This window comes from Tauraco erythrolophus, chromosome 7, assembly GCF_009769465.1.
Source record: "Tauraco erythrolophus isolate bTauEry1 chromosome 7, bTauEry1.pri, whole genome shotgun sequence".
In the NCBI taxonomy this organism is placed as follows: Eukaryota; Metazoa; Chordata; class Aves; order Musophagiformes; family Musophagidae; genus Tauraco; species Tauraco erythrolophus.
This window is the reverse complement of record NC_141471.1, coordinates 22,806,076-23,083,806: the sequence shown is the minus strand read 5'-3', so window position 1 is coordinate 23,083,806 and position 277,731 is coordinate 22,806,076. Positions and strand designations below refer to the sequence as shown.

General features: G+C 39.1%; 5 protein-coding genes across 5 annotated transcripts; all 5 read left to right on the top strand.

Moving 5' to 3' along the window:
• Window positions 1-22,428: 22,428 nt before the first annotated feature.
• On the top strand, window positions 22,429-87,388 carry LOC104373254 (macrophage mannose receptor 1-like). Its single transcript, XM_086614888.1, is given in 39 exon segments — window positions 22,429-22,726; window positions 26,522-26,923; window positions 28,378-28,551; window positions 33,348-33,512; window positions 36,568-36,681; window positions 39,065-39,211; window positions 44,698-44,880; window positions 51,351-51,401; window positions 51,404-51,507; window positions 54,332-54,445; window positions 55,803-55,918; window positions 57,293-57,441; window positions 58,839-59,038; window positions 59,520-59,644; window positions 60,774-60,861; window positions 61,789-61,933; window positions 63,455-63,496; window positions 63,616-63,779; window positions 64,761-64,828; window positions 66,750-66,850; window positions 67,360-67,502; window positions 68,248-68,362; window positions 70,269-70,385; window positions 70,388-70,437; window positions 72,178-72,286; window positions 73,178-73,306; window positions 73,309-73,397; window positions 74,465-74,539; window positions 74,541-74,631; window positions 74,913-74,919; window positions 75,553-75,593; window positions 75,596-75,670; window positions 75,673-75,702; window positions 79,295-79,336; window positions 79,339-79,374; window positions 79,377-79,409; window positions 81,334-81,498; window positions 85,539-85,598; window positions 85,980-87,388. Coding segments are annotated over 39 exon segments (4,371 nt in total). The 5' UTR covers window positions 22,429-22,665; the 3' UTR covers window positions 86,231-87,388.
• A 4,956-nt stretch (window positions 87,389-92,344) lies between these two features.
• On the top strand, window positions 92,345-122,676 carry LOC104373253 (macrophage mannose receptor 1). The gene is given in 39 exon segments (XM_086614350.1): window positions 92,345-92,405; window positions 94,102-94,311; window positions 94,314-94,499; window positions 95,710-95,883; window positions 96,863-97,027; window positions 97,337-97,453; window positions 98,368-98,385; window positions 98,388-98,428; window positions 98,430-98,456; window positions 98,458-98,509; window positions 99,841-99,998; window positions 100,000-100,024; window positions 100,203-100,261; window positions 100,263-100,311; window positions 100,314-100,357; window positions 101,234-101,347; window positions 102,029-102,144; window positions 102,931-103,079; window positions 103,472-103,671; window positions 104,060-104,181; window positions 104,941-105,028; window positions 105,870-106,014; window positions 106,484-106,519; window positions 106,608-106,694; window positions 106,697-106,776; window positions 107,270-107,337; window positions 108,321-108,370; window positions 108,373-108,420; window positions 109,653-109,795; window positions 111,283-111,397; window positions 112,718-112,866; window positions 114,433-114,535; window positions 115,329-115,561; window positions 117,184-117,349; window positions 118,371-118,523; window positions 118,700-118,816; window positions 120,312-120,479; window positions 121,965-122,006; window positions 122,432-122,676. Coding segments are annotated over 39 exon segments (4,323 nt in total).
• Window positions 122,677-145,682: 23,006 nt separating this feature from the next.
• LOC104373255 (macrophage mannose receptor 1) lies at window positions 145,683-179,072 on the top strand. Its single transcript, XM_009979125.2, has 30 exons — window positions 145,683-145,743; window positions 147,652-148,053; window positions 149,213-149,386; window positions 150,884-151,042; window positions 151,935-152,048; window positions 152,572-152,706; window positions 153,564-153,746; window positions 155,388-155,545; window positions 156,200-156,313; window positions 156,642-156,757; window positions 157,061-157,209; window positions 159,507-159,709; window positions 160,209-160,336; window positions 160,938-161,025; window positions 162,256-162,400; window positions 163,937-163,972; window positions 164,091-164,266; window positions 164,872-164,939; window positions 166,596-166,693; window positions 167,905-168,041; window positions 169,087-169,204; window positions 169,789-169,985; window positions 171,215-171,305; window positions 172,641-172,873; window positions 173,638-173,803; window positions 174,991-175,143; window positions 175,588-175,704; window positions 175,914-176,075; window positions 178,207-178,239; window positions 178,888-179,072. Exons 1-30 carry the CDS (start codon window positions 145,683-145,685, stop codon window positions 179,070-179,072), a joined length of 4,299 nt encoding a protein of 1,432 aa, XP_009977427.2.
• A 1,007-nt stretch (window positions 179,073-180,079) lies between these two features.
• On the top strand, window positions 180,080-219,540 carry LOC104373256 (macrophage mannose receptor 1). The gene is made up of 30 exons (XM_086614221.1): window positions 180,080-180,089; window positions 182,347-182,418; window positions 183,626-183,799; window positions 185,133-185,294; window positions 186,232-186,345; window positions 187,448-187,594; window positions 188,900-189,082; window positions 189,999-190,153; window positions 191,416-191,529; window positions 192,715-192,830; window positions 194,894-195,042; window positions 195,877-196,076; window positions 197,398-197,525; window positions 198,839-198,926; window positions 199,515-199,659; window positions 201,977-202,012; window positions 202,111-202,274; window positions 202,775-202,842; window positions 203,749-203,849; window positions 204,206-204,345; window positions 205,508-205,622; window positions 206,258-206,439; window positions 207,093-207,195; window positions 208,678-208,907; window positions 210,818-210,983; window positions 212,563-212,709; window positions 213,780-213,896; window positions 216,168-216,335; window positions 218,212-218,241; window positions 219,296-219,540. Exons 1-30 carry the CDS (start codon window positions 180,080-180,082, stop codon window positions 219,538-219,540), a joined length of 3,969 nt encoding a protein of 1,322 aa, XP_086470347.1.
• Window positions 219,541-222,208: 2,668 nt separating this feature from the next.
• On the top strand, window positions 222,209-265,320 carry LOC104373257 (macrophage mannose receptor 1). Its single transcript, XM_086614956.1, has 30 exons — window positions 222,209-222,278; window positions 224,614-225,012; window positions 225,588-225,761; window positions 228,819-228,977; window positions 229,786-229,899; window positions 232,239-232,385; window positions 233,310-233,492; window positions 234,044-234,201; window positions 234,606-234,716; window positions 235,856-235,971; window positions 236,423-236,571; window positions 237,606-237,805; window positions 238,114-238,241; window positions 238,867-238,954; window positions 239,531-239,666; window positions 240,601-240,639; window positions 240,741-240,904; window positions 242,017-242,084; window positions 242,520-242,620; window positions 243,270-243,412; window positions 247,980-248,085; window positions 248,886-249,082; window positions 257,442-257,544; window positions 258,173-258,405; window positions 259,605-259,770; window positions 261,342-261,494; window positions 263,008-263,124; window positions 263,384-263,551; window positions 264,734-264,769; window positions 265,121-265,320. The coding sequence occupies exons 1-30, from the start codon at window positions 222,209-222,211 to the stop codon at window positions 265,318-265,320; spliced, it is 4,326 nt and encodes a 1,441-aa protein (XP_086471082.1).
• The last annotated feature ends 12,411 nt before the right edge of the window (window positions 265,321-277,731 follow it).

Sequence of the window (277,731 nt, the reverse complement as noted above, 5' to 3'; positions counted from 1 at the left end):
AATTTCTATGTTTCAAGAGAGAATATAGATTCAGTTGACAGAATTAAAAAGTCCTACATTGTGTAGAAATGAAACATGGAATGTCTCTGATTTGGAACAGCGAAGGAGAATCAATATTAAGTTTGTTTTACTGCCCTTCTCCTTTGGACAGAAAACATGTTTCTGTTCAGATGCCTATGATGAAAATAATAGTTTGAGAATTTGTTCCATAGTATTTAAGGCTTATTGTACAATCTGCTGCCATCGATCTGGGCAACAAGTAAAATAAGCATCAATCTTGAGTGTGTTTAAGTGGATCAAAACAATTATCTTCACTGGAACTTTCAATGAACCGGTCCATGTGTACTCTCTCTTTGTAGCAGTCACCTCATATTGCATTATGAAGCTGGGGACCTTCATGCACTGTCTTACTCCTGTAGCTAGTTTTCAAAATCCTCTGCTACTCTCTTGCAAGATAAAAATTTTTATCTGTCACAATATTTGTAAATTTAATTTGTCTGAATTATTCTAAGTCAAGACTGTTTTGGTTGATACTGATTGTGATCTGTGTTTTAAACGAGAAATAAGAAATACGCCATTCTGAGAGAATTGCGGAGAAACTTCCACTGATTAAAGATGATTTGCACTTTTTAAAATTCACATCAATGTTGGGAGTATGCTTGGGCAACGTGCAATAATACAGAAAATCATACGGGGGGGTAGGGGGGAAGGCAAATATGTATTTCCAATTGTAGACTGAGAGCATCTTTAGAGTACAATCTCGAGTTGATATAAATTACAAGGAATGTAGTGATTGTAGCACTTTGTTTTGCTTTGACTTTGCTTAACCTGCTTAAGCAGGAGTTTTGAGTCCTTATGCATGCGCCTGTGATTTCTAAAATGAACGCAGGCTGGTGTTTATACGCCTGTGTTCCCAAGACTGGTGACATCCACTACCTTAGCAGTTGTACTTTGGACCCTCCTCATAGAGGTGCTGAATCCAGCAGTAGCGTGTTGTGTGGTTGGTGAAGCCCATCACCAGTATGACACTGTCCACTAGTAGAACCTTGTTTGACTGCTCAGTGTCTGTTTACCGCTTTTTGGCTGTAGCAAGCACGCATATCTGGAAGTGGAACCCTTTGATGTATCCATGCCCAGGCCACTTAATTTTATACAGTGTATTCTATAGCCATTTTCTAAGCTTGAGTTACTAATAAGCAAATGAATCTGCCCTGACTGCTACTGGAATCACACTGGAACCTATTTCTAGCCAGTTGTGATGGCTCACCCCTGTTGACTCGTGTCCTCAGGTATTTGTGGATTATGCAGATGTGTTTACTCTCGCAAACTATGTGTCAGACTGTCCCAATTTACTGTTCTTCACGAAGGAGCGTGAACATTTCGAACGTCTTTTAGACTTGTGAAAATATCCCCAAATTAGTCTTTTTCTTTGGTCCTCTGGTGACGTACTCTTGTAGCTGATGCTGAAGAATTGTGGCTGAGTTGATTTAGTCAAACCTTGCAGCAAAAAACATGTAGCCTGAGGAATATAGGTAATATGATGATTTACATAAAAATATGGTGTTTTACATAAGAACAAATGAAAGTCTTCGCTGAGCTGAGGACAGAGAAGTCATGGTTCTCTGGAACTGTGTAAGAACACAGGGTCAGTACCAACCACCTCACTGAAACGTGCGATTGAAATGTTCAAATAGATGTTTTTCACAGAAACCATAGGTGTTGCATAAAAGACTCGTCAGGGATGTGTTTGTTCAGAGGGCTCTTTTTTCCTCTTTGTGTAGTGAGGAAAAACAAATAGTGGAGAATTTTTTGCTTTAACAGAGTCCACAATCACTTCAAAACAAACTCCTTTCAGCTTCTGTGGAATCGTGATTTATATTATCTGATTGTGTGGATAATGACACTCAAGTAGGATTCAGCATTAGTAATTTTTAAAACTACTCCTGCTCACTTAACTGTAAAGTAGGTAATTTTAATTTAGTAATTTATCTTAGTAAGCTTGTTCCCTCTCAAAACAGACATGCTTTCTACTCTTCAGCACTACTTATCTTCCAGATAATCAAGGCTTCCTGTAAATGTTAGCTGTTCCTTCCAAGGTTTCAGAGTCCCACTGATCACTTCAGGGGGCAGCTATTTGCCTTAGTTGCTCAAACCAGTCCCTCATTTTGCTTTTTCCAAAAACTGTCTCCCTTGAATTTGTCTATCCATGAGGCTCAAATTGACACCAGATTTGTTGCTCAGGTGTCTTTATTCAGGATACATTGTAGGTAGCAAGCAATTAATTGCATATCTGTAAACAGCACTGAGCTAAGCAGCATTCAGTGGGATCCTGTAGTCCAGCACCAGCAATACAAAGAATCCAAATCCAGCCGTCCTGCATATACGCATATTCAATCAGTTCCATATACTATATGTGTTTCCTAGTGGTTATATCCTCCTTTCATATGCTTTCTCGTACTTGATCCTTATAGGAAGCATGCCTACAAATGCTAATGGTTAATAAATCATAAATTTAATTAGTTTCTTATAAACACATATATATTTCAATATTTGGATATTTCCACTCTGTAGATTGTCCTTCCACAACAATACAGGTGTCTCATGGAGCCTTTAAGTTGTTTTCTGAGATGCAGACAGTCCTGCCCTTTAATCTCTGAAGTGCTCCCTCTGTCCCTCATCACTGGTTCAGTCACACGACTGCTAGAATTGGGCTTTGTATTTTTCAAGTCTCTGTAATGTTGCTTTGTCCTACGGTGTATTCTTCACGTAGCACCTTGTCATTAAGGTCATGGATCATTGTTTTCTGATTCGCTTTATTTTGTGTTCATCAGCAGCACAGTTTCACAAAGGAATTGGGCACATTTCAACGCAGGAAAAGAGCACCTCTCTTCTTGGGGACTAAAGTTTAGTTTTGAATGGTTTCGTGATAGAAGCTGATAGTTGCATCCTATTTGCTATTTGTGTCCATTACGGGATTCAGAAAGGCAATTACTTTAGTATGTGTGGCAAGTCCATCATAAAATCTTATGAGTGGTTCACCATACATTGTGTATTGCTTTTAAGTATTTGATTATGTGTATACAATCCCAGAATTATATCAGCTTTCATTCCAGCTAGACCATGCACTTAACACCTTTTGCAGTCTTGTTGGTCTCTGCGAGAGACTTTGTACATTCTTTGAACTCTAGTTTGTCACTAAGGACTTCGTGTGATGGATGAGTAGGAGAAAGCTGACTGTTAATAATATAAGAGCGGGCTATTCCAACCCTGCATTTATCAAAGTGCGTGTCTTGATATTTCGGGTGTTAATTTATATCTTCCAAAGTGAAAGCATGTCCTTCAAGAGCATAGGTTGTTTCTACAACTTTCTGAAAAAAAAGTTTCTAAGTTTGTGACAAATACGAATGTACTTCCAAAACACCATGGATTGCTTTGAAAATAACTTATTTTCTTTATGCTACTGGGAATTAATCTGCACACACAAATTCCAAGTAGCTAGAAAAGATAACTTTCTAAGCATTACTGAACGGCTGCAATTTTTACCCCACAGGTAGATGGAGACTCTAAGCTTGGCCAAGAGTGAGTCAGTCTGTCAGGGGGGCTAGGACTATTCTCTTTGACATGTCCTGTCCTCATCTTTGAAATAAACTGCTAGAAAAATATTCTGTTGTGGAACAGTTCTACAGGTAACAACCAAAATCTCACAATCAGCTCTTCATTTCTTTCTCATACTTTACTCAGGAGGGGGCTATTCTAATTATTTTAATTGTACCATTTAGGTAGAGCAAATAGAATAGATTTAAGTGTTTAAAAGTAAATGCTTTCCTTTGGAAATCGTTGTTTTTAAAGTGTACTGTGGTGAACACAATATTCTGACAGAAATGTCTGTCTGCCTAATTAGCCTGCCCTATTCAGAAGTGGAATTATTACATAAACCTTGTAAGAGTTTCCACTTAAGCATAATCCAGTATGTTTCTGTATTTTTATCATGGTATTTGTGTTATTAATCTGTTCCCTCCTCACATTTTTATATTATTATTTTGGGTAATTTTAATGATTATTTTTTTAAATAGAGTTTACATAAAGACAACTCCCAGCTAAAAGAGAATCACAGTAATAAAATATGGATTCAGCAATGGGTCCAAGTGCAGCACATTTGTAATCATGTTGGAAGTGCCCATCCTGGTCTTCAAAACTCTCTGTTTAATAAACCTCTTTCAGCAACCCTTTTTTTTCCCTTTTAAATTTATTTTAGTATTAGGTAAAAAAAGTGAGTCTTTTACTTCTCCCGTTTGTACTGGCTCTTTTTCAAATAAATCAGTAACTCTATTGTACACATAAACATGGTGATCTTGACATTTCTCTCCTCTTTTCAGTCTTACCTCCTACTCCTTCCTATGTTTGCATTTTCCTTTCATTTTTATCCTAACAAACCTCAGCTTTACTGATCTCAATTCCCAGCAAGACTTTCAGGCTGCAGCCAGTTGCGTGATGCACAGTGCTCCTCAGTATTTGGAAATAACAGTTCACTCTTGAAGATTTGCTGCAAAATCCTCCTGTGCTCTGCCAGGAATCTCATAGATTCATAGATTCATAGATTTCTAGGTTGGAAAAGACCTTAGAGATCATCGAGTCCAACCATCCCTAATCCCCATTAAACCATATCCTCAAGTAGCTCATCCACCCTATTCTTAAACACATCCAGGGATGGGGACTCAACCACTTCCCTGGGCAGCTTATTCCAGTGGCTGACAACCCTTTCAGAGAAGAAATACTTCCTAACATCCAACCTGAATCTCCCCTGACTAAGCTTATGCCCATTTCCTCTTGTTCTATCTCCCATCACTAATGTAAAGAGCCCTTCCCCTAACTCCCCACCATCTTTTCTCAAGTATTTGTAGGCTGTAATCAGGTCTCCCCTCAGCCTCCTCTTCTCCAGGCTAAACAGCCCCAACTCCCTCAGCCGCTCCTCATAAGTTTTATTTTCCAGCCCCTTGACCAGTTTAGTCGCCCTTCTTTGGACTCGCTCCAGGAGCTCAATATCTCTCTTAAAGCGAGGGGCCCAAAACTGGACACAATATTCCAGGTGCGGCCTCACCAGTGCCGAGTACAGGGGCAGGATCACTTCCCTGCTCCTGCTGGTCACGCTGTTCTTGATACATGCCAGTATCCCATTGGCCTTTTTGGCCACCTGGGCACACTGCTGGCTCATATCAAGCCAGTAGTCAACCAACACCCCCAGGTCCTTTTCCGCCAGGCAGCTCTCCAGCCACTCCTCCCCGAGCCTATAGCGATGCTTGGGGTTTTTATACCCCAAGTGAAGGACTCTGCACTTGGCCTTATTAAAGCTCATGCCATTGGCCTCAGCCCAACGATCCAGTCTGTTCAAGTCCCTCTGAAGGGCCTCCCTACCCTCGAGCAGATCGACACAGCCTCCCAGCTTGGTGTCGTCCGCAAATTTACTGAGGGTACATTCAATTCCCTCATCCAGGTCATTGATAAAGATGTTAAACAGAACTGGACCCAGCACTGAGCCCTGGGGAACCCCACTGGTGACCGGCCTCCAGCTGGATTTAGCCCCATTTACCACCACTCTTTGGGCCCGGCCATCCAGCCAGTTTTTAACCCAAAGGAGGGTGTGCCTATCCAGGCCAGCAGTTACCAGTTTCTCCACCAGAACACTATGAGAAACTGTATCAAAGGCTTTACTGAGGTCCAGGAAAACTACATCCACAGCCCTTCCCTCGTCAACCAGGCGGGTCACCCTGTCATAGAAGGTGATCAGGTTTGATTGGCAAGACCTGCCTTTCATAAACCCATGTTGACTGGGCCTGATCACCCGGTTAACCTGTATGTGCTCATTAATAGCACTCAAGATAACCTGTTCCATGACTTTGCCCGTCACCGAGGTCAGACTGACAGGCCTGTAGTTCCCCGGATCCTCCTTCCGCCCTTTTTTGTAAATGGGGGTAACATCCGCCAGCCTCCAGTCCAGCGGAACTTCCCCAGTGAGCCAAGACTGCCCAAAGATAATGGACAGGGGTTTGGCAATGACATCCGCCAGCTCTCTCAGGACTCTCAGGTGGATACCATCAGGCCCCATAGACTTGTGGGCATCCAGCCGAAGGAGCAGATCCTTGACCCGTTCCTCTTGGATCACAGGAGCTTCAATCTGCTCTCCCTCCCTGCACTCAGACACCGAAGGCCAGCTCACCTGGGAACTGCTGACCTTATTATTAAAGACTGAGGCAAAGAAGGCATTAAGGACCTCAGCCTTGTCTTCATCCCTAGTGACTAACGTACCCCCTGAGTCCAGTAAGGGGCTGGAGGTGATCTTTAGCCCTCCTTTTGTTATTAATATATTTATAGAAAGACTTTTTGTTGTCCCTTACGGAGCAGGCTAGTCTAAGTTCCAATTGGGCTTTTGCCTCCCTGATTATCTCCCTACATGCCCTAACTTCCTCCCTGTATTGATTCCTGGATGCCTGCCCATTCTTCCAAGACTTGTAGACATCCCTTTTTCTTTTGAGATGTTCCCAAATCTCCTTTGTTATCCAAGCTGGTTTTCTACCCCGGCGGCTCGACTTCCGGCACACAGGGACAGCTCGCTCCTGTGCCTCCAGAATTTCCTTTTTGAATAGTAACCATCCCTCCTGCGCCCCCTTACCCTTGAGAGCTGTCTCCCATTGGACTTTGTTAACCAGACTTCTAAACAGCCCAAAGTCAGCTCGCCCAAAGTCCAGCTTGGCCGTTTTAGTGTTCCCTCTCCTAACTTCCCCTAGAATTGAGAATTCTATTTCCATCATTGCAGTTTACGGTCACTTGGTTTTTTTCTGGCTGTTTACGCTACTAAGTTTGATTTTTAAAATGTTTCAGAATACTAATGGGTACTTTGCAGTTCCTTTTCTTTCAAGTTCAAAGAGAATTGTCTTGCTTAAACAGTTTGAGCAGTGTTGAATCTGAATGTGTCTTGATAGTGTCCTCATTGGAAATGTCCCCATTATCTACTGGAATTTTGTATAATAATGTCAATTTACCCTCTTATAGCCTCTTGTCTTACCTATATAATGCCAGTGCTGACTGTATTCGGTTTGTTATCTTGAAACTCCTCCCTCATTTTTTTCTGGAAGACTTTTGAGTCAGAGATTTAACCAAATAAGTAGCAGCTCTGATCAGAACTACTTTCAGTTTATTTTTTTTATAAAAAGCAGGGTAAGTGCCACACATTCCCTGGATGTGTTTCAAGAAATCCAGATCCAAATACCTGTGCTCGTGGGGACCACCATATCCTGGGCTACTGGTATGCAAAGGGATGACACCAGAGGCGTGACTCCACCTCAGTATTTTGAAAGAGTGGTCCAGATTGAATGTGGCATGACACACTTGCTCATCCTAAACGAGAGACTGAAAGGTCTTGGATACTGGATGGTAGATGCCTGTAGAATTAACTGCTTTGCTACTAGTAAGGATACAGAAAACTATTACAGTTGCAATACAGTTTCATATATAGGCAGCTGTCAGGGAAAATAGCATTGACCTCCTACATATGCAATTTTATTTTTTTGAAGGTTCCGCTGCTGTATTAAGGAATATGACCTTCTGGTTCATTACCACCAGACTGTTTTTTATCAGCAGCCCTACTGCATGTTCCACAACAGTAAAGCCTGTAGGCTTAAGAATCTTATCAACAGAGTCTGCAAAAATATCTCTTTCATGATTCCCTCCTAAGCCCTGGAATCCTACAGGACAGCTGTAGCACTGTCTACATATTCACGGAATATTTAAGCTCATCTTGTGCACTGAGTTTACCAGAACATCAAGATCACTTAGTTTTTCTATTTCCATTAGAAGCACAAAGTTTTAAATTGTCCCTTGGCAAAAAAACAGGACTTGGCCACTGAGGTACAATAGTCTTGGGTTAATTTATTTTGAGAATAAAAATCAGTCCTGCATAAGATCAGTATCAGCAGGGCAAGCCTAAAGAGTTTGTGTTTCATTTGAGAAGGCTGGTAAGGGAGAATCTTTAGCTTTTTTTTAATAGGAAGATGCTGTATTCAGGTATTGATAAAGATGTCACTTCTAGCACATACTTCGCAGGAATAGTAATCTTTGCTTCACTGATTCTTTAATCTTCCATTGATTGTAGCTCCCAATGCAAAACCGTAAAGGATGTTGTGCCATAAAACGGATCTTGACTGCAGATCTAGCTTGTCATAATTACCCAGAAACACTTATTTTGTCTGAATTTCTCGGCTAAACAAGACTTGTTATCCATATCTCACTGCAGATATTTGGGCTATTTTATTTTTTATTTTTAATACTTGTTTGTCTTGCAGAACAAAACAGAAAGGACAGCTGTTGAAGGTATCTGTGGTAAAACATGGAATATAGTAGTCAATTTTTTTGGGTAATGTTGTACTTTGGAATAGCAGTGACAAGCAAGAGATCACAATGAAATGGATTTAATCTCTTATCTTAGTACTTCACTGCCAAATTTGTTAAGCGTTGGCTTCACTCAAATTGGATACGATATGTGGGGTATGGTCTCAAGGATTTAAGAGTGGTGGAGAGAATGAAGGAAAAAAGCAAATTAGCACTTGAGGCAGATGATGCAATCAGGAGAGACAAAGAAGACTGTGCAAATAAATGAATCTTTAATAAAGCTTTTTTTCTAGAATCATAGAATGGTTAGGGCTGGAAGGGACCTTCAAAGGTCATCTAGTCCAACCCCCCTGCAAGGAACAGGGATATCTCCAACTAGATCAGGTTGCTCAGGGCCTTGTCCAACCTGGCCTTGAACGTCTCCAGGGATGGAGCATCCACCACCTCTCTGGGCAAAAGAAGAAGGGCGTGCATGCTTCATATAGAGAGCATTCATACATAGAAACCCTCGATTTTCCGTAAATCAAGAAGTATTTTAAGTCTGTGTAAAAAAATAACATCTTAGTGTTATAAAAGATGTGAAGTAAGCCAGGGCTGTGAGTGAAATCAGAATTACAACACGTTCTATAATGTCAAGAGGCTTACAGAAGTTTCCTGCTTTGGGTGCAGTATTTAAGCACCACGCCTAGGAGAATTATTGAAATGAACAAAAATGAAGGAGATACTGTCCAAAAAGACTTGCCTATATTCCGACTCCTATGGCACGCGATATCCTGAGCACTTCAGTGTTCATCTTCAGTTGCTTACATTTGCGCTGATAAGTTTGTAGGGAAAATCAGGTTTTATGATTTATGAAGCACTTTAGCTTTCTTGCCCCCTATACCTATGTTTGCTGTTTGCCACTTGGTTCTCAGCTTCAAGAATGTAAAGGAAGCATGGGATGTATATATGGAGCATGGTTTACTATATCCTGCTTCACTGCCTGTGTGACATTCGCTGATTTGGTTTCCTGTAAAAACTGATGCATCAGCTTACTTCTGGTCATAGATAACAGGCAGGAAGAGCTGCCAGGACTCCTAAGAAGAATAGTCCATATAAATCCTTGTCGTGGTTTTAGGCTGATCCAGCAACTAAAACTCACACAGTCTCTCCTTCTCCAATAAAGTAGAGAGGAGAGAAAAAAAAAAAAAAAAAAAAAAAACAAAAAAAAAAAAAAAACAAAAAAAAAAAAAACAAAGGACTGAGGGTTGAGGCAAGAACAGGGGGAGCACCCACCAACCATGGTCCTGGGCAAAACAGGCAGCGCTTTTCTCAAAGCAAAACAGTTTATTAATGATTACTTAGAAGGACAAAGGGAAATAAAAACCGATTACTTGAGAGGACAGAAAGAAACAAAACCAGATCTTAAAACCGACACCTTCCCCCCCCACCTTCCTTTTCCTCCCGGCTCTACCTCCTCCCCCCAGCAGCACAGGGGGCAGGGACTGGGGGAGTGCAGGTCAGTTCATTCCGTGCTGTTACTGCTGCTTCTTTCTTAAAGGAGAAGGAGTCCTTACACCCTTTTCCCCTGCTCCAATGGATCCCCTACCCACGAGGAAAAAATCCACAAATTTCTCCAACGTGAGTCCAGCCCACTGGAAACAATCCTTCCCCACAGATTGCTCCGGTGTGGGCTATACCACAGTCTCGGGTACTTAGGGAGCTGTAGCCACTCGCTCCGGCGTGGGTCGTCACGAAGACTCCAGATGCCTTTCTGCCTTGCCGTGCCCCCAACACGACCATCCTCGGGCTCAGGCATCTTCTCCCCACGGGCTGCGAGTGGGTCGCTGCTCCACCGAGGCCGTCCTGGTTGCAGGGGGGCAGCCTGCTATCTCACCATCAGCCGCAGGGGAAACTCGGCTCCGGCACACCTCCTCCCGCTCCATCCTCACTGACCTGCTGTCGATGCAGCTGTTTCTCTCAGATCTCAGTCCTCTCCAGGTGAACTCAGCCCAGTGGGCACCCTGGGAGTGGGGTGCCCCCGAGTTCCCCAGCTGGCTCCGCCGCCGCCATTCTCCGTGGGCGGCGCCGGCCCGACGCAGGCAGCCGCCCGGCCGGGAGCCAGGGAGCGGGGGCAGTGCCCTCCTCCCTTCTCTGGTCGATCCTGGGCGAAGCACCTTTTCCGGTTCCCTTGTCCTGACTTAAATAGGGCAATTCGCAGAGGCGCCCTATTGGCTCAACCCCGAGGGGGATGGCAGTCTGATCCGGTGGCCAAAACTAAGCCCAACCCGGATCCAAAACCGGGGAGGTCGCAGGGAGCAAAATCCCTCTCCTGCCACCAGAACCACCCCCCCCCTCCACATCAAACCATGACAATCCTCCATGCAGCACAGAGCTGAAGTGAGTATTTTTATTTTAGGAAGACAAATCAAATGGCATGTTTTGATACTGCAGAAGGAAGCTGTACACGGAAAATACAGATATTTTAAGTCGTTCATGATTTCAGACCCATCGCTCTACAGAACGCCTGGGTAAGATGACAATGTCAGTATGAAACAAAATAAGAGAGAACAAAGTTGTCATGTTGTTGCTGTCTTGATTGCTTGGCAAGCTGCCATAACAGGTCTGTCTGAACAGTTACACACTGTACTGGCTGAAATAACAAATGGCACAGTTGCTCTTGTACCTTCAGAAACAGACTGTGAGGATGTCTCATTCTGAACTGGATGCTGCAGATCTTTAATTCCTGGGATTGCTAGTGGAGGTAATCTAACTTGGGTTTAAATGCAGATAGCGCAGCCAACTATTAGTCAATGAAAATCTATGATTTATCTATAGGCTCTCACCGTACTTGAAATGAAAAAAGTGCTCTGAAATATCAAGAAGTTTCTTTTTGAAACCTCTAGGCTTGAACATCTATGAAACAGTGGAGGTGGCAAATTTTAGAAAAGGCATTGGTCTTGATAAAAAGAATGTTCAAAAAAAGGAAAAACCTACCCTATCACAAAACTGTTCTTAACCTATCAGAGTAATTGTTTTCGTTTGAATTTTTCTGGCTTAACTGCCATTTAATCAGTTTTGAGACTTCACATTTAAGATTGAACAAACAGCTAGGTTTCACATTTTCAGGGTCATTTCGATGCCTAGCTCTCACTGAAATGTGGCATCACAATAATCCCACCATGACTGCGGCTCATCTTTTGCTTCTAGCCAAGGCACTGAGCAAGGCAGATAACTAATCTCAAACCCTGCCTGGTTTGGGATTATTATTATTATTGCCTTTCCTCTAGGCATCTTCTACATTTTACTGGATGTTCTTTCCCACGTCGTTTGGGGTTTTTGTTTTGCTTTTTGCTTTGACTTACATAAGAAATGTCTTGTCCATCTATGGAAATACCTAAAAAAATTGGAGTCCAGGTCCCCCATAAATGACCTGAATCTCTGAAAACAGGACATGGAGGCTCTCCTGGTAACAGGACTACTGCTGTTTGGCCAGGGAGGAAGTACAGGATTATTTTGTAGGAGAGGAAGGGACAGTGTGGGAGACTCCTCAGCCCTACAGCGCTGTTGATGTCCACATGTGTGAAGGCTGACCCCTACTGCTGGTACAGAAAAGGAGATAGTAGTCGCAAGAAATAGCACAGTACTCTGAAGTGTTTTGTGGAGCAGGATGGTTTTTGGCTAGGACCCAGACTGAGTGCCGTTCCCTACCCTTTTGGTCTTTTACGTGGTTTTCAGAACCCCACTGGAATTTGGCTCCCTGCTGTTCTGAGGAAAGCTTTCATGATTGTACATTACTGCTCATTCTGCAAACAAGTTTTACCATGAGGAACATTACAATCTCACCTCTGAGTGGTCATCATCTTACAAGTATTGATGGACCAACACGGTACACTAAGTCAGCATGCCTTAAACTGGTGCATGAGGCACTCAGTGGCTGTGCCGGGTGCCACGAACATACAGAAAACCGGTAGCTGAGGTCAAATTCCAGGAGTGCTGGATTCTAGTCCTGTTTGCACATCATGAGAGCGCTGTTTCCCTGGATTCAAAATCTCTTGGCATAGCTCCCGGGAATCTGGACTGCTTCCCTTTCAGATTTTACAAATTCAATATTCATAAATATTCTCAAGGAAATGCCTGTTGAGTCTGTTACACAGCGGTACAAGACATTTCACTTAAATATCAATGTTTAAAGATATTTCTTTAAATGAGACACCAGTTAGACAAGTAACAGTGAAATTGGATGTTTTCCTTACATATACAACAGGTAAAGCTTTGCTTTGAGGCAATGTGTGATTTTCTGACTCCTCGTAACACTTCCCAGTGGAAGAGAAAAAGGCGATTCAGTCTGTCTGATTCTTCTGGCCAGGGCATTTCTGCTGAAAATTCTACCCAGGGAAGAGCTGAAATGATGGCTTACAGTAGCATACTTCTGGCTGGAGTCAATGATTTTGTTACTCGTTCACTGAGCAGTTTTCTGATGGCAAGTTCTTTGGTGCAGCGTAGTGCTGTTCATGCATTTAACATGTTGCTGCATTTTGTACTAACTTTTGAGCTCTTGCCAAACTTCTCAGAATTCAAGGCAAGGCTGTTGAGTTTCCCAGAAATGATGATTTACAGACTTAGACTCAGCCCTAGTATGTTTATCAAAACTTTGTAAGGGGAAAAGAGCAGTTTAAACTTCTGTCTTCTCTTTATCTTTCTCCCATGAAGACCTAGGACAGGAGACACTGAGTCAAGAGGAGGTGATAAGGTGTTTATCTCTTGAAACAGTACTGTCCTGAAGTTCAGCTATGGATGAGGAGATGAAGGAAAAAGTGAGAAGGCTTGTTACTGCAACTCCAGCAGCCTCCCAAGATCCAGGCAAGGAATAAGCCCCAAGGTGTCTTTTATAGCAGTCCCGGCCTCCTGTTTCAGTACGTGCCTTCTCACGACAGCACTCAGCATCATCCTAGCCCCTCCTCATCCCCTGACAAGTCTTCTCTCTCCATCAGAGCAACTCCCACACATCAGGTACTACCAGCCTCCCTCCCTCTACCTCTGTCTTGCAGGTCATCCTTCACGCATACGTCTTCAGAACGCAATCTGCAAAATTATTACATGGCTTTGGTTTCATTTGAAATAGGCTGGGGGGTAGAAGAGCTTTGAGACTGTCCCAGCCACTTTTTGGCTCATAAATGTCACTATATTCAATACTCTATATACACATCACTATATTTCCTCCTCTAGTAAGTTGAGGGAGGTAGTAACTATCTCATTTCAAGAGTAAGGACGTGAAGGCAGGAATAAACAAACTGAAGCACAGGATCACTAAGTTAGGTACTTTGGAGTGGTTTTATGGAGAGCTGTGTGTTCATCAGGACTGGCAATGTTCCTGGGTGATGCTGCAGAACAGGACATGTGCTGTGCAGATCTGAAATCCGCTGTGAGAGGCATCCATTGCCGCACATGCGCCCAGCTCCAATGCATCCTGCTATGGTCTGATGAGTCATCCCGTCTTGTGAATCCAGCACGACAGTCGCTTTTCAGACAAACTTGGTGAACTGCGACTGAATGCATAAGCAGTTCTGGACTAATCAAAATGACATTATTTGGTGACTAAACAATGTAAAATAAAGACCTCATCAATCTCGGTCGTTCTCAGGAGAGACAAACCCAGCACGTTTATGCGCAAAACACAGGGTGACCTGCAGGGAGGCAGAGGGCCATCTCTGGGTTCTGGCACTGGCTAAAAGGAAGTCCCTGGGAGGGACACGCAGTCTGTTCTGGCATGGACAGCACTAAGGTGTGCAAATTTCATTCTGTTCTGCAGGGAATATTATCAAAAGGAAAATCCTGTCATTGAAAGTAGAATGAAATGTAACAAACTTCTGCAAAATATTTTTTTTCCTTCCCTAGTATATTGAAAATGCAATAATAAGTACTCGGTGACTGTTTAGTTTACGTCATACTTCATAATATTTCAGTTTTACTGAGTTCATTCTCTGATGAAAAAAGATTTTTAAATGCTGGAGAAATGCTGAAAAATTTTCAGACAGTACAGACTAAAGGAGTTCATTGAGTAAGACAGGAGGCTTGAACATTAAATCATAGGCGTAACTGCAATTTTCAGTGCGTTTAGTGAAATAAGGTATATTTTCTTCCAAAAATCTAATATTCTCCTCATGGATAAATCTTATACTGTGGGTGACACTTCATAAACTTGAGGTTAGTATATGTTTAAACTTCTGTAACAATAATCTGACTAATAGTAGGAACTTAGTGTCATATTTTTTTTTAAATGTGCTTTTTTAAACTCATATTATTGTTTAGTTCCATAGTTCTTTGGGAAATTGCACTGAAACCTCTTTCCTTCTTTCAAATAAAACTCCTGTCACGTGTGTGCAGTACTTTGCTGCTGTAACCGTCATGAATTAATATTCATGATGACATAGGCTTAAAGACGTAGACTTCTATTTATAATTAAGAATATTGCAATGTTGCTCAACTAATACCCAATGGGATATTTGCCAACTGATGATTTAAAGATTTCTCAGCTATCCTCATAATACTTACAGGAATGCCGTAGTAACGAGACAGAATAACATCTATGGTTAAGGAGCAAAGTTAAAACAAACCAACCCCAAAATACTTCTTTTTCCTGCAAGCAAAGCCAACCCAGGCTCTCTGACAGGTATCTAAAGATCCCATAACCTGCTTAGAGGAAGTTTCTTCTTAAATACTCTCGCCTACTGGTTTATTTCTGTTGTAAAGGATGGTAGTTCTTGACGGACCTCTGGCAGCTCATGTCTGTGGTTACATTTTGAGTTGATAATGACAATGGATATGAAGCCTGTTGTCTTGGAAAAAAAGTGGATATTTTTGTGCTTGTACCATGATACAGCAAATAGAAACAACTGACAAACCAGCTCTATATGGATTATTCTTTTAGCTTTCTCTCTCATGTCTTGACTTTTGCCTTTCATTGCTAAAAACTCTCCTATTTCCTGGTAAGAAAATTTCTTCATCCTTAAACTGTCTCATGTGTAAACTATTGTATTTCTGCTGTATCTCCTTTTATCCATGATAAATAACAAGAACTAAGTGTACAGCTCAAAGGTAGTAACTGTTATCAGCATGTTATGGCATTACATTAATTTCAAGGTGTGCTCTGCTCAACTTCAAATTTTGCTGAACTTTAACTCTGCATTAATATTCACAGAGTTGGATATTAATTACTGTGCATGAAGAAAACTTACAGGGAACAGTGCTGTACTTGGAGAGTTATGAGGGAGATTAAAGATGTGTATTCAATTTGTTAATTGAGAAGTAGTTTTATCAAAAGACTTACAGCACCTAGATAAACAAGAAATGTCAGTCTAGAGCTTTATGATCGTCTCTTGTGCAGATAACAGTGCCACGGCTCCCACTGCTTTCTCTGTGTACAGTTCTTTGCCATGCAGTGCGCTGTAATTAAAACAAAATTCCCATAATTATCACTTAGGAGTGCCTTATTATTAATGAATGGGAGAGAAAACTGAACAGACTGAGAAGAGCTAACAATGCTTACTACAGTGGTGTTCCCTTTCTGCCGCCTGGCTGGAGGTGATTTGTAGCATGGATTTCATGTTTGACAGAAATTCAGTTCTTTCTGTTCTGGGAGTGAACCAAGTTACTCTCTCTCTCAAATCAGTGGTGAGCTATTTTCCTCCTGTACAACAGATAGCTGCCATAGCTTGTAGGCAGGATAGAGAAACGAAGTTAATCTCATTCTCTTTATGCTGGACACCTGACAAGTAAAAAAAAGTAACTAAAAAAAGTTTTTTTAAAAAAAGAAAAACATGTAGGACTTCACAATAAAAGCTTGAGTTAAAGAAAACAGTTACTCAGATTTAGTATTTATTCTGTTGATCTACTTAGCACAGTGATGTATGTATCCTGTTCAGAAATGTAAGCTCAGGCTCAAGTTAGGTAAGGCTGGACATCTGAGGTGTTCACCGAGAGCTATGAGGTCCAAATGGCTCCTTGCTTTCTCTTCACTGATAGCAAAGGGAGGTTAGGATGATTGTCCTGCTGTATTAAGAGTTGTCTAGGTAGGCCAAACACATTTGAGTACTTAGAGGAGATTTCTTTGTAAGGTTTAAAGTAATTACAGAACAATGAATCTACTTGGCAATGCTTTACTTATTTTTTTTTTTTTTTTTTTTCCCTCACCAGTGGTCAAAATTTCTTGTTGAGACAATGGTATTGTAAAACCAGTGCTGAACTGGATCCTACTTATGCACTGTTTTGTTTACTGTTCCTATTAACTGTCTCATTTCTACCCACTTGCAGAACTCAACAGGACGAGCTGAAGCCTTGCAATGGCTTGAGAGGAAAAAGTGCTGAAAATTTTCATAACCCTTCTTTCTACTAGCTCGTGTATGGAGGAAATGTGCCTGATCCAGCCTCAGCTACATTTGACATCAGCTCTGGTGACTGTTGGTCAGCATCCATAGGCTTCTGTCTTGGTTCTTTCAGTTCATACACAATTTTTCCTCAATTTAATAGTTACATTTAGTTTGTCTGTCATCATAAATTCTTGGAGAATTGTCAAGATTTCTGTCCGTTTTCTGTCATTTTCCTCTTAGTTTTTGACTCCTTTTGACCCCTGAAAGATTCTGGTTTAAATAAAGCTAAATTCTCTGGCTCCTGAATACCATTTAGAATGTATAGAATAATAAAGTTCTTGAAATGATCTTCATAAATCATGTTTTACTCTGTGTCTGATGTGGGTTAATCCCAGTAGGCACCTAAGCCCCATGCAACCACTCGCTTACTCCCCTGCAGTGGGATGGAGGAGAGAATCAGGAGGGTAAAAGTGAGAAAACTTGTGGGTTGAAATAAAGACAGTTTAATAGGTAAAGCAAAAGCTGCACACGCAAGCAAAGCGAAACAAGGAATTCCTTCACTGCTTCCCATGGGCAGGCAGGTGTTCAGCTACTTCCCAAGGAAAGCAGGGCCTTGGGAAGACAGATGACATAACTCCAAACGTCCCCCCTTCCTCCTCCTTTCCCCAGCTTTTATTGCTGAGCATGATGTCATATAGGGTGGAATATCCCTTTGGTCAGTTGGGGTCAGCTGTCCTGGCTGTGTACTCTCTCAACTTCTTGCCCACTCCCAGCCAACTCACTGGCAGGGCAGGGTGAGAAGCAGAAAAGGCCTTGACTCTGTGCAAGTACTGCTCATCAATAACTAAAACATCTGTGTTATCAACATTGTTTTGGTCATAAATCCAAAACATAGCACCATCTGAGATGTTATGAAGAAAATTAACTCCGTCCCAGACAAAACCAGCATCGTGTCTAACTTTAACTAGATCTTTACAACAAGCTAACTCTCCAAAATCACTCAATAGTGTGAGAATGTTGTTTAAATACTCTAGGACAACTAATGAAACACTGAGATGTTTATAGGCTTCCATTATAGGTAGCCTATAGATGTTTATAGGCTTCCATTGTAGCTTCAAAACCAGCCTTGCTTGGTTGCATGCAAGTTACCTCACTGTTCACAGAATAAAAGTGTAAATAAAATTTGTATCTAGAGAAAACATTTAGAAGTTGGCATCTCACAAGCAAGTTGTGATGTCAAGCATTTAAGAAAAAAACACTGAGGAGAACCAAAGCTAGACATCAGCATCTTTCACCGCAGAACTTCCAAACATTGGTGTCTTAATGCTGGAAGGCTTCATGATGCCCACAGAAGAAATCTTTCAATGCAAAAATCTTTGGTATCTTTGGATTCTGTTTAAACTAGGTAGTATTTCTTGGTGGGTGGATAGAAAGTGGCCCAGGTTGTGGTTACATTCCTCTCTGTCCCTAAGAAGAGTACCTTTACTTTCCAGGCTGTTCTCTGAAATGTATATATAACTTACAAAGTTTCTGGTTTTGAGACAAAAAATCATGTATATGCTAAACTAGTGGCTTGTCTAAGGAGAAGTCCTTTCATTAAAAGAAAGCAAGTCTTGGCTGTGTTCACCACGTAGCCCCTAACATAATATGCTAATTTTAAGATGTGGACAACTTATAACTAAGGACCTCTTGCCTGTATTTTATATGAAACAGTCTCCACCCTACAATCCAATATCTAGCTGTGTTTCTGAAACTTGACATAGGAGAATACCAAGGAAAAATCAAATTAGAACTGATAAATGGCACATGACAGGATCTACACAGGCACATTGGGTGTTCTACAGCCATGGATCTTCTCTCCTTTGCCACTGGAGACTCCTCTATGATGATAGGAAGCAGAAACCATATAGAATTTCTTTACTTGACCTGAGCCTCTGAAAACTTTGGGTTGTATTTCTGTGGCTTTTAACTATGCAGGTGACACTCCTTTGCAGCTGTAAGCAACTACAAATGCAAGGGCATGCATATTTCTCTTTATTTTGATGATATGGGTCAAACATAAACTCAACTTGAAACGTTAGAAATCATGAGAGTATACATACATTCCCGATAGGCATGCATATTTATGAAGCAATTCAAGTACATGCAAGGAACAATGACACTCTTGCTTTGCAGTAGAGGCACAATGTTGGAATTGTTAATGTTTTTTAAATTTAAAGCACAGATAGAAGATTGTATTAGTTGAATTTAAAGCAAACATTAAACATAATGTTAATGGTGTTCTCAAGGGAGTTTTACTAGGTAGAAGTTCTCTGATGACAGATATTAAAGCCTTGATTGATCTCCTTCCTAAAACATTTAATTATATTTTGTTTTTAGAAATCAGAAACCTCAAAATCAATTTTTGGATGACATTTGAGAGGAATCTGATTTGGATAAAAAGGAAATATCAGCTTTGCCAATTCGTATTTTTTCCCTGCCCAATGACTTGTTTATATAGCTTCTTAATATAGTATAGGTATTACAAATGATGCATTTTCTTCTTGAGTATGTTTATTATACATGACCATGCAAACATTAGAAATATACAGAAAACTACTGAATGCCATCTGAGAGATACAGGTTCACACATGAAACATCAAAAAGCATCTTGGATGCAAATGTGAAAGATCAGATAATAATCCAGTTGTTTTGCTTAGACACAAACAAAATAGGCATATTGTGTTTCAGGTCTGGATATGATTTCATTTAGACTGAACTTTCCATCTTCCTGTTGACTATCAAAGTCAAGGGCCAGTGCGCCTTCAGGATTGCAGGGTAGTTTGCCAGGTACATTCACCAGTTGCAAGTACTGGATGTGCCAGAAGCAGAGAGGGTCTGACCTGTTTCAGAGGAATTTAGGCCTTTCTGTTCCAAATGTAAATGGCAGCTGGCTTGTTATCCACGGAGAGAGATGAAAGCATATGTCTATCTAGGGCATGTATCCTGTCATTAGTTATTTAGCAGATTGGACTTCTGGTAACTATTTGCCTACAAACCGCTATAGCCTGAGACCTTGCTGAATCTTTTTGCCTCAAAAGAGAGAAAATCTTTCCTTTGGACTATATCAGATCAGAATATACAATTCATGTATTTGCATGATGACTCCCAAAGAGCAAGTCAGATCCTTACATAATTGTTGATGAGCATACTGCAGATGAGACATACAGACTGCATGAAGAAGCTCATTCAGATCTGTGCTGCTCTAGGCAGGGTGTTTATCTCTATCTATATCTATATCTATACCTATACACACGCATACCTCGCCCCCCTCCTCAAAATGGCTTTGAAGCTGCAGTATCTCCAGTGTGTGCAATGGACAATGAGCAAAAGGCAGTTTTCAGATCAGGAAGGAAGCTAATGTGATGAGGCACAGATACCAAGAAAGGCTGAAATACTTGGAAGCAGCTCTTCGATGTCTCATTTTGATGAAAAGGGACCTCAGAAGCCATCTAGTACGACCGCTTCCCCAAAGCAGGGCTAACTTGAAATTTAAATCAGGTTGCTCAGCTCCTTGCCCCGTTCAGTTCTGAGAATCTCCAAGAATGGCTTAATACAGTTCCTTCTGTCACTTCAGTGTATAGCTCATTCCTGGTATAGCCACTGACTGCCAAATCAGTATAACTACTCAACTACTTACTGCCATTTTTCTGTCTATTTGTGAAACACACACATGCACTTAAGTTACATGCAGCCCCTTTTGCTATTTGAATCATCCAGGTTTGATCCAAAGACTTCTGTGGCAGTTGTACTTACTTACATTGAGATTGAACTTCACATAGTATCTCCCTTCTCTGTTCATCTTTGGCCAAAAGAATACCCCAAATTCCCAAACTGTCAATGGCGGTCTTGCAAATAACAGTGTTGTGTTGGGGCAGCAGCATTATTTTCCATCTTCAGACTTGTTCCTTCTAGCACTAGATGCTTTCCTGGGCTTCCAGGTGTTGCTAACTGCTAGTAAAATAAATATGTAAACAAATATTAAGGTGACTTAGGAAAACATTTTGTCTTTCTCCTCTAAAAACACTTTTCATACATGCTTTAAATGCCTGAATCTTTTGAAGGTTGTAGAATATGGAGGAATTCTTAATTATGTAGAATATGTCAGAATATGGAGGAATTCTTAATTTCTGAATTGTACCATGATTATTTGAGTAAAGTATAATCTCCTCAGTGCAAGCACTCGAATCTTTTAGTTGTTCAGCATAAAAGCCGTTGCAAACGGTTAACGAATAATAAATATCTGCCATATACTGCAGCAAGAGATGAAGTTTCCCAGGTGGGAATTCATCAACATAACAGTATAGAACATTGCTGACTATGGCTGAAACGCTTTCCACCTCCTGTCTCTGGGCCAGGCTGTTCCTGACCCTTACATGGGTCCACAGATGTCAAGAGAAATTATGAAGCACTTCCTCTTCACTTCCCTCACGTAGTCCACGGGAGGGCCCAGCACAGCTGAAGTGCCTTCATCCCTTCGCATGTTAATAGGAGTTGCATCATTGACTTCAAAGGAGCTTGGACTTAGAATCATAGAATTATAGAATCGTTAGGGCTGGAAGGGACCTTCAAAGGTCATCTAGTCCAACCCCCCTGCAAGGAACAGGGATATCTCCAACTAGATCAGGTTGCTCAGGACCTCATCCTGATCTAGTTGGAGATATCTTCATCTCCATTGTTTTGTCTCCTCTACTAGTATTGTCAAAGTACTTTCTCACTTTGCCTGACAGTACAGAGAAAGCTGCTGTACGACACGCTTCATGCACACGGTAGGTTTGATGCTTTCACAAGTTCATGTATGCTGTATCACAGTGCTCAGTAAATCCCATACATTACAAAAGTCTCTAGGTGTAAACCAGCAGTAAGTCTGATGTTTTCAATCCATTTGAGACCCTTCAGACTGTACATTGATAGCAGCCTCCAAGGAATAACACGTTGCTCACCACAAAAAAGCGCACGGGGAGGTCTCCTACCGAGCACAGCCAGAAGCCATAAAAACCTCAGGGCAGATTGTGCTCTAAAGGCACCTTTCAGAAAGATTATTTAACTCCATGCAGGTGCTTCAGCTTGTGAAAACCCAGCTAGCAAGCAAGGTTTTGTTTTTCTCACACTCTGATTCTTGAGCAAGATCTGAGTCCTGTTAACAGCAGATACAGCCACCACAGTCAGAAGACTAAATAAATATGTTGAATGTCATTTATTGGAGCTCAGAAAACGCCTCGTTAGAGTTTTTAAGCCCGTGCGTCCCCTCCTGCTCCTCCTTTCGACCTTGGAGCCCCGGCCCCGGCCCCCTCCCGCGCTCCGCTCCGCGGCGGTCGCTGGAGCAACCTGCTCGCACGCGTGGGAGGAGTGATGGGGAACGGGGCGGCGTGGCGGGGAAGCAACCCAAATCCCGGCTTTCTCAGGGTGGATCTTTGCTACTTGTGCAATCCTCACTTTCGGGAGAAACCCGGTCGTTTGAGCGGGGGTTTTCTTTGAGACTGGGGTTCCCCTCAGAAAGAGGAGAGGAATGTCCTGCCCCCTCGGCGAGGGTGTGGGTAATTTTCCTGGAAAACAAACCGCTGACCCATATGCAACGCTGACAGGGTTGCAAAGAGGATATAAAAAACCCCAACAACCCTCGTCTCAGCTATCACCACTTTATCACCTGCGAGTGCCTGGAAGGAGGCTCTTCCCTCCGCTGGGAGGGAAAAAAAAAAAAAAATCAGCTTAGGAAAGCAAAGTTTGAACAGCGAATTCCTGTTATTTCAAAGCGCCCCATGTGACAGGATATTTCCTTATCATTTCAAGCTCAGCGCTTTCCCCCGATCCACCAGCCCTTCACAAGCACGGAGGACGTGCCCGGCGGGAAGCCCTCTCCTCGCAGCGGCGGGGCGCCACGGGCGAAGCTGCGGCGATGGATCCGTCCCTGTTCCTGCTTCTCCTCATACTTCTCCCCCGGGTTTTTCCGCTGCTGGGTAAGTGCCCGCAGGGGCTGTGCAGGATGAGAAGTAGCGGGAAAAGAGCGGGGTCTCCGCGGGCACCGAGCCCGACCTGACCTGAGGCTTGGGTAGGGAGTGGGAAGCTGAAAACAACCACGCAGGTGGAAAAGCCCGCGGCCATTTTAACCCCCTCGGTGCTGCCTGAGGAGAGCCTCGATGCGGCCCTCCCTCAGCCGCCCGCCCCAGCTGTCTCCCCTGCCTCACTAGCACCCTGAGGTGCCCGGGGGGCAAAGCTGCCCGAGGAGGCAGTGCTGTGGGTGCCGTGGTGTTGCGAGTGCCAAGCAGGGCTGTCGCTGGCAGTGCCTCAGTTTCCCCGCTGCCTGGGGGCTCAGCCCCCGATGGATTTAACACTGTCCTGCAGCTCTCCCTCAGCTGCCCCCTCGCCAGGGAGGTCTGTGGAAGGGCCTGGTGGTAGGACTCTGCCTTTCCCCCAGACCTCTGGTCTTCAGTGGGCCTGGGGACCTGGTTTTCGCGTGGGGATGTTAAGGTAGCTAAGGTATTGGTATGGAAGAGAGCTGTGAAACAGGAGAAAGCTGTGTTTCTTGGTGAAACCTGGAATTTGATGTGAGAATTACCATGATTTCCAGTTGCACTGCTCTTTTTCAGTGAAAGTTTTGCATCTACCCTTCCTGAAAGTCTCTCAGCATCCTCTGCTCTACAGCTTGAGGTCTACTGAAGCAAAACTTGATCACATTGCCTTGTAACCTTTCTTGCTTTCTGTAATTAGCAGCAATCATTATAGGCCATCTGGTAAGCGAGAGTCTGCATGGAGAAGATTGTCATCCTGCCTGCTTGCTGCCTCATTGCTCCCCTCTCACTTGCGTCTGACTTTTGGTGTGCTGTTCTGGTGCTTTCCATTAGTGTTTAACACTGGTAGTGCTTCACTGGCTTCACGAGTTACTTCTTGATTTACACTTGCATAACCTGCGATAGTTTGCAAATGCTGCAGTGAATCTATTTTTGCATACTGGAAATCTCTACTGTGGAAAAGATACTTGGCCAACGAGATTTTACACTACTTGGCACAATTCTTCAGATACAAGCTGGGGCCAGAGACAGGCAAATAGTCACAGTGTGGTGGGTGATGAAAAATGAAAGCCTGTGAGAAAAATTTTATTAGGATCTACTTGGGACATTTGAGGGAAAAGATACTGGATGAGTTATCATGGTAGGTTGATTCCTGTGCCTGGCATGTTCCTGTGCATTTTAAAGAACCTCTTTCCAGAAGTAAGTTTCAAAATACGGAATACTGTGTTAGAAATTAGAATAATTCAGAGTACCAAGACTGGGGTACTCAAAGATCGTGCTGTGGTGACCTTTAAGTGTACCACTTACAGCGCATCTATAGTGAAGAATGGCACCCTGTTATGGGAGCTCTGTAACAAATGTTGCTACAGAAGAGTGAAACACAGTTAATGGTTATATGAGTAGTTCTGCTCAGCCAATTCTACAGATACGGCTCATCATGTTGACAAGAGCGGTATCAAGTGTTTATGGAGAAGAGTTGGCAGGGCATAGAAAGTGTGCAAATACCTGGCTTGTTTCATATTCCTTTAGAGTGTTTAATAACTCAAATTGAAAGTGTGGTGTGGGAATCCTCTTTGGTGTCCAAGCAGGCAGAACAAACACAGAAATAAAGCTGTAGCCTAGAGCAACACAGGACCTTACTGAAAGTCTGCTGTATGGTCATGGATGAGACAGGAACAACTCTGAGGGGAAGGAAATCCTGCAACTACGGTCTCAGCCACAGTTTCTCATGCATCCTGCTACCTGCTGTTCTGTCCTCCTGTTTTGATGCCAACTTATTTTCAATGCCTGCTTGGCCGTGTTGGCCCTTTAGCTGCTTACCTATATATTATTCCGTGAGAGCCCTGCATGCAATGGGGCCCTTCTATAAGCAGCTGTGTTGTGTTTATACACTGCTAACACTTTGTAAAGGTGCAGTCAGAAAAGCAGAGGACCAAAGATTTGTCTTCCTCCCACCCCCCCATGACCAGACCTCTTTGTTCAGCTTTCTAACCTTGTTTCTGAAGCAAAAACTCTGCACCCTTTTGTGGTACCTTTCTCGTGCACACAATATCCTCTCTTTGACACTGTAAGTTGCATAAAATAAGGAATGTTATTTTAGGCCACAAATACAATTTTAGCAGTTTGAAAGATCGGGCAGTGTTTTCCACACATGTGAAAACATCTGACATCTCTTTTATCCAGAAACTTTAAATAAGATTTCAGGAAAAGGAGAATTGCAAACATTGCATATATCAGTTTACTATAGCATTGTGCAAAACACTAGTAGAAAGGCAGAATAAAAAAGTTATCACCAGTAGTGATAATTATGTGTTTCCTTGTATTGTCTGTGAGTTAAAACAGATTGGCAAAAGACAACCATTTCTTTTTCCAGTGCTCATCAGTTTTACATTACTTCCCAGTGAGCTGGAAGCCAAATGACAGGACAAGGAAACTGAACCATGGATGAGATAAGTCTAGGTCAGCGTTTTCTCTGAGAGAGGGATTATTTGTTCCCAGGTTGTTCTGCAGAAAACTATGATCATTTCCACATTGGAGCCTCAGCAGAGAAGGGAAAATTTTCTGTGGTTAACCTGTTTTGCCCTTAAATACTTATCCATTATAGAATTTGTTTAATTTGGTAATCATATACTGAAATAAATAATGTTTTAATTAGCTTCAATCTCCCAAGTCACAATACTCCCAATTAGTATTTCTCTTTCCTAACTTGTAGCGCAGTTAAAATACAATTTTAAGACCTTATGCATCCTGTTATGTTTTGTGATCCAATATCAGAGAGAATTATGAAGTTACTGTGCTAAAATGTATCTCAAGGGGATCAGAGAGGAGAAATTCTCACTTTGGGCGACTAGCTCAGAAACATTGTACTCCATAGTACATCCCAGTGTAAAAGATGCTAAAAACCATTCTAGCCGTTACAATTTTGAAATGAACCTTGACTGTATGAAAATGCATGCTGTGAAGCACTATTTACTAAGAGGGAGGAAAAACTTAGGGAGCAATGAAAAGCCTCACAGATTTTATGTCATTAAAAGGCATACTTGATGATGGCTAATCCCACTGTTGTCAGGATTTCATTCATAATGGAGAAATGTAAGAAAGGAGGGAAGGAATCACTGATTACTGCAGATGAGTGAAAAATGAATATACTGTTCAAGCCCTGTAAGTAGCTTGTGTATAAAGCTTAAAAAAAATAAATCCTTCTCCTCAGTTAAGACTTTAAGGATTTTAGCAGACCTTGTGGGAACAGAACTTCCCACTGTGAGGAACGGAGCCTGAAGAGCTTAATGGCTGTTGTCATCTCCTCGCACCTGGGAGCCAGGATCAAGGAGTCAGTGCTGTTGGAGTGGTTCAGTGTCAGGATTTGTGGTGCACAGTGTGGGTGCTCCCGTGTTTCTGTAACTCCCATGGGTGCAGCTTGGAATAATATCATGAGTGTGTTTTTTCTCTTCAGTTTAACCCATGCTTTAAAGCTACAGGAGACACCAGATCTGCATCTCTGCTGCCTTGCACTTTTGAGTGTAGATGCTTTCACTGATGCAAAATAGTTGGAATGTTCTCACACCTGAACATGTTGCTTTCTACCGTCACTTTAAGAGGGGTAGGTCACAGGAGACTGCACCTTCTTTTGCTGAACAGATGATGAAATTTTAACCCCAATTGTCCAGATTCATATTTCATTTAGACCGTAGGTAAGATTGCTTCAAACCAAATGATTCCAATGTTTTGTTTATCGTCTTACAGATACTAGCATCTTCTTAATATATAATGAAGATCACAAGCGCTGTGTACTGGCTCTAAGTTCAAATTCAGTGACTACTGCTCCTTGCGTTCAAGAAAATGAATCACAGAAATTCAGGTGGGTCTCAGATCACCAGCTTATGAACATAGCGTTCAAATTGTGCTTGGGAGTGCCTTCGAAGAAAGACTGGGTTCCGATCACTCTGTATCCTTGTGACAAGGCTAGTGAACTTCAGCGATGGGAATGCAGAAATGAGACTCTCTTTGCAATCCAAGGGGAAGATTTGTTTTTCAACTATGGAAACAGACAGGAAAGGAATATTATGCTGTACAAGGGATCTGGTTTGTGGAGTAGGTGGAAAGTCTACGGAACCACAGACGATCTGTGTACTCGAGGCTATGAAGGTAAAGTTCTGTAAATTAATTTCTGTATTTCAAACTCATTTCTATGTGTATCTAATAAAAATATTTAGAAGTGTTGGAGAATTTCCTTCATTTCAATGAATGTGAATTCTGGCAAAATCAGCAATATTAGAGAGTGTGTATTATGTTTTTTGAGGGGTTCATTTTACTTTTTTGTCAAAGTTCTCAGTGTTCTGATAGATAATTAACCATGCATGGTAGTGATTCATTTAGAGAGGGGAAAAAATGTCTATGGTTATTCAGAACATGTATATAACTATTACACAATGCTTAATGGTAGCTTTTACTGTTTACATGTGTACAGAAAGAGGTAGTGTGGGTGTATAATCTGTTGATTATATACGTATTTTTTTCTTGGGGAGCAAATATGAATTATACTGAAAGGATTTAATTAATTCCCGATATCTTCAGTACCAGCGTACTGAAGATCCCTTCCTAAGTCTTTGAAGTGAGTCTGAGTTGGTGCTGAAGTGTTAAACGAAGAAATAAGATAAATAGTTAAATTTGAAAAAGTTATGTATGATACATACATACCTATATATATATATTTATGATAAGTATCTGGGAATACATTCAACTTCCCATTTAGTATCCTTTAGTAAACAGAAACGGGCACAGAGGAAGGTAAGGATGCATTTTCTAGGGTTTACACAAAGGCTGATTACAGTACTAGTCCTTGATCTAGAGCTAGAATAAAAGAATCCCAGCAAAGCAAATTACGTGAAAGGAGGCAGGGGGGAGATGGAGTGATGGCCTGCCATTCCTTCCTCCTTTGTTTTTTAGCAGCTCTGTGAGACAGTGACCTTGGTATGTCACCTCTCTAGCAGAACCTCTCAAGCAGTGTTCCTCTGTATGTCACCCCATCAACGCACGTGCATTACTTACGCACACACAGAAAGCTGATTTTGTTACTTTGATAAGTTTAATTGAGTCAGGTTTCTGATGAAACATGAATTATCTTTAGATGTGAATGGAAATTTTTTGTGAGCACAGTATATTGGAGTCACTCTGTGGTATATGCCTTTCAAGTTTATATGTACATGCTCTTCCCTGTTTAAAATGGTCACCAATTCAGTGGGTTACTGACCCAAGAATCAGCAGTTGTTTGTGTGCTAAAAGAAAATTGTTTAACTGTGTGGATTTTATACTTTTGATTGTTATGAATGTAAAATTTAGCATGGAAATGTACTTGTTTTGGCTCAGTCAGTTCTGGTCAGTGGTCTACTTAAGCAATAAAAATTTGTCTCATAGTGGACATGGGTATCACCTTAGACCTAGAGAGTAAAATTATCAATGTTCCATTTCTAGTACAGTTTGTATACTAAGCTATCAAGCTCTGCTTGATCTTATATGCTGTAATTGGTCATAAATCTGAACTGATATATAGCCCATGTTTATTACTGCTTATACATTTTTAAATTGCTGTTTCTCCTCAGATACCTACACATTGAAAGGAAATGGCAATGGAGCACCTTGCGTATTCCCTTTTAAGTTTGGTGGTAAATGGTATGCTGACTGCACAGATGCTGGCAGATCAGATGGCTGGTTCTGGTGTGGAACCACTTCAGACTTCGATGTTGACAAGTTATATGGATTTTGCCCATTGAAATGTAAGTTTTCTGTGTTCAAGATTCTGCTGTGCTGTTATTCAGTTGCCTGGAAATACTGGTGTCCTTGTCATGTGCTTTACTGTACAAAATGCAGTTTGAAATAGTGCACTTTTATGTCTCCATGCAGCCTGCTATCCTTTTAGGAACTAGTTAAATATGCAAATATAGGGTTTAACATAAAAAAAATTGAACAACTACATCCAGGTGAGAGTGTGTTAATTGTATGCTAGAATCTGTAATTATTTGTATACTGGAATCTGTAATTACACCATTTACTTAAATAGAAAGATAATTAGATGTAACGATGTTACATTAGTATATGCGAAAGGCCGTGTAAAAGTTTGTGCAGCAGAATTGGAAGCTAGAATATAGTTTAGCTGAAAATGAAGACTACTTTGTAGAATGAGTTGCCTTTTAAATGTGAAGGAGCTTACATGAACTTTTTACTAAATCCCAGTATTTCTCAAGTCTGTGGGCTACATTGCAGTTCTGTATTTAAAATCAATGAGTAATATTTATATTCTACATTCCCTGGTTTGAGTATAACTAGAGTTTCAACTGTAGTGTTATGAATATACAGAACTTTATTTAGAAAGGTTGATATTACTTTAAGTAAATTGGAGTAATATGCCTGTACAAATTTGAATTATTTTTAATTTAAATAAAATTTCTCTGAACTTCTTTAACCTGCAAGGTGCTGCTGCTTCTGTCATGCTGAGAGAGGCAGAACTTCTCCCTCCTTTCTTCTTTATTACTATATTTTGCTGTAAATCTCCAGCTGACCTCAGTCAGAGCTAAGGAAAAAACTATGTCTTTCCTTTGGTGTCAAGAAAGCAGTGTGGGTTGATCTTAACTGGTTTCATGATGAAGTATCAGCGTCCTTGTATGATTTCCATGAATGTTGCACTCATTACTTCAGACAAATAAAAAATTTGCATGTTATTTATTTTTCTTGGTTTGTTTTTTTTTTTTTCTTTCTGTGCCAGTATTATTTTCAAGATATTAAAAATATGTTTGGAATATAAATCCCGTTACTACAGTACATACAAGATCACCTTAAGAATGTTACCTGTCTAGCATTCTTTGAGTAAAGCAAATAGAAGGCATCATTAAAGTTTTGTTTGATTCTTTGGCATAATTCAAGGAAATCCATTCAGATTGCTGTGATTGTTTTTGGAAAAAGCTGCTTTATGCTGATTGCCTGCATGTTTCCTTCCTGATTTTTCAGTACTGGCTATAAAATATTCAAGTTTGGGTCATGTATTTTAATGAGAGACAGGCTGGGGTGTCAGAAGTTTTAGTCAGCCATCTAAGCTCATAAACTTCAGCAGCACCTTTAAACATAGAATGTGTAAGTTTCTGTATGTTAAAGTTTATTTAATAAGATTAAATTGTTTGTTGTTTCTTTTGGGGGAGCAAAGGTGCTGATATGGACATATGTGATGCAAACTATTACAGCTCTTCATACTGGGGCATGGACACACTGGGAAATTATAATGATTGAACCAGTTGCTTTTTTTCTTTGTGAGCAAAACCAGCTCAAATGCTTTCCAAAATGAAGAGGGCATAAGACTACTTGTAACAGTTATTGTAGCCAATAGCGGTGTAGAAATTTAACCAGTGGAGGTAACATAATTGTGAGTACCACCCTATATTTGTTGCTTTAAAAAGAGATGCTAATACAGTGACCTTAAAAACTTAAATGCCACAGGAAGACACTGAGCAGTGTTGCTAAATCAGGCAATTTTTAGCAGCCTAGGAAATACTGTTTTTTTACAGATTACACTGTGTCTTTTTCAGCTGTGTGTTGCACTGCAGTGTGAAAAAAGATGTTGGGGAAAAGAACAGATGGCACACGGGAAGACCATTAGGAGAGTAAGTCATGAGGTGTGCCTATAGCTATATTCAAGTAGGCAAAAGTCCATTGAGGCCCCTTTCATGATAGATGAAAGAGCTAGAACTTTTGTGAAGAATTTAGAAAGCCTTACAAGTGATGCATAAAACTTGCAGCTGACTAGGAAGGAAACAAAAAGTGCAGAGAATGAAGAGATATTTAAATAGTCTTAGCCTGGTATGTTATTAATTATTGGGCAAATCTATATTCTTGTATTCATTCACAAATACTGAATTTATTTTTTATGACAGGCTTTTTCCCCACGCTGGTGTTTCAAGATGTTTTAAAGGGTTTTTCATTGTGGTTTTAGGCCTGGTTCAAAATGCCTGGTGAATTGATCAACTAAGTTGCATGGGGTAATTTGTGTTATTTCTTTTGATTTATCTGGAACTTACAACCTGACTTTGGACCGCACAATTTTATCTAGGAAAAAGAAAGATAGGAGCATTTTAAGAAAAGATATCTAAGTGGAGATAGGTGTGTGAAGGAAGTTTAGTACACTTTAGACTTTCTTACTATTGACAGCATTAAATCTTTATATTATAAATTAACATCAACTGTAGTGTCTTTATTGTAAGGTTTCTTCCCTACTGTACGCTCAGAAAGGAAGTGATAGCAGTTATTTTATAGACTGTCTGACAGTTTTTGTTTGCAGTGATTCTATTCATTCAGTTTCCAAGGATATTGGACTGAGACTCCACCTTGTTTTGGGTGGATAACTAAACAAACAAGAACATTTTTATTGTTACTGCTAGTCAAAGGCCAGATTTCAGCTTGCAATTTTGAAATGGAAATCTCTCAAGACTGTTACCAATCTCCTGATTCTTCCATTTCCTAATTCAGGAGGAATACTGTATTTTGCCTTGACAATCATGTTGGCATTTCTTTAATTATAAATGTCATAAACATCTGCATTGGTCAGGATTTTACTCCTTTTCTGTAAGTTTGAACTTGTCTGTCAAGAGCTATACCTGAAATTCAATGCACTTTTGGTCTACTTTGCTTTGAAGACTGAGAACTTTCAAAGTTCTGACTTAACGTGTTGTACTTTGGGGACTTTGGTAGTAACCATAGCGGAAATAGCTAGTTCTCACTAACTTCAGTGTATGCAAAAAATGCATGCTGAATTCATCTGTGTAGGGATAAAGTTCAGCTTTTTAATTCTTTTTCCAGTTATGTACTAAGGACAGGTGTGGTTTAACATTAATTTAGTTTAGATGCTAAAATATATCATTCCAGAAAAGTGATTCATCTTCTGATTTCTCTGGGGATACTAAGCTTTAAACAATAGCACATAGGTTTTCCAGAATCCTGCTCTGTGAAGGTATTAGACCTCCTAGAACTCAAATATCTTAAAAATAATTTTTCCAAGTTTCCATGGACTTCATTTTTATGAAAGACCAAAGTTCTATAGAAGAGCACCATATGCAAGTCAACTATAAATTATGAGACTGGGGGAGCGAGGTGGAAGGTTGGATGAATGCCTGAGTCTCTATTTACCTCTTCCTCGGTAATAATTGTACAAGATTTATAAAACCCTTTCTATCAAGCTAGAGCCAGTTTTCTTTACTGAATTATAGATTTTAATATTTTTGCAATCTCCATTTTATCCCTGGCTTGTGCTTGTGCACAGGAATTTATGATCTTGTACAACATAGTTTGGTGAAGAAACTTTACCTTCTGATTGTCATAAAATATTTTGGACAGAAGATGATTTGTGGATAATGATAGTGGGATGGAAGTTCCCATTTTTAGTCAAATGTTGATATTACAGCAGGTTATGTTCGATTTTTTTTTTTTTTTTTCTAAGGCTAATTTGAAAAGAAGCACTTCATGTTATCTATAGACTATCAGATTTAATATAGGAAAAAGTGGAACTGGTTACTGACCTGCTGACACTTAATATGTATCATCCTTTACCTTGAGTCTTGTTTATTGTACTGTTTTCTGAGCTCTGTGAATTTGGAAAACACCTCCTTCTCAAATTTTTCACAGCTTGCAACTTGAGAAACTCTGACACAGGTTGCAGGAATTTCAGTCTTTTTCCCATTGTCAACAGACATACGATGACCTCTGCTGTATTCTGCTTTTGTCATGCATTTTTCATCTCTTTATGGAGTGATATTTAGCTTAGTGTTGGGGCCTCTTGTGGTTCCATTTTCGGCAGCGCAAGATCACACTGTTGTCTATTGCTTGTTGTGGGGAGTCAATTCAGACAAGCCAGGAAAGGCTGCAATGGTATAAGGAGCGTGGTACCTTCTGGGGCCACTCCTAGTGTTGGGCCCTGCTGGATGACTTTTTCACTGATTTAGCATTGCCTAAAAGTGCCAAGTTTAGATATTCAAGGAGATCACAGTGAGGTCATGTGACAGAGGAGAAAGCATGGTGGTATGAGAGATACATGCGTAAGACAAACCAGGAATTGCAGGAAAGGGTGAGATGGATGCTGATAATGTAAGTTTTGTACTTACACAAAATCTTGCAGTACACAAAATTTGTAAAAAAAGTGTTTGTTTTTTTTTTTTTCTCTCAGAAAAGCAGTCAGCTTGATGTGTGTCTTAGCTAGCATAAGTCTGGAAGTTTTTAGTCTTTTTCTCCACAGTGACAAATCAACTCTGTTAGCATGACTTTAGCCACTCAACTTCTATCTTAAACAGCAGCTTTATTATACCAGAGGTATAACCTCTGACTTTGTTTCATTATTTGTGTACTGTCCAAAACACCTGTCACGATTTAGCTCTGCCCTGGATTTACTGAAACATCAGAGACCCTCAGGACTCCTTTCACATCAGTTCTCTGTTGCAGTGGTTAGGTTTGCATAGTTTTGCTAAGTGATTTATTCTATATTTTTTCTGTCTCCGTCTTCATGATCAATTACAGCATTTTTTTTTTCTCCCTACAGTTAATAGTGTTGATTTGTTGTGGAATACTGATCCTTTAACAAATGTCCAGTACCAGATAAACACTGAGGCAGCTCTGAAGTGGCACCAGGCAAGAAAAAGTTGTCAACAACAGAAGGCAGAGTTATTAAGCATCACAGAGTTGCATGAACAAACATACCTGACAGGTAGGGTAATGTTATCCATCATTTTCTTTAAAAAAAGTGCGTTATTGTTAACAGTGACACTTATATAGCATGTTACATCCTGAAAAGAGATATTTGTTCAATTCTGGTAATTAATAGATTTAAATTGTTATCTTGAATGATTCAGCTGGAAAAATCAAACAGATAGTGATTATTTTACCCTGATTTAATATTGCCAGAAACTTACAGTAACATAAAAAACACAGCAATTAAGTAGGGCAAACAATAAAGAAGGAATGTTAGAATGCAGGAAAAGGCAAAATAGTTTGTAAACCAAGGATACAGATACGAAGATTACATCCTTTTTGTGCTCTACTTGTTGTGTGTACGAGTCAGCATGTTTGGCTTTTCTCTTCAAAGCTGTCATATCATCAGCATGTGCTAAAATATGAATAGAAAGAAAAAGAACTAATAAGCAAAAGGACTTACAAATAACTTGTTTTATTTTCAGTCTCCTTCAATGTTTTTTGAAGTAATTTCCAAACTTCTGCTTTGAGAAAATTCAGTCCTGAATTTGTGCTTGAAAACATTTACGTTCTACAATGAGACAGTCTCCTCTTTATTACCTTCTTAGCCTGAGTACACACGAGTAGCACGAGTAGTCTACTAATGTCTGTGAAGTAGATTAGAAAATATTTTGAATATGTTACATCATATGCTACATGTTGCACTATGTAAGTTCAGAGAATCAGAGAATGGTTTGGATTGGAAGGGTCATTTAAACATCCAGTTCAACCTCCCTGATATGGGCAGGGACATCTTGCACTAGATCAGGTTACTTAAAGCCCTATCTAACCTGACCTTAAAGACTTCTAATGATGGTGGTCCACAACCTCTCTGAGCAACCTGTTCCAGTGTCTCACTTATGTCCAATTTCAATCTACTCTCCTTCATTTTAAAACCATTGCCCCTTGTCCAGACACTCCAGGCCCTGGTAAAAAGTCTCTCTCCATCTTCCTTACAAGCTCCCTTTATATAATGAAAGGCTGTGATAAGATCTCCCTGGAGCCTTCTTTTCTCTAGCCTGAACAACCCCAACTCCCTCAGCCATTCTTCACAGGAGAGGTGTTTCAGCCATCCGATGATTCTTGTGGCCCTCCTCTGGACCTGCTCCAACAGGTCTTTCTTGTACTGGGGACTTGAGAACTGGATGCAGTACTGCAGGTGGGGTTTCACATAAGGACTGGAGGGGAAGAATCACCTCCCTCGACCTGCTGGCGACACTTCTTTTTATGCAGCCCAGGATATGATTGGCTTCCTGGGCTGCGAGCGCACGTTGCTGGCTTATACCCAATTTTTCATCCCCAAGACCTTCTCCGCAGGACTGCTCTCAATCCATTCATCTCCCAGTCCGTACTGATATTGAGAATTGCCCTGACCCAGGTGCAGGACCTTACACTTGGTCTTGTTGAACTTCATGAGGTTCACACGGGCTCATTCCTCAAGCCTGTCAAGGACTCTCTGGATAGCATCCCTTCCCTCCAGCATATCAACTGCACCACTCAGCTTGGTGTTGTCTGCAAACTTGCTGAGGGTGCACTTGATCCCACTGTCTTATGTCCTTGATGAAGACATTTAATGGTATCAGTCCCAATACAGACCCCAGAGGGACACCACTTGTTACTGGTTTCTATTTAGACATCGAGCTGTAACTTTTTGGATGCAGCCATCCAGTCAATTCCTTATCCATATACTAATCCATCCATCAAATCCATGTTTCTCCAATTTGGAGGAATGATAAATGTATTTTTATGTTATGAACAGTCCGTTCTGTCTAAACTTCTGTTTTTAATTTAAGGATTTTGTCAAAACCTGAGTCTTTTTTTATTTTACTCTGTGATGAAATTATTGTTGAAATTAATGCTCAGGGGAACAATCTGGCACTGACATATAGAAGTGAGTTATTAGTAGGTGTGTTTTAATGGCAAACTAGTAGATATTGCTGCCAAATATATGTGAAAACCAGTTTTTCATTCTACAGCTCTCCTGGCAGAACCAGGATTTCCTGTCATGCTCAGTTCTTGATTATCTTAACCACAGCTTGTTTGTGTAGAAGTAGTACTGGAACACATCAATGTGTTGGTGCCAAATCAGGCTCTGTTATGACATTTCAGTCCTTTCCAGTGCTTAACTACCCTTCCTTTTAACCTTGCCATGCTTCAAGTCCTACCCGTAATCATGGTGTCAAAGACAACTAAAATATATAGAGCAGAATTACATACTGGTATGATGCCATCGGTAGAAGCAGTACTAAATAAATATATTTTAATTCAGAAAAATCAACCGTCATTGAACTGGGCTTCCGAGTCTTATACGAAGGGCAGAGATAGACAACTGATGAATTCTCTAGCATTATTAACAGTCATTATTAATCAGGGCCGTAGTTAACCATGATATTTCTAGGTGCTTTTCAGAACTGGTTTTAGAAGCCTGAGTAATCTTTGCCTAAAGAAGTTAAATCAGATCAGTCTGAAAAATGTATGGGATGTGCTGTTAAAAAGATGATGTTTGGAATGATTGCATTTTAACGTAGTTTGATAAAATGCAAACAGTTTTTTTACTTTACAGTATTTTGTAAATGTGAAACTCACATTTGTTAATTTGTTAATTTTATTGGAAGAGAAAATGCACAATAGGAAACTATTCACATTTCATTTTAGAAAACTGATTTTTGGTCTGGTTACCTTTTCTGCAACTTTATCAATTTAATATTTTATAATTCTGGGAAAAAAATATTTGTTTTATAGTTGTGATCATCAGTTTACAAAGAGCATGCAGAAGTGTAATTTCATTTTCTATTCTAATACAATTCTCCACACCTAAAATTGTGAAAACTCTAAAACCGAAGTGACTCATGTAAAATGACATGTTGTGCAGGTTTAGCACAGTCACCTTAACTAAAAGGTTACAAGTTGTTAGAACTTGTACTGGGAAAAGGAGAAACAGATGGTTTAGCTAGGATTCAGCTCTCTAATGTTAAACAAGTCTTTGCTCTTTCTGTGCACTTCCAGTATGTGTCTCTGTCTCTGTTACCCAGGTTTGACTGGCAGTCTGAGTTCTGCTCTCTGGTTTGGTCTTAACAGTTTGAACTTCAACAGTGGATGGCAATGGGTTGGTGGTGCTCCTTTTCGGTACTTAAATTGGGTTCCAGGTAAGGTGAAATATGTTGCTACTCAGTTTAAAAGGCAAAAATTTGGTCACCGTGAAACGCATTTCTTTTCTAGTACTCTATTCTCCTGCAATTATTGAGCTTTTTTTGATATTGAAAGATTGTGACTGTGGCTATAAACACTGTGAGTAATGGACGTTATGCTAAGGATACACACTGGGCTTAATTTATTATTCAGGATGGAAATAGTAGCCTTAAAATCCAGAGGAAAGTTTTAAGTCATCTGTTTACATTTCATTTCTATATCTTCTTAGTTTACTTTATTTCTAGATGAATATAGAATAAATAAATCTGATGCTATAGGTGTCTGCATTTGTGAGATTAGATTGGTCAGTGTAAGTTTGGTTGCTTGTTTATTTTTTAAATTCCTTTCCAGTTTGTTTTGGTTATTTGCTTAAAGATTAGACACTCTTTTTTGTTTGGAATTAACCTACCCATGGTAGTAACCCATAGAGAACTGAACATGTTAGCCTAGTCTGCTTTGAAGCGAACCCAGCTACTTCACCACTGCATTGGCAACGTTGAACTCCAGTGCCATTATTAAAAAGCTAGTCTCCCGTGCCATCTGTACACATGGTGAAGAAGAGGTGTTATTCCAGTTTATTATTCAGAGTGCCTGTGTGAAGGTGGCTTTTTGCAGGACCCTTGTTCCTTTGCACTGGCTATTCGGGAAGCCTTTGGAAACTAATTTAAAGTAGATGTCTGGAGTTATGCAGTGTAAATTATTCTTCTTTGTTTTCATTGAGCATGTCACATGTATTTAATCTGCAGTAACTATAAACGCACACTCCATCGTATCACACAGTGGCTTCCTTGTGTAGATAAGACCAAAAGCAGGTTTTAGGTGGACAAACATCTTGAGTAGGTAAGCTTTGAAGAGTGAATTGAACTACTTTATAAATAGCTCTCCAATGGAGTGGGGACACAAGGCAAACAGAGGGGCTGAATTGCAAGCTGCTGTGAGGGTATTTATAGGTCTGTTGTCCAAGTGTGCTGATGGTGACCTGGATGTAACGAAGACTGGAGGAAAACTGACTGTGATGTGGAGTCAAAACAGCAAGGGGAGCTGTTCATGGTTGTCAAAACTGCAGACAAGTCTCAGTTGTCCTGTAAAGAATTAGATGAGTTTTAGTGTAACTAAAATGGGCTCCACTTGTCATTGATTCCTCATGTTCCTTGATTTCATTCAAAGATAATGCTCTTAAGTCCTTGTAACCCATTTTATTTTTTTTTTTGCTATCTCCTTCATTACTTTACTTTGGTCAGCCCACCTCTATCTCATCTCAGTTATCCTGGATGTTCAAGAGCTGACTGTTCTTCCACTAGTGTGTTTTAAAAGGATTTGTGGAACCTTCATATTCTTCCATCTCACTAGCCCTAAATAATAACAGAAAAACATGGGAATGAAGTTATCAACATTTAGACTAAAACTATGCTGGTTAGGCATTTGAGAGAGCTAACTGCCAACCGCTGAACTTTTTTTTGTACATTAAAACAATTTAAAGTTGTATTTTTGAAGTAAGCATTAACTCCTTTTCCTATGGGAAGAAGATATAACATGACTGCAAATAGAAGACTAATTGTAATCTAATGAAATCATAATGATATAAGAAAATTTTCAGTGAACACTCTTGCACACTAAAAACTATTGTTTTGCTGTGTTTATTGCTGAGCAGTACTGACGCTTGCTTGTTATGTAGTATAGTGGCATGTATTCAGAAATGAAAGAAAATCTGTGTTGAGTTGGATCAGATCAGATTAGACCAGATCTTGAAAAGTTCGTCCAGTTTATTGCGGAAATGTGTTCTGTTCTGCAGGTTCTACTTTTCTTCTAGATGTTTCTGTTAGTGCTAACACTAATCTTCAACTGAAAATATCCAAATATCCTGCTATTGTCATACTGTTTAGACAAGTGGTCAAAAAGTTCACATTAGCAAAAGAATGACTTATTATTTTTCTGTCATTACTGTTATACTAAGCACAGAATTTAACTAGCTTACTGAACAGTGTATTCAACTAAAGATTGTCCTTCGGAGTTCATACATTCTTTGTTTAGCAATGGAAAAACCCAAACAAAATAATACATGCACTGAAATACCTTCTATCAAGACTTTGAACCTGTGAAGATGGAGTTAAATTGAGACCTGGATAAATATCTCAACTTGTGGTTGCTGTGAAAAAATATTTTGTAAGGGAATGAACTGCCCTCTTTGGTCTAAAGGACTGTTGAGAATCGTAAATTTCTATATGTTAATGTGTCTTGTAATTAAAGCATGGAATAGATTAGAATGTAAGAGTGATTGGGAAGGTAACCATGATGTGCTTATACTTTGTTGTGGTTTTTTTTTGTTTGTTTTTTTTAAAGGACATCCTTCTCCAGAACCTGGAAAAATCTGTGCAGCATTAAATCCTGGCAAAGGTGCTAAGTGGGAGAATCGGGAATGTGATCAGAAGCTTGGCTATATTTGTAAACGAGGAAACGCTACTTTAGAATCTTTCATTATTCCTACAGGTATGTTTGATAACAAACCCTCAACAAATTGTTAATGACCAGTGTTTTTTATCTGTAATTCATTAGAACTTGTTATTGCGCATGGTGAAACAAAGCAAAGGTCTCTGCAGACTGTGGCTTGACCAACATTCCGTATAGAAATAGACAGTGTGTACTTCCTTTTCGTTTGGCCTCCCTACTTCCTGTGCAGTAATCTTTCTTCAGTAGCTTTGAGTTCTAAATTGTGGAAATGTTGGAGTTCTCTTTTCCAAAAACAAGCAGAACTGTCAGATTTTGTTCATAAAATAAAAAGAGAAATAATATAATGTTTAAAAAAATGTTTTGGTTATCTAAAGCCCCATGTTCTCAGTGAAACTAACCTATTTTTTCTTACTGTCATTTTTGCTACTTAGGAAGTAGGGTAAGTTTGACAGTACAAATTGGTAATAGCCTAGAGGAATTTTTAAAAATTCTTTTGAGAAAGTTAAATATTTTTTTATATATCTATCTATTTTATAAATAGATATACATTTGTATATCGATATAGAGATTATTTCTTTATATATATATAAAACCTATTTAACTTATTTTTGAAATTATTTAAATTATATATAGAGAGACACTTTTTCAGAAGAAGTGTAATTCTGGCATTTGCCTAATTACATAGGAAAGACAACACAAGGATAAGTTCTCATAGCTTTTTTTAGATCTGTTTCTTTATTCTCGGTGTAATATAATTGACCTTGTAACTCATTCCTTTATTTCATTACTCCTTCTTTCTGTTCTTTCCTAGTTTCTTTCTCTTTCTGGGACATACAGGCATCTCCTAAATCCACTGACATTATATTCTATAGGTTTTAGAAGCAGAAAGTTAAACCATTACTGGATTTTCAGTTCATTTTTAACATGCAATATTAGCAAAGTGGATCTTTTGGAAACTCAGTGGTTGACATTTTGCTTAAAAACCATGGGTTTTAATGTTTTTTCTGCTTTTGCCAATATATAACCAGTCTAGTCAAAAACATTTAGGGCAGAGACTTCTGCTTATTTGTTTTGCTTTATTACTAAGAGAAAAAAAAACAAACACGAGAACGAGCTAGTGTCTCAATTAATTATATATTGAAATAGATATTTAATACTTAAATTAATACTTCAGTATTGAAATCAAGCATATTTTTTGCCTTAGCTGAGAAAGACTTTAGTGTATATTTTAATTTTTTCCTAAATTAATATGTAAAGATTTATTAGTATTTATATACAGCTGATAAGCAGATAGTTTAATTTATATAGATTGTTTTAGATTGTTCCATTGGCTACTGCTCAGCTTTTCAGGTTTCATATGTCAGTTCTTAAAAACTGAAGCCTCGAAATATCCTATCGATTCAGTACTGGCTGCTATCTTATTTAGATTTAATTTCAGTGTAGTGGTGTCTAATGGCCATTTCTTTCTTATGCATTGGGGTTTTGATTCTTCTCCCCTCCAGTTTACCAGTAATTTGGAGGAAGAACAGAAATGAGACGAAAGTTTTCAATTGTACAAAAATTGCTGATTAAACACAGTGACAGATTAACCAGAGATTGGCAGTGATTCACTTCATAAAATATTTTCCAAAATGTCCCGTGGGAGGAAGTCATAAAAGGGATAAGTATGCGATCATGCAAGGTGTTAAGTGCCCTCAGCTTCTAATGATGTAAAGGAAAACTCGTGGCAGATGATGTTTTCCTGTCTAGGGCTCCTGAGTCAAGAAATAAATTAATCATAAATTCATACATGCACTTAGTTGTGCACCTACCATCAAACACACAGGCAATCCTTTCAAATTTTAACCCTAGAAGTTACAATTGAGTCTGACAAGGCGCTATGTGACGACTTGGGACAGAAGAACACGTTACGACAGAATATAATCATATTTGTGTCCAAAACAAAGTAGAGAAAAATCTTTACAGAATATTTATTTTTGTTGAAGATTAAGATTTTCACAAAGCCAACAGCTGTGCAGGGTTTTTTGTAGCAGAAGTGTTTTTTCCAGCAGTTGACCACATCGTTGTATAAATATGTGACGTAGAATCTTAGGGCTTCAAAGCATTTACCCTGTAAGACAACAAAGTCAATTAATAGGACCCTGTTCATTTCACCTGCAAAATTTGCTATTTTTAAAACTTATTTTTCTAATGAAAGGCTGTCTGTCTACCATCAAGTGACTGCCAAAACAGAGTTCATCCCAATTCAAAAATTTGTTTTCAAATATATCATAAAACATTCGATAAGAGGAAACAAATGCTCTTAGTGTCACTGTTGTAACTGCTGTGTGAGCTCTCTTTTATCAGACCATGGGGGACGAGTGTGAGAGTGAGAAATTTGAATGCTTGAATCATGAGACACACTTCAGCGAGTGCTTTCACCCTTTTAGACACCCAAGTCAATCGCTGTGAGGTCTTCAGACTTCAGGAAGCCCAGCTTATACTTATACAGAAGCATTTGTTCTCTATTTGAGGAATAACCATTTTGTGCCTACAAACTTCATTTTTGTCTCTGGATCTATTCCACAGTAAATTAATCAGCTTGACATTTGGGATAACGTTTTTTTACACATTAATGTGATTTCCTTTGTTACATCTTCTTTGTTGTAACTTGCATTGCTTCTTTTGCTTAAGTCAAATGAAGTTCAGGGACAAGTGCTTGTTTCCATTAGGATGGAAAATAGATTGTATGACTTTGTGTTGTCATGTATTTTCTTCAAAAGGAGAATAGGGAAGCACGGAGTTTATTTTTTGCCGAGTACTGGAAATGAAGAACTGAAGACTTTCTGTGAAGTCCTCAGCTATGTCATTTGATAAGATTTGCACCAAAGAAACTAGACTGTCAACTGCTTTTCTTTTTTTTTTTTTGGCCTGCAACAAATTCTCTAGTTTTACTGGATTTACAAGCAAAAAAGCCTCCCACTCTGTCATAGCTGCTTTAGTGTTTACAGTAACAGTCTCAAAGTCTCCTCTGGTCTGAAAAAGAGACTCTCACAGACTCACTGAGGAATAAATACCTTTGTGGTCTCTGTAGCCATGTCTGAACTGCTGATGTCTGTTCTATTCAGTGTTTACAGTTTGCAGAAGGGTGCATGAAGTGTGTTGGAGGTATATATAAGCCTAGATTTTTTTTCAAGGCAATTTTCTGACTATTACAGCAAAACACTATAAAATGTGTATGTTTAGAGCTGAGACCAGACATAGGAAAAATTAAGCAGCTGTCTGAAGCATCTGACTAACCTCTATAACATATAGCATTTACTACCTCTGTCCTCTCTCGTTTCTCCCAACATGACCACGTACATTCAGTTTGTTCTTCCCGGGTTCCCCTACTCTCTGTTCCAGTTCTTCCTCTCAGGATTGACAGGGGTCTGACCAAGTGCTGAGCCCCTTGTCCTGGGATGTGTCATGAATCCACATTCAGGATCCTGCCAGCTATGCCAAATTGTCATGAATGGGTGATTTAGGTCACTTAAAGATTTACCATCAAAGGTATTAGCAGAAGTGCCTTTAATATGATGTTGTAAAAGTGCGACTTAAAAGAGTTCTATGGCAAGGTTCACTGTATTAATTACTGCATGGAAGAAGCACAGAAAGGAAAATTGAGTTAGACTAGAGTTAGACCAATTCACAGAGAGACCAGAAACATAAAGGGTAAGGAAGACCCTCCCATTGAGTCACGAGGTTCAGATTGGACCCCCTTGCTTTCTAAACTCCTTCTCAGAGAGGAGTCTAGGTATGGCTGGATCCAGACTTTGTCAACGGTTTATGTCTAAAGGTTTATATACGCGAGGTTTATAATGTTTCATTAGCATCAATTCAGCAGCATGCAATCAAAGCTACCGAGGCAAAATCAGTTACCATACTACTAAGGTTATGTGTGATGTCAGTTGTTAACAAAAGATTTACCGTTGGTTAAAGGTCTCTCTGCCTTGAGAAGCAACCTTGAGAGTTGTCCCAGCTCAAGAGGAAATCACTGCCATGCAGCCACACCACCTACCAGAGAGAGCTCAAAGAAGGATTAGGCTTAGGCTGTTGTATTTTTAGGATAAAGTGGTTGACTCATTGTCTAATTACATGTGATGGAAAAGGTATGCATGAGAGTCCTCTACCCACAGCTTGCTTTGTTCCTTGATGAACGACTCTTGGAAAAGCCACCTGCTAATCATGTGTTAATCGCATGATTAGTGTTACAAGCCCATCTGCACTGATGCTCAGTGTGTCATTCTGCTCCTTTGTGGGTTTTCAGAGAACAGAGTGAAACGAGAGGAGTTCATGGCCTGGCTATGGCTCAGACCTTTACCTCTTCCAGAGCCTCACCGAACCACTGCCAGCCTGCTCAAGGAGTTGAGCGCACCTGCCACAGGATGATAAAGTTCAGTTTTACTTAAACTTTGTGAGAACATGCTAGCAATTTTTTGAGGCAGGTCTGCAAATAACAGACTATGTTTGTAGCTGTACTAGAAATCTGTATTGTGACACCAAGTATCTACTAATAATCATCATATTCCAGTTGAAACAGGATATGTGTTTGCAACCTGATCCTGACTGGTCATGACTTTGGAAGCCTATTTAAATATTTCCATGGAATATACCCCGCTGTCATACACAAAGACATTCCTTCTCCTTCCCTGGCATACGCAAGATTTTTTTGCCAACAGAATTTCTGCAAATTTTCTATCCTTGTTCTACTTGCTATATTGGTGTTTGCTAAACCCATCTGCTATTATAAATAAAGTGCTGCAAGAATTATAATGTTTGTACAACAGCAATATTCTTTTTATTATATGTTCAGGTGGCGCTCCTCCCGAGGCTGAATTGTTTGCTGAACAGCAATGTGGTTGTTGGCAGTAGTCTGCTGCTGGTCTGTTGAACTTTTAAAAGCAAGTTTTAAGCATAAATCATTTACTGATGATGTATCATTTTCTCAATGGAGCTTTTAGAAAGGATTCCTAAAAGCAGTATTCTTATGTGAGTTCTCTTGTGATCCTGTAGAACCAGTTATTTTTTTCTTTCTTAGTCTAGCAAATGGGGCTAATACATAAAATGCCTAAGGTTTGGAGAAAAAAATGAATCTTATGTTTTGTAAGTCCAGATTCTTAACATATAGTTATACAGCATGGAGGAGGAAGAGAAATGCTGACGTGAGTGTAGAAAAATGATAACGCACAGCTCTGCAGACCTTACCTTTTAATACATATATATGCATATAAGTCAAAACTGTGGTTTATGGTAATTTTTGATTTTATCTTTTCACAAGTTGCAAGCACTTGTTTGCAACTGTAGTGTTCTGGAAAAAAAAATCTGGAAGTTTCAGCTTCTAATCATACATGCAGATTATTACCCCTGCACATATTTTTCCGCTCTGCTGTTCTTCGTGAAGAAAATATACAATTAAATTGTTTGTTAAATCTTTCCTTATATGATTTTCACTCTTTAGTTAAGAACAGAATTCTGAAACTCTTCATGGTCATTTTTCTTTTCAGAGACTAATGTGCCAATTAGATGTCCTGATCAATGGACATCATATGCTGGTCACTGTTACATAATTCACAGGGACCCCAAAATATGGAAAGATGCTGTAACATCTTGCAGAAAAGAGGATGGAGATCTGGCAAGCATCCATAATGTTGAAGAGTACAGCTTTGTTATTTCTCAGCTTGGGTACCGTGAGTAATTTTTTACAGTAACATGTATATTTATACTAAGGAAATAAGGAGTTTTGATATGTTGTACCTATTAATAAAAGGAGGAGACTGCTTAAAAAAAAATATTGTCCAGATCACAAGATGCAGAATGAGTTAAAATTTAAATTTTAAAAAGCTTTGGAAGAAAAAAAATCACAACAAGAGCACAAAAAACAAACCAACTGTACTGCCACAGAAAGCTGCGGTCAATGTTGTGAATTGCATCAACCTCAGACTCCTATTTTATTAGGGTCTGCTTAGACCTCCCTTTTACAGATTAAAATGATTTTCAATCTTTTCAGAAACTGGAAAGATTTTTACTATTGGCCTGCAAAGACAGATGAGAGGAAACAAAGTCTGTTGGTCAAAGACAGTTAGGTAAGATCTGGATCCTGTTATCAGAACTGCCGTGTCCTTATTTTTCAAATCATACTGCTTGTGTTTCGTCTGAAAGAGAAAGAGGAAGCTATTTGTCTCAGTATGGAGATTCAGATGTGCCCTAAATTAAGTATGGTACTTAGGTGCTATGTTTCTCAGCATACACTTGGGTTGTTGCAAGGCAAGTTAGGCTACAGATGCTGTGTGTTCATTAGGGCAGGTGCAACCATGCTGATGCTGAGGCAATTTTGTGGTTGCTGTTGCTTTACATGGACCAAATTTTGCATGTAGGATCAATTACTGCTTATTGATGGCAGGAGAGTATTCACGCTTATGTATTCTTCTTTGCAGAAGATACTATGTGTGCTTTTAGTGGCAGCTAAATGTGAGCTAGTTTATCCTTCACTGAAAGTGCAGTAAGCTGCCTTGGGCGGCAGCGTAACAGCAATATTGGAGTGGCAATCATAAAATAACTGATATGCTTTAGTTTTGTATCCTAGCCAACTCCATGGCAACTTGTGCTTGTCCTCACTTTCCTCAAAGAGTGATTTGTTATTCTTTCATGAACAAGAAGAAACTTTTGCTCTTTCAAAGGAGACTGTCAGGAAAGGTGAGACTTCTTGATGAGACATTAGGACATCTGAAAGAAGTTGGGCTCTAAAGGAAATTAGATGTATTTTTCACCTTACTCCTTGGAAATAGATTATTTCATAGTTTAATGCCTTCTCCAAAGAGCTTAGTTTAATGCCTTCTCCAAAGAGCTTTCCTGGACTGACTGCACTGCACTGTTTTTGTAAAACTGAATGTTTCTGAAAGGCAAATAGTCCTGAAGGAAACCAGGCTTCTCACGTATGGCATGCTCACAGCAACAGGCTATTTTGAAAGCATTCTTTTCAGAGAAGTAAACTGGAACTGCTAAAGAAGCCTTTTAAGGCAGTTTGACAGTATCAGATTACCCTCGTTCACCACTGAAATGAGAACACCATGTATTGCAGTGTCTAGAAATCTTGTCTGCATCACAACTCTGCTGCCTTAAGTGCTGCACAGAAAGATCAGAAGTTTATCTTTGTGCCAAACAATTTACAGTCCCATGATAAACAAAGGAAGAAACGGTACAATGAGATGAGTATTGTCATACTAGCCAAGCTTTTGTTGGCATCACCCACAAAGGAGAAGTTTAGAGAGGAACATGAAGAAGAATAAAGAAGTGCCTTCTGGAAGTTTACACAGAAGTCCAGCATGTGGTATAGCACAAACATGGCCCAGTGCATGCCTGAAAGAGTGGGAAACACCTTATTTACAAGTGAGTGGGGGAAAAAAAAATCTTGGTATTTAGTCACCCATCTTTAGAGATGATTGCAAAACTCTATGGCAGCTTTTCTTCTTCAGAGGAGAAAATTTTGTGTAGAAAGACACTCCACAGAGACAGAAATGGCTCTTGACCATTTCTGATTTGCATGACTTCTTTAGATGACTTTGATGTAATCATTTTGTTAAAAAAATGCTGTTGATTATTTGTATTACCGTGGTATGAGCCCACCACAGAAGGAGCTCTGGCAATGGATGAGGCTTCTGCTGTGCTAGGTGCTCAATAAACACAGGCAGAAAGATTTTAACAGATAACTAAAAAAAAAAAATAAAAGAAATTTGAGAGCATGGATAGTGATAGCTAAGGAGGGAATGAGACATTAATGAGCATGATGGGCAGTGGAATTGAAACAGATTTCAATTTTGGTAGCAGAGGAGAGTTTAAAGGATAGTACTGAATTTTGATGTTGAGTGATGAACGTGAAAAGTAGTCTGGAAGAAGAGATAAAGGTTCCTATTTGAAAATGGAGACTGATGTCCTGTGAATCTGAGCTCTTCTTATTGGTGGAAAGATGGTAAGGACAGTATGACTGAGCTATGAGGGCTGATTATACTTAGGTATAATCAAGATGGGAGAGACAAGGAAGGGGAAGAGAAAGGAGAGAGAGTTGACTCCATTAAAGTGACAGGCTGTGAGGGTGATTTTTGCAGCAGCTTGATTGGTCAAAATGGGAAGCCTCAGTGTTCCTGTAACTAGCAGATGAGAGTAATGTCACATTAGTGACATTACTTAGGAGAGTTCTAATTTGTGGGGCTATCTAGGAAAATCTTCATCTGAAATGTGTTAATCAGAAAGAATCACCTCGGGGGCGATGACTTTTAACTGTTTTACTGGCACTTCCTATTGCTAGTGATAGCAGTAACAGAAAAGACACAGTTCAGTTCCATGGAGAGCCCCACACCTACAGCTGATGTCTTTTTGGATGGGCTCACAATCCCATTTTGAATTTCGACGAGTGAAATTCAGACCACCTGACCAGGAGGACTGGGTGGATGAGGCCCTCTACAAACAGATAGGAGCTGCCTCACGTTCATGAGCCCTGGTCCTCATGGGGGACTTCAACCACCCCATCATCTGTTGGAAGGACAACACAGCAGGGCATAGGCAATCCAGGAGGTTCCTGGAATGCATGGATGATAACTTCCTTCTCCAAGTGGTAGAGGAACCAACGAGGAGAGGTGTTTTGCTGGACCTTGTTCTCACCAACAATGAAGGGCTGGTGGGGAACATGACGCTCAAGGGCAGCCTTGGTTGCAGCGATCATGAAATGGTAGAATTCAAGATACTTAGAGAAGCAAGGAGGGTGCATAGCAGGCTCACTACCCTGGATTTCAGGAGAGCAGACTTTGGCCTCTTCAGGGATCTCCTCGCTAGAGTACAATGGGATGAGGCCCTGGAGGGAAGAGGGGCACAAGAAAGCTGGTTAATATTCAAGGATCACCTCCTCCAAGCTCAGGAGTGGTGCATCCCAACAAAGAGAAAGTCAGGTAGGAACACCAGGAGGCCTGCATGGATGAACAAAGAGCTCCTGGACCAACTTGGACACAAAAAGAAGGCCTATAGGGGGTGGAAGCAAGGATGGGTAGCCTGGGAAGAATACAGAGTGATTGTCTGAGCAATCAGAGATCAGGTTAGGAAAGCTAAAGCCCTGATAGAGTTAAATCTGGCCAGGGACATCAAGGGCAACAAGAAAAACTTCTATAGATATGTCAGTGATAAAAAGAGATCTAGGGAAACATGGGCCCTCTCTGGAAGGAAATGGGAGACCTGGCTACCCGGGATATGGAGAAGGCTGAGGTTCTCAATGACTTCTTTGCCTCAGTCTTCACTGGTTAGAGCTCCAGCTGCACAGCCCAAGTCACAGAAGGCAAAGGCAGGGACTGTGAGAATGAAGAACCACCTACTGTAGGAGAAGATGAGGTCCGAGACCATCTAAAGAACCTGAAGGTGGACAAGTCCATGGGACCAGATGAGGTGCATCCGCGGGTCCTGAGAGAACTGGCAGATGAAGTTGCTAAGCCACTATCCATCATATTTGAGAAGTCGTGGCAATCTGGTGAAGTTCCCAATGACTGGAAAAGGGGAAACATAGCCCCCATCTTTAAAAAGGGGAAAAAAGAAGACCCATGGAACTACAGGCCAGTCAGTCTCACCTCTGTGCCTGGCAAGATCATGGAGCAGATCCTCCTGGCGACTCTGCTAAGGCACATAGAAAATAAGGAGGTGATTGGTGACAGCCAACATGGCTTCACTAAGGGCAAATCCTGCCTGACTAATTGGGTGGCCTTCTATGATGAGGTTACAGCATTGATGGAAAGGGGAAGAGCAACTGAAATTATCTACCTGGACTTATCCAAAGCATTTGATACTGTCCCACATGACATCCTTGTCTCTAAACTGGAAAGACGTGGTTTTGATGGATGGACCACTCGGTGGATAAGGAATTGGTTGGATGGTCGCACTCAAAGAGTTATGGTCAACGGTTCAATGTCCATGTGGAGGCCTGTGAGGAGTGGTGTTCCTCAGGGGTCAGTATTGGGACCAGTGCTATTTAACATCTTTGTTGGAGACATGGACAGTGGCATTGAGTGCACCCTCAGCAAGTTTGCAGATGACACCAAGTTGTGTGGTGTTGTGGACACGCTGGAGGGAAGGGATGTCATCCAGAGGGACCTTGACAGGCTGGAGAGGTGGGCCTGTGAGAACCTCATGAAGTTCAACAAGGCTAAGTGCAAGGTCCTGCACATGGCTCGGGGTAATCCCAAGCACAAGTACAGGCTGGGCAGAGAATGGATCGAGAGCAGCTCTGAGGAGAAGGACTTGGGAGTGCTGGTGGATGAGAAGCTCAACACGAGCCGTCAATGTGCACTGGCAGCCCAGAAAGCCAACTGTATCCTGGGCTGTATCAAAAGGAGCGTGGCCAGCAGGTTGAGGGAAGTGATTCTGCCCCTCTACTCTGCTCTTGTGAGACTCCACCTAGAATACTGTGTTCAGCTCTGGAGTCCCCAACTCCAAGAAGGACATGGAGCTACTGGAGTGAGTCCAGAGGAGGGCCACAAAGAGGCTGGAGCACCTCTGCTATGAAGACAGGCTGAGAGAGTTGGGGCTGTTCAGCCTGGAGAAGAGAAGGCTCCAGGGTGATCTTATTGCAGCTTTTCAGTACCTAAAGGGGGCCTACAGGAAAGCTGGAGATTGACTTTTTACAAGGGTGTGTAGTGATAGGACAAGGGGCAATGGATTTAAACTGAAAGAGGGCAGATTTAGATTAGATATAAGGAAGAAATTCTTCACTCAGAGGGTGGTGAGGCACTGGAGCAGGTTGCCCAGAGAAGTTGTGGATGCCCCATCCTTGGAAGTGTTCAAGGCCAGGTTGGATGAGGCTTTGGGCAACCTGGTGTAGTGGAGGATTTCCCTGCCCATGGCAGGGAGGTTGGAACTAGATGATCTTTAAGGTCCCTTCCAACCCTAACCATTCTATGATTTCATTGTCAGGTTGACTGTGGTCAGTCTGGATAGAGGATGTTAGAGGAAGACTTACTGAAGAAGGCAAGAACTATAATAAACTGAATGGGAAAAACTTCTGAAGGCGTAGATGATTTGTAGAAATGCAAGGTCATAAGCAGTGGAAAAAACTGTTAAAAAGTAGTCTCCTTATCATTTGTGAAAAGTGCTCCTAATGTGTAAGTTCTAACAACCAAGTGATTCGTACTCTGTCTGGAAAGACTGCTGTCCAAGAAAACAACTGTGCATGTAGTTGGTCAGTGTGATCCGAGTCATAGTGTTGTGGACAAAAGGAAACACCTGCTGCCTTTAGCGTAAGCTGGATAACAGACTATAAATAAATAAGTAAATAATAATTAACAAAATTCCAATTGCACTGAACAAACTCTTAACAATTACTCCTAGAGAGGAACCTTTTGGTGATGGTGGAGTTCAGACTGATTATAAATGCCCAAAGTTTTAATCCTTCTTATTCAAATAGTTTATTCAGAACAAAACTAGGCATGAACATTATAGTAGTAATGTGTTAGAGTGAAGGATTTTAAGCACAGGCATATAAACCTCTAAGAAACAGCTACAGTCAAGTAATATCCTTGATCAGCCCTGAACTTTCCTTCCAGCCAAAACCCAGCAGTAAACTCCATTAACTGTAAACTGAAAAAAGTGCAACAACTATATGAATTTCATTTTGCTCTGAAATAAAACAAAATATAGGAACACATGCAATGGGAAAACTTGCAAGGGCTCTGGTTGTCAGCTTTAAAAGACAATACTTCGTTTCTAAGCATTAGAAAAGAGGGCACTTCTTTCTTCACTGTACTAAAGGTAGGAGGAAAGGGAACGTAGCATTTTATTTAGATGTTTATTCATATCCTGTTCCAAGAGTTTTGAGCTAGAAAAAAAAATAAACCTAGTTGTGTTGCAATATAATTCCACAAAAAGATTATTTTTGCTCTTTAATACAAAGTTAAACACTCGTATTGCTGCTAGAGCGAGAGGCCTTTCCTGATGACTGGGGGGGGTAGGCATGAGGAACAGTCTGCCATCTTTATGAAATAGGGAGTCTTAATTTCCTGTCACTGCCTTTTAAACTTCCTAAGAATAAATTATTTCCTGTTCCAAGAAGGTAAAAGTTTGCATCATATAAAAGAACTGTTATCAATATAAAAGAACTGTTATCAACCTTGTTAATTGTATGTCTTAGAGCCAACTGATGAGCTGTGGATTGGGTTGAATGACCTCAAGGTTCAGATGTATTTGAATGGAGCGATGGGACACCTGTCACCTACACCAAGTGGCTTCGTGGAGAACCCACTCATGCAAACAACAGGCAAGAGGACTGTGTTGTTATGAAGGGAAAGGTAAAGTCATGTAGCTATTAATTTATTTATCTTAACATTTCATTTATCATTTGGGCTTTTTTCTATGCAAGACCACATAAGTAGAGGGTATTACTGTTTGAGGCAGCCTATTTTAGTCTTATAGGTGTTACTTCTTTGAGGAAGGATCCCTGTTCAAGGTTGCCGGAAAGTTGTTTTTGTTGTCTTCCCTGAGAAACAGGCAAGTGGTGGCTTTCCTTAAAGGCAACTGCCCCTCAAGATCCACGTTTCTGGATTTCAGTTTGTGTGTGTGGGCTTTTTGAAGAAACTTTTAATTACACTGTTGCGCACATCAACACGTAAATGCTTTTCTTCAGGAAGCTACAAAGACATTTTGGATATGCTTGGATTTTTTCTACTTTGACAGAATATGAGATATACAGCTACCTTAAAAAATTGCTCTAGCAGTTTTTAATGATGTTATAGAGAAATACTATATTTGAAGAAAATAAAAGCCTCCAAGGACATGGAGCTGTTGGAGTGGGTCCAGAGGAGGGTCACAAAGATTATCAGAGGGCTGAAGTACCTCTGCTATGAAGACAGGCTGAGAGAGTTGGGGTTGTTCAGACTGAAGAAGAGAAGGCTCCAGGGAGATCTTAGAGCAGCCTTCCAGTACCTAAAGGGGACCTACAAGAAAGCTGGAGAGGGACTTTTTCCAATGACGTGTAGCGATAGGACCAAGGGATAATGGCTTTAAACTGAGAGAGGGTAGATTTAGATTAGATCTGAGGAAGAAATTCTTCACTCGGAGAGTGGTGAGGCAATGGAACAGGTTGCACAGGAAAGTTGTGGCTGCCTCATCCCTGGAAGTGTTCAAGGCCAGGTTGAATGAGGCTTTGAGCAACCTGGTCTAATGGAAGGTGTCTCTGCCTGTGGCAGGGGGGTTGGAACTGGATGATCTTTAAGGTACCTTCCAACCCAAACCATTCTGTGATTCTATGATTCTATATATGCATGCAGTCTTGATAGGAGAGGTGGTCCAGCCCTCCGATCATCTTCATGACCCTCCTCTTGACGTGCTTGAGCAGGTCCATGTCCTTGTTATGTTGGGGGTACCAGAGTTGAACGCAGTACTCCAAGTGGGGTCTCACGAGAGCAGAGTAGAGGGGCAGAATCACCTCCCTTGACCTGCTGGCCATGCTTCTTTGGATGCAGCCCAGGACACAGTTGGCTCTCTGGGCTGCCAGTGTACATTGCTGGCTCACGTTGAGCTTCTCATCCACCAGCACCCCCAAGTCCTTCTCCTCAGAGCTGCTCTCAATCCATTCTCTGCTCAGCCTATATCTGTGCTTGGGATTGCCCCGACCCATGTGCAGGACCTTGCACTTGGCCTTGTTGAACTTCATGAGGTTCTCACAGGCCCACCTCTCCAGCCTGTCAAGGTCCCTCTGGATGGCATCCTTTCCCTCTGGTGTGTCCACAACACCACACAACTTGGTGTCATCTGCAAACTTGCTGAGGGTGCACTCGATCCTTGTCCGCTGTCCTTGTCGCTGATAAAGATGTTTAACAGTGCTGGTCCCAATACTGACCCCTGAGGAATGCTGGTTTCCTGGAAAACGTCACTGGTTTCCACTTGGACATTGAGCTTATCTCTTTGAGTATGACCATCCGGCCAGTTCTTTATCCACTGAGTGGTCCATCTGTCAAATCCACTTAAAAGACAATGATGTTGTCTGGGACAGTGTCAAATGCTTTGGACATCCCTTATCCACCAATGCTGTAACCCCATCGTCATCTGAATCCATAATTTATTTTTATGGAACAAAATCTGCCCTTGTCTATGACACTACTTTCTTTCTAAAGGAAGCGTTTTGGTTTAGTTAATGAAGAAGCAGGAGAGCAGAAAGATATTTGCAAAAGGCAGCTCATAAGATATGGCAAGAAGTCCCTAGAAATTACTGCATGAATTTTCCAGTGAAGACACAGTTATAGGAAAGACAGCAAAGGATCTTGCTGGGACTAGAAAGGCACAGCTTCAGTGTAAGTTTTCCTATGTTGAAGAAGTCTAAAGGTTGTGAAAATAGGACAGCATAGGACAGACACAAGCACAAGCTGAACATCCTAGGGTTCTTCACTGTCGTAGGCAGTAGTGTTGAGCTTTGGGAGAAATTTTGCTGGAAACAGGATTTGTTGAGGCGCTTGGGGACTTTGCATATTGTGGCATAAGGGACTATGTATTACCATGGTGATTATTTTACATTTCTGGGGGAAAAAACAAATAAAAAGAAAAAAGAAAAAATAAGAAAAAAAGAGGTATTGCCATCAGCTGCTGCAATTTTACTTTTACAGAAGTGGAGTCGTTAAGGCAGAGGTGAGAGAGTGCTTTGCACAGGGGTTTCTCTTCCTATCCCAATACCTCAGTTCATTTGTTGAACAAAAATGGCAATGTGGTGTGGGGTTTCTTACTTTCAGTACAGCTCGCATTGAATATCATTGTTTCTGCTTCTGTGTGTTTTGTTTTGTTTTGTTTTTTCCTGCTGCAGTTGGATTTCTGTGGGGAGAAATCACATCTTCCTGTCCTCCTGCATGTTTATTAAATCAGTAGTCTTTGTAAAGATGATGTATTGCTATCACCTCCAAGGGTTTGCTTTTCTGAAGGGTAAAGAGTCAAAGAGGGTGTAAGTCAATGGTGAATCAGCCCCAGTAGAAGTGAGGCTGGAATGAGGTTGGAGTTAAGTACTGAAGTAAATGTTGGTTTTGCTTCTATAAAGTTAGAAAAAAATAGTTAAATACTTAAAAGCATGAAGCACCTTTTTTGATTACTAAATCCCACTTGACTCTGATGTTTTGTTCTTATGTTCAGGATGGATTTTGGGCAGATCATTCTTGTGAAAAGAAAATTGGCTACATCTGTAAAAGGAAACCCATGTCAGAAGCTTCTACAGAAGAGGAATCTATTGACATGGGCTGCCAGAGAGTAAGTGAATAACAAGCTGTCTGATCTGCATAAGCTGCTAGGAACGATTAGGAGGAGAAAATGCCACCTAGGCGTCATACACAACGGGAAAAATTGATCTGTTTTGTCATCATCAGAACAGTTGACCTTCTCATTTCTATGGCAGATGGGATAGGTGATACATATGAATAAATCTAGGCTCTGAGTGTCATTTGGCTCTTGATGCTCCCTTTCTTTTTCCAGAAGATAAACCAAAACTGAAACCCCTAGTCCTTGCAGTGGACCATTTTTCCTTTATTGACATTCGAGTCGTCCTGAGGCATCTGCCTGTACCAGCAGTTGCTCTTCAGCTCTACCTACAATTTTCTTCAGAATTATTCATGACAGGAAGGGTGTGCTTGTCTACATGCTATTCTCAAGGCTTTATTGTGGTCTCTGGCAGCGCACTGTACTTTGAGGAATTTGTTACAAGTGCCTGAGCAAAATGAATCCATTGTGCTCCTTCTGAACTGCTAGCAGATCTATTGTTGATTTGGTAATGCATGCCTTCTGGTAGCATAACACTCAGTAATTCTGGAAAACCTACTGTAATTTGTTGTGTCATGAGGAATATTACGGGGTTTTTGTCTTTGATGAAGAAATTGCCTTTTTTTTCCCAAGTCTGCTTTAAACAACTGCAGAGGAAGTCTTTCATGTTTATTCCCAGTATTTGTAAAAGAGTACCTGGATCCTTACAAATATTCAACTGTTTGAGAAGATAAAGGGATCCAATGCTTATGGATGTTATCCTTGCCTAGAGAACTAAGTCCATACTCATAGAAAAAAGGCTCTCAAAGGTGAGAGATTGAAAACCATCAGAAGGAAATTTGAGTCAATTGCAGTTGGTCACAGCAAACTCTTCTTCTGTAAGCCTGTTCCTGAATTAATGACATTTGAATGACAAAACATTAGAAGAGAGTGTTAATGTTAGTGAATAATAAACAAACCTATTTGATATGTCATTCTCTTTCTGAAAAGCCAAGCTGAAATTTGCTCCTCAAGAGCATTCTCATGATTGCACAATGCCTATGTGCTAGTTCTAATCCTGTACAGAGCACTAAAGGTGCACAGCAAAGACTCTCACGCCTTCGTAAGTGGAATACACTGATTAAAAATTCATTATATGTGAAAAATTGTTCTATGAAACAAAATTTTAAAAAGCTTTCATCCTGCTTGTTTTCAGTCTAGCTTTTTCAGTTCAGTTGTTCCTTTGTCTAATGGTTAGCTGAAAGTGAGCTAAATCAGTTTTGTTTTGCTGACTTTTTTTTTTTTTTTTAAAAAAAAAGAGAAGTTTAGAAAAGCTGCAACATATGTGATCACTTAATGTTTATTTTGACAGGGTTGGAAAAGACATGGTTTTTATTGTTACTTCATTGGGAATACATTTGTATCATTTTCTCAAGCAAATCAAACCTGTGGAAGGCACCAGGCCTTTTTAGCAACTATTGAAGACAGGTATGTAGAAGTCTACTAGCATGAGGGATTGCATGAGGATTTAACATCTATTGACATCTGAATATCTAAATAAAGATTCCAGTCTGGACAAAAATCTTGCTTGAGAGGACAGCTATCTGTAGATACAGAACATCTCACAGTTTTTGCATGTGTATTCGAATCCAGGAATTCAGTTTATAATAAAAATAGGTGAAGGCTGTGAAATCAGTATTGATACAGATGGTTATGACAAGGAAAAAAATAGAATTATGTTTTCTGTTTCCTTAATTGTAGTGGTTTGAGGATGGATTTTACTTGACTGAGGGATGCAGAATCTAATTTTGATTATTAAATGAAGAGATGTGGTGCTGAATTCCTTTCAAAAGGTAGTTCAAATAAGCAAGAGGATATCATTTCCACCTATCTGGTCTTTTCAGAATTAAGCTACTTTAAAAAAAAATTAAATAAGAAACCAAATGATGACAGAAGTGCTTGGTACCTGAAAATCCATCACAATGCAGCTAGGGTTCAGTGTGTGCTAAATTTCTGAACAAATAGTGCACACTATTGAGTGTGGAATATTGGGAAAATTAAAGTTAGGGTTTAGAAAACAAAGCTTGTTTTCCTTGCAGTTGACTTGATGCTTCACATTTTCTTTTCTTTGTTTCTGCATAATCTAAATAGATATGTTCTAGTGTGAAAGCTGTAGCTGTCATGTATGGTAGCTCTCTAAATGTAGGTAGCACTGTAGCTGTCACAAAAATGATTAAACATTAATGCAATTTTCTAACTATACTTTGTTAAGGGGGGACTTCTTTTATTTGATTTGATTTAATTTCTTAAAAGCTATTTATTTAAACGCCATAATGAACTGTGACAAGCTTTACCTCCGCATAGGTTTGTTCCCAAACGTAACATTTCTTGCATGATCATTGGATTTAATTTGCAGTGTTCCTTAGTTTGATAATTTAGCGTCACACTACTATAGCCTCTACTTTTGTGTATTTCTTCAATAATGCTGAGATTCCTGTTCCAGTTTTGGATTTGCTTGAAACAAGAAGTCATTAAACTACACAAGTACTAGAAACTCTCAAAAAATACAGTTGTTTAACACATAAGTCATGTCAGATTTCTTCTTTCCTGCCAATTTTGGGTCATTCCATGATTATGTCACATTCTTTACTGGACATTCAAAGATAAAGTAGAATACTCTGGTATTCAAGTTTAAAAAATATCTATTATGTAATGATTTTTAATGTGCTTTGTTCAAGTAAAGCCATCCGAGCTACTCTTTCAAGAAGGTACAGTAGTAATTATGAGAGAACAAGAAGCCTTTTACCGCTTTTTAAAACTAGTTTAACAGTATTAATTTAACAGTTGTGTTCTTCTAAACAGATATGAACAAGCCTATCTGACTAGCCTGGTTGGGCTAAGAACAGAAAGGTATTTTTGGATTGGACTGTCAGATGTAGAAGAAAAGGGAACATTCAAGTGGGCTAATGGTGAATCTGTATTATTTACACACTGGAATTCTGAAATGCCTGGTAGGTATAGCTCTATACTGTTTAATGAGTCCAGTGCCCAAAATACATTGTTCGCTACTTAATTTTTTTACTTCATTCCTTAGCCCTCACTTGGTGGTGTAATCAATAATTACTCTCAAATATATCTGACTGCTCTCTCAAGTATGCAGTGCTGTTGCTAACTTCCTGCTTAGTGCTGAAATGAGTTTTTAACATGAGCTTGGGAAGAAGCTTTAAATTGAGATCAAGTTCCTGGTTTGTATGTTCTGGGAAAGTTTGTGCACGTACTACCATGGAAGAGCAATCTCTGCAGGCACCCTGCTTGCAAGTCCACCTGTTCAGCCATTATCACATAATATGTTGCTCACTGTGTGTTCTGAGGTGTGCGAGATCACAGCATGCTAGAAGGATCTCTGGTCTTAGAGAAAATGGGATTGTAGGAAAGGACAAGAGGGACAAGGGAAGATTTGTGTTTAATCTTTTTTTTTTAGTAAATATCTTTCCTAGATTAATCATGATTTCCTCATTTACTAAGTTTTGTCGATGGAAACATTGCTATTTTTTTCTGTTCTAATAAAATTATGGAGGTGGGAGGTCATTTCATCTCTGACATGATCACATCAGAAAGGGGATGGTCGTCAGCCTTCAAGGTTCTGGTATGTCGTGTTTACCTCTCAGGAGATCTTCTGATTCTCTTTAATTTCAGTGCCTAAATCCTGATTTGAATGTGTCAGGTGGAGTGGTAAGGCTGTGTTCACCATGAAGCCACTACTAGGTCTGTATATAGCAAGTTCATTTTTGAAAATCACAGTCAAATCAGACAAATTTGAGAAACTACCTCCAACCACATCTTGAGTTTTAGGGTAGAATTTGTTGGATCGCAGGTTATGATGGAGTAAGAGTCAGCTGCTGGGGGTGATTTGATGTGAGGCACAATTCAGTATCTCAAATAGGGAACCTGATCTTGAACATTTCCAGTGATAAGGCATCCATAACTTCTCCGGGCAACTTTTCCTGTGTTTCACCACCCTTATCCCCAAAAAATTCCTTCCTTATGTCCAATCTAAACCTACTCTCTTTCATTTTAAAATCGTTACCTCTTGTCCTATCACTACAGGCCCTGGTAAAAAATCTTTATCCGTCTTCCTTATAAACCTCTGTTATATATTAAATGGCCATAGTAAGGTCTTCCTGGAGCCTTCTCCAGGCTGAACAACCCTACTCCGTCAGCCTGTCTTCATAAGAGAGGTGTTCCAATCCTCTGATGATTTTTGTAGCCCTCCTCTGTACCTGCTCTAACATTAGAAACATTTTTAACTCTGTACAAAGACTTAATTTCCATCAGGATAGAACATGAAGTTTTTTGAATTCTCATGACCCTCTAAATACTGCTTTTGTGCGTTCCTGTTTACAATCAGGAAGAAAACCGGGCTGTGTTGCCATGAGGACTGGAATTGCAGGTGGATTATGGGACGTAATAAAGTGTGAAGAAAAGGCAAAGTTCCTATGCAAAGTGTGGGCAGAGGGAGTGACACTTCCACCTGTTCCTACAACAACTCCTGTTCCCCGGTGTCCGGAAGGTTGGGACTCAAACAATCGTATTAGCTTCTGTTTCAAAGTAAGTATGTTGCTCACTTCTGCATTAAGGTAGTTTCTATTTGCTGCACATACATACAATAAAACGGATATACATAAGTCTTACTGTTTCATAAGCTTAACTACAGACTATATGTAGAGGTCTCCTTCCTTTCTATTGAAATGCTCAGGGTTTTATTTCTTCCATTAATGTCCAATTCTCAGGTCTGATCTTCTGATCTTAATTTCTCATTCTTTTAGGATTAAAAGTGCCTTTCTCCTAGTTGTTGTCTTGCTGCAAATAGTCCTGTCAGCAATGGAGTTTGCTAACTTGGCTTAAAGACACTCATACTAAGCGTCTTTAGTGTTTCACAGAAGCGAACACTCATAAACACTGTATTCCAAGGTTCTGTAATCCCCACAGAACAAGTTAATTGTAAATGAATTGCTTTGGGGGAGCTGGTGTGTCTTGATTTTGTGATCTATATGGTCTATTCTGTCTGATCGCAAAATGCTCTTTTTAGCCTTTTTCAAGAGGAGAACAAAAGAAAACATGGCTCGAATCTCAAGAGTTTTGTCGAGCCATAGGAGGAGATCTGGCCTCCATTAATGGTAAAGAAGAACAGTATGTGATATGGCGTTCTATTGCGTGAGTATCTGTAGTGTGATCATCCACTTTAAGAAGCTTTTAGATCTTTCTGAAATATTTCATTTTAGGTGTGTGTTTTCACTTCAGCCAGTCTGGATTCACTATCTGCATCTGTATCAAACACAGCGAAAAAGCAGAGCTGATGAAATAGCAAGAGTTGTATGACTAGGAGCAATCACCTCAGAAGCTAATGCTAAAATGATATTGGCAAGATATCCAGTTGAGGCAACATTTATTATCTGATGTAAAAATATTTGTTGTGGATTTTATAAAATTACCACGGATGCGGGTTGTTTTCACATCAGTGAGTGTACAAATAGGGTGACAGTTGTGGTATAAATCTGGTCAATGTATTGATTGTTTTTCATTTTATGAACTAATCAGAAAGCAGAAGCAACTTAGATTATTTGCTACAGAGGGGATGCAAATAAGGTTAATAAGCCCCTGAACTGTAAATAGCAGGTGTCAGGTTTCTGAATGAGATCAAATACTCTTAAAAAAGGAGCAATGAACTCATACATCCCTGTCTAACAAGGAAACAAGACTGAAACATGGCAGCCTTGCAAAATGCTGGAACCGTACTAGAATCCCAGCTGTGTACTTAGAGTAAGGAAGAAGTCTCAGATGCTGCATTGCCACAAATTGACTCAATAAATTCAAACAAATCAGTAAAGTGTGTCTGCTTGCAGACAAAAATTAGTTTAAGGTGCTGTTTTTTAGACCTGATTCAACTGCAGCAAATATTTAGAAACCATAAGTGCCCTTACAGAGAAAATGGAGAGTTAGTGAAAGGAGCAAAAGTAGCTGTTGAACAATCATACAAAAGTATTAAGTCACCTTATTTTCAGGAGTTGGATTGGATCTGGACATTTTCTTGATCAGTTTTTCAATCTGTCCGAGTTAATGTATAGTGATAACAGCTAGAAGTGATTGCATTTTAATTAATTTCCACCCTGGTTGTTATTGTTTCTAACAGCTTTAAGAATTATATTTAGAGAAGCTTATTAACTATTGTTAATGACAGATGATTAAAAATATTGTAATGCTCTTATTAGTTTTGGGTTTATATTGAATTATCTTATAAATAGGATGTTTATTACTTTGGGATTTTTTTTTTTTTTTTTTTTAGGAACAATGGCTTTTACCACCAGAATTTCTGGATGGGCTTGTATTATTTGAATCCTGATGATGGCTTTGTTTGGAGTGATGGATCTCCAGTGAGTGATTCAATTTTCTACTGCTGTTATTTTGCATTCCCTGTGCTCCACAAGTGTGTGTGGTGTACATGTGTCTGTAATTTTATGCTTAATCATAACTCTCTACTGTGTCATGCTCTCTTTAGGAAAGCTTATAAATAACGATTTTATGTCTTGATATTTTTTTGGCTAAAACATACTGATTTTTGATAAGAAAATGAGCATTGAATGAACAAAAATATTAAATTCATGTGCACTAAAAGCATATTCTTATAAATTAAAGGATTTTTTGAGTAAAATAGTCCATCTTTAGTATTTCTCTTCTTTGCTAATTAAATCTTTATCTGAAATGGCCTACATTCTACAGAGCTGAGGGCAGTTGTTTCATGCCAGTGTGACTTGACTGTACTTTAGACTAAGATATAAAACTGTAGAAACAAAATAGTTTTGGAGATGTGAGTGTATTTCATGAAAGTTTGGTCAAAATATGTTGATGAAAGTTTACCATGCAGAAAACTGAAATTGGAATTTATACAGGGAAATTAGAACACCAGTAATATTTTTCTGAGAAAAATGCCAACACTTTCTTGTGTCTCAATAACATATTACTATTTTACTCATACAGGATATTTACTTAATATAATATCAACGTATAACATTCCTTGTCATTGTTATTAGATTAATCTTACAGAATTTAAGACCTGTAAAAATGTCAATATTCTTCCAAGTGTCATAAGAAATAACTTTTATCCAAGATGCAGTCTAGTTGCAGTCTGAAAAAAAGTTTGAAATGTCAGCATTTGTATAGGGAGATTGTGGTGTCCTCTTATCTGAGTTTTTAAACTTAGAGTAAGAACAAATTGTGGGTCTGTGGTTTGATGTCTTCTCCCTCTCTCCATTATTTTCTTTCTATATAATAGAATCTTCACAAAACCTTTTCTGTCATAGGTGAGGTATGAAAACTGGGGCTTTGGTGAGCCCAATAATTATCAAGGAATTGAACTTTGTGCAGAGATCAGTGGTGATTCCAGCATGCTTTGGAATGACAGACACTGTGATTATCTATATGGATGGATTTGCCAGATAAGAAAAGGTATCGCTTACTCGTGTATGTTGGTATAACAAGAAAAGATTCTCAGTTGATTTTTTCCTTAACTTTAAGAAATTAAAAATTTCAAAACCTGTTTATCAGAATGGTTCCCTGTGGAATGTGAAATATGGAAGTGGTATAAGAATTTCCTTGTCTTCAGTGCCTTTAAAGATACAGAGCCTTTGGTGCCCTGCTGGGACTTCTCACTGGTCTTTCTCTCTGATTTCAGAAGGGAAAATTTGATACTTGTAAAATAGGAAATGTTGCTTTGAATATTCACATTTTTCATTTAGAGAAGTTCATGCCTTCTCCAACAAATCCAATTTTGAATTTTTTCTCTGAGTTGAGTTTCAAGTTATTAGAAAAGTTTGCAAATCAGTTCTCATATTTGAATTTTTATGCATGAGCACTCCCTCCTTTATTTGGCTCAGGTACTGTTTTGTCAGCTAATTGAATCTGTAGTTGCAAGATGAAGCCTGGTTTTGAGATACTTTGTTTTGCTTTAACTGGATTTTATATTCATGTGTTGGTTTCTTACTAAATTCTCTTGAGATTTGAGTTTGAATGCTTTTTATTTTCTGAAGTCATTCAGACAGAAGTTATAGTTTAGGGAAATCTTGAGTTCCACAAATACTACATCTACCTAAATTTGAGTATTTTAGAAAGTGCTCATTTAAACATTTTGCCACATTCTTGTATTGGGAGGGAGAGGAGGAAAATAAAGATGCTTCATTAGGTTATTGACAATAAAGTACCAGCTCTGCTTTATATTAAATTTCTTTATAAAAAATTTCTTAGAGAATTTTTTATTAAATGACAGTATCTGTGAGATTACATTTTAGCACAAAAGAAACTGATAAACCTATAAAGACAGAGATCTCCTGCATTAGAAACTGTTTTCCTGAGATGCTAATGGTGCCATCGAGGATGCCATCTCCATGACACCAGGCAAAAGCAAACAAGGGAGTTCTTTAGCCTGAAGTCTTCTTTTCAGAAAGGACCGGTTAATTTATTTGAAACTTTTCTAGGGAGATTTTATCTAGGGAAATTGTTAAGATCCAGATAGAAGTTGTTCTCAACCGGAGAAAGATGGAAAGAACCTCCCACTGTAGTAGCTAGGGCACCATGGAAGAATAGAACACAGCCTACATTCCTGCTGTCTCTGGTTTAAGCCAGAATTCATGTTGAAGTGACTTGGGTAAAGGGAGATACAGGACTGTCTTAATAGGGTTAATGTTTTGGAATGATTATTTAATGCAGGTAAATCTCAAGGTATTTTATAATACCTTGCACATTATGAATAGCTTATATTTAGAGCCTCAGGGAACAAGAATATGTGTACATAATTGAATAGTGTACCAAAAATAAGAGATTTAGGCTGTTTAGCTCCTTCTAGTTTTTGGTGTTAAATCCATTCCTAACTGTAAAATTCAATGTCAATAGAAAAACTTACCTATCAATCGTAGTAAATATTTTCTCTTACAGTAGAAAGCGTACAATCACAATAAATATTTTTTCTTACAGGGGCAAGTGTAAAACCTGAACCAACAGAATCTCCTGCACCCAGTAAGGGTCATTGCTATTACTATTTGTGTGTATATGTCTAAAAGCATTTTTAAAAGTTTACTAAAGAGAATGTCTTGTATCTCAGGAACAGTGTAGTTAGCTTACTGTTCATCTTACAGAATACAAGACTACTGAGGATGGATGGATTATACATGAAGACAAACAATATTATTTCAGCACAGAGAGTGTTCCTATGGAAAAAGGTCGGGAGTTCTGCAAAAAAAACTTTGGAGACCTTGTCGTCATTGAGAGTGAAAGTGAAAGAAAGCTCCTCTGGCGATATGTAAGAAAATCGCTAAAACTATGGAATAAATCATCCAAAACAAATGAGCATGTGCACAAATCCTTTTCACCCTGGTGTTCTCCCTACAGTTTTATGATAGTAAAATTGCAGTAGCATTAAACCAGATTAGTATGAAGAACAAACTCAAGTCTTTTTTTAGATTGTTTCATAGCTGAGATGAGGACAATTTTGATTTGATGTTTTATGTAGAAATGAGCACAGTAAGCATTAAACAGATCATTATCATCTTCTCCTATTCAATGGGGCAGTTATACCACTTCTATATCTATCTGCAACTGGTAATATGCTAAGGTAAATCTTAATGCTTACTTTTAATTGGTCTGTGGATTCATTTTAGCAAGAAGCATTGTACTTGAGAGCTGTAAGGCAGGTGAGTCAACAGAGAGTAAAAAAATCAAAACACATACTTGATTACATGCAACCCTCAGAACATTGGCTTTTGATCTTGTCAGTGTACCTGAGGTGTAGTCTACCTAGCAATCTCTTTTTGGTCTTCAAGTTTGCCCCTTTGCCCCTTCTCCTTGTGGGAAGAGTATAATTTTTCAGGAAGAACAACTTGAGGCATGGACTATGCATGAGAAAGAGCTTTTAAGTGGTATTTCTAGGTGGCTGGAGTTAGTTGTCTGTTTATACTACCTTGAGGCCAAAATCAATTTATATCCAAATTGTAGGAAGGCTTATCGCTTGTAAGAAATTTGTCAGATGTTGTCCACTGCAGAGACCATGGTTGATTTCAGTGACTTTCAAGTATGACTGAAAAATGTTGATATAGTGACCATGCCTTTTGGCTGAGGGTGAAGTCTGGCTGTGGATTGTCAGCTGGGAGCTGTTTTAATTTAAATGTTGTAGCTAGAGAGTATAGCAATTCATGTCAGTCTGATGTATATGGCCCACTATTAACATAATAGATTTCTATGATAAAAAGAGGACATTTATACAATTTTATTCTTTACACTCTAGATCTTGAAAAATGGTAGAGAGGATTCATATTTCATTGGTTTACAACTGAGTGTTGACCAACGGACAAGGTAGGCCAACTAAAACCATCAAGCTTGCATTGTGCTTTAAAATAAAGAAATCTGCTGAGCAGAGCAAAATCAGTGAAGTCTTTAAATGAAATTGTGGCCTGTCAAAACAAATGAGGATGTTTTTCCTTTGGATTCTATGAGACTTTCATGTTTAGTGTTTTTTTGATTATGAAGGTTGTAATAATCTATTCTGTAGTAAATATTCCACAATGTGTCATTATTTTTAATCCATCTTTTTTTTGAATCCCATTTCTGTTGTTAGGCATTCTCTCCCTATTGATACTACCGTTTTCCTGCTATAATCAAATACAGAATAAAAGCTTGAGTTGAATGTGGCCCTCAGCTGTTGTCTGCCTTGTCCATACTCCAATAAAATATAGCTAATATAAGGAATTTTAAAAAGTATTTTCTGTTGATACTGGTGAAATTTTTCCTTTGTAGAAGACCAATTTCTTTTCAAGTAAATGAATTTTCTCCTTGATGCCACTGGAAGCCAGAGTAGACCCATAAACCCTAAAACTTGGCTTATTCTTTAACAATATAAAAGCATTAATCAATAGGGCATGGCTTTTCAAAGGGCATATCTAGTTTTGAGTCTTAATTTAAACATGATTGTATTCTCAAGTGGTTTAATTCCACGTTAATTTATCTCCAGGTTATCCAGGAGAAATACTCCATGTTTCCTAAATAGAATTTGTGCAAAACTAGCAGAAGAAACATACTGCAGATAACTAACTTAGAATTTTTATTAAGGAATTCTAGTTTTCTTCCTTTTTATTGAAAATATAAATAGATGCCCCAACTCAAAATATGTAAGATTTTTGTGATAGGTAGAAACATTCTTTTTCCCCCTCCTTAACTGTTGGGAATAGACTGTAATAAAGGGAAAAATGGAAGCTATTTTCTTTTTGTAGAGCAAAGATAGCTGATGCCATCGTATAACTTCAGGTGCACTGTGAGGATAAGCAGGTTTTCTGTAGGCTTTTGTGAATGTTGGTATGCAGCATCATATTGATTTTTACACGTGATGCTATTTTAGGCCTGGATTCAGTTCACTCTGGGTCTTGAAGTGCCTGGATAGATAGCTAGTACTTCTTTGTTCTCCTTGCAGTCCACAATGACAACGAGGACCCTTCAGAGGAGAACTAGGATGTTACGTGGGCCAGATCGCCTTCTGAAAATGATGTATCTCTGCCAATCTGTTGTTTTTGTAGGGACCTTAAGATGAACATGCTTTTAAGTGACGTATCTTATATATGTGCCTGAAGGGTGAACCTGGGCACCTCTGTCACTTGTAGTCCAAAAAGAATATGTCTCCTAATAAGTTTCTGATTCCTGGTTATGATTTTGTTCTTTATTGTTTAGCCTACATGGATGTGCAACTTTTTTGATGTTTGTATTTTACCTTGTAGTCAGGCATATTGTTACAAGAATTTCCTTGTAGGTAGTTTGTCATGCCCTTTTCCTTGGCATGGGGGAAAAAGCGAGCATTTTTAGAATCATAGAATCATAGAATCAGAGAAATTTTCCAGTGTTACAAATAAAAACTCTTATCTCTGTAATAGGCACAAGGAATGTATGACTTGGGGGAAATGGTGAGCGTCTGGGCTCTCTCATGCTGGAGTGATGTCTGGCTTTCATGTTGGCTTAAATGATTATTTTGAATAATGTTCTACCAGTTGCAAAAGTGTCAGCATATTGCTTAAACGCAGAGTAAACACAACTTCAACACATGCCCTATGTCTTTGCACAGAAAGTAAGTTTAGTGCAATCAGCAAAGAGGCAAATTGGTTAAAAAAAATCCTGTACACCTTGAACTGTGAGTGGCTATGTTAAACATGTTGCAAAAGTACTTTTTGTAACATGGAAGCAATTCTATTTGTATGTTAAAGAAGTATTTTGTTGTATTGTTTTTCTTAAGTTGGATGGATGGCACTCCGGTGAATTATTTGGCATGGGCACCACATGAACCTAACTTTGCAAATAATGATGAAAACTGTGTAGTTATGTACAAGAATTTAGGTGAGTTTTGTATATTTGCTTCTGAATTTTATTATTTGTGCGTCTGTGTCACAACCTTTTTTTTTTACCTCTCGGAGACATCTCTTCCCCCCTTTTTTCTGTTCTTTTGCAAAATGTTATAAAAGTAGACCATAGTATTATGTTCAGGACTTAATTGGTTTGTGCTTTTGTGTTTACCTTAAGCCTAGCATGGAGAAGCACTGATAGAGGTCTGCAGTTGTGATTGCAGTACAACTGTTTTATATTATTTATTAAATTTGGCCTAATGTGCCACTATAAAATTGATATTCCTGGTTCTGCACTGCTTTTAGCATTCTGTAATTACAGTGTGTATAAAGTGACATATTTGTCCTAGGTGCTGATATAGAATGATAATAAACTGAGAGACTCTGAAGATTTGATCTTACCTTTCAACTAAAAGCACTTTATGTAAGAATGAGTGAAAGTGATTTCCATTTAACCAGCTCTGGATGTGGTGTCATACAGTTCCCCATTTATCTTACATTCAGGATTTTGGAATGATATAAACTGTGGTTATCCAAATCCCTACATATGTGAAAGGCACAACAGTTCCATTAATTCAACTGTTCCTCCAACAACATTTTCAACTCCAAGAGGATGTCATCCAACTTGGCTTTCCTTTCACAATAAGGTACCATAACAAATACAGCTCATGCTGGATGTTTGGCCAAGCATTAAATAGAAAACAAGGGAATTATTTAATAATATTATTTCTTATTAAAATAAAATATTTTTTTTTTTTTGCAGAGAGCTAGTTGATGCTTGCGTGCTTTTCTTTGTTTGCCCATCCATTGTTTTGCAGGAAAGGTGCATTTTGATGCTTCCAATGAGGTGGTAGATGAGCATATTCAGTTGCAGTCCACAAAAGTCATTCTCTAGTCATCTCTTTAAACCTTTTGATGTGCATTTCTTAAAGAGCTTAGACAGAGTTTCTGAAGTATTGATGCTTTGATTTTGATGTTTTTTAACCAAACCATAAAGCCTTTTTGGTACTGAATACATTTTGTCTTCCTTAACGTCTCTAAGTGGTATGTTTTATAGAGTCAAATAAATAAACAGGCAGACTAAAAACTGTCATGCATAACAACACTGTTAGCTGACTGTCTATAAAAGTCAGTTTTTGCTTATTTTCTAGGGATTTTAGATCAAATCTAGTATATGTCTTCTTGAGCAAGACACTTTATTGAGACCTTCAATTTTATATAAAACAAGGACCAGCACAAAAAGCTTATTTTAAGCTGATAGGGTTTTTTTTTTCAGATAAAGGCATTATTTTACTGTCTTTTCTCCGTCCTACTTTGCTTAAAGCTGTGGTTTTCAGTCTGTAAGGGATGTTGGAGTAAAGATAATATATAGAGCATTTGTTCATGTTTTAGTGTTACAAAATATTTGGATCTACAGAAGATGAACGTATCACTTGGCATGCTGCACGAACAGCTTGCATGAATTTAGGAGGAAACCTGGCCACTGTCCCTAATGAACAAGTGCAAGGTACTGTGTACGGTTTTGTAGCAACTAGATAAGACGACGTTTAATCTTTACAGGATGGCTGTTGTATTTGTGTGAATATGGACAGGAATTGAATAATGACTGCACATCTGATTTTTGTTCCAAAGCATATAATTTTTGGAAATTTACCATGAAATCTTCACCTGAATCTAGCAAATTTTAATGTTGGCTTAGAGATGTGTATACACGTGTATTTTCCTGATAGCCAAAGTAGTGCTTTTTCTACTTACACATGATGCCAGCTGGGCCCAGCAAGTTCCATTCCAAGCGATGTAGTTTCACTAGGTGGCATTAACTCACTGCTTGGCTTTCCTATTAACTCAAGCAGAACACCTTTAGGATCAGAACTTGCTGCCTCTGGGCAGCTTGGGACAGAGATTTGAGTGCTTATACACCTACCCACAACTGCCCACGTAGATGTACCATTCTTTTCACTAGAGGAGCTTATTTTAATGAACCTAAGAGCTGCATCCCTGACTGGGGGAGATGAGCAGAGGGAAGTTACTTCATTCTTGAATAAACATGTCACGCATTCAAATTAAAAAAAATGGGGAAGATTTTGGTAGGTGTTAATAACACCCTCATTTTAGAAATACTGTTTTGTACTATAGTGATGAGAAACCCATGTTGCACAGCACATACTGCTTGTGAACACAAAAGTGCATACTGAAAAATCAACCATTATAAAACAAGCCTGTGTTGTAGTTTGAGCAATTAAATAGTTTAAATTTAGACCGCTGACATGAACTCAGTGCTACTTATGCTTTTCACATTTGAAGAGATGAAGAATCAAACCTGCACTTTTCAAACATATTTAAATTCTAATCCAACAAAATTTCTGCAGTAGAGATTTCAAGTGGTTCATGCACAGTGCTTGAATTTTACGTAAAAGAGAAATGATCAATAAAGCTATTAATGCAAATCTATTGTTATTGTTGGCAATATAAGCATAAAAGCTTGAGTTCCTGTTGCAGTTTCTGGCAGAACAGCAATGCTAACATTTGGCAAAGAAATCTACAGGTTTAATTCCTGGAAATGTAAGTTGCATTCATTTTAAAAGACTAAAGGAAGGTGAATGGTTGATAGAGCAGACAGAAGTTAATCTATTGTTTGCAGGGAAAAGTAAGCTCGTAACAATGACTGTAGCAGTTGACAAAAGCCATGAGATGGTCATTTTATCACAGTGTTTGATGTATTGTGGATTAGTGGGTTGATGAATGCCAGCTGACCTATCCTGCTCTATTTGTAAGCTAGCCCCACTAGCGAAGGCACACACAAGCACCCTCCTGGATTGTGCAAAGCTGTGGTAATTGTTTTGCTTGTGATTAATAGTTCTGTTGAGACTCATTCTAAGTATGCTACTTGTGTGTTCTGCTCCCTGCTAAGAAGTTCAGGCTGTTGCCCAAGTGTTCCAGGGAAAGATGAGACACTCTGGCAGTTCTGTGACAGCACCACTGGCGCAGAGGTACAAGTGGTAGGTGCTCAATGGTGCTGTCAGATGCCATTGCAGGGTAACCACTCTGATGGGACTATCAAAAACGTATGTGCTCTACACGACTGGCTGTATATTTCTAAGTCAATGGTAGGACTTGGATGCAAAAATCTCTTGGGACATTATAAAAAGCATTTCTGTCATGCTTTTGGAATTCATCCCAGTACCAGGTTAGATACTTGGCTGAAGTATTTTGCCCAAAGCCACAGTTGTATATCTGTTTCTCTGTTCATTAAACTCAGAAGTCTCCCTCTTTTCATCCTACCTGCTTGTGTTGTCAGCAATGAAGTGTTCTGTATTTCAGAAAAAATATTTAATATCACTAGCTTCAGTGAGGCCAGACATTTCAGTTGTCCTTCATTAAAAGTATTTCTCTTTGCCTTTTTTTTACTCTAGCTTTCCTCACCTTCCATATGAAAGATTTTGTTGCTGATACATGGATTGGATTAAATGATATAAACCATGAACTGAGGTTCCTCTGGACAGACGGAACAGGAGTTTACTTTACAAACTGGGCAAAGGCTTTCCGTCAGGACATATGGATTTATATTCATACGATGGCCAGGTAAGTAGCAATCACGAATTGTTCACTGACATTCGATTTGAGATTGCATTTATGCATTTGTTGGGATTTGAGACATGTTATTACTTGACTTATTACTTTCATACTTTTATACATATCAGATATAAATCCAAATAGGGTGAATGGTTTGAGCCCTTGGGCAGTTGCTGTATTAGCTGGTGACTGAGTCTGTGAAGTGCTCATACAAAGATTGGTTTCGAATTTCATTTCTCTGTGTCCAGGAAGGCTACACTGCTTCTGCGTCCACCCGTGCTCTCTCACAGGCTCTGGTAAAGAGGACAGTGGGATTCCTGCCTCATGGCATTTGCCTCAAAGCACACTGAATGAGCACATCCTCCTAGCTCTCTGACCACATTAGTGCCTGAACTTACTAGGTTTCTCAGTTGGCATGTAGCTTGCAAGGGGCACTTGGAAACATTCTCCTCAAACAGCCATGTCTTACATAAGCAGCAAATTCTGTCAGTCACATTTGTGGAAAGCACATGCTTCTATAAAAAGGCAACCATTCAGTCTTCACAGAAAAAAAAAAAAACAACAAACAAAACTTCCTCTATTTCTCTGTCATACAAACTGATAAGTCATTAAGTTCCTCTCTTTGATCTTACATGTTTAGGTAGTTCTGTGCTATGGAACTGCAGGACATTATAGTACTATCTCAATTTCTCTTGAATGCCATTTTTAATGTAGAATATTATTTTTATGTATAACATCCTTTTTCCTGTTTTTGAAAGTAGCACTTTTGAGCTTCTTATCCATAATGGAGGGAGAAATTTGGAAGAATTCAAAGTTCAAAAGAGAAAGCATGTTTGAAATATTACCTCTGGGAGAAACAATATATATTTTTATCTTTTATGAAAACTAGTAGTATTTCTATAAAGTTTTCTGTGAAACTTACAAAGTCCAGACTTTTAAATTTCAGATTTATTTTTAAGTTTACTTGACCTTAGCAAAAAATAAGTTACAGTTAATACAAAATACTGTGCAATTGTTCAGTTTCAAAGATTTAAATCTTAATGCATTTCACTCACAAATGAAGTGTTTCTCTGTGCATCTCCTCCTGGACAGCAAAACTAAATAAATAAATAGAATAAAATAAATATGGATGCTTCATTGCATAAAACCATTCACACACATGGAGTCTTTTGCATTCGTCACTGTTTGTTTAACATGTGCTAACATTGGTTTTAGCTATCATGTCCATGTCGGAGAAGTTGAAATGTCACTGTAAGGGTGGTACTGACGGATCAATGGCTGCTTTTGGGCAGGAGTAGTTCTAATTTTGCTGTGTGCAGTACTATAGAATGCAACAATAATTTGAAGAGACTGATGTGTCAGAAATGTCGCATTGCCTATTGAGGGCCCAGGTTTTTTTGGGGGGGCAAAGTTAACTGGTCTTTTCTACGGTAGTTGATTTCACTTCTCTTTAAATTGTCTGTGTTTTCCTTCTCTCCATGCTGTGTACTTGGAGATATGAGAACACCAGAATTTCTGTGGTCTGCTTCTCCACCCCAATGCTGCACAAGAGAGCGCAACATAAAGAAGTTCGTGAAGTGCAAGAGGAACAGAACCTCCACATCATAAACCATATGTTGTTAAATGTTACAAGGATACAAAAGTAAAACTACAGCATTACTTGTGTCCGAAGATGTAAGAGAGGGACAAAAGTTTCATGTTTGCTTCTCCTAGCTATTTGTAACTGATTTTATATCTTTTTACCTCAAGGCTGATTGTGTTGTCATGAGGAACAATCCTGTTAAGGAAGCAGGGAAGTGGGCTGATGAGAGTTGTGATAACAACAGAGGATATATATGCCAAATTAATGCAGGTACTTGTCTTTTAGTTAAAACACAATCAAACCTTATGGTTTTTCAGTGAATTTCTTGAGTGTGAATTTCTTGAGTGTGTGGATTTCAACATCATTTCACTTCCAATAAAGATACATCCACAAATTGTTTTTCAGACAGGAACACAAGAGTCATACATGTCAGAGGTCCAGTTAGAGTCATACTCCAGCTGATTCTTCCCAGTAACTGTCATGTTACTACCTTCCTGAGACGGAATTTGTATCTGCATCTCTATGTTTAGTATGACTCTTGACATGATATCTGTGCCATGATTTTGTCTATCATTTTCTGAACACATAGGCTTTCAAAACATGTTCTGGAAAATACTGACTTGTACGTGTAGCATGTATATGTCTGAAATGAGACTATAACTCACCTGCACTGAACTTAAGGCTAATTCACCCTCCAATTAAGTTCATTAAAAAGCAGTAAAAACTTGGGTTTAAATATCTAATTGATTTTTAAGGACTGGTCTGTTGTGGAGTTTCCTTTTCTCTGGCAAAAAATATCCCTGGAAAACAACAGTCTCTGAAAAGCATTTATTTTGATGAAAAAATATTTTATTAGGATTAAATTAGGTCACAATTTCTTTAATTCATTTCAGTTATACTATTCTGGAGGCTTATACAGAATGCTCCTTTACTCCTTGTCAGAGGTTGCTTTAAGCAGCTCTTTTCCTTTCTACAGCTTTGTAACTGACTTTTACTACTGATCCTGGCTTAAGAATAGTGCATCTGACCTAAAGCTGATCAAAGGTCAGGCAATATGAAACCAAGAAAAAAGGCTTTTTGTTTAATTCTATTTGCAACCACAGTGAAATCATAGTCCCCATTTGAACAGGTACATGAGTTTTTTCATCGTTATTTGCAGATGCTGAGTTCTGCCTTCTACAAGTTCATCCCCATCCAGCATTATCCGTTATGGTAACAGCAGTTATTTGTTCATCTATACCAAAATGAAATGGGAGGATGCACGAAAAAACTGCAGACGTGATCAGTTTGACCTTTCCATGTCTTAGACCCCTACAGTCATTCGTTCCTGTGGCTAAGGATATTAAAGTATGGGGTGCCTGTGTGGATTGGCCTTAACAGTAACGTGGTAAGAACATCAGACTAATTGAACATGAATGCGGCTTCTCTTACGGACAACCACGAACTGAAAAGTCTTATTAACTCTCTTTAATTTAGTGTATTAGTTTATATCTTGGTCTTAAATACTTCATGTGCTCTCAGATTTACAGGTAGGAATCCATCCTCTTCCATTACTCTGATTAAACTGCATATATTACACAGGTTTTTCACACTTTTTCTATGATATTACACTCTGTGCACTTCCAAACAGGACATTTTAGGCTAGCATCTTGAAATACTCTTTGCATATATGAGATGAAATCCATATATCTTAAGATGTACAGTTGAAAACATTTATTCTAAATAAAATACCTAATTTTCAGAAATAGAATAAGGTACTGTTGCTATGACTCTTTCAACGTTTTGAGGATAGTTAGCCAAATAATTAATTGGTTTACCTAATTAATTTTCTCTCCTCTCTCAGTTTTTGATATTTTGATACTTCTGGATGTTAAAAGGCACCACCCTTTCTTTTTGGAACAGACACTTGTCCCGCATTCACTCCATTTGGCTGAGCACATGAAAGAAATACAAATGAGTGAACATACACACCACTTCCTAAACCCCAAAAGATTCCCTTAACCTAATCACAGGAGGATTCAGTGAGTTCATCAGCTTGGTGGGAAATGATTAAGTTTTTAAATATACTTTAAGTTAAAATAATCTACATTTCTTGAAATTTGGGGAGAAACAGTTAGTACAAAAATTAGTCATCAGATTTCACTCCTACAAACTATTTAAATGAAATTTTTTATTATGCCCAAATTCACAGTTTTCTGAAGTTCAAATTACTTCAATGTTACTTACTCTGCATTCCCTTTTGCTGAAAATCATTCATTGCACTGCTGTATTTTTCAATGACTAGCTGCTTGTCACAACATAAATTTAGAAGTTTGAGCCATTTGTATTTGTTACTGATTTCTAAAAAAAAAATATCTTCTAGCACAAGCAGCTGCAAAGACAGACATTTGGCTGATGAAGGAATGGTTAATGCTTAGAGTTTAATTGTTTCCTGTTGATATGTTTTGTTCTTAGACCGATGGGCGGTATGAATGGATTGATAACTGGAGAATGAAGTTTACTAAATGGGCTGAAGGGGAGCCAAAGCAGAAAAATAGGCTGTGTCTATCTAGATGTCTCTGGAGCCTGGAAGACAGGATCTTGCAATGAAAGTTACTTCTCTGTTTGCAAAAAACCTGATGGTAAGAACTTGAATCTAACCATTGTAATTACAATTAATATGTCTTTAGACTTCATTGTGCTGGGTGGCCTGCTGATACATACTTAGATGTTGGTTTTAGTTTCAAGAGCTAAACAGATAAAATCATTAAAATGTACTTGGGTTGAATGAGGCTGCTTTAAAAATGGGGTCAACACGTATAAGAAAGAGCTAGTGTGACTGCGACTAGCCATCACTTTACATTAATAATGTTAGATATGTTTTGGCAAAGCTTGGACTCATGTTACTCTACTGTTTATTCAGATATGAAGTAAGCATGTAAAACCTCAAAAATCAAAAAGGTAATGAACGTTAGGTAGTAGTCACACGAGTACGGTGGTGAGGGGAGAAGGGCTGAATGACCAGGCCATAAGGTGTCACAAGGAATGCTTACTTATAACAGCTTTCCAGGTTTCCTTTTATGACTGAATAACAAACTACTGGTGGTATAGAAATGTTTAAGGATACTTCTTCAGGCTACCTTCTCGTATTTTTTTGACCTGAGACTCTTATTACTATCATCTGATAACACCTTCTGCATTCCATTATACTAGATCACAACCCGCATGACCAGATCATATGGTCCTAATTCAGCAAAGCAGTCAGGTGTGAAAATATATTTGTAGTATAAAGTTGAGCTGAACTTAAGAATGTGTTAAAAGTATGCTTGAATTTTTGATAAATTAGATTTCTTGAGAAAACAGTTACAGGACATTTTATTCATAGATTTAGGACTTTTTCCCAAGATTATGTTGTAGTAAGCAGTATAGACTACCAAATTACATTTTTTAAAGACTTGAGCGAGTTTTCAAACATTTGGTTAGAATAATCTTAATGATAAAGAACGTATATGGAGCTGTTTTCTTTAAATTTGTGCTTTTTTATAAAAATTTTTTTAAAACAGTTCAAGCTCCACCGAGCCTCCTCAGCTTCCAGGAAAGTGCCCTGATCAGAAGGACACAAGTCTTGGATCCCTTTCCGAGGTCATTGCTACTATGTTGAATCTTCATCTACAAGAAACTGGGCCAGGCATCTTTAGAATGTCTTCGACTAGGTAAGTGTCCTCCTTAATCAAATATCCGTTTGACTGATTTTTCCTCTGTGGAAAGATGAACATTTGCTATGTATTTTGTGATTTCAAGGATGGTCCAAGAGTTGGACAAGACAGTTGCATCCAATTATTGCCTTGATTTGGGAAGAGATGGCTAACAGCTGTCTACCAGTGGCACACACTGTCTTTCACATGTGTGGTGATTATGCATTAGAGAAACTGTGTGACCTAGAGTGGAGATCACAAAAGCGAAAAGTTTGTCCTGGAATGAAAGGAACAGCTCTCTAGGCTGGATATTTCATTCTTGCATCTTCCTTCTCTGGAAAAGTAATGTAAGATTCATTATGCCAGACTTCATATGTCTATAGCATTGGTGTCTGTAGCATTGGTGGCAATGTGGCTTAGGTGTGTAACCTCCCATTAGAGTATGCAGACATCTTGTTCATGCTGTCAGTGGAACTGAGTTTATCTTCACTGGAAGTATATATTGATATTTGGTCAGGTGAATTGCACCCTGAAAATGTATTATCTGGGTTGACTAGGTCTCCACTGATAAACTTAACAGTGAATCCCATATCAAATGGGATTGCCAGGGAAGTTGTGGATGCCTCATCCCTGGAAGTGTTCAAGGCCAGGCTGGATGAGGCTTTGGGCAATCTGGTGTAGTGGAGGGTTTCCATGGCGGGGGGTTGGAACTAGATGATCGTTAAGGTCCCTTCCAACCCAAACCATTCTATGATTCTAAATATGGACAGCTAGACCTGGGTAAGAAGAATCTCCCTCTTTCTGCTCATACACATTTTGTTCTTGGGTTCTCATGAACTTGTTGCCAACTCTAGTTTGAGAAACTAGTATTTTGAGGGTAGGTTCAAATTTTGATATATGTTCTTTAAATCTTACTATATTCTTCACATCAACGTTGCATAACATTTAGATGAAGATATTTTGAAAAAACGGTTTTAAATATAGAAAAGTCTCCAGAATACAAGACTTTTGCTGGTAGCTTAAAGACTATGACAATTGTTAAATAGGAACCATTTCCATACAATCTTTTAAGTTCTTTGTTGCACAGTCTTTGAAAGTTGCAGTCTATGTTCTTAGTAATACATGGTCAAAAGGACCTTGACAGGTGTATACATAACAGCTGTTATCTTTATCTGCAGTTCTCTGCTTTAAGAGTGAACAACTAAATTTTGAATAGCTTGTGTGAGAAATTAAATAACATTTATTTTCTTGGAAGACTGAGTTGCGAAACGGATTGTTCATAAGGAAGACTGGGGCAAATAAAAGAGTTTTGGGGTGAAGGTTGAGAGGAATTGAATGATGATGTTTGGCCTGTGATAGCAGGTGGCTCTGCTCACTGACTCAGGTTGTCTGCAGCTGTCCCACATCTTTGTTGTTGGAACGTGCAGTTACACCAGAATTGCCTTTTTCTGTTGAATCAAGATTCCTGAAAAAAAGCACTGACCATTTGTTTCAGTGTGTGTGTAAAAGACTGGCATTATGTGGAATTTAAAATGAGTACTAGCGTACTTAAAACTTCATGTCACAGACATCCGCTTCCCTTCAATGCTACCCTTAATCTTTCATGGTAGTTGTTACAGAGGCTGAATCCAGCAGCCCAGCAGAGGCAAGTTTGCCATGGCTCTATGCTTCCAAGTTCAACCAGTGACAAGGCTGAGAATGTGCTTCCTGTAGGTGAGCACACATGCATATAGAAACACACCTATAGATATATTCATGGCTGGCCACACAGATCAGCACGGACAGGCACACAGAGCACTCACATGACCACAATCTGCACCAATACCGTATTGTATTCCTCTCTCCAGTTGATCAGGATGAAGGTCTGTTAGTGGGAATATATATGGAAATACAATGTGGATCTCTTCAGCAGCTGGGCTCAGCCAGTAGCTGTCCCAGGACCTCAATGTCCTCGGTTGCTGGGACCTGGAAATATAAGCCCTCATGGCCACCAGCCTTGGCTCCTGTTGTTGGTGTAGACCCCATCCTGCCACACACACACACTGGTGCCTCCAGTAGTCAATCCCCCGTGGTCTAGCTATAGACCTAGCTGGAACTTCCCTGGTCCTCCAGTAGCCATTTGCTCCTTGATCTCATTCTTAGAGATGCATGCACATCAGCGATCTCATGTTCATCCTTAGAGACTTGCAGCCCGTATGGTCCCTCCATCAGCTGGCTGGGACTCCTCTGGTCCCTCTGGTAGCCAGATCAGCTTGGGATCTCACCCTCGGTGATGCTCACGCACATCTGGCTCAACTACTTGCTGGTTAGGCTGCCTCGGTATTCCCCAGTAGTCACACACTCACTTGTGTACCTGCGCTTGCTCCAGTTGCTTGCACCAGGGACACAAGGATCTCTGACTCATGGTCACACTTCAGTTGCTGATTCCTAGACCCCCATGGATACATATGCATGCAGAGCGAAGAGTCATTCACCCATGAAAATAGTTAGAGTTTAATAAGAAGATAAGACTGTGCCCAGATTAGACACAGGCTTGGCCAGACAACCGTACTGACCAGCAAACTGTTGACACATGACCAGTACTTTTGTCCGCTTATCCCTCTATTTTCCTATGCTTGTTCTCTCAAATCATCTAGGTCCATCCCTTTCCCTGCCTTTAGTTCTTCCCCTGAACATCTCATAATAAGTCTTGTGCAATCTTGAATGCTCTTCCGTATTCCATCATGTGCCCATACCCCTAGGTGGTAACTCCCCTCAGTCTGAAAGGTACTCTGATGTTTGGTTGTGTCTTGATGGGTTTCATGCCTGGCCACTAGGGTTGAGGCTGTCCTGCGACAGCCCTAGAAGGGGCCTAAATAGGATGTCCTGTCCTCTGAGTCCATAATTTGGCTTCTTTCCTGCCACTGTGCCTCTTTGCTCCTCTGGGCATGTGGAGATAGGCCTTTGATGGGCTGGTGGCTCTTGTGATGGGCCTGGGAGTAGCCAGGGAAGGGGTTCCCCTCTGCCATTGTTTTTCTGTGCTCCTTGTGGATATGCAGTGAAGCTTTTTTATAACATAACTTAACATAACCAACATCTGATACCATTCAGCAAAAGAGGAACAATCAGGGAAACATAAAGACTACAGTCAAAAAGAGGAACGTTCCATGTTCTTTTATATCTACTGTCCCTGTTTGCACTCTGGGTTTTGTTTGCAGTTGGACATTTTCCATTATATCTTACCCGTAGTAGAATACTGGAACCATAGTAGAATTTATCAGTAGCTCAGTAGTGATTCAAATGACTTTTATATTTTGGTTCTCGGTAGTTGTGTCTTCACTACCTGAGAAAAAATACCTTGAAAAATTCAAGTCAAATCAAGAGTCAAGTGCCAAACATAGCTGTTGCTCCATACCTATCGACTGGGTTCCAACCCCACACTAAGAGAACCGAAGACGCACTTTCTCGCATGTTTAATGCCACTCCATACAAAGTTGTGTAGCTCACTGTCTGCTGGCTCCATGCTGTGACTTTACTTTGGCTAAGCAGCATACAGAGCGAATCGCTATGGGCCGAATGCCTAGTGTTGTATGTGGAAGATTAACTGTATTAGTGTCTCTGTGTCTTCCAGGTGGCTCTTTGGTATCGGTTGAAGACTCAGCTGAAGCCAACTTCTGGCAAACACCATTGAACCACTTGAAGGGAAAACATCAACTTTTGGACAGGAATGTACAGAAACGTGGATGGTAATTTATTTACTTTTGACACCTTTTGTTTGGTGAATAATTGTCACAAACTGTTTGACATGCATGTTGAAAACATCACATTATACTTCTGTAATATCGAAAAAATCAGAATGAGAAAAGGTAATATATTATCATCATAAGACAAGCTACTCAATTGAATCAAACAATAGCCAGTAATATATAAAAGAAGACTGGGCACAGAAAGCTCATCTTAAAGCAAAAAAGTAATTCATAGCACAGTAAGGCACAAAGGTGCTTATAGCAGAGTACAGACAGGACTGTGTAGGGAGTTGAGCCAAGTCAAATGATTTTTCTCAAATGTGGAGAGGCCCTGGCTTGAGGTGCTTGTCATTGAGATATTCCAATTTTGAGCTAGAGAATGTGGCTAACATTACCTCTAGTCTTTGGAAATACCATCGTGGAATGACCAGTCACCCATCTTTAGTTACAGCTGGTCCTCAGAATAGCTTCTTTTGAAGCTGAATTGTTGTATCTTTGGAACTGTGTGTCACAAGTTTTCTATATTCTGATCTCACTGTAAGGAAGGTAAGAGGGAACAGGCAACAGGATGCGTTAATTAAATCTGAAATTTGCTGGTTATTGCTTTTTCGTTAATACAGCTAGTATTCAATTACATAGAAATTTCTGTCGTTATGATAGACCTGAAGTTACTTCACTCTTGTGCTGCTCAGACTAAAAGCTCCAGTATAACTTTGTCAGAGGCAGGAGTGGCAGAATGGTTCAGTTGACTTGAGGTGGGGTTTGCTTGAGTTTTGGAGGTTTTTTTCACAACTGTTTGCTCAATCACTTCAATGACAACCAGCTGGGGAAAGACAAGTGTTCCATTACATTACTTGAAACTTAACCAGGGAAAAGGCAAGTTTTCAGTAGAGGAGGAAAGAATTTGAAGAGTAGTGATTTATGCACATAACACATAAAGAAAAGCTGACGTTTACTCACATGGTTAATTGACACATGAAATATTTTTAAAGTGGTTCTAGAGCAGGTGCAGAACAATGCAGTTCTTACAGTGATCGTAAACACAAGAGCTGCTTCAGCAAGTACATGTCATTGTATTACTAGATAATGATTATAGCGATTTCAGCATGACTGCATAACTAAATTCCATATTTTTGGAAAAGTGATCGTATCCAGATGCCATGTCCTGACACAAAGCGTAGCAGGCATTTAAAATAAGAGAAAAAAGCAGAAAAATATGAAGAATCTTATACAACAACAAAACGTAACTTTCATGCTGAGTCTAAGAATTTCCTTGTTGAGTACAACTTAGAAGTCACAAGGGCACATTTGCTTCAAATAAGTAACACTATTAAAAGAAAGAAAGAGAAAAAGGAACAGGAAGGAAGAGACAGAAAGTCCCAGCATAGTTGAACAACGAGATCACAAGATTTTGGACCAGATCTTTAAAAAGGAAATCGCATATGTAAAGTCAGTGGAAGGAGCAGAAACTGAAAAACAAACAGAAGATAAGTGGGACATAGAAAGACTTCAGTCCGGGCTTGAAAAAAAGCAATAACAAAACCTCCCTACAAATTACTGAAATAAAGGGCCTTCTCTTGAAGATAATTATCTTCTGACATCAGTAATTTCTATTAAATGGAATATAATAAATGACACCGCAACCATTGCAATAATTTGTGGGAGACACTTAGTTAAATCTTTCTTGCCTTTGGTAACATCACATAAGCCAGACTGGCCTGTCATTTTTCAAAAATTGTGTTCTATCATTTGCATAAAAACATAAGGGCAACATGATGTGTCAGACCAAAATTTAAATAGTCTAGTGGCCTGTCTCCAAAAGTGGTCACAAGTTAGATTTTCAGGAAGGCATAAATGTGAAGCAGCTGTCAAGATAGAATTAATACTATCTTGCTCTTCCATATTCAATGTTTTTTCCAATCAGGAGAATGGCTGTGGCTAGACAACACTCCAGTGAATTTTGTCAACTGGAATGTAGGAGAACCTTCCCCTCAACAAAACGAGCACTGTGTTGAAATGTAGCAAACTCTGGTACTGGAATATATCTAGTGCTCTTCCTACAAAGGCTACATTTGTAAAAAGCCAAAAGTAGTGCTACATTTACGAATTTGTTTTATGTATGCAGTATGCTTCTGTGTGCTTTAGTAGATGGCTGGTTACACACAGTGCAATTTAGCTGGTGTTTTGAGATTTCTAACTGTTAAGGGATGCACATTTGGATGCCAACAAAAGAAAGAATAACTCTTGTCAGAAAAGTAGAAGTGCTGAGCAGTGCTCAAGTCTCTTCAGAACTGTTTTAAAACAATGTGTTCCTATCTTAACTGTACCTGGTGCATACACTTCATAAGGTTGCCTGTTCTGTATTGAGAATTGCTGAGTAATCACAAAATTAGTACTGTGCTTTGCACACACAAATTTATCTCATCTATTTGAAAATATGTTCCTTAGCCTATCCGCTCTGCTCAGGCCAGGGAATACAATTTGCTTATTTCCTTCTGGAAATCTCACGTGTGTGCATTTTCTGAATAGGAAGTAGTGTTTCTGTGAACTAGGTATTTACAAATTGTGAATTAATGAACAGTTTTGGACCTTTTGTCTCTGTGTTCTCGTGTTTTGAGAAGATGAATGAATGAAAAGCAAAGCAAATAACATAGTCTGAATGTGCTAAATTGGAAGTTTTCCCGAAACAACTGAATATACAAATTTGACAGTAAGGACATCTAGTGCATATGTGTTCTTAAAGTCATTCTAATAATTTCTTCCAGCATGTATTGCAATATCAAAATCTCTTACTAATATTTACCGAGAAAAATGAAATGCATATAGTAGCTGAAATATGCCCACTTCCTCTACAAGACCGGGAATGAGAGAAATTCTGCTATCTTTTCTATAAATTGGCTGTCATGCAAAATTCTTCTTACTGACTCAGATGCTTGTAACGATGACTGTATCTTCCACAGGAAATACTGCAGAACTTTCAGATATAACCAGAGTTAAAATAATTCAGTCTACTTATCTGTCTTTTTACATCGTGATTGGCAAACAAAAAGGCACTTTATTTTCGTTCTCTATCCAGAATGGTGATAGATGTAGGTAACAAGCGTTAAAATCATTGACCATGCTTGCTTTTTGACCATTCAACTCACCTGTTTGTGCTTGTATTGGCATTCACCTGTTTAGATACTGAGCCATTTCAAGGAGATGAAGCAGACAAAAGCTAGTTACTTTTTTTAGGATTAGCTTCAGCCAGTCCAGCCTTCTGAGCTGGAATGCCATGGAGTAAGCCAAATGCCAGTGTCAACGCAAGGACTATGTATTTGCTCACTCAGGAACAGGACACAATTGAGTCCTACACTGTGATAGAGAAATGCAGCTTGGTTTGCACAGTTTTGCAAAGGATGTCATAATGCTCTGTTTGAAGAGCTGAAAAAAATGTTTTAAATACTATAGGTTTAATAAATGGGGTGTTAGAAGCATGATTTTACTTAGTTGCACTTGCTATGGCTTGTTATGTTGCTGTTTTCTGAAGACACTGCAAACCCAAACCTGAGGCTGAAGTCTTCCTATAGAATAGATGCTATTTTCTGTTCCATTTTTGAGGTAATTTTTACCTTCGTAATTTGAAAGTCTGTAGCGGTCTATTCCATCCAGAATCTAGCTTTATTTCTTAAGTAAGGAGGTACTCTAAAGAGCTGTTCAGCAGTTCATCAGTTGCTAGTTGATTGTGCTACAAATAGTGCCTAGGTATATTATGTTCATGGCATCTCACTCTCACTTTTCAGGAACAGCAGATTCCATCTTGCTAAATAGGCTGTTTGTTTAACTGCTTGTAGGTAGGAGTTAGCACGCAGTCGTCTCATACCAAAAACCAACAGTAATGTGCGGCAGGTGCATAATCTATGCTATATCAAACTTGGCCAGTCAACGTCTTTTTGTGAGGAACACGGAGAAAGTGTCTAGGGTTATTATATTTCTAAACTTTCCAGTGTGATGGAAGCATGCAGCCAGAAGATTATTTTCTAATTAGCATAATGTAAACAATTTCTTCCTATTCTTTGTTAGCATTTCTGAGACTGTTTTTACACTTGTGCCGTTGGACATAAAGGTGGCTTATCTGAACAGAATCAGAGAATGGTGAGGTTGGAAGGGACCTCTGAGGTTAATCTGGTCCAATCCCCTGCTCAATAAGGACCACCTAAAAGTCAGTTACCCAGGACTGTATCCAGACAGCTTTTGAGTATCTCCGTGATGGAGCCTCCACAACCTCCCTGGGCAACCTGTGCCAGTGCTCAGTGATCCTCACAGGAAAAAAGTGTTTCCTGATATTCTGAGAGAACCTACTGTCTTTTAGTTTGTGCCCTTGCCTCTGGTCCTGTCACTGGGGGCACCACTAAGAAGAGTTGGACTCTTTTGTCTTTACACCTTCCTTTCAGATATGTGTATACATTGATAAGATCCCGCCTGAACCTTCTCTTCTGGCTAAACAGTTACAGCTCTCTGAGCCCTTTCTTCGAATGTAAGAGATGCTCCATTCCCTTGATATCTTAGTGGCCCTTTCCTGGACCTTCCTCCAGTAGGTCTCTATCTCTCTTGTACGTGGGAGCCCAAAAACTGACATGACTGTCCGGGGCTGGAGCACCTCTCCTATGTGAGACAGGCTGAGAGAGTTGGGGCTGTTCAGTCTGGAGAAGAGAAGGCTCCGGGGTGATCTTATTGCAGGCCTTCTCGTACTTAAAGGGGGCCTACAGAAAGCTGGTGAGGGACTTTTTACAAGGGCATTAGTGATAGGACAAGGGGCAATGGCTTTAAAGTGAAAGAGGGCAGATTTAGGATTAGATCTAAGGAAGAAATTCTTTCACTCAGAGGGTGGTGAGGCACTGGAACAGGTATGACCAGAGAAGTTGGGGCTGCCCCATCCCTGGAAGTGTTCAAGGCCAGGTTGGATGAGGCCTTTGGGCACTTGGTGTAGTGGAGGATTGCCCTCACAGAGTCAGGGGGGTTTGAACTGAGATGATCTTTAAGGTCTCCTTCCAACCCTAACCATTCTATTATTCTATGTAATGTGGCAAACATGCAATGGCCTCCAGTAAGCACTTCAAAAGTGTGCAAGTATAGGAAGCTCCCAGTTTCCCTATTTTCCATACATTTGCATGCTGGTCTAGTGCAGACAAGTAACAAGCTGCTTTTTATTGTAAATAGCATTACTTTAAGCTCTTCCTGTACAAACTTTCAGAAACATGCAATATCATGTCTGGTTTTACTTGAGTTCAGTGAGTTATAGATAATATTTGTCTAGATAATATTTGTCATCTAGATGTAAAACTATCTGAGCCATACACACTGCAGCAGAATTCTGGAAAATCTTTGGAAGTTGGGATTGTTGGGTTAGTGAAATCAGGCAGTGTTAAGTGGAGAGACTGGTAAACCAATTTGACTTCCTGGGTTCACCTTTTTCAGAATGAAACATAGCGCATTGCTTCATGATTTAGTTACAGACTGATTTTATATCCCTGTGGCAAAATATGGATCTTAAATGATGGCCCAGTTTTCCCAGCAAGCCAGATTTTGTGGTTGAGATTAAATTTTATATGACCTACAAGCATTTTAGTTTGGATGTGATACGTGCTAAGTCACTTTGGATTTCACGAGAGATTTCAAATTGTCTGTGTAGGCAGGCCATTAAAGTCTCTTGGAAAACCAAGTTTCTTACACTTGCTATGTGTATATAAGGTAACAAATGCTCCGAGAGTTTGTAATTATATTGAGGATTGTGTTTGATCATCCCTGTCTTGAAGATGTTGTGTAGATTTTCCTGTGGTTTTACACTGATGTCAGGATCTGTCTCCATCATGCACTTGAATGTATTTTCTTTTCTGCTGGTTTATGTAAATACCTGCGTATGAGACCAGAATGCAACAGACCACTGTGCTACGCCTTTTGATAGGTGTATATAGCTTTGTATGCACCGAACTCCAGTGTTTTCAGTATTTGGTGGTATGTATTACCATGTATTTATCTGAACATGGTTTTCAGTATGTTCCAAATATATAAATAAATGATATAGAAATAAGTAGTATGGAAATAAATAATAGGAATTATAATAACACAATTTTTTTCAATGTTTTGAAATGCCAGCAACTGAAACGCCACCAGCAGCTGAAATGCCACCAACTGAAACGCCTGCAAAGGGTAAGAATATTGTCTTTCAAGTAGACAAAAACTAGTCCCATGTAAGATCATAAACAGAACAAATCATATTCTGTATTGTCTCTCTCATTTTCTGATATATCTGAGTACCATATCTGTTTCCTAGGAGCAAATTGTTTCCTGGTAGAATATAAATATACTCCATTCAGTGTCCAAATGCAGGTTTAAAAAAAATAATTTGTGATATAGCATGCAACGTTAGCTTTTAAAATCAATAAATTTTATGTTGCTATCTTTCTCTCTCATTATTTTGAAACAAATGGAACACTTTGCTTAAAACATCATGCTTGTTAAAGTAATTGTTTCCAGTAATTAGATAACGACTATGTAGCATCCTCTTGATTTCTTTGTATTTGTTTTCAGCAATGACAAAGGATGAGAAGGCTCCTACTCTGAATCACAGTAAAACAGGAGTTGTAGTTATTGTTGTCATCCTCATCTTAGTTGGAAGTGGTCTTGCAGGCTATTTCTTCTACAAAAGAAGAAAGAATCGCTTGTCAACAAATGACAGCTTTGAGAACAATTTGTATTTTAATAGTGACGCAGTTCCTGGAACTAGTGACACAAAGGATCTTGTGACCAACATAGAACGGAATGAACATGCGACATTGTAATGTAATAAAAGGAAATGTAATGTAATATGTAATGTAAAATGTAATGTAATAAAATAAAATGTGCCTTGTTTTAACAAAATTATGCAGTTAGTATTAAGCCAAAGCTATTTTCTCATGCGCAAATACTGTAGTATCCAGTTTCAGTGTGTACATAATGAAAGCAGTTACTTTATTTTGTAACCATTGTATAACATGTAAGATTTCAGATCTCACAATTTGAGGACCCGCATTAGTGAGTGTGGGTCTTAAGAAAAGAGACAATAATGACTGATTATTAAATGGAACAATAGAAATGGATGCAATAAAGGAAGTAAAATGTAGATAGATTCACCTGAGAAGGCTCCCAAAATTTGAAGTTTCTACATCAGATTTATTTCAAACTATGCTAATGCACAGATTCTCCAAGCTAGTTGGCAAAGATTTCTCTAGTTCTACCATCTTTAAAGTATTCCTAGGGACTTAACTACAGGGGTCGTGTCTAGATAACAAGTCTGTGTTTAGGCACATCCTCTTTGAACCATGTGGGGAAAAAATCCTTTTGTGATGTAATTTCAGTTCCCACAATTTCACACAACACAGAGAACCAAGTATGTAGTTCTTACAGTTTAGGTATTCTAGGATTTAATCAGGTGAAATCTGGGGGCACACCTCTGGAGTGAAAAAGTGTGGTTGGTGTTAAGTGTCAGCGCTCTGGCTGGCCACAAGTGGGGTCGTCTGGGAGAGGCGATGAAGGTCATGGCAAAACTTCCTTCTTATCAGGACAACAGTTACTGAGGAGAGGAAGGAATGTTATCTATCCATGTTCTGAAGGTTTGCAGAGGCACTGGGTAGCTGTTATGGTGATCATATGCTGGTACTGCTTTCCTACAGCCTCTCAATAAGTAGCATAGATTTGTGGAGTGTGTACTGGAAGTCAAGAACAACTTATCTTTACCAGCGTATAAGTTACTACTGATTTTATTTCCTTTCTAAAATGGCTAGATCAGTTACCGTTTATGGAAATCTTAGATTCTCCAGTGTGGAGTTTATATTCCTAATTTTTGTAAATATTGTAAAATTTAACTCCTGTGTGATTCCTCACTTGCCTACAAAAGTTTGCAAAGTTTGATTTTGTGGTTTCAGATTTTGTTCTGTGAAATAAAAAGTAACTAGCTTTGATTTTTTTAAAATGTTTTTCATTTCATAGTCTTGTCTGTATTAAGATTCTGTAACAGGATAAAGTTAAAAAGGAATTGATACAACCATGGAGACGTTTCATCCAAAGTTGCGATCAATACATTGGCAGTATTTTTCTGAGTCTGTCCCGGGATTGTCTGCTTAAAACTGAGACAAAAATGTCCACTGGAAGATTTAGTAAAAATTTTGAATTGCTTGTGTGTGTAGGTCAGATGGAGAAATTAATCCTGGAACTCTTTTTCTCTGGCTCCGCTCCCTTTCTCTCGGTTATTTGCTTGCCTCTGTTCCTATAGCCGTTTCCATTTTTAATGCACAGTTGTTTGAGCATGTCTTTTCAAGGAGTAGTACCTCCAATGGTTCTTCATGCCACCTGATGTGGCTTATGTGCCAGAAGCCTCCTGACTGACTGATGAACGGTGTTGAGGGTGATGTCATTTCAATTACCTGGAGAAGGGATACTAGCTAGAAAGCTACGTGAAAGGGACAGTGAAAGGTCAAGAGGGCTGACTGGTGTCCCAGCCTCACTGCGCTGACTGTTGTGCAAACGACAAACAGGTGCAGCCTCAACTTAGAGGAAGTTCAGTCTTGTTCCGAGGCCCGTCGCACTCTTAAGGCAGTATCTGCACACTGAACGTGAACTTATCCGATACATCTCTACAGCTAAACAGTGTCAGGGAGAGAATCCAGCTACTGGAGCCTGGATAGTCCTGAACTCATTCACCCATTTATATTGCCTGAAATCCAGCATTGTCTTTGAGTTGAAGTGAACTAAAAATGCCATAGGAGTTAATCACTGGCAGTAGGTGTAGCTGCTTCTGTGAAATGCTGTCTGTTGCTCTCCTGTCCAAGTGGGTACAGAAAAAAATAGAGGAGGTTCCAAATCAGAAGCTCTACTCTGCAGATGGATCTGCTTGACCTGCTCATTTTAGAAAGAGTGTGAGTGAAAAAGACTTCAAAGATTTTCAGAAGAGGAAACTTAAGCTGCATGGTTTACTGTCCCTCCCGTTGCAGTGGAATTGAAGCAAATTTCCTATTAAAAAGAGCAAATTTGGAAGCAGTGGTATTTACAGCACAGGAACTCATTACAGTTCCGTGTAGTGAGCTGAAGATGAGCACTGATACTTTATACACAAACTCTAATGGGAGTTTTTGAATGGAATGCAGAGAAACAAACAATCTTGAACACTTTAAACAATATCTAATTAATAGGACATTAAATGGAAGGCTTTTACCTAGAGACTTGTAATTATAAAAAATATTTTTTCTTGATTTTTTTGTTTGGTGGGACTTTTTGGTTTGTTTGAGTTTGGTTGGGTTTTGTTGGCTGTTTTTTTTTGTTTGTTTTTCCCAGCTAGTAGCTTTCAGTGATGGCAACTCATTTATTAGACTGTCTGAAGACAGAGTTCAGTCCCAGGTTTTTAACATCATCATTCCTTTGGTCATACTTGTGACAAACTGATCAAACAATTTCAAGAAAAATTGAGAGAGTAGTTTCCAAACTGGTATTCTCTTTCCACACCCTCATGTTATTTCCATCTTCCCTGGACGGAGTTATCATGTCATGGTTTCACCAAACATCATTTGGTGATCTGGTATTTTATCCTCTTCCTGCTGCTAAGCTGCAACGTTCCTGACAAGCAATTGATTATATAAAAATTTTTTGAAAGATAAGGCTGGGGAAATGATCCATGTTGTTCTATTTGACTGGAAAAAAAAGCAGTACGTCTTCTTGAAAATGATTCATATTCATATGGATACAATATCTTTTGTTACTTAATATGTTCTGATCTATGACCCAATTCTTTCGGCCATTCTCTGCTGCTGGCTGTCAGTCCTTTTGGGATCGGTCAGTTGCCTTAGAACCATCCTGTTGCTCTTGTGAGCTCTTATTTTGTGTTCTGAGCAGATGCCACTACTTAGGGGAGGTTTCAGGCTGTATGTTACATAAATATACATTCACAAAGGAACTGAGGTCTTGCTTTTCTGAAATATTCTTGCTGTAAAATCAAGAAAAATAATTTCTTGATAAACAAAGTGAAACAGAAGTGATGGATAGAAAGGCAAAGAAAATTTTTAACTGTAATAATTCATATCCATAATCCTCTGATTCTGCCAAGATTTCTTATGTTTGATCTTTGCGAGTTAGAATGAAAGAGAAATAAGTTGATTATGTAGTGTGAAAGCATAGCATGAAAGTGCCTTATGATAGGACCAGGGGTAATGACTTTAAACTGAAAGAGGATAGATTTTGATCAAGTCTAAGGAAGAGATTCTTCACTCAGAGGGTGGTGAGGCATTGGAACAGGTTGCCTAGAGAAGTTGTGGATGCCCCATCCCTGGAAGTGTTGAAGGCCAGGTTGGATGAGGCTTTGAGCAACCTGATCTAGGGGAAAGTGTCCCTGCCACTGCAGCAGGGGGTTGAACTAGATGATCCGTAAGGTCCCTTCCAACCCAAACCACCCTATGATTCTATGATACCGTGTTGCTCTTTCAGTCTGTTTTGAGCCTGTCTAGAGAAATGTAAAGGTTGTTCACTCTCTGGGTTTTTTTTTTAGACTAGAATGTTTCTACTGAGGGTTAGTGCAGGTTTGTTTGGTTTTTTTTTTAAAAAAAAGTTGTTTTCTATTGGAAACTGTGATTGTGCTATATGTGGAGATTCCTAATTGAAATCTTATATCAAGTTATAGCAGGCAAATGGATCACAAAATTCCTTTCAGATTTTAATACCAGTATTTTTTAAAAATGAATGATTTGATGTCTGTAGGGAAGCATCTGGCTGAACCTGAATGGACTCACCCATCCATTTCTATGGGCAGCTGAGGAAAGACTTGATGGCAATATTCGATAGCGTGTAAAGGTTTATGTCTTTGCCCACTGCTATGTTTCTTGATACCCTTGCGCTTAATTTTCATTTCCCCTTTCCTTCAGAAGAGTTCAGACTTCAGAGCAAAGGTGGTGAATCTGCACACTGTGAGTGTAACTTCCTGCCTGGGAGCAGAGATTGACAAAGGAACAACGCTGACTCGACACAAAATCCAGCAGCCTTTCTTCCTCACCACTTTTAAAATTTCAGGCTGTGCCTTGTCAAGAGGAAGATGCTGGAGTGCATCTTTGCAATGTTCCAATTTTCTTTCCCGCTTTCTGGGCTGTGATGGTGTCTGCTCAGACAGATATGCAACCACTGAGGTGAAGCTGACCTTATGCTTTATTGCATTATCTATGAAAAAGTGTACGGTTTACTCTTTTTCAGCCTCTCTCAGCAGATTGTTGGTAACAGTCCTTCACTGAACACTGATCTTTCTTCCTTTTTCTCTGTTGCGGATTGTACTTGTTGCCTCCCGGTAGTTTTGGAGGTGCTGAGATATTGTGTATAACAGAACTACAAGACATCACGTTTCTCCTGCTGAATAATAAATAAGAATATTTCTTCCATCGGCACGTCTGAAACTCCTGAACAAGGAAGCAAGGAAAGTTGGAAAATTGAGTTTGCAGAGTCAAGAATTCCCATGTGGAGGAGTACCAGAATGCTTTACTCTGGACTCAGTACAGCCATCTTTGCATATGCATCATAATTCACTGAGTAATTGACCATCTGCTGCTTTGTTGAGGCAGCCCTCACTTTTCTCCCACTTTCCTCAGGTTTCAGTGTCCTTCACAAGCCTCCATTCTTTCCATGTTTCTGGTCTAGCTGTACCTGCTGGCCTTCAGGTCCCAATATTTTCTTTCATTCTTGTAATTCCTGTCCTGCTCTAATTCCTTGTGCACCTTTCATCTGCCTTTGAGTCAAAACAATAGAAGCAGGATCCCACATCTTCATGCAGGTGTCTAGGATTTTCATTGCCTACAGCAACAGCACTTTTCAGGGAAAGACCAAAAAGAGCATTTGCTAAAAATACAATATTGGGGAAGTCATCCCAAACCAGCTTCTCCTGAAGATATGGGAACCGAAATTTTTCAAAGGCCATAAGCAAAAAGAGATGTAAACCTTCCACAGGAGTGCCTTGTTTCTTCCTTACCCTCTATGTTTTCCTAATTCCTTCACCAATCATGAAGGAGAGAGCTTTTTCAAAGTAAACTTCAGAATTTTGTCAGAATGCCTGAAGGGAGTGCACTTTAGGGGATGCAAACTTTCACAGACCAGTGGGATGAAAAATGTGGAATTACTCCTTATCAGTCTAATTTTCCTCTCCAGCAATAATTGAAAACCCACTATTTTCCAGTTACAGGTTCTCTTCTTCCTAGAATCGTGTAATTTCTTTTCAGAATTTCTTCAATTGTTGCTATCAGTTTGGGTGCATTACTCTTGCATATGGTTAGTAATGAAGCAAAAAATGAAAGGGACAGGTGCCTTCCAAAGAACACAGATCCTGTTTTCTACAGATTTTCTCTTTTCAGTGGAACTGCAAACATGGGAAATTCTGGTTCTCTCTGATTCCAAGGTCATAGTTACTTAATTGCATGTTGTCCTAGACAATTTTTCACAGTACTGCATTGCACTCAGGCTTTTTTCATCATTTATTGATATAGACAATTCTTCCTTTTCTTTTTTACCTTTTCCCTTTATTTCTGGTAGAGAGACATTCATTTCACCTTTTTCTTAAAAATAATGATCCTGAATTGCAAGGTATGTTTCCAAAAATCCTCACTAAAATGTTACCTCATAGATCTCGTATTTCCATGGAAGAGAAAAAATTTACACAATAGAGAAACTAGCTTAGAAAGCAAAGTTTATCCATTAATGTATTATTTCCAAATTACTCATGTGACATGATGCAGTTCCTTATTTGCAGCTCAGAACTTCCCTGTATCCGTTGGGTCTTAAAAACTGAAAAGGATTTGTTAATCCAGTTCAGTGCAGAAGGGTTTTCTTGCAAGGCACAGATTTGGTCTTCTGCATCAATTTGAGGTGAAGAGAAGAAGGGAGTGAAACATTTGGCCATGGCTGTCTACCTGCTCCTCATTTTTTTCTTTTCCTTTAGTACATCTCTTCAAATGTCTGGTAAGTCTTTGTCCTCTGTGAAGTGTGAAGGTTTGCAAGTTCTTTCTCATGCTTTCCTGATGTCCTCCGTGGTGGACAGTGAGTTTAGATCTACTCACATCATGTAATTTGAAATGGTTTTATACAACTCTTAAATTTGATGGTATCTGTACAGGCACTTTGTTTCCTTAACCCAGTTTTCAAGGTGATATATGAGAGAAAGAAATGCGCCAAGAATGCTGAGCATAACCTAGGCAGTGCTGATTATTGAAAATCAGCCAGTTGAAGGCAGTCAAAAGCTGATCTGAAATTACTCTCTTGGAGGTTAGAATAGCTCAGATGTACAGGGCAGCGTCCTCTCAGCACACACAAAATCACTGGCAGATGTGTGCTCTGAGTTTCTTAGACAGCTCATGTAGACTATGGCATACTGATCGTTGCATATTGGAATCCTGTTTCCAAGCTGATGGCTTTAGCAAGGACTTTACAAGCTTCTGTCTGTTAGATTTCAGACATTTCTACTGCTGAAAGGAAAAAAAATGATGCTGTGTCTGCAGCTCTTTCCTCCAGGAAGCTCCCAGCTGGAGAACTGTGGGAGTCCAGTGCTATTGCTTGAATGGCAGCAGGGAATAGCCAACAACACTGATCTAATCCACTACAGGAGAATTTCTTGGTTTTGATGACCAAGGTGACAGTAATCCATCCTTTGTCAACCTTCTGAAGGACTGCTGCTTCAGGAGAACTGTGCCAAGGGAAATGCCATCTGTCTTGTTCAGGTCTGCAGCCTTTCAGAGAAACATCACCAAGGCTGTTCAACCACTCCCTGGCAGCTCCGAGGGGGTGGTATGAAGCCCCATTTAACCATTTCAGCCCTGGCAAGAAACCTTCATGGCAGTGAAGCTCAATTGCACAGCAGAGTGAGTTGGATGATGTTGCTTGGAGGGGAGCTAAGGGATGCAAGGCAAGCTGCAAAAATGGTCAAGGTTTGGAGCAGGCTGAAGTTGTGCCCCTTTTTTTGCAGCTGGTCTTAAGAAACACAGCCCTGTCGTGTAGTGTCTCACATTTCTGTTTACAACTGTAGCTATTAATTGCACTCAGGAGACTTAGTTAGCTTAGCTGTGCTCAGAACTGATGATGCTGCAAGTTGTGACTTCCCTCCTGAGAAACTTGCAATTTGAACTCTGTGACAAAGAAACCACTTTTCGTACAGTTGCCAAAAATTTCCAAAATAATCAACCAAAAATTAAAAATACCTCACTTGATGAGCTGAAAACCACAGTGTCATTCTGGGCCAAATATAAAAATGGCTGAATTTTGAGTATGTAAAACATTTTTAATAGCTCTAAACCGAAAAGCCCTTTTACTTGCAAAATTAAAGCCTGTTTAATATGCCATATGTTGGTGGAACTTTGAAGAACTCATAAAATTTAATAGAGGCCATTTTTTAATGGATTTTGAGAACAGTGTGCTTTAAGGAAGTATGTGAAGAAGAGCAATTTCTCTTGAAAGAGCTATATTTTCAACCTGTGTGTTGCTTGTATCTTAAGAACGTTTTGATGAATATCCTTCATACTGATGATGAACTTCCCTTGATTTCTTCTCTACAGCCTCCATGTATTTAATTTTTTGTTGTAGCAGACTGTCAAATAGCAAATAACTGACTTATCTCCTATGAAATCTCTCCTCAGGATGTTTGCATTCTCATTTTATTTTATAGATAGTGGAACATTTTCAATCTATAATGAAGATAGCAAGCTCTGTGCCCAAGCTCAAAACTCTAGCTCAGTCATAACTACCACTTGTGAAGAGCACAATGAGTTTCAAAAGTTCAGGTGGGTCTCTGCCACGCAGCTGCTGAGTGTGGCACTGAAGCTGTGCCTGGGAGTGCTCAGCAAGGATGAGGAGGCTGCCGTCACATTGGAATCCTGCACAGGACGAACGAGCTCCAGTGGTGGGAATGTAGAAATGAGACGCTTGCAACCCATGGAAAGGATTTATTTTTCAACTATGGCAAAGGGAAGGGGAAGAAAATCAGGTTGTCCAAATTATCAGGCAAAGGGAGCAGGTGGAAAATCCATGGAACCACAGATGGCATATGCTCCCAGCGCTATGAGGGTGAGTACTGAAAGTTACTCTCCATTTCTAGGTAACTTGGCAGCCCCTATTTACAAAGTATTCCACTGCCTGCTTGTAATGCAAGCAGCCCTATTCTTGCAGTGACATCAATAACAGAGCTGACTACAAATAGGAAGTAGAAACGTAAGGCAAATATGACTGTATGCATTTCTGTGTAACTTGGAACTGCAGTTCTGTCAAAAGAAAGAGTAAATGACAAAAGCTTATGATGTAATCATGAGGGACAATGGAATTCTCTTTGTACAAGGAGCAGTGGAGGATATCTATATCAGTTTCAAAGCATGTCTGATCAATCTGTAGAAGTGAGATTGTACTACATTTAATATTTATTGTTGCTATTACTTGGTTTGACCATGTACTATCTCTAAGAAGTTCATTTCTAGTTGACATAGGTGTATCCACTTTTAACAGTGTTTACCTGTTGTTTCCCAGGCCCAGCAAGAAGAAAAAGTAGGAAAAAGCAAAAGGAAAAAAAAACACTTAAAGGTTTAAGAGACAATAAGGCCTGACGCCCTGAGAAGGGACCACTGGAGAGTCAAATCTTTTCTTTCTGCATTATTATCCTCTTTGGGCTATGTAGAATGGGCTTCCCACTGGTAGGATGGGAAGTTAAATAGCAAGGGATGAAATTTTTGCTGTGCCTTGCAACAGTTCCAGCTGGAATGAAGTTTGTCAGCAGTTCATTCAGAGAGCAGCAAATTAGACTGCATAGAGATGTGAGAGTCACTCCCCAGCAGAGTCTTGCAAAATTTAGTTAAAACTTTGTCTTATGAAGACTAATAAAATATTCTGATATCTCCTTTCCAAACCTCTTCAACCATAAAAAGAAAGATCCTAAAAAAAAAAAAAAAAAGATATCCTAAACCTCATCTGAGGACAGAAGTATGTATGCAATAGGAGAAGCTGAGTCACAAGAACCTCTGATGTAATATTCCAGATAGCAATGAAAAAATTAGATAGAAATTAGCCTGAAGGCCAAATAAGGGTTGTTCAAGAGTCTTAATTCTGAGTATCTTGCCATAGTCACGTCTAATTGACATAACAGCCTTGGAAGGCTTTGTAGTAATGAGGTACTGAAGTGTTGAGCTCTTGTACAACTCAGCTGTGCCCGTGGAGAGCTGCCTAGGAGCAGACACGGGTGAACATCTGATACCAACTGACTACTATTGTTTTATGTTTCTCTCCGTAGATATCTATACACTGCGAGGAAATGCCTTTGGTGCACCTTGTGTGTTTCCTTTTAAGTTCAACGGTAAATGGTATGCTGAGTGCATCCCTCGGAGTGACGATGCAGGCTCTCTCTGGTGTGCAACTTCTTCAGATTTTGATAAAGACCAATTTTTTGGAAATTGTCCACTAAAAGGTAATTTATGTAGAAAGACTTCAGGAAAAGCATTAAGCAAAAGTTTCATCCACTTTCATGATCAAAATCTCCTTGGCATGTGGAAGCATCATTGGACAGTGAGCTGGATTCTGTCTAGCTTCGTTCACTGGTGAGCTGTGCAATGATAAAATGAGATATCTGCTCCTCATGCTCACTGTTTGTCCAGCTGAGATGATGAGTAGTCCTACAGTGCTCCTGAGACAAGTATATATGGGGAACATTGTGAGAGTGGTGACTGGGACTGATGGAGAAAGGAAGAGAAAACCCCTAGGACTAGGTGAGAAGAGCAAAAGAAAGGCAGAAAGAAGTGCCACGGATGAGGAAGTGGAGGTGCAGGGAAGCAGGAGACAGTGATGTATCAAGGCATGGAGCAGAGAACAGGAGGGCTGGAGCGAATGGAAGGATGCAGGACATGGGCAGTGACCTTCACCTGCCTTTGGTGCTCCTTACACCCACAAATCACCCAACACAGCTCTCCAGTAACGCCAGCACAAATACCCTACCCCTTCACCCCTGCTTCACATCTGATTGGAAATGATCGTTTCTGTCATGTTGGGAGGTCTGGGAGAGCGTAAGAGGAGTCCCAAGGTAAGAAATGGATGTGGAGACCAAGATTTTCTGTATCAAGAATAGGGAAATTTGTGTGTACAGGCAGAATATATCAGTGAGTCAGTTAATGCGGACTGAACTGTGAGAGAAGTAGATGAGTTATATAAATAGGAAAGAACAGAGCGAATGTAGAAAAATTAGATTTGTGAGGAGAAAGAATTCCTTTTGTTATTAAAGTATTATTAATATTGAATGGATAAAGTATAATCTATATGTAAATACTTACAAAAAATCATACAGTTACATAGCAAATCATACAGTTACATAGTTTTAGCCTACAATGAAGATTTTATTTTCTGTGTTAGCAAGTATGATTATCTTGTCAAGTTGCTGTTACCATGTTTTATAGACAGTATCCACAATGACCTTTGGAAAACAAATCCTGTGACAGAAACCCGCTATCAGATAAACTCAGAGTCGCTTTTGACATGGCACCAAGCAAGAAAAAGCTGCCAGCAGCAGAATGCAGAATTATTGAGTATCACAGACCTTCATGAAGAAATGTATTTATTAGGTAAAGTAAAAAATTAACCAAACAAATTAGTGCATAAGGTTAACATGAAGGTCAGCTCCCAGAGATTAACATGGATACATACATTTACTTTGTGACATAGGTCTTAATGACTTCCCTAAGAAAGCTTGTCACTTTCTTACAAAAAAAAATGTATTAAAATAGTGGAAAAAATACAACCCATATTAAAAAAAAAAAAAATCTACTATGACACTTTTTCCATACTCTAAAATTTTATTTCAAGTTGTATCAAATAACTTACAAATTAGAGGCATTTGATAACTTGACTAATGATTTCTTTTGGCCATTTAGGGCTCACCAGTGACCTGGGTGTAAATGCGAAGCTCTGGACCGGTCTTTTCAGTGCACTAGACAGTGGCTGGCAGTGGATTGGAGGCAGTCCTTTCAGATACCTAAACTGGGCTCCCGGTGAGAGCACTTTTCTCATACAATGAGCAGCATCTCAGCCAAAATTCTCTTATTTTCTCCAAATTCCTGTTACCTAATTCCTTTGGTTGCATAGAATTCTCACAGATTACAGGGAATTATGGGAAAGGTAGGATATTACCATAATAGAGATTGTACTGGAGATGATTGCCATTAATTCTGGATTTCCCAGAAAAAGCAGATAGCTCTTCTAAGAAAACAGTTAAACCAGATATCTATAACTCATTCTATATATTTTTCCACTCATAATTTTCTCATCAAGCATATTATTCAAACAAAAAGCTGATGAAAAATTATGTAAAGAGAATGTAAAGAAAAGAGAAAAAAAAAGAAGAGGAACATAGCATAAAAAATATTTTCAGTGGTTCTTCTGAGTTACTGCTCATGACATTTATCTGATGTACATTATCTTAGTAAGTTTCCACTCTTTTCTTAAGATCTAAGTCACCATCTTGCATGTTTCCGTATCACATATTTTCATAATGCAGAGGAATCCAAAGAGTGAGCGCTCCTGCGGAATTAAATACGCATTTCGTATCCGGTGTTCAGCAGTGAAGGATGCTGAGTTGTTTGCAATACTACTGCACCACAGGGAATTTATATAAAATCTTTCTTTGTATAAAGCTTTTTTTTTCTGTATGCAGCATTACTTCAAACACACTGAATATCTTCTTAAGCAGTGCATGGAGAAAGAGCGAGTCTCATGTTTGAACTGTCAGCTCTCTCTGCCATCCAATGTTGCTCCCTCATCTCCTCTCTTAGGAATTACGACTCTAAAGAATAACATGCCAGTGGCTTTGCAGCTGCAAAAGACTTGTGTGTGCCCTCTCGTGATGAGGTGAAAATTTTCAGTGTTAACAGAGGGATTCTCTGTATGTTGTGCTTCTTTCTTAAAGGAAATCCTTCTGTGAATCTGGAAAAATATGTGGCACCTTCCAAGGTAGGAACGGCAAGTGGGGAAAACCAGATGTGTAATCGGAAACTGTGGATATATCTGTCAAAAAAGAAACTCCTCAGATTCGTCCACTATTGCCTCAGGTAAGCTGGTCAAAAAATCCGGCTATTCTTGCAGTGAGTGAGAAATACTGGGAGGATGCCATATGTGAAATGCGAGTATATTGTCAAAGCAAAAGGGTTATACTTGCTGACCTGAGTCAAACACTGAGAAGACTTTAATTTTCTGTCTCATTTTAAAAAAGATGCCTAGACATTGTCCCTCATTTTGAAAAGATCCCAGGGTACTAAAGAAGGCAAGATTATATGTTTAGTCATGTTATTCAGCCCCAAAAATACTGGTAAATATCTTGTGCTCTGAAAAATACACTGAAGATGTGTTCTGCAAAAAGATGTGAGCCACAGTTCATGCTCCCCCTGCTCTCCTCTGACCTTTTTTGTTCTATTCTGAAAGGAAATATTCAGAATATGGGGCTGACACCTTTTCCCAATTGAGTTCTTTTTCCACCTGATACAGACTAGGTCTTATCTATGTGAAGAAATTGGTGTGCAGTTACTTCACCTGGGTCTTCCCAGCATGCTACTAGCTCTACAGTAACTCCCTCAACTGCATATATACTAGTATATAAGATTATTCCCTGGCTCAGGTATGAATGGCACATAATAGCTGGAATCCTGTGCATTCTGGCTGCATCCATACAGCTTATTGGAATGTGTTAACTTCCAAACCATGCCTGCCTGGGGGAATGCAAGTTTGCACAGGTCAAAACCATGTCCAGGGAGGACTGAACAATGTGGTTGTTCATGTGCCAATGTCGGGCACACATCCTGCCCTCTTCAGTTTACTTTACAGGTGCAGACCGGTGTGAACCTTCAAAGCAGGGGTTGGCCATGCTAAATTCACTCTAAGAAATAGCCACTGAATAAAGCGTGTGGCATTTCTGTGCAGCCGGGATTCTGACATGTCTGGTATAACATAAATGTGTCTGGGCCAATGGTGTTTCTGGAGAAAAAAACATACGAAATCTCCAAAATTCACCAAGATAAAGTCCCTGTGTCAGAAAACAGGTGATATTCTGTAAAACATGGCTGTACCCAGAGCCTCACTGAGGGGCATTTAACATTGTTAAATGTTAAATTAAGTTGTTAAATGTTTAAGTTGTGCCCTGCAAGTTTGCATGACAAATTACTTGGCAGTAATTCCATTCTCTGAAAGAGTTTTTGGGTAACTCCCTGTGCAACTGGGATAGAAAAATCTAGTTTGTACTCTTTGTGATCCTCAGACTTTTGCTTCTCTCCTCTGCCCGTATACGCTCCAATATTTAAAATTCATGTCAGTATAGGTCATTTTCTTTTTGATTAAAAGAAAGCACTGAGCAGGACTGTTCATTAATTGTTTGAAATAACATTTTTAGGTAACTTAAAGTCTTATAAGTGCCCCAGGGAATGGGTGGCCTATGCAGGTCACTGCTATAGAATTTACAGAACACCCAAAATATGGAAAGAAGCTCAGTCTTCCTGCAGAAAAGAAGATGGAGAGCTGGCGAGTATTCATAACATTGAGGAGTACAGTTTTCACAGTGTCTCAGCTTGGGTACAGTGAGTATTCCTGCAGATTACTTTTTTTATCTGGAATTTATTGTTATTATTCATTGAAACATTGTAACCTTGATGTTAAATGTTTTTAAAAAGTCCTTGTTCAGTCAAAAGCAGGTGTGAGATGTGATCGTTCCATGTTAAGACATACCCATACCTACAATTACCTTTGTGCTCCCAGAGCCAGACGATGAGCTGTGGATTGGTTTAAATGACTTCAGGGTTCAAATGTATTTCGAATTGGAGTGATGGGACGCCTGTGACATACACCAAATGGAGACATGGAGAGCCGACCACACACGGAATAAGGCAGACTGCATTGTTATGAAGGGAGAGGTAAAAATCGCTCTTCCCTTTTCATGCTTTCTCCTGTCCTTTGTGTCCCAAAAAGGAAAAAACACCCATGACAAAAAAAAAAAGTAAAAAAAGTAAAAAGGGACAAAGATTTTAAAGATTTTTAAGAATTTGGTTTAATTCAGAGTATCTTAGTGTGGAGGGGACTGGAGACAAGCTCTAGGAAGGTGTGTGGTGGAGCACCAACAGCAGTGCTGAGACTTGGTCTCCTCTGCAACAGTTACAACAAATCTCCCATCTGAAATTGGTTGAAGTAACTCATCATCCACATTCAACATGGCTGATCATAACTGTGTCATGTGATTCCCGGAATAGGGGCATTCTTTAGTTTCCCCTAAACTGCCTAAAACATAGGTTTATTAGAGCTGCTTTGGGGGCTCATATTACTGAAGACACAAAAAAATTAAGTACAAAAATTTCTATCTTGTTTTATACTCCGTATAAAACGGCACATCAGAATACTATGGAAAAAGACTTAAACAATACGTTTTTTATATCTTATGTTTAGTTTATCCAACATTCGCTTGTTACAGTCAGCTGGTTATATAAACATAACAAGTACTACGCTGGTGAGAATGGAGTGGAACAACGTGTTTCCTTCCTGGTTTAGTTAGCCACTGAACCTTTGATATGTGTAACCCTCATCCTCACACCTCCGAGGAAATGTGGTCTTCACTGTCCTTATTATGTTCCCTATTTGGGAGTTTCGGAGAAAGCATCAGGGCAAGGAAGAGAGCCAAAGCAGCCTCAGCCATACGAAGAGAGAAGGGTTCTCTCTGAGGATGGTGAATACTCCTGTTGGATCTGGATTTTCTCTAGATTTCACTTCTCTGTGTGATTTCTTCTTGCCACGTTCAGGATGGATCCTGGGCTGACAGTGCCTGTGAAATGAAACTGGGTTACGTCTGTAAAAGGAAGCCTTTGGCAGAAGAGTCAGAGGAAGCCGAGGTTACTTACCCAGGCTGCCAGAAAGTAAGTGTAAAACAAAAGCAGTGAAAGGTCATTGCATCTTACTTTCCCTCCCATGATGATGAGTATCACAGAAGTCAATTATTTTGACTGTTCTTGGTGGAGCTTTAAAAAACTGTTGATTTTGTATGTATTGATTCTTCTCAGACTAACGGGGATTTTTTGTCTTTATTTAAACAAGATTTAGATCGACTGCTTTTTTCCCCCTCCCTTACACACGCACTTCGCTCAGCTCTCTCCCAGCGCAGAACTGGTCACTTCACCCATAAAAGCTGCTTTCCGCATGACAGTATTGGGTTGCACACAGCCTTCAATTGATCCACCATAGGAGGAAGGAATATGTGAGCCGATTATTTTGCAAACTCTTTGTAGCCTCTTGCAACAGCTACACTTACAGAAACTGAGAGCAGAGCAGTCTTTACACAAGGAGCTGCAAGGTGGCTTGCCAGCTCTGAGCCATAATCACGGCTCGCTGCTCGCAAAGACCCACTGTGTGACCTTTATCGAGGGGCAAGACACATGGTTGTGGTTACAAAAGCTATGCCTGATTATCCTCTTTGTTTCCTTTCATGGCTTCTGAGATTGATTTTGACTTGGGGGGTGGTATTGGGGTGGCTTTTGGAAGCATACTGTGCTGCGCAACCTGACAGCCCCTCCGCACTTCTCTGCTGTTGACCCTGACAGGGCTGGATGAAGCATGGCTTTTACTGCTACTCCATGGGGCAGTTACCAGCCACGTTTTTGGAAGCAAAACAAATCTGTGAAGAAAACAAAGGTTACCTGGCTACTGTGACAGACAGGTATGGAAACAGAATTCTTGTCCTTTCATATGTGCAACCAGGATGGAAGGGCCAAACAGAAATCTCTTCCTACTTCACAGTTATTCATAGTGTCTCATGTGACACAGGTCCTTTGCTGGAAAATTCATGGTAGAACTGAAGAAATATTACAAAACACATCAGGGGGTTGTCATCAATAAAAACATTTAAGCCATTGCTATTACAAACCTACACTGTTGTTGACCCCAGGAATTAAAAAATTGAGTCAACTCCCCGGCAGGTCTGAATTGCCAGATTGTTTTAAAACTTATTGAACTAAAATAAACAAATAAACATGGATTTGAGCTTTCCAGCCTTTTCTTTGCAACAGGCAGATATGGAAACTTACCCTTTTTAGAATAAAAGTAGAGTGGTTTTTTTTCCCCAGGGCAACAAGATTTAAAGATCTAGACCTTATCAGAAAGCTCAGCAAAACACTGTCACTTATTTATGCAGAATGAATAACATATTTGCATTGACACAAGTATTGTTTGGCTTGTGTTGTTCGTTGTGCAGTACAAAAGGAGAAAGAATGACTCTAAATTCTAAACATGATTTACATTATTAAAATATGAAATCAAAATGAATTTATGTAAGAATTAGAACTATAAAAGTAAGTTCATTACCATTGCTTCAATCTTTACTTGTCTTTTCCCATGTATTAACAAATCACTTTAACCTTACCAGATTTGCTACAATGAGCTGTTTGAAGAAATGAACAAATTATAATAAAATGTGATACATCAGTTTGATATTTATTCTTCACAGATATGAACAAGCTTTTTTGACTTCTGTAATTGGATTCAATCCAGCAAAGTATTTCTGGATTGGTCTCTCCGATACAGAGGAGCAGGGGATGTTCAGGTGGGCCAGCGGGGATGTGGTCACCTTCACGCACTGGAATGCAGGGAATGCCGGTATGTGCCATGGGGACCAACAACTTTCTGCTCTGGGCCTGAGAAGTGAGGGTTTGGAAGCTGAATAGTGGCTTAGAAATTCTGCTGGCATAAAATTTCAAAAACAATGTTGCAGCTTTCTATTTGTGCTGATGGGATTTAAATCAGATTCCAATAGACCACCTGGGACTGCATGCGTCTGTTGGTATCATTCACTGTTGTTTGATGGCTTTGATAGGTGATTCATAGTGTTATGTTAAAAGAATTTCGTTTATTTATGATTTAATTGAAATTCATGTGAGCTATTGACATCTAAGTACAGTGGGGACAGGTTACATTTAATTAAGTAGCATATGTTTTCAGAAGATGCAGCTATTTATAAATAAGGTTTAAAACTTTTATGTTTCATGAAGGAGGGGAGTCAGGCTGCGTGGCCATGATAACAGGAACTTCAGCTGGATTATGGGATATTTTGAACTGTGAAGAAACAAACATGTTTGTCTGCAAGCAGCTGGTGGAGGGAGTGACCCCCCCTCCTCCTCCAACGATGACCCCTCTCCTATCATGCCCGGAGGGATGGGAATCCATTCCCCAGAGCAGCTTCTGCTTCAAAGTAGGTGATTAACTTCTGAAAGCAAATGTTTGTCATTTACAATGAGAATACGTTTTGTGTATGCATGGAAGGTGGATTTTACCCTGCTTACCTGATAGCTAGTCAAGGGTAACGCTTCTCCAGCCATCCCCAGGTGGTGTGTTGGGGAAGTGCTGGAAAGTGCTGTCTAGGCTGAACTATCTTTGGAGTCGCTAGGACTCTGAGCTGATAGGAAAAACAAAGTTCCAGTAACAAAATTTGATAGATGACCACAAGATTATGGTTGCACAATTAAATAGGAAGTGATAAAACTACAGACCAGGAGACCAGAGGAAGGATAGAAGCCCAGAATGTTGTTTCTGAATTTCTGTGATACCCAACACAGTATTTAGTTGTCCACTTTTTATAGATTTTTCAGGGAGGAAGGGAGAAAATGCAAACATGGTTTGGTGCAAGAGATTTTTGCAGAGCCATTGGAGGAGATCTGGCATGTATCCACAGTGAAGAGGAACAAAATCTAATAGCTCACTTGTAAGTATCTGCACGGTGTATCATTTAAATCTAGGAAAAAATCCTCAACATTTGAAAATGACCTTTTGAAAGACATAAATGATTTCTGCTAATCAATTTCTACTTTGAAAAGACAATGTATATCCTTGCAAAGTGACAGAAGGAAATGGGTAGAAAGAGGAGAGCAAAAGGGTTTCTTGGCAGGCCTCTGAGAAGGTGATGCTATGTATTGAAGTAGCCTGAAAACACACAAAATGAAAGAAGGATCATCAAAATTGGTTTCAACTGAGCTTAATTCAAAGGGATAAAACTGATCTTTTTAGGTCATTTGTAGCTGATCAATTGATGAAATACTCTTGATTAAAGACATAGTTTGTGCTGCTTGCTTTCCTTAGTTACGAGGAAAAATTGGGAGACTAAGGAAAGCCTGACCTATTGATGTGCCTATATGAATGTTTAAATCAAGCCTATGAATACAGACAGATCTAAATTTGGATGCCTAAGCGACTTGGTCAAACCAAAACCTTAAGATATATTTTCATTTAACTCAGTATTTATGGACTCATGACATCTGTAATCCTTCCCATGAAGCTCTGTTTCACTGTTTCCTGTTACATGCAACGCCAGAGTGTTTTTCCCCACATTAAAATTGAATAATTACTTCATATGACTGTCTCAAATGATACTTCAAGCATCAAAACACTGAGAATAACATAATGATCTGTATTCTCCTTCTCTATTTCTCACTATGTCTGATTGTCTATATTTGTAATCATTCAGAAAGAGAGATTATCTTCACTTTTCTTACTGGATGGGTTTAAGTGCCTTGGACTCTGACAGTGGATTTACATGGAGTGATGGCTCACCAGTGAGTAAACGATTTGTTGTTCCAGATGCTTGTCTAATTTTCTGTATATATCTTGGCAGATATTTCTCACAACTCCTCCTATACAAGCTGCAAGTGACCTTAAGTCTTCACTATCCAATTCCACTCTAGCAATTAATTTTTATAGTTACAGATAACAGTGTGACATTTAGAGTATGGAAAGAACACCAAAGATGATGGAGTATCTCTCTTGATCTACATAAAGCTGGTTGTATTAATCTCTATAATCCCATTAGCCATTTACTATTAGAGATAATTTTGTATGTCTACACAAGCTAGGCTTTGTTGCCCTCACTGTCTTAAGTAGATCAAGGTCTGCAAGGCCCAAGTCGATATGGCAGCACTGATGGATTGTCTTGGGTTGAAACACCAGAGCAGGATAATCAACACAGAGGACAGTACTTAGACACTTCTTTCTAGAATTTGGCAGGAGAACTTAATCTCTCCTGGTAACAAAGAGGGCAACAACTTCTTGGCTTACTAACATTGCTTATAAATACACAGACAAACCATTATGATATGCAAGGGTCATGTCCTCCTCCTTACAAGGCCTGACATCAAAGCACAAGATGGATGATGAAATCAAATGAAGTGTGTGCTTCCTTAACACAAAGATTATATGTATATAACCTTATATATATATATAACCTTATATATAAATATATATATGAAATTATATAATTTCTTACAATATATATAATTTCTCATAATATATTATAATATATTATATATTTTTCTATATATAAAGGTTATATATATATAGATATAAGACAATGGTTTCACTTTAAAAGGGAAATAGTAACAAAGCTGTGTTTCCCTATAGGTAAATTATGAAAAATGGGGACATGGCGAACCAAACAATTATGATGGAAATGAAAAGTGTGGTGTGTTTAATGGCTACAATAATATGAACTGGAATGATTTATTTTGTGAGCATATGGAGGATTATGTTTGCCAAATAAAAAAAGGTAAGAGGACTTCCTTCCTTAAACAACTTTTAGGCACAGATATGAGCATCTTTTCCAGGTCAGATCACATTGTCTGCACGTATACGTGCCAGCTGTGCCATCGAGCACAATGAAACACTAAATACATTTAATTTAAATAAAAGCAATTGAAACTATGAATTCATTCTTGAGATACATGGGTAAGTTTGGGATATATATGCAGTATGTTGAGGAAGTGAAATGCAGCAGCCTAAATTTGGGTGTAGTTTCTGTAAGTTTAATTGGTGATCAGCTCTAATATGGTATTTTCCTGAGTGTAACACCTTTTTTTCAGATATTCTGAGAAACTCTGTCACAAAAATAAGCATGCTGAGTAACTCTTAAGATTCATTTTATTGATTGGAATGAAAATGCTAACAACAGTATAAATATATTTAATTGAGAGATGTCTGAGAAATGTAATATACTCTGATATTGATTTACATTGCAGGAGCAACACTGAAACCAGAGCCTACTTTCACATTCAGTAAGTCTTGTACTTCCAATAACAGAAATAAATTAATATATAATGATGTTAATTTCTATTACAGACTGCTTAATGTTTTACCTTGCAGATTATGAATATACCGTTAGTGAAGATGATTGGATAATATATAGTCACAAAGAATATTATTTCAGCAAGGAACCCATGCCTGTGGAAAAGCCAGGGAATTTTGCAAGAAAAATGGTGGTGATCTCGCTATCATTGAGAGTGAAAGTGAAAAAAATTTTCTTTGGAAATATGTAAGAAACATATTTTGCTTCAAAAATGCACTGTTCTGTCCTACACTGAGGCACCTTTCATAAGCAGCCATTTCAGCTGTCTTATGAAATATTAGGAAGGGGTCCCCATCATAAAAAAAAAAAATCAGTGCCACCTTTCATGGGCTTGGCTACTTAGGAGCTTTACCATAGTCAGTATTTTGATATATTGCTACGTGTTGACAAATCATCAGCTTATTTTCAAGAACACTCTCATGGGTGCAACTTTGAAAAACCTTGCTCTGTTTAGCTGAAAGCTACAGTTACTGAGTATGTTTTATTTTCCAAGTCATTCTTTTCACAGAATTCAAGAAAAATTTTGTATTTTGCAGTTCAGGCACATAATCCCAGAAAATCCCTGCACATTGCATACTATGCAATTGTACAACTGAAACTGAAGTGGTTTTTGAGAGCTTGATAATTTTATTTTAAATCTGTTTTCTTACAGTTCATTAAAATTGTTTTTGTGTTTTAGGCTTTCTATAAAGACTTGGGAAATAGCTTCTATATCGGCTTGAGTGTAAGCCTAGATAAGACATTCCGGTAAGTAAAAACAAATTAAGTTTGTCAGACTCAGAATGTGGATATTTGACATGGCTGTCTATAAGAGACAAAGCTCAATGACTGACAAAACCTGTCTACAGCCATGTCTTGACATAAAGTTTTAAAATACGATTGTGCTCCTCAGGTGAGCACTTCTCCCATATTTTCACTTTTATTTCCCCTCTTTTTGGTTCTGTGATCTGCTTTTGTATTATAAGGCTGAGATGTTCACTCGCAGCCAGTGTGTTGTCATCTCCTTTTCCTTGTTAGATGAAAGATAAAAATGGTTGGAGGTCTCTAGGATGTTCCAGATGGTACTTGCAGACATTACTCGAAAAACTGGAAAAACACTAAATCGGCCTGGAGCTGATGTTGTCTGAAGGCTCTCAGTCTTGGTAGATTCCCCACTTGACTTTCCTCCTTTCAGCACACTAGGGCTTTTTTCCTTTTTTCTTGGCTACTTTTCGAGAATAAATTTGTGAATCACGACACTAGGAAATGACGTTGTACAACCAAAAGCAGTAGTTGTATACTGTGAAAGACTTCTGTAACAAAATGGTTCCAAGTAGTTCCCAGTGTGTGGTTCAAGGTGCTCTCTTACCCTACGAGATCTGATATCACTTCATTTGGACCCTGGAAACTACTAAAATAGTCTCAGGTTTGTTTCTGTGCTCCAGAGAAAGCCGGGTCCGGTGCTACACTGATGTGTTTCCTGCAGGCTATGAATGTGCAGAGACCAAGAAAGACCTGGACCATCAGTTAAAATGATTAGTTCAGACAACATGGGCTAGGTCAACAGAGTAGACAGTTGATATAAAGATATTTTTTACTAATTCCAAGTCTTTGTTTTCTTTTACCAGAGAATAAGCGTTTGTAAGCTAGGATATAGGAAACTTAAAATACAAAACTTTAATATGTCCTTTACAAAGAAATATTAACTAATTCAACTAAGAATTATCATTTCCCCAAATTGCTTCTTTCAGGTGGATGGATGGATCTCCAGTGAACTATGTTGCCTGGGCTCCAAATGAACCCAATTTGCAAATAATGATGAAAACTGTGTGGTCATGTATACCCAAACAGGTGGGTGCCACAGCAACATTCAGTCCACACAGTGTGGCACAGGCTTGGGAGGGCTGCATGTGCAAGGCTGGCTGAGTTATAATACTGAGCAGGCTGATGTCTGATAGAATGTTTAAAAAAGCATAGGAAAATGAATCATATTCTCTCTTTTCATTTTGTACTTAAAAAAAAAAAATCAACTCTATTTAGCTAAGATGTTGGATTACATCTGCAATTTGAATCTTAGCTTTGTCCGAAAATTTGAATGTGAACGTATCAGTTAAGCATCAGACCATCTGCGGATAGAGTCAGTATTGTTTTTCCTGTAACCGTTGTCCATTTTATGACTACATCTCGAGAACATCAGCTGTCTGTTATCATTTGTGCAGCTTCTAAGAATCTAAGGCTTGGGAGTGGCTTGGATTATTACTAAACAACGCTATATGCTATTTCCATTAAAATAAATACAAATATGCTTACACTAGCCAAGCACTTAGTCTTCTTTGGAGCAATTAATCTCTTCTACTTCTAAACATTTCTAGTCTCAAAATCTGTAGATAAGGCAATCTTCCTAGGCTCTGTTAGAAGTCAATGGAAGGAAGTGAACACTTTTGGGGAGTAAATATTATGTCCTGTTTTGAAATGTTCATTAAGATAAGATGAATTATGTCCTTAACTTCACTGAATTATAATGACAATATTTCCATTAAACATAAAGTGTTATTAGCTCTGCTGTAGATAATTACCTCGTAACTGTCCACCGCTAATGAAATTAATGCCATTTTCTTATTGGTTCCTGATCTGTAAAATGGGGATGATAATGATAATGTTGTATTCTTGCATCATGCTCCCATAGGGAGAAAAGAAATCCAGAGGACTGTAAGACTGTGACAATCTCAGGTAGTAAGGTAGCAAGGACAAAGTACCTTATACAAGCAGAGTGATTCTAAAGATCTTACAGATCTTAGAGAGGTGAATTAAGCATTTGAACTAAAAGTCCCCTTTAGCAATGTTATGGTTTTGCAATATTGAAATATTTCAGTTCTCTGACAAAATATTCATATTCTGAATTTTGCTGAAAACCCGAGTATTTCTAAGGAACATACGTAAAAATTACTCATTATTTCTGAGGGAAAGAAATACAAATACTTTAATCATTTCTGCTTCTTATGATAGGTTTACTTTAGGAAAGGACACTTTTTGTGCTAGTGTCAGTCGCGTTTTATTTTTCTTTTATTCTAATTTGCTTTCAGGCACATGGAATGATCTCAATTGTGGCAGCGTTGAGTTATTCATCTGCGAAAGGCTTAACAACACTGTTCGTCCGTCTGTTACTCCCACTTCACCACCACCAAAGGGTGGGTGTCCAGAAGACTGGCTCTTCTTTGATAACAAGGTGCAGTATGAAATGTCAGTATATTGTATTTTAAAAGAGTAGAATAAAAACCATCTTTGATTCAGTTTTTCAGTTGTAGCAGGGTTTTCAGTTATCACAAAATACGTTCTGATTGTGTTTATATAAAGACTATAAAAATGCAACTAAAATAGAAATTATAGCCTCTGTTGGGATCACAACAGTTACGAGGGAGGGCATGAGACATACAAGATGCAAGCTTCATCTTATATTTTGCTAGCGTTTAGTGTTGTCAAGGATGGCCGAGCAACTGTCCGTGTGTTGAGCTGTTGTATGTTCTCGTTTACTGCGCCGAGTTTATCTGGCTGTCACAGATTGCCTGGACACTTATTCGTTCCTTGCCTGCCACTTTCCCTTGAGCAAATGTATCATTTTTTTTTCTATAACCAAACACCTGATAAGATTTTTAAATAATCCAGTTATAAGCTTCACCACACTTTACTATGTAACATCACTCTTGGTCTTCTCAAAAGACAAAAGTTCAGGATAAGAGACTGTATGTATTTAAAAGTCATAGATTGTCATGGACAAAGCTATGAAAGATACAGCGTACACTGTTGAGATAAACCTAGCAATGAAGATAATCCTTGATTACATTGCCTCATCTAGCTCTGTCTGTCTTCCTTCCTAAGCCAAAATATGATTTCAGTTTGATAGAGCTCCTTTGTTAGGGATTCACTAGCTGCTGTTTCCTCTTTCCTTCTCTCATTCAATTCTGGGGAAAAGTCACAAACTCAGAGTTAGTTCCCTTTCATAGTGATCTTTCAAGCTGAAATGTCTCTTTCTTCCTCACTTCCTGGAAGAGTAGCTTCCAAAGGCTCCTTCCTTGACTCCTCTCCAAGTGTTTACACACTGCTTCTGACCGTCATGGACCTACCTCCTTTTTACCCAACTTTTTCCCCAAATTGCCTGATTAACTTTTCTGTTGCACACTTTAATTATCACATTTAGATTGTTTCATTCTGACAAAGTTGTCTAATGACATAATCATGGTTAAATCTCAGAGATCATATTACTAGAAATGGTAAATTCATGGTTTTCTTTGTAATGTCAGAATAATTTTCTGATCACAGAAATCATATCCTGTGAGAACCAAACCTGGTTGGATAAAAAGGGCAACAGAAGATTCAGTAACATGTCTTATCCTTGTTTGTTTACTGAGGTCTTCCTAGGCAATCCTACCACAAAGTCACACCTCAGAAGTGTGCTCAGAAGCTTAAACATAATTTCTGCTGAAATCATTAGACTGACATATTCCTTCCTGCTAAAATATTGGGATTTATGCTACTTTTCTAGCCTAGATCTTCTCTTTCATAAAGACCTAAAGAAAAGTTAGAAAGGACTGTTAAATCAGCTAATCTCCCTTTTTGTTTAAAATATCCAGCTTATCTTGTTTCTTACAAACAGATGCTTTCACCAGAAAGTAAAATGTCATCCAGTTACAGATTTGACACACTTTTCTTTTTCAGTGTTTCAAAGTATTTGGCCTTACTGAAAATGATACATTGACATGGCACGCTGCGCGGAACGACTGTATTAGTTTTGGAGGAAACCTGGCTACTATATCAAAAAAGGAAATGCAAGGTATAAAGTGCTAGTGGTTTAATACTGGATTAGATATCAAGTAGTTGATAAATAGATTAAAATAGATGTTATAGCTTCTGCAATATATGCTATTATTTATGCCATATTAGTATAAAGTTATGTTGAATGAGAAATTCCAACTTTGGAAAAATGCTTGCATAGGTTTTAGTGTCTTAATTAACTTTTAAAATCATAGCTTTGGGGTTAATATAGGACACACAAAGGAATTCATACTGTTCAAATACTGAAATTTTGTATTAGGGACTTGTCATATAATAAGATGTCCATATTTCTTTTTTTTTTTAATTTTTTTTTTTATTGTGCGTGTAAAAATAGCACACAGAGGAAGTAATATCCAAACCAAAACAAATCACTGTGCACCTTGCTGCTGAGCCAAATGCTGTGGGTGTCAGTGGAGGACACAACCTCAGGAAGCAGAAAGCTCCAATGCTCGAGTCCAAACTGCACCCTGCTTCTCTTTCTCTGCTGACCTCAGCCTGCTCATCTTGCTGCTCAACATGTTATGGAATCATAGAATCATAGAATGGTTAGAGTTGGGAGGGACCTCAAAGATGATCTAGTTCCAACCCCTCTGCCATGGGCAGGGAAACCCTCCACTACACCAGTTTTTTTAGTGAGGCCTCATGTTTGCTCTGGAAATGTCATGTCTCAGGTCCTGAAGGCTGCACATGGGCCATCTCCTAGCTCCCTCCATCAGTGCTTGTGGTTTATAATTTCTTCTGTAACAGAGGAAGGACATTCTTTTAGTGGAAAGTCAGTCTACGCAGCAGCTAAGGGAAACAGCATCTGGCCTTCCAAAAAGATGAGATCTCAGTACATGCATATTAGGTTATTAAATAGTGTTATTTGTGTTATGCCTGTTTAAGTTATTAAGTCTGGTTAACGAAGCTAAAAAGAGAAAAGGGCGTGCACATTCTGTAAACTCATTTTTTATGTGCCAAGGCTTAATGTACCTATGTTAATTTCTGTAATACTATTAAAACGCTTTCCCTCCTTCCTCAGATGATGAACAACACAGAAGAGTGTATATATACATTCCTTAAAAAATTCTGAAAATAATTTTATGTAGCAAAATTGTTTGACAAACATGGACATGTTTGAGTTTACAAGTACTTTTTCTGTCTTTAACATCAGATCACTATCTATCTATTCTTTTTATTTCTATCATAAGATTACCACCTTATTGAAAAAGAGAAAATCAAAGCTCATCATCCTGGTTCCAGGCACTCTAAAGTCTGCACTGCCAGGGAAAGGTGTATTCAGTTTCCCTCCTTGTACAATTTTTCTTTTTTTCTTCAGCTTTCCTCATGTCCCCCTTAAAAAACACTGCAACCGATGCTTGGATTGGACTGAATGACATAAATCAGGAGCACTCATACTTATGGACGGATGGAAGCCCAGTTGACTATACAAATTGGGCAAAAGGTTCCCGAAGTTATTATAGTAAGGTAAACATAATTTTCTGTGTTTCACTTAAACATTATAACTTTGGTAAATGAATAAAATGTATGTAGCTACAACTGTATTTTCTGCAAAATTTCCTGTATGAAGTTTTTTAGTACTCTTGTTTTTAAAAGCAGAGTAATCATGTGGCAGATCTACCTTCACACATTTTTTTCAACTTCTGTGTTTTGTTAAGATTCTGTATCCAGACAGAGGTTCAGAAGCATTGTGCAAAACTCAGACAACTGACCAATTTCCCTCACTTTAGCATGACTGATCAGGAGATTCAAATAAACCATAGCATAGCAGTAATGGTATAACTTTGGAATACAGTGAATGTTATTTAGACCTGATGAAAACACTCAGATAACTGTTTATACTTACATTTCTTGGCACTGAGCTTATTAAGATAAATGCTTTGAAATCCTCAAAATAAGGAGACTCTGGATCTTCCTTTCTCTTTTTTGTCTTCTCCCTCTATACTTTCCATCAAATCTTCCTTCTGAAAGATCTCTTTTGCATGCTTGAAACTTCCAGCACTGCTATAACTTTTTGTGTTTAATTGAAAGACAAAACTAAGTGTTATTCGATAATTGTAAAACGGCTGATGTAGAAAACTGTACTTGAGAGTACTACTTCTGTAATCCTGTGCTAGCTTACAAGGTTTCTCTTTTTCATATCAGAATTCCTTTGAGTCCAGCTAAAACGGGAAGAAGTTCTGTGAAGTCCAACCTCTGTTGCTATCCAGGCTAGAGCTGAGTTTTGGGATTTCTAGGACTTCCCCATCTCACACATGTGTACACTTTCTATAGAAGGCTATGCCCATTTCCCTACACAAGTTGCTCCACATACACCTTCCTTCACTTGCAGCCAAGACCTGGGCTAATGCTCTTGAGCGAGTTTGAAGGTAGCATGATGTTTGGCTGATACAAGGTGGGGAGAGCTGCTGCCTATTGCTGCAGAAAGCCAAGCAGCAGCTTCTTATGCTGGAGGAGGCAAAGGAGGAAGGTAAAGAGCTCAAATTGCAGTGGAAAGGGTTTGCGAAGTGTCCCTCATGAAAGGTTGTTTCTGATCACTACCTCTACATTACTGCACTGTGGTGGTGACAACTTTGGATCCTAGTGCCGGATCGGGGCAGGAAGAGGATTTCAACTCTCTAGGCAAGACTCAGGGCTGAGAAGAGTTCCCCATAACCTCCAGGAAAACAGCAACAGAAATGTCCTGTGAGCCAGAACAAGCACATGCACGTCTACCTGCACACACACTCATGTACACACACGTGCATGCACAGAGATTATATACATACAGATAGTCCCAGACTCTTCTTCCTGCCTCTGTGCTGCTCTTTGCAACTCCGTCATCCAAGTGCAAACTTTCCTACGGCTGAGTTGTAAAAGCGTATTGTCATGTTACTGCTCCTGATCGTTGCTGCTATGAGTTCACATACATGACTTTCATATTATTCATCTGTGTGTGACTGCATGTGACAAGTGAATCTGTGTATTCAGCAGAAGTAGGTACGTTTCCTATCTATCCGCACGTTTTTCTTGTTAATCTTGTTTCCTCTGTAGGATGACTGTGTCTTTATGATGAAGAACCCTATCGAACAGGCAGGGAAATGGAAGGATGAAGAATGTAAAACAAGCAAAAGCTACATATGCCAGAAAAATTCTGGTGAGTTTTCTTTCACCACTTTCTAGTACAGCTGATTTATTGTGGTTATGTCAAACTGGTGTTAAAAGCTACTTTCTCATATTCAACCCTGTTTTAGCTGAAATTAATCTGACAGTATCACAGTCACTACAGACCATTTTAACAAAATGAGCTCACATTCTCTTTTTTGGAGAAAAAACTCTTGACATTTCCTATTACAAGGACTAGACCAGTAACTAAAAAAAAAAATATATTAAAAAATCTATGGATCATCATGTATTTTACTATTTTTAGCAATTGAGAGGGAGAGACAACAGTTTTGTCTTTATATGGGAAAATTATTCAAAATTGAAATTCTACCATCATACTTAAAAGCATTGCAACTTCTTTGTTCTGAAAAACTTCCCTGCTTTATTTCCTTTACATTCTTACTTAGGCAGTTTCATCAGCAGCATTTACATCTCTCTGCTTTCTCATGGTGTGCTTAGTGTACCCTGTTCCTTGTTAGAAATACAACAAATGCTAATATATTGTGGAAAAAGTGGGAAGATTGTTCCCTTTAATGCTATACACAGTTACAGTATGCTTTGGGAAGTTTTAGAGCTTGCAGAGTGCATTCCTGGAGGAGATACAGATATTTATGCTAAAAGTTTATTCTGACAAGAATAGTTGATAGTTGACCTGCATCTTAATTTGTTATTCCAGCCTCTCTTAGTTACTTGACTGCTCTACTACGTTAGATCTTCTCTCACTGTTATATGTCTAGCCGGTATAAAGCATTTGACTTTTCTTTTTGATTGTTTGCTCATAACAGACCCCAAACTACCAAACTCCCAACCCGTAGTTCCGATGTTTGGCTATAACAACTATGGTGATGACCGCTATGCAGTCATCAACTACAACATGACGTGGGAAGAAGCACAGAAGAACTGCAGAGACCAGTCTGCAGAACTCGCCAGCGTTTTGGATCCTTTTGCCGAATCTTACCTGTGGTTACAAATACTAAGGCACGGGGAACCTGTATGGATTGGTCTTACCAGCAACACAGTGAGTCCATCAAATGCTTGTGACAATCATACTGCTTACCCTAGATCAGCACAGATCAAGCATATTCCTTGTTCAGAGGCTGACGGGATCCGCCTCTTCGGGTGCTGTTTGCTCCCATGTGAGTGCGATTGGTCAGATCTGTGAACATGTGGCAGCTATCAAAGTCTTGCTGAGATACCTGACTTCCCACCACTTCAAGGGTTTTACACACTCAAACATTTGGCCATCATGTAAGTGGGAACCGCCACAGTTTGCAGTTCAAATGCCACCAAGGACGTAGTTGCAGTAGATAGCGGCTTCAGCAGTGAAAGTGGCTATGAAGTTTCCACTTCCTATGCCACAGTCTACCACACACTAATATGGGGGAGCACTGCCGTTTCTGAAGACACATCATGGAGCACACCACCGAAACAACTTGCGTTAAAAATAGTTCTTTCTTCATGAGGCTATTTTAAGCCTTGTTTTAGTTTACAGCCTAGCACTGCAAGAGCTTGTTCTGAGCAATAGGGGAAACGGCAGATGCAGCGGAGAGATGGGAGCGGGCTGCTGGCAATGGGGACACCTTAGGCTGTTTTTTGGAGCTGAAGCCAGTGCCTCCTGAAAAACTTTCAACAGACTCAGTCAGCAAAGAGTGGAAAGGCCTGAAAAAGGAAGAAGCTATTGGAGACATGTAAAAAGAACACGAAAAAAGATGACACAGCTGGATATTTGTGGAACCAGAGTTGTGAGGAAACCAAGAGAAGAGAGGTAGAGCTGGAGCTAGGTGGGACACAGGACTGAGAGAGGGCACAGTTGCTGACATGAGAAGAACCAGAGCCGAACTTCAGTGACAGCAGGCACTTTGAAACCAGGACGAGATAGGAATCTGGGATGAAACGTGGCAAAGACTTCAAAGGAAAAAGGACAGGAAAGGCACAACGAGCCAGATGGGAGCCTGCCTTCAAAGATGACAGGAAGAAGGGGCTAGGCTGCACAGGATGGGGTGTCAGGAGCCATGGCTGTGACTAATGTTGGTCATCCTCTGGAAATACTGGTGACATCCATGAAAAAAATACATGCTGAGCTTGTCTTTAGTAGCTGATCCTTGCAAGAGCTAGAGACCTACCACAAGCCCTGTTAGCATGGGTGGCAGGTCTGTGGTGTATGCCCCATGAAAAAAGTCATCAGTATTGTGTTCTTCTCTCCAGTGGAACTTCTGCTTTTTCTACGTGTTTTCTAAATATATAGAGAAGCCTGTGGTAGAGGAATGTTAACAATAATTTCTCTGCAGTTTTTATTTGATCTGTGCATAGATGTGGACTCCTTAGATAAAATTTTCAACTGTGTATTAACATTTGCTCCCTCAAGGCCCTTTGCCCATCTACTGCGCAAGACGGATGGTGTTTATTGAACAACATATGTTGCGTGCTAAATAAACACTGTAGGACCACTGCCTTTACTGCTGTGGAGAGTGGAAGTCTGGGCCAGACTGTCACGTATTCATGACAGAGGATGAATTAATTTAGTGTGAGAAAATGTGATTCTGATGCTTCTTAACTTTTACATACCTGCAAGTGCAATCTTAATGCTCTGTCAATCTAATTGTTGTATGTGACACAATCTTTACTGTCATTTCCTTTTAGTCTCATGGTCATTACTTATGGTCAGACAGAAGGAGGAGCAGGTATCATAACTGGGCCAGTGGAGAGCCAAATAAGAACATAGCCTGTGTCTATCTAGATTTGGATGGTTTTTGGAAGACAGCATCTTGCAATGAAACATTTTTATCTGTCTGTAAACAATCCAATGGTAAGTTGTGAATGGCAGAAATGTGATTTGGGAGCCTGGAATTTAAATTCATGGCTTGATTTGAATTTAACTTTTCCACATATGAAAAGATTGTGAGAGATGGTGTATGCCTTCTGGTAAACTATTGCTTTTGTTAACGAAGAACTCCAAGATCCAGTCTGACTTAAGTCATCTCCAGACCTTTCATTTCACAGGCCAGTCAACACATGCACATTGTAAAGACAACTGTGACGTTTCATGCAACAAGCAATAGAACTTTTCTGCATCCCTGTTTGTCAGGAACTGCAGACTTAATCAACTTTAGCCTAACTATAAACATATGAATGATACATTTTTACATTTAAAAGCATATTTTGTAATACTGGGAGATAAGAAACTTCTGTCAATGTGGCGGCAGAATTGATTCATTTGTATTTGTTGAAAGTATAAGATCCTGGAAAGCTTCTACTGAGATACTTTAAAGCTCAAGTATTGCCCCTAATTTTCAAACATATTTTAAATTATATATGAGATTTATGATCTCTGCTCCGTACCTCACAGGAAATTTTATATTCATTTAAGCTCTGCTTAAGCTTTAGTCAGACGATGCAATAGGCTACTAATTCTACTTTTGCATAGTTTAGGATGTACAATGGCAAGTACAGACAGCTTCTCTGGCTGACCTTGCTACAAACTGGCTGGACGCAAGCCACTGGCTTGTGGTGGTGGTGTTGAGATCCTTTATGCATACTGACTCGTTCCTCATTCTGTTTCACAAGTTTTATGTAAAAACTGCCTTGCTGAAGACAATTGCAGTAAGACTGGTGTAAGCCTTCTTTAGCAGATTGGAGAACCAGCTCCAACCAGTATAGTTTGTTACTAGTTTACCATGATTAGTTCAATCTTTTATCATTAGTTAAGTCTATGGAATACTCGTTTTACTGGAATCCCTGTCAAATCGATACGGTTGATGTGTGGTGCAGGAGTGCGCATTTCCCTTGGCTTTTAAGACCCCACTGAAACCTGCGTGTCTCCTTAATAGAGTTAATCCCTAGTGAACCACCACAGCTTCCTGGAAAGTGTCCTGAACCAAAGCGTGGTAGATCTTGGATTCCCTTCCGTGGTCATTGCTACTATGTTCACACCACTTCTGAGGAAAGCTGGCCTGATGCTTCCATGACATGTATTCAGATGGGTAAGTGCGTGTATGTAAATCAGTTATAAGCTACAGCAAATTTAAATTTATTATCAAGATTTTCTACTATATGAAAAAGTTGATCATGAAACGTATCATGATTGTTTACTGAGTTAGTTAATTTCTAATGGAAAATTTTGCTGAAATTATATGTAATATTTATTTAATATTTTTAGGTGCTTCTCTGGTTTCCATAGAAGATTCAGCTGAATTGAACTTTCTCTTACTTTATTTGTCTCCAATTGCAAACGACTTCAGAAAGTTTTGGATAGGATTGTTCAAAAATATTGATGGTAATTATTTCATGAAACATACTGAGATGGAAATAAATATTAAATAAACAGAGAGAATACTAAATAACACTAACATGCTAAATACTAATACTAATATACTAAATATTAAATAAATAATCTGAGAGAAATCAACTGTTAAATGTTTAATCGCTTTTCTGCTAAAATACTTAAAACATAAACCACCAAGAGGTCTACATTTTTTTGTGTCTTTACTGTAATTAGAATATATTATAGTCTGTAAGAGAGTCTAGCTTAGCAGTGCGGTAATTGATTAAAACATTTCCTGTTCTTTCTTTTTACTTAAATTGCTTGACATTTAACCAGTATTAGTCTTTTAAGAAAAATATTATCTTGTAATTAAAAGCAGAAGCAGCCTTAATCCAAAATTTATTTCTAAACAACACAGGGGATGGCAGCTCATATAAGCTGCCTAATAACATTTCTTAATCTAAATTTCAAGTTTTTTTCATAAGTTTCTTGATAGAACTTTTTATTTTTATCCAAAAGTATTTAAGCTGGTTTGTTTTGTGGGTTTTTTTTTTTGTTATTGTTGTTGTTTTGTTTGTTTTTTGTTTTTTTTTTAATGGCAAATTTGATTCTGTTTTCTATATTATTGTAATTCTGAAGCCTGTTTTTCACGGAAGAAGTTGGGGGTACATCTCCAGAGAGAGCCTAGATTGGGCTGCAGTGAGTGGCCTTGGCTATGGCCCCCCAAGTCCCTGTCTCTCACCACCAGCAACGACAGGCACCTTGTTGCACGGTGAGCCAGGTTTGTCTGTGCAGCTGCAGGAGGTGGCTTTGAGACAGTTGTGAGTTATATCAGCATATGCTGCCATGAAAGCACACCCTGAGGGAGCAGAGATGGCAATTGTTCCTACTTGATGGGTGTTAGCAGGAGATAAGCAGGGAGCAATTATTAAAGAGAGCTGATTCAGTCTGCAAATATAATTAATCCAGCTCTAATAAAGCAGCTATTCACTAATCTTGAATCCACATGTGATGAAAATCTCCTCAGTGATCTGGAGCGTTGAACTGCAGAGCGTGGCTCTTGCAGGTGCTCTGCTTTTCTTAAGGCTCCCAGGCACAGGTGAGTCCTGGGCACAGGCTTCTTCTAGAAGTCCTTATGTAAGCTGGACATGTCTTCCTTATATCACTGACAGCCATGGCCCTGAAGGCTAATGGAGCTAACTTAGTGTCTGTGAGAATTTACATTTGGTACACTCCCATCTGAACATCTCTGATTGTTAGATGAATGAGAAATGAGCCCACTGTGATAGTGGAGGATTTCTCTGCCCATGGCAGGGGGATTGGAACTAGATGATCTTTAAGGTCTCTTCCAACCCTAACCATTCTACGATTCTACGATTCTATGATTCTATGATTCTATGATGATAATTTAATCAACTAATAAACTCCATATCCAATGCTGTTGTGCCTGATAAACTAGAAATGATTCTTGACTTCATTCACTCATTAGTTAATACTTTCATTTTAGGTGAATGGCTATGGACAGACAGAAGTGCAGTAGAATTTGTCAACTGGGAGGAAGGAGAGCCTACAGCACTTTTTGATGAACATTGTGTTGATATGGATGTTTCGAGTGGAACATGGAGAAACTATTACTGCTCTGTTGACCAGAATTTTATTTGCAAAATCCCCAAAAGTAAGTTCTGAATTTCTGTGCACTGGGTTGTTTTAGAAGTAGTGGTTAATATACATCAAGTCAAACTGCTTATGCACTGGGTAAGCTTTATGTATTGATGTTGATGCTTGTGCGCCCGCATCAAAGCCATCTGTTAAGGACAATGCCATCTGTTAAGGACAATGAGAAGCAATGTTGGAGAAGAACCTGTAATTGTTTCCTCTTCTCAGTTTAAAAAAATTGTTTTTTTGGCATTTGCTGTACCCTGGAGTAGGGGAGAACGTATCACCTGGTGAAAGCAAGGAGAAAATTCATAGTCATTATGGCTAGAGTGCAAGGGCCAGTAGGTGACCAATAGATAATTAAACTAGTGCTGAGAAGAGAGTCACTCTCCTGACAGCTAAGCTGGAGGGCAGCAGTGCAAAGTCACCGAGCTGCTGCAGAAAGTGCTGCTGGTGGGGTTGGTACCAGTGAAGTGTGCTGGGATTTGCTGGATGGCCAAGCAGAAAGCATCAAGTGAGAGTGGGCAGTGAGACCCAATTCATTTCTCTGCTGACACAGGCATAGGGAGACATGCCAAGACACCCAAACAGCATAATACATTTCATTTTTCATGGTTACTTGTGGCCTTGTGGTTCTTTGGATGTCAACCCTTGCAAAACCTGAATGGGTCAAAGGCTGAGGTGAGTCCTGCTTGCCTGCGCAGCAGTGTTGCATGAAGTGTGAAGGTGCAAATCTGCACACATGCAGCTACTGTGAGTCACCGTATGCACACAGATTCAGCTGCATTTGCACACATCAACTAGGAGACAGTTTGAAATAGGCCAGATTTGCCCTTGGCAAACAGATCCACTGCACAAAGATAACAAATGCAATGTGGAACCAGTTGAGTCTCCTGCTTGTGGATCTCCAAGAGTGCAGGTTGACATGAGCTTTGTAGGGCCCAGCCGGCCAGTCCTGCAAGCAATGGAATCATATTCTCCAACGAATGAAGGGAGGAAAAGGAAGTTAACAGTGACACAACAGGTTGGCTTGATTTTTTTTTTTTTCAAATATTTTTAACAAGAATAAAAGATGAATTCAGCCTGAATTTTCAGGGAAAATGTTTTAGTATATTTTCATATCCATGTACTATGTTTGGCTTTGGGGCTCACAGTGTAAGAAAGACATGGACCTGCTTGAGCAGGTTGAGAGAAGGGCCATGAAGATGACTGAGGCTGGAACACCTCTGTGAGGACAGGCTGAGAGAGTTGGGGTTGTTCAGCCTGAAGAAGAGAAAGCTCCAGGGAGATCTTAGAGCAGCCTTCCAGTACCTAAAGGGGGCCTACAAGAAAGCTTAGAACTGGATGTTTTTTAAGATCTCTTCCAACCTAAAACATTCTATAATTCTGTGATTATTTAAAATTTGATAGGAATGCAAAGCAAAAATTATGTACACAGTATTTATTTAATCTTTGAATGGTTGCCTGCAAACGATGTCTAATATATATATATTTTAATTTATAGTTGCTGAAGTTGGGCCAACCCATGATTCACCTGTCCATAAAGGTAAGTTATTTTCTTATAAGCACATTAAACAGAAATTTCAGTAAGTTTATAGGCACTTACTATTTACAAGTAAAATTGCCTCCAGAAAAGGCAATACTCATTGAACTGTCACAGATGATTTTATTTGAAATCTGTTTAAAAGAGAGCTCTTGTCTCAAACCGGATGTCTTATTGATTTTTCCTTTTTTTTTTTTTCTGCTTTACAAATTGCATACTGTGGTACAATATAATACTCCTTTTAAAAGGAACATAGAAGAAATTGAGTCCAACTTTGCATTGTCCATCCCAAGCACACATACATTTTCACTGCTGTTATGATCATTCAGTACTTTTACAGTTCACTCGGTTTACTCAGGGAGATGTTTGTTGTATGTAATAGCAGTCTCTTGCCATTTGTAGTAATTATTCTATTTTGTCTTTCACAGCATCAACAAATGAAGCTGTTGCTTCGTCCACGAGTAGTTTAGGTGGGATGATTGTTATACTGATCTTCCTCCTGCTAACAGGAACTGGCCTTACATTCTATTTCTTCTATAAAAAAAGACGTGATCGGCAAACAATTACAGCCAGTTTTGACAATGCCATATACTGTGGTGATACTGACCCTGGAACTCATGAATCTAATTGTCTTGTGACAAATATTGAACAAAATGAGCAGGCAACAGTTTAATAAGCAGGGTAATCTTGGGCCTGATTTTGAAAGGAAATAAAGCACTGGAACGCAAACATTCTTAAGACAAAAAGATTTTTCTCCTATGGAAACTCTAGTTCATTTTGCACAGGATGCTTCTTGCTTTCCGTACTAGCAGGAACAAGCAATCTTGCAAGGCAGATCCAGAGATCTGCTCACAAACAGCAGTACGTGGGAGGACTGTTGAGCACACACACAGACCTGGAGCTATGCTGTGTAAGTGAACACTCAGGCAGTTCCAGTCTCTGCATGGGTCCAGCATCACCTCTAGGCACAAGAAGAACCATGCTCACTACAGGCAACTGTGAGAACAATCTCTTTAGCATGCTCCTAAAAGTACATCCAGATCTGTGGGAATCCTGAAAATACCATCCCTGATCTTCAGAGTAGACTGGCAGAATTGTCCAGGTTGGACGGGACCTCCAAGTTCACCTAGCACAGGTCCCCGCGTCAGCCAGGCAGCCTGTTCCAGTGCTGTGCGTCCACATCTTCCTTTTACTACTGAGGTACCCACAGAAACCTTCTGTGTTGCCTGTAATATCTGAATTAACACATTTTCCTCCTCTGTACATGACTGATAGAAAGGAAAGTGTGAATAGTTTTTCTTCTGCTACAGTTCTGTAACATAAGCATTGAACAATCAAACAATATGAGGTTTGAATGTATTGTGAATAGAAATATTATATAATTTAAATAATGGAACAGGGATCTCAAAAGATTCTGCAAAAGAGGGGAATAGGCAAGATGAATTACACTTAATTCATACCTGAAAATTTTACATAAAATTAATTCTTGAAATCTCCAATATCAGTGAAGATTTCATGCTTTTTTAGGTCATTTTTTTCAAAGCCTAATGAAACTTACCATTAGAAAGTCTTTTCTAATTTCTAACCAAATTCCCCCTGTCCAAGTCTGTTTTAATCCTTTGAGTACCATTCCGGACTTGCATCATGACCAAGGTGATAGCATTGCACATCATATTGGACTACTGGTATATTCTCTGGGTTCAGAAACCCTAAAAATATACAGTAAGTTCACATACAGGTTTTGTTTTTCTTTACTTTTCCAGTATATTTTAAGCCAAATGTAAACAATCAAATGACTCAAAGCTCTCATCTAAAGAAGGTCCTTATTTAATTTGATATTTTTTGATATTTTAATCTTTTGACATATTTTAATTGTGTTTAAATTAAAATATTTTGCTTGTGTATGAAATACATGTAAATAAGTTTTTATTGTACTTTTGTTCGCTAAATGGACATTAAAAAGCTGCTTCTAAATAAAAGCTTGTGTGCCTTCTTAAACAGAACAATTTATGATAGAAGCAAAAATAACAGGAAAGAGGGATGGGATTCTTAAATTTCTGTACACAAATGAGCATCCACTTTACCTAATCTAGCATGTTCTTAAATGCCAGTAGCAATTTGTCTTTATCATCCTGTGAAACAATGTGTCTCATTGCTTCTTTATCCATAGCATTTGAATGTTTGCCCTAATAAATGTCTAACGAAAGTAGTTTAAGACTACTTATGTACTGTAATGCTCTAGCGGTTTCTGCGACAAATTCTTATGTCTTTGATGGAATTTGTGAGATCTTCTCTTCATATTTTCTGATTGTAACATTAGTTCTTCCCTTTTTATTTCATTGGCTACATCTTCTAGGTCTCTAATCCTATTTGCTGTTCCTCTCTAGACCCTGCTCTATGGTACATAAGCCCTCCTGACAGTAAAATGCATTAATGGATAAGGTATTTCAGGTGAGATCCTAGTAACACTGAGCAGATCAAAACGATTGATCCGCCGTTGTTATACTTGCCATGGAGAAGAGAAGGCTCCAGGGAGGCTTATTGTGGCCTTTCAATACTTAAGAGGTCTTACAAGAATGATAGCACCAGACTTTTTAGTAGGGCTTGTTGCAATAGGACTAGTGGTAATGGTTTTAAACTAAAAGAGAGTAGATTCAGACTAGATTTAAGAAAGAAATTTTATACAATGAGGAGGGTGAAACACTGGAACTGGTTGCCCAGAGAGGCAGTAAATGCCTCATCCCTGGAAACAATTGAGGTCAGGTTGGAAGGGACTCTGAGCAACCTGATCTAGTTGAAGATGTCCCTGCTCATTGCAAGGAGGTTCAACTAGATGACCTTTAAAGGTCCCTTCCAATCCAAACTGCTCTATGATTCTATGATAAAGGAACCTTCTGTCTGAGTTCATCTGAATTGATTATATAGGATCTATAGGTTTGGATAGAGAAATGTTTACTGGAAAACAATAGGTCAAAGACAGGAAAGGTGCCTAATGAGAAGTTAGTTTATGAAAGTTTCCAAGGACTGATAAGCTTTACAAACTAGTAGTCCTGTGGCAACTGTGAGAACTGAACCAAGACTTTGCTGGGACTGTACAAGCCTACCAGAGCACACAAGTGTCAGCAGAGGATTGTATAACTTGGATCACATCCAAGACAGAAGTGGCTGCTATCGGATAATGAAGAGCACAATCCTTTGAGGGACTTTCCAGACATCTCCTGAGAAGCCTCCGAACTGCCAGTATGGCTCTCTGCAGCTGAGTATACAGCTGGGATTGATTTCCAAATATTGCTCCAACCAGGTAGTTGTGAGTGACGGTGAGTGAACTCTGAGAGTGAAGTGAATGTGTTGTGTGAAAAGTTATTTGCTGTTTATCATAACAGCTTGATTCTATTATTAATAGCAGCTTAGTGGAAAAAAAAAAAAAAAGAAAAAGAATTGTTCTAAGAAATACTGGTTATGATCTACATTTGCCCCCAGTTTGATCCCCCATCAGGGAAAAGTGAATTTACAAGAAACTTTGGTTTGTACATCCTGGTATGATTCTTTTTCTTCTCAAGGTTTTTGTTTCCTCTAAGGATTTTTATTTCAAATGCTTCTCTTGCAGCTAGATTGCTGAAGGAAAGCTGTGGCTGCCACTGTATTTCTACCAAATCTTAGCTAATAGACCTGCTCCAAGCATGCTTCTCAGATGAGATAGGTCTAGTACAGAGTTTAAAGACATTGCCTATATGGAGGTATGAAATAGGTGCTGGGTGGCCAATATTTGTGACATCGAGGTGCTTGGACACATACCCAGAAACAGATATGGGGCAAATTTAGTGCCAAAAGCAAGATTTTTTCTGGGCCTAGGAACTTTCAGGGTTAAACTGCTATAAACAGAGGTTTAGGGGACCACAATTTGTCAATTTGTCCAGCTTCCACATAGATTCGGGATTTGGGCTTAGGTGCAACATAACAGAATTTATAAGATGCCTCTCCACATAAACAAGATGTGAAGACCTACTTTTTAAGTTCTTGCCCTTTCTTTCTCTGTATTAAGGTAGTATTTTAGCGAGAATATCCTGCCTTTTCTCAATATTTCACTGCGTTATATCCCTAAATTGAAAGTATAACATGGCTGAAAAAGTAATAGATTCTCAACTTGAACTTATTACGATGTAAGAATTAGTAACTGCCTTTACGGAAGAAAAAACCATCGAAGAATTCACTGTTGTAACTTTCTGTAATGTTCTCACAGAGCCATGGCATACAGATGTGCAAAGAAGAATGGAACATTTTCCTCCTCCAAAAGAATACTAATTTACAGAGAAACTATTTTGGCAATATAGGTACCAGTTAACTTGGAACAGAAAAGAAAACATTAGCTGCAGTTCCTTGGCTAAAGCAGGAACCTAAAAAGAATTTTATGAACTGGAAGCATTTAATTTTGTCATGTACGTTTCTGAAACTAACAGACTGAAAAAAGGAAGTGAGAGTAATTTGGAACAAAATGTAAGAAAAACCTATAAATACAAAGAGAATAGATAGATAGTTGTGAAATGAACTAGTGCCTTCAGTCCAGATTCCAGTGGGCAAGAGCCAGATTTTCTGGGGTCAATAGGAAAGGTTTGAACTGTTCCATAAGCATAAATTTGTCCTGATGTCACTATATCCGGGCACAGGAACAGTTAGGGTTAATTTTGTCTCTTCTCAGCTGTGCCTTTATCTGACATATTCAGCTTTCTCTCTTCTACCACATTCTGCAGGGCATGACTTTTAATTCACTGTTAAATAATGGTGTCCAAAACATTTGAAGGATTAGAAGTTCTAGTTCCTCTGAGGAAACATTTGCTCTCATTTCAGGAGAATGCACACTGTGCAACCGTTATTCAACCTTTTTATCCAGACTCTTGATTTAGAGAGCTAGATGAAATTAATCTCACCAACTTTTAGAACTAGTTGATATAATTCTCCTTTACAGTCAATAGTTAGGAATATACATGTAGGTCTTGCAGTTGTTCCACGGCCCACAAGAAGAGACTGATGATGGGACAGAGGTTCCAGAGATGGGAGGAAATAAGATTTGGTAATGGGAGGAACAGAGGCTCATGCAGTGAGAAACATACACTGAGGTTGGTAAGACGATGGTACAAAAATACAACATAGCAGCAAGTGTGAGATGTCCAAACACAAGGAGATTGAAGGGAAAGGTCCAAGTAGAAATGATGACCTGAAGTGCTGATCATCCTTGGGAGAGCCAAGCAATGCTGGGACAGTTGGCAATGGCTTGGCAAAGCAGAGGTCTGAGAAATACAGACACTGCTGGAAGCACAAGGGGTTCAAGGTTCCTGTGGGAGGATGAGGCTCCTGGTTATGGAGAAGCATGGGGTAGTGAGTATGCTTTGCGTAGGAGAGAACCAAGAGAAGAAAACGGCTGAACAGATCTGTTGTCCCGGGAGCCCAGCTGCACTGCTCAGATCGGGGAAAAGGGCACATATGTGGATGGGGAGGAGGCAGAGAGTGTATGATATCTGTATGTTTCTGTTGTGCCTGGGTACTCTGTGTTCTTTGGAAAGGCCATGGTTGGGGATCAGGGAAGAAGGCAGGCTGCCTTCAAACCTTGCCTTGGCTCCTGATGTCTTGCACAGGGCATATCTATCTAGGAAGATGAGGAGATAGTTTCTTGAGAGTGGTGGTTGTGCACAGGGTAAGGGGGATGCTTTGCAGCACCATGCTTGAGTGCAGAGGATGGGAAGGAAACCAGGGTTTTCCTAAGAGGAACAGAAAGTGGACTTGTGGAGAAGCCTCTGGGGTGATGGAAAGGAAGGGGTTTGGTTTCTCCCGGAGAGCTACAGAGGAACTGTATGGGCTGTTTTGCAATCCAAGAAGCCACTGGGAGAAAGCTTACAGACAAGCACTTTCTCTGCAAAGATACTATGGAAAAGGGAGAGAATTTTTTCTAAAGAACCTGTTAGAGAATGAAACACCCCTTGGTTTCCTGGGACATGCTCAATTTGAGGAAAAGGTGCTGATAATTCCACCTGCTGGATCTAGCCAGCTTGGGAGCTATTTGCTGGGGGGGGGGACAAGAAAACCAGGACAAAGGAAAGATATATTGGGTGTACAAGGTCTGTGATCAGTGAGAGTGCATAACAGTGAAGCTGTTCATTCTTAGTTGGATTAAAAATGAAAGGGAATTTATTATGCTACAAATAATGGCTACATTATAATTACTGAAATCTGACATTTAATGATTTAGAAACTTAGCATAGTAGCACAAAATAGGGAAGGGATTTAAAATAGATGAGAAAGCTAGAAATAAAAAGGAAGGAAATATTTAGATTTTGCATGAAAGCTATTTGTATGCAGTTAAAGAATCACAAAAGAGCAGCATATTCTATGAATTGTCTTCTTTTTATTATTTTCCATTGCTTCTTTTGTGTTTTTTGTAATTCAACTGAAATTAAACTGCATACTATAATAATTTCGGTTCCAAAAGTTTAATATTTTATCAAATCTCATCTCACTTATTCATATAGTGTTCTTTTGTTGTTAGCACAAACCATTAAAGTGCCATGTAGAGTGAATTCTGCAAACAGTTTCTGCTTGAAAGCGTGTAAACATAAATAAAATTTTCTATGGAAATGCTATTCATGGTTGTGGAAATACTCAAAACTCAGCTGGAAAAAGGCCCTGAGCAACCTCTGAAATGGTATACAGTTTTGAGTCCCTTCTTTGAGCAAAGTGTTCAACCCAATGACCTCCGGAGGTCCCTTCCAGCATAAACTGTTCTACAGTTCTGTGGTCAGTAGTAGTATACAGAATTATGCATTTAAGACCCCATTCTGCACATGGTTTGGGATAGGGAATCCCCCCGGAACCTTTCGCTCTTGGTTTTATTGAATATTTTTCATGAAAAGCCTAGGGCATCTTGGCTGGAAGTGGAAAGCACGGGAGATGTGCTTTTCTGGAGGGAAGGGCCTGGAAGAAATTGAAGACAAGGCAGACTTTCTAGAGATGGGGGATATTCTCTCTGTGGACCCAAAAATGCATCCGGACAGGGAGATATATAGTCATTTCCTTTTGTTTATTTGGTGGGTCATCTTTTGTTGCGGGATTTGTATAGGAGTGGCTGTGATAATCGTGGCTGGGGCTGTCAGGCAGCAAAACTGGCTGTGCTCCTGCTGTTTTTTAAGGGACTGGTTAGGTGAAGTGAAATAAACTCTCATGCATTAATAAAAGTTGCTACTTTGAAAAGGTTGTATATTTCCTGTAAGCAGATGACAAGTATTTAGCAGACTTGAGGCAGTTGCTTTGCACTTATGTGCAGCAGTGAGAAAAGAGGAGATTGTTCTACTTTTGATGAGATAAAGCCTGTGGTGATGGAAAAAATAAAGAAAGTGAGCACTTTCTTTATGAGAATGAAATGATACAGAGGCAGGAAAGAGGCATGGCTAACACTGTAGGACGCTGCACTGCTCTCCTGGCTGCATAATTGGTGGCCTTATGGCCAGTGCTAACATCCACCTCAGGCTTACACTTTCCACTACCATGAGATCAAAGCGCAGATGCCGCAAGCACTGTCCACCAATGAAATATTTTTGGTGTCTAATCAGCTGCTACCAGCTCAAGAACTGCGGTTTATCCTCTCTGTTGCCCTCATTCCTTTCCAGAAGTGGACAGATGTCACTCACTGTCCCTGACAGCCTTGCATAGATCAGTGGCAGGGACTATGCTAAAGGGAGGAAGGAGAAGGCATGATCCAAGACTCCTTAGTCACAGATATCATGGGCTGGTAACAGCCCCCTGTGCCAAAGTGGAAAAGACCAAGGGATGAGCTCTCACTCCTAGCCATCGGTGACCACAAAATAGGCTCTTGGATCCATGAAAACCAGTGAGGCTGTGTGGCTCTCCTTCTCAGTTGGTATTTGATAGCTGGTACAAGACCTGGGCTGGAGAAGCTCCTACTGGGGTAGAGAGACCAGCAAACCAGCTGCCTGGGAGAAAGGTCAATGACCTACTACAAATAGCATAAGAGAAGGGATGATAATGTATCCCTAACTGCTCACAACAATGTTAGGAAAGGCAAGTCTCAGCAATGAGTTCAGTCTTGTGTCCTGTCCTTTGAGAATGATGGCTTCTGGGTGGAGGTCGTGAGCCTAGCCTAGCTGATGAGGTGGTTTTAGCTAAAGAAAAACCTTAAAGTTTACCTTAGAGACTACTTACAATGCTTAAAGTGAAAGGAAGTGGTCAGTTATGACCAGAAATTTTGTATTTCTAAGTCCTATCTGAACACTATTTCTAAGTATTACTTGGTACCTGCCAGTAACAACTGAAGCCCAAATTAAGCCGGTAATTGGAGAAGTTAGGGGATAATTGCTTTTTAAAAACAAGATACACTGTAATTACTTTTAATGTAGCATATTTTTATGGAGTTGAAACTCGAGTATAGAGTTCTGGGGTTATTTTTTTGTTTGTTTTGTTTTGTTTTGTTTTTTTGTCAAAACCCAGATGTTCTATCCATTATTTTGTTTTAAACACACTTGGAAAAATTCCATTATCCTGAATAGATTTCTAAATTTTATCCAAGCCTCCTTGAAATGGTGTACAAACTGGCATCTGTAGAGTGTTCTGAAGTGGCAAAGAACAGCAGGAAGGGCTGGTAGAAAGTATGCATATGACCCATCTTCTGTGAGATGTTTTCTCCAGCTGTAACAACATGGATCCTTGTAGAGCCCTATCAGGCCTACACAAGAGAATTGATAGAGATGTCTACTTGAATTAAGCCAGTAAATTTGTCTTCTATCACATTTAAGAAGAAGTCTACTGAGCCAGATCAAAGGTTTTTTTAGCCCAGCATCCTGTCTCTGAGGGTGTCCAAAACCAAGTGCTTAATGAAGAGCACAAGAATTGGCAAACATCAAGTGGCAGCTCCTTATTTGCCTCTCTTGGCCTCAACATTTGCAGCTCAGGGATTTCCTGAGCCAGAAGTGGTATTTTTTGCATTCATCTGTATATAGAAATTAGTACGCAATTAACCTTGGTTTTGAATTTTACAGTACTCCAGCAACTCCACAGTAAGTTCTCAAATAGGCAAATTTCAATGTGCAATAAATGTCAGGTGATTTACTCGGATTTACATGGAACAGAAAAAGAAAATCCGCAGACACTTATCAACAGACTAGCTAATACACTCAGTACATACCGTTACAAAATTTTGCTATATAAATAAGCCCCTAGAAAGTCTGTAGAGAAAAAAATATAGTATTGCAATACTTATTGGAAAAAGTAAAGTATTTAGTATTTCTTCACCATGTTCATCTCTTTCTTCTTCCTGTTGAATCCATTTGAATGTTCTGATACTTCATATGTATGAAGACAGTTTCTGACAGCAGTCTTCTTCATTGTGTTTTTCTTACAATTTCAAAATTCTAATGTATTTTCTGACAAATTCATCCCATTAAGTGCCCCACAGTGCGAGCAGCTTAAGGCAGTGTAGTGTAACTTACAGAGTGTCAAAATATGAAAAGATTTTCTAGTAGTCTGTATGTCAGAGGGAAGGCATCTGGTGTCTTCAAAGAAATATATCAATGTTTTTCCTCAGAGATAAAGATATTCTATAATCCTCCTTAATTCCTGTTTTCATGCCAACATGGCTCGACTCATGGTTTTTCAATTGATAACTTCTAAAAGAAAGTATCTTTGAAGAAAAATATACTTCTCTTTTTGTAAGTAGCCTGATAGTAGACTATTCTGGTTTAGTTCAAAGAAGTAGAACATTGATTCACACCTTTCCATGAAGAACAGTGGTAGTTGTGTGTGTATTATCCTTTACTATTGCTTTCATCAAAGGAAACTTTCTCTGGTCCATCTTTCCTTGCACAAGAATCTTCAATTTTGCATTTCATTTCACAAGCCAGTTACTGCGTATTCTTTACTAAGTTAATTCTGCATTTTAGTTTATGGCTGTTTTCTGCTGTCCATCTGTGCCTCAATACTCAAGCTTCATCAGGAAATTTATGTGCCCAGAAAACACAGAAACGGACCTCTTCTAAATATTGGCAAAAATAGTCCTCATACATTTTTGTACTTTAAAATACCTGAAATGAAACAGCCATGTTCATGCCAATGTGAGCAATAAATACAGTTACTGACAAAGAGTAAGAACACCAGAAATCTGGAACAATATCTAGAAGAGCCAGTCTATTTTGTGAATTTGTAGATAACATGAGCTAAAGATCTTGTAGCACTGACAATGTTTTTAGGAGAAGTCCTGTGATTGCTGAAAAAGGGCCAGAGACAGCAGTAAAAGAAAATAATTCCTCACCCTGTGGTTTAAAATATTCTTATGATTTTTACTGTGTTTCAGGGAAAGCTGTCTGCCCGTTTAAGTCATGGTCTGTTTTTGATTAATGAGTGAGTGACTTTGCTGTAACTCCGAGTCTGCTGACGAGACCAAGCATGGACATCCATGGCCCCTTCAGACGCAGGACAGGTGTGAGGCATGGCTCACACGGCTCTCTGGTACCTTTCTCCCTGTTTAAAGTGGATCAGCCCAGGCACAAGACTTTAGCTTGCAGACAGGAGCAAGATGATGCTGAGTCAGCTCGGATCCCTGGCTCTGGCACATGGACCACAAGTGACTTTCCCCATGTGCTGCTGCCCTTAAGAGCTGTAGCATCTTCGATTTACCACTGAGTGGAGTCCTTATCAAGTCTGCAGATGTGGAAGGTTTTATTTCCCAATCTGCTGCATGATGTTTTGCTCAGAGCAACTTGGCAGTAAAGCCACACTTGGCATTGCATCCGGATGGTCCAGGGTATGGGTGAGTGCAGAGGCTCATCAACTAATTATCACAAATATAGGGTTACCTTTTTGGGCATGGTTGTCAAATCCATAGTCTCTATCAATAGTTTAACACAAGCATGTTTTTATTTAGCAATTGAGAGGCCTGATTATAAAAGAATATTAATTTCAAAATACATATATCTTTACTCATTACAGTCCACTGACTTTGAACAATGTCTTGTATCAGATACTCACATACCTTGGATTTCTTCTATGGCCGTGATTATGACATTAACACACTTAGAAAGCTGGGTTGATGCTCCCATACATTCAACTCCTGTGGTCAATTAGATGAGTACTTCTAGTAGGTTGTAAAAGTTTCAGCTGGTATGCAAAATCAGAGTCTAAAAGAGATGTGAGGGTCCAAGCAATTAGACTCCCAAGCCCTCAGGAAATCAATTATAGTGTTAATGTAAAAAGAGCCCAAATGAAACAAAGAAATCAACTGAGAAAAGAAAGTAAGGAGGCAGGAGTTGAAAACAAATTTTCCTCCTCTTCATATTTCTGAGTGGCTGTGGGTATCTGTTGTTTGTCATCTTGCAATCACTTATCTTCTGTCTCCAGTATCAGATTTCCACCCAAGATGGCCATCTACCTCTGAATCCTCTGCTTCTTGTTAGTATCTTAACTCCTGCACGTGTCTTGTCACATTTCCTGTTTTCCTCAATCTCTTCATGATGAGACCGATGTGCAGGGACCTCCCATGAGTGCCCATTGGTTGCCCGTCTCTGCAAAATCAAATTGCTGTGAAGGAGCATGCATGGATCTAGTCTCTTCCTTCACGCCGTTCCTGTCTACAGAGGCAACAAAGGAGAGAAAAGCACAGAGGTGCTCCACCTGGTATGTGAGGAAAAGTCATTGACGATGCTGCACATGGGGTGAAGCAGTTATCCAGCCACTCTAGTCTGTACTCAGGAGCAGTATCACTCAGAGATACTCAAAATGCGAAGTCCAGCAAGGTAATGGCAAAAATAAAAATTATAATTCCTAACATATAACACCTGTTCAAATCTGTTGTGATGCTGGAAGTGTCAAGTTCTTCGCTGGTAGCATTGCGTTTTACTTAAGAGTCTTATTAAAAAATCAGTATGTAATGCTTCAGTACACAGATACATTGTGTTCTGGTACTGGGATGTATCACTTACATGACACACTAGTTGTATTGTGAAACAATATGTCCCTTTGTATTTATAAGCTTCAAAATAATCTAATTTTAGAGTTTAGAAGGGATTTTAATCATGCTTGAATAAACATATTCTCTTTCATTCTGGATGCCTCTGAAAGAAAAGCACGAATAGAGTTTCTTTCTTCTAATTCCAAAGTAAGCAATAGAAGGCATGACATAATTTGAAGGTTAAAGATCTTAGAATTTTATATATCCTGTGAATAGGAGCCTTTTATCATATACATAATAGAAATAGGGGACCGAAAAGGTCTTGCCCAGAGGAAGTGTCAGCTAAAACTAAGCAGCTGCTGACAGGTACAACCTCTTATAAAGTTTCTGACAGTGATGATGATTTCACCTCTCCCCTGGGGAACCTGCTCAGAGCTTCTATACTAAGGATGTCAGTGTGCTTTGCAATGTCGACAGCTCCTCAGGACAGCTGGGCTAGAGTGGTCCACATCCCTGCTAGTAATAAGCTCTTGGTTGCTCCAGAACAGGCTGGCGGTGGCTGTGTTCAAACTGCTTCGTGGGAATGGTCCTTCGAACACTGCATGTGCCAAACTGGACCTAGAAATCCCTCTCAGGGGTGCTCAGTGTCATGGGTGAAGGACACACACCAACATCCATTTACACAATAGACAGCTCTGCAGTAATGCCTCTTCCTGAGCACTGTTTAATTTAAGTTCATTTGCTAAGTTTTAATAATTTATTAAGTATACTTTTTGCCATTATCTGTGCTGTTAACATGCAAAATAGCACCAAATCTTTGTACACCTTCCAGTTCAACAAAAACTGCTAATTACTGCTCTTTCCTTAGGGCTTGACTGTGATTCCTTGCTGTCTAGTTATCCTCTCATGATTAACAAACAATATCATTTTTTCTACTACCTTTTGAGGAATCCAAGTTAGTCTCCCTGGTTTATAATTCCTTGTTTCCTCTTTTTTTCTCGTACTGCTTACTGTTTTCTGATATACTTAAACCCTGTCTAGCTTTCATCAGTGTTTACTGAGAACTGTAAATCTCTCTGAGTACTCCTGCCAGTCTCTAAGTGTTAAGACTAACCAAACTCATCTTCTTTTAAAAAAAGCTATATATAGAAGATGAAAATAACATATGGGATTGTCCTACAGCCTAAACATCACATTTGGGTTTGATCTTTAATCCATACCGTTGTTTTATGAAAAGCTGGGCAGAACTTGTACAGTATTAATCGATGTTCATGGTACAGAAAACTATCTTGCAAATATTTGGTTGTCTTCTGTTGTTTACATGGCTCCTAATGAAGCAGCTGACAAAATGTTACTGAAATGAAGAGCATACTTTAAACAGTGCATGCATATGATTTGGTATGAAGAATTAAGCTCATGAATGCAGTGACATTGCCTCATGTAAAATAACAAGGAAAATGTATTCTGCACTCAAGCTTTCCAGAATAGACTGAAGTTTGATAGACTGCATTGCTGCCAAGAAAAAGAGCGAGATTACTAATAACGTGGGCAGGAGCCCAAACTCATTTTAGATGCACATTGGCTTCATAAATATGTAAATTCAGCTAAGATCACTCTGTACAGGCACTGATATGAACAGCATCCACAAAAGTGTACTTTGATGGATGATGTGCTTACTTAGACGAATGTTCAGAGATAAGTGTTAACTGAAAAAAGCATGACATATTGGTTGCAGAGAATGTGGCCTTGGATAGTCCTTTAGTTGAGAACTGGCTGTGACTTGAATTTGAAATTTTGACCAAGGCTTACCAGCTTTCTAGAGATAGTTCAGATCATATTAGCAGTTTTTAATTAAGTGTATTGTGACACAAGGTCTTGTATCTGAGGAGCTGCAAACGTTTTTACAGATGTCGGTTAGAATTCACAACACCATCACTTTGTGCAGATGTAAAAATTAGAGGATGTACGGTTTGATTTGAAAGGAGAAGGGCCTGATAGGTTGCACAAGGGCAAAGCTGGGAAAAGACACACTAACATTTAACTTTTTCTGCATCCAGATATGATGAAAATCAGGACAAGTTTGTGCAGTGCAAAATTTTTTTACGCACCATAGACTCTGGTTTTGTCCATGGAAACTGGCTGGAGAAGACCAGCTCATTTTACAGCTGTCTGTCAAATTGATGTTTCTACATTCTTAATTATTTTTCACTTCCTCTTCCATCCTCTTAACATTCATTTGTTGCGGAGATAGGAACAGCAAGATTTAGCTTTGCAAGTTCCTAAGTTTCCTCTTTCTCTGTGTACGCTTTAGTGAAGAGATCACAAGTTTTGGGTTAATAATGCAAAGGAGAACGTGGTGATTTTTTTCTGCACTAGATAGTTCTCCAGGCTATTGCCAATAGTGGGTGTAATCCAGCCTTCCTTTCTGAAATGCTCAAGTTAAGCACTTTTTTCTCAAACTTTCAAGTGCATGGTTTAACATAGAGATTCCTGATACAGTTTGTCCATGCAGTTGTCAGCGGCAGTAGTAGCGCTTAGCAGAGAGCTAAGTAGTATATCGGAGGCTTCTCCCTCTCTCTACATTTTGCTTGGGATACATATCCCCAGAAAACAGCTCGGTACATTTATGCTAGGTGTTTACCTCTTCCTTGAGAAGGCAGGACTCAACAAGAAGTGTTAGGTGCATTCAACATTTTGGGCTCTGGTCTGTTAAAGTCTTTTTTGAGATGGTTACAGGGTGCTAGCAATGGCTGCAGATTATTTACCATCTGTTTTGTAACAATAGAGGTGTTTGTGGAAGACCAGCAGTGTTTAAAAAGAGTTTAATCTAAGCCCTTCAAAGTTCTCAATTCTGCACAAATGGTGTGACCCAAGTAAGGTGACGAGGGCATGTTCAGGGTAAGTAAGGTGATAGCTTCAGGATTAGGCAGTGCTGGGAAGTAAGGAAACTGAACTGATGACTGAGCTTTAGGTAAACCACTTTCTGCTCGCACAGAGTTATAATTCAAACTCCCAATAGAAGAAAAGAAAAACAATAAATATATAAACAATATAAACAAAATATATACAATATATACAATATAAACAATAAATATATAAACAATATAAATAAAAAATATATATAACAATATAAAACAAACTCCCAAAAAGAAAAACAAATTGTATTGCAGTGATATTACTAAGCTCAGATTATGCTTGGAAGAGCTGTGGCAGATTTAGATGCCCTTCATAACAAAGACATTTGGAAACTATTTCCTATTAAAGCCAACCCTCAGAGCTGTTCACAGAGCTCCTTTTACTCTTTCTTCAAACTACCATGTGTATCTTTCCAGAAAAATAAGAAACTGAGCCCTACAGATCTTTTATAGTTTTGTAGTTGAGAGATTCCGTTGGTCACAGTCCATGTGAGTGTCTGCTCTCTCAATCTCCTTCTGTACTGTTATTTATGAAATTTCCTTCCTCTTTCAGAAAATATGTTTGATACAATTGTAGTTGGAAGATGTGTGAGGAGAGGATGAACTACGGTATCTTCCTTGCTGGTTGATGTGAAGAAACTTCAGTTACTACATATTTCTCATCCCCGTAGAGACTGACAGGTAGGTCAGGCCACGAGATGGTGTTGGGGAGCAGGCATTAGGACATTTTTCACATATCCTTGTGTTGTAGTTTAGCCCAGCTGGTGGCTAAGCTACCACCCAGCTGCTCGCTCACTCCTTCCCCCATCCCAGGGTATAGGGGAGAGGAGAAAAATGTAACAAAAAGCTTGAGGGTCCAGATAAGAACAGGGAGAGATCACCCATCAATCTTGGCCCTGGGCAAAACAGACTTGACTTGGGGACAAATCAATTTAATTCGTTATCAGTTACTTCAGCGAGGATAAGGAGAAGCAAAGCCAGATCTTAAAAACACCTTCCCCCACTCCTTCGTCCTGGCTCTACCTCGTCCCACCAGTGGCACAGGGAGACGGAGAATGGGGGTTGTGGGTCAGTTCATCACACGTTGTTTCTGCTGCTTCTTCCTTAAGGGGGAGGACTTCTCACACTCTTCCCCTGCTCCATTGTGGGGTCCCTTCTCACAGTAGACAGTCCTCCATGAGCTTCTCCAATCTGAGTCCTTCCCATGGAATCAAGTCCACCCATCAGACTCTTCCAGCACAGGGCTTTCTCATGGAGTCATGGCTTCTTAAGGTGTAGCCACCTGCCCCAGCGTTGGGTCCTCCACGAACTGCAGATGCATCTCTGCTCCACCATTTCTCTCAGCAACATGGAGATCTTTCCCATAGGAGACAGTCCTTTTATCAATGCCTTCAGGAACAGGCTTCTCTGCTCCAGTGTAGGATCCCCCAAAGGCTGAAGGGGAATCTCAGCTCTGGCACATCTCCTCCCACTCCATCTTCACTGATCTTGGTGTCTGCATGGCCGTTTATCTCAGGTCTCAGTCCTCTCTCCACTGCAGCCGTGCCAGCCCCAACGAGCCTTGGCAGTCCCGGCCGGATGCACTCCACCCAGCACACGCCCGGGCAGCAGGGCGCCTCGGAGCTCTCCAAGCCACTGCAGCCAACTCCAGCCAAGTGGTGCAGCCCAGCATGGGCAGCCACCTGGCCCCTGCCTTCCCCCTCTCTTGCCTGCAGGTCCTGCATGGTTCGGGTTTCTTTGTCCCCTCTTAAATATGTTTATTCACAGAGGTGCTGATTGACTCTGCCCTGGCCAGAGGCAGGTTCCACCTGGAGCTGGGGAAGCTTCCTGCAGCTCTTGCTACCAAAATCCCACCACATAAACTCAGCACACTTTGTTACTCGTATTTAAAATGATGTTCTGGACCTCACCAATCCACAAGTAGTGAGAGAAGAAAACAGTCTTAAATAAATTTTCTACCAATCTTCCTGCTTCGATGTTTCTCTTAAATATTCAAGTCAAATTCTGCACTTAGATATGGTAGAGAATTAACATAAAGAAAGGGATTAAAAAGGTGTAGAAAAATATCATACAGTCATAGAATATTTCAAGCCGGAAGAAACCCATGAGGGTCATCCAGTTCAACTCCCCACTCCTTGCAGGACTACCTAACACTAAGCCATATGATTAAGAGTGTTGTCCAGATGCTCCTTGAAATATTAGCCCATGGAAAATATTTTGAGGAGTTTCTGGAAAGTGGTATATGTTTTTTTATAAGGAAGGAAACAGTGATAAAACAAAGGAAGAAAACAATGACTCATCATAGAGATAATATAAAGAACAGGCATTTTTCCAGTTATTTTTGTAACTATATACTGTTATCCAGGAAGTATGGCTGGACTAGTTATTTTTTTCTTACACAATCCATTATTTAAACAATAGTTCAAAGATGCATGTTGATTAATTCCAGTGATTACTGAGGCTCGGTTAACGAGCAGCCATTAAAGGGTAGTACAAAAGGTTGATGAGTGCATCTGTAAATCAGCAGTCATGAAGCATACGTTGGTTGGCTGTACCACAGCGAAAATATTGAGGTTCAAACACTCTCAGGTCATCAGGTAGAGCTAGGCACCGTCTGCAGCTGTGACATACACCCTTGGGAGCAATCTCCCAGGTGGGGTCCTTCCTTACCTCAAATGCGGCACCTGTGTTCCTATCACTGCAAAAAAGGTCTAAGACCTCCTGAGCTCCTGGTGTTCACTCAGACATCTGTCAGGATGGTGATGATTTCGGCTGTGCAGTTTACTCTCTCATTTCAGCATGCTCATTTTAACACCTCAAAAATGTGGAAAATGAGAGAAATTTTCAAGCAGTCAACTGCTTTTTCTCTCCAAGGAAAGCTTGGTTAGGTCTCACCACCCCTTGTGATCCCAAGGCTGATGTTGCACAATGGATCTAGAGGTTTCTCCTTCACACTAGAGCTTTTCAGCCCTCAGTCTCATCTCCCATCAGTTCTGGGTCTAGTTCAACCTTGTTATGAGCTGCTTCAGCACATTAAGGAAAAAAGGACTACATCTCTCTACTGTGTTGAAACATCTGCGTATAGAAGCAGGCAGACACAGTGTCAGCTCCAGGGTGAGGGTGACCCTGACATCGCAAGCCCTGGGGGAACTGACTCAGGCTGTTGGTGAAGCTCAGTCTGAAATCTCCTCTTCTTCACCCTTTGCTTTTTTCTTGCTCATGTTGCAAAAGGTGTTTTTTCCCCCAAATTTTCTTGCTTTTTAAATTGGCCCTGTGTCCCTTTGGTTATATTGAGGAACTGCAGATCCTTTTTTTGCCCCCCCTAACTGGAGTAGCATTAGTGGCTCATGGGGCTGGTAAAGCAGCTGAGAGGCCATCAAAGTGGACAGGCCACCTGTGACAGCTTCTCAGTGGCAGTCACTCGTCTGCTGTCATGCTCTTTCTTCCCCGGTGCTCTGCAAATGCCCAAGATTCGCTTACGTTGAATTCCATTAACATGAAAGTCAGGGATTATATCAGTTTAAGATTGAAAATCAATATCACAATTATAGTTCTTTTCACAAGCATATGTGAATCTTGAACTGAAACCTGGAAAATATTTCTTAATTTCTAGAGATAGAAATGTAAACTGGAAAACCCTGAAGACTACTCTTGGTGAAGGAGAGACAAGTGAGTCTGGTTGATTTCTGACAATTACTTTCCTATTTTGCTTTTCAAAATGTCTCACTAAATAATCTAAGTACCTAATTCAAGTATGAAGAAGTTTTTTCCTGGTACCTAATTCTTCCTTGCTAACTGATTCCATTGTTTCTTTGGCTGTATTTTTTGTCCTTTCTCGAGTAGATATGTAGGATGATTTATGACCTTCCTTCACGCAGCAACATTTTACTTCTTTTCAGACTGTTATCATGTCCTGCTCCAGCCTTCCCTCCTGTGGACTAAATTATTCCAGCATCTCCTCAGAAGTAATGTAATTCTCCTGCATCTTTCTGGGATTATGGTATTCCTTTAAAGGAGAAAAATTAGGTTTGACATTATTTGCACTTGAAAAGTCTTCTCCCTCTTATGAAAGGTGGTTTTTTTTTTGTTATAAAAAGAAAATGGATTCATAAAAGGTGCAGAGAGTCTTTTTAGTTTGTGTAGCAGGAATACAAGAGGAACTTCAAACACAGACGACCACATATGATTTTGTGGATGGAATAATGAAGTGGCAACATAATGAATTGAGGTGTTAATTTGATTTATGTTTAGGCAAGGCCTAAAAGTGTTTTAGCCTCAGCTGTCTCCATAAATTGTTAATGAAATCAGGCTGGGCTGATACCGAACACTTCAAGAAGTGAAGGTCTGAAAATGACCTGCTGGCTTCCTGCATCAATTGTGTAAATGTACATCTAGGTAAACAAAATATGTTATACGAAGAATGTTTTGGGGTATATCATCTCACAGAGTTCAAAAGGGAATATATAAATTAGATGGCCCTAGCAAATAAAGAAAACTTCTTGGTTCTGAAACCTGTTTCCTCCACTCCTGCTCAAGATGAGATCACTGATATTTGTTAATTGCATCAGTCAAATCTCAGAGTTAGCTGAAAGAGAAGATTGTCAGGATTTTTACTTTAGTAAAAGGCTTTTTTGAATTGACAAATAGTGTTACATTTACATCTTGGTTTTGTTGTGCAAGCATATAATGTGATGAGTCTAATAACTTTCTGGTAACTGCTAAAAAAATAACACTATTAGCAAAGTAGATATTGAAGGAAAATCATATCAGTCAAAATTCAATGCTATTTCTCATGATATTTTTATCGAATTGTGTGATCCATAGTTTTCCCCGCTTAAAACAAATTAAATTTATTTTTTAAATCTGATTTAGGTATGTGTAACTCTCTTCTGCAATGTTCTAAGATGTTATGTCTTGCATAATTTCTTAGAGATTACCATTAATAATTTACCATTGCTACATGAAATTTTTCAGTCTGAAATTAAACACATAAGACAAAGCTGGTTTAATTTCAGTATGCATCTTTTCCTTGCTCTATTTTCTGTTCTTTCTCAATGTAGTTAACACTGTTGACCATTCCACCACAATCAAGTTATTTTGTGAAGACTAAAATAACAAAACCAGTGTATTTCTGCTTTCTTTATATTATCCCACAACTTCATGGAGCTTTACTTGATTTGCATGTTGTTTTCCTTTTTGTTCTAGTATATTTATAGAGTATATGACTTTTTCTTGATTTGTAATCAATTCTAGATGAGAAAACAATATAGTCCTTTTTAATTACCAATTGCATTGTATTGCTGCTGGCACGATATAGGCTAGATCATATGGACCAAATTATTCATCACGTCACAAACATTTACACTATTTTTTGTAGAAAACGTTAGCCAATTTTATGACAATACGACAACTGGCTTTTCATTACCCCTCAAAAACTTGCTGACATTTTAAAATTTTAGTTCAGTTAATCTAAACTGGATAAAAATAAAGTGCACACTTTTCATGCATTCACTTGCTAACTAGTGAAGATTCATTTCATAGAGAGATTTTTTTCATTTAAAGTTTCGTTTTACATTTGTTTGTTACTAAATGTGCTTTTAGAAAGTCTATTGTCTGTGTAGTACTCACGCATGTAGTCTTTGGCAGTGCATAATGGACTGAAGATGTGAGGACATCATAATTGTGCTCTTTGGAGACTCTCTGGTAACTATTTATTTATGCAATACCATTTATTCACAAGGAATACATATAAATCCAAATTCTTTAGAAAAAGTTAATACAGAAACAATTCCTCAAGCAATGTTCAAACTTGGTTTTCCCCAGGGAAATCTTTCCATTCTTCCTTTCATGATGAAATTGCCTTCAATACTCCGTGCTTTGTGGTTGCTTTCACTAGGTTTGTACAAATTAATGCAACAGCCATGGTATTTTGAGTCCGATGGCATGTTTCCCTAAATTACTTCTTCTTTTGACCTGCACGGATTTCATTGTTTGAACTTTAAACAAACAGAGCGGCTTTAAACAGATGCCTTTATCAGCCTGAATGAAAAGGGTTGTGAAGGATGGCAGACAGTCCCTGTCCTCTTGCTAGAACCTGCTCAGAAAAACAGCAGGTAACACAGGCTCCTCTCATTCTGTATTGAAATATTCAATTGAATTTGACACAGCAAGACCAATTAATGTTATAATCCATTAGAGCAATCTGGTTGCCATCAGTCCCTGATGGCTGGGGCTGGTCTGCTTGTGCAGGAGTGCATCAGTTGCTCTCAACCACTGCGGCAGAGTGCGTGGGGAGGCTTACCCCAGTGCGGCTCCTCTTTCAGCAGAGGAGACTCGAAAAGATATTTGCTCTTGCAGGATCCCAAAGCACTTTGTGGGTCTTTCTATGTCACTGCAGCTGTCTGTGAACACCTGGCATGAGTAATTCGCAAATTATCACCTGCAAAGCAACCATGTAATGTTACCTCCCGCCTGTTTTTCATTTAGACTCACCAGATAGGCTGAGGTATAGGATGCTGTTGATAGGACGTTGCTCTTTTTCCCTTGATCTTTGTGTGAGTAGGTTTAATGAACTGTAGGATTTCCAGGGAATCCTTAGCAAGTCAACTTTTACACTATTGGTAATCTCTTTATAAGATTAATGTCTAGGATGTAGATCTAGTGATTGAATTTGAAGAGAAATTGACTAAATTCATGCCAGGAAGTACAACTTTGCTTATAGCCCAGCTTTAGACCTTCCAGATTGGGACTCACCAACCTGCGCTTCATGGCTGGATGCAGCTTGGGTTGGGGCTACGCCTGTGAGCAGCAGTGAGATGAAGGTCCCTAACGTTGCCCGATTTCTGAAGTGCAAGGGAGCAAGAAGGCAGTGCCGCCTCCTGCCTGGTGCTCCCCGAGGTATGTGTCTGGTGGCTCACAGTGATCAGGAGGTGCTGGGTGCAGGTGAGGCAGTGAGGTTTGCTCTTCTGGCTTTGTTCTCCCTTGGAGGCTGACCTCTGGGATTTCGACAGCCTCGAGCAGCCACTCCTTTCCAGGAACCAGCACAGCACCCTGTAATTCCCAGGTTATACTGGGAAAGGTACAAGTGCACAAGGTGTGTTTGGGCTATCAAGAACACAGCACAAACTATTCAGATTTTCAGTCCTAAAACTGGTCTGCTACCTGGCTGAAGCGATTCCTACCAAGGGCTTTTTTTTTCTTAATGAAACATTTGTTTTACTGCCAGCTGGCCCTGGTGCGGCTTGAGGAGCAGAAGAGGGTGAAGAAAAGGGACTGTTCCCTTTTGCTTCTTTGTTATTACATAAAGTCCAACCAAGAAGAAAGTGGAATTCCTCTTGGTCTCGTACTGGACCAGCTCCAGAATAAAACATGGCTGTTACATTGTCATTTGTACTGTCCGGAGTTGTAACTTTTACGTAAATAGGCCACATGCTATAAGGAAATGCAAAGGCAAATCAGTTCAGGCCAAAGAAATTTTTTGGTCTTTCTAGGCAAGACCTTTGGCAGCTGATTAAGAGATTTATGTTGATTTTTATTTTCTTTTTTTTTTTTAAGAGTTCTAGAAATGTCCTTTCCAAAAAAAAACCTGTTAACTTTGCTATTGTTGTTACTGTATTTTGTCATCACTTGAAAAAGAAAATTCAGTTAACTTTGCCTGTAACCTCCTAACATCTGTACCTAGTATTTCCTTGTAATTTCTTATTTCACAATTCAATTTCTCCTTTTTATTTTAATCCTGTAGCCTTTCCGAAGGAACTAACTCTTTTTCTTTCATTGCCTTTCTGCTGAGCAGACAAGGAGGAACAAATCTTGTACTTAGCAAATGCAATCATCTTGGCAACAAAGAAAGATGCCAAATTTCCTTGCTATCACATTTTTGCTACAGGTGCCAAACAAATACGTTGCTGCGCTTCAAATAACACTTTCACACCACAGATTTTTTTTTTACATTTAGCAGTTTTTCTAAACAAAATATTTCCATGGTAAAAATCTGCTGTGATAAAGCCAGCCTTCCGTGCAGTTACAGGGGCAGTCTATAGTGGCTGGGACAGGAGTGTTGTTTTTTTCAGGTTTCCACCTATGCATTTGGAAACCCAACTGCTGACGCCTTGCTCTGTGATCTGGGTAAGAAGGGATACATGGCATTTCCTGAAATTGTGGCTGCTTCTTGGGGTGACTGTCTAATAAGATTGAGCTACTTCACAAAAAAAAGGGAGATTGTTTTTAAAATGTTTTTCAGGTACCTTTGGGTGCTGGTCTTCTAGTTGCAATTATGCAGAAAGGTCAGTAGGACAATGACAATCTCATTTAGAAGGGAAAAAATTTTATAATATCCTGCAAAGTGAATTTCACTTAAATCCTATGAAATTCAATCCTATCTCATCTCACACATGAAAATATGAGACTGACTAGTTTCCTTGATGGTATTTTTACACTGTGTAATTAATGTGTAAAATTTAAAAGCTGAGGCTGAATTTCTGTCTTTGGTATTTTGCTGTTAATTTGATCCCATCAGCTCCTCAGATGTCTCTTCAGGAGATAGAGCAGGAAAGAGATATAATTATTTGTGTTATCACCTGCTTTGCCCTCAGTGAGAAGTCAATCTTTTTCAAAGGCAAAATTTGTGCTGTGTGGACTCGTTTTTTTGAAATGTGGCATGTGACACAACATTTCCCTATTTAGCACTCAGAGATTTCTATCTAACCATCCAGCCTTTGAAACCAAGAAGGACTGGTCACTGTCCTCTCTTCAGCAGGACTTTATTACCAGCAACTCTCATCATTCAGCTTTTGGTTGGAAAAAAGGAAAGCAACATTTACCATGATGTTCTCCGGGTTCTTACTTGTTTTTTCTCTTGTTCATAGTGCTTTGCAGGTGACGGGTAAGTGCCTCCCGCTTGCCTACTCTAAAGGTGTCTGAGAAATTGCTCCCATGTCCTCTGGTATTTCGAGGTGCTTTATGGTTCTTTGACACTGCCTATATATACATTATTGCTTTGGGAAATATAGATGGGGAGCCTCTTATTGGCAGGCAAAAAGCAACAGCAGGATCTAACAGAAAAAAGAAATGGATAGAGAAGGGAGTAAAGACTGAATTCTTAATGGCTTTATTCATTTATAGTGGCACTATCATTTCAATAATCCTGGAAGATCAGGCCTAAGAAAATTGTAAGATATGTTTAAATGACTATTTTTTTTTATGCTTTATTTATGTGTTCTGATTTTTGAGCTGTTGGTGTCTGGGTAACAGTTAGTAAAATCAGGCAGGAAAAACTTCAGAGTAGTGAAATGTGGAATTATTTGAAGGATATTCAGATGTTCACAGATGATGACTGTGTATTCCAGAGAGACTTAGTGCTTACAAAGAAGATTATTTTTTATTCACTGTTTTGAACAGACTCACTGAATTCACTGGCACTGATAAAGTGGGTGAAGTAAAATTTGTGTGAAATAAAGTTGGATTAAGTTTAGTAAAGTTATTGTAGAATTGCAGTCACACTATTACTGCCATCCCTTTCACTGCACGTCTTCTGCAGATGGCTTTTGGAGACCCGAATGTTTAATGCTAAATCATTTTTCCTTTATAACTGCTGAGTAAAACTGTTTGTTATGGATTGCCCCAGAGTTTGTGTTTTCGTTCTTTTTTTTTTTTTTTTTTTTTTTTTTTAATTGCACATAGTATCACTGCAGGGCAGAGTAGTTATTTTCAGTGTACTGTATGTTATCAACTAAATTGATTTCAATATTTTGCAGGCTTTTTAAATGAAGTTTATTTATTTTTTTTAAATACAATTGAATTATAAATGACGCTCAGTAATCAAGAGATATATCAGGGACCAAAATCAGTTATGAATCCCACAAGGTTTGGAGGGAAGTACAACCAGGTTTGTCACAAAGTACACTGCAAAGCAGCAGAGCAAATTCATAGGCATGATCCACTACTGCTGCTGATAAACTCACCATAGGCCTGAAATTAGCTCAGCTACCTCTACTTTATGTTGGAGCCACCACTGTAGACATTAGCAGAGAAACCACCTGGAGAGCTAAGGACCCAACTTCTGGTACAGGTGGGCCTTCTAACTTCCACCAGCCTTTCTTCATCACCAAGTGGTGGTCAGATGTCGCAACTATCCAGTCCTTGATATTTTCTTAGACTGCGACTGGTTTCCCAATGTCATTCCTAGTTTTACATTGTAATGGCTCGTAGTAGATACTGCAGGTCTGGTAGGTCAGGAAGGCCAGAGAGCTCAGGGTACCTCCTGTGAGACCCAGAGCTGTTCACCCACATTTATACAGAGAAAAGAAAGGAAATATGGATTTAGGGAAGGGGGGAGGACAAATGGCTCACCAAGTTGGCTGTGACCCCACTAGGAGACTTGTAAGATCTGGCAGGGTGAGGGAAGTTTGTAGAGGTCAGAGGTCTACAAGGCTGTGTACATGAGGACGGATGGAAACAGAGTAGTGGTGATAGATACCAGTGTGGTCGAAGGAATTCATGTGACTGATGTAAATTAATCCAACAAACTGTACTCAACTCTGCTGAAGCTGCTGACTGCCACTAATCTGCAGTATGGTGACATACAGTAATGAAATACATATCCTGTTGTCTACTTTATTGATTTTTAATCAGTAAAATTGATGTTGCACTGGGCTCTGTTCAAAAACCTCATGTTTTTAATCTAATATGATTGCAATGACTCCTTTTTCATCTGAGTGGGAAGCAGAGTCTTGTCACATATCCACTATCCATATAGTCTATATTAACCTTTTACTCTGTTTTGTTTTTATAGAATTTGAAACATTTTTAATATATAATAAAGCCAACAAGGTCTGCCTTCAGGCTTCTATTGCGCAGTCAGTAAGAACTGCCACTTGTCATCAAGACAATGAATCACAAAAATTCAGGTGGATCACTGATCATCAGCTTATGAGTGTGAGACTGAACCTATGCCTGGGGGTGCCATCAAAGGAGGATGAGGCTGCGATCACTCTGTATCCATGTAATCAAACGAGTGAGCTCCAGTGGTGGGAATGCAGAAATGAAAGCCTCCTTGCAATCCAAGGAGAAGATTTGTTTTTTGATCCTGGCAGTAAAGAACATGATAATGTTTTGTTAAAGAAGGGGCTGAGTGCAAAGAATATGTGGAAGATCTATGGGACCATGGATGTTTTATGTTCCCGGGGATATGAAGGTATAAGGAATTGATTCTTTCATCCATTACACTAATATCTTTGTGAGTGTTAGATTGTTTGAATCTTTGACTTTGATCATTCTGGTTTCCTTGGTGACTATCAGAGTTTTAGAAAATCAGTGTACTGAGGGATTTAGCCTTGAATTTAATGTCATATTTATATCCAAGTACATATTATCACATATAATATATGTATATTTATATATTGTACAATATACACACTATTTCAGTATTTGTATTATATTAGTATTACAAGTATTATAAGTATTACATATATGTATTCTCTAAATACATACACTGTATTAGTATATAGATATATACATAATTACTTAGTCATGTATAAGTATTCTCTAAACTCATTACTGCTCACCATACTGCGTCACTACATTGTCAGTAGAGAATATAAACACTGAAAAGTTTCTTATATAGCAACATAGAAATGAAATTATATCCTCAAGAAAGAAACACAATATGGGTAAGCTGAGAAAAGGCTGGAAGTACCACTTTAGGCAGAAGAAGTGTGGCTTTTGTGACTCATCAGATGATGATGCTGATGGCATAATTATAGTTACCAGTGCAACTACCCTCTGTGATTAGCTGAAGTCTAATTGTTCCAAATGGCTTTCCCACATCCAGAATGAATGTTCTGAAACCTACTTTACAGGATGTTTGAAGTATTAATCCCTGATCCTTGCATGTGGGAGCTGCTACACTGTATGTGAGATACTTAAATGGTCATTGGTAAAATAGAGAAGAATTGTTTAACCTGATGCTTACTTTTTCCAGAAAGTAGGACATCTAAATATGTCCTCCTTTTGCACATTTTATGTAAATCTTAACAGTGTTTAGAATAGTATTGTCTTTGGGTAGAGTTCTGGAGCCTTATTAAGTTTGTAAAAGCATCTTAGTAAGAACAAAAATCCAGTTGTAGATCTCATCGATGAAATATTACCTTACATCAGAATAGCACTGCTCTAAAAGATACGTCAGCAGCTTAAGTACGAGAAGGTGTCAAAATGAATTTCGCTATGGTTATTGGAAGGGTAATACAGAGAGCACTTTGAGACGCAATTCAGCCATCAGCATAGGCTTCACGGTTTTCAAAATTTACATTGATTTTTTTATTTTCCATCCTATCTTTATAATTTTGTCTTCTCAGAGACCTTTACGCTGTTAGGAAATGCTTTTGGGGCCCCCTGTGTGTTCCCTTTCGTGTACAACAAGCAGTGGTACGCGCGGTGCACAGGCGCTGGCCGCTCCGACGGCCGGCTCTGGTGTGCCACCACCGCCGACTATGACACAGACCGGCGGTACGGGTTTTGTCCATCAAAAGGTAAGTTACCTGTTCAGTGTGGTATTGGCAAACCAGCACTAGCAGAGTATCAATATCTTTATAATAACACATAGTTTACAAAAATTTTAGTATATGACACATTGCCACGTCCTGCAGCTCTCTATGAAAGGAAACAGCACACGTTGCATAAAGATGAGGAGAAAAGTGTGACTGAAGAGTAAAACAGCATGCAGTTCCCATTAATCGTGATGGAGCTGCTGAGCAGCACGAAAATTTGAGCTCCTCAGTGTTTCCCAGGCAGGATGTGTGCTGTCACCATTGTATAGCCCTTCTCTGAGGACCCCCGTTGCGATGGATGTGGGCACAAAAATGAGTGCTGTCGGAAGCTTAATGCTGAAGTTAATATTTCAGTCCATATGATTTTCATGTTGATATTTTTTTACTTAAGTGGAATGTGTCCTTTTATCCATGATGCTGTTAAGCCCTCTTCATACTGCCTGGGAAGCAGTTTTTCTGCTACTCCTGACAACTGCCTTCCGTTCCTGGCAATTCCCTACAACTTCAGTCACTTTCTGAAAACTGTCTTCAGTTTCTGTGGCCACCATTTCCTCCAACTCCCTTTATGGCCTTGTTCTTGACAGGTGACCTTTGCATTCAAGGTGTTGAAGACTCCTCTGGACACTTCTTGACTTTCCTCTAGATTCCTCCCATTCAACATTATGTCTTTAATTATTAAAACATCTCTTTACTCCAGTTGATTTAAAAGATGATTTTGATGTGTTTCAAATCCATAGTCAAATATGCTTTCCAGGTCCCTACAAAGATACCAAGGACACTGAGCCCAAATAGCATGTGACATAAGGTCAATGAATAATTTTCAAATCTTTTGAAAGCCAGTCCCAGCATTCAGTTCTTTTAATTCCACTTCATACTGGCTTTTGGGAATATCTAAATATCTGATTCAGTTTCATACTGTGTTTTATTGAGCACATATAGATCTTCAACAGACCAAAGAAGCAAAGATAATCAGAAGAGGAGCATGATGTGGCTCGACGTCATTGTAGTGCCCGGGCTCTGCAGCTGTGTGACAGGCATATCCAGAAGCTCTTTGCAAGGCGGGATGCAGCTAAGAACTGTTTGATGCTAAACTCAGTTCTTGAGCTGGTTCTCAGAGCTCTCAGTAGGAACTGCTGTTCAGAAAGGGAAGGAGGAGACATTGCATATGTTTTTATAGCTTTCACCTAGGTTTTCTGTCACAGCCCTCCATGCCAAATACTTTTCTATGCAATCACCCTTGTATTAATTCCTGAATTATATATCTTCATGGTACAGGAGACAATATTCAGTATCTCCACCTGTCAGTTTACAGGTCTTAACTTCATCCTTCCCCATCCTGCTCGTTACATTTTCAGTGCTCTTGACAGAGAAGCACAGGTGACATTTCATGAGAATGCCATGCATAAGGAGAGCCCACAACCTATTTTTTTTTCTGTAGTTCAGTTACTATAACCCCCAAAATAATTACTTTCTCCGCAGATAAAGACACCACCTGGACTACAGAAATATTAACAAATGTCCACTACCAAATAAACGCTGAATCGGCTCTCACGTGGCACCAAGCCAGGAAGAGCTGTCAGCAGCAAAATGCAGAATTATTGAGTATCATAGACATTCACGAACAAACATATCTTAAAGGTAAGGAGGTAAAGTAAACTGACTTACATGCAGGATCTGTTCAGTCCATCATCACAGCAAAGCACTACTTGATATGTTTTTGGCTAATATCTTTGGGCCTAAACGTGCATGCATAAGTAAAGAAAATAATTTAGAATTTACAAGTTCGTATCAAAATCACTGACAAGTTTAAACATAGTTCAAAGTGTTCCTGCACCCTGCAAGCGTAACAGTTTGACTTTCTATTTAAAAAGGTTATTTTATATTAAAACTTTGTTGATTTTTTTTAAAGGAAAAATTTTCTGAAAATTAAATGAAAGTTTCATTATTAGTCAAAAGCAACTTTTAAAAGAAATTGAAAAAAAGAGAAAATAGATCCCTTCATGCTGAAAGAAGGATGTGCTTTTTATCAAATGCAGTTTGACATCTAACTTGTTTATTCATTTGCCAGTCTGAAAAATACCAGTTATTCATAGATGCCAAATTGTGGCTCTGCCTACCCATGTAGGAGGTACGGTATGGAATGGTACGGAAGAAAGTATGTTATCACTTTCAGTGGTGAATTTAACTTCTAAGAGCTTTAGTATTATTGTTTATACTCACAATATACCAGTATTTCTACTTACATAACTACAATCTTGTAAAGAATTTAGGCTATTCTATATAAAGACTTTAGTTCTGAATTTACTCTGTGGCATCTCACTTGCGCGTATTCTGGTTAGGTGATATAATAAGAGAGAGTTTTGTTTGCTTGCTTTTTACAGTAGTCAAAACTTTGGCATATTTCACTTTATCAGATATCTCAGTATCTAAAGATATTTGTAGTTAGATATTTAAGAATTGTAAGTCATCCTAGAGACATTACTAGTTACTATTGCTAATAAAAAAGTGATTATCATCTTTGGTTACTTAGAGTTAACAGAAGGTATAGATTCTGTACTGTGGATTGGACTCAACAGACTGGACTTGAAAAGTGGATGGGAGTGGATCGGAGGCAGCCCTTTCCAGTACTTAAATTGGGCTCCAGGTAGCTGTGACTTTGTTTCTGTATTCCTGAAGAAAAAATATGCATGCTTCATATACTGCTTTAATTTCTATTTTCAGGTAGAGATAGCATGAGATATGGGCATGAGAAAAAGTAGGACTTTAGCATTAAGCCACCAAAACAACACGTATTTTAGCTCTTGCTTTAACTTTAGTAAACGCTTTTTCTTCTATAACAATATAAGCCAGAAACTTCTATGTATTGCAAAAATATTTTAGCTCTGAAAGCAATCTAATCTTTCCCAGAAATACAAGGTCTTCAATTCTTGTCTCTAGCAATAGAACTATAAGTGGTTTACATGTTCGTATCCTCTCAAATGATACTACGTTTCACACAGACGTTCCCACTACCAGAGATTTACTGCAGTTCCTGCTGAAACTGGGAAAGATGTGATCTTTGGGGCTGTCACCTCAGCTAGGAGTGGTTTGTCCTGTGCATTTTAGAGCTTAGAGCTCCATTTGTCTTTCAGAAAAGTTCACTTTCTTCTTCTGTACCTTTCCCAAAGGAAGCCCCTCTCCAGAATCTGAAAAACTCTGTGTGGTTTTGAATCCTGAAACAACAGCTAAATGGCAGAATTGGGAATGTGATCAGAAACTTGGTTATATTTGTAAGAAAAGAAACTTTACCTTGGTTCCCTCAGGTATGTTGATACATTTTGATAATTAAAAGTAGAAGGTGTTATCTAGGTTGCTTGGCATTCACATTGACAAAGATGAGCAGGAGAATTTTAATAGAAGTGGAAACTGTTTCTTGTTTATCTGGTTTGCTTTTTACAACCATTGCACCCTTTCTAGGCTGATCTGCAGTCCCACAACATGCAAAACGAAATGGGTAAAAGTGAAGAGCACCCAATATGTTCTATCTGTCTGTGTTTTGGTAGTCAGGTGTACCATTTGAATACACACACTACAGAGCATGAAAGGGGAAAACAAACCAAAAATTCTTTTTCAGAAGAAGGATACTAGTAAAAATAATCAAAAGGAAGAAAGATGGACACATTGCAAAGATAAAAGATATTTTAAGTGAATAAAGATTTCTCTGTTGGTGTTTTTATATGCACATGTCTAGCTGTAAATCTGTATAATTACTTTTACTCTATCAATATATTTAATCTTTTAAAAATTCATAAGCATTCTATGTTAGGGGCAGATCATTTCTGATTTCTATTAACTGACAGATAAGTACTAAGTAATACAGAAGTTGTTAAAATTAATACATTAGTGTATTCGTTACAAACATTTGACTATATAAGAACCTTGGAATTTATATTAAATAATATTTGTATTAAAAAGCTTTCATTTTCCAAGATTTAAAAATGCCAGGTTTAGAATTATATTCATGTTTACTATGTTTTGTATCCATAAATTCCTTACAATGAGAATTTCCAAAGAAAATTCTTACTTTAGAACTTTTGCACAGAGTAAACGAAGATATTTTCAGTGTCATGTCCTTTGCATGGCATTCGAACACCTCTAAAACACTGATATTTGTTTCTAGGTGATATTAGACCTGTTACTTGCCCAAATGGATGGATACTGTACATAAATCACTGTTACAAGATCTTCAGGGAGACTAAAGGATGGGAAAAAGCTTTGACCTCTTGTCAGAAGGAAGGGAGTCACCTGGCCAGCATCCAAAGCCTTGAGGAGCACAGCTTTATAGTGTCTCGGCTTGGGTACAGTGAGTGTTTCTGAGATGGCTTTTGGCTTTATCTGCATGTAAGAAGCACCCGTTAGCTGAACTGAGAAGTAGCAATTGCATTCACATGAAACACTGCATCCAAAGACATGCAATGAGCCAGAGGTCCAGCGGTGCTGGGCTCGTGCCGTGCTTTCTGCTTCAAAACTGATGCCACCTTCTGTGCTGCAACTTGCAGTTACTCAGCCGTCTTGCCTTTGCTTTGCTTTGCTTTGCATGAGGGCAGAAGGACATCAGTCATCCCAGTGAGGAGCTTTCATAGTGAAAGGATTATGAAATATAACTTCCACTTTAAAAGAGTGCTTTTTATGGAAAACCAACATGTTTGTACTGCTTTCTGTGCATTTGGGGAACTTACAGTGTGGCTTTAAGTCGTTCTTTGCATCTTGTTGATCAACTGGCACCCAGATCAGCAAGTTCACAGGTCTCTGCAGAAGTGATGGAAGAAACATGCTAAAGAAAAATTTAGCTCTCTACACTGGCAATTGCCAGATGGAAACGATCAGCAAAACTAGCCAAAGGTGATTTCTAGGCAGCAAGCTGGGGAATTGCCTCATCTGCCTAATGAACTGTCCTCAGGTCACTGCATTTAACATGTCTGTGATCTCACTGCGGCCTTTCTAATAACCACGGCATAAACATGACGAGTCTGTAGACTTGTTGCTACTTTTTGTTCCTGTTAACTATTTTTCTTTTTTTTTTTTCATGCTCAGAGGCAGCGAAAGCCTTAATTAGCTATTGACAAAGTGAAAGATAGTCAAGACAGAAAAAATTCTTTCTTCAGAAAGAGTAATTTATCTGGTTCTTGTTCAACCATAGAAGGAGATATTTTGGTTTCTTATACTTTTTGATTCTGGTGTCCTACCCTAGTTTATTAGCTATTAAAGAAATTGTGAATATTCTTCCGTATCTATCTTTTTTTCTTTCTCATTTTTGTGAGTGCTGCCTAAATTTACCTTTCATTTTCCTTGCTTTCTTTTCATTAAGAATGCCTAAAACCGTAGGATCATACACTGGTTTAGGCCAGAAGGGACCCCAGAGGTTATTTGGTCCAGCCTCAGCTTGGAGCAAGGCTAGCCTCAAGGTTAGATTTGGTTGCCGACAGCCTGAGTTGGATATTTGGTTGCCTGCTGAGTTTTGGATGTTGTTGGAAACTGTTTTAATTTATTGCCTGAAGAGTTGATTTAGGGCTGGGGGTCTGGGCTTAGGGGGTTTCTCTGCTTTTTTAATTTTGTTGAAAGACACTTAAAACATTCATGCTCCAAGTAAGATAAAACTAGTATTTTAAAATCTGACTAGTGCAACAGAACCTAAAACCTAACTATTCACACAGTTCTATATCACCACAGTGTATCAGCATTAGGTTGGTAATTTACTTTTCTCCCACCACTACGAGGAAGAGAAGCAAAATTTTTTATTTAGTGCAAGTATTTAATTACATTAATTTCATTCTTTATTCTAATATCTATGTGAAAAGTTAATTTATAAAATGATCATGCAACACACTAAACTTTATGTTCCATAAATTTATTAAAGGAATTATGTGCTCTAGATCTTGAGGGTGCTGTGTAAGGAGGTAGCAGCATAAGAGGTCTTTTCCAGTTCTGTGTTTCCATGTTTTAGAGCCAACAGACAAGCTATGGATTGGGCTGAATGATCATAAGGTTCCAATGTATTTTGAATGGAGTGATGGTACACCAGTGACATACACAAAATGGCACCTGGGAGAGCCATCCACTACAAACAACAGGCCAGAAGATTGTGTACTGATCAAGGGCCAGGTAACTTTATTCAAGACATATTTGACTTTAATGTTGAAACTGACTTCTTAAAACAATAATGTGCACCACTATTTCAGCAACTGGCTAGGGCTAGAAAAAGTGATGTGGGGACAAAGGATGAGACTCAAATATGACCTTTCATTTAAAAAAAAAAAAAAAAAAAATGAAAGCATTATTGCATCACTGATAACATTTTCTTTTTACGTTCACCTGAAAATCGTCAATGAAATTATTTGGGCTACAAAACAGGTCTCTTAATGCAGTTTGAATGCATTCTCCTACTCCTTTTCCTCTGGTGGAACGGTGGCATGTGGGGATCCCTGCTACCTCCCTTGTGCCTGCTCATTTGCCCATCCTTGCCTGTGTGGGGCCCTGCAGAACAGGTCAGGGACCGGCTACCTGCACCCTCATCCCCTCTCATCACTACCAACTGTAGCTGTGCTACCATAGCCCAGTCTACCATTTCAGTGAATGTGAACAGAGTTATTTGTGTTATCAGCTGGGGGAATTAAACAAGGAAAAAAATATTTCTGTTGTGAAATGGAAAGAGAAAGAAAATGAATAGTTTTCATTATAAAGAAAGAAATCTAGTAATTTTCTCTAGATTATTCATCTTAATCTCATTGTTATTTCATTCTTTTTCCTGCCTCACAGTATGGCTATTGGGCAGACTATGTCTGTGAGAAGAAAGCTGGTTACATTTGTAAAAGAAAACCTATATCACAAATAGCCGGAGAAAAAGAAATTACTGATGCAGGTTGCAGCAAAGTAAGCATATAAGAATGGAACATTAATTTACCAGATCAAATAGTACCTTGTCTGAGAATCATCTAGAATTATTTGAATTATTTATATTATTTACATATAGAATTGTTTTTATTATTTATTATCAAGTATGTCTCTCTGTTACATTAAACTTTAGCAAACCATTTACAGAAACCGCTTAGGAGGAGCCTGTGATTTCACTGCAAAAGGTTTCTAATTCATAATACTAATGGTTATTGTGCTGTATTTATTTTGAAATAACATAACTCACTTAATACATGATATCACAATTATTCAAAAGATATATGGAAACCTTAAAATCATGTTACAGGGTTGGAGAAGATATGGGACTTACTGCTATTTTATTGAACATGTTCCAGCAACATTTTCAGAAGCAAACACCACTTGTGAAGGAGAAGAAGGTTACTTAGCCACAGTTGAAAGTAGGTATGATAATGGCTTTTCCTTGGCTTTTAAATAGGTAAAGTTTGTACGTTCTAAAACACTCCTGGAACTATTGCTCAATTGTAACACAATGTCAAACAGCAAATTAAGTTACCGACAACGTCTCTAGTTGAACAAAAAAAGTGTCTCTTTTCTGTGTTGACTTGTATAGAGTCAGAATCCCATCATAAGGTCCTCTTCCCCAGTCTGAAGCAAGGAAAAGGAGAAAAGGATTCATATGAGATTAGACAAGTAGGATTTGGTTGAATGATTTTTTCACTTGTGTCATTACGATCCCTTCTACAGATATGAACAAGCCTATTTGACTAGCCTTGTTGGGCTGAGGCCTGAGAAGTATTTCTGGCTTGGTCTCTCTGACATGAAGGACCAAGGCACTTTCAGGTGGACCAACGGTGAAGCCGTCTCCTTCACACACTGGGATGCAGCAATGCCTGGTAGGTGCCATGACAGTGGATGGTGGGTGCTCTCTGAGGTCATGGTCTCTATTTAGGTTTGCATTGGCAATGTCCTCAGAATTTTACGTCTTAAGCTTTTAGTACATTTCACAAGAACTGGCAGTTCTCAAACCCCATATTTTGATTTCAAAAGGAACACTTTGAACTGCAGTTTTATATTAGGACATTTGATATATTTACCCAAAATTTTGGCTCATCTTCTCAAAGAGATAAGCAGGAGTTACAGGCAGTTCCTGAGACTATTCCACACTCATCTCTCTAGCGGTAATGTTAGCCTGGGAGAGGAGTCTGAAACAGAGCAACTTTAATAAGGATTTGAAGTTACAACTACAAAATCATAGTATCAAAAATGATCATACCACTATTTTTTTGCTTGTGATGCTAAGGAAACTGCATTCATGGGATCGTTCTGTGTAGAATCACAGAAAAAAGATTTTGAAATGCCATGAGGGAATCTGTTCTCCTCAAGATATACTACATCCCTCTTAGTGAACCTCACCTTCAGTGAGGTTATAAAATGTAAAATAAAATAAAAATAATACAAAATTGCAAAAACCATAAAGTAATAAAACTTCTGTAAACGCTGTGAGAAGAAAGCTTGCCAGGGAGTCTATGGTGCCAGCAGATGATCAAAGTATAAAGAGAGCACTCAGAGATCAGCCTGGAACAATAAAGAAAAATTTAGTTTCCTTGCATCTGTGCTCACTGAGGAAGAAAACGGGCTTTCTGTGCTGGAAAGTTTCTTTGCGAAGGTGTGATCAAAGAGTCTATTTCAAGCTGAAATACCAGGAGAGTAGATTATCAAACCAATAGATGAGACAAAGAATAGCAAGTCAGGACTAAGCACAGCTACAAAAGCATCCAGGAGCTGTAAAGGTTACCTTAAGCATTCGCTTGAAGATGTAACTACCTGTTAAAACTGCCTTGACAGGTAAGGGGTGAAAGAAAGCATATTTGGTGCCAACATTTAAAACAGTTCCAGGGAGAAACAGGCCAATGAGTCACCAGTAAATTAGTTGAATCGGTAATAAAGAATAGAATAAAACCCATATATTGGGAAAAATATAAAATTGCTTGTGTAAAGGGGGGTCATACTCACAGATTTCCTGGGGCTACCCACAGGAGCCAAAAGCATACAAACAAGGGAAATTTAGTTAGTGTTGTCTACCTTAGTTACGAAAAGTCTTTCAGCTAATCTGACCTGACACAGGAAAGCTCTTAACATGAACAAAATGTTTCATCAGAAGGCAGGGAATGGAAGGATTTTTATTATGGGGGCTAATTTTTATGGGGTAAGAGTGTTCACCAACAGAGTGTCATTACGATCTGTGCCAAAGCCCATGCTGTTCAATGTATTTACAGACAGTCTGGAGAAGGTGGAATAGCAAGGTGACAAAATTTGCTGATGATACCAAATTAATTCTGATAGTGAGATGTGCCTGCGAGAATTTGCAGGATTGTCTCGGGAGAATGAGTGACTGAGCATGGCCAGTAAAATGGCAGGTGAACTTTGATGCAGCCAAAGTGATGCTCATAGGAACAAAAGTGTGTCTTGAATCAATATAAAATGATGGGTTTATAGCTGATTTGATTTCAGGAGTCAATTATTGGCACCATGGTAGACAGGTCCATTAAAATGTCAGGTTTGTGCTCAACAGGAATCAAAAAAGCAAATTAAATGTTAAGAATACTTAGGAAATAAAGAAAGAACACAATTCAAACCATTGTATAAGCCCATTGTGTGCATTTGACTGCATCTTGTGCAGTGTATGCCCTTCTTAGAGAATATACTAAAATTGCAGCAAATGTCACGGGATAAGCTTCATGGTGTCTCTGTCAAGGTTTGTGTGCCTGTCCTATGTATGCACGGAGGGCTTTGTTTCCAGCTAGATTAAAACCACTAATGACTGGGGTTATGACAACAGATATAAAACAATTAACATAAGTAGGAATGAGGTTCTCACTTGAAAACACAGATTTTCACTGTAAAAAATAAAATTTACTTTCTACCCATAGAATTCATTATGCAGAATATTCAAAATAAATAAATAACAACCCCCCACTCCCTCCCCCTTGCAGAATCCTGAACTGGTCACAACTTCCTCAAACAGAAAATACTACTCTCTTACTGTGTGAAAAACATTTAAAATATATCTCTGCTGTTCAGGTGCTACTGTATGGCAAGAAGCGAATGGGTGCAGCTCAAAGATTTTAAGTAAGAATTAAACAATTTAGATTGCATAAAATATCCAATGTGTGTTTTATTTCTCATAAAGGAAGTAAGCCAGGATGCGTAGCCATGAGAACTGGGACTGCGGCTGGATTATGGGATGTTCTTGACTGTGAGACAAAGCAAAAATATATCTGTAAGCAGTGGGCGAAGGGTGCAACAGCTCCACCTATTATTCCAACTACTGCTCCAGTCCCCACATGCCCTGAAGACTGGATATCAAACCACCATGGTAGTTCTTGTTTTAAGGTAAGTACTTGAATAATTAAAAGAAGAAGGGCTTTGAACTACTCTGTTCGGGCTCTTTTATCCCAAATCATCATTTTTAGCTGCTGTCAAACTTGTGCTTATTCTCTGTTAAACTACCAAAATGTTAGACATCGTATTGCAAATGTAAAGTGGGAGTTATAAACCAGCAGGAGGTCATTCTTTTGCCTGTCTTTTCAAACTACTCCCAGGCCACCTTTCCTTTCCCTTCCTCTGAAAGGTGACCTAGGTCCTCCTCCAGGTAAAACAAATTAAAGGGAATTGTATTCCCTTCCAGCAATTCCTTCTCCGTGCTTGTCACTACTATGCTAACTAGTGAGAGAGCTCTAGTGCAAAAATTTTATGAATAAAGTAATTAATGTTATTTCTCTCATGGGCTTTTACTTGGCTTGTGTGAAACTTCATTTATGGCTGAGCAAGACTATGTTTCTTTATTTTGTTATAACATAATATAATATGTTTTAAGGTAATCTCTCTATAGTGTTTTTACAGATCAAATATTAAGAAGAAATCATGGCTTGAAGCTCGAGATTTTTGTAGACAAATAGGAGGGGATCTGGTCACCATTAACAGTAAAGAAGAGATACCATTACTAAGGAAAGCCATGAGGTGAGTATCTGCTGTATCTTACCAGATTTAAGAGATATTTCATATGAACTATTATGAATGCTCTTAGATGATTTCTGTGAAGTGATGACACTTCGAACTTTTATCTATTCGGGAATGTTTTTAACTGTTTCATGAAAAAGAGTTGTTTATATCCAGGAAATTAAAAAACAAAGCAAAGCAACAAAGAAACAACAAACCAGTATCATAATTACTAATTTAGAAATATATGAAATTGTGGGGGTGGTATTTTTGGTAAGGTAGAAAACATGACCCATATGTTTACTTTTTACTCACCTTGAAGTAGTCAACGTTGACACCATTTTCTGAATCTGTGAAGGCCTTTCCTAAGAAAACAGAACATAGAGGAAGTACAGGATCAACACTACTAATAAATCTCATAAATAAGCCATTGCCACTGAGCCATAAAAATATCAGATAGTTCTGTGAAAAACCTGTGCAACTGTATGCTCTTCCCCAAAGGTCATAGGGTAATTATCACAACTTCTCTGCGTTTTACAATGTTCTCTAGAGAGTTTAATGTGTTTCTGAATGTTTTTTGTGTTGATGTTTACCCACTGCTCTGCCTTGTAATTTCTGTTAGTGCCACTGGCTGTAGCTTTCAAAGAGTTTGGCTTGGTATATATTCCCTGAATCCAGATGAAGGATATTCCTGGAGTGATGGCTCTCCAGTGAGTATTTTAATTTTTCATCAATTTGCTCAAGTTTATACACCAGGTTACGGTTTGTTTTCTGTTTTTTGGTTTTTGTTTTTTTTTTTTAACTGTTATCCTCTTCAAAGAGAACACTAATCCTGAAAACATTTACATGGCTGTTTAACCTTTATTATCATGAGTGAAATCACATCAACACATTTGAATACATGGAAATCATCTCTATCTCATAATGATCTGTAGCTTTTTGCACAGCACTCCAACTTATTTTCTTTTCCAAGAATATAATATGAACACACAACATCAGAATATAAAAATTGGACATAGCAGGCCTTGTATCCTGTCTCTGGCAGTGGCCAGAAGCATCTTCAGAGCTAATTAAAGAGCAAGCGTATTTTTCAATATACTCTTGTATCCTGCAGTAAGTGATGGCTCAGGGTCTTTCAGAACCAGAGCTCAAATCTGTAATCGCAATTTAATTTATTTCCATGACTTTATCCAGTCATGTCTCAAGCCCATGTAAATATCCACAGATATGTGAAATGTTCCTGAAGGATTCGACTGCTTATTACCCTCCCTTTACTCATAATTTATATTTTCTGTTTTTCAACCCACACAGAGACCTCTCCTCTTGTTGTGCATTAGTTTCCTTAAAAGTTTTGGGAAGAGGTCTTGTCAAGAACTTCTTGAAAATCCCAACAAGGTTATACCAAATGGCTCTCCCTTCTGATTTGAATGTTAGTTTCTTCAGATGTAACTCCACTAGGTTTGTAGGACGTGACTTGCCACCTGAAGCCATGCTTGTGTCCACATTAACCTCAGGGAAGGGAAGTTCTGAATGCTGAATGGATGCACAATATGATCACTGGATGACTGTTGGACAATGCAGTTTTGAATCAGGTCACAGTTGATGAAGTAAAAACTACTTTGTCTGTAAATGATTAGCATGAGTGGGACAAGGGTGTAGGTGAAGTTGTTTAGAAACAGTCTGTTTGCCTGTTTACATTCTGACTGTGTCTAGGGCTTGAGGTGCAAAGAAGAGGAAAAGCCCTCCATGGGCTGATTACCTGATCCCTGACATCATTACCCTGCTGTAAAAATTCTTACACCTATTGGTTTCCCTATATTTGCACCTCTTTTTAGTGAGACAGAATCTTTCAGAAAAAATCCAGTTTGTTTCTGTTTGCCAATGGACAGTAAAACTGCTGAAAGAGATGAAAAGAGTAACAAAGACGATTTCTTCTACAGGTTGTGTACACAAACTGGGATGACAGTCCAAGACATTCAGGAGAATACAAGTTCTGTGGCCTACTCGATGGTGGGTCTTTTTCTATGCGATGGCTTCTTTCAGTCTGTGAAGTACAGCTTGACTGGGTTTGTCAAATAAAAAAAGGTAAATTTATTCTTTAATCAAGAAGCTTAAATAACTTTTTAAGTAGTTATTTTCTAATATAAGTTGCTGGAGAAAGAGTCAAAATTTTGAAAACTACTGTTTTGAAATGGAGGTCAATATTATCATATAGGCCGGGATTTTTCAGTGATAGATGATAAGAATAAACAAATGTATTTCTTCATGTAAATTAGGATGTATAAATGAGCCATGTGTTTGCAAGGGTTTCATAGATTGCAAATGTTTTGAATATCAAGAAGTTTTTGTTTGTATGTTTGTAATGTAGGTAGTAAGGAGTTGTGAATTCCTTACAATATTTTTTTTTTTTTACACTGACACGGGTAAAGCTAAAAGTCAAATACAGTATGCTTGTACACCAAATATATTTTTACCTTGAGATTTGACTGGATTTACTGCAAATTATGGACAGTTTAAAGAGATTGGAGGAGGTAATGGGAGATGGATGGAAGTAGAAGGTTTTGTTTTGTCTTTCTGCAGCCCTCCAGCCCCAAAATGATGCTGAACCTTTTGGGGCTGGCTGAACCACTGCCATTTCCCATGGTGTGGATAGCAGACGAGTTGACCAGCCCAGGCACATCACTTGCCAAGCAGTCCAAGAGGCCACAGAAGGCAGCCACAGGGAGCTGCACAGCCCTGGAGGTGTCAGCTTTCCTGTTTGACATCTACCTAAATTTTGAAGAGTATTGCAACATTTGTATGGGAAATTTTGACTGCCAGATCAGACTTTTTTTTCCAAAGAAAAATGTTCAAGTAGAAAAAATCCTGCTGCCTGTAGAAATTGTATAAAGCCATTTCATACAAGAGAAAAATTCAGGCTCACAGTTGTGTTGGTATATCTGGCAGTTAACGTCGAGGCTGGTCATAGCTATAACAATATGGTTAAGGACTAGTGATCAAACAGGCCTAGAGTGGTGCTCGAAGTTCTCCTTTAATAGGATTCAGGATTCATCTGCTTTTGGGAAAGCAATGGTTCAAAGCAGTGGCATTTCTTTTTCTATCATAATCAGAAATAACTCATGGTCAGTATACATAGTCATATTTCCTTTTGTTTATGAATATTTCAGACTGAGGGAGTTTTTTATAGAGGTAAAGCAAATCTAGTGGAAATTTTCTCCCTCTTGATAAGACCACCCCTCTGGAGGGTTATTGTATGTCTACTGATGGATCAGTAAAAGGTATATAAAACCAAAGAGTAAAATGTTTCAGATAAATCTACTGTGGCTTACAGACTAGGGGAGAAATTTTTCCTTATATTGCTCTGTGCAGGAATGTGATCCAGCCGAAGCTGTGATTTTGCTGGTGTGAAGCACAGCTTACGGTAGAAAAATCATAAGTAAATGACCATGCATATTGTATAGTGTGTAGCTGAAACGTGTGGTTATGGCTGCTTTCTAGATGACAGCAAAGGAGTGCAGAAGCCTGCTCTGTTCCTCACTCTGCACCTTGCAGTCAGTCACAAGCTGCGTCCTTAAACACACTACAGAGATGCATCACAGCTTCTATTCTCTTGTTTTGCAGGAATATCATTAAAACCTGAACCAACTGACACATATGGTAGGTTTTGGTGCACATTTATTAATCTTGTTCATTATTTTCATCAAAATTTTTATTCTAAAATGAGCTATTGTGTTCTACAGATACAGAATTTAAGGCTACCTTATTTATCTTCCAGCATATAAAACCACTGCGGATGGATGGGTCATGTATGAAGACAAGCTATACTACATCAGCAAAGAATACGTCTCCATGGAAAAAGCCCAAGAGTTTTGCAGGATGAATTCTGCAGACTTGGCTGTTGTTAATAGTAATAGTGAGAGGAGGTTCCTACAGAGAGCGCTAAAAGAAAATGTGAGAATCAGTATAAACAAACAGCCTAAAGTAGAAATGCCTTTGACAGTCTGCTCACAAAACTTGAATTGCCTCAGCAGTAGAGCCATCAGTGTTTTCACTAACGAAATCTGCCCGAGATAAGATCTATGATATTCCCCCAAAAGTGCCTTTTGGTCCCATGGAATTTGATCTCTCCTGCTCTGTGCCAGGTGTGCTGAGGCAGTGAGGCAGGCCAGTGGGAAGAGGGATGTGGGTAGGTGCAGCTATGCTGGCTTGAGAAGTAGCTGGTGCAAGGGGGAGACATGAGGTTGGCATGAGATGGTGTTGCCATCCCGGAGGGAGAATGAAAGATGTGTACCAGTTTCTGATTCAAGATCTGCTTCTCTCCTACCCCTTCCTAAGGGCCCTCAGCACTACAGGACTCAGCTCTGATGCTCCAGAAGAAAACCTGGTTTCTGCGCCTGAGTGTGCAAACACAGCGTTGTGCTTAACTGTGAGCACTCGCTTTACTGCTGTTGACTTCAGTGACTGCTCTGTGGACCTAATCAATGGAATATCCATTTTAACTTGTTTTACTTCAAAGATTTTTTTTTTGTTGTTAAAATATTATCTTTCTGTTTTAGGAGGAATACTGGGATCGGTCAAGAGCATACTTCATTGGCCTAAAAGTGAGTCTTGATAAAAAGTTTAGGTAAGTTAAGATGATCACTGCAACTTTTTAAGATGCAGAAATAAATACAGTATTTTACGTAGCTGGAGGTACTAAATGTGTTGATTTCAAGCACTGAAGCCATTGTACACAACAAGTACAAAGCAGAACAGAACAGTCTTAGAATATTCTAAAGTCCAATACTGTTCCCCAAAAAGAAATAGGAAAAAAACACTTTTTCTTGAGTAAACACCCAAAAAAAGGCTTTGAAGCTGTACCCTCCATACACACCTTCTCAAGTTTCTTTCAAAGATTTGCCCCATAAATTGGAGTGATGCTTTACTATGTTGGATTTTATACCTATAAATACACACGCACACTTAAAATATGTTCCATACTATAGGGCCTAGATTTCTTATGCTTTTTATCTATATATTCTAGCTTCAGAGAGGTCCTCCAGAATTGGGAAGATGTTGATAATGAGTACAAAAGCTGCTTCTGGCAGATTTTTAAGGTAGCTTCTGCAAACTCCCGTTCCAGGAGAAAAGTCAACAGTTTACAGTACCGTGAAATTAACAAGTATTGCAAAAAGACAAACACACAAATAAACTCAAAACTAAGGTAAAAGATAATGAAGAGCATGATACCGACACTGCCCACCTTCTGATCTGCCAGTTAGGACACATCTGGGAGGTGAAAGACCATGCTTCTAATCTTGGCCTGAAACAGGTTTAGAGATTTGAATTTGACCTTTCTATGTTAATGCCACTGTTGAGTGTCTGTAAACCACTGACCTTGGAAAGGGCAGAAGAGGAGTGGGGAGAGACAAGTTGGTAGTGTCAGAGTCAGTGTGTGATTTTAACCTCCTGATTTAGGACACAAATTAGTGACAGAGTCAGTGTGTGATTTTAACCTCCTGATTTAGGACACAAATTAGGGACACAGCGCATTGCTTGGGTCCAGTCAGCATCTCCTTTATTTAGATCAAGTGTGTCATCAGTAGGAGATAGATGAAGGAGCTGAACTTGTTTCCTGCTTCAGGCTGAGTGACTTAAATTATGAAATATTGATTAAAATGCAGTGCTAACCTTTTTTCCTTCTCAGCAACGTATTAAAGTAAAAAGCATGTAAGCATAAAGAAAAAATGTCAATTTTGATACTTCAGAAAGGGTGGTTTTAAAACTAACAGAACATCCACTAGTTTCCAGACACATGACTTCATAGAGATAACCTATGGAGATATTTCTCTTCAGAGTAAAATCCACAGAAAAGTATTTTTGTCCTTGTTTGCACCTATGAAATCATCAGGAATGCTCACACTGAGGAGCGTAATATCAACTAGATGATACAATGAAATCATTTAAGACAAATAAAACCTTTAATATTCTTCTCTGTATTACACGTAATGGCTAACTGAAAATAGTTTCTGATATTAAACAATGTCTGATCACTCCTGCCTATCAACAGAAAATATACTTGGTGTTATCTTTTTTTATTTTGCAACCAGTAATATTTCACATAAATTTCTTCAAATTAGAATAATCAGGTAACGAGAGAAAAATCTGTAGCAGTCTTTCCAGTTTTAGCCAGTTCCCATGAATGCTCATGGACCTTCTTAATTGTGATTTGTTAATTAGGATTCTCATCTCACAATTGAAGTGTATTAACCAATAACTATTTGTATATCTTTTCTTTAAGCTGGATAGATGGGTCTCCAGTAACCTATGTGGCCTGGGCCCCTAATGAACCCAATTTTGCAAATAATGAGGAAAATTGTGTGGTGATGTCAAAGCAAGGCAAGTAACAAGGCTAAACTATTAGATTTTACTTGTCTCTGCTTGGATTATAACTGATGCTGTCAAACTTCTGCTGTCAGCTGCCATACAATCTTTTATGGTTGTTCTCTGCAATTCCTTTCCAGTGATAAGCCAACAAGCAGTAACTGGTGTAACCACCAGTCATGGAACAATCTATGTCCTTAGAACTGGGAGGCTTCAGTACCATGTGTAATTTAATGCAGCTGTCTCTGTTTGGATTTATAAGATTGATATTGTACCTTTTTACAAGGCTTTTCACTACTTCTCTAAGTAAAAAGTTAAGTGCAGTCTGTCTTTGCCTCTATGAATGAAAGAAAACATTTACGACAGTTACAGGAAATAGGGACGTTAAAAGTACAAATCAGTGAGGAGAGGCAAGAGACAAACATGTCTAGTGACCCAAGACTGTCTTACATGCTTATAAGTACTCTTAAATGTAAATATCTTGCAAAACCTAGAGCTGATTTTTCCTCTTGGTTGCATTTCTATAACTTATCTGAGACCAATGGGAATTCAGTAATACATGTATAAGGAAATCACTCTCTCAATTTATGTTTTATAAAGAAATCACTCAGCAACACCATCTGAAATTCTGCCTTTATATGAAATAGATACCAAGAACAAGATTCGCTTTCCTAGACATAACCTTCTGGTCTGATTGAGATGCATCCCTCCTTCTTTAGCTGTTGATCCAGAAAGAGGCAGCTCTCTCTCTGGCCCCTGCAGAGCACTGTGTTCTTCTAAAAAAAAAACACTGTGTTTTTTTTTTTCCTCTTTCTCCTCTAATTCTCATACTCAAACTCTTTAATGGAGTGGGGAAGGAGTGAGTTGGAGAGGAGAGGAGAGGAGTGTGGAGGGAGAGGAGTGTGTGTGCAGAAAGTAGTATGAAGTTAATCGATGACCAGAGCGTTTCTTCTGTGTCACTTACCCTTTTTTCCTAGGCCTTTATTCTTTTTTCAGTTGCTAGACAGTAGCCCAGTGACTGACAGTGTTGAGTAGCTAGAGTCCATGAACATCTTCTATTTGTAAAAAATAGCTGAGTGCATAAATGTAGTGCGTGGCTCTTTTCCTCACTTTAATGGTTTGAAAAGTAGATATTCGCCTCCTTCTAAGTCAAAATAAGAAGTGCTAAATCATTATTACAAATACTATAATATCTTGACTTGCTTATTTAATCTAATTATTTTTAGGCTTGTGGAATGATGTAAGATGTGGTTCGCCCAATAAATTTATATGTGAAAAACATAACAATTCTATTAATTCAACATTTGCTTCTCCATTGCCTCCTGGAGGATGTCCAGAAAGCTGGTTTTTCTTTAACAACAAGGTATGTCAAAAAGTATCTTCAGTAAATTGTGTACAGCAGTGGTATTGAAGAAAAGAACTGGGAAAAAAAAGATTATTTTAATGATTATAAAATAAATCTGGTGAGTAATTATCCAGTCAGAACATATTGGCTGGATGGCTGGGCTTTTTTGGAGGTAACTATAGACATTTAACTTTGGAGGGAAATACAGTAAAAGTAAATGTGTGCTGAATAAATTTCAGAGAACTTTGTTTGGGCAGGCCTAAACTACATTGTTACTGTTTAAGAAAACCTCACTTTCTCCACTCTTGTTTTATGTATTTATGTTAGGAACTGAAACTTGCAACAGTCAGTCATGGAAAAAAAAAAACCACAAACCTTCAGGTGGATTGATTTAATGAGAATGCATTTGAACAAACCCTTTGGCTTGTACAGGGTTCCTAAAGCTTTGAGTTCAGAAAGAGGATGCCAAATTCCAATTGTTTTCAGTACAGTTTTGCTTTCAAACATGGTCTGGAAGACCTCATTGCTGTAACAAAATTTTTACCAATTTGAGTTGAAGCTCCATTTGCCAAAGTTTGTTTTGTTTACTTTATATACCCTGTGCTACTATTGAATCCTCAGGATGTTAGGTCAATGTGTCAAAGGACATTTCATACACTTCAGAGGGATGAACAGTCATAACCACAGTCATTGGAAGCAGGACAAGACACAGTAATCATTCCCTTCAGCTGTGTCATCTGAAGCCACATTTTCTTGATTTTAAGTTGTCCCGTTGTTACTGCAGGAAGCCAGCAGATGAAAATGTGAAAAGGGATTATGTACTTGACATCATTACAATCAGTTCAGATGATACTAGACTCCTTGATTACACCTTGTGCAGTGAGAGGGCTGAAGTATCTACCTGGGTAGACAAGTACACTTTCTATTCTTGAGCTCTGTCACTTATTCTAGCCATGATTTCTTTTTCTGGAGAAATGTACATTCTACAGTTAACTGACATTAATCACATACAACAGTTCCCATATTTGCTAGCTTGAATGAAGTGCTTGCTTTTTTTTTCCAGTGTTTTAAAATATTTGCTTCAAATATAACAAAAAATCTCATGTGGCATGCTGCACGGGATGCTTGTATCATCAGTTTGGGAGGAAACCTGGCTACCATACCAAATGAACAAGTGCAAGGTACATATATATGGGCTCTATTGAAAGAAAAAACATCAATCTCCCACTAAAGAAACTGCTATGCTCTCTGAAGTAGATTACAGGATTATCCGTTGAAAATTACTTATTAGCCAGGTCAGTTGATGCTTGGTTTTAACTCCGAATTGTGAAACAATAGCTAAATTATTGCATATGACAAAGTGTGTGTTTCTAGTTCTTTCAGTCGCTCAGTTTTCATGAAACTTCCAGTCTGTTTTGAGTGGAGTTGCATAGATCCCTCAAACTAAAAGGCATCTGTATTTTCCCTCTCTCTCACTGGCAATATGATTTGCTGGAATACTACTATATTAGCATACACATCGGGGAAGGGGACATTTTCTAATTTGTTCCAGAGCTTGCTTTTGGCCATTTTTTTCAACCATAATGCTGTGTAATATATGTTCCCACAGACATTTATATAAAAATTTAGTTAAAGGCAGATGGGGTCTGTAGTGGAAAACGTTATCCTTTTAATACGGCCCCAGTTCTTGGCTTTTCCACATTTTTCCTGTTCTGGGTAAGTGATGATGGACGTTATTTACTGAGAAATGTTTGCTTCTTTCCAGCTTTCCTCTTCTATCATTTAAAGGATGCTGTCTCTAATGTTTGGATCGGGATGAATGATATCAACGAAGAATCTACATTTCTTTGGACAGATGGAAGCACTGTTTCCTACACCAACTGGGTTAATGGTGCACCAGCACGAAAACAAAGCTACTTTGACTATTATGACTTTGAAGAGTTGACAGACATCACTGTGGAGGTACAGGAAATTAAAGTAATATCTTAGGCAGCTAGATCATTTTCCTGAAAGGGAAGTTACAGCACCAATAACAAGATCGTGAAACAAGTCCTTTTGTAAGCAGAAAGGGGCAAATCACTGAATAATCACTCCAAATAGACCAAAAATGTTTTTCAGAGGTTCCGAAGAAGATGAACTTTGTGCATTCTGTTTGATTCATTGCAAAATAGCAATTCCATAAAACAAGTCTGGAATGGCATATGTTACATCAGTTCCCTCAAAAACTGTGTTACCAAACATTAAAGTTGCAACACCAAACACAGAAAAGTTATGATTAGCCAAAATTAAGGTTGTTGGTGCAATGTTAATTGGTCTGTGTATACATCCCATTCCTGGCTAATGTGCTCCTGCACTGTTTTACTAGGTTCTGATGGTACAAAAGGACATCTTCAATAAAAGGGCTGTTGCTCTGCTGAAATTCAAACTCTTTTCCAAAGGAGGGAAACACATAGAAGAAACGATAGGCACCTAGTCACTGGAGATTTTTAGTATCTACCATCAGTCTACCTGCTTGTGACTACAAGTTGTTTAAATCAGCATAAGAGAGAAACTCGGATGAAATGCTGAAAGACAGTCATGGCTAGTCTTGAAATCAGAGAAGTTGTGAAGGAATTCTTGAAGCAGTTAGAAATAAAGAAGAAAAGGCAAAATTTGGTTGTTACTAAAGAGGTCTGATAGCTATAACTTGATGACTACAAGCAACTGGTAAAGAGTACTTGCTTTCTGCAAGACAGTCTGCTTCAGTTCAGATAAATCCAGACTAGCGCTTTTAACAGTAGTTCTTGTATTGTTTTTCTCATTCGTGGAAATGTTTTGAAGCAGTTCTACATAACTGTAAATCAGAACTGAGAAGATATATTGCAGGTACCCTAGTAATTTCTATAGTTGTTAAAGGATTCTTAATAAAACCAGTAAGATTGTTTTTTATAGACCTTTCTTTCAGACCTTGGCTGGCACCAGTGCAAGTCTGGTTTGGACTTAAGGGGTCACTAATAAATACCAGGTCAAGCAATTTGGCAGAAGCCTAGGAAATTTGAACGAATTACATATGTGCTCAATGAGCACATCTCCTGCCCTCTTCTCTCTCCTCTTTTGACTGCCATCAGGCTTGCCCTAGGAGTATAAGAGCTTCAGCTCACCACCTCCTGACTGACTTTTGTAATGGTGGTGTATCTTCCCCTTTCCTTCAGACAGATTGCGTCCTCATCATGCAGTCAGATGGGAAATGGAGAGATGATAGCTGTGACAATGAGAGAGGCTATATATGCCAGATGAATTCACGTGAGTTCTGTTTAATCTAGTCTCTTTAATTGAATAAATATCTCAGTTAGATAAGCTGAATAGATAAACTGATGTAATTTCTTTCAGCTTTGAGTCTCATTCTGAGTATCTCAGGCTTTCAGAGCTCCATCAGTCTTAAGGTTGTACTATTTTTAAAATACAATTTGTTCCACAGAAATTGCTGGAGACGAATCACTGTCTTAACTGGGACTTTGTACCTAAATCATAAATAATACTAGAGAATAATAAATGGAACCAGATTTCTTCTCAGTGAAATACGAGGCTTTTAGACATCCTTTCTAAGTGCAGTATAAAGCCATACTCTTACAGTGATCTCCCCACACTCCTGGCAGTCTCTGAGCAGAGTATTTGATCCTCTCTTAACACTTCTATTGAATGTCATATGACATCTATTAAAATATACAGCTTCTTTGCTGTGTCTTTATTATTGTAGAATATCGATATTTTTTTTTTATAACAAAGTGGGTATTGAATGTTGACTCTCCTTCTGTAGAACTGAAATTATACAAATTCCTTCTGCCTAGCCATATAACGGCAGTAGAGAAGGCAAAGCACAGATAAAAATCCAGTTTTGCCTCACCTTTATTAGAGCATTAGTAAAACTATTCCCTCCCACTTTCCCTTCAATCAGCTCCTGTAGCCTGTTCACTCTCAGCATACCTAACATGCTTGTAAGAACATCCTCTCCCTGCACAGCAAACATAGCTTTAGGGAGGCATTTTTAGCTTCTTTAATCCCAGCTACAACTGTTCTTTATACATTTACAATTCCAAGGAAAGAAGTAGATGCTGCCTGACCAAAATGTGCAAGTAACTGAGTCAACAGCAAGTGATGGTCAATTAACATCGAGTATCAATGTCTCCGGCTGTGACAATAAGGCACAACAGTAAATGCCTTAAAAGTCTGGCCCTAGGTCCTCTTCACCAGCGATCTGCAAGAAGTGTATATTGACACATCCAGATTTAGTCAAATTATCTTAAAGCACAGGAACTCAAATATCTGGTTTATGAGTCTTAGTCTGCACCAGTCAGGCCTGTAGCAAGTAGCTACTTGCCTCTACTTCAGGCCATCCAGGATTTCACCTTGGTTTTCACCTTAACAAATTTGGTTTATGTTTTACAACAAGTTGTGGGTTTTTTTTTTTCTGTTTTGTTTTGTTTGTTTGTTTTTCCCATGAACAAATTTTCCATGAGCTTAAATAAATATTTTGACTTATGGTTAATACTGGACCTTTTGACCTATTGTTTGGTAGCTTCCATACTAGAGATGAGTGGTATGTGGTAAATTCCTGCATTCATTTTTTTTTGCCCATAGTTGTCGTGCAGTTTGAAGTACCAACAACAAATCCATCCCCTGGCTTTGTCCGTTATGGTGACAGCAGCTATGCAATCATCTCATCTGAAATGCGATGGGAAGAGGCCAGAAAAAATTGTCAAGACAAATCTGCAGAACTCACCAGCATTTCAGATGCTTACATCCACTCCTTCCTGTGGATCCAGATATTGAAATATGGAAAACCCGTATGGATTGGTCTTAACAGCAATATGGTAAGTGCTGGACAGATGAGAGGTGCAGGTGCTTGGTGAGCTCTCCTCCTCGATAGACCTGATGGATGCCCAATTTATGACCACGCTGAAACAACTGTACTCTGAATGACTTCACTGTGTATATGCAGAGTGTAGAGTCGCAAAAAAGGTTAAGCAGGAAGCAAGAGATGAAAGTAGGAAGCTGCAGAAATGGTAAAAGAAATAAAGGTGCAGACTGATAATCACAAACCAGGATGTGCTGCTATCATGCAGCTGTTGGCTGTTCTGGAAGTCTAACTCCCTGCCATATAGAGGGCTACTTATAACTATTATTATATTAATAAAAGTTATTATGAGTATTAGAGAAATATTTTAAGATTATTTTGACTGTTTAATGTGAAGTACTCTTTACTCACCAAATAAGTCCCAGTTTTAATTTAAATGAAGCAGAGCAGAGGGGACGAATTCTCTGTAATTGCTTCTCTTGATATGGATTTACTAAATGACCTAAGATGCACTCATCTGAGTTTCTTGGCATGTTGTAGAAGTTTCTTACTTCAGAAAAACCCTCCCAAAAGCAACACACTGTTGAACACTCTTCATATGTAGTTCTTGTGTAACTCAGAGCACCCAGTGACATTGCATAGAACAGTGAATGTTTTTTTAAAAAACAGGGTAGCACAGGGCTTTTTTTAGCTGAAAAACTCAAATACATAGGGTACTATATTTATATGTCAGAGCTTTTTATGCAAAGAATTCTATTACCAGGACTTCTTTGTTTTCAGACTGGCAGCTATTACAAATGGACTGATAACTGGAAAACTAGGTACACAAAATGGGCAGCAGGGGAACCAAAGGAGAAAAACGCTTGTGTCTATCTAGATCTTGACGGTACTTGGAAAACAGCATCTTGCAATGAAAGCTACTTTTCAGTTTGTAAGATATCTGATGGTAAGCAAATAAATGCAATAATTTTAAAGACATGTTCCTAATTCCATTAGTCTGCTTAATCTTAGAGATTTTGCCCTGGCTGAGGCTAAAACCCTCAGAGGAATGTGCTTCAGGATACCATCTACCTCCCCTGCAGAATTCAAAGGTTTGCTATTGGGTGATATATGAATTCAGGCACGTGAAAGTCTCTTGTGCAAACAGGTATGGCTGCACTGCTTTCGTGGTAGTCATAACCGTTTGCATACGATGAATCTCTATCTTCAAGGTATTTTATTGTTTCTGAGGCTTAAGCATAAATCACACTTGAGATTGTGTGTAACAAAAGTAAGCGCTAGGAACATGCACTGACTGTGTGAACTGCAGAAACCGGGTAAATTCACACACACATGTCACCGAGTCAAAATATGGGCAAGAGTTTCACTCCTATCCATTATTGCTAAAGCAGTTGTGATGTAGCTGTAAGAGCATTGGGAACGTAAATGATACTTTAACTCTTCGTAGAGGTAGGCAGAGGCATATTTGCTTGTAGATTTTGTAGAATTGTGTCATTTTCCCTCCTTGAGGTTTTAAGGCTACATAATATAGTCTGTTCCTGATGTGAGATTCAAGATAGATTTTGATACTTGAAGATGACCTATAATTTAAAAAACTTTCCAGCTGTACATTTGGTCTGCATACGCAGTGCAGACAGATAGAAGTGAATCGGAGTTGCACATATGATCAGAAAGAGAGACTAATTTGGCAGAGGCATGTTCCACTGATGGCTCCCTTGTACAAAGCAACAACGTATAGAATAGAGACCAGGCAGCTGTACAACATGGGGCTGTGATATCAGTGATTCATTATCCTACAACAGCTTTCTGTGCAGTGAGAATGCAAATTCGAGATCTGTATCATGCCTCAGGGCTTGCTTTCCTCACAGTACTGCCAAGGCAGTTAGTTAGATGCTGCAGGAAGGGATTTGTTTTCTTGTCCTCAGAAATGTGATTGGAGAAATAAGATTTTTCACACACTTGACTGCCTGACTCTCCCCGTTGTCTGAGCTGGGGGCCTGTAGGAATGGTCAGAAGTAAGGGTCTAGATAAAAAAAAGCTGAGTGAGAGAAATCCCACCCTATTTATACACATATCCTATCTCATAGGTTGCTCATAATGCAATACCAATTTCATAACATACAACTTATTTAGCTATAGCTCCTACTGGCCCTGCTCAGCTCTCCGGAGACTGCCCTGAAGGAACTGATCTCCAAGCTTGGATCCCTTACCGTGGCCACTGTTACTACCTCGAAGCATCATCTGGGACAAGCTGGGCACTGGCTTCCCTTGAGTGTGCTCGGTTAGGTGAGAACCTTCATTATCAACTGACAAGATTTATACAAAAGTTTATACAAAATTCACATAAAAATATAAAAGCACTGATTTAAAAAAAAAAAGCAAAAAGGCATTAGAAATACTTTATTTACCTACCAAGCTATTCTAAGTCTGGCACAACAAAAATAAACTGACAGAAGCCACTTTGTGCAGCCTTCCATTCTCCCAGGGGCTGCAGCCTCCCCAGGCACAGAGCTCCCCATCAGCTCCTGGCTTCTGGGGCACCATCCTGGGGTCAGTGGTGGGGGGTCATGGCCACTAAGCACCTCCAGGGCTCTATCTTCTGCAAGAAGTGATGGGGAAGCCAACAGAGTAGTGTGCATAATACTTCCAAAAGTTACTATTTGTACAGACTTGGAAGAGGAGGTCATTCCAGTCACTGCTCATGGTTATTTGCTTGTTAATGCCTTTCAGGTGCTACCTTGGTTTCGGTAGAAAACATGGATGAATCTGACTTTCTGATCCGTACAATACAACCACTTGAAAATAAAGTAGGAGGCTTCTGGATAGGACTTTACCGAAATGTGGATGGTAAAGTCTTACTTTCAATATTTAATTCGAAAATGCTTTGCTAGTATGAGAAAATTGAGGATGACTGTATTTTTACAAAAAAAGATGTGACCTTCTGCTGAAAAATGGGTTACTGTTACCTTTTTGAAGTAATTTGCTCAGCTAAGGAGTTAAAATATCCATGAGATACATTTTTTTTTTTTTTTTTAACTCTATATGCTACAATTCAGGCCAGTGGTTGTGGCTAGATAATGCTGCACTGGACTTTGTCAACTGGGAGGAGACAGAGTCCAGTGTGGAGCATCACTGCGTTGAAATGACTACACCATCAGGTTATTGGGACAACACCGATTGCTCTAGTGAAAAAGGATTTATCTGCAAAAAAATCAAAGGTATGTCCTCAGTGACTCAGTCCTTAGTGATAGAGCAGATCTGTTTACTAATAACTGTTCCAGCCCTCCATGACGTGTCTGGAAGTAGTTTCTGACAGTTTTGATTGGCGTATCCCACTTTCTAAACATTTGTAGCCGCCTGTTTTTGCAGACTGCGAGCTCTTCACATCACTGTTTGCACTTGCATGGGAATATGGTAAGATGTTGTATGCACCCTAGGTTGAGAACCAGACTTTCAGAAAACTTTTGAATACCCAGCACAGGCATTGGTATGGCATCTGTCAAACACTTGTGCAAACTTACTACTTTTCCAGGAACAAAGTATTTTAACAGTTCTTATACCCTTTCAAGGAGTAATTAATGCAAATACTCAAGCTTCCTCTTCAAGTTTATTATACTCAAAAAATATATTACTGCCCAGTGTCAAAAACTGGCTTCATATTGGGCCTGATTCAACAACCTTTAAGTCAATAATGGCTTAGGGATACTAAAAGGCCAGTTTTTTGTCTTGCAATAATAATATAAGGAGTACTTTCCTATTAAATGAAAACTTCTTATTAAACTTTCCTATTAAAACTTTCCTTTTAAACAAAAGTCATTACAGAAGCTGTCTTACCAGTATTCTAGAAAATTTCACACAATACTGTATATGTCAGACTAATGTTTCAGAGGTAAAAAACCCACATGTAGTATTCCCAAGCAGAGATGTAAAAGATACAATTGTCTGAAAGAAAGCATTACCATTCCGTTTTCTTAAGATAGTTGTTAAAATCAGTCTTACCTAAAAACTGGTAGGTGGCCATCTCTAAACCTTTGTACTTTCTTTTGTACAAGCTGTGAAATCAGGCTTAATTTTCCAGCTTTCGGATTGTGCATTGTCCCCAGTAAATCATGGAGAACATCTCTGTCCTATGCTGAAAACCTCATTTTCTGTGTAAAACTATTTTTATGATTCCTTTGTTTGGATGAAAAGTCAAAACGATGTGATTTCAATACTAAAGACATCACGAGACACAGCAGTTCTCATTAACATAATTGAAAATTTGGGGTTAACTTCTAATCATTTTGCACATATAGTCTTTAATTAAAAAAAAAAAAGAAAAAAACAAACTGAAATGTAATAAAAACCAGTCATCTCCCATGCACTGTTAATTTCCATGCTTAAATCAGCACAGGCCGCCAGCAGTAAATCAGTTAATCTCCATTGAAGATTTACTAACAACATACAAATTATATTCCATCTCACGTGGTGCTAAAATGACAAGGAAACACTAAAATCTGTCCATTGAATGATAAGATGCTCTGATATGTAACCATTTCCTACCTTAGTAGGGGATTCTGTTGTCTTGTACCTGTTTGCTTTACTTTCTGCTTTGCTTTTGTTTCATTTTATATTTTGCCTTTAGAACTTCTCCTCTGGGTAGCAAGTGTGTTTTCAAACTGTAATGTAAAAGAGCCAAGAGGAGAAATATTTTCTTGATAATTTAAGGAGCCTGGATTAAGAATAGTTTTTCTTACTTTATAAGAACATCCAATATGTTTAATTATTCTTCTTTTCTGAGTGTCAAACATTTTTTGCACTTCAACAACAAAAAAGATTTTCTAAAGGTCTTTTCTTTTTCTCTGCCTCTTTCTTAAGCATAGGCAAATGGGCAGATTACAGTCTTGATTTAGAGGACATTCTCTAGGGAAGACATTCAAGAATCTTAAATTTAATTCTAACAGCAGAATCACTGGACATGTAGAGCTTCCTAAAATGTGCTATGTGAAATTAATCTCCAGAGTTGTACATCATGTTCTTAGTAAAGGAAAATTAATATTTCAGGAAAAATGTAAAAATGTGGTTTTGAGTGACCATAGAAAAGAGTCAGGATTTGAATGTTGGTAGATATAATTCATTTAAAACTTGATATTGTTTTTAATATTATAATTTGGTAATGTCAAGTAGGAAGGTAAAACCTTGATAGTGTATTTTTTACCTCACTTATGTTGCCTTTTATAACAGATATTTATGTTACTGATGCAATGGTAATACTTCAGGGGTTTTTGTTCCTGTATAATTTTAGCAAAACAATCAAACTGATGAATTCTAATGAAGTGTTATATTATTTCTTTCTGATATTCATTGAAGTTGATCCAAGTGGGAGTCCTCTACAGCAAAAAGGTGAGAACTTTCAAAAGAAAATTAACAAAAATCTAAGTGCAAGAGGAATTTAAAATGGATTTTCCCAAATCACCCCCTTTTAGAGAACAAGTCTTGCTGACAGTTACTGGGATGCATGGTTATGTATCACTCAGGTAATCCCACAGTGCCTTTTACATGCACATGAGCACTCACATGTTCTCGGTCAGCTGGACTGCTGCAGGGCTAGCCCTGAGCTGACACGCTCAGCAGTGACCCAACTTTTGACTAAATTTGAGAACAGGCACAGAGAGCTTAAACTAGGCTGTTAAAACCTATGTAGATGCGTATGCAAATATCTTGCATGGGTATTAGTGTAAATAATATAACATAAAAATATTGTAAACCTAATTTCCAAATAATTTGCATCCCATATCCTTACCTAAAGCAAGTATTTCCATTAAATCCTTACAAGCACCCACTGTATGCATTGCATATACCTGTAATCCAGATTCACTAAAACCATGTTAGCTTTAGCAACAGAGACCTGACCAGTAACAATTCAGGGCTCAGATGTAGACTGAACAGACTTCAAGTTCAGGCAGGAGAGAACATCTTCTCCATGTTTTTCATGTTATATGTGGAAAAAAATTTGCTAAGATTTCTCACAGTTATTTGCTTTCATTTCAGACAAGGAAAAGAATGAAGAGACTCACCTATCTGTTCATATGTCTGTTTGGCTACTCATTTTCTTGGCTATTCTCATTCTTCTTGGAGCTGGCATGTCAGTCTATTTCTACAAGAGAAAAAGACAAAACCAACTATCAACAGTTTCTGGCAATGAAACACTTGTAAAATCATGTATTGATGACTGAAGAATTGATGAGAATGTGTCCTGTGGCATGTACAGATTCAGAGGAGCAAGTTGCTGAGATTAAAGGATGTATCTCTTAAAAGTCTCTAGTGAGGGTATTGACAATCTTAAATTAAATTGCTTTTATCTTTTTGCACTAGCAGTCTCTTTTGTATCATGCATATTTTACAAAATTTGGAATTATGGATTGATGTTACAGTTTTGTAACAGCCAAGATGTTCTCACGTGCCTTAGCAAAAACACTAGTGTAAATAACTTGTCAAGTACAAATAAATATACTGAAAAAGGACCATAGAATTCAACTAGTGAGAACAAGTGTTAAAAAAAATGCGATTACTATTTAGAACTGTATTCTCATGACTTTGTGGACATTGCAGAGAACTCAAAAAATAAAATCTGCCTGACTCTGTTGCAATCTTGAACTTGTTTTGTACCACAAACTTCACACCATCAGACCAGCACTTTTATTGTTCCTTATAGCAGTATTCTATTACACTTACTTATAAAATGGTACTTCATGTACTTATCCCAGACAATTTTGAGATAGAAAATTTTGCTATTATAATTTTCTGCTATGGAAAACATAGTTCATACCAGCAAAGGTATGGTTTTAGTCTTTTTTTCAATCTGCTAATATGATTGTTAAGTGTAGTATGTTCACTAACATGAATTAAAATATTCTCACTCTTGCATTTTTCCTTCTTTCTATTAATGTTTTGAAATAAGCAAAGTTTTCATTAGTATGATTTTCAGCTTCAGACTTCCTTTTGAACCGAGTGAGAGGAAAGGGGAAGTGCTTCTCTCTGTCACTTTGAATTTAGCTTGAACAAGCACCAGCTTGCCATTTTTAAATGTACGAAAAAGGAACTGAAAACTAGGAATGTAGCAGATGATACTGTACTAGGAATTTGCAAGAAGACTAAGTTTAAGATGATAGAAAAAGAGTGGAAAGCATTGCAAAATAGCATTTCAGTGAGCTGCAAATATAATTTAGACACTAAATACCTTATGGGGAAGAGTGCTTAGCAGATAGCCCCAGCAAACAACCTGACATCCCCAGCCTACACAGGGTCTACTGAGGAAGCTGGAAAGAGAAAAGAAATAATAACAAAAAGTACAAAAGTTTCTTTTATAGGCACTGGACTCCTGTTTTCTTTGTGTAAAGACAATCAAGAATTCAGCACACTGGTGAGAACAGGTTATTGCACAACTGAAATGCAGCACGTAGGACACTGACCTGTGGGGGTGGAACAAGCCTCTCTTTCAATACCTGAAGGGAGCCTACAAGAAAGCTGGAGAAGGACTCTTTACAAGGGCACATAGTGATAGTACAAGGGGCAATGGCTTTAAACTGAAAGAGGTGAGACTTCAATAAGATATAAGAAAGAAATTTTTTACAATGAGGGTGGTGAGACACTGGAACAGGTTGCCCAGAGGAGTTGTGGATTCCCCATTACTGGAGGTGTTCAAGGCCAGGTTGGATGAGGCTTTGAGCAACCTGATCTAGAGGAATGTGTCTCTGCCCATGGCAGGGGGGTTGGAACTAGATGATCTTTAAGGTTCCTTCCAACCCTAACCATTCTACGATTCTGTGATCCCAAAAAGTCTGTAACCAGCATCAAGCTGGTTGGTCATGGGAAAGGGGCAGCTCTGAAGTGCTCAATTCTTCTTTTAACCTACCTCAGTGTCTGCACTAATCTCCCTCCATCACTCTGTGTCCTTGGGGAGCTGAATCCTCACAAGCATCCATTTAGACAAGAGGAGGACTAAAACCCAGTTTGGAGCAGAGTGCAGCTGGCACTTTGTGAGGCAGAGGAGGGAACTGGGCAGCAATGTGTCCTCCAGGTATTTTCTCTTGGGATCCTCTCTGTCAGAGCTATTTAACTTTGATTTCAAATGTATCTGAAATATGGTTTCACTCAGTAAACTTGGCTTCTATTTCTCTCCCACCCCATCATTGGCTGTGACACCACTCAGCTTTATGACTTCGAGCTACTTCTGCAAGCCTTGCCCACACTAAGCTGTCCCTGAATGTCACCTGCAAATAGAATAGTTATTATTAAACAATTTACTCAATTCCTACTTTTATTGAGATCCAGCCACCTTTTTTTCCTGAAAATGTTTTTCTCTCTTAGTACTTTCTAACAGTCAACAGTTTAGCCATTTTTTTCCTCACACCTTGTAAATAAAAGCAAAGATAGTTACTCCTTATATGACATCTTCCTAGATGATCTTTAAGATCCCTTCCAACCCAAACTAGTCTATGAGTCAATATATCTTGCTACTGACTATTTAACTTCTCATTTTTTTTCAATTTTGTTATCATAACTTCTTTTAATTTCACTGATGTAAAGAAACAGAAGGAACAGTAGGACTTGTCTACACGTGAATATTTGCCAGCACAACTTTGTGATGTAGTTGTACAAGAATTGCCAGGCCAATATAAGTCTTCAAATGAGCATTTTGGTCACATTAAAATGAGCTTTTCCAATTTAGCTTACGTTTGGCTTTGTCCTGGGACACTCTCATTAGCAATTTCTCAGATAGATGAACACGTCCTTTTGCTTGATGAAAATATTCCAGGCAAAAGTTTCCCTCCTCTTACAGGGAAGATTACCACTGGCCTATAGCACTGAACATCACTTCTTTCAGGTCTTTGACAAGTAGTTATAAACAGCCTCAAACCATGAGCAAGGCAAGCAGAGTAACAGTGCAGGAAAAAAACAATTTTAGCCCTCAAAGTAAACAATTCCTAATGCACTGAAATCCTTTAAAATTTACTCTCTTTCTTCTAGCTATGTAGAACTGTGATATTTTAGTGATGTACTGAGCCGCTGGGGTTTTGCCTCCCTTTGTTTCTGAGATGTAAGGGTTAAAGCAGAGACTGACTTTTTAATCATTGATATTTTGCTGCAGGTTTCTTGTCACCACTTCTCAAGCTGCTTTTTAGAGGTCCGTCCTGTGTAGCTCCCCAACAGCTGACACAAATATAATACTAGCAAAGTCCTAGAAAAAGACATATGTCACCACCTCTAGTTACAAGGATGGAGACTTCACTTTTGGGAGCGACTTGCTCTTCCAAGAAAGCAGCATTTGCAATGTGCACTTTAGTTATTTCAAAATACCATGTGACAGGATATTTCCTTATTTAGAGTACAGTGCTTTATCCATCAGCCCCTTGACACAGAGAAGGACCTGTCACTATCATCACTCAGAAGGATTTTATTCACTGCTAATCTTATAGTACAACCTATGGTAGAGGAATGAAAAGCAAGTTATATTTGCAATGAGTTTCTCCAGGTTCCTAGTTTTTCTTTCCCTCGTGCATGCTTCATTACAGTCACTGGGTAAGTTTCCTGTTGATTTTGGGTTATACTAGATATGAAAACGCTTTTTTTTGGGCAGCTTTACAGTTTTAATTCATAGACTGTTTATTCTGCATTTTTCATCAGATCTGATACATGATCTAAAGAATATGTTGGATATTACCCTGACAGTTCCTGATTCACAGAATAAAAGAGGGAGATGTAGGGATGTTGGAGGAAAAAGAAGTAATAAAACTGGGATCTTTAAAATGGAAATTCTTTCCATGGAAACATTAAATTTGATAGCACTGTATGGGAGAGTGATGAGAGATGAGGAAGCATGGAGCCCTTTCCATTTACCCTCCTCATAAAACTCATGGTGCAGTGGTCAGTCAGAGTTTTAAAGCTGTGTTTCCATAGATGCCGTGCAAGTTTCTCTTTCTGCTTCAAGACATGAGGTATAAGAAGGAAGAACTGGCTCCTCCCCTCCTGTCTGACCAAATTAGAAGAACAGTTCTAGTCTGAAGATGTATATGACTTACTGGGTATAGCTATAGAGAGAAAAAATAAAGCAGTAACGTATGTAGAGCTGAGCGGATGAATGTGTTTGCATGAATGTGAGATTTAGAGCGTATATCAGAAATTTCAGGATAAAAGAATGCTCCTGTAATACTGTGAGAGTCTAAAAAGATGAATCATTTATAACCCTAAAGAATCTGAGCTGAGGGTGAATCTGCAAGACCTCTCCAAATGCAGAAATGTGGAATTGAAACCTAAAGTATTTACTGCGTAAATATGTTCATGACAACCTGATCTGTATTCTCTCTGGTCAGCTATCATTTTTCTTTAAACAATTAATGAAAAGATGGAGCGATCAAGTGAACCTATTGAACTTTATAGAATACAATAGTGCATTGAACTTACTGTCTGAGATCCGACTTGTGGGTTTTCTGTCTTCAGGAACCACAACTTATCAGCAACTTATCATCATAGAATTTGACTTTCCTACAAGGTATATATATCAAACTCTAAACACAGTATTTAAAACCCAAATTTTACTAACACAACATTTTATTTAAAATCTCCAGCTACACAAGGGGGAAAAATGATAAAAACTAGTTAAAAAAGATGGTATGACCTCTCAACTGAAGTAGATAGATATACTGACAGATTGATCCATTACTAGGAAGTCAGATTTATAATTTTATGATTATTTTTATATGTTCTCTTAACCCTTTCTTTCCGCTAGATACCTTTACATTACAAGGGAATGCCAAGGGACAGCCATGTCTATTCCCTTTCAAATATGAAGGCAAACAGTACACTGAGTGCACAGATGCTGGTAGGTCAGATGGCTGGCTCTGGTGTGCGACAACTGCAGACTTTGATGCTGATCAACTGTACGGATTTTGCCCACTAATAAGTAAGTCCTGCACTTTATTTACTAACTTGTCATGAAACGTTGAGGAAAACAGTTACTGAGCTACCAGGTTTGTTATCAGCTTCCAGCTGCACACCCTCAAGACAAACCTTGATAGAGTAGCCCAAATAAAAATCATTGGCTGAACATTAGCCTCAGTAGCCACGTGCTCCCTCTAAAGTGAGCGGAAAGGAAGAGGTGCCTCCAGAATGCAGTTCAGCCCAGCCAGGTTCTGACTCACTGGCTGGAGGTGGCTGTTTCTCTTTGTGGACCAGAGAGGTGAGGAGGCTCCTCGATATCTCAGTTTATATAACTGAAACGCATGGTATGACCAGCATGAACTTAGACTGATATCTTCCTTTCAAAAAATTCCCACTGCTTTTTATTCCTCAGGCATGCCCTGTAGGCCAATTCTCACTCCTATATACTGTTTTTTTCCCCTTAACATTCATTTCTTGTCTTGTTCTTGTCTCCTATTGCCAGCCTACACAAAAATGCTGCTGCTGAAATTATCTTCCTCTCCCATCTTTGTATTATCTTCTGCACAAAACCTGTGTCTGGGTACCTCCACCTCAGGACACAGACCATTTAGCTTTTCTCACTAACAGCCGTCCCAATAACACAACAGTTTCAGAAGGTTTTCAGAGTTTTTCTGCAAACAAAGACTGCAGCTGATATGCATATTGGTGCTACACAAACCGGTTTTATAGCTCCTTGGGCTGTCCAGGGCCAGGTTCTGCCATTTTTGAAAAAGCTGCTTCTCTTGATGATGAGCTAAGAGGGAGTTCCTGTTCTGTGAGGAGGAAGAGCCTCCAGAGTCATAGTCTACCTATGTGCTTGCTTTCCTCCTCTGACTTCACCTTGGAATCTCTTTTTTCAATAAACAAGATGCACCTGGTTTATCTAGTACTATATTTTGTGGATAAAAGCAAATATGGGAAACTCAATCACTCCCTTCTAAAAACTTAGAAATTTAAAATAATGTTTTTAATTTCAAAAAAACTACGCTTTTTTTAAAAAAAAAATATTATACCTATGTTGCTTACCAGCCTAGGCTGCAGCTCCAAAAATGTCATTGCATCTTCCACAGCCAGGAAGAAATGGCCTGCCTTTTGTAGGTGGGGCCTAAACCTTAATTAGATAATTACAAGCCAGCTGGGTGATAGCCATATACCTAATCTGATTTCAATTTTTCTGGTGCTTTAAAACTGATGATAGCATACAGTTAATACTGTACATTTTTAGAGATTTTTGCATCATGACATACATTGTTTGCTTTTACCTGGTGCAATGTCAATCCCCTAATAGCAGCACTCTATGTCACTTCTTCTTCCAGATGACACAGAAAGATTTTGGACAGAAGATGTCTCAACTGGCATTCACTATCAGATAAACTCAGAATCAGCTCTAACATGGCACCAAGCAAGGAAAAGCTGTCAACAGCAAAATGCAGAACTATTAAGCATCACAGAGATACATGAGCAAACATACATAGGAGGTAATATGATAGAGAACAAGACCTTAAGTATGCTGCCCCAGAGCTTTAGATTATGAAGTTGGCTGCCTTGTCTTCTGTCTCACTAACGAAGACAGGCTGGCAGGGGTGGTTCAGCAGCTACCAAATGGGAGATAGTCTGAACTGCCCTTCCCCTAGCTGGTGTTTTTTTATGAAGGTTTGTTCCCAAACCTCTATAGGGAGAGAAATGGTCCCATCCCACCTTTGTGGTCCAGGTGGGAGCTCCCGTATCTTCTGCAGCCTGTCCCAAGGGCAGGGTGTCCTCTACTTGCCTTTGTGCTGGTGTACTGGTTCCTGAGAAGGACTATGGTCTGGTCCTCAAATTTACCTTTTTCCTCTGTGTTTCAAGGATTATTAATCTTTCTAGGAGAACACATGATGACAGCTAGATTGGTCCTAATATGGATACATTTGCATATATAAACTCCAAGTAACTCCCGTGGATTTCAGATACAAGTATCGTGGTTTCGGTTTGGTTATAAATGAGAAGGAGACTTTGAAACCATTCTCACAGAAAAAAATCTGAAAGCAACTGATTGGCACATTGTCTTTGTAATCTTTTTGATATGTTTACTCCATTAAATCTGTTACAGAAACATATTAACACAATTCTCTAATGAAAATAAGATCTTTTTTGCATCTCTTATATTAGATTGAAACAAAGTGAGATAAGTAAACTCTTATTTAATTTGTGAAATAAGATGCTCATTTGCTCTTTAACTATTGAGATCTCTGTTAAGTCAATATTTATTCATTTACATATTTACTTCTAAAATCTGTGCACCTCAGTAATGCGGAAAGTACTGGTTTGGGGCTGGTTTAAACTAAGAAATATAAATTTCTTTTGACTTTTATTCTTTTAGATGAACTTGCTAAGAATGAAGATAGGGAGATACAATTGACTTTTTTTCTAATTTAGATCTAACTAAAAAATTTGATTTTGCATTCTGGATTGGATTGAACGCTTTGAATTTCAACAGTGGATGGCAATGGGCTGGGAGCAGCCCTTTCAGATATTTAAACTGGGCTCCAGGTAAGAACTGTATCTAGTTTGTAGTCTTTCAATGGATTCTAATAAGACAGCAACTAATAGCCCTAGATACTTTTATTCCAGGAAAGCTCATTTTTGTTTACAATAGCTGAAGATCTATACCTTCACTTTTAAAAGTACACTTCCAAATTACAAAGTTCACTGTGGCTGTCAGCTATAGCAGGTTCTTTATTTTCTTTTATAAACAAAGAGCTTATTTATGAAAGCAGAATCTCATTTGAAGTGATATATAACCCTACAGATTAGAGATCAGAATTTTTCCGTAATGTGTTGTCCGAAAGTATAAACATAAATCAAATCTTCCAATAGTAGCAAAATATTTATAAAATAATGGCACTATGTGTCTGGAGAAATTCTAAATATTATTCAGAAACTTACAGAGCCAGTTTATAATTCTTCAGCAGTGTATGCAAATTTACATTACACTGGGCCACCTCAAGGAAGGGTGATGGGGGAGTTTGTGGTGCTTTTCACATGTGGGGAGTTTTTCTGTTTGGTTTTTGCTGCTTTGTCCTGCGTTTTCTTTGTTCCATGACTATTTCAAGCCATCTCCTGTTTTGGAAAAGTTACAAAGTGGAAAAGGAATAATTAAACTCTCCTCTAAGTTTTCAAAAATTCTGTATCAGGCAATCTCTTTTGCTGCTTACAGAGGTTTTTGCACACTGCTACAGAGAAGAGAAAAGCTATTTTATAGGAAAGTAGAATTGTGAAAGTCTTGAGATATACTGGAGGCACGTTATAATTTAAAACTGAGCATTTTTAAATTTGGAAAATTTTGACACAGGACAAAAGTCTAGCTTCAGCTGTTCTGTTTGTGAGCATCAGAATATCAGGAAGAGAGCTAGAAATTTTCCAGTACTGTCCTGACACAAAGTCAATGGAAGGTCATTACTTCACTCTCTAAACACAGACCAAAAGCAGCAGCCTACAAACTACAACAGCAGTTATCCTATGGGAGAGGGCTTCTTCATATTAAGCATTGAAGAAATCAGAATAAATTAACGTTTCTACTGATAGTGTGATAGTTTTATTAATATTTTTATTTATTTTTACTGTAAAATTATGTTTTCTTTCTTACTAAAAGGAAGTCCTTTCCTGCTCCCTGGGAAAATCTGTGGAGTCATGAATCCCAGAAAGAATGGTAAATGGGAAAACCAAGCATGTAACCAGAGACTTGGGTACATTTGTAAAAAGACAAACTTCAGTTCAAAGTCTGACACTACACCCAAAGGTAGGTTAGTAAAATAAAAAGAAGGATTTTTTTCTGACTTCTAGAAAGAGTAAGCTGTAAAGATCTGCAAATGATAAACCATTATTTTTCAATCAAGATATTAGGAACCTTTGAAAAACACAGCTATACATACACACACAGACTTTTATATATTGCCTTTTTCCTCTCCTTATGTATTAACCATTCATAGGACAACATTATTATTTTGTTCTATCATTCTCTCATTCATTCTTGCAAACCAGATAGAAGCTGCTCTGTCATGGAAACCAGTGCCAGCAATCAAATTTGCACAAACACAGTAGAAATTTTAAGCTTCTCATTTGCTCCAAATGAGCAAATCCAGTTACTCTAATATTAATGCAAAAAGTCCTCCTCTGATGACAACAGCGTGCAATGCATTGAGTTCCTTTGAGCAGAGCAGGAGGAGCAGCAGTATTCACACAGGCTACATACCATTCATGGGCCACCCTGACCTGGAGCTTCAGTGACACAAGGTGACGATGAATGTGCCACACTCAGGGGGAATCTGCTGGAGGCTGTTGCCTGGGAAGGTTGAAAAAGATACTTTTAAAGAAACAGTTATATTAAAGAAAGTAGAGAAATAATTTCAGAGAATCTTTACTCTCCTATTAACTTTAAAAATAAATGCAGGACTCTTTTTAAGGCAAGCTTAAGGTAAGCTTTTAAAGATATTTAGGAATCTAAGTAATAAAAAAGCCACTGAGTTAATATGAAGAGAAAACTACCAGCTCTGCACTAATTTGCACTGTTTACTGGCCTGTAGTTACCTAAGAGTTACTTCACACTTCTCCATTTCTTAAAATTATATGTGTTTATAAGATGGCTTCAAATAGGAGGCAGAACCTAATGTCAACCACTGTACGCAGCATGGGAGACCATGACACACTGACCGAAACCGTCTAGGGGCAAAGAGAGGAGAGGCTGACGTCTTCTTTGGTCTCTCTTTCCTCCCAGAGCATTATTTCAAATTGCACTTCTGACAGAATGTGGGCATTTTTCAATGATTGTCTACTTAAGGAGACATCATTCTATTTGCTATAGAATATATATTTATATACTTATATATATACTGAAATATGTATTTGTACTTTTATACATATATATAATTTTAGCATACTGTGCCTTAATATTTGTTTTTCATTTGAACATATTTGCATTTCTAGCTACAGCTTTATGTTTACTCATATAGTCCCTCTCTTGTAAAAAGTGCTCAAGAGACCTCATTGTAGTGTCCTTTATTTCCCTCTTACAAAATTGTTCTGAAAAATTGTGCTTTGATTTTAGAAGAATTGAGACCTATAAAGTGCCCGGATGGCTGGTGGCCGTATGCGGGCCACTGCTACAGCATTCAACGGGAACCCAAAATATGGAAAGATGCTCTGACTTCATGTAAGCGCCAAGATGGAGATTTGGCAAGTGTCCACAACATTGCTGAATATAGCTTTCTAGTGTCACAGCTTGGTTACAGTGAGTATATATGTAGACCTGTATTGCGTTTGCCCTCTCTGTAATGTAAAAAAAATCATGGGCTTCATGATGAATATTAATGCTTTCTCTGAAATGCCACAAGTGGAAGGCTGAATCTAACTTACGGTGCTCTCTTATGTTGTTGCTGTTATGTAAACATAGAAGTATATTTATATTTATCAAGAAATAGCCTACATTATAAAACATTATAAAGCTGGAAAAGAAAAAAAAAATTGGTATTCCTAACAGAAACACACAGAAATCTCTAATAATTGCACTTTTGGCATCTTTATTCTATTCTCCATATATTCAGAACTGAGCTCCAAACCTAGAAGAAATTTAACTTTTTGCTGAGATTAAAACCTCTTGCTGAGGTTAATGTCTTGCTATATCTCCCTCTGAGAAAATAGCATCTTTTAGTGTCTGATTTTCCTTGGATCTGTAGCAACCAGTCCTGACACTGGCTGCACATGCTGGACTTGGTGAACGCTCTTGTCGGGCCATTACGAGCCCTCTCATGTTTGCCCATTAAGGGGGTGTATTGACAGGTGTCTACATGGCTTGGACTCAGCATGACCTCCTGACAGGCGAAACACTCATGGCCACTCACTGTCCTACCTTCCGTGCTAGGAGCCGTTTTGTTTTTCTAAGTCACAGATACTCAGAAAGTTTGCAAAGATCTTACGTCAGTCATAAAAATCCCTGTGTTAATTAAACTCAGGATTTCTGGATAGAATCTGAGGCCTTTTCAGTACAGACCAAGATGCATCTTGCTGCAGGTCTGAGAGGAAACCAGCATTTTTGTTAAAGCAGGAAGACCACCTTTCATGTACCAAGTCCCAAAATTATCACTCCCTGTTTGTTCACTGTACTGCATAGCAGACCATAAGCAAATCTACTTCTTTTCACCCTTCAGAGCCAACAGAAGAGCTATGGCTGGGTCTGAATGACCTGAAGGCTCACTTCTATTTCGAGTGGAGTGACGGGACTCCGGTGACGTTCACCAAATGGCAGCGCAGGCATCCCACCTACACAAATGGTCTGGAGGACTGTGTTGTTATGAAGGGGCAGGTATAACCATGCAGTCGTTTTATAGTAACGCAAACTAATAACTACATCAGTCTGAAATCACTTGCCTTTATATACTTATTCAGGAGTCATTGCGTATCTTAGCTTAAAATAGTTTTTCCCATAAATTTGGCATCAACCAGAGGGGAAGTTCAGAGGACAGGAGAGATCAGAAATAGAGAAGTAGCATTTTTCTAGTGCTACCTTTTGAGATTTGTTATCTGGTGAAAAGTCTGATCTAGAAATTTTACATTAGATTCATTGTCTTGGTTGCAGCAATGAAAAAAGTTATAGCTCTGGGAGAGGAACGGGGATGAACTAGTAAACACATTGCGCGGTTGTCGTAGATGCAATTTGCATACCTCATTTTCCAATCCAACAGACCATTATGTCCCTCAGTGTCACTTCTTTGAGGCATGGCATTGAGGCATGGAGACCTGGAACTAGGGCATGTTTCTTCAGCTGTGACATAAAAAGAGCACTAACACCTACCTGCCAAATATCTGACCTAAAATCCTATAGTATTTCTGACTGCTTGACTCACAAACTTTATTTTCTTGCAAGACACAGTTGTTTGACACATTTGCATGCATGTGCAGGCACATAGATACGCACACAAAAAGTATCTTGAATTTTAAAAGAATCAAATTGAAAATGCTGTTATGAAAGAAATGCTATTATTGAAAGAACTGTTATAGAATAGTATTGATGTTTGCTAGTATTAGGCATCAATATAATTGATTTTATGGGGGAAAAAATCTTCTATTTAAATTTTATTTTTACGTAATTTCTTTTTTAAAAAATATCAGTCATTTTCAAAGTCTTCTCCTTGATGGATAAAATAGTTAGATTTACTGCAACACACTCAGATGTGCATTATTTCAGTTTCATTGATCGTTATCCAGAAGTCTAGTGAAATAATCCTCCTCTGAATGCAGATCCATTGGCCCCGGATGAGATGTATCTTTCCAAACTCTCTCATTAAATAGATAGTTACAATAGTTAATTAATGCTGAGCTTTCAAGATGTTGTCTATTTCCTCCTTTCATATCAAAACAGCATCAAATGGATCTTAAACCAATCCTGACAGATGTGTCTGTGTTTTAAAACAAAAAAATAAATCATCAGCAATGATTCTATAGCTTTCTTAGGTAATATATTTCAGTGGCCTTGTAGTGAAGAAAGAGGAAAACATTTGTTTTCTAATGTTTATGCATAAATACCCCTTTTTTCTAAACATTTGTTTCTTCTCTCTGCTATTCCAGGATGGATACTGGGCAACTGATGTTTGTGATAAGCAACTTGGTTACATCTGTAAGAAGAAGCCTTCATCGCAATCCTCTGAAAAAGAGACAATTGAGGACCCCGGCTGCCAGAAAGTAAATGCTCTCTCGTAAATTAATTATGTTGAGAAAAATGAACAGGAATTAATTTACTGTTTCCTGCTTCTTTTAGAGTCTTTGTATTTATAACTTCTGAAAAATCCACTCTTCAGGAAACCTAGTATTTTCTGACTAGCAATATATGCATTTTTCATTTGGGGTCTGAAAATACTGAAGAAAGTCAGGATTCATTTACATGTACGGGAATGCTGCCTTTCCCTCCATTCCCAGATGAGCCTCTCTGTGACAAAATTACATATATCTTTTAAATCATAATTTCACCATTATTCTCTCTGTTTATGCTCTTAGCATAACAATACATGTAAAATTACCAAAAGCCACTTTCTCTCTTCTCTCAGCTCTGCTGTCTATTTAAAGGCTTTATAAAGTCCTTGCTATATAAGAATGACAAAAGAAAGACAATAATTTCAAAACAGAAAAGGATCAGCTTTTCTGTACCACGTTCCTACCCATGGACTACTTAGTTGGCTTTTGAGTGATATCAGCAGGTTATTTTTTCCAAACAACTAATTTTTTCAGAATTGACCTTTTCAGAAAACCATTGTATGTATATTGTTCAGCATAGATCTCTATAAGAGCAGGAAGAAGCAGGGTTGTTGTAATGATACTCCTTTCTGCCCTCCCCACAAAAAAGCACTGACTGGGTTTTTCTTGGCTTCGGAAGTCTCCTTACCCATTGGACTTAGGGATGGCAGGGGCAGCTTTCAGGAGCTGTGTTTGTACGTGAATTCATTTCCATATTGCAATATTTTTGTATTTGATTATGTCAGATCCTGCAGCTCTGGAAGACTGGAGTTGCAGCAATCCCCCTGAATGAATCACAAGCTCATTATGGTACAGTTTGCATAATTCCAGCCTTACAGAGCACTGGAAGCAATTGCAAATAGCACAGTCACAATTTTCTTTGAAAAGTCACGAACACGTAAAAGAGAGAAAACCTAAGATTTTAACATCATCCTTTAAACAAAATAAGCCTTCTGTAGGAGCAAACAGCAACAAAAAGCCAGCTTTTGTTTATTAACATATTGGCCCAGTCTCATCTTGTTTTCAAGCTCAGCTGCAACAAATTTAACATTAAATACTTATACACAAAACAGTGGAGCTAATTGCTATATTGAAGTCTCTTTCAATATCACATTAAGAACCTTATGCTTGTCATAGGGTTGGAGAAGATACGGTGTTCACTGTTACCTGGTGGGCTCTGTGCTTTTGACGTTCTCAGAAGCAAATAGGACGTGTGAACAAAGCAAAGCTTATCTAGCTACAGTGGAAAGCAGGTAGGAAAATATCATTTTCTATACTTCAAAAATCAGTGTTTCTGATGCAGAAACCTGTAAAACCTGTCCATTTTTTGAACTCTTCAAGTGTTCTATTAGAACTTTTCAAAAATGTTGTAGTAGTAAGCCAAATAATATTACCCACTGTCGCGGTTTAGACCCAGCTGGCAACTAAGCACCATGTGGCCCCTTGCTCACTGCAGTGGGATGGGGAGGAGAAAATATAATGAAAGGCTCATGGGTCAAGATAAGTGCCGGCAGGGATCTCTCATCAATTATGGTCATGGGCAAAACAGACTCAACTTGGGGAAAAAAAATCAATTTAATTTGTTACCAATTAAATCATGGCAGGATAATGAGAAATAAAACCAAATCTTAAAAACACCTTCCCCCCACCCATCCTTTCTTCCTGGGTTCAACTTTGCTTCCAATTTCTCTCTCTCCTCCCCTCCAGCTGCAAAGGGGGATGGGGAATGGGGGCTGCGGTCAGTTCATCACATGTTGTTTGTGCCACTCCTTCCTCCTCATGGGGGGGACTCCTCACGCTCTTTCCCTGCTCCAGCATGGAGTCCCTCCCACAGGAGACAGTCCTCCACGAACTTCTTCAATATGAGTCCCTCCCGTGTTGATGCAGTCCTTCAGGAACAGACTGTTCCAGCATAGTCTTCCCACAGAGTTACAGCCTTCTTCGGGCACAGTCACCTGCTCCAGCATGGGATCCTCCACGGGCCTCCATGGCTGCAGGTGGATTTCTGTTCCACTGTTAACCTCCATTGGCTGCAGAGAGGCTGCCTGCCGTCTCACCACGGGCTGCGGGGGAATCTCAGCTCTGGTGCACCTTCTCCCGCTCACTCTTCACTGATGTTGGTGCCTCCATAGCTGTTTCTCTCACATCCCATTCCTCTCTCCCCACTGCCACACTGGGCCCAACTGATCCCGCAAACCTTGGCAACCCCCAGTGGGACGAGCTCTGCCCAGTGGGACGAGCTCTGCCCAGTGGGCACTCCGTGAGCCGGGAGCTTTGGAGCACTCCCTGAGAGTTTAGGGTGAACGAAGGCCCTCGGCTGACATCGACGGGCTGCAGGGAGCTGCTCCCCAGCCTGGGGCTGCACATGGGCCTGCCAGACACCCCAGCTGTGCTCCCGGCTTCCCCGGCAGGTTTTGTTTTAATTCTTAAACATCTTATCCCAGAGGCACTACCACCATCACCGATGGGCTTGACCTTGGCCAGAGGTGGGTCCAACGTGGGGCCAAGGAAGCTTCCAGCAGCTTCTCACAGGAGCCGCCCCTGCAGCCCCTCCCCTGCTACATACATGCAGGGAAAAAAAAGGCTCAATGTTTTACAGCTTTCTACTTAATCTATTATAACAGTTTTCAAATTCTAGGGGTACTTGAGTTAAACAGTTTTCTCTTCTTTTTCAATTCTTAATTAATGTAGCTTCTCTGATTTTTTTTTTCTATTGGAAAGAAGTTATAACAATTTTCATCTCTTTACTGATGGGTATTATCTCATTATGGTAGCAAAGCTTTAACAAAACATGTTTTCCTAAACTACCTTCTAAGCCAAGTTCTGAACAAATGTCGGAAATCTTCCCCAGGACCTGCCCCACCACAGCCAGAAAGTATTATCTCCAACCTACCCATATCTCAGTCAGGCTTTTCAGGCTTCATGGCCTCTGAGGAACATGACTGCCTTCAGAGGTGATGGCGAGCAAAGCTGACAGTTTGGTCCTGACTTGGTGGTCTGTTTGAGGCACCTCAAAGATTTGGAAAGACAAGGCAAATAGTAGTATACAACTAGAAGCCCAGGTGAGCAGTGATTTGCAGTATTTCACAGAACTGGGTGGAAAGGGAGAAGATGCCTTCAGCTGAAAGGAGGAATTTGTCCCTCACCAAATTCTTTTGACCACACTTAAAAGCCTGCAGAGGTTTTGCCTGAACTTCACTGAGGAGCTATTGCCTCGGGGTCATGCTCGTATGGCAGCGATGATACCTCTCTCTGTACCACTTAGATGAATATTGCAAGGTAATAGGTTGTGAATGAACACTGTTTTCCACTTCAGAAATGAGCAAGCCTTTCTGATCAGCCTGACGGGGCTGACATCTGAAAAATATTTCTGGATTGGTCTCTCTGACATAGAAGAACGAGGGAGTTTCAGGTGGACCAGTGGCGAAACTCCTCTATTCACATGCTGGAACACAGCAATGCCAGGTAAGCTCCACACAGGCTCAAGTCCTGTGACTGGAGTGCAGCTGCAGTTCATGTGGGTTTCTGCTTTCCATCCCCTGGTGCGACAAACCAGAGCAGGCCCTTTCCTTTGTGCTTGTAGCTGTAGGTGGCCAACACCATCAGACCTTGCGTTGTGTGCAACAAGCACCGTCACAGCTGTCAGGTGCTATGTAAGTCAATCTCCTGTACAGAAACATATATTTAATGGGATAGCCTGAAGGCAACACTGTGCATGAGTTAACAAGGTCCATGCTCTCATTTTTTTAACTTTTTAACAACGGTTAACAACAACTCATCAGATTGAGAAAAAATTATTATGGACAGTTTTTTGACCCACAAGGTGCATAACTGAGAAATGAGCAGCGAACATCCAGCTGTTTTGCATTTCAACCAAACAGATGAGCATCTATGTGGGAACTCTTGCCTTCACATAGCTAGTTATGCCTTAAAACAAACTTCTTGTACTTGGTATCAGCCTTCTTGAAGTTGAATTACCTGGACATTAAGAACTCAATGCAGTTGTCAGGCCATCTGCTATATATGTAAATAAAATCAAGCGTCATTTGCCCTGTGATTTCCCTGGAGTGGCAAGACAAGGAAGTCTCCATTTTGGCAAAGGTGTGTCTGTGAGACTCATTGGCCCATATCTGGGCTCTGACAGGAGGTATTAAAAATGATTTTATATCCAGGATGGTTTTTAATCTGCATAATCTGCATCTTCCTTTTCATAATTTTCTATGAATAGAAGTAAAGGTCTCATCTCTTAGAAAGCAATTAAGACTTTGACTTTACTCATTTCTTTTCCATATCACAAAGGAAAAGAGCAAGGCTGTGTTGCTATGGGAACTGGAATTGCAGCTGGATTATGGGACGTTGTTAGCTGTGAGAAGATAGCAAATTATCTTTGCAAACAGCAGGCAGTGGGAGTGCTGTCTCCTGCTCCTCCAGTACGGGTCCCTGCAGCCGCCTGTGCCGAAGGCTGGGATGGAGCCTCCTGGGCAGACTCATGCTTCAAAGTAAGTGTGCATCTACCTTCACTGTGAGCCGGAGCATGGGGGAACCCAGGGGTCAGTGGCCTGGTGACCACAGTATTCAGGTACCCAGGTGTTTAGTCAATTTTTGGGAATGATCTTCTCCGTGGTATTCAACTGAAAAAAGCCATGAGACAAATCCATCAAATATAACGAAAGTTAACAACAAAAGACTTGAAACAATGAAAACAGAATGCTAGAAATATGTTTTCTCTTATTTAAATGTCAGGTGACAATCTCACCTACTTTATTTACTTCCAGGAGTTTGAGACTTCAGAAAAATGTAGTATTGCACCTCAAGAGCTGGCAGTGTCACTCACATAAGACAATGTTTCTAAGAGAAAACTTACGGGAACCTGGCCCTCTCCCAACCTCTTCTCACACAGCATGTCCTACGTCTACTGATACTTTTAGATCCAGGTTCAGGTCAATATCCGCGACAGTAAATGTTTTGTGCATTCTCTTGATTTAGCTAAAAATGCCTTATAAACTCTCCTTTAAAAAAAAATATAAAAAGTAAAAAAAAAAAAAAAAAAAAAAAGATCAAGGAAAAGTAAATATGCAATATTGCTCTTCCAGGCCTTTACTTAAGTATCCTCTCACTTTCTCTCTTGAGATTCTCTGCCTGTTGGGAAACCAGAGACAATTTTAGCTCTGTATTTATAAGAGTATCAACTTCTATGACACAATTATTGTTACTAACATAATTGGTTCTGCCAATTACCAAATTGTTGATTATCCTTTCCCCAAAATGTCAAACATCCAATTCCTTACTTCAGGAATGCACGTTCTTGATAGTAGAAAGTGTAGCTATTTGTATGTTTGCACTATCATAAAAAAATATCTTCCTCTGCAAGGGTCAGCACCTTGCAAAATGACTTTCTCCATCCATACTATCTTTTATATTTCAACCTAGTGATTTTTCTTCCACTGTCCATTTCTCAAAAATCTCCCACTTTCTGCTGTGAAATACCACAGCTGAGCTATTCCATTTTTCTTTGAGCCTTCCAGTGGTCAAAGTTCCAATTAAGTCATAAATTATTTTATTCTTCTCTGTGCATTGTGATACATTTGTTCTCCCCAGATGCCTATGCTATTATTGCCTTAAAGTAGAGAATGCTAAGAAAAAAATACTTACAATTTTACATTACTAATTTTAATATTATAGGTCTTAACAGATGTTGTTTCACTCAAGAATAAAGGAGTACTAAAATGATACTGATTTTAATTACATAGGCAATTATATATTTTTATATGCCAAACTTTGCACGTTTAGTCATTTATTTTTACTTTTTTTTCTCAATAGTTTTTTGTGAGAGAGGGAAATGAAAAGAAGTCTTGGTTTGAGGCTGAAGAATTCTGTAGAGAAATAGGAGGAAATCTGGTCACAATCAATACAAGAGAAGATCAAATTTTAATATGGCAATTAGCATCGTGAGTACATGCACAATGATTCTTTTTCATGTTCGTGCTATATCAAATAAGAATTCCTTCAAACTATATCTGGAGCTGAGCAAGTGAGTGAATAAAAACAATCAAATTTTAAATTGAAATGGAAAATTTTCCTTTGGAACGTCATCCAGAAACGTCGCATTTTTCAAAAAATTAGTTAATCTTGAGTATTTCAAAGTGGCTTTGCTATTTCTAAAATTTTCATCATTTTATCTAGGCTGTTCTGCAGATCTGATCAACTTCGTACATGTTAGTCGCTCTCCCAAAAGGAAGACATCAAAACGTTCAGCTCTAGCTGTGCCTTTTTTTAGCTGGCTGCAATTCATATTGTAATCAACATATTCAAAAACCTTTGAGTTAATGTGTGATGTACACCAAAATGCAAGGACTTAATGCAGACATTTTCTGACTATAAACTGAAGACTCCTGAAATCAAACAAGAATTCATTTTAATTATTGCTAGCATGTAGATGTTATGTCTTGCCCACTCTGTAGAAATTATACTATTATTTTCCTCCAAAATTAGACCACTACATTCTGGTTGTATTCTGTAATGTCAAGACATCCCAATGTCACATCATATATAGATATTTAACAAAAATTGTTTCACATAGTGGTGAATCTAAGTTTAATTTCTCAAATAGATTTAAAACTGTCATATTGAAAAGTCTTTGTGATCTCACCCTTCTTTGTTTTATTGATTTCTAGTATTGTGGGAAGCTGAATATGTTTTTATTTGTCTGTTAAGTCTCTTTCACTTAGGCTGTTAAACCTTTGCAGAGGGAAATCTTTGTGCTATGTAGTGAGTAAAATAAGACTTTATTTTATCTGGTTCGTAGGAACAACAAGATAAATAGCATGAACTACTAAATAAAAGACGTAGGAAGTGCCAGGAGGAAATCAGAGCAGCTGAAAAACAATTTTCACTATTTTTCATTTGTTAATTGTGTTATAGCTCTCTATTAATGTTTTACTTTTGCTAAAACCTCTTTTGATGAACTCCTGCTACAGTCAAGAGCTGTGTTGCAGCCACAAGAATGGGACCCTGAGCTAGCTCTGTGCCACATGGCTTGTCCTTTAACTTACATTCAAATGTGATGAGTCTTGACCCAACACAGAGCACTATGAAACCCCTAGAAAGGAGTGCAGGCAGTGAGCCTGGCTATGGGCCAACAGTGAAGGAGTAGCTCCCAACTCAGATGTGGCAGAAAACAGAATGCTTCCATGCTTTCCAGCATTTATATCATGGAGTCTCTTTCTACACTCATGTATCTGTATTGTGTGATTTATTTTAGGGATAAAGGACTGCACACTCAGGCTTTCTGGATTGGTTTGTTTCTCTTAAATCCTGAAGAAGGATTTACCTGGATTGATGATTCCCCCGTGAGTACTTATTTGCTGGATGCTAACTGACTTTCTGTCTTTTAGAATATATATATTTTCATCTTTCTATGCCTTTTTTCCAACCTCTTTAAACCTTCGACAGGTATATTGCAGCCCTTTATCCATCAGCTGAATGGCTGCAGCGCTTAGTGATGGCACTCTCTTAACACACTAATGGAAGTATGAAATTGCCTCTGTTTTGTCACTCGTACTGTGTTATATACCATCTTCCACAGTCCATGCTCTTAGATCTTCACAGCATCCCAGACTAGGCACTGCTGTATGAATTCAGATTGCTGGCCTTGTTACAAAGCCAGATAAACAGGATTCCCTCTACCCATCAGCTTTTCCTCCATCAGACACACGCTTTTCTATACCGTGTAAACTTTACACCTTCTCCAGGGAGAGATGGGGAAAGTGAGCTGATCAGGACTTCATCAGGTCCCTCTCAGACCTATCTGAACTCCTATCGATCCCATAAACAAGGTACTTGAGATAATGAGATCCTGAAATTATGTTACGATGGTGATCTCAATTACTTCCACTCAGCTAAAATCACACAGTAATTGAGATGTATTTCTGACACAGGTAATTTATGAGAACTGGGATGAAGATGAACCCAACAACCATGAAGAACTTGAACATTGTGTTATGTTTAATAGATCACCTCAAATGCGCTGGAATGACCTGCGCTGTGAACATTTACTTAATTGGATTTGTGAAATAAAAAAAGGTATGATTGCTTCCTCATTTAGTTGGAGAGATAAACCCAAGTTCAAAAACAAATTGTATGGATTTAAACAAATTGAAAAGAAGAAAGATACTTGGAATTGTTCATTTTAGGACCAGTTGCTGCGAAGGCAACACATAAAGCAAGAAGAATGAATTGAGATATTTCAATTGTACTCAGATATGGGAAGTTAAAGATGTCCCTATTACTTTACCTCTGGCTTTATCTCTTTCTGCCATGGGTTGAATAAATTTGCGAGGCAAAAATACTTATCCCCTTCCCTCCTATCACCTTTTATAGCTTCAGGCTTACCCAGCAGAGTCAAAGATACCGGACACGAGTTCTCTGTACAAAAGAGTAAAAAGCTTTGCTTCCCACTGTGAAACAAATAATGGGAATCAAAGAGAGGGATCAGTTGCTATAGGAACTGAAAGCTCTGAAATAGAGAGCAAAAGTAGAGGCTGGTGTAGCCTTAAAGGATTTCTGCATCCACTGGCTTTGTCTGGTACCTCCCACACCTGGTGCCAGAGCATGAAATGGACCTGATGGATGTGAGTTGGGATGCCTGCCATTGGGAAACTGAGGCTGAGGACCTCAACTGACAACCGATAATGAAAGAACTTGTTTTGCTTATTTGGTCCTACTTTTACATCTCTGCTTCCTGGTTGTAAACTGAGTATTTGTATGCATCTCCATAGGGCATGAGCTTCTTAAAAGCTTCTTGAAATGAAAAGAAAGTTAGATGTACATAGGGAACTAGTAGGAGGAACAATAGGGAGGGGAAGGGAGAAGCTGTTATATAAAAAACATTGAATATATCTAATATTTGATGACTCTGCGAACAAACCGTTACCCTTAAACAGCAAGTAAGGCACCATGCTACTGTTGAAAAGTTCCTGAACTGAAAAGGAAGAATCACTGTTCCCTTGTGGGTAGATTAGTCACACTAATGCATCATCAAAACACTGACTTCCATGTACCAGCTTGAAGCAGTACATCCTGTGCAGCCCTTTCTGGTGCGCTGAGCATGCTGCTTTATACAGATGTGGTGTTCTTCTCATGGTAAGACTACTCAGCAGGACTTCAGAAACCATGATATAAAGACTGATCAGTTTATCTTGATCCTAGATGACCTTTCTGAAGGAAAAAAAAATTAGATGTTATTGTGAATCTAGATTAGATCATGACAACTGTGAGAGGAGAGATGCTCAGCTGTTAATTCCTTCATATTCATTTAAGACACATATTTACTTAGGATACTTTTTTTTTTTTTTTTTTTTGAAAAGCAAAGAATGTTATAGTTAGCTTAGGACTGAAAAGTAAAATCATAATGAAGTGTGCAAATTCACCATGAAGATATTTGAATAATTTTAGTTTTATTCTGCACTAACTGCTTAAGAAGAAAATATTTAAAAGATCTCAACAGAAACATTTAAATTGCTTTTTAATTTGTTTGCTTATCTCTAATCTAAATTGTTCCTGGAGTTTCTTTAATAGTGTGTTCCTCTCCATCAAACCACAGAAGAATTGGAAAAAGCTGGTAATAAAGTTAGTGGTTCTTGTGAAGAACAAAATAACAGGCATCTAAATGAAAGTAGAGCTACCTTTGAGGGGCTATAGCTCTGGAAATAGCAACAGGTTAATTGCTTCCTCCTGGTCCATCCTATGATCAGAAACTGGAGTTTGGTATCTACTGGCTCTCCAGGAATATCTTGGCTCTCTCCAGGACTGTCTAAAACCCAGGTTTTCCTAGTGAAAGTCAAGACATCAGGATAGGAGGAACACATGTAGAAACTGGAAATGATGTGTGATATTAACAAAATACCAGCATTAAGCTTTCAGTACTTGCAAATAGTTTACTATTATGTAGGTAAGCTTGAGAGCTGGATATACTGGCTGAATTATGTTGTTTGGCTATAGTCCCATGAATGTCAAAAAAAAATGATAATAGCATTAAGTAAAAATGCTAAATAAATAATAAATAATACCAAGTAAAAATGCTAAATAAATTTTCAAACTGATGTAAGTTTCATCTACAAAGTGTTTACTGCACATCCTGGATTGTTTAATACAGCGCTTTTGGAGACATGTATATATGCTTTAAAGATATTTATTTTTCACTAGATACATTTTTCTAAATTATACCTATTTTTTAATTTAATAGAGTGGGATGTGCTCTACAATCTTGAAAATGCATTAGATAATTCATAGTGCCATTTTTTTCTCTATTATACAAAGCCTTTGCAACTACATAAAGAAAATCTTTCTGGATTTTTTATTGTATTTAGAATGTTGCTCGTGATGATCTTTTATTTTACAGGTACACTGCTGAAACCCGAACCACACTACAAACTTGGTAGGATTTTTTCCTCTTTCAAACAAAAATTTACGGTATAGTTTTCAGACTTTGTACAGACCACATAGGAATGTAGTATATATTTCTTTATCTTTCAGAATATCAAGCCACTGATGATGGATGGATTATACACGAAGATAAGCAGTACTATTTCAGCAAAGAACATGTCCATATGGAAGAAGCACGGAGAATTTGTCAGAAGAACTTTGCAGATCTTGTGGTCATTGACAATGAAAGCAAAAGACAATTTCTATGGAAATATGTAAGTTCTGAATCTATTAATTATAATTGAATTCTGAGGCAGAGCAGCTGATAAAATAAAGAGAACAGTCTAGCTATTTAGCTATGCTACAGTCCTAACCTATTGTCCTACATTCCTTATTTACATAACAATGTATTTGTTCAGGACCTGTAAAGAAATTACTATTGCTTTTAGTAGGGTAGAGGAAAAAGGTATGCAAATGTTAAAGGTGCAGCAAAGGACAGTTCAGGCCCAGGTTGTTCATCTCTTCTAAGATCTGCAGTGTTCAGCACAGTGATTATTGCTTTCCTGTCCAATGGGTTCCCCTCTCTCGGATATTTCCCATATCCCTGTTGCCTGCTTGAAATTTCGGTTTGAACCTACAATGTTTTTGCCTGAGGCTCAAATCCTGGGGAAAAAAAAAAATTTAAAAAATCGCAGGCATGGTTAATGGGCTTCTAGATTTTCACTTGATGTTGAGGAACTACGTAGTCCTTAACTCTTAATCACTTTTCTTTTAGATTTACACAAAACACAGAGGGAAATCATATTTCATTGGCTTAGTTGTCAGCTTTGATCAAAAATTCCGGTGAGTAAAGGAAAACTGGTAATGGACAACAAGTGATGTTAATTTCATCTCACTCTATGAGATCATTTGCGTGTGCTTTCATTTTACAAGTTAATAACCATTTGCAACAGACCTCTGGACAGTTTTCAGAAGTTTCAGATCAGAATTGTTAAGTTATTCTATGTTTAAGCAGAACAATGTGTTTTCTTTCCAAATAGAGGAGGGCAAAACCAATAGAAGTTCATAGCTAAGATTCTTTGCACTTAATGTCTTACACTGAGAGAACTGAGTTAAACACCCAAGCAAACCTTCATAGGTAGTGAGGCGAAGCAGCTAATTTTAGGATGTTATTCACCTGATTCACTTTAGACATCAACCTTAGGATGAGATTAACTCTGACCAGATCTCCAATGGCTACAGATAAAGCCCAGGAGGTTATGATAGAATGTGGATGTAAGGGTTTAATCAGGCTAATCCCAGTGGTTCCAGTTATGTGAGCTGAAAGCAAGAAGTGGGAGCAACATCTCACCCAACAGCTTTCTGAAATTGCTGGTAGGGAACCTAATCTACTATCTGTTTGTAGAAGATTTCCAGGAGGACAGCTTTCTTGGTCGAAAGGGAAGCCAATGCACTGGTGAGATCTTGAGGTCTCAGTCTCGTCCAGATCATAAGCAGCCTTTCCCTTAAGTATGACGTTGTTTATCCATCCTCTGGCAAAATGGGACACTGTTGGGTCTTGAATGTCATAGTACTAAACAGATGAGAAGCTGCAGTAATGCTGTGTATATGTTCTCTCCAGTATATGTAGAGACTTTGCCATCTGGTCACTGTTAATACCTTGCTTAGCCCTTTAGCTAAACAGACTTTATAACTAAATGACTGCTGGAGATGTCTGTCTGGCAGCCACTGTCTCCTTGTTTCCTTCAGCTGGCTGGATGAGACTCCGGTGAACTATGTTGCCTGGGCTCCAAATGAACCCAACTTTGCGAATAATGATGAAAACTGTGTGATAATGTCAGAAGATTTTGGTGAGTAAAATAGCAACAATATTTGGTTGAAAAGTTAGCATCAAAAGGCAAAATGTTTGCCACATATTTAACTGTGAGGCTACCCTATAAATAGGCAGTTGGACAATACTGACAGTATTGTTCATAATGACACTCATAACAAGTATGCTGAGGTTTAAAACCACGCCAGCACTATTAGGAGATGAATGTTCCACGGAGGAGGGAGGAGTGTATTAGGGCAAATAACTTACAGGGCAACTGTTTCACCTACCTCTAGAAGATTTCTTTTACGCTTATGAATATGCTCTGGGGCTGACGGCTGTAATGGTGGTACGAGAGTTTCAGACAGTGATTCTCTGTATTTCATTTATTTACAGGCTTTTGGAAAGATATAAGCTGTGCTGTGAAAAACAGCTTCATTTGTGAAAGACACAATTCAAGTTACTCAGGATTTGCCCCTACTGTACTTCAACCTCCGGGAGGATGTCCTGAAACTTGGCTTTTGTTTAACAATAAGGTGCAGTAATAAATCTCAGCCACATTTAGCAGTGCTATAGGTAGAGAAAACAACTATCCCTTTTGTCTCACTACATAAATTCTCTCACTTTATACACCAGTTTATTAAGTTGTATTCTAATTAGCAGTGTAGTCAATTTTAATATTGTCAAGTCCATATCTAAATTTCAAAAAAAGGTGAATTTTAATGTTTTCATTTTTGTAAATGCCCACATGCCTCTAGCCATAGTTACTTCTCCAGTTTCTAGAGTTTCCTGTTTATTTTAAACATACTTACTGCATGGAAATACCGTTCCATTATCCTTACCTGTTAGTGTAAGCCCCTTTTTCTGAGCAACACCAAGATGAAAAAATGAAAGGTCACACTTTTCATATGTAATTGACTATCACAACAACTTGTCTTAAGTTGACTAACACAAAGAGCAATAAATGTCAGATCAAATATAGAAAACGAGCAAGTATTGTTTTTTGCTAAGTTAAGCAAAAATACAACTGGCCATATGAACTTAAAAAAACTCAACAAATGAAACCTACAAATCAATCCCACAGTGCAATAAATAGGAAAAGTTTTTATGCATTCAAAGGGCATAAAAAGGGAGAAGCAGCATATGTCAGTTAAAAACCATGTCTTCTGTCCCTCAGAACATACACGACCACAGAAACAATTTTTTACACTGGTATTCAGGAAAATTCCCCATGGGGTACTAATACCCAGTACAAAAGAGAACTTCTTCCTGACGTTCTGCTCATGCTGAGTGCTTTCACAAGCTCAGGCTTTAGCACTAAGAACTTGATCTGAGAGATGCCTGCCCCAAATTAAGTTCTCAATTGGGAAACAGTTTCAGTCTCTCAAAAATTCTGCTTTCAGTAATGTGACCTGAAATCTTTACCCGTGCACCTTGGACGTCTACTTAAGTCCTCAAAAGCTTTCGGAGGTTGCCTGCTCTTGTCCAACACTAACCTTGGACAGCCCACAGGTTTATAAGTGCTGCGCAGGCATCGTTGTGATTAGCTGGATCTCCTTCTCACTGGCTGAAAGTATTCGCATTTCAGCAGATCCCTCATCTCCTGTGCTTTACATGCAGAGACTAGAACTGAATTAATCAAAACCAATGGTTTTAATACTCTCTGAAATTTTATCTCATCCTTTACTCTCCCCACAGTGTTATAAAATATTTGGATTCAGAGAAGAAGAGAGACTGACTTGGCGCTCTGCAAGAAGTGCTTGTATAGAATTAGGGGGAAATTTGGCCTCTATACACAATGATCAAGTGCAAGGTATGACATCTAAACCTTTTGGTGCTAAGTATGAAGGAAGCATATTGTACCATCTAATGAGAAGGCTGAACTAGCCTCCAGATCTAAATAGCATAACCTACGAAGGAAAACCCAGAGCTGCTTGATCCAGAGAGAAGACTGGAGAGAACTACGACACTTCCCATCTCTTGGCAAAAGTGTCATGTGGAGGGAACAGAATGATCTGCTCCCCACGGTCGTGGAAGATGGGATTAATAGTAATGGTTCATAGTAATGAAATGCCCACATGACTCAAGTCTGAAAGTAAAAAAACATCTGACAGAAATTATATGTGCAACTGATGCTACCTTGGGGAAGACTGATTAATTCTTTTGAAGTCCCTTCTAGCCCTAATTTCTATAATATTTCCAAGAAGTCTTTATCATTTTTATATATAAAAAAACTTTTCCTCTTGTTTTTTTAATGAAATTAAACTGCTTGTTAAATTACTCATTGTAATTATTTTTTTAACATTAACTTATAGCGTAATAATATTGAACCTGATATTTGCAATATTTTTAAAAGTTGATTGGTTGTTTTATTTGGAATTTGATTTACATTGAATTTGAAGAAAGGCAACTCCTCAGCTACGTTCTCTCTCTGATTTTTTTTAATAGCCTTCTTCACCTTCCAACTAAAGGATGTCACCAGTGAAACGTGGATTGGATTGAATGATATTAACAGTGAGGGTACATATCTTTGGACAGATGGAAGCTTTTTTGACTATTCAAAGTGGGCAAAACAATTCCCATTTAGAGATAAATACATAGAAGTTGACTGGAAGTATATTACAATACAGGTAACTAGAAAAAAAAGAGAAAATGCATGACTTAGATAACATATTCAAGATGAGCGCAACCAGCCTGACTTCTCTCCCAGCTAGGATCCTATATTTCAATGCCTTAAAGCAGAAGGCAGCCGCATAATATTTCAGAGATCAAGATTTTAAAGCTGTACCCAGAGATTAATAGGCCTATTTAGAGCCTATACTTATTGTCATTCCTTTGCAGAAGTCCAGAACTGGAGAAAAGGAGTGCTGTATTATAGTTACTAATAATTAATTAATTAGAATGAATTAGAATTATTAGATTTTACTGAAAATATTCAGTATTACTAGCTGGGATTTTTAGTTTATTGTATTGTTTCTTCTTGTATAGCACGAATCCAAATGAAGGTTCAACAAATTCCATACAGATTGTCATAAACTACATAGTAAAAATAACTTTGGCACGCTCCAAGTAATTTCAATAAACTGACAAAACTTGTAGTAATCTGGCAAGGAAAATACATTTGCTTAAGATACATAATAAAATAAGTTTCTTTTCCAAGAAAATAAGAGCCAGAAAATTAGAAAAGAAAGCTATTAACTTCGTCTTCTCAAACCTATACCTATTATTTTGCCAGACATTTTGCACTTCATCAGCTACAATTTTCTTTTTCATTTTTCCCCAGACTGACTGTATTGCAATGACGAAAAGATCTGTAGATGAAGCAGGGTACTGGGAAAACACTGACTGCCAGCATAACAAAAGCTATATTTGCCAGATGGACAGCAGTAAGTTTTACTTTTCATCACCTTTGTTAGAAGACGTTTACTGAACAATCCAACGGTGTGAATCCCCAGTTGGAACTGCGTGGCTGTGCCTGTAGCAGCTGGAGTGAGGGAAGCAGGGCTGCTTTCCCAGCTCAGGAATTTCAGACACAAAACCCGCTCTGTAATAAGGATTATAAGGAAGTTTTAGCTTTACGGCCTCACCCCTACCAGCATACCCACCAAAGCTCACAGAGACTGACTTCACCTGTGCTGCAGACATCCACACTTAAATCAGTTGCCAGAACATGGCTAGCAGACACTTCGAAGGCAGGATTCACCTGCCTCATCCTGAGGCAAATGCCCAAAACAGGTTAGAAGAGCTATGCCTTCAAAATGCCTTTTTCCTGTGTTGACAGAAGAGTTTAGCCATCTGTGTTTTACCCAGCTAGCACAGATATAGGTATCTGAATCAGGTTATTTTGCAAATGCAAATACAAACCATAAAGACAAATCCATCGGTGTCCTCCACCATAGTTATCTTTCCTACCCTCACCCCAAGACCTGCTCCCCCCCCACTAAAAAATTGTTGCACATACTTCACTGGGGGGTTAACTAAGGTCAGTTAAACTAGTTATTTTGCTCGTCAGTCTCTAGCAACTCTTTTATATCACAAGACCAGTAATAATCAGAAGGGCAAAAGTTCTAGTTTTCTTCGTGTATCCTCAGGGTGGGAGACACATCCGGAGCACAGCTACACTGCAGAGTCTGCAGGAATAGAAATGGGGAACTGCTGAGCAGCAAGTAAAATTACAGGAAGAAGCCACAGCTGGGCCAGATGTTTCACGGTTCTGTCCTGTGCAAATGCAGAGAGATGCATGAGGGTGTCACTAGCAAAAACAATTGCCAGGGCAGTCTTGACACTGACTGAACATGGAGGCAGATTTTTTTCTTTTTTTCTGTCCCTATCACTAGCTCTAGGTCTTTGTCTTCTACTTCCACATATGTCATCGAAGGTGCAACTACAGTTTCCTTTTTCACTTCATCCTACATGGGAAAGAAGCAGCAGCAGAGCCACAAACTTTGCTTAGAATGAAATTCACTTCTATTTTGAGACTGAAGTGCTGCAGAAATCCTGCACCATGCTTGCGCTTCAGAGGAATTTCACCCACACTGAGAGGGGAACCTAGAGAGCTCTGGGAGGAGGATCCCTAGGTGACCAGTATTCCCATAATTTCCTCTGATGCAGTGTATGTCTATAGATATGCACAGCTCATACTCTGCTTCTCTCTAATCCCTGAATACACTATTTACACTACAGTTACAAATAATTCCAACATACCATTAAAATACGTCTCCTGTGTTTTAAATAAAAAATTCTTTTACTTGCAGCTGTGCTGCCATGTTACATTCACCTGTTGCTCAAAAGTAATACTGCTATACAGGTAGCTAGTAATTTTCACTGTTATCTCCTCTTCTTCTCAAATTCATACTTCTTTCCTGCAGAGTCTGAACTATTTCATGCCACAACTGCTCCAGATTCTGATTTCATCCATTATGGCAACAGCAGATATTTAATCATTCCTTCTAAAATGAATTGGGAAGAAGCAAGAAAAGCCTGCAAGGAGAAATCTTCAGAGCTTGCCAGCATTTTTGATTATTACAGTAACATATTCCTGCTGCTGCAGGCAGCGCATTATGGAGAGCCCTTATGGATTGGGCTCAACAGCAAAGTGGTAAGATAAATAAATTGGTAGGTGGCGTGGTTAAATGCTATGATTGGATTACTATCAGAAGGGAGAATTGTAGCACAAAGAGATTTAGGAACCCAGGACTGGTGGACAGCGCTCACTTCATTTAACTTCATCCAACTGGAATCATTAAACTCCACCTTAGGCAATGGAGAAGGATAGAAACCTCTGACAGTGCGGGCCTCTATTGTGGAATCTTAGACACTTAGGTCAAACTACCTGGTTAACTTTTAGATGGCTATTTTTAGGAGAGGTGAATTCTCTTCAAAGGGGCCAAGAGGGTCATTAAGGCTAGTGCCTCGTGATCATTGACAGCTGTAGCTTTTTCATTACTTTTTGCTTCAGAAGGGTTCACAGGACATACCATATGCATATCATGTGAACACCCTCTTTCTTACCCCTTCTAAATCTCAAAGATTAAAATCAGTAAAAGCTATACTATACCAGAAGAAGTGCATATGGAGATCCAGGTCCACCACTGTGTAAGGGAACAGTCGAGTGAGCATCAGTCTTATTAGCTCCGTGACTGGGTGCTAAAATGAGCTTCAGCTTCTCTGGTGAATAGCAGTTGCTCAATGCACTTAACTGTCATGTTTCTGTTGCATTGTTCTTTGATCTGACTGAACTACTCTGATAATAAAAAAGAGCTCTTAACTTGAGATTGTTTTTACTCATTGTGATTCCACACGATATAGAGCATAGTAAACTATGTCTGAAATTCAGTATCCCTAGGGAGAATTTACACTAAATGTTGTGTAAAAATAGTATTTCTGATTATATGATGCAACAGCACTCTGATAAAGACTCTTAGAAGGCTACATTGTCCGCGATTATTAACTTGTTGCTGAACAACATGTGTTTCCACAATCTAACAGTGACTCTCCCTACCAGACAAAACGCTTGGTCATAGAATATATAACTGATTGGTAGTCACCAACCTCGACATGAATCCTCACACTTGCAGAAGTCCACAGGACATCTCTGTCCAGAACAAAATAACAGTGTTTAAGTCCACTTGATATCAAAGTTGTTTGTTTATACAGTCATGGAAACATGGTTTTGAAAGCAGTTGAAATTCCATTACAATCAAGTTTGGATCACCAGACATGATCACCTGGTCCTTATAAATGAGCTGGTCCTGCTGTTGCACAGTGAATCTTTATGGTTCCTTCTGTTCCCCAGGCAGCAATCTTGCCTTGATGGTGCCAAGGTCAGGAGAGGCTGGCGTACCTGGCCTCTTGTATCCCTCAATTCTTAATGTCGGCAATATATTGTCTGGATCTGTTCACTTTTTCCTTGTAATTCTTCTAATCCTTCCTGGGGAAAAAAAAAAAGAGGGGGTAGAGGAAGACGAAATAAAGACTCCAGACTTCCTGCTCCTGCGTACTTATCTTTTCCTCCTAACAACTAATAATTTTCTCAGATTTTTCATAGTGACAGCTGCAGTTTACTCCTGAATGTTTCTCCTCAAAACTTTACTTGAGCTTGTGGTCCTTGTTTGACAGCCACCCCCTGAGACTCGCTTCCACCTAATCTTTTCACAGGTTTCTTGTTCCTGCAGTCCTGTTACTCTTCATAGCTACCTGACTCCTCTGGGCCAGCGATTCCACCTCACAACATTGCCTGACAAGGGACTGAGCACCAGCAGTACCCATGAACCACCATTTAGCCTTAAAAATACCTTCATGGGCTGTTACAGCATGAGAGGCATACTGCTGTGTCTTACTTTTACATTGCTGAGTCCCGATTCAATTAGTATTTTAGCAGCACTAGCACAGATACACAAACTGAGCTCTCTACATAACTGTGATAATGTGCGTTTGTACAAATCCACTTACCTGAAACACCAGATGAGAGTGTAGAAAATTTATGTTAAATGTCTGTTTCAATTTTAGAGTTATGGTTATTACAGATGGACTGATAAAAGAAAATTAAACTTTTCTAACTGGTACTATGGAGAACCAAAACAGAAAATAGCCTGCGTCTATCTAGAGCTCCGTGGGACCTGGAAAACAGCACCTTGTAATGAAAAACATTTTCCTGTCTGCAAAAAATCTGAGGGTAAGCTATGGTGATGACTTTCAGTTTTATGGCAGAAACCTTGCTCAATCTGCTTTGACTGAAATACAAATTTCTAAGTATATATTAAGGAATAATAAGCCTGAATATGCAATGTCAATAGCTTTATTTTAAATGAATAATGCTTCATTTTGATGGAGTTGTCATTCACCAGCCAAGATGCTGTCATTTACTGGACTGGGGTGATAACTGCTGTAGGAGTTATCCTACGTCACAGGCAGACAGAACATAGAGATTTTGGGACTACTAAACATTTCACATCAAATGCAAAACTTTTTGCTGACAGGGACTCTGTGGGAAGGACTGTAATCAATATACTATATACTAAGTATAAAATAAATTTTGTTCCTTCAACATAGGCAGCGTTCATACACTGGTTATGGCTTCACTGTTATTAAATTCTAGAAACTGGGGAAAGGAGAAAGAGTTGTATCTGGGAAAAAAAGTCTGTTATTGTCCCAAACAAAAGTTCATACTTCATAGCGATTCTATGAGTGTCCCTGAGGAATACTACAAATGAAAAGCTACAGGCAAACTTTAGGATGGCACTGAATCTTTTTGCTTTCTCATTTGTGTTACAGCAACCACTGGTAGCTCTAGTGACACAGAGTTAATGGAAATTCTTAGTTTCTTTGATCTGTTTTTGTGTAGGTTTTATTTAATTTAATTTAATTAGCAAGCTCACTACCTGAAGAGATCCCTGAGATCCCTGAAGAGGCCAAAGTCTGCTCTCCTGAAATCCAGGGTAATGAACTTGCTAATTAAATTAAATAAAATTAAATTTTATTGGGCAACCTGGGGTAGTGGAGAGTTTCCCTGCCCATGGCAGGGGGGGTGGAATTAGATGATCTTTGAGGTCCCTTCCAACCCAAACCATTCTATGATTCTAATTTCTTTTCAAGGCCATGCTCTGAACTTCATATCTATTCATTTGCAACTTTCGTTTAAAAACGCATGTACTAACTGACAGCATTACTGTTTCATTCCATAATGTCATTGCTTGCTGGAAAATGAGGGGCTACTACATTAATATTAAATGAACTTCAGATTATTCCATGCATTGTCAGAGTTAAAGCTATTCAGAAACTTTATGTAAGGATTATCTTGAGGAAAATATTAAATATGGGAAATCTCCAAGGTAAACTACGATTTAGATAATATTTCATTTAAAATCAAATTGTTATTTGAACCTTTGAGGGTTTAGGAGTTTTCTGGCTTTTCTTTTTCTGCTTTTTACTGTATCTTTATACAAATTCATTGGTTATAACAAACTAAACTAGAAACAAAACCCCCTGAACACTCAAATATCCTTGAGATAGTCCAAGTTTTATTTAGTTGGTAACGCAGAAGAGCGCAGGCTCACACTGAGCCATTCAGCTGTGACTGAACAGTTACGCTCCTTGTTGCCTCTCTTAACATAGTCACTGATAATTCTAGCACTGTGTGCTGAAGAATATTATAAGTACTTTTAAGAAGGTTTTTTTTTTTTAAACTTGATTTCATACCTGAAGAACAGAAATCCCTATTGAATGAAAGCATCTGTTTATCTCATTTCTTTTAGATGTACTTCCTTCTGATCCCCCCCAGGATATTGGAACATGTCCTGAATCTGATCACATATTTTGGATTCCTTTCCGAAGCCACTGCTATTACTTCAATGCCAATGAAATGAGCTGGGCTCAGTCCGTGACTCAGTGCGTTCGATCAGGTAATTCTTATTTTTACCCAAAGATAGGATTTCAATTTTGACATTAAAAAATTACTTTAAAAAAATCTTGAAAACTAATGCTGAAGAATAGACACATATTTAAAAAAGGAAATCAATGTCTCATTGATTTTTCACCATTGATGTTTGCTTTTCAGTTATGTTGAAATTAAGGTGATCATTTTTCCTTGTTTTTTTTTTCGAGCTGTGCTTGTTTCTTGTTGTATCTCTTCATTCACAAAATTTATCTTTTTAGTAAGATTTTAAAATGAGTTAACTTCTTTCCAGCCTCTTTTCCTCCTCCCTACACAAGAGTAGAAGTCAACATCATAATAACAATCTCTCATTTTTTAAAATGGGTGTGTGATCCAAAAGGGGTTGTATGATCTGCCTGATAGTCCTGGCTGTCCCATCAGAGCTCCCTGGCAGCCTGCAGAACCAGGGGAGGGCAAATGCTTCCATCTCCCATCTTGGAGACACCTGGTCCTGGTCAAGACCATGAGCTGCTCCTTGGCCCTCTTCCACCTATGCTGCTGAATCATCAGCTACCTCATCTGTGTTTCAGCAGCCTCTGAAAGAGAAAGGGAAGCACTAATACTGCCCAAAAGAACTGTGTCGTTTCATTTCATATCCTTTTAGATCCTCTTAACCCTCTTCCTCCATCACCATTGCCAGAAAAATTAATATTTCAGCTTGAATTGCAAATTTGTTTGCTATGCAATATTGTGTGCTACATAATATGCTGTCAAACCATGAAGAACAAATAAATAATCACCTGTAACACTTATGAAAAATATTATCCAGTCACTTGAAAATAATGTGCACTTCGCATGGTGTTGAAAATCATGATCTTCACTGTGCTTTCACGTCTTTCATTTCTGATTACATCATTCACAGTTTGTGCTGTTCCCTACAGCTGAACACTGCTTTCTAGTCTCTATTTAAATCCTCACTTACTCCCTATCAGCAGGAGAGGTTTTGTTAACAACCTTATCCTGTATTAAAGGCTGTAACTACCACAGACTTCTATGGCAAGGGGTACCTCCAATTATCTTCTGTTGGTTTTCTTATAGGTGGTACATTGGCCTCTGTAGAAGATCTGGCTGAATCAAACTTTTTAGTAGAGCATGCAGACTTATACACAAGCAAGACAAGTGGCTTTTGGATAGGACTATACAGAAATGTAAATGGTAACTATTTTAACTTCTACAAATAATCATAAATAGACTTCATTAAACAAGCACAATGAATAAGATACATTGTTGTTTCTAAGGATCTAATTAAAGTACAATAGAAGCTAGTTAAAAAAAAAGATTGATAGCATATAATCTAAAAATTCTTGGAAGTTGATGTCTTTTTCCAATAGGTGTGAAAGACTACAGAAAAGACATTTGCTTGGCTTCAGTTGTGGGTCTTGGATATTGCATGGGTCCACCAAAAGGATATCAGCATGGGGACTGCATCAATTCAAATATCTTGTCTATATCCAGTTCAGTAGCAAAGGTGTGGAGAGGTGATAGGAATATCTCATGAGACGTACAACACAGAATCATAGAATCATAGAATGGTTAGGGTTGGAAGGGACCTTAAAGATCATCTAGTTCCAACTCCCCTGACATGGGCAGGGACACCCTCCAATACAACAGGTTGCCCAAAGCCTCATCCAATCTGGCCTTGAACACTTCCAGGGATGGAGCAGCCACAACTTCTCTGGTCAACCTGTTCCAGTGCCTCATCACCCTCAGAGTGAAAAATTTCTTCCTTAGATCTAATCAAAATCTCCCCTCTTTCAGTTTAAATCCATTGCCCATTGTCCTATCACTACACACCTTTGCAAAAAATCCCTCTCCAGCTTTCCTGTAGGCCCCCTTTAAGTACTGGAAGGCTGCAATAAGATCACCCCAGAGCCTTCTCTTCTCCAGGCTGAACAGCCCCAAGTCTCTCAGCCTGTCTTCATAGGAGAGCTGTTCCAGCCCTCAGATCATCTTTGTGGCCCTCCTGTGGACTTGCTCCAGCAGCTCCATGTCCTTCTTGTGTTGGGGACTCCAGAGCTGAACACAGTATTCCAGGTGGGGTCTTACGAGAGCAGAGTATATGGGCCGAATCACCTCCTCCGACCTGCTGGCCACGCTTCTTTTGATACAGCCCAGGATACGGTTGGCTTTCTGGGCTGCCAGTACACATTGTCGACTCATGTTGAGCTTCTCATCCACCAGCACTCCCAAGTCCTTTTCCTCCATGCTGCTCTCAACCCATTCTCCACCCAGCCTGTACTTAAGCTTGGGATTGCCCCGACCCACATGCAGGACCTTGCACTTGGCCTTGTTGAATTTCATTAGGTTCTCACAGGCCCATCTCTCCAGCCTGTCAAGGTCCCTCTGGATGGCATCCCTTCCCTCCAGCATGTCCACAACACCACACAACTTGGTGTCATCTGCAAACTTGCTGAGGGTGCACTCGATCCCACTGTCCATGTTGCCAACAAAGATTGTAAAGAAGATACTGTTCTTTAAAAAAGTGAGCTGTAACATGTAATTTCAACTGTCCATGCCCAAGACAATCACAGAGCCTCATTTCTAAATTGGAATGATCTAGGGATTGCTGTAATCGATGATAATTCTGCATAGCTGTTTACAGTTGTTGTGGTTGCGTGTTGTGGCTGGACCACAGCCAATGACATGTATCCATCCCTCTGACCTCAGCCCTCCCTGAGTACATGTCTCCTATCCTGGTCTGTGAGAAAGCCTTTCCCACTCTGCTCTGTGCCCCAGTGGGGAACATGTCCCGGCTGGCTCTCATCTTCTCAAGGCTGGGGAGTATCCCCGTGGGAGTAGTGGGTGTCTGGCTGGAGCCCCCAGCATCAAGCTTTTCTGTATGTCTGTCTGGAGAAAATTAGGCTGTTGGCTACCAGAAACAGTGCAGTGGAAAACATGCACCTGGAAGAGAACACCACTAGTGTCCATCCACGATCAGTCATAAAGGATTTTACTTTTTTTAGATTCATTTTAACTCATCGATATTTCTTTTTTTTTTCAGAGTTTATGCAGAATAGAAATGTTTTAATTTTAACTAAGAATATGTTTAAGCATTACAGTAAAAGTTGCTTGATTTTCAATGAGTGCTGCTGAAATAATAATTTAGAAATTAAAAAAAAAAAGCCTAGGCTTATTTTTTTTGCAGTTTGAAACCTTTGTAACCTAGACAAAAATATGGGCATATGTAAATTAAAACTAAGTTATCATTGGAAAATCTGCAAATCATAATTTGGAAAAGCAACTATATTGATTTTAAGAAGAGAATCAAAAGAAACAAAATGCATTACAAAATAATAACAGATGGAATTTTTGGAGAAAGTATTGTTTTACTAGGCTGAGTAAAGTAGTAATATTAATATTCATTAATATTAGTGAACATCTTGGATGTGGAACTATTAGTATTGCTTCTAACATTTGCAACATTAGGGCAGCTGCTTTGGCAAGACAACAGTGCCTTAGACTTTGTCAACTGGGGTGAAGGACAGCCCTTGGAGGACCAGCTTGATTACTGCGTGGAGTTGTCTGCATTTTCTGGCTACTGGAGTATCCTTCCCTGCTCTTCCCAAAAAGGTTTTATTTGCAAGAAACCAAAGAGTAAGCCACTCCTTTAATATTTACTCTTGAAGTTTATGCTTTTATTTCAGTAATAATAGCACAATATGGTCATTACAAAAGACCGACATAAACCGCTGTATTTACAGTCTTCCTTACCACCTGTTTGAGCATTCAGATAAAAGTAACATGGATATATAGAATTATCCTTTTTTTTTTTTGTCTGCCCTGTTCATGTTTTATTGCTTCATGACTTCAGATTTTTTTTTTGCATTCTGTGATGAATATTCAATTAATACTGAAGATGATCAATATTTTCTGAAAAATTTTTAAACTCCCTTGTTTTGCTCCCCTCCAACATACACACGTATTTTCCTGCTAACATTACTATTCACTTTCTACAGAACAAGGTTGCATTGATAATTTGCTTTTCTTCCTCTTGCTGTACTATGTATAATACATGCCGTTCCAGTAAGAGATGGATGAAGCAATTCCATTTAAATAATAACAGAACGGAAGCATGATCCAGAGCACATATAGTGACCTTTGAAAAGAGTAGAAGTGTTTTGGTTACCATTTTTGTTTTTTAATATTGTGTTTCTGTGCAACTGAGCACCATCTGCTTTGGTCAGGAAGCAGAAATTTCAGAATATCGTGAGCCAAGCAGCCACATGATATTTTGGAGTTTAACTGTTAATTCTGAAAAAAAAGTATGATTTCCTGCCCTGTTTCGCAACCCCGAGGTTCAGAATGTTTCTGTGGTTCTGTCCTTTCCCCTCCTAGAGCAAAGTTGCAGCTGGTGGAGAAAGCAGTTGTACACATTAATAGTGGTGTCAGAGAATTTTCTTAAAAGCAAAATTCTCCTTTTAGGGCAACCCCTAAATTTCTTTGGGTAGTCAGAGCAATAGACACTACACAAAGCTAATTGTTACCAGATATATCAGAAAGCAGAAACTCAGTGTCAACACATACTTTATTTAAACCAATGGGTTTGTGAGTGGCTCCTACGTGCAATGCTAAATATTGGCAGAGAATACTCCCTGACACCAGGTTCTCCAGCAGAACAGGGTTTCAGCATAAGCAAATAGTACCTTACAGTGAGCTCTGCACAAGGGACAATTTAACAGTTGCATTTCCTTCGTGCTCACAAACATGCCGGAGCTTAAAGCGTTGCTGTGCTTCTGCTACAGCAGCCCAGCTCCTGGCGCTTCCCGCACTGGAATGCACGCTCCCACTGTCCCCACAGCTCCCACCGCCCGTGGGGAATCATAGAATCATAAAATGGCATAGGCTGGAAGGGACCTTAGAGATCATCTAATCCAACCTCTCTGACCTGCTCTTGCACTGGCCATCATCCAGTTTGCAACCAGTGCGCCCAGAAAAATCTTGCAGATGGCGCCCTCTTTGCACGGCCGGGAAAAACTGCATCAGAAAGCTTGAGCTTATAAACGTGGTGATAGAAGCAAATGAATTCTGGTAAATTAAAATCTGCTGGGTCTCAAAGGAACTGAGCGCAGTACAGGAAAATGGTCAAATAGCCTCAGCGTTTGATCAAGTTGTTCCCAGTCTCCACAGACATGCAGACCCAGTGAAGAGGGCAAGATTTATTAACCAGGAGAGAAGGGAGAGTTCATCTAAAACAGTCAGAAACTACCTGCGCTTGAAGATTCCTTGATTATTAAAAAAGAAGCAAGAAGAGGGTTCTAATATGCAAACCACTACCGTTTTATTACAGTGAATATCAGGTTAAAAATCAATCACACCTTTTCATTTCTGTTAATTTAGCAAATATTTTTTCCAGAAGTGATGAGGTAATCTTGACATGCAGGTTACCAGACCATTTTCTAACATTAAACTGTCAGGGTGAAAATGTGACCTTTTTAGATTTCAACTAAACATTTGTCTTTATCTTTGACAGCTATTCTTAAAGCATCTGCAAACTTGGAAGGTAGGATTTATTTTTCCTTCCCAATAATTTCAGAGAGATGTGAAAAGAAACATTTGGTATAAATGGGTTTGGAATGAACATATATTTATTATTTATTTGTATTTTATATATTAATTTATATAAGCTTAATTTACTTAGTTTCCATTGAATTAATTCCCAGTATAATTTAGTAGAATCACAGAATCATAGAATGGTTAGGGTTGGAAGGGACCTCAAAGATCATCTAGTTCCAAACCCCCTGCCATGGGCAGGGACACCCGCCAATACACCAGGTTGCCCAAAGCTTCATTCAACCTGGCCTTGAACACTTCCAGGAATGGGGCAGCCACAACTTCTCTGGGCAACCTGTTCCACTGCCTCACCACCCTCAGAGTGAAAAAATTTCTTCCTCATATCTAATCTAAATCTCCCATTTTGCAGTTTAAAGCCATTGCCCCTTGTCCTATCACTACACAACCTTGTAAAAAGTCCCTCTCCAGCTTTCCTGTAGGCCCCCTTTAGGTACTGGAAGGCTGCAATAAGATCACCCCGGAGGCTTCTCTTCTCCAGGCTGAACAGCCCCAAGTCTCTCAGCCTGTCTTCATAGCAGAGGTGCTCCAGCTCTTGGATCATTTTCGTGGCCCTCCTCTGGACTCGCTACTACTCATAGTAGTACCTGTGAGACACTCAGGGCATCCCAAGACAACTAAATGCTTTGGTAAACTGATCATCTCCTCTTTGCTCCTTCTTTTGCATGTTAAGATCTATGAGGGAGTCTGACACAAAGGCATTATGATAGATTTTTAATACAACTCTTATTCTAAAAAACCCCATACAATAATATTTACACCTTAATTATCATAGCTTCTTTACCCAGCCTCCTATCCTTGCCTCAAGAGAACAGTGGAAGAAGGCCAGGAGATGTTGAGGTTATATTCCATTTCCTTCCTAAACATGGTTTGCTGATTAATAATATGGTATAAGGGTGAAATTAGACCAATAGTTTTCAGTATTCTTCATATTTATTTATGGCTACAGAATACTTCCTTCTATTTGCTTTGTATTTTTTTTACAGATGCCAGAAAGGACAAGGCACATGGTCACATGAATATGTGGGTACTACTTACGCTGGTCCTCATAATATTATTAGGGATGGGCTTCATCATTTATTTCTCATTCAAGATCAAAACTCAAAGAGAGACTGAAAGAGAGGCGAGGCAGCACAGCACACTGCTAGAATACAGCCATGTCCTAACTGGAACGGATGATGAAAATGATTCTACTAAAGACAAAGAAAAAAATGAACACAGTGTCGTCTAATGGGAATAACACAGCCAAACTATATGGTTATGCTTAAAAAAATATCTAACTAGAATAAAGGAAATCTTAGTAAAAGTTACATACACCTAATAGACACTATGAACTAAAATTAGCAATTACGCCTTTGGTAAGGATTAAGAGCTATTGCTCTATGCTCTTCAAGAAATACTCTCGGGACTAAGACTCAGTACTGTATAAAATGGCTAATTAAACAAGCATGAAAAATAACAGATTTAGTAGGAATTTAGATTTAAAAGTTTATGGATTAATACCCTAGTATTCTCTCTTTTTAGATATTTGTGGCAGCATCACATACAGTCAAGCACAGACATATAGAGAGAACTCTCTTTGCAGAACACTCAGCCCCAAAGTCTGCACTTTTAGAATATGTCTCACCATAGTGTCCTGAAGCGCGCATGATGTTACTCAGATGGTGTTTGAATTAAACAGAGATTTACATGAGTTGTTTTGCCCCATTATTGCCCCTGTCTTACACTCTTTACACAAGTATCTTCCTTGCCATAGTATTACAAGTGAAAAGCAAATACTCGTCCTTCGTTCATGGCTGGAACTCGAATTTTGCAAAAGAAGTAGATATATGCAAACAGTCATATTCTATGACTTTGAATGTTTTGTATCAGTTATGAATATTAGATCATATCAATAAAGAACCTTATATTACATAATAATACTCCAGTGTTGTTTAATTAGCATGCAGAGATGTTATAAGATTTGGTGATCTAATGAGTCATTTACCTTAAGAGAGAGGCTAACAGGAGGAAACACAGAAACATGAATAAGGCATATGACTAAAAAGAAACATAAATAAACTATAAAATAAAGTGGATGCCAAATAAGGCTGGAAGAATCCATCCTGTTTTTATTTCACTTCATTGCTCATTTTAGGATGTCTTTTGTTACTATATTCCAACTGGGAATATATCCAGTGCCCAACAACTGGACACTATATCCATGCTACAGGCCAGTAAGGCAGTGAGGCACACCACAGCATCTTGCTAATGAAACACTGTAGACGTTTACTGTGCTGTTTAAGTTTTCTATGAATTCTATATTGTTTATGACAGACTGAAGAAGAAAAAGAACGAGATCTCAAGGACTTCTGGGGAAAACAGACCCTTAGAAAGCGCATAGGAACTGTACTGGAGAGATTAGTGGAAAGGAGAGGTCCACATGACATCGGATTGCTGGTTTGTAGATACTGCAGTCAGACAAAACGTATTGCAGAGGATGAGGAATGAAAGGCATTTTGTGCTCAAGCTACTTTTACTGACAGACCACTTGATCTCACTTCGTTTTTTTTCCTTTCTTTCATGTAAGTTACAACACATACTCATATTTATCTTTTTTTTGTAAATACCAACACTGGACTGGATTCATTGCTCTTTGATGGCTAGCAATAAAGGCAAGGCAAACAAAAAAACAGATTAAAAAAAAAAACAAAATAATATTACTTATAATTTTGATATTTTGATAGTTGATATTGGTAACAGAGCTCTGAAGACCCTATACTCTGTAAATGGGTTCTTCTCTCACATTAAGTGATGTTTTGCCTTTGTAGAACATATTGTGAGATTTGTCTTCATAATAAAGCCATGAAAAAAGAAAGAAAATTCTAAGAGCAAGTTCTGCTGAATACTTTTCCTCTTTTTCCTTCAAAACAAATCAGGGATTTTGCATCACAGATGAAGTTGATTTCCACTTTTTAAAGTGCTGCAGATCATTTGTAATGTTTGAGAATATTCCTTTTTGCTTTTTTCATTTATACTTCGTACAAAGAATGAATTATTAAGTATTAAAATTCATTTGTACTTTATGGATTAAATCATTTTGAGAGGCATTTTTGTTGTCAAAGTCATAGAATCATAGAATCATAGAATTGTTAGGGCTGGAAGGGACCTTCAAAGGTCATCTAGTTCAACCCCCCTGCAAGGAACAGGGATATCTCCAAGTCACTGGTTAACAGAAAGATTTGTAAAGATCTGGCTAATTTATATTTGTTCTCCTGAGATAAATTCACATGAAATAACAGCACAGTAGTTTTACTAGTTGATAAACAGGAGAAAAAAACAAAAAACGTGTATGCATAGTCTCCAGTTTGTCAAGTTATGAAGCAAAATCAAATTGTCCCAAGTGGGTTAACTTTTTGCACTGAAATAGTTAGCGTTGTTCAGTGCAAAAAAAATAAATGAATATATATTTTGCAGCAGTGAAGATCTATCTGGCCAAGAAATTTGTATGTTTTTTTTTTTTTCAGTTTCTCAGGTATGTATGTATGAGATTTAAAGTACATCCTTTTAAAGTGCACTCCCTGATCCTTTGTCTTTGAGGGTCAGAACTCTACAATCTCAGAGTAGAACCAAGATAGTTAAGAATAATTCAGCATAAAGATGTTGACCTGTTCAATCTTTGCCACTTGCATTTCAATGGAAGGAAACTTCACTTTCAGATGCAAAGTTTGAATTTTGCCATTATTTATAGATTTCAAAATACCACACGTGACAGGATATTTCCTTATTTAGAGCCCAGAGTTTTCTCTTTCAACTAAAACTCTCTAAAACTGAGAAGGAGTTGAGGCCAACTGATTCCTTAAAGATTTCGACAGCAGCAATTGATTTCAACTCATCTCTTTGTGAATAAGAAGAAAGAAATGAAACACTTCACTTATTCTACAGTCTTAGTTTTCCTCTCTTTCGTTCATACTGCTTTTCAGACACTCGGTGAGTCTTTGTTTTTTATCCCTTGCAAAAGTGGATGTGAAAGTGGGCATTTTTGTTATGTTGCTTGTTTCTCAGTCTCATTGAGGTTTTCATGCAGCTTGACTGCCCTGCATTTCATGTTCATCTTAACCAGAGTGGTCCACAGAAGTTTAAAAAAGATGCAGATATAGAGATGTTGGTTCACATTTAAAGAGAGGGGAAGAGTCAAGATGAGGTAAAGCTGGGAATCAGAAGTCAGGACAGAGTGATGTATGAGGATAAAGACTCCCTTTGGATACAACTTAATTATTGGTTATGTCTGCTCTGTGAAGTAAATGGACTTCACAGTGTGCTCCACTGTAAGTTACAAGAAAAAGAGTAAGAAATTAAATAGGGTGCTGTATGTGCATCTCCTAGCCTTAGGATGAGGTTGTGTGGGATGAGATGGAGCTTGTGGATTGATGTGAGATGTAATATTGCCGCTGAGTAGATGTCAGTGAAAAAAAAAAAAATTAAAAGATTAGAATCAAGAAAAGCCCTGGAAGAAACACCGCAGCTTTCAGAGTAAGGGTGAACGGCAGTTAAGGCTCCAAATTTGACCAAAGATAGATCAGAGCTCCCTTTTGATGTAAGGATGGTGATAAGGTTCAAGGACATTTTTCCTTTATCCTTCAATTCATTAGATTTGTGGAGGAGAGGGGTACAAATCACAGCTTCTGAAAGCAGGCGATATGCCATCTGAGCTGCGCCAGCACTAGCCTGTGCAAAGAGGGAGTCCCTCCTCTGCTCTGAGAGCTGGGATCTTAACCCGTGTGATAGCTCAAGCACGAACCTCAGAGTTTCCAGCAAGAATTCCTATTATTAGACCCAAAAATACTAAGAAGGGCAACAGCTGAAACTTAGGACACTACATGAAGCACGCACTTAGTTAGCAGTGAAAAATTAAAGATTTAATAAGATTTAAAACTTTCTGTCTAAATGGACAAGGAAAGGAGAAGCTAGGTCTTAGCTCCAAATTTAGATTTGAAGAAATGAAACTTCCACAGATTACTAAGCTGGTCAAAGTAATACAAGGCCTTCTTGGGAGAGCTTAAACATTACATACAGCTAGCCTAACAAGAACTATTATTCCTGTCATAGCTTCCCAGAATTTCCCAGACACTTTCTGCTCTCTTCACTACTCAATATTGGCTGTGCCCTAACATACTACCTTTGTCCTACCAACTTACTTTAGTATTTGGAAGGGTATCTCACTGTCCCTTACATGGTTATTCTCTCATATGGATACAGGGGTGATGCTACATCTCTGTTTCCACATGGTGATTTGAGGCACAGAAAATTGAAGGGCAAAGCCTTGCTCTCCTGTCCCAGAGGTCACAGAATATTTCCTGTAGTCCAAATTTCAATCCTTCATGACCCAAAACCAGTGGGAGCTGTACGCTACTTGATGTTCTGAAAGGCAGGCAGCTGTGTTCACAGGCTGGTGCCCAGCACCGAGCGACCCACTTCACATGTAGACAGTACAACTGCAGTCCTGGGAAACCCTACCCACCAGGGCCTTGTCTTGATGGATAACTAAATTAGGCTGCCTATAATCCTTTGGGAGCATTAGCTAGCTTGTTCAGCATTCACATATTGTTTTTCCGTAACAATGTACAGGCACACACCTACAGCATCCTTACCTCTATATGCTGGTCAGTGTTGGCTCTTGTGAGAATGTTTGTGATTTGATTGTGTGAATTATGTTGATTTCTTATGATAGATGCACTAATGAGAGGTTACTGGAACAAGGCAAGATAACAAGTCGCTGTTCCACAGTTTTTCATCCTAAAAAAACCCCATATCATAACAGAACATGCCAATTACAGAAGGAGCAAGAGTCACAGAAGGCTCACTCACTAACTGTACTAAGAACAAATACAGCCCCATGGAGATGTATGTAAAATGATATCTAATCTATAATGCATAAAGTGATGGCAAACTTCCAAATCTTCAGTAAAGTCTCTTATGGAAATCTTGAAAGAAATATGTATTTCAGGAGCAATTTAGAAAAATAAAATTCATTGTACTCGTGAAAATTCCATTATAATGATGACATTTCTAAAGCTGTCATGATTTATTTTATGTGTTCTTATTCCTCTGTATTGTATTTACACAAGATGCACTTATTTTTCCTTCTCAGAATGAACTAAAAGTCTTGAAAATGCTGTTTGATCTTTGCAAAAGTGACTCAGATTTACAGTCTCCTGACATGAGTCAGATCAGCATAGAATCAACAGTACATCTCTTTCCTCACAAGCTCCCATCACCATGTGCTTACCATAAATACATTAATTTTGATTATTTTGTTTTACAGACAATGACATATTTTTAATATACAATGAGGATACTAAGCTCTGTTTAATTGCTCAGAGTTCTCATGCAGTCACAACAGTTGCTTGTAAGAAAAACACCGAGTTACAGAAATTCAGGTGGGTGTCTGATCACCAGGTGATGAGCGTGGCATTTGCTCAGTGTTTGGGAGTGCCCTACAAGCAAAACCAGGCTAAAATTTCTTTGTACCCCTGCAACAAGAAAAGTGAATTCCAGAAATGGGAGTGCAGAAATGCGACCTTGGCAATCCAAGGGGAAGATTTATTTCTCAGTGCTGGCAAAAAAAAAGAAGACAATATTGTGCTGAACACAGGATCAGTGACAATGAACAAATGGAAGATCTACGGAACCATGGATGATTTGTGTTCTCAAGGCCATAAAGGTAAAGTTTAAAGGTTAATCTTGATGGTGTATTGAACCCACTTGTTTGCCATCATGGATAAGGTCCTTTGATTTCTGCTCCCCTTAGTCTAACATCAGCTTTTCCCCCTGAGGCAATGGTGGACTGGAGGATGATTAGTTCAAATATTCAGGTCTGTATTCCTCCATCCTGGAGACACACAGCTGCTTAACTTCAGACAGAATACAGTATGTGCAAAAAATGTAGGGCTTTTTTCCTTTACTTTTAAAGCAAAGGTGGATCTAGGCTGTTTTTAATTGTTAGATTTAATCAAAGCACTTTATGTAACTGTATACTAGTACTGATGAAATTGTATTAGTATTGTTGGATGAAAGGCAAATTTTTTTAAGTTTAATATACCAATATTAAATGTAAAGAAATAATCCAATGCACACTACCATTCAGTTACTCTATGAGATTTCAGATGCCAAAAATATCACATCATTTAACAATTAAATCAATGATTTATATTTAATGAATCATGGGAAGTTAAGCTATGGGAATTGGGTCCCCCAGATTCCCATGCCTATATTATAATTTCTCTTTTTCCTTCTCAGATCTGTTTACTCTACTAGGAAATGCCAACGGAGCTCCGTGTGCCTTCCCCTTCCAGCTGAGCAGTAGATGGTACGGCGGGTGCACGGCTGCCGGCAGGTCAGACGGTCTGCTCTGGTGTGCAACAACTCACGACTTCGACGCAGACCATTTGTATGGGTTCTGTCCAACCAACAGTAAGTCTCAAATGCTGACATAGATGCTGTAACACAACACCGTTAGGTAAATGTATCAACGCTGAGACACTGTTAATAATATGGAAGGGAAAAAACTTGTAATGACTTCAATGTACCCAAAAATGTCTCTGTCGTGCCATAACATTCTTTACAGAAGAAACAAACATGTTTCCTATGAGTCTATAATCAGGCTGAAAGTTGTGTGGGTGTGTCCATCAGCAGTTAACACCCAGGAAAAGAACAGTATGCTTTAAACATGACTGAATTCAGCATATAATCATCCGAAAATTGAGACACATTTTGCAGCCTAATTCTCCATGCCTCATTACTATTTGTGGTAACAGCAATATAACCTTTTCTACTCATGTAAATCCCTGTTCTGTATAACAAGATTGGTCTACAGTCCACAGGAGGATGTAGTTTGTTTTCTGAAAGACATAAAACAAGAAGATTGGCTCAAAGGTCTTACTGAAATAGCAGCATTATCAGCTTTTCCCTTGTAATGTTTCAGATTACATTAGAATCATAGAATCATAGAATTATAGAATGGTTAGGGTTGGAAGGGACCTTAAAGATCATCTAGTTCCAACTCCCCTGCCATGGGCAGAGACATCCTCCAATACACCAGGTTGCCCAAAGCCTCATTCAACCTGGCCTTGAACACTTCCAGGGATGGGGCAGTCACAACTTCTCTGGTCAACCTGTTCCAGTGCCTCACCACCCTCAGAGTGAAAAAATTTCTTCCTTGTATCTAATCTAAGTCTCCCATTTTTCAGTTTAAAGCCATTGCCCCTTTGTGTGTCCTATCACTACACGCCCTTGTAAAAAGTCCCTCTCCAGCTTTCCCATAGGCCCCCTTTAAGTACTGGAAAGCTGCTGTAAGATCACCCCGGAGCCTTCTCTTCTCCAGACTGAACAGCCCCAACTCTCTCAGCCTGTCTTCATAGGAGAGGTGCTCCAGCTCTTGGATCATTTTTGTGGCCCTCCTCTGGACTTGTTCCAGCAGCTCCATGTCCTTCTTGTGTTGGGGACTCCAGAGCTGAATGTAGTTAACATTATTCATAGAATCATAGAATCATAGAATGGTTAGGGCTGGAAGGGACCTTCAAAGGTCATCTAGTCCAACCCCCCTGCAAGGAACAGGGATATCTCCAACTAGATCAGGTTGCTCAGGGCCTCGATTATTACAAGATAATGCAGTAACATTATTACAAGATAATGTTACCTGAACAGATAAATGTATATGCAGGATGGGGGCAGGATGAAGGACATAAAAATACAGTCTTAATTATGATATTAAAAATGCTGCCTCAGACCTAATTTTTCAGTGCTATACCTCAGACTCACTATTTGTCATTTTGATAGGAGTATTGCACTGGGAAACCAGGTTCAGCTCATTATCAACCGCCAACTTCCACCATAATTTTCACTGATATTACTGAAAATTATTTCCTGGTGCCATATTGCACACAGTAGTTTGAAAAAAACCAGAAAAACCTCACTACATAAACTGGCAAACATTAAGTATTTGGCGTTATAAAATTGTTGTGACACTATTGCTAACACTTGAGTCTACGATTAAAAAGAATGTTAAAAATCTGAAGTGAATGAGCAATAAAGAAACATAATAAAAAATAGAAAACATTTCTTGTAATGAATTGTTCAAGAAATTTAATATCTTTTCCTCAACAAAAGAGAAAGTTAGGGGAAGTTGTAATCACAGCTCATTAACGCTTGCCCAGGGATCAATTTTGCTAACAGTGAGCTCTCAGAAAGCAATTTATAAATTCTAATTACCTAAACATAGGCACACTAGAAATAAGGAATACATTTTAAAATATCATAGCATCATAGAATTATTTAGGTTGGAAAGGATGGTTGACATCATTGAGTCCAACAGTAAACCTAACACTGCCAAGTCCACCACTAAACAATGTCCCTAAGCGCCGCATCCACACATCTTTTAAATACCTCCAGGGATGGTGGCTTAATCACTTCCCTGGACAGTCTGTTCCAATGCTTCATAATCCTTCAGTGAAGAAATTCGTCTTAATATCCAACCTTAACTTCCCCTAGCACAACTTGAGGCCATTTCCTCTTGTGGGATCACTTGTTACCTGGAAAAGAAACTGACTCCCACCTCACTACAGCCTCCTTTCAGGTAGCTGTAGAGAATGGTAATGTCTCCCCTCAGCCTTCTTTTCTCCAGCCTAAACAACCAGTTCCCTCAGCCACTCCTTAGAAGACTTGTGCTATAGACCCTTCATCAGCTTTGTTGTCATTCTTTGGACATGGTCCAGCACCTCAATGTCCTTCTTGTCGTGAGGGGCCCAAAACTGAACACAGTATTTGAGGTGCAGCCTCATCAGTACAGGGGAATGATCATCTCCCTAGTCCTGCTGGTTACACTGTTTCTGATACAAACCAGGATGCTATTGGCCTTCTTGGCCACCTGAGCACACTGCTGGCTCATATTGAGCTGGCTGTCAACCAACACCCTCAGGTCCTTTTCTGCCAGGCAGCTTTCCAGCCACTCCTCCCCAAGCCTGCAGTGTTGCAAATGCAATTAATGATGATATAATTTGAAAAGCAGACTTTCTATCATTGGAAATGTTTGCATTTCAATTGTATTTAAGCCATGAATTAATTCGGGCATAGCCTATGAATTGCTGAACAGGTTTTCAGAGTAGATAATGACCAAGATGCAGTTTTGGTTTATAGATCTCTTTATACTATTTTTTTTTTCACCTGGAGTTTATCAGATTTGACAGAGGAAACTGAAAATAAAGGATGAAAGGCTCATATCTCCTAATGTCAATGGCAAGCCTTCTTTTACTTAAAAAAGAGCACGCTAACTAGATGATCTTGAAGGTCCCTTCCAACCCAAACCATTCTATGATTCTATGGTTCTAACAGAAGAGTATGGATTTTGGGGGATTGTGCTTTATTTGCTTCAGAATCTCATTTCACAAGTAAGCTTGCAGTTAAATTATCTCATATCATTCTGTGTAACGTGTATAACAATCTGCAATACTAAATCTCCTTTCTCTCACACAGACAATGACAGATTTTGGAGTACAGATCCTTTGACAGGAACCTACTACCAAATAAACTACCAGTCAGCTCTCACGTGGCATCAAGCAAGGAAGAGCTGCCAGCAGCAGAACGCCCAATTATTAAGTGTCACAGAGATACATGAACAAATGTATATAAGAGGTGAACTAATAAGAAAGACAGTAAAAAGAGTGTCAAAGTGTTTTTTGACTGATTACAAATATGTCAGTGCTTTAATCACATTACAGTCACCAGCTGATGTAAAAATGGTATATGTACTGCTAGAGAAATTGCACAATTACTGTAAATTAAGCTTTTTATAGGTGGAACCTTTTTAAGTTGTGGAATTGACATTTGAAATTATTTCTATTGTTAATATTTTTCAAAGAAAGTTAAGAATTTCCAGATAATTAAGCAAAAGTTGGCTCAATCTCAGAAAACATCAGAAAGGTCCCAGAAAGAGGTCTTATAAGAAGGAATGTCATTATAGGAGTCAGTCATTATATGACTTTTGTGCTAAGAAGTCAGTATTCTTCAAGTGCATTTAATGAAATATATTTTTGGAAATACCATACACAAGACACTATTAAAAATCTAAGGACTTTCCGGATTTACGCATAATCTCTGTGGAACAAAGGCCCTGTATCAATTGTATCACATTCAAGTGAATTTGTAAAATAAATATTAACAATAGCAATTCAGTGTTTCAGTTTTCAAAGCTAATTGCTTACATGTAACTGTAGAATAGCATTAAATTCAGATAAACTAATATGCAAAATAGTCTTTTGGCATTCTCTATCCTTTATCTACAGAATAAACTCTCTGAGTTTATTACCAGTAAACATTCTGTACTGAAATTAGAAATCACTATGCAGACACTTACTGTCTTCCTCCAAACCTTGAAAATGCAGAGCATTTGTTAGCATTTCCTAACAAATCTCATTAGAATTCAACTCTTTTGGTTACCTAGATTTGATTGACAGCAAGAGATCCCCTCTCTGGATTGGGCTTAACAGTCTGAATCTCAACAGCGGCTGGCAGTGGAGCAGTGGCAGTCCCTTCAGATACTTTAACTGGGTCCCAGGTAATAATCATTTTTTTAACATTTTTGGAATTAATATTTTTCATCAGTATGATGAAGATATATTAATTACAGTCCTGTAGTATTGTCCATGAACACGAGGAATTGGAGTTGAAAGGCTTATGAGACATCTGAGATTAAAAAACTGAGAACAATGCTTTTCTTCATGGAATATATCAGAAGGAGTTTCAAGCAGAAGAGCTAAATAAACTCCTCTCCTGTCAGAAGCAGATAAAGTGAAAAGCCCCAGTTGAACTGAAGCATAGTAGGAATGCCTTCAAGTTGGTTAAAACCTCTGTGTCTCTTCAACTCTCACAAGGCTCATCAGACTCCGCATCCTGCAAGGACTCAGTTGTCTTTGAGTCTTTCAAAGCCTTCCCCTTCACTTTTTATACCCTTCCTCTTTTCTTCTCTCCTCGTTAACATTCAAGAGAGACTGTAAATAGAGTTCACAGCATTGGTAGTTTATCCTCGACAGTCACTTAATGATTGCCATGGCAACAGCTGGTTGCAGCAAATGCCGAATGTTTGCTTGCTGAATAAATGCACATATATTCCGTCTTTTGGCCTTCCCCATGTCTCGAAGGTGCGACCTGTTTTTATCTGGCACAGAGGATGAGAGGAAAGCCCAGAGTTGCTGAGTCTGGCAGATGGTTTTCTACCTTCTGCTGAGCTGGTCAAGTTCCTTAAACCTTGCAGAGAACAAAAGCAGGTGGCTCAGTACAAGCTGCCCACACCATTGGAGTTCCTGTAGCCCCACATGATGGCTATTAAGATGAGTTGACCTACACATTTCCAGTTTATGGCAAAATTATTATAAACTGTCTCTTTTTTTTTTTTTTGGGGGGGGGGGTGCGGTTGGGGTGAAATAAGTCATTGCATTGTGGACTTCGCTGTTAAGAGGAAAACACTGCCCATTCCCCAAGGATAGTCATTCTGGAGAACCTACTGGAAGGCTGGATGCAGGCAGGCAGGGAGAGACACACAGTGAGTGTGAGGGCATGTGAAGAGGCTCAGCTTGCAGCAAGGAGCAAATCTGCAGTCAAGCTGCGGAAGGCACATGCAGAAAAGACCTTTCCAAAGGGCCTGAGTGGAACGTTTTTGTTCCAGCACATCGGTGAAAGCTGCTGGACCAGAACCTGACATAGAAAGGAAAGACTGCTTTGCAAGTGCGTTGTGGAAACGAGGAGATTTGTTTTCACACGTGATTTGGTATGCCTCATCCAACAGATGTTCCTTATATTTTATTTTAGGAATTGCATATTATTTTCGTGCTCTACTAAATACCGCTCTATAAACTAGAAGCCCTTTAACATGCTCCCACAAAGAGGAAGCCTACCCTGTCAGGCTTTGTCCAATTGAGGTTCCCACCACTCCCTACTCAACTGTCAGACAACATGTCCCACAGATCGGTGGAATTTTGCTTGTATCTCATATTTTTAACAAATAATATTAATTCACTGAGCTTGATTTAGCTCTACAATGCAGAGCTAGAACTCTAATTTTTAGATTTTGAAATTTCTTTCAATTGTTAGCAGCTGATGGTTCTTACTCTGAAGAACGTTCTCTGCTCTTCACATCTGTAAAACTCCTTGTCTGAATATGACCTATGTTAAGATGCTGCCTTACTGTGTTCCTGCCCCAAAACACTAGCTCAAACTGTGTCCTCTGATTTCATGAATGTAGCTGAGTGGTTTGAGCTCATTACTTAGTCCTATTAGCATAATTGGGTTCTGACCACAAATCGTGTATAAAACTAGATGTTTCATGAGCTGTGAAACAATGAACTCCGATTTCCTATGGTCCGTGCACAGCATTGGAACTGTAGCAGCACCAGGTACCCCTTCAATGGCTGGACTCTTCAGTCCAGCATCTACTGACGGCGCAACAACATAATTTATTCTGCAACTGGTTGTGAGCTACGTATTCTTCAGCAGATATATGGCTGACCCTTATGTACAGGCTGATTAAACAAGCGAGGGGCAAGGAAAGGACTTGCTGCAGCCTTTCCATCAGTATGGACTCAACATTTAGTCTCTCTTCTGTGCAAACTGACAATTTTCACAAAACTTACAGGAATGCCTTATTTTTGAGACCACTATTCTGGAATCAAATATGTCAGAAAGTGTGAATTATGCAACAAGCATCTAAAGAAATGTTTTGATGAGTACTTGTAAATTACATTTCCTTACCATTTTCTTATCTCCATTATAAAAATAACTGTAGCAATGAAGTAATGAGATCATCATTGACACATGAAAAGGCCGGAAGTAAACTTTTCTTTCAGCTGCTGACATAAAATCTGTACAACATTAAAAGAATTTATTTTTTATCCTATGAAGGAAGCCCTGAGCCTGAGCCTGAGAAACTCTGTGCAGTACTAAATCCCAGAAGAGATGCTAAATGGGAAAACCAACCATGTGAGCTGAAAGTTGGCTATATCTGTAAAAAGGAAAACTCCACATTGGATCCTGTCATTATTCCATCAGGTATATCAAACAAATAATCTTTTGTTATAGACAGAATTTTTGTCATTAAAATGAAATTTCATGGCTAGTTAAAAATTTTAAAAAAGCATTGTCATTTGTTCTTCTGCTTTGATGAGTGGCACAGAACGAAGCACACTGTTATTTCTTTAGCCAAATATACTGAAATACTGGAAATCTTCCTGGAACCAGTAACCACACAAGTAATTTTTATTTCATGCTATTATTCACAATTCCAGAGGCACTGATCTAAGGCACATACTGTCACAAAAGTATCATGGACTGCATGGACTGGACATGAAGATAAAGTTAGAGATGCCTCACTCTTCCTGCAGTGCATTCTAGTGAAACTGCTGATGTTTATCACTGAAGGCTTGGAATGATGGCACCAATAGGCTCAAACCACGCTCTCAGTGGGATAATCTGTAATTTAGAAAGACGGCAAAACAGAGCAAGTTTCCTTCAGACCACTTTTGCACTATGCTTTTCTCTGATTTATTTAATGAGGCTTAGTATGGAAATCCATGTGCGCAGAGAGTTACTTGTTCTTCAGTAATAATGCCTTTATGAAATATGCAAAACATAACTGGGTGGGGTATATTGCGTGAAAACACTATACATGGAATTTCAAAATATTCCCCTGTCCAAAAGTATTTCACACTAGTGAAGCCCAGTAACCACTGACTCCATTATTTTCCTTTTTTTTTTTTTTGCGTAAATGCAGTATGTTTTCTGTAAAAGTAGAGTGTGCAACAGCAGACAGACTAAAATGTTTCATATGTATGAGGAATGAATAGAAGTACTGGTTATTTATAATTGCTCTATTTTCACTCTAATTAATTAATTAACTGATTTCAAATGTAATTGCAGTTATTCTAGGCTTCAGTTTGCACTGTTTAAAAACTTGAAATGTCTATTGATTTTGAGGGGATGCAGAGCCTGTTAAATGCCCAGAAGGATGGTTGCCCTATGGAGATAACTGTTTTGTGGTTCATCGAGACCCCAAAGTATGGAGAGAAGCCCTAATTTCCTGCAATGAGAGCAATGGCAATCTGGCCAGTATCCACAACCCCGAGGAGCATGGCTTCATACTTTCTCAGCTTGGATACAGTGAGCATTTCTACAGGGCAGTGTTTGGTGCAAATGAAGAATTATATTATTAGAAATCTTACAAGATTTAAAAAGAACCTCTTGTTTATCTTATATTTATAGGAAAGCTCACAGATACATAGGTTAAAAAAAAAAACACCACAAACAAACACCAAAAAAACACAAGAGAAATCATTAGTGCTCTCTTCATCTTCTTTTTCATTCTTTTCATTTTGATTTTCGTTTGTTTTCCACTGCATGAATGCATTTGAAGGAAGTAACAGCTCTAGTTACCGCAATATTTGAGCTGATTATCTGCCTCAGACACCTTGTCGCTGCAGATAGAGTAATGGACTTTTGCTGATAAAGCTGAGGAATCTCATTTCCTGCTGGCATCTTTTTTTTAACTTCTTGAAAGAAGAATGTGAATTAGATCTTAAAATAAACTCCACTGTCATTTAATTTAGATGAATTTGAATAGTAACACGGCAACTTCATCTCATCTCCATAAAATCTTGCTCCTATGGACTGTTTTAACTTGGGTACTGACTCCGATGAATTTCTGTTCTTAGAACCCATGGATGAGCTGTGGATTGGTTTGAATGACCTCAACACTCAAATGTACTTTGAGTGGAGTGATGGGACTCTTGTGACATATACCAAATGGTTGCCTGGAGAACCAACCCATGCAATTAATGGGCAAGAAGATTGCGTCATTATGGCAGGAGAGGTAGAATAATTCCACTTTTTGTAGTATTATACTATTTGATTTTTTTTCATTTATTTCCATTTTTTTTGTAAATGCAACTTACAAACAAACCATGGAATGGTGTCTTTATTCACTCAGAAAGATGGTTGTTCTAAATAATATTTAAAATTAAATTAGAGATAACTAGACAAATGTTCATATCTGATTGTAAGTGTACATAATATGCCAAGCAAATCTTAACAGTCTGCCCGTGACACTTTACTGGTTTAACATAATCTCACAATTAAGCACAAATACTTGGAATTCATTAAAAAGTACGGATATTCATTCTCCCATTTAATTTTTTTTTTTTTTTTAAAGACAATGTTTCTAAAGGAAAAGGGTTCTGCCTTACTATTTTTCACCTCTTTCCAAACCTCATCTAGGATGGATACTGGGCAGACAGCGCCTGTGATAGAAAATTAGGTTACATCTGCAGAAGAGACCCACTACAAGGAGTTTCTGGGACAGTAAGGACTGATCCTACATGCCTGAAGGTAAGAAGAAAGAATAATAAAGAATCTGGTTAGTAAATATCTATTGTTTTCACAAGCTCCACTTGACATTGAAACTATCTTTTTTTTTTTCCGTAACAAGTGTGATTGTATACCAAATCCAGGGTGATAATTTTCACTACATTCCCTTATTTAAAATAAGGTAATTTTGAAATTTTTTTAGTCAATATGAGTCAGGCCCATTGTGTCTCATAACTGCCTGTGAAAGAGGCTAAAGCCATTACTTCAGTTTTCTGCATATTTATTATATTGTTCTATAATCATCTGTGGTTATCTAAGATGTAGTAGAGACTGGGAACCATTTCTGGACTATGTGACATGATGCAAGATGATGACAAACCTCACAATTGAAGCCAAATCAAAACAATCAAATTGCTTTTATGAGTTAATGTGTTTTGAATAAGTTATTGTATCCTACTGCTTTTTTTTTTCCTTCTCTTTTCCCCCTCTTTTTACTTTCCTATTTACTACTTTTCTATATTTAGTAACATTTCCCACAACTCCATATGGGCAACAGAGCTGAGACTCATTGTGTTAGACAGAACTAGGCAGCAGCCAAATACTGTACACAGATTTTATTTACCTTTCTCAGATGGAGCAAGCAAATGAGCTGGTATAGGAGGGAAAAGAAAAAGTGACTTGGAATTCTGATGTAATTTTGAGGATTTTGCTTTTCAATCGTTTTTATGCTACTTCTTCAATCAGACTTTTTAGGTGAGCTGATGAGTAAAATCAGTTTATTAGTTCAATTACTATTCTTTTAGCCTAGAAACATCAGGAAACTTGAGTCAGTATCTTACTATAACACAGACTACTCCAGTTCTGAGCAAGGAAGTATTTTATTCCTCTGCTTCTGAATGCCCTCTCCATTCTGTGTGTCTCTGACTTTTTTATCAGTCAAAACTTATCAGTTACTAATTGTCAAAAAAGGGTGACTCATAAGAATTAAATCTCTTCTTTCTGTTTGTTTACTAAGTTTAACCTCCATTAGTCCACTAGAATTCAAACGAATACTTTATCACATTAAGATACATTAAAAATATGTTTGAGTATACACTGAAGTTCAAGCACTATAACGTATGTTCTATTTACTGCAAGTATACTTCACATGTTCTTGACAGGGCTGGGAAAGACATGGCTTTTACTGCTACCTGGTTGGACATACCTCTGTAACGTTTTCAGAAGCAAAGAAAACCTGTGAAAGGAGCAGTGGTTATCTAACAAGTATAGGAGACAGGTATGAAAAGAGTTTAAAAACTGTGTATCTGATGCAATAATATTGGAATTTTATAAAATAGTTGAGAAATTTTTGGAAAAACATGTGAAACCAGAAAAATAGAACATCCTTTTTCTGAAGAAAAAAAACCAAAACCAAACAATAAATACAGTTTATACAGTATGACTTTTCTAATTAAATATATTTTACATATTCATGTTTTCCAGTACTTTACTCTGAAAGAACAGACCACAATTGCTTCTGTTCTGTAAGGAGTAGTTTTTCAGTATAGCACAGCTTCACCTGCTATTGAAGCTAGTCCATCAGGTACTCAGCTGAGCAACATATTTCCATGTAAAATGAAAGCTAATGGAGACTCTATTCATTCTAGTCTTGAATAGTTTAGGATGCTGAGAAATGGTAGACTAAGGGAAAGCTAGGCTGAATCTCCATCTGACTCCTGTCGTTTCAGATATGAGCAAGCCTACCTGACCAGCCTCATTGGTCTGAGGTCTGAGAAGTATTTTTGGATTGGTCTCTCAGACATGGAAGAGCAAGGGATGTTCAAGTGGGTGACTGGTGAAGGTGTTCTGTACACAAACTGGAACACAGCAATGCCTGGTATTCTGCCATTGGAGTAAATTTATGCTACTAAGGAACCTTCTCTGTCGTAATTCTAAACTTTCTCAACTTTGCTAAAACACATCCATGATGACACATACGAACATTCTGCCTTTGAAATAGGAGTGTCTTTGATACATATACTCAGCACTGGTGAGGTTGCATCTTGAATACTGTGTTCAATTTGGGGCCTCTCACTACAAGAAAGACATTGAGGTGCTGGAGCATGTCCAGAGAATGACAACAAAGATGGTGAAGGGTCTGGAGCACAAGTCTTATGAGGAGCAGCTGAGGGAACTGGGGTTGTTTAGTCTGGAGAAAAGGAGGCTGAGGGGAGACCTTATTGCTCTCTACAACTACCTGAAAGGAGGTTGTAGCAAGGTGGGTGTGGGTCTCTTTTCCCAGGAAACAAGTGGTACAACAAGAGGAAATGGCCTCAAGTTGTGCCAGGGGAGGTTTAGATGGGATATTAGGAAAAATTTCTTCACTGAAGGGTTGTCAAGCATTGGAACAAGCTGTCCAGGGAAGTGGTCGAGTCACCATCCCTGGAGGTATTTAAAAGACATGTAGATGTGGCACTTAGTGACATGGTTTAGTGGTGGATCTGGCAGTGTTAGGTTTACAGTTGGACTCGATGATCTTAAAGGTCGTTTCCAACCTAAATAATTCTATGATTTTATGATTTTCTATGATGCCATGAAAATATTTCTTTTCTGGCTCCTCATTGCTTACAAGAGTAAGATCAAACTGAGCAGAAAGGGTGAAATCTCTGTCAGCCTGGGCAACAGACTGCCAAATCCTTGCAGTGAGTGGCATAGGAAAGAGGTAGGCAAGGGATTGCTCATGCACTCATAAAGCTTTTCGAAAGGGAGGGAAGATGATGAAGGACTCTACTTGCTGCTTTCCTCTTTTTAAAAAGCTCCTCCTTTGAGCAGACACTACACTTAATATTTCAAACAGTCTTTTGTCAATTAATCAAGAGCTGTAAAAATGTCAGGGGAACACATTTCAATTTTCTTTTGTATCCCATAAAGGGAATGAAGCTGGTTGTGTTGCCCTGAGGACTGGAAACGCAGCTGGACTATGGGATGTTCAGAATTGTGAAGTAAAGGCAAAATTTCTCTGCAAAAAACTAGCTGAAAAAATCACTCTTCCTCTTGCTCCTGAAACCATGTCTGATTCCAAATGTCCCTTGGGTTGGGGTACAAGCAATAGTACTAATTCATGCTTCAGAGTAAGTATAACTTTTTTTTCTAATAATTCTGCTCATAAGACAGAAGCGCATCAAATAGATAGGGTGTCTAAACTTCAGAGAATGGCACGTTATTGCACAAATGTAGTAAGTTTTTACACAACTGTTCAAGGAAATTACTGCAGTTATCACTTTATCAGTGATATGTAAGATTATCCAACTAGCTTATTCTTTAATCTATATCGCATATGATAATTGTAATGGAGTGTTTTCCTATTTTGCTTATACAAGGTAGTCAGCAGATTTATTTTTAAGATACTGTAAACATAGCGTTCTACCTGTGTCTGTAGGTCTTTGTGAGAGAAGAAAACCAAAAGAAAACATGGTTTGAAGCCCGAGATTTCTGCAGAGAAATAGGAGGAGATCTGGCTGCCATTAGAAGTGAAGAAGAGCAAACAAAGATAGAAAATTTAATAATGTAAGTAAACAAAATGTCTAATAATAGACTTTGGTATAAAAATACATTATATAGAAATAAATTATAATATTATTGAGTTACTCCTGAGATAATTAGTTGAAAATCTGTATGTCTATCATCATAGTCATAAGAAAAAGAACTGAGAAAATGTTTCATACGGGTACCATTTTCAAAGACATTTTTGCAGTTCTTAAAATTTGTCAAAATCTGCAAATCTTTTAAATTAAAACAAACAAACAACCCAACTACCAAATTGGTTGAATGCTTCTCCTTTAGGCCCATTTCTAAGTTTTTTTCATGGAACTATTTTTAAACTAAATTGTGACTTACAGCAAAACCGAACATTTTATTTCTCAAAGAACACTATAGTGACAACATCAATGAAGAAAAAATTGTGCTATATTTTCAACACAGTCATTGGCAAAGTAAAAAATTTTAAAGCATGAACTTCACTTACTTGCTAATGAGACTTTGCTGACCAACAGCATTTTGTTATTTTTAAAATTTCTACTCTATTTGAACTCTTCAATAAGTGTGATAGTTATTGTCCCACGAAACTTGCACAATTTAGCATAGCTAACCACATACATCCTCTTCTTCCATGATATATTTTTTCACACTCTAGAAAAAAATCCACATCACCTCAAACTTTCTGGATAGGTTTTCAGTGTTTGGATCCTGATGGTGGGCTTTCCTGGAGTGATGGATCGCCGGTGAGTGTTTGACCTTGTCAGTTTCTTTCTGTTCTGACTTTTTCACCGTTGGAGCTGTTTCTGTGACTGATGTGGATGAGTGTCATATGAGAGTTTCTAAAAATGTCTACCTTGCTACTGGGTAACTCTACATCATTATTCTGCATACTGGTTTGGAAAAGAAAAAAGCTAATAAACCCTGAGGTTATACCATCACAACAGTGCTACTGTGGAGTACTAGTTAGAGCTACAGAGACGATTATCTAAGTGACAAACATAGCAGAAAGGTCTCTCCTGATTTTTGTTAGTCTCTGGTGATATATTGTCATGCTCCATTCCCCTTGCTATTGATTCATAACCTTATTTGATTCGTTTTCACAGGACTGCTAGAGTCTGTTAAATTCTGCATAAACCCAAAGTGTCTCTTTTTACTTGTGGAGTGACTGTATTGCTTTAATGGCCCACACAGGCTGCACAGCCATGGGAGGAAAGCAAGGACTGGTTTGAAACTTTGGTGCTACTTCTCTTTCCTTCCAGAGTACAAACTTTTTCCCCTGTATGATAAGAATAAAAAACAAAGCTGTGTTTCTTCTGTAGGTGAATTATAAGAAAAATCTTTATTTTTACAATGCTGCATTTGAATATTGTGGAGCAATCGATGAAGAGCCTTCCATGTCATGGGTTATGGAGCACTGTGAATACAGTCACAACTGGATTTGTGAAATAAAGAAAGGTAAGTTACTTTTTACTCTAAACTCACATTCGGAAGAAATTTAAGCTGAATCCTATTCTATCAAAAGAGGAAGTTCCGCAGGTTACATGCTGGTAGAAAATTTGGTTGATTTCACAGCAATTTTGCATAAGGAAAAATAGGTCAAGACATATAAATACTTTCACAATACAGCATTTCAAGTGTTAATGATAATTTTTTTGTTTTATTTTTAAAAAATGTATGATAAACTTTACTGAAAATATACTTGTTTATGTAATTATAAAGTCACAGAAAATAAAGCAAAAGCAACCTCAAGGGCTTATCTGGTAAAATCCACCGCTCTGCACAGAAGTAGTTTTTTGTCAAAACAGTTCTTGTCTTTGCATATTGGAAGAAACATTGCTCCAATATCCTACTCTGTGGGTTGTAGAAATTTTTCATTTGAATTATTTCTCAAAAGCTTGTGGATTTTCAGTCAAACGTGATTCTTCACAATGTAGTTTCACAGAAAAAAAAATCACAAATGAATACTAATAAAATTTAAAATACTTTGAACCAAAAATTTTAGTTGTTCAGATACAATACAATGTCCATAAAGAATCTCTTATTATTGTGCAAAATATGACAACATTGAAGTATTTTCATTCTTTAGTTTTCTTTCACAAACAAGTACTCATTCAGACTAATTTCAGTCATCTAATTTAGGCAACATTCAGGATGTACAAGATGCACTTACCAAAACTCTATCAAGATAGAGATGTAGGTCTGTAATGTATCTGTTATTCCCTGAATATCAATTTTTCTCTACACCAAAGATACTATATGTTCTGGACCGAATATGTAAAATATGAAAAATTGATAGACATTAAGATAATTTCCTCTAATTGAACATTTATACCAGCTAAACATTTTGGAAACATTTTACATCTTCATTTTTTTTCACATTTCATTACAGGGACACCCTTGAAACCAGAACCACTTGGCCCTTCCACTGGTAAGCTTCTGCTTCTTTTATCTAAAGGGTGGAATCATGTAACACCACCAGCATTGTGTAAGAACTCTGAAGAATATAGAGATTCCTCTTCTGTGTTGCAGCATATGAAGTCACAGAAGATGGATGGATTATAAAAGGAGACAAACATTATTTTTTCAGCACAGAACAGACCTCTATGGAGAAAGCCAGAACATTCTGCCAAAACAATCATGGAGATCTTGCTACTGTTGAAAATAGTAGTGAAAGAAAATTTTTGTGGAAATGTGTAAGAGGAAAATGGCTATGTTATACAATACATGGCCTATACACCCTGCTGCCTGTGCTTGCAAAGTACAGGAGAATGTGTTTGTTGCATAGTATTGCTACATCTTACTAGCAGTAGATTAAAATGTTCAATGGAAAAATATTTATTCTACAGAATAGAGCTTCTCTTCAGGAAAATAAATACAAACGAATTTACCATTTACTAGGGTGGGTATATTCTTGACTATTCTAATTTAAAGAGTTCTGCCCATGATCAAATATGTATATATAAGGAGTAAAGAACAGGCAGATTAGGCGTATACTGAGAAAACTGTCCTTTTTATTGGGCAGTCACGTCTCATCTGAATATCATATTCTAGAATACAGTGTTATGTGTAGATGTAAGGCTACAGCCAGTGTAGCTCTGATATCACATCATGTTGCTCAAAAACCAACTTTTCAAAGAAAGGTTTACCCTTGTCCAGGTCAGGGACTGATGAAGTAGGACCTTCATGAATTAGTTTTCCTGCAACATATATCAAAACTGTTCATGTATTTCAAGGGCAATGTCTACACATCACCCGAGGTGGTACTGAGGGGCACATGCCAAAGCTGTGGCAAGGGCATAATAACAATTTAATAGCATGGATGTTGCCTCAATCCTCTGACATAATCTTATCAGGTTTACTAATACCAAAGTAGCCACACAACCTCCTTTCTGCCTCACACTGTTAGATACTTCCTTTTATTATGTGGGAAAGGACATGAAAGGAGGAGAGGACAGACAGCTTGAGACACAGGAATTACATGGCTGCTTAAGAACAGGAAAGTACCAAAAAATTTTATATTGAATTTTTTCTCAAATCTTCCTTATTTCTTCTTAATTGAAAACACAACTTTGAAAGCTTTGATCATATCAGTAATATAGTCAAAACTGTGAAAGCAGCAATAAAGACAATAAAGCAAAAATATATATTGTATAGTATTTACTTCAACAGGGGACCTCTCTGGTGACTACACATAATCATTTATACAGCATGTATTCATTTGCTTCCATAGTGCAAAACACTTTATCATGTTAGATAACTACTAAATATTAGAAAGCACTAACTAAAAGTACATTTTTGTGTTTAGATCCTAAAAAATGGCAAATTGGAGTCATACCTCATAGGATTAATTCAGAATGCTGATCGACAGTTTAGGTAGGTAAACAAGCTACATCAAGATTCATAAAAAGTGGTGTAGAAGTTTTGTAATGCCAGTGTTCTTTCTGCGGGGACCATTGCAAGGGAGTTAAACACAGATTCAGAGTGCTATATTGCATGTTGAAATGTGTGCTCTCCCTTGGTTTAACTACATTGTAAAAACAATGTTTCAAATGGCATTTTTATAGGGAATATACATACTATGAATACACAGAGAATGCATGTTAAAAATAAAGGTGTTTTTGGTTTTTTACTTGACATGCAGAGATTTCATTATGTAGGTCTTCTAATCCTAATGGAAACTTGACTTACAGATAGACTCAGCTGTAATTTTTAAAAAAATACTTTTAGCATTTTAAGGTAGATTTTTCTGAACTCTTCCATGAACATTGTCTCAGCAACCACCACTGTTTTGTTGTCTTTTTTTTTCAGTTGGATGGATGGAAGCCCAGTGCACTATGCAGCCTGGGCACAGGGTGAGCCCAGCTTTGCAGATGCTCAAGAAAATTGTGTGGTCTTAAATAAAAAGGATGGTGAGTTACATAACTTTTTAAAAATAGTATTTATATGGGTACTGCTCTTCCCCTGTTTGTTAAAAATATGTTGCCAACTTTAATCCATTCTTTCCCAGCAGTTTGGGAAAATACGCATAATAAAGTATAGTCACAATATTTGAGGTTTCTTCAGGGGCAATATTAGCCATAAAAGTGCAACATCAGAAATTTATTTTAATGGGGAATGCAGGGACAACTTGATCACCGATTTTTCAGCACAAACAATACATTCTGTTCAAATCAACAGCAAATTGGTTTTTCAGAAAATAATCTGAGAATAGTTAGCAAAGGAATAGAACATGTATGAAGTTTCACATTTTATAGTGTTTTCACTGATAGCGTTAATTTACATTTGCATGTTTCAGTGCACCAAAGCCGTTCAGGTGGGTTCTACTCAGAGGTCATGGAGTTGCCATATCAGCCATCTCATATGGGCACTACTCCCACAGTCACAGCAGGACCAAAGTCCTCCTGTAAGTGATGAAGGCAGGTAGAGTTGAGCTGAAGCACGTTATCTCACATTCCCAGGCAGGATGCTTTCAAACCTACAAGCATGGAAGCCAGCTCACTTTCCCACACATTTCAATCTTACTCATTGTCTTAGTATCTATATTTAAATTGATTTCAGGCTTGTGGAATGATGTCAGCTGTGGATTTTCAAATGGCTATATCTGTCAGAGGCACAGAAGTTTCATAAATGCAACACTTCCTTCAGCAGTACCTTCACCTCCTGGAGGATGTCCCAAAGGTTGGCTTTTATTTAAAAATCAGGTATGATAACATCCATCTAAGCACAATTATATTAGTCCTTGGAAAGGTACTTCAACATATACAAGAGGCTTTTTGTTTCTCAGATATCTTTTGATAGTGATTATCCAAAGTTGCATTAAAAATTGAACCAGTTGCCTAATTCTCACAAAATGGTGATTTTACAGACTTTTAATTGTTTTCCTGCGAAGTGGTCATCTGAGATACATGATAAAAACTGCTACATTGTAAATATACTTTCAAAAAAAGTTGAACTGAGTTCAACTGAAAGCACCAACCATAGCATAAAATCAGTCATTTGAGCTGGAATGAATCAGAAACAAGGCCAAATTTTTCCAAACAGGCTTCAATGTAATGCTTACCTCTTCCCAAAAGGAGCAAACTTAATGCGCTTATTAAGTGAGGGTTCTATTTTCTAACATACACTATATTGTCAGGAAAGCACCCATGGATACTCACACCAGTGGAGTTTATGCCAGTACACTCTTTTTGCATTTTTGTTACAGTCATCAAGAGTAGTTATTTTCCACAAACTATGCAAGATAATTCTCTCACAGTGCTACTGGCGTGCCACAGAACAGAGGGTGAGCTGTAAACATGGAGAGGGCACACTAGGCACATTCATAATCACCAAAAACATTTCAGGGTGAATGTGTATTGGTAATGTGATGACCATGCACTTTTTAAGAAATTATGAGTCACGTATTTCCATTAATAAAAGAGCTGTAAAATGAAAAAGGCTGAATACACATGAGAGCACATTGACCATAAGTTTCAGGTCAAAAGCATTTTTCAGACAGTTTAGATGATTCTTCAGGACGGATAGGAGCGGTACGAGAGGTGGCGGGGTTGCCCTTTATCTAAGGGAAGGTCTAGAATGCTTAGAGTTTAATGTTGGGGATGACTTGGTGGAGTGTCTGTGGGTAAAAATCAAAGGGGAGCCTATGAAGGCGGATATTGTAGTGGAAATCTGCTACAGGCCACCCTATCAGGAGGGTGAGGCTGACGAACTATTTTTTAAACAACTGGAGGAAGTCTCGCGCTCACTAGCCCTTGTCCTTGTGAGTGACTTAAACCTACCAGATGTCTGCTGGAAGTATAACACGGCAGTCAGGAAACAGTCTAGGCTATTCCTGCAGTGTGTGGAGGACAACTTCCTATCGCAACTGGTCAGTGAACCGAACAGAGAAGGTGCTCCCCTAGACCTGCTGTTTGTGAACAGAGAAGGTCTCGTGGGAGATGTGACGGTTGGAGGATGCCTGGGGCATAGTGACCATGAGATAATAGAATTCTCTATTCTAGGGGAAGTTAGGAGGGGGAGCACTAAAACGGCCAAACTGGACTTTGGGAGAGCTGACTTTAGGCTGTCTGGAAGTCTGGTTGATAGAGTATGGTGGGAGACAGCTCTCAAGGGTAAAGGAGCACAGGAGGGCTGGTTACTCCTCAAAAAGGAAATTCTGGAGGCACAGGAGCGAGCTGTCCCTGTGTGCCGGAAATCTAGTCGCCAGGGTAGAAAAGCGGCTTGGATGACCAAGGAGATTTGGGAACACCTCAAAAGAAAAAGGCATGTCTATAAGTTTTGGAAGAATGGGCAGGTGTCCAGGGAGGATTACAAGGAGGAAGTTAGGGCATGTAGGGAGATAATCAGGGGGGCAAAAGCCCAATTGGAACTTAGACTAGCCTGCTCCGTAAAGGACAACAAAAAGTCCGTCTATAAATACATTAATAACAAAAGGAGGGCTAAAGATCACCTCCAGCCCCTACTGGACACAGGGGGTACGTTAGTCACTAGGGATGAGGACAAGGCTGAGGTCTTTAATGCCTTCTTTGCCTCAGTCTTTAATAATAAGGTTAGTAGTTCCCATGTGAGCTGGCCTATGGTGTCTGAGTGCAGGGAGGGAGAGCAGATCGAAGCTCCTGTGATCCAAGGGGAACAGGTCAAGGATCTGCTTCTTTGGCTGGATGCCCACAAGTCTATGGGGCCTGATGGTATCCACCCGAGAGTCCTGAGAGAGCTGGCGGATGTCATTGCCAAACCCCTTGTTGTGGGTTAGGCCGCTCCGCCCACAGTCGTTGACTCACCCTCCCCTAGTCCCAGGGATGAGGGAGAGAATTAAAGGATAAATGGGATACCCGTGGGTTGAGATAAGAACAATTTAATACAGATGATTTAATACACAGTGCAGATGCTCACCACCCCCTCGTATGCGAAGCCCGTCTCGTCCCGAAGCTGCAATCCCAGACGAACGCGAGGCCCCGAAATAGAGAGGGGCAGAGAGAGAGAGAGAGAGTACTCCGAGAGTGGGAGTGCTGGGAGAGAGAGGGAAAAAAAAAGGCAATAGAGCAAAGGCGCAGCAAGTGCAAAAGAGAAAAAGCGGCGAAAGAGCCAAAGCGCAAAAGCCCCTCTTCCCGGCTGACCCTCACTTTTATACTGGGCATGACGTTGCATGATATGGAATACTAATTGGCCAGTTTGGCCCTCAATCTTAAGTTCCACCACAAATCACAAGGGGAATCATGTCCCCCTTGTCCTGTCTATGCTCCCCCCTTATACCACCATGCTTCTGCACTCTGGCACACTGAAAAGTCCTTGGAGTCTCACGTCCAACCACAAACATCAACTTGCTATCAGCATTCTTCTCAGAGCAAGCCTCTGAGTAAAACCAAAACACGGAGCTCTTCTAGCTGCTAAAAAGAAGAGCTAACCCGGTCCCAGCTAAAACCAGGACACCCCTGTCCATTATCTTTGGGCAGTCTTGGCTCACTGGGGAAGTTCTGCGGGACTGGAGGCTGGCGGATGTTACCCCCATTTACAAAAAAGGGCAGAAGGAGGATCCAGGGAACTACAGGCCTGTCAGTCTGACCTCGGTGACGGGCAAAGTCATGGAACAGGTTATCTTGAGTGCTATTAATGAGCACATACAGGTTAACCGGGTGATCAGGCCCAGTCAACATGGGTTTATGAAAGGCAGGTCTTGCCAATCAAACCTGATCACCTTCTATGATGGGGTGACCCGCCTGGCTGACGAGGGAAGGGCTGTGGATGTAGTTTTCCTTGACCTCAGAAAAGCCTTTGATACAGTTTCTCATAGTGTTCTGGTTGAGAAACTGATAACTGCTGGCCTGGATAGGCACACCCTCCTTTGGGTTAAAAACTGTCTGGATGGCCGGGCCCAAAGAGTGGTGGTAAATGGGGCTAAATCCGGCTGGAGGCCGGTCACCAGTGGGGTTCCCCAGGGCTCAGTGCTGGGTCTGGTTCTGTTTAACGTCTTTATCAATGACCTGGATGAGGGGATTGAATGTACCCTCAGTAAATTTGCAGACGACACCAAGCTGGGAGGCTGTGTCGATCTGCTCAAGGGTAGGGAGGCCCTTCAGAGGGATTTGAACAGACTGGATCGTTGGGCTGAGGCCAATGGCATGAGCTTTAATAAGGCCAAGTGCAGAGTCCTTCACTTGGGGTGTAGAAACCCCAAGCATCGCTATAGGCTTGCAGAAGAGTGGCTGGAGAGCTGCCTGGTGGAGAAGGACCTGGGGGTGTTGGTTGACTGCCAGCTTGATATGAGCCAGCAGTGTGCCCAGGTGGCCAAAAAGGCCAATGAGATACTGGTGTGTATCAAGAATAGTGTGACCAGCAGGAACAGGGAAGTGATCCTGCCCCTGTACTCGGCACTGGTGAGGCCGCACTTGGAATATTGTGTCCAGTTTTGGGCCCCTCGCTTTAAGAGAGATATTGAGCTCCTGGAGCGAGTCCAAAGAAGGGCGACTAAACTGGTCAAGGGGCTGGAAAATAAAACTTATGGGGAGCGGCTGAGGGAGTTGGGGCTGTTTAGCCTGGAGAAGAGGAGGCTGAGGGGAGACCTGATTACAGCCTACAAATACTTGAGAAGGGATGGTGGGGAGGTGGGGGAAGGGCTCTTTACATTAGTGGTGGGTGATAGGACAAGAGGAAATGGGTATAAGCTTAGTCAGGGCAGATTCAGGTTGGATGTTAGAAAGCATTTCTTCTCTGAAAGGGTTGTCAGCCACTGGAATAGGCTGCTCAGGGAGGTGGTTGAGTCCCCATCCCTGGATGTGTTTAAGAAAAGGGTGGATGAACTGCTTAGGGACATGGTTTAATGGGGGATTAGGGACGGTTGGACTGGATGATCTTTAAGGTCTTTTCCAACCTAGAAATTCTATGATTCTATGATTCTACGATTCCACATGAAACCCTGGCTGGGCTTTTGTTATAGAGTCAGCACTGCTTTTTGTCTTTTACTAATGATGGAGTACGGCTTCTCAAAATCTCTGAGTCAGTTAACACTTTAAATTCTCCTCAGATTCCTACTGTGGTTTATAAATAGTTGGTTGATTTTTGTTGTGACTTTCTCAGTCACTCACAGAAAGACACGGAGTAAATTTAAAATTTGTGAATGGTTTTGAATTTTTCCCAGACCTGAGTCACTGTTAACTTTGGAAAATTATTTTGTGGGTCTGAGTTGGGCTGATTTCTACTTAAAACAGTGTAATTCAAGTCTAAATTCCTTTTGTTGTCACTCACTAACAGTCTACACTCATTTTTCCCTAGTGTTACAAAGTTTTTGGCTCTTCCTATGAATACTGGCATACTGCAAGAAGAATTTGTATGGGTCTTGGAGGAAACCTGGCAAGCATACATAATGAACAAGTACAAGGTACAGTGCAACAGCCCTTTAGGTAATACATTTACCATATATACAATGGTCATTTCCTGCAAAGAAGAACGTGGCAGAAAGAGACAGTATGTAAATGTATATAACACATATTCAACATGGGTTGTATGGCAAAAACATGAAACACTTTTGAAGAACTATAACCATCTGTCTAGGGCATGCTAGCGATGCTAAGGGTTGCTTCCACGTGTTCCATGCAAACTACTTTACATTACTTACAGGGTATGAATTAGCACAAAATAACAAACACAGACATGGCATTTGTAGTTTTAGACACAGAGAAAGAAAAGGAATCCATGATCTGTTTCTGTCAGAAAAAGAAAGGGATATATTACCATGCTTCTCTGAAATGACTGCCTAAATTCTGCAATTTAATTCAGCAGTAGAATGTCAGAGGAAAGCACATTTTTCCCTTGCCTGTGTTCCCAGGCTTCTATTTGCAGCTGTATACAGCTACACATGTCCATCGGTCAATCAGCTCATCCTGACTGTTGAAGTAAGTGAACTCATTAGATAACATGGTGGTCAGGCAGGTTTTTTGTATCTTTCCTCTTTCCAATCTTGCTTCATAGTTCTAAATACTTTCTCTCTGAAACTTTTCACAGGCAAGGGCCTGGCATAACCTTGAAATAATAAACTTGGATAAATATCTGATCAAATGCTAATTAAAATGTATTTACAAGACTCTAACAAATAAAATGCTTGAGGATCTGTTTATGAGCTAATGTCTTGACTGATGACATGACGTGTTCATCTTCTTTCCTACTGGCTTTTTTTCCCAGCTTTTCTCACTTACCATTTGAAGGATGTTTCAAATGATCCCTGGATTGGCTTGAATGATATACTCAGTGAACTCAACTTTGTTTGGACTGATGGAAGTGCTGTCTCCTATACAAACTGGGCTCCAGATTCTCCAAAACTTGTAGAACCCGTTTTGTATCCCAGTCTACATCCAGAAGATGGCCACAATCTGCTACAGGTAAAACATCGCTTAGCGTTTACCAAGTTAAATCTGAAGAGAAATATCACTTCAAGTAAACAGCTCCCTTTGCTACAGACATTGCCTCAGCCTTCTCCTCAAGTTTTTCATCTATCTTTACACTGGGATTAGTGATAAACGGTTTCAATATTTGAGTATTCTAGCTATGTCAGAGCACAAAATGGTATCGCAATGGACAGACTGAATAAAGATTGGATAGACTGAATAAAGTGGGGTTTGGCATAGTAATTTGCTGTTTATTTTGGAGAAAATGTAAATGCAACATCAGAATTTAAGACATGTTGGAAATATTTGTCACATTTATTTAACACACAATATTTAACTTGTCACACATGTGACAAGTTAACTCATGTTTGAAAAGGAAGAAGGAGAGGATATATGTGGAGAAACCTTTTGGCTGCTGCTGCATCCTGTGAAAGTTCTTTCCCTATGCAGGCTAACTAAGAAACACCTGTAGCTCGTTACACTGGGAAAGTTACCTTGAAACAGGTGCTGTAGCATTCAGCCAATCACTCTGGGAGATGGATGGTCAAGTGACCAATAGCCTTGACCCATCTAGCAAACCATGTGACTCCTGACTATTTAAGGCGGGGCGTTTACTCTTAAGGGTGAGGCATTTCCTCCTGAGCCTTGGAGGAGTGTGGGCCTTCCTTAGAGTAAGCCTGAAGCCTTCGCATTAGAGCATTGGTCTACTTGGAGCCACCTGAAGCCTTCCAGCTGCGACAACTGGTGACCCCGACGTGATCCAGCCGCAACTAAGATCTGAAGGTACGTGCTTCCGTACACGGGGCTCCAAGGGACGAACTGCAAATTAGAATGATGGGACAAAGCTCCACAAAAGAAAGCATGATGTTTTCCATTCTCAAACCTGCAATGACAGTCGCAGGGGCTAAAATAAGTGATGAAGCTCTCTGTGAGCTGTTAGATTGGGCAGCAGAGCATGAATGCCTGACCGACCTCAACACCCCCTTTAGCTCAGAAGCGTGGAAGCAGCTAGGGGATAAGCTAATCTATGAAACAGTATTTGGACAAAAGAACCTGACTGGTCTGCTACGTATTTGGGGAACTGTATATGATGTAATGCAGAAATGGACAGTAGAAAGGAAGGAAAAAGTATTGCCAGATTCTGATGAATCCACAAGTGAAGTTTCTGAAGGGGACGATGAATTATCTGAAAGGGGACTGACCATGGGTAGTGCACCAGTTGTGCCCCCGCTGTCCTCAGATATGGAGAAAGTTGTGGGGGCTGCACAGAAGCTTTACCCCTCCCTGCGAGATTATGTCCAACCCAAGTGTCCTCCTCGTGATTTTTTGACGCCGGAATACTCCTCCGGACAAGACAAAGCATTGGAGCGTCCCCCACCCTTCACCCCAACAGCCTCCCCTTCTTCTGCATCTCAACCAGCTACTTCGGCCAATACAACGGAACGTGTTTTTCCTACTGCTCCGCCTTTTGCCCCTCAACCAGACCAGGCACCACAAGGACCATTCCCGGGCATGGCACCCTGGTCTTCCGCAACTTCATGTCCTGTGGCATCACCCATAGCGCCCGGCTATCTGCCAGGGGCACAAATGGAGCAACCCCAAACAACGCATTTCATAATACACCAGGTTATGGCAGGTTTGCAAGCAATGTCGCAACAACTAACGGCATTGATGGAAATGTTGCGGCAGGTTACTGCTGCCGAATCCGTACCGGGACAACCTGGGCTGGCCGTGCCAACCGGCCCAGCAACGACCCCGGAAGTGGCGCCAAGTATGCCACTGACAACAGCAGTGGCACCTTCACAGACAGTGGTGCCGACACAAGTTTCTGCAACCCAGACTGCATCTCCATGGACTGTTCCACAACCGGCCACAGCCTCCACCTTTACACGACCCGTTGGCCCAGCGTCTGCATCCTGTCAGAAGCCATTGGACACACCCCTGCCTGATAATGTTTCATCACTGCAGGAAGCCGTGGCGACAGTCAGACAACAACAAACATGGCCAGCCCACAACCGTCCCTGGACGCTTCCCGAATGCAAGGTGACTGTGCGTCCAAAAAATTCAAAACGGTTCTGGGAAGAAGTCAAGAGGCGGGCTCTGGAAGCTGGCGACTGGGATCTAATAGAAAAAGTTGGGTTGCCTGAAAAGGGGTCTGAGCAGATTGTTCAGGGAAGTAATGAACGAACAGAGGATCTTATCCAAGCCTTTCCAGTACAAAAGGCGCTTCCCAACTCAGGTCAAATTGACAAACACGAAACCATCGCCTGGAAGGTAGTCCAAGACCTGCAAACCAAGGTAGCACAATACGGGTTAGATTCTCCTCAGGTCATGCAGATCATCAGGATATTAAATACTGACCTACTCTCCCCATTCGACATTAAACATCTAGGTCAGGTATTATTTCAACCAGTACAATATACGGTCTTCGAGGCCAATTGGAGAAGAATGGCTGAGAGAGCTGCAGCCGGAAACATGCAATTACCCCCAACTGACCCCAGATACGGAGCTCCAGCAGATGCTCTACTGGGAGCCAATGCTTTCGCTGACCCCGATTTTCAAGCTACGTGGCACCCCCAAGTTCTTGAGCAAGCCCAAAAGATCGGCGTGGGAGCTCTATTAAAGGGCATAGATATGGCTGCCCCAAAAACACGGTATGTGAAGATTTATCAGGGGCAGAAAGAACACTTTTTATCTTTCGTAGAGAAAGTTGCTGCAGCCCTTGAAAAACAGGTCGAAGATGAAAACCTGAGACAGCTACTATGTAAGCAGCTGGCAAAAGACAATGCCAATGAAGAATGTAGAAAAATCATAAATTCCATGCCAGGGGAGCCTACACTAACAGAAATGATCGAAGCATGCTCTAAGCTAGAATCTGAAAGCTATAAGTCTGCTCTGGCCACAATTCTACGGCCTATTCAACCCAAAAATGCTGACCCGGAACTGAAAAGACAACCTAAGAGGGACAATAGACAAAGACAGACGAGACAAAGAAGAAACAAGGATAACAGGAGACCTGCTCGCTGCATAAGATGCGATAAGCCAGGCCATTCTGCAAGATATTGTGAATTGTTATACCATGCCAATGGCCAACCCCTGACACGTTCGGGAAACTTCCCCAGGAGCGCAATGGGGATGTGCGCTCAGACAGAAATGTTTCCCCAGGGCATGATACCAACCCAGGCTTACTCAGCCAGCTTTCAGCCAGCACCCAGGGATCAGCCGGGGTGGATGTATGCACTGCAACAACAGTCGTCTTAGAATCCTGTCGGGTCTATAAGGTTCCCTTGGATGCATTTGGGCCTCTAGGACATGGGCTAAGTGCATTATTGGTGGGAAGATCTAGTACCACCATTCAAGGGATCTTTGTTCACCCAGGAGTTATTGACGCCGACTTCACAGGACAAATCTGTGCGATGATTTCCACGCCCACCCCCCTGTCACAATACCGGAAAAGACTCGGATCGCTCAACTTGTACCCTTCAAATCAAGCGTCCCTAAGGCAAAACAACAAAGTCGTGAAGGTGGTGGTTTTGGTTCCACAGGACTTCCGCAAGTTTACTGGACTGCGGATATCTCCAGCCAAAAGCCACAGATGACTTGCACCTTAATATTGCCAGATGCCCAGCCGTCCAGGATTCAGCTCCGAGGTTTGATTGACACAGGGGCTGATGTGACAATCGTCTCCTTCTCCGCATGGCCTCCTACATGGCCTTTAGCCCCCGCAGGGTCAGCCATTGCAGGACTGGGAGGAACCGCACAGAGTTATCGAAGCGAACGACCTGTGGTGGTAAAGAACGCAGAGGGTCAAACAGCTACAATTCGGCCCTATGTCACTACAGCTCCACTCAACCTCTGGGGGCGAGATGTCTTGGCGGCCTGGGGAGTACGTATCGGGACAAATTTTTGATGGGGGCCACTGTACTGAAGGGCGCACAATATCCTACGTTGCCTTTGCGATGGTTAGCAAACAAACCCATCTGGCAACCCCAGTGGCCCCTACCAAAAGAAAAATTAGTCGCCCTTCATCAACTAGTTAAGGAACAATTACAACAGGGACACCTTGAACCTTCTACCAGTCCCTGGAATACGCCTGTCTTCGTAATTAAGAAGAAATCAGGAAAATGGAGATTGCTACAAGATCTCCGAAAAATCAATGCAGTAATGGAAAGCATGGGGGCATTGCAGCCTGGTATGCCCTCACCCACCATGATTCCAGCAGGGTGGGAAATCTTGATCATTGATTTGAAGGACTGTTTTTTCACGATCCCCTTGCATCCTAATGACAAACCAAAATTTGCCTTTACTGTACCTGCGGTTAACAACACTGAACCTGCAAAGAGATATCAATGGAAGGTCCTACCTCAGGGCATGAAGAACAGCCCGACTATCTGTCAATGGTATGTTGCTCAAGCTTTGTCTGGAATCCGTAAGCAGTTCCCTGAAGCACACTGCTATCATTACATCGATGATATCCTGGTAGCAGCACCCACCCAGGACGAGCTGCTGAAGATACAGCCTCGACTGCTCGCTGCTCTGCATTCTTATGGATTACAAGTGGCCCCGGAGAAAGTTCAACAGCATCCTCCTTGGAGATATTTAGGAGTCAAAATTTTGGACCGAACTATACAACACCAAGAGGTGCAATTCTCGAGTTCTATTAAGACTTTGAATGACGCTCAGAAACTGTTGGGTGTCATCAATTGGTTACGTCCCTATCTAGGGCTAACCACGGCACAACTTGCACCGCTCTTTAATATTTTAAAGGGGGACCCTGAGTTGAATTCACCTCAAAAATTGACTCCTGAAGCGCGACGGGCACTAGAGGAGGTTCAACAGGCCATTTCTGCTCGTCAGGTTTACCGAATAGATCCCTCCATTGATATTACTGTTTTTATTACCACTCCAGATTCTCATCCAACAGGTATCATTGGCCAATGGAACAAACAGTGGTCTGACCCCTTGCATATTCTGGAATGGGTCTTTTTGCCGCACCAACCAAAAAAGACAGCATCTACGCTATTTGAATTAATTGCTTGTCTGATAATCAAATGCCGTCAGCGCTGTCTACAATTGATGGCAGCAGATCCTGCAATAATTGTTCTGCCCGTACAGCAGGAATACTTTGAGTGGAGCCTTACTAACAGTGCTCCTCTCCAAAGTGCGCTGGAAAATTTCTCAGGGCAAATTGCATACCATCTGCCTAGCCATAAATTGCTGCAATTGGCAAGATCGACAAGCTTTACCTTGCGGCCAAAAAATAGCCGAGTGCCAGTACAAGGACCCACCGTCTTCACTGATGGGTCTGGGAAAACTGGGAAAGCTATTGTTACCTGGAAGGAGGAATCTGAGTGGCAGGTGCTGGAAGGCCATGAGTCAGGCTCAGCCCAGTTGGTTGAACTGAGGGCTGTTGCCATGGCCTTTCAACGGTTCTCGCAGGTACCTTTGAATTTGGTCACCGATTCTGCTTATGTGGCTGATATAACGCAACGCTTAGATTGTTCACTTCTGAAAGAAGTGAATAATGCGGCTCTGTTTTCTCTGTTAAAAACCTTATGGTGTGCAATTCAAGATCGAGTTCACCCATATTACATCCTGCATATCCATAGTCATACTAATTTGCCAGGCTTTATAACGGAAGGCAACGCCAGGGCTGACATGCTAGCTAACCCCGCATGGGTAGCACCTCAGCCCGATAAGATCGCACAAGCCAAGGCATCGCATAATGTCTTCCATCAAAGTGCACATACCCTGCAGAAACAGTTCCACTTAACGCCCACTGAGGCTCGGGACATTGTCAGCGCTTGCGCTGACTGCCACGGACTTGCGGCACCTCTGCCATCGGGGGTAAACCCCAGAGGCCTAAAGGCCCTGCAGCTTTGGCAGACGGATGTAACGCATGTTCCTGAATTTGGCAGGTTTAAGTATGTGCACGTGTCTATTGACACTTTCTCCTCAGCTATGTGGGCAACTGCTCATACTGGGGAGAAAAGTCGTGATGCCATTGCCCATTGGAAACTCGCTTTTGCGGTCTTGGGCGTGCCTTTTTCTATAAAAACCGATAATGGCCCGGCCTCCGTCTCACAGAAGACACGGCAGTTTTTACAACTATGGGGTGTAAATCATACTTTGGGTATTCCACATTCTCCTACTGGCCAAGCCATTGTTGAACGCGCTCATGGCACCTTGAAGCGTGTTTTAGAAAAACAAAAAGGGGGAATGCATGGAGAAACCCCCCAGAGTCGCCTAGAAAAAGCGTTATACACAATTAACCATCTTACGGTGCCATCAAATTCAAATAATCCCATTATTTTGAATCACTTTCTTTCGTTGCAGTCTTCGGGCGAGACGCACCTGCCCCGAGCAAAAGTCTGGATACGGGACCTACTCACTAAGACGTGGGAAGGCCCATATGAGCTTATTGCTTGGGGTCGTGGGTATGCTTGCGTTTCCACAGATACTGGGATACGATGGCTACCCGCAAGATGCGTCCGCCCTGACCTGCAACATCAGAAACAGAACAGGCAACATCCAAATGATGGCCAGAACGGAGATCATCCATCAAATGACCCTTCTAATGGAAATAATGACATCGGCCATCAACCTGTTCCTTCCACGAGTAGAGACTAAATTTCAAGTCTCCGTCGGAGTCAGAATGTTAGAATTAATAACTAAATGTATGACTGGTTTGCTAGATGTATCTCCCATGGTATTGCTGAAAAATCTCCCTGCTTGATTTAAACTAATCTTAAAACAAAAAGGGGGAATTGTGGAGAAACCTTTTGGCTGCTGCAGCATCCTGTGAAAGTTCTTTCCCTATGCAGGCTAACTAAGAAACACCTGTAGCTCGTTACACTGGGAAAGTTACCTTGAAACAGGTGCTGTAGCATTCAGCCAATCACTCTGGGAGATGGATGGTCAAGTGACCAATAGCCTTGACCCATCTAGCAAACCATGTGACTCCTGACTATTTAAGGTGGGGCGTTTACTCTTAAGGGCGAGGCATTTCCTCCTGAGCCTTGGAGGAGTGTGGGCCTTCCTTAGAGTAAGCCTGAAGCCTTCGCATTAGAGCATTGGTCTACTTGGAGCCACCTGAAGCCTTCCAGCTGCGACAGATATAAGAGGAAAGAGTTCATTTTTTTTCCACTTCTTCCTTATTTAAAATTGTAATTGAATTGCCAAGGGTCAATAGATGTCAACTACTTTCTAAACCAGTCGAACTCTCTCCACTGCTAGCACGGAAATTAAACCTCAGAATGCTGTAAATAATACAGCGTTCTACATATTCAGACCAATATAGACTGATTTGCACACCCAGATTGCCTTTCTTGCATTTCTTTCCATATCTTGCTTTCAGAACTTGCCCTTCACACTATGTCATTCCACTCACTATCCATCCTCCCATTCTCCCTACATTTTGGTATCCACACCTCTAGAGAACCCAGAAATCATAACTCTAGACAACCATCTGAGCCAATTCATTCTGCTCTTGCCTATCTAGCCATTGTCCAAGGTACGCAGGAAGACATCAGGATACAGTACAATACATAGCTCTACTGCAGCTCTAATAACGCTCTTGGGAAATAACAAGTGGGGGAAAAAAACATACTGTGCAAAAGTAGATTCTACTTTTCTCCTTCACCTTTAAGATGCTAACAGCTATATCCTTCAGATGATCATTCTCAAAGGAGTGAAATAATATCAAAAAGTTACTCAAGCTTAAGAAACTAGAGTCAAGAGCCACTAAACAGGTGTTCCTAAAATTTCTGCATTGCAGCTTAGTAGGCTGTTGCAGGTTTTAATAAACTTGAAATTATAGCGTCTTAAGCACTCAGCACCTGATCTGGTGTAGCTGAAAGAAAAGTTCTAAGAACTAAAGCTGATGGTGACTCTGTCAAGGACCATCACTTAGATGATTCTGTCAAGATTAACCACTATTTAAAGTTGATTTTGGAAGCTAAATACAAAGCATGACCTCCATTTATTTTTATTCCATTCTTATTCAAAAAGCTTACTGATAGTCGCTCATTAGTTGAGACAGAAAGTGTGACAGAAAGTTCTTGAAAACCACAGTGCCTTTCAGGTATGTCTCCTCAAAAATGACTGAACGGACAAGCAGGCTGAGCTGAAGATTACAAAGATTTACAAGACAGTACCAAGGTGGAGCTGGCCACCACAGAGGAGGCCAGAAAGGACAAAAAAGGATAAAAGAAGGTGTTTCTAGAGTTGTAATACAAACACTACAATATCAGAATTCAAAGGAAAAAAGAGTGAAACTACCCAAGGGGTTATAGTACTTCGTTTTATAACTTCTAATACCAATGTACTCATATTCTTTCCCTTACTCCAACAGTTTGATTGTGTTTCGCTGAAAAGAGGTCCCGCTGATGACACAGGAAAATGGAACAATGAGGAGTGTTATAACTCTAGAGGATATATATGCCAAAAGAATAGTGGTGAGTTCCATATCACTAATATTGAAATTTATAACACAGGGATTAAAACTATTTATTTTTTTTTTTAGGTAAAGGATCAGTAAAACCTAAGGGCCTGTTTTGCATCCCAGGGTTACTTAGAAATGTTTTGGAAAAGGGAATGATAAATAAAATATCAGAATTTAAATTTTTAAAAAATATTTTTTTTAAATGTAATTAAATAGCTACAAACCACAATCATTTTAATTACATAAGTTCATAATGATCTATAGTTTATCATAACTGGCAATTGTTACACTTATCCAAATGAACTTGATGGTCACAAAGCTGCTAAGCTGCAGAGTCGTTTGAAGACACACAGGGAGGTGTGTTATTTTTGACTGATGGGGTGAATTTACCTCTGTAATATAAGATACTGTGAATTTACTAATTCAAAATTCCCAGAGGCTGAAAATGTATTTCTTTCATCCATAAAGTTCACTGTTGTTTTGAATGTATCTGTTACTAAACAACTATTGAGGTGTTCCACTGCATTAGCAATTTTCTACTAGGTTTGTAAATAATGAAAATGCTGTTCAGCTGCTCAAGTCAAATACGTAGCCTCCAGATTTAACTGTTCTTGAGGTTTTTCTTTTCCTTACTCCTACAGATCCTAAACTCTTCAAGTCATCAGCAACAGTGCTAGACTTTGCTTTCGACCATTCCCATGGCATTAGTTATTCTGTCGCCCATTCCAAAATGAATTGGGAGGAAGCACAGAAAAACTGCAATAACAATGCCTCAGAACTTGCTGGCATTTTAGACCCATACAGCCAGGCACTGTTGTTCTTACTTGCACAGGAATATGGAGAGCCTCTGTGGATTGGTCTTAACAGCAACGCGGTAAGAACCCATACATTACATACAGGTAGTCAAGCTGGTGCAGAACTTGATCATACTATATGCTCTCATCTTGAAACCTATAGGAATTTCTGCCAGCGTAGTTCTGAAAGCAGCATGTTACAACAGTACAGTACCCATTTACACTGGAGTTCTTCAAATAAGACTCATACAGTGCAGATTTTAATGAACTTAGAACTCTTATATGCTCAAGCACAAGGAAATGCTCCTGTAAACCAGTGTATAATAACAGTATGTGTTGTTTGGAGACATTTAAAGGGTCTCAAATATAAATTGTAAAATGTCCCACATTTTGAGTTTATTTTAATCTGAAGATAATAAAGGAACAACATGTGTCCTGCCCTTCTGCCATGAGTTTATGTACCTCTGTGATCCGTGACATGGTATCTGAGGTTGCACATCTGAGACCGTGAAGGAATGGGTTTTAGGTGTGTGTTTATACTCAAACATTCTCTTAGAGCAGTCTTATTTATGGTAGCAGAAGCAAAACACAGTTGTGGACAGAAACGGGTAAAAATTGGTAAAAGAAGTCTGGAGGCTGTATGACCTCCAGACCTATTGACCAATGGATATATCTTTTTCATTTGAAAATACAATTGGTGTAATTGCTCCCATTAAGAAGTTAGAATATTATGGAAAAAAAAAAAAAATCCTGTCTGTGAGATGTCTACCTCAGTTGTATGACAGGGGAGGGTGAACATTTGAATGGTAGGTGTGTTTTGACATGCTACACTCTTCCCCATGAATCACAGCTGCGATAACTACAATCAAGGCAATGGTGATCAGCACTGCTAATTAAGAACACTCACATCTACACTTCCATTTTCCATGCAAGCCTTTGGGTAGTCATACCAACATGATATCTTATCTGACTCCCAGTTTTATGCCTTCACTCGTGTCCTCTTTCTTTTTATTCTTTTCATTTCCCAATGCTTGAAAAATGATCTGAATATTACATACTTGGGGGGGCGGGGGAGCAGGCAGAAAAAAACATGCTGTGTTCATATTTATGTATAACAGACACAGTACATCTTGTTGCAGTTCATATTTGCAAGCACAAAAACGTGGCATTAGTAAGCGTATGATTCCCTAGTAGTTACATGAGAGTCCTCTGAGGATCCTGTGTAGTAGCTATGTATCTCTCAACAACTTTGACGTTACCATATAGATTTTGCTTCCAGACCAATGGCAAGTATGAATGGATTGACAGATGGAGATTAGTTTACAGCAAGTGGTCCAGCGGGGAACCAAAACAGACATTAGCATGTGTCTACCTAGACACTGATGGCACCTGGAAGACAGCTTCTTGCCAGGAAAAACTCTTTTCTGTCTGCAAAAAATCAAATGGTAAGCAATTGAACATAAGTGTTTTAACTAGAGAGTGTGGAGATTTATCAGCTGTGCTAAATATAATAAGACATTGGAAAAAATGCTAGTATATATACTAGTATATACGAAGGCATAAATAGCAAACTAACTAGCTTTAAATATTGACATGAATTCTTCCCAGAAGTAAATCAATTTATAACAATAATTACCAAAAGCCTAAGAAACAGTGGATTGACTACTCATCGATTTCTTAACTATTTATTCTAATAGGAAAAGTCATTGACTTCCTATGAGATCTGTTTTGATTAAGCATCAGATGAAATTCGGTATCCAGTTTGGGGCACCAAAGTTTGAATAGGTTTTCACTCAACTAGAGTTTTCAGATGACTAGGAAACAAGAACTAAAAGGAAGGATTATAATTGGAGTTGGACAAAAGACTAAGAAACAAAAGACTAAGAGAAACCAGATTGTCAATTTTAAATATTGAAAATGAGCCCTAAAGAAATTGAATTAAATTCTTTGCTAAGTCTGACATGAGTTGGAAAAAGAGTAACAGACTTAAATACAGCAAGGAAAACCTTCTAATTTTATAAGTACAGAAGCCTTTAATAAATGCTTTGAACAGGCCAGGGAGTCTCCATCACTACAGGTTGCTAAGAATAGACAAGACCAACATCTGTCAGAAGTGATCTAATTATATACCAATTTCATATCCCCTGTGAGAACAAAGGTTAAGTAAACAACCTTAACCTTGGAAGGAGCCTTCCAAGCACAAACTTCTATAATTTCTATGGAAATATGTATAAATAAGATTTCACAATTTAGCTAAACATTCTTGTTTTCATCAATACTATGGAAGATCTTGAACCACTAAAAAAATTTAAAATTACATGCCAAATTACATTCTAAGATGTTGTAATTTGACAAAAATCCTAAGATTTGATACATAATATCTCTTTTCACTACAATATTCTAGAAATCTGATTTGAGAGCCTAATGTTCCTTAACAGGGAAAGCCATAGACTGTAGAAAATTCACAGGAAGAAAATGTAATTTGGCAGAACATTTAATTTTCATTCCATCTGCATTTATCTTCTCATCCAAAATCTTCCTATTATATCAATCGCTATGGAATTTATTCAGAATGCAGTTTAATAAAAATCCTGCAAGCACTGTTTAGTTATATCAACACTTTCATTCACAATCACATTTTCTACTATAAGGTTTCGATCCTGTCAAAAAATGAGACTGAAGGGTCAGAAGGCATTTTAAGAATAGCAGTTTTAACTAATTAGGCAGGAAAACCAGCTGGATATTTTATTGACTAGAGTCATTACAAACATCATCTTTAGATAGAATCTATACTTCTTATAGACTAGTGTATCTTCCTAATCGCCTTGATAAACAAATGTGAAGCAAAATAAGCTCTCAAACACAAAGTCAAAGCCATATTTAAGCTCTTTTTAGAACATGCTTCATTTCTTCTGTGATGACAAACTGTATATAGTCAGTTTAGTTTTGCCTTACTAGCATAATGGGGGAAAAAAAAAATAAATAATGGGATTCCAACAATCTGATCTCTTATCAGCAACGGCCCCTACTGAGCCCCCGCAACTTCCTGGAAAATGTCCTGAATCAAAAGGACACAAATCTTGGATACCTTTCCATGGTCACTGCTATTACTTTGAGGCCTCCAGGAAGAGAACCTGGTCTCAAGCTCATGAGGAATGTGCCCGACTAGGTAAGTGTTGTGTTTTAGGAAGACTGAAGATGTAATTAAACACATAAAATAATGGGTGATATTGCTAAGAAAATATTAAATTACAACTGCAAACAATGCTTTTTTAGCTTGCTTTTCTGACAAAACTAGGTTCATGCTTTTTCACAATAAAACAAAACTTTGTCAGAGAGAGAGAGGCATCTTTAATATCTCAATGGCCAGGTGAAACACTAATATCTCAAAATCAGGAAGTTCCTACTAGTTTTATGAAAATCAGTAATCAGGTAGAGAAAGAAACACTCTTTGAGTCCTAGTAAGGCTCAGCCTGCAGGGTTAGCTTCCCCTTCCCCAAATAAGAGGGAATCTACACACAGTGTAAACTAGGAGACACAAACTGTCTTTATTAGGAAAGCTGTCTTTATTAGTTCTAGGGCGCAGTTTATTAATTGGATCTCGGTGGCTGGACAACAAATGAGATGGAGGAGTCATTTTGCTTTCATGAATCAGTAAAACAGAACCAGCCATCCAGCTCCTGCTCTGGAACAGGCCCCACTGCTGTCTACGATCTGGGGAGAGGAAAAGACAGTGTATTCCACATTTCTGATTTCTCCTGACTATTCACTGAGAATTGCTGTGATACAGCGTACATTTCAGTGTGAGAGAATAGGAAATATCCAGCACCATATGTCTGAGTGACAGTGTTTTAATCATAAGAGAAAATACAAAGGTTTCTAGCAGCACTTCCTCCTATGTATGAGAACGTTGACCTATGACTAAGTAAATAGAAAAAGCAGCTTTGCAAAGGCATTTTACTTTACAGCTGTGAGACAACAGAATTCCTGAAATGGTACTGTAGAAAGATAACTCACACAATTACTAGAAAAAGTAAACATTATACTAATAAGCAGAACAAAAGGTCGCATTTGAACACTGGTCCATGTTCTAAGTTCCTACACTTTTGCCTACATGTTACCCACTGGCCAGGCCAGGAAGGTGGTCATTTCCTGATGACCCCAACACAGCTTTGCCTATTTTAATGCCAGGGCATACAGCAATTATAAATCAAATTCTGGACATTTTCTGGATTGCAACCTCCAGCTGCCTACACTATCTATCCTTGCAGTACATAGCATCAGGCACTGCCAAAAATGCTGCCCAGCCACTGGTGGGTGACAGAGCTGTAGCAGCAAGATGCGTGATGCTGACTACACCTTATGTACAACTTGCAGTCTACCTGCATCACAGTTTGGGGTGTGGTTGGACCTGTCCAAAAGTACTGCAGAAGAGCAATTTTTCTTCTCTAGAAGGCTTCAGCCAAAGGCTGAAAAAAAATCCGTTGTCTTCATGCTGACTTGCATCCAGCTTAAAGTCATGCTCAAAATACCATGTAAGAACAGAATAATCATAACGAGACTAGTGAATACTACGTGCAAGAATCAATTTCTTTTATATCTTTTTGCATATATTTTACATGTTTATTGAACTAAGCTGTGAGATTATGAGACATTGTGATATGTTCATTAATACTTTCCAGATGCTAATTTGGTATCAGTAGGAGACTATACTGAAGCAAACTTTCTGTCAGACACCATTAAGATACTCCATGGAAAATCACCAAACTTTTGGATAGGGCTAAAGCAAAACAACAGAGGTAATATCTTCAATATTTAATCATGCATTACTATGTCATACAAAATTATGATATACTAAAAATAAAGCAACTTCATATATTTGAACGTATACATATATAACAAATATACAAGGTTTATTTAAAAGCATGCTTACATATGCTGAGAACTGTAACTAAAACATTTAACTTCATGTTATAAATTCTTGTTTTCCCTGTCACAAACTGATCTATCTGTCTAAAACATTGTATTTTATACATATATGCTAATTTTAAACATTAGGGCAGTGGGGATGGATAGACAAATCTGCAATGGATTTTGTCAACTGGCAAATGGGCGAACCTTCAAACAAAAGGCATAAAGAGTGTGGAGAAGTATGTGCATTGTCTGGCTACTGGAACACCAATGTCTGTTCTTTCAAAAAGGGATATATTTGTAAAAAACCAAAAAGTAAGTAATATTTCTAATATATTAAGGTTAATAATACCTGATAAAATATTTACATTCTATAATGAAAAAAATGTAAATTATAGGTTTGTGTGCAGAAACAACAGACTCTGATAGCAGAATTTGGCTGCCTAAATACTGAGGAGCCCCATGTGGCTTCTGACTGCCTCCTCAGAGGCTGCATGTCCTATAGATCCTGTAAAACTACCATCAGCCCCATGCAGCCATCATGAATACTTCAGACACCTACGTTTAGGCAAAAGAATGGTCAAAGAGCACTCATTTTTTATAAAAGGCCATCTCTCAGTAGAATTTTTCTTCAAATATCACACAATCGAAGTTCAAAAGCAATGTTTTGTTTAATTTCAGTTGAATATATTCACAAAAAAAAAAAAATCTTGTTCTGATGAATGCAAAGAAAACTGTCTTGTAGAAATGCTGGAATTGGTGATTCCTTTCATGACTATCCTCTGAGATGATGGATCAGAGGAATTACAATAACATACATCCTTGTGGCACTCATCTACAGTGTGATAGAATCACGTTAATAAAATGCTGGAACTCCTCTGACAGCAAAATCATCATCTGCAAGAAAATGCATGAGTTCAATTACCCACCAAGATTAAATGAAAGCGATCCTGAACACGAACGTTTTGTTGGTTAGATTTCATATTTCTGTTCACCTTTCCCTTATCTGCTAAGTTTAGGAAGTGCAATTACCATAGAAACCACATCCACATGGAATAGTTGTCTCTGACAGAAGGCTAAACTCACAGAAGATCCTTTGCAGCTCAAGTAAAATGCTCATGATACATGCCTAACACTCGAGACCTCCATTCAGGAAATTTTTCCTGCTTCAGAAAACACCTTAAAATGATTAAGGAACCTGTGGGCAGTTTCTCAGAAATTAATATATTTGAAAACACTTTTAGAAATAATGGAAATCTGGCTCTAATTTCATGTCTTCTTGGGAATCTCAACTGAGGAGGTCAGATGCTGCTCGAATGAAAGTGCCTCTACTAGAGGTTTCCACATGCTTAGCTCCATCTCTCTGTGACAGCAATTGTCACCAGCAAGTGGATTTAGGAGGAATTGTCAGGAGCATCTGGATTTTAAAAGTTTAAAATGTCTTTTTTTTTTTTTTTTAAACCACTCAGAATAAACATTTTCTTTTCCTCCCGAAAGCTCCTGAAAACACAGAGATGTCACCAGAAAATACAGGTAAGCATACTTCCTTTTAAGTAGAATTATAAGCAGATGCTCAAATACAAGAATATAATGATATAGTCTCTGGGTATTAATTTTGAGAGTATCTAAAAATAAAAAGTCCATAAACTTCATCTGTATCTAGATACAGAAAATAGAGGTAATTCTGAAGTTAACTTCTTTTTCATCAGATTTCATTATATTTTATTTGGTATTGTTATTAAAAAAAAATCCAAACACTTATTGAACTGAAAATCTACACACATATTGCATTTGTATGGCTTTTAGTTGAAGAAATACAATTTATTACTGGATTCTGAAGTCTCTTACAATCAAAGGTATTGATTCCATTTCATTCACTTGCAGAAGGGAAAATGGAGAAAATACTTTCCCCCGGCATCATTTGGCTGTTCATTCTTCTAGCCATTTCTATAGTTGGAGTTGGAAGTATAGTTTTTTTCTACTTGAGGAAGAAAAGGAAAAATCTGCCTCATATTTCAACCAGAATGAGTGGACCAGAAGCAACTATGGATACCCAAGAAAAAGATGCACATACCAACATGTAGACTGACAAAATATCCATATGTTCCAACTAACAAAAAAAAAGTCTCTGAATCTATGAAATCTTGCACCAGCTTCACACATTCCTATCCAGATAATGGTCTTCTCTCTTCACAAATATAAAGTTCATGGATTTATATAAATACACATACATACATGCTCCCTCCAAAATTCCCTCCAAAGTGTTAGACAGTTTCTTTTGCTTGTTTAGTTTGGGGAGTACACACACATTTTTCACATAAATAAGCATGGCTGAAAAGTTGGCTGCAGAGATGTTAGGGGAAAACTCCGACAGATATTTACTATGTGAAACTGTTTTACTTAACTCAATGTCGAGAATCTCCTTTTTGCTCATATCTTTATATTATTTTTTCCTGCTGTATTTCTTCAGTGTTATCTAGACTATGATGGGAAATACTGCTTATTTCAGATATGCAGCTTCACAGTTTATGATACTATCTTTCCATTAATGTAACACCTATTATAGTACCTGCATCTGTGAATTAAATATTATTTCCTTAACAAAAAATAGACGGAAAGATGGAAAAAAATCAAAAAGACTCCTTTATTCCTACTTCTAGTCTGAACTTTGGGAATAGTTATGCCATTTCCTACAGCCTTACACTTTTGTGTTATTCTGTAAATATCAACATTTTTCTGACAGGTTCAAATTAGTACTCAAAACACAACAGTAGATGATCTTTTCATTGGGTTTTACTTCAGTAATGATGCTTTCAGTATGCAAAGATGCCCCTTTTTAAATCCAAGCATGTATAATAAATGGCTATCTTATACTGCATTATATAACTCTCCAGTTCAGAGAAATAAAATCACTGATGCACTTTTTGAAAATTCATTCTTCCATTTTTTTCTTGTCATTTCATTTGATAATGTACGTCTTAGATCCCCCTTCAGCTTTTCTTCAATTGCACACAATAGCAGTGTTTGCCTTAGGGGCCAGTTTATCACTCCGTGTATTTTAAGACACGAATCATGAAAAGACCTTTCTCCAAGCCATGGGAGGGCACCAGGCAATAATGGGCCTCAGTGAAGAAGCATACAAAGAAGCAAGTTGGACTCGATGATCTTAAGGGTCTTTTCGAACCTAAGTGATTCTATGATTCTAAGCAGGGCTAGAATAGAGGAGAATATCTGGAACAAGTGGTAGATATGGAATAGGTTTCTGCACCAGGACATCTGTGCCTATGCCTGAGCAGTTTGAGAACTCACTGTATTACCTCTATTATTTACCTTTTTTTCTAGATACTCAGTAAACAATAAAGGCTCCTAAGAAAAAAACTTTATTGATAGCTACTTAGAACGGAAGTACCTCCTTCCTTTAGGAATACTTACTTCAGCTGTATTATCAAGGGCTATTTTAAAACATGCTAACATATTTCCTCCTGAGCATTTAATTTTTTCCCCTGCGCTCCTTTGCTGCACGGACACACATTATTCTACACCTTTGGCTAAGTTTGTAAAGAAGTTTCACCAATCACAGATATAGAAGGACATCTAAAGACTGTATGGCTTTTCCCCTTCTAGTATATCTGTATGACATTACTTAAATAAGAGACTTGCTGAAAAAAAAAAAAACCACAAAAAACCAAAAAAAAAAACCCTACAGGTTAGTTAAAATAGAATTAAAATTAAGTAAACCAAAAGTAAATTTTACAGTTAATGTCCTTTGAACATTAATAAAGTCCAGAGATAAAAGCCCTTAGATAAAAATAAATCATAGAATCATAGAATGCTTCGAGTTGAAAGGGACCCCAAAGATCATCTAGTTCCAACCCCCCTGCCATGGGCAGGGACACCTTCCCCTAGATCAAGTTGCTAAAAGCCTCATCCAACGTGGCCTTGAATGTCTTAAATTACAATAATAAATCCTGTAATACCAACTCCTGTGATAAAGTCACTGCTATTTTCAGGAGGAAATAGGAAATAGCTGAAAGAACTTTGTACAAAACTGTGCAAACAAGAAAAATACCACCTGCTTCCCATGGAGATGACTACAGATAAAATTGTTTCCTGGTATGTGCTACAGAAATCTGGAAATACATAGTTACGCTTGTCTTTTGGATGAGTAAATAGTGAAAGTGCTTTTCCTGTTCTATAAACAGTATAGATTGCTGGATCCTACCGTATATATGCCCAGCTTAGTGAAGCTGATAAATTTAAACTCTTTCCCCCCCAAAAAAAGAAAACATACAACAGAAGAGTCCAATGTTTTTAAAGCTATTCGTAAGTTAACTTTAAAAATTGGGAGCTCATAACAGAGGTATTCTAGTGATCAAATTCAGCACATCCTAGGACCTCCAGAGGAGGAGCCTGGCTGGTAGCACCACCATGCGGGAAGCATGGCAAGCTCAACAGTCGGACTGCTCTGCATGCCAGCTATCTGTGTTATTATATTAAGATCTTTTGATATAGATACATTTTTATGTACGGATATTTTGTAGTTAGATTGAACATCATGCAAGAATGAGAAATGACAGGATCACAAGCTAGGCATCACGTATGCTGCCGATCCCCCTGCAAGAAACTGAGGTACCACAAAGGCTGATCCAAAGGCCCCAGCTGTTACAGAAATGGGAAAGACAGAGAGCACTGTGGTGAAAATAGCAGTGAAAATAGGTGAGGGCAGAGTGAGCCAGTGCAGCGGTGCCCACACCTGGGGACAGGGCTGAGAAGTGGCCACAGCCCTGACCAGACCTGCTTGCATCACGCAGGCACTGTCATCATCAGCTGCTGCTTGCAGCGTGGGACAGCACTGCCACAGGAAGGACGGGTCGTTCAATCTACTGGGTCTCAAACAACTGAACGGGCAGCGAGGCAGAGACTAATGCATCCAAACACCTGCTCCGTGTCTTTTGGACTGGGTATTGGATACAACTAAGACACTGGCCACACACCTCACGTATTGCTCAGACACAGAAGGTTGGGTTGCACTTGTTTAAACTGCACAGGGCAGAGGAGACCCTCACCCCTTTCAATGACAATCCCAGTGTTTCTGCCCAAGTCAGTTGTTCGAATGTTTCTTTTCTCTTCAGAAAGTCCTCTAAACTCAAAACCACTGTCAGTTCAGTGCTTGGAAAAGAAAAACACTGCTTCTTAGGAATGCCTCCATTTAAATTAGCTTCAGAGCGGAGAACAAAAGACATCCCAGACCTGTTATAAAATACAAGCATTTGTACTGGTGTGCATGTGTGTATTTGTGTAGGATTTTTCCTCTCATTTTCATAAATAAATAAGGCCTGATTTTCCTCATTAGTTTCTGAATGACACACCATCTCCTCTGTAGCTAGACTGTGATCATTTTGTGACAGAAAAATGTAATTCAGTAATGGAAATACAGAATCCTTAGTCTTCTTGCAGCCAAAGGAAAAGTTTTGGGTTTTAGCTGTAGCCACAGAAGAGTTGGTATGATACAGTGTTCAAAATACCAGAGTACAAAATACCAGAGTAAAAACACAGGGATGTATGGATTTACAACTAATTTGTTGCCTCAAAATTATGAAGTCAGCCCTTTGAGAATTCATCTTTTCAGTTTTCTGTGCTGGTTTGGTTTTGCATCTGTTAGAACATTTTGCATCTGATACTACTGCTGCACAACGGACTGAACTATTGACAGAATGGAAGATTTTAGTACAGATAACAGGACTGGCACTGCTGGCCACGACTGGTCTTACCTGTAAACTTTCCTGGTTGCATTTAGCTGAGGCCAATGTAGACAATCATGGCCACATTAGAATGCTTTGCAAGAGAAAGACCTGCAGTAGCATCACAGAGAATCATGAGCCCCTGGTGATAGTAAACGCAGTATCCAGGATGATAAAACTTAGTCCTCTCTCTCTCCACCCTTCTGATATCTGTCAAAAAGTGGATCCTAAAAGGAGTCATGAAACAATTCTTCTTGTTACTGTCCATCAAGTATGTGCGGACTAATTTTGATTAATTAATTTATATTCTGCTACCTGTTTGTTTATTAAAGCCTTTGGAAGGTACCGGTGGGCCTACTTTTCTCTTTGCTGACCTTTGTAAACTGTTGTACATAACAGACCAGATCAGATCTCGGCCCTGTGTCTTACACATACCTTTTGCGAATTATATCAAATCTGTAACATGCAAATTCATTCACTATAATTATAAAAACAATTTTCAGTCTTTTGAGTATTTTAAGCATTTTAAAAATTTAGAAAAATAGAAGTAAAGTGTACTCTGCTATACTTTAAGGGTTTTTTCATTACTTAAATATTTTAGAGCTTCACACTTGGATAAAGCATAAAGACTGAATCCAGGTATTAAGTCGCTTACTACAATAAACTTGTAAACACTGCATTTCTATAAATAACCCTACTACATCTTAAGAAAAAGAAAAAAAGTTTTGTGGAAATGTTTTCAGGCTAGTTTCAACAGTCACACAAAGAAAAATAGTGGACACATTTTCACATAATATTTTCTTCATTTTCATCATCATCATTGGCAATGGCCACATAATCATTGGCAATGACAACATAATCTCTTTCATACATAGGCTCAGCTACCTAAAATACCTGAAGGAGACAGAATTATCTCACGTAAAGTAGAGATGTAAAATGCAGACATAACGAGCTAACTATTCACACAAGGTCCCAACTGTGGTCAACACAGAGAAGCGGGTACATTAGGGTGCAATTACTCGATCTACTCTAGAGACTGATGAGAACTGCTACACTCTCACTGACACAGAGAAAGTCTAAACCAATTATCTCCCAGTAATTGAGTTCTGCAGAATTCAATTCCTAATTGATATCTTATGCAATCTGGCACAGCACACACTAATCGTTTTTTCTTGATTATCATTAACGTCAATAGCTCCAGGCTATTTCAGAAAACAACCACAAAACCAATCCCCACCTTCCCCTTCCTGCTCGAAAAGCATTACTTTTGGAAACAAAACTTCTGTTAAATTCAAAAATTTCTGTTGATTTTATTTTTCATACTTATTCAGAATGGAAACTGAGCAGGTAGCATTTCTTAAGAAAATGTGGAGAACACTGACAGAAGTTCCTATGAAAGTACAAACCATTGACCCTAACTACAAAGAAACTACATGTAAAATAAACTCTGAAGGCAACCATCTGCCTGCGCACTCTCATGAACACTTCCCCGCCCAGTGCCAGGATGGGTGAAAAATCAGCGAAGTGTGTCTGCCTACAGTCCTGATTCAACCTCTGTATGTAAAGTACACCAAATTTTGTTTCCCTGAGTAGCAGCTGACGTGTGCAGTACACCAGTGAATGCTTGATAAGGTTGTGTCAAATATCAGACATGAGGGCTCTGCTGCTTCTATCTCCCTCACTGATGTATCTGGCTGAGGAACTAAAACTGAGCATAAAAGTCTTATTCAGTCTCATACCAAGTGCTGCTTCTAGAAGCTCCCTGTCCTCTTCTGTGTAGACTACCATAAAACCACTGCACCCACTTTGGCTACATTCTGTTTGTATTTCTCCCATCCACTTCCTACTACCTTCAGGATCATAATGCTAAACTAGAATAAAAGGCTGGTATTTTTGGTCATCGGGCTGATAATCTCTGTTTCCTAAGAATTTTTCAGTTTTTAGTTCAGCTAAATCTGGACAGAATTTATTTTTTATTTCTCTAAGACCTATTTCCGCTTACAGTATCATAGTTTTAGTCAAAGATAAATATTTATCCCTTAATCATCATTACACATTAAGATATCGCATATCTCAGCCACTCCACCCAACACTGTCCTCATACAATGTCTGAAACATTTCTGAATAATGTGGCATTATTTCCCTAATTGTTTCAAATGATGCCATGCTCCACTGCTAAAAAGTCATTAGAAATGGCTCATTATTTGAACTGGACTAATAAAACATTTTCAAATGAACTTATTTTACATCTTGCTACATTCTCTTCCTTTTTCCCTTGCTCTATGACTTTATTCCCCTGAATCTTTTGATTTCATTTTCCCTTTTATGCATGCCTTATATAGGAGGTTGTTGCAAGAGTTTCGCAGAGACTTTTGAAGTCAGTGTGCTTTACAAACGTGCCTCCTAACATAACAAGGTGCCGTCCTACTGCTCATTGAGTAAGTTTGATTCTTGCTGTGCAACTGGCACTGGCTATTCATAGACTCCCAAACCTCTGATCACCCGGCTTGTCAACACTTGTGCAGTATCAAATTCTCCTGGCACTGATCCCAACAAAGAATTACTTTCTTTCTCTCCTCTTCTTCCAGATATTTGTAAAAAGTCTTTTGTGGAAGCCTCTCAGCTGCAGTCTGAGGGAGATACTATCTATGTTAATCCAGCTGAACAAGGAAAGTGAGAAAAGAGACCAAAATGTTAAGTCTCCAGCACAATTTAGTAAACTGGAGAATCCATTTATTTTCCCTAATTAAGGAAAATCAATGTCATTATAAACATTGTCTCAACAATTATTTTTTTCAAATGTCAGGGGAACATTGGTCACTCACTTCTCACCCTCCAAAATATGTCAAAATTAACTTTTGGCAGCTAACAGCTTCCAGTTACTTGCAGTGGTGAGAACCACCAATACGTAGGTTATTTCCTCTCTCCTTAAGAATAGAATAGAATAGCATAGCATAGCATAGCATAGAATAGAATAGAATAGAATAGAATAGAATAGAATAGAATAGAATAGAATATTTCTGTTGGAAGGGACCTACAATGATCCTACTGTCGTTAGTCCTGTCCTAGTCGTACTGCCTGACCAATTCAGGGCCGACTAAAAGTTAAAGCATGGTGTTAAGGGCATTGTCCAAATGCCTCTCAAACACTGACAGGCTTGGGGCATCGATCACCTCTCTAGGAAGCCTGTTCCAGTGTTTGACAACTCTCTCGGTAAAGAAACGCTTCTTAATACCCAGTCTAAACCTCCCCTGGCGCAGCTTTGAACCATTCTCTTGAAGAAGCACTCTCTCTTCTCCCCCTCATTTTCTTGCTCTGGTGTGATTTTAGTATTAAGTTCCAAATTTAAATGTTAGAAGGAGATCAAAGTATTACATTACAGTTTTTCTGTGAATGCCATATCAAGCCATTCAAGAGATTATGTCAATGAGAGTAGACTGGTTACTACAGTTGCCTAATTGATTACATATTTGTAGGATTCTCTAGAGAAAACTCATTCTGTTTCCCAAGACTACCTATCTACCATATACAGGTTTGGAAGAGACATATTAAAAGATATTTAAATGCAAGTTCCTGATGTAATAATCTCAGTACTTTTGTGAAATACTTAAGAATCTTTTGCAAAGTTTTATGGTTGAGAAAGATTATTTGAGCTAAAACAAATGATACAGTTTTATGTTTATTAGCACACAAGCACAAAGAAACAATTTTTTTTTTTCCTAACTGAACATTAGTTTCCTCCAGTGGGTTTCAGCAGTTCCCAGCTGTTCCTAACTTTGTAATTCCTTGTTCATAAATCTGCTATATATCCAGAGGAAATTGTTCAACTTCCTGATTTGATCCTTTCTTTTACAGAGACCGAACTTGCAAGGTTTACATTATTCTGAACTTTGGCTGAGTCAAGTTCTGGGTATTTTTGCACAAGCTGCAAAATGGAGAAATGTTTTTCCTACAAGATCACACAGACATTGAGATGACAGGTCTGCAGTGACATCCCAGAACTCTGTGAGCCAGGGACTGAGAACAGGGCTTCATCAAAGACTAGCCATGGTTAACAAGTAAGCTTTTATTTCTACTTTCTGGAACTGCAAAGCAACTGAAGGCCTTGGGGAAGGGTCCTGCCATCCTGGGACACTTTCTAGATGTCCCCCATGACTCTGGCCAGTGGGCTGAGGAATGACCATTGGAGAGTGTATCTTCTTACAGTAGAAGAGCCTGGATTTGGTGTGTGCCTTGAAGACTGGCACAGGCTGCCCAGAGAGGCTGCAGTCTCCAGGCTTGGAGCTACTCCCAGCCTTGCTCGGTGCCAGGGGCTGGACGTGGCCGTGCTCCCTACCGCACCGGCGGCCACCCTGCTATCTGGTACTGCCCGCCACGCCTCGCGGAGAAACGGTGCCTCACAGTGAAGGGAGACTTCCCAAATCCCTCTTCTGCCCTGCACTCCTCTCCATCCCGAACAGCCGCCTCTTGCCCTACACCTCGTTAACGCTCAGCCCAGGGCCGAAAGACACGCAGCCTCCCCCGCGCCAGGCAGCGCAGCCGACCGCTTGCGGGCTGCCCCGGCGCGCTTCTGCCACCCACCCAGCCCGCGCTCGCTCTCGCCCCCCACTCGCGCTGCCAGCACGGACCCCGCGGCCGCCGGCCGCCCCGGCTCCGCCGCCCTGGACGCGCCTCCCGCCGCTGGCAGGGAGCAGAGAAGCCTCCTCTGCCGCCTCCTTGGGAGCTGCCGGGGTGCCCGGCCTCGGCGGCACCAGCCAGGCTCGCTGGGGCTGGGGGTCTCTCTTCTTTCACGGGCCGGGGTTGGGGGAAGATGAGGGCGCCTGGAGCAGACCAGCGGCACGACCGACCGCGCGGAGCGCCCGCCGGACGGCTCCGCGCCCGAGATGGCGGCGGGGCCGAGCAGCGCCATGTTCCGCGGCAGCCGGCGCCATCTAGCGAGGCAGCGCCGGGCTGCGGCCGGGCCGCCCGCCCGGGGCGGGTGGGTCGGCTGGAGTTTCGGTCTGATTTGTTTTAAATGGAGTAAACGCTGGCAGAAGCTCTGGAGCCAAACACGACGTCTGTGGCCTGACAGGAGACTGTCTTCTCTGCAGGGCAGCGAGGCGCCATGAGCGTTACCTCAGCGGGAGTGGCCGGGCGGTAGGGGCCGAGGACGGCGGCTGCGGCTCCCGTGAGGGGCTGCCGAGCCGGAGGCGCGGGGCTGGCTCGGAACTGATAGATAAGACCCTGAGAGGCAGAACCTGGGGGCAAACAAACGGACCAGAGTGGAGATGAGAGGGAAGTAATTCCGATTTCATAGTTAATTTTTTAGGTGATGAATGAGGTAATGCCCTGATCTTCTCTTTCCAGTTAGAACTGTCTCTTTTTCTAACCTAATGTGATATGCACATTTATGATGATGATGATGATGATGATGATGATGATGATGATGATGATGATGATGATGATGATATGTTTAACGTGTAAGTGAAGCAGAAGAAGTAAAACGCTGATCGTTTTCGGCCGTTTCTCTTTTCTTTCTTTTCTTTTGTTTTTTTCTTCTCACAAGTCTTGTGAGACCATCGCTTTAATGCTCCAGATTAGCCTTTGTCATCATATGCGCTCGTAGGGTCAGTTCGTACAACATCGGCAACAGAGGATGTGTGGGTGATTCACTGTCGCTTCTGGTAATCGGTTCCTTAAGTGGCAAATCAAAACCTGTGTGCCTCAACACCTCCCTCACTAACAAAGGGATAACGATTATCTCTCAGAAGAATTTTTGAGATCCGTTAATTGCTTTTAAATCTTAACTAAAAAGTCTACAAAAATGCAAAGTACATTAGCTTATTATCATTAGTGACACAGAACTGACAGGAATTCTCCTGGCACAATTTCAGAAACTTGTTTGCACACCAGATTTGCCCGTCTTGGGGATATAAATATGGCCACTTTTATTTCCAGCTTTTTTTCTTACTGTTGGGATGAAGGTAGGTGTCACTACTCTTTCTGTAAATGTCCATTTACTGTCTTTCAGTAAATGTCTGTTTTGTTGTTTTATGTTTTTCCAGACTTTAATGAGGTACATTTCTTTCTTTTCAGATTTTTCAAGAAGTGAAATGGAAATGCACTTAGAAGCAATATGACTTGACGCATCAGAGAGCATTAGTGTAATTGCTAACAGTGCTTCTCTCCTTTTCTCCTGTTTTTGTTGTCTTTTTTAACTGTTCACTAAAATGCTGTTGAGTACAACAGATTGAGAGACTTAAAATAAAGAAAGCATTGATACTGGAAGACTTGTTACCTGCATGTAGACTTATATTTATCACACAGACAGCACATGTACATGTACACATACATAGCTGCTTTTTGGAGTGAAAATTCACAACAGAAGATTAATACATCCCAAGAACACAAGGCCTTGTTCAGGATATGCTGGGTGAAGGTCACCGTTATACTGATCACGTTCTCCTCAAATTTTACATACTTTAAGAAAAAAAATGAAAAAAATCTCCTAGAAGCTGTTCTAAGAGACCTTGAAATTGCTGTTTGCTCTAGTACATAACCTGTTCTTGAACAGAGCTTCAGTGCCAAAGGAATAGCAGGTCACAAATTCCCATGTCAATTTGTAAAAGAATCTCTGTGTTTCCTGAGCACTATGAGACAGCTAATCTAATTTTCTCCATTGTAAACCGGTAAAAATAATATTAAGGAAATAATTAGGAAATACTTACAACAATTGGGGTTTGTATTGGAAAATCAGGCCTAACAACTCTACTAAAAGGACCCAAGAAACGTGGAGAATATAGGTCATGTGCTATTCAAAAACTCCCGACTTACCTGGAAGAAAGACCTAATGATGATGTTTACGCGTTACTCGTAATTGTTCATGGTTGTCAAAATTAGAGCTTGACTGTGGACACCTGCAAAAGATTTGTCCATTGCTGAGTTATGAGATAATAAAATGGAAACTAAATTTAGTGTTATGAAAGTCAAAGTAATGTGTTTGGGAAAACTAAAAATGCATGTGCAGTGACAGTTAACAAAATGGTCAATGTTGTGGGGTGACTGACACAAGAAGGTTAAATGCACTAGGAGCATTCAGATGTAACACAAGGTGATTAAGGGTAAATATTATGGAAGTCTATAAAATCATGAGCCCTTTAATTGCTGTAGGGTGGTATATTGTTGAAAATGGATTTGCCTTGTTTCTGGAGGATTGGTCCACAGGGACTGTTGAATATAGTCATCCAAATATGACCTCTGGCTCAGGAGATTCCTAAACCCTTAATTCAAAGAAAACAGGATAATGTAGCAAGGAAGAATCATTTAGTATGTGCTTATATGTATGCTCCTGTAAGTGTCTATTATTAGACTCTGTAAGAGAGAAGAAAATTTATTAGATGGACTTCTGGTCTGAGCCACTGTAGTACTACTTGTTCTACTAATTCTTGTTATTAGTGGCAAAGTTGGTGAGTAGTGAGCTTCACTCAGCTAAAGAATAAGCTTCAAGTTCTTGAGTATCTTGAGTATAGCTTTATGGCATACCTTTTAAATAAACATGTCAGATGCCTGAAATATTTCTAGAAGGTATATGACTCAGCTACTGCATATGTACCCTGTTGTTTTGGGAAACAGGGATGTTTGAGCAACAGACTGTTGTCTTCATCACTGCTTTCACAAAAGCAGGTGTGGCGTCCTTTCAGAGACATGAAGAGATAAAATACCTTACACTGAGTGTCTCAGAGGACTATAAAATGTAATTCTCTCTCTTGCATGTGTCCGCTGGTCTGACTCCAAATTTAAAGTGTTTCGTTTGCAGTTTAAAATGCTCAGCTAACTTTCCTTTGTCTGCCACTCAGGAATTCTGACAGTTCATAGCAATGTTTAGTTTTGTCTTGGAAAAGAAAATGTAGCTTTTTAGAAGACATTGCCATGTGTATTCTGCTGAAGAAAAGATGCACTCAAGTTGCATGCTTGCTTACTTAATGGTTTGCTAGCATTTGAAGCACAGACCTGAAATATGATCTGTGTATTTGTATGGAATCATTCATGGAGGCAGATTTTACTGACTAACCAGAAGACACTTTTTGTAGCACTAAAAGCCACAAATATGCTTCATCAGGAGTGGCTTCTAGCTCTGTTTACTAAGACACTATCTTGAGGACTTTCATACTGGTGCTTTAATGGGAGCTCAGAACAAGAGTAGAAATCCACGTATTTGGTGTTCTGAAAAATGTTGAGTGTTTGACTTTATTATACTTTAAGATATTGCTTTTCCATTGATTCACAAGCTTAGTAAGTATGTAGGACTATGCCAAATTGCTTGTATTCAAATATTTATATAGCACCAGTGATTCACAGATTACAAGGCCAGCAAACATCATGGTAATTACCTGCTTTAATCAGAGACCAGAGATTATAAAAGTTCTCTAAATCAATTCTTGTCAAGCTATTCTTCTACCATATCTCCTGATTATTTACAAGATATAAAGAGATTACATGTTTTCCCACTGTCATCAACAACAGAAACAAACATTAAACAGTCTCCCAGCTTTGTTTTTGTAGCGTCAGCTTTGCTTCAGAAAAATGCCTTCTTATTTCCTGCAAGATTTCCTTTCTGGGTTGTTTATTACTTCTCACTTACCTTAAAAACATCCTTTAATCTTTGCCTGCAGGACTAAATAATGAACCTTCAGCACCTTCTTTACCTTTGAACCACTCTGGAAATAGAGAACAGGCTAATTTGTCCTTCAAACCTAAGGATACTTAGAATACCGA

What these genes read in the sequence shown, in the direction of transcription:
- LOC104373257 (XM_086614956.1), top strand. Translation starts at nt 222,209, where the DNA reads ATGAAACACTTCACTTATTCTACAGTCTTAGTTTTCCTCTCTTTCGTT. An exon ending in TGAACAAATGTATATAAGAG is followed by an intron (nt 228,978 to 229,785) that starts GTGAACTAATAA and finishes TTGGTTACCTAG; the next exon opens with ATTTGATTGACAGCAAGAGA. An exon ending in CTGGAACACAGCAATGCCTG is followed by an intron (nt 236,572 to 237,605) that starts GTATTCTGCCAT and finishes TATCCCATAAAG; the next exon opens with GGAATGAAGCTGGTTGTGTT.
- LOC104373255 (XM_009979125.2), top strand. Translation starts at nt 145,683, where the DNA reads ATGATGTTCTCCGGGTTCTTACTTGTTTTTTCTCTTGTTCATAGTGCT. An exon ending in CTGATGCAGGTTGCAGCAAA is followed by an intron (nt 156,314 to 156,641) that starts GTAAGCATATAA and finishes ATCATGTTACAG; the next exon opens with GGTTGGAGAAGATATGGGAC. An exon ending in ACTTTACCGAAATGTGGATG is followed by an intron (nt 175,705 to 175,913) that starts GTAAAGTCTTAC and finishes GCTACAATTCAG; the next exon opens with GCCAGTGGTTGTGGCTAGAT.
- LOC104373256 (XM_086614221.1), top strand. An exon ending in TGCTTCATTACAGTCACTGG is followed by an intron (nt 182,419 to 183,625) that starts GTAAGTTTCCTG and finishes TCTTTCCGCTAG; the next exon opens with ATACCTTTACATTACAAGGG. An exon ending in ACTATACAGAAATGTAAATG is followed by an intron (nt 213,897 to 216,167) that starts GTAACTATTTTA and finishes TTGCAACATTAG; the next exon opens with GGCAGCTGCTTTGGCAAGAC.